The 285671-nt window shown below is 35.7% G+C and overlaps 25 protein-coding genes, 2 long non-coding RNA genes and 2 pseudogenes across 38 annotated transcripts; 14 read left to right on the forward strand and 15 right to left on the reverse strand.

Annotated features, from left to right (window-relative positions):
• Positions 1 to 563: 563 nt before the first annotated feature.
• On the reverse strand, positions 564 to 8684 carry LOC145561780 (kinesin-like protein KIN-7F). Its single transcript, XM_081621880.1, has 14 exons — positions 8420 to 8684; positions 7644 to 7863; positions 7351 to 7440; positions 7175 to 7275; positions 6985 to 7098; positions 6779 to 6860; positions 6629 to 6696; positions 6407 to 6472; positions 6175 to 6299; positions 5300 to 5633; positions 4107 to 4202; positions 2597 to 4012; positions 2105 to 2424; positions 564 to 1020 (listed from the first exon to the last, which is right to left on the reverse strand). Exons 2-14 carry the CDS (start codon positions 7852 to 7854, stop codon positions 678 to 680), a joined length of 3366 nt encoding a protein of 1121 aa, XP_081478006.1. The 5' UTR covers positions 7855 to 7863; positions 8420 to 8684; the 3' UTR covers positions 564 to 677.
• Positions 8685 to 10156: 1472 nt separating this feature from the next.
• On the forward strand, positions 10157 to 20067 carry LOC145561781 (putative serine protease EDA2). Its single transcript, XM_081621881.1, has 12 exons — positions 10157 to 10402; positions 10506 to 10631; positions 10724 to 10879; positions 11120 to 11302; positions 11432 to 11548; positions 11688 to 11741; positions 11818 to 11889; positions 17110 to 17297; positions 17734 to 17828; positions 18112 to 18186; positions 19310 to 19393; positions 19796 to 20067. Exons 1-12 carry the CDS (start codon positions 10238 to 10240, stop codon positions 19915 to 19917), a joined length of 1437 nt encoding a protein of 478 aa, XP_081478007.1. The 5' UTR covers positions 10157 to 10237; the 3' UTR covers positions 19918 to 20067.
• A 2375-nt stretch (positions 20068 to 22442) lies between these two features.
• Positions 22443 to 28048, reverse strand: LOC145561782 (protein CHAPERONE-LIKE PROTEIN OF POR1, chloroplastic-like). 2 transcript variants are annotated; one of them, XM_081621882.1, is made up of 5 exons: positions 27913 to 28048; positions 27586 to 27735; positions 27395 to 27498; positions 23624 to 24071; positions 22443 to 22779 (listed from the first exon to the last, which is right to left on the reverse strand). In XM_081621882.1, exons 2-5 carry the CDS (start codon positions 27711 to 27713, stop codon positions 22629 to 22631), a joined length of 831 nt encoding a protein of 276 aa, XP_081478008.1. In that variant the 5' UTR covers positions 27714 to 27735; positions 27913 to 28048; the 3' UTR covers positions 22443 to 22628. The 2 variants fall into 2 exon arrangements, with proteins under 2 accessions (XP_081478008.1, XP_081478010.1); XM_081621884.1 differs by having other exon boundaries at positions 27889 to 28022.
• Positions 28049 to 29222: 1174 nt separating this feature from the next.
• Positions 29223 to 31601, forward strand: LOC145561783 (putative pectinesterase 53). 2 transcript variants are annotated; one of them, XM_081621885.1, is made up of 4 exons: positions 29223 to 29731; positions 29897 to 30086; positions 30633 to 31075; positions 31339 to 31601. In XM_081621885.1, the coding sequence occupies exons 1-4, from the start codon at positions 29238 to 29240 to the stop codon at positions 31490 to 31492; spliced, it is 1281 nt and encodes a 426-aa protein (XP_081478011.1). In that variant the 5' UTR covers positions 29223 to 29237; the 3' UTR covers positions 31493 to 31601. The 2 variants fall into 2 exon arrangements, with proteins under 2 accessions (XP_081478011.1, XP_081478012.1); XM_081621886.1 differs by having other exon boundaries at positions 31344 to 31554.
• Positions 31602 to 31752: 151 nt separating this feature from the next.
• On the reverse strand, positions 31753 to 40596 carry LOC145561784 (PHAF1 protein At3g51130-like). Of its 6 annotated transcripts, none has more exons than XM_081621891.1 (16): positions 40314 to 40596; positions 40144 to 40226; positions 39796 to 39870; positions 36246 to 36313; positions 36059 to 36164; positions 35906 to 35966; positions 35656 to 35822; positions 35349 to 35411; positions 34904 to 34951; positions 33569 to 33682; positions 33383 to 33482; positions 33222 to 33295; positions 32805 to 32909; positions 32673 to 32725; positions 32521 to 32567; positions 31753 to 32101 (listed from the first exon to the last, which is right to left on the reverse strand). In XM_081621891.1, exons 1-14 carry the CDS (start codon positions 40450 to 40452, stop codon positions 32678 to 32680), a joined length of 1251 nt encoding a protein of 416 aa, XP_081478017.1. In that variant the 5' UTR covers positions 40453 to 40596; the 3' UTR covers positions 31753 to 32101; positions 32521 to 32567; positions 32673 to 32677. The 6 variants fall into 6 exon arrangements, with proteins under 6 accessions (XP_081478017.1, XP_081478014.1, XP_081478016.1 ...); XM_081621888.1 differs by having other exon boundaries at positions 31753 to 32105; XM_081621890.1 differs by having other exon boundaries at positions 31753 to 32105; positions 32517 to 32567.
• Positions 40597 to 44595: 3999 nt separating this feature from the next.
• Positions 44596 to 60090, forward strand: LOC145561786 (uncharacterized). Its single transcript, XM_081621894.1, has 10 exons — positions 44596 to 44918; positions 45005 to 45084; positions 52359 to 52546; positions 53165 to 54080; positions 54174 to 54301; positions 54702 to 54761; positions 54838 to 54888; positions 55651 to 55721; positions 56197 to 56351; positions 56450 to 60090. Exons 1-10 carry the CDS (start codon positions 44596 to 44598, stop codon positions 59947 to 59949), a joined length of 5472 nt encoding a protein of 1823 aa, XP_081478020.1. The 3' UTR covers positions 59950 to 60090.
• A 298-nt stretch (positions 60091 to 60388) lies between these two features.
• On the forward strand, positions 60389 to 66044 carry LOC145561787 (transmembrane and coiled-coil domain-containing protein STS1-like). 2 transcript variants are annotated; one of them, XM_081621895.1, is made up of 14 exons: positions 60389 to 60667; positions 60748 to 60829; positions 61348 to 62014; positions 62125 to 62277; positions 62418 to 62515; positions 62640 to 62731; positions 63404 to 63474; positions 63581 to 63716; positions 64379 to 64438; positions 64540 to 64622; positions 64800 to 64876; positions 65042 to 65112; positions 65556 to 65613; positions 65700 to 66044. In XM_081621895.1, exons 1-14 carry the CDS (start codon positions 60426 to 60428, stop codon positions 65820 to 65822), a joined length of 2013 nt encoding a protein of 670 aa, XP_081478021.1. In that variant the 5' UTR covers positions 60389 to 60425; the 3' UTR covers positions 65823 to 66044. The 2 variants fall into 2 exon arrangements, 1 of the variants encoding a protein (XP_081478021.1); XR_014094222.1 differs by lacking the exons at positions 65556 to 65613; positions 65700 to 66044 and having other exon boundaries at positions 64557 to 64622; positions 65042 to 65103.
• A 1929-nt stretch (positions 66045 to 67973) lies between these two features.
• On the forward strand, positions 67974 to 72842 carry LOC145561788 (uncharacterized). Its single transcript, XM_081621896.1, has 5 exons — positions 67974 to 68313; positions 69291 to 69469; positions 69740 to 69824; positions 72387 to 72456; positions 72531 to 72842. Exons 1-5 carry the CDS (start codon positions 68076 to 68078, stop codon positions 72640 to 72642), a joined length of 684 nt encoding a protein of 227 aa, XP_081478022.1. The 5' UTR covers positions 67974 to 68075; the 3' UTR covers positions 72643 to 72842.
• Positions 72843 to 74960: 2118 nt separating this feature from the next.
• LOC145562980 (uncharacterized) lies at positions 74961 to 82470 on the reverse strand. Its single transcript, XM_081623392.1, has 3 exons — positions 82370 to 82470; positions 80719 to 81777; positions 74961 to 75361 (listed from the first exon to the last, which is right to left on the reverse strand). The coding sequence occupies exon 2, from the start codon at positions 81739 to 81741 to the stop codon at positions 81184 to 81186; it is 558 nt and encodes a 185-aa protein (XP_081479518.1). The 5' UTR covers positions 81742 to 81777; positions 82370 to 82470; the 3' UTR covers positions 74961 to 75361; positions 80719 to 81183.
• LOC145562911 (uncharacterized) lies at positions 75658 to 77916 on the forward strand. The gene has a single exon (XM_081623332.1). The coding sequence runs from the start codon at positions 75658 to 75660 to the stop codon at positions 77914 to 77916; it is 2259 nt and encodes a 752-aa protein (XP_081479458.1).
• Positions 82471 to 85659: 3189 nt separating the features above from the next.
• Positions 85660 to 90071, forward strand: LOC145561789 (protein FMP32, mitochondrial-like). Of its 2 annotated transcripts, XM_081621897.1 has the most exons (7): positions 85661 to 86133; positions 86208 to 86339; positions 86447 to 86506; positions 88543 to 88619; positions 89418 to 89474; positions 89562 to 89628; positions 89722 to 90071. In XM_081621897.1, exons 1-7 carry the CDS (start codon positions 85915 to 85917, stop codon positions 89839 to 89841), a joined length of 732 nt encoding a protein of 243 aa, XP_081478023.1. In that variant the 5' UTR covers positions 85661 to 85914; the 3' UTR covers positions 89842 to 90071. The 2 variants fall into 2 exon arrangements, with proteins under 2 accessions (XP_081478024.1, XP_081478023.1); XM_081621898.1 differs by lacking the exon at positions 86208 to 86339 and having other exon boundaries at positions 85660 to 86133.
• An 8199-nt stretch (positions 90072 to 98270) lies between these two features.
• LOC145561790 (cytochrome P450 84A1-like) lies at positions 98271 to 100572 on the reverse strand. The gene is made up of 2 exons (XM_081621899.1): positions 99565 to 100572; positions 98271 to 99140 (listed from the first exon to the last, which is right to left on the reverse strand). Exons 1-2 carry the CDS (start codon positions 100507 to 100509, stop codon positions 98517 to 98519), a joined length of 1569 nt encoding a protein of 522 aa, XP_081478025.1. The 5' UTR covers positions 100510 to 100572; the 3' UTR covers positions 98271 to 98516.
• Positions 100573 to 110445: 9873 nt separating this feature from the next.
• LOC145562981 (uncharacterized) lies at positions 110446 to 112806 on the reverse strand. The gene is made up of 3 exons (XR_014094477.1): positions 112683 to 112806; positions 112497 to 112579; positions 110446 to 110943 (listed from the first exon to the last, which is right to left on the reverse strand). It is a non-coding gene; the product is annotated as an uncharacterized LOC145562981 (long non-coding RNA).
• Positions 112807 to 116529: 3723 nt separating this feature from the next.
• LOC145562982 (uncharacterized) lies at positions 116530 to 121803 on the forward strand. Of its 2 annotated transcripts, XR_014094479.1 has the most exons (4): positions 116530 to 116742; positions 116842 to 116905; positions 121028 to 121220; positions 121540 to 121803. It is a non-coding gene; the product is annotated as an uncharacterized LOC145562982 (long non-coding RNA). The 2 variants fall into 2 exon arrangements; XR_014094478.1 differs by lacking the exon at positions 121540 to 121803 and having other exon boundaries at positions 121028 to 121425.
• Positions 121804 to 122582: 779 nt separating this feature from the next.
• On the reverse strand, positions 122583 to 123868 carry LOC145562983 (Leucine-rich repeat (LRR) family protein). The gene has a single exon (XM_081623394.1). The coding sequence runs from the start codon at positions 123856 to 123858 to the stop codon at positions 122620 to 122622; it is 1239 nt and encodes a 412-aa protein (XP_081479520.1). The 5' UTR covers positions 123859 to 123868; the 3' UTR covers positions 122583 to 122619.
• Positions 123869 to 125471: 1603 nt separating this feature from the next.
• On the reverse strand, positions 125472 to 126762 carry LOC145562984 (MADS-box protein CMB2-like). Its single transcript, XM_081623395.1, has 4 exons — positions 126670 to 126762; positions 126053 to 126094; positions 125831 to 125875; positions 125472 to 125718 (listed from the first exon to the last, which is right to left on the reverse strand). Exons 1-4 carry the CDS (start codon positions 126760 to 126762, stop codon positions 125527 to 125529), a joined length of 372 nt encoding a protein of 123 aa, XP_081479521.1. The 3' UTR covers positions 125472 to 125526.
• Positions 126763 to 129656: 2894 nt separating this feature from the next.
• ALDH3F1 (aldehyde dehydrogenase 3F1) lies at positions 129657 to 133236 on the forward strand. The gene is made up of 10 exons (XM_081621900.1): positions 129657 to 129949; positions 131034 to 131102; positions 131197 to 131293; positions 131386 to 131592; positions 131709 to 131833; positions 131948 to 132052; positions 132137 to 132309; positions 132437 to 132527; positions 132638 to 132787; positions 132890 to 133236. The coding sequence occupies exons 1-10, from the start codon at positions 129758 to 129760 to the stop codon at positions 133139 to 133141; spliced, it is 1461 nt and encodes a 486-aa protein (XP_081478026.1). The 5' UTR covers positions 129657 to 129757; the 3' UTR covers positions 133142 to 133236.
• Positions 133237 to 133461: 225 nt separating this feature from the next.
• LOC145561792 (ABC transporter C family member 8-like) lies at positions 133462 to 139472 on the reverse strand (annotated as a pseudogene). The gene is made up of 12 exons (XR_014094223.1): positions 139337 to 139472; positions 136987 to 138947; positions 136585 to 136905; positions 136396 to 136482; positions 135687 to 136292; positions 135433 to 135597; positions 135052 to 135346; positions 134717 to 134931; positions 134292 to 134597; positions 134129 to 134192; positions 133779 to 134016; positions 133462 to 133605 (listed from the first exon to the last, which is right to left on the reverse strand). The product of XR_014094223.1 is annotated as an ABC transporter C family member 8-like (transcript).
• A 775-nt stretch (positions 139473 to 140247) lies between these two features.
• Positions 140248 to 204450, forward strand: TRX1 (thioredoxin H-type 1). The gene is made up of 4 exons (XM_081621906.1): positions 140248 to 140487; positions 201751 to 201859; positions 204012 to 204134; positions 204207 to 204450. Exons 2-4 carry the CDS (start codon positions 201773 to 201775, stop codon positions 204342 to 204344), a joined length of 348 nt encoding a protein of 115 aa, XP_081478032.1. The 5' UTR covers positions 140248 to 140487; positions 201751 to 201772; the 3' UTR covers positions 204345 to 204450.
• On the forward strand, positions 142397 to 143876 carry LOC145561796 (glutaredoxin-C3-like). The gene is made up of 4 exons (XM_081621905.1): positions 142397 to 142611; positions 143279 to 143352; positions 143451 to 143549; positions 143664 to 143876. The coding sequence occupies exons 1-4, from the start codon at positions 142442 to 142444 to the stop codon at positions 143717 to 143719; spliced, it is 399 nt and encodes a 132-aa protein (XP_081478031.1). The 5' UTR covers positions 142397 to 142441; the 3' UTR covers positions 143720 to 143876.
• Positions 144481 to 149126, reverse strand: LOC145561795 (putative methyltransferase PMT24). The gene is made up of 8 exons (XM_081621904.1): positions 147297 to 149126; positions 146903 to 147052; positions 146307 to 146577; positions 145958 to 146068; positions 145687 to 145861; positions 145337 to 145609; positions 145048 to 145242; positions 144481 to 144965 (listed from the first exon to the last, which is right to left on the reverse strand). The coding sequence occupies exons 1-8, from the start codon at positions 148710 to 148712 to the stop codon at positions 144767 to 144769; spliced, it is 2790 nt and encodes a 929-aa protein (XP_081478030.1). The 5' UTR covers positions 148713 to 149126; the 3' UTR covers positions 144481 to 144766.
• On the forward strand, positions 157999 to 159446 carry LOC145562985 (protein SHI RELATED SEQUENCE 1-like). The gene is made up of 2 exons (XM_081623396.1): positions 157999 to 158384; positions 158961 to 159446. Exons 1-2 carry the CDS (start codon positions 158045 to 158047, stop codon positions 159344 to 159346), a joined length of 726 nt encoding a protein of 241 aa, XP_081479522.1. The 5' UTR covers positions 157999 to 158044; the 3' UTR covers positions 159347 to 159446.
• LOC145561793 (uncharacterized) lies at positions 166740 to 175492 on the reverse strand. The gene is made up of 13 exons (XM_081621902.1): positions 175336 to 175492; positions 175091 to 175249; positions 174776 to 175018; positions 174586 to 174705; positions 173787 to 173867; positions 172992 to 173084; positions 172006 to 172101; positions 170845 to 170898; positions 170521 to 170724; positions 169771 to 169896; positions 169216 to 169281; positions 168115 to 168408; positions 166740 to 167859 (listed from the first exon to the last, which is right to left on the reverse strand). Exons 1-13 carry the CDS (start codon positions 175396 to 175398, stop codon positions 167392 to 167394), a joined length of 2067 nt encoding a protein of 688 aa, XP_081478028.1. The 5' UTR covers positions 175399 to 175492; the 3' UTR covers positions 166740 to 167391.
• LOC145561794 (protein MICRORCHIDIA 2-like) lies at positions 176336 to 188585 on the reverse strand. Its single transcript, XM_081621903.1, has 19 exons — positions 188145 to 188585; positions 187984 to 188058; positions 187257 to 187291; positions 186425 to 186503; positions 186206 to 186295; positions 185104 to 185179; positions 184238 to 184316; positions 183991 to 184119; positions 183713 to 183811; positions 182742 to 182849; positions 182481 to 182630; positions 181463 to 181555; positions 180583 to 180634; positions 180369 to 180480; positions 179914 to 180139; positions 178007 to 178083; positions 177089 to 177131; positions 176812 to 176995; positions 176336 to 176651 (listed from the first exon to the last, which is right to left on the reverse strand). The coding sequence occupies exons 1-18, from the start codon at positions 188383 to 188385 to the stop codon at positions 176879 to 176881; spliced, it is 1881 nt and encodes a 626-aa protein (XP_081478029.1). The 5' UTR covers positions 188386 to 188585; the 3' UTR covers positions 176336 to 176651; positions 176812 to 176878.
• Positions 191773 to 201080, forward strand: LOC145562986 (protein RTE1-HOMOLOG-like). The gene is made up of 3 exons (XM_081623397.1): positions 191773 to 191911; positions 199705 to 199981; positions 200554 to 201080. The coding sequence occupies exons 2-3, from the start codon at positions 199727 to 199729 to the stop codon at positions 200977 to 200979; spliced, it is 681 nt and encodes a 226-aa protein (XP_081479523.1). The 5' UTR covers positions 191773 to 191911; positions 199705 to 199726; the 3' UTR covers positions 200980 to 201080.
• A 1142-nt stretch (positions 204451 to 205592) lies between the features above and the next one.
• On the reverse strand, positions 205593 to 210949 carry LOC145561798 (beta-galactosidase 3-like). Its single transcript, XM_081621907.1, has 19 exons — positions 210649 to 210949; positions 210462 to 210557; positions 210217 to 210329; positions 209980 to 210046; positions 209752 to 209844; positions 209440 to 209583; positions 209179 to 209267; positions 208983 to 209088; positions 208806 to 208893; positions 208540 to 208658; positions 208263 to 208427; positions 207961 to 208145; positions 207725 to 207834; positions 207522 to 207631; positions 207300 to 207410; positions 207102 to 207215; positions 206811 to 207013; positions 206351 to 206687; positions 205593 to 206259 (listed from the first exon to the last, which is right to left on the reverse strand). Exons 1-19 carry the CDS (start codon positions 210802 to 210804, stop codon positions 206107 to 206109), a joined length of 2559 nt encoding a protein of 852 aa, XP_081478033.1. The 5' UTR covers positions 210805 to 210949; the 3' UTR covers positions 205593 to 206106.
• Positions 210950 to 230667: 19718 nt separating this feature from the next.
• On the forward strand, positions 230668 to 234333 carry LOC145562987 (ribosomal RNA small subunit methyltransferase, mitochondrial-like; annotated as a pseudogene).
• Positions 234334 to 243348: 9015 nt separating this feature from the next.
• On the reverse strand, positions 243349 to 252660 carry LOC145562989 (3-epi-6-deoxocathasterone 23-monooxygenase CYP90C1-like). Its single transcript, XM_081623398.1, has 9 exons — positions 252395 to 252660; positions 247320 to 247644; positions 247077 to 247226; positions 246004 to 246291; positions 244851 to 244940; positions 244681 to 244759; positions 244472 to 244578; positions 244090 to 244217; positions 243349 to 243798 (listed from the first exon to the last, which is right to left on the reverse strand). Exons 1-9 carry the CDS (start codon positions 252628 to 252630, stop codon positions 243705 to 243707), a joined length of 1497 nt encoding a protein of 498 aa, XP_081479524.1. The 5' UTR covers positions 252631 to 252660; the 3' UTR covers positions 243349 to 243704.
• Positions 252661 to 256239: 3579 nt separating this feature from the next.
• LOC145561800 (CDK5RAP1-like protein) lies at positions 256240 to 259809 on the reverse strand. Its single transcript, XM_081621908.1, has 3 exons — positions 259412 to 259809; positions 257613 to 258670; positions 256240 to 256846 (listed from the first exon to the last, which is right to left on the reverse strand). Exons 1-3 carry the CDS (start codon positions 259681 to 259683, stop codon positions 256335 to 256337), a joined length of 1842 nt encoding a protein of 613 aa, XP_081478034.1. The 5' UTR covers positions 259684 to 259809; the 3' UTR covers positions 256240 to 256334.
• Positions 259810 to 285671: the final 25862 nt, after the last annotated feature.

A 285671-nucleotide genomic window follows, 5' to 3' on the forward strand; every position in this document is an offset into this window, starting at 1 on the left:
TAGGGTGGTCCGATAGGAAGGATAAGGGGTTTTCTCTTTTTTTAAAAAAAAAAAGTTTTTCTTTTTTTTGGATCAATTACAGCTTGACACGAGGCATATAACTTGTTATAACAAATCATTGACTTTCGTTGACCGGTTTGAAATTGAAGAAAGTAAACAGCTCAAAGTTGGAATTATTCCAAAATAATCCAAATTTGAGATTATTAAAAAAAAAAATGAAGCAAAGTTGAGAATATTAATATCAGTTTTTCCAAAAAAAAAAAAAAAAAAAAAAAAAGGGGAAAATGCTATTTAGAAATTTAGAAATTGTTGTATTGACCTTTAGGGTAAAAAACTAAAAACATCTTATGATAGACTAGGGTCAACTTATAAAGAGTTTGGAAAATGTTAACGATTTCGTGAACAAAAAGACCGAAAAGTGTTCTTAAAATAAAATAAAATAAAATAAAAATAAAAATAAAAATAAAAATATAAATAATAATAATAATAATAATAATAATAATAATAATAATAATAAAATTAGGGTGAGCATTTCAAAAGATGCTCTGGCAGCAAATGGCAAATCGCAAATGCCTTGGGAATAATTTTACAAAAGCTTGTGATTACTCAACACCAAAATGTACATGTCTGCAATACAAAGTACATGTCTATATTTACAATTGGCTAGAGAAGTATTATCAATGATTGCCATCCATAAAAGTGTTCTTACAAGGGACGGCTAAGATTTTGCTACTAAATGATTTCCTCCGCACCTGGGTTGTCGACAAGTTAAGGCCAAAAACTTCCTTAGGCACCTGGGGTTCATTCAACTGAACCAGTTTAGCTACAATTTTGGCACTTTCCAAGATATGGTCCATATCTACGGTATTGGCCCAAAGGAGATGTGCAAGTTGTGAGCTCCGCCTTTTGCTATCCAAATTGATGCCCCATCTCACATACAGATCCATTCTCTCTTGGCTAGAGAACCTTCGCTTCATTAGCTTGGTCAACATTTTCCTCTCTTTGTGGAGAGACCGTCTACTGCTTCAAAACAACAGTGTTAACTTATCATTCCAAATTCTCCCTTTTAACCCCTTCCCCTAACACACACACAGAAAATGAGCCCACTTTTTCTACGGAAAGGCTAGCAGTGAGACTTCAAAGTGGTTTTAAGCTTTACAAGATCTCACAAATCATGTTTGGCCAAACACCATACATTATTAATCAACAATTTCCTAACATAAGCAGGCCACACAAATGGAAAGAAAATTTGCAATGAATCCTGCGCAAATTTGGTGGTGAAGGCGTCTACACAATGCTCACTGTGCATGCAATAAACTTATAAACATCAAACCTAAACCAAAGAGCATGAAGACTAACTCCAATAAACATAATAGTTATAACTAAGATGATGTTATGTTCATTGGAGTTCATGTTCTTTTATTTTAGTCTTCACGTGCTTTGGTTTTACCCTTGATGTTCATCGGATGTATAGTGTGTGCGTTTTGCATACGCCTTGACCATCCCTACTAATCCATATTGTTTTTAATTGATCACATCCATTGACATCAATCAATTAATCAATCAAAGTCTTAATCCCATAAATGGGGTCAGCACAGCCATTGACATAATTCACATAAATAAGGTAGAATGGCATCATATCCAAATTACCATTTAACGTCACCTACTTTCTCATCCTATAAGTAATGCTACTCTCACCGTTTTTAAATACTTACTCCACTTTTCATTTCCGGTCTTTTTAAAATACTTGCTCCATTTCCTTATTTGGAAAACTTTTACAATATTTAATCAATTTCTCTCAACTAGTGAACCCAACATAAATCATATTTTATTAATTTCATATTCTCTCTTCTCCCATTCTCTCAAATACTTTTGATTTTTACAATTATTCTTCCACCAACCCCACTACCTCCATATTTTATTACTTTTTTCAATTTCTCCTAAAACTCCGCGCATGGAGAAATGAAACAAGTATTTGAAAACGGAGGGAGTATAATAGTAAGTACTAGTTTTAATCCGGAGTATAGAGAGTAATGCAAGTTAAGAATTGGAACCTCAGACAAGGATTCCTGAGCTCAAAGCACCGAATTTTGGATTGTCATACCTTGAACCAGGCGTAAGTTGGCGACCATCTAAGACAATAGAATTGCCCCAAGAAAATGCATCGTTTATGCATGAGAGCCTTCGGCGTTCTACTTCCATGTAAATTGTGTCTGCCTGATCACCCTTGATAAAAAGAAGGAAAAAATATGTTCTGTGTACTAATAAAATGTTGCAGGAATCCCAGAGATCAATTATCTCCCTCTGTAGTCTCTTAACATCTGCAGACCAAGGAGGACTATCACACAAATCATCTTTAGGATTCAAGCCAGAATCTTTCATGTTTTTGATAGAGTTATTTTCCTTCTGAAAAGTATCCTCCACCTGAAACAGATATAATCGGTTCAGAGAAAAATTTTGAAAATAGAAGGTACAGCTAGAAAGTAAACTGCAGATCAATTTCCACGATAGACACCAGTACACCACCAAAATTCCAAACGATCACTAATGAAATACAGATTGAGCACAAGAGAGGAGGTAAAATCTGAAATATTACCTGCAATTTTCGAATTTGAATTTGATCCATAGACTTGGCCCTGGTAACTTCTTTTTTGATTGAAACAGATGTATGGTTCTCAGTTTTATCCATATGATTGGATACATTAACATCTGCAACTTGAGTTTCATCAAGACCCATATCTCCAATAGAAATCTGAGGTAATTTATAGTCATTATTATTATTCAGTGCAGAAAGCTTCCCGTTGCTATCCTCGAGTGTGAAAACCTCTCCATCTCCACTCTCATATTTTATCTTATACTTGACCTCGACTGGTGATGATGGAGATGAGATACTTACATCATTGGATTGAGAACTATTCTCTACACCATTCAAATTCTGAATTTTAGGCACACCATTCATTAGCTGTCTGCCAGGTTCTTCGTAATCCTGATGAGAAGACGAATTCATGTTATCCAATTCACTTTCTTTTGGCTCCTTGTCTGTGCAACAATCATTCACACAACCCAATAAAAATAATGATTTTCTTTCCTCTTCTGGAGCCCATAAATTACTAAGTACATTTTCAGATTCTATGCAATGAACTTCCTTGCAGTGTTTTTCCAAATTATTATCAATTTGTTCCCCAACTGCCTCCGAAGCTTGTTGTGGATTAATGTCATCATAGTAGGAGGTTGTCTCTGCAATTCCCTCAGAGACGTGGTACTGATAAATTTCATAGGAGTTGGGGGTTGTCTCTGCAGTTCCCTCAGAGAGGTGGTACTGATCAAATTCATAGGAGTTGAGGGTTTTCTCTGCAGACTCCACAGACCCGTGGTACTGCTCAAAGTCATAGGAGTTGGGGGTTTTCTCTGCAATTCCCTCAGCAACGTGGTACTGATCAAATTCATAGGAGTTGGGGGTTTTCTCTCCAATTTTTTCAGAAACTTGGTACGGATCAAATTCGACAAAGTTGGGGAATTGGGATTCATTTCCAACAGAAACATGCTGGAGACATAGTTCAAAAGTATTAGAGGTTTCCTCTCCAATTTCCTCAGCCATGTGGTGCAGATCAATTTCAAAGGAGTTTGGTGCTCGCCCCCCTGTTTCCTCAGATACTCTGTTTTGACCAGCTTCTGGAAAGTCATTTGTTTGTTCTTCAAATCCTTTGGGAACTCGAGGATGGTCATTTCCGCTGACAATAGTAGTCTGGATATGCATGGCCAGGGAGGCATCAATAGGTTTCTCAATAAAAACCCCTTCAAACGAGCTGCTTGGGGAGTTATTTTCATCAATATCAGAAACTGAATAGTTTTCATCATAACTAAGTCTACTCTGTCTATCTGGAGACTCAAGGGGGTCGAAAGTCAGAGAATGAGCACTTAAGGAGTTATGATCCACCATAGTAGTCGTAAAGGAAGAGGAATGTTCTGAAGCTTGTCGAACATGCAGCTTAGGGTAAGAAGAATCTTCCTCCTGCATGAAAATAAAAAGACTAAGCAAACAAAGAAAATAGTTTTTATCCTGTTTGATGATATCTTCGGAGTTTATAAACTGCAAATTCTCTTACAAATGGTCTTCGTTCTCTAACCCCCTGCTGCAAGTTTTGAATCTGTGATAGAGCGAGGTCCAGCTGCACAGTCAGCTCTTTTACTCTTCTCTCTAACTAAATTACAGAAAGAAAACAAAATCAGTTAATGAACATTGGACAATAGATCAGATGGGTTAATTCTAGGAGAATAATATACATCCCAAGTCACTGCTATGAGACACCAGAGGCTTGGATTTAGTGAGATACATCAATACATGTTGCACACATGGATGTAACTTAGCACAAGCACCATGTATAATTTGAAATGAAATTTACAGATACCTATGGCCAGTCCATTAAAAAGATTTCCCCTAGCAATGCAAGTAAGATGCTCAAATATTCACCATATATTAGGTTAAAATAAATAAGAAAGCCTAAAATTTACATCAGAGAGCTTAAAAGTTAAAACTAACTTGATCTAAACAGCAAACCATTATTCTGACTTGTGTGATACTGGGATAAAGACAGGCCTGTGGATTTGCATGGTGGGGCTCATGGAGACTGGATAGAGGCAGTGATTAGGGGGAGTGGAGAGATGGAAGCTCCAAATGTGGGTGGTTGTGAGAGGAATAAGTAGTCAATAGGGTGGTTGTAATATTTATAAATGTGCTCTTTTTTTTTTCTTTTTTAATCTCTTATAAACGGAATAATTTATCACAATTAATTGGCCATAAATGTCAGCAAGTCCTCGCCTAGGTGGTCAAAAAATTTAATGTCAGATGGGAGTTTTCATGTTCAAGACTCACAAACTCCAACTCCTATGAAGAGTTAGAAAAAAGAGTTATCAACCAATTGTTTTTGACACATAGAAAGCCACAGAGGGTAAATGACGTAGATGAGAATCTGAGATTTAATTCTCATGTCTTGCATACCACCCTCTAAGACTTTAACCAACTAAGCTAGCTGGCATATATAGATGATAGCAATTGTTGTGTCAGGATATATAATATGCAAAAATGTTGTGGTACTATGTCATAGTCAAGTGCATGGCACCACATGGTGAATAATTGTGGAAGGTAATACTGGTACTCAAACATGCTTATAACGTGAGTGCATTGTTGACAGATTTCTGTTTGGCTCCTACCGCTAACACAGTTCATATCCAATGTCTTAAAAACAGGACAAAACAATATTTTTGCTCTCTTGCGTGGCTGGATCCTTAAAAAAAATACCTCATCTATTTTATAGTCTTTTTCTCTCAACTGGTCAGTAGCATCAGATCTGGTAGAGGGGCTTGCATTCCTCAACTCACTCTCAAGTCTCGCCAATTCTCTTTGCAAGTGCTTCATCAAGGCTTTGTCAGACATGACAACATTGACACGTGCATCAGTAGTAACTTCTTTTGCACAACTTGCAAAAAGGAGTGTGTTTCTTGATTGTTCAACATAACTACGTGCAGGACTCATGGTACATATGAGGGCAGTTCTAGCATTGCCTCCCAGAGAGGATTGCAAAATGCGGGTGAGCTTAGAGTCTCGGTAAGGAATATGACCAGTTTGTCCCTTGCTGTACATGAAGTATACGATGTATATCAGTAACACACTTGTAATCATATATTGACTGACTCTCGCCTTGTTCAAGTAAAGAAAAAATCATAAAGGACACTATAGTGGAAGTATTATGAGACCTGCCATGCACCATAATAGCAACAAAGAGCAGACAAAAAAAAAACTAGGAAAAACAAAAGCGTAGTAGTTAAACTAGTAACAGAAGAAATGCAACAGGATAGAGACAGCAAAAAGTGGAAATGCTCTACACCTAGAACTATCTGCAATCCGATCTTTAACAGTTAAGGCAAAGTGGAAAACAATAGATTCTACTCTTTTAATGTTGTCTGAAGGGAATCATCAGTGAAAAAACTTGTAAAATTGGGGTTTTCAATTGCCACTTGACAGAAAAATATGAGATAGGAGGTTAAGAACTGTACACAAGAGAACAAGGTGAACATCACTAATAAATAAACAGAAGGGAAAAAAAAAACAATAAGAGCAGAAACAGTAATCAGCCAAGTAAACCAGAATAGCTCTAAGAAGTAGATAAAAACCACCTCAGTTTGCGAATAACTGTTCCCAATGTTAACAAACTACGATTTATGTGTGATCCTTCCTTCAACCTTGATCCAGCGGATAACGCTTGTGATGCACGTTCACTTCCCGCAAGATCAACAAAATTCTGCAGACAGGTAAAAGCGCATCAAAAGAGAGGCATTATCTATTATCACTGCATAGAAGCTACCGCCCCTACCATGTGTTTAATTGGTTCAACATATCAAATCTTACCAAAGTAGCTGCAAGGGTGCTACAATTGTTCTTGCCTAAAAACTCACGATTAGAGCTTTCAATTGTCTGCAAAAACAAAGAGTGATTGATCAAATGAGATTAGCTTGAAAATTTGTTCCTCTTTCATTCACCCTAATCCATTCTTTGAGTAAGTTTAGGAGCCAATAACATTTTGTCAGTCACTGAATCATTTTCTAGTCCTTATTTTGATGAGAAACATACCAATCTGAGAATTTGGTGAGATCGCGAGCTTACTTCATTCAGAAAAGTTTCTCCTATCTGTCTTTGTGCTGCAAATATAAAAGAAGGTGCTTATGTAGTCTCCAATATTCAATGAAAACACATGTCATTTTGGACATCAAATTTTTTTACCTTCACACATGGCAAGAAGTTCTTTGAAGTGGCTCCAGTCACGCAGAACCTCTTCCGTAAGTTTTTCAACCACCGTACCTCTCTGCAAGGGAAAATGCGACAAATTGCAAACCCGAATAATGAAGAGGGAGGTCTCATCCAGTCAATATACTATTTTATTTGAAGTAATAATATATATATTCTAGTCTGATAAAAAGAAATATCACCTCTGGGTCATCCAAAAGGCGAAGGGGACTGTTATCTGCTGTGAGGAGGTCCCTTACTGATTCATTGTAAATCTCCATAGCAGAGAACCTCAAGTGGAAGTCTCTTTCTTTGTGCTACAAGTATACAGGCATCTTTAAGTGGAGAGTTGAAATTGGGTAAAGGCAGCTTAAAAAGCAGTGGTGATTTCACCTTGTATATGTAGTTAAATATGTCCTCCATAGTATATTCTGTTATCCCAGACATGGTAAATGTTTTACCACTGCTTGTTTGACCATATGCAAAAACACTTGCTGCAAAAACAGGATTGGTAAACAACAAGCTTTACAAGAAGAGAAGCTGACAAATGTGTAAGATGATGTGCTCACAGTTGATGCCACTGAGAGCTGAAAGAACAACTGCTTTTGCTCCTTCCTCGTACACCTGCCTTGTGGAGGAATCAGACCTGAACACCCTGTCTAAATCAAAAGCAATAGCCAGTATAAGGATGATGAGCAGAGCATCTGTAGACCGTATATCCACATAAAACGATTGAAGAGCATAATGAAAACACTTATCAACTTCAATAGCCTAATATATGGAATTTCCCAACAAATTAATATACTACAGTAGTATAAAAACAGAAGGCTGGCAGAAAGCAGGATTGATGAAATATGAATACCAAATGTAAAGGAATTTGGATAGAGTGATCGCTCAGGAGATAAGTTGTTGTTGTTGTAAACAATAGTGGTATGATCGATGCATTCCCAATCCAGTGGCTCGTTCCTACAAGTTTCCTTGTGATTCAAAGGACGCAAACGAACGGACACCAAGATCCTCTCCTCGGCCGGGTCGGGGCAGCTGGAGGCTTGTTCAGCATCAGCACTAGCCATCCTATCAGTCTGTAAACATATAATCAACACTCTAAATTAACAATGTAGTACTAGTCCAAACTCAATTATCACCTCCCACAGTCCACAGATCGATCATAGTTGATTCCTTCCCCCTTTTTAGTTTGTAATTCCCAAAGCATAACCCTATATATATATATATATATATATATATATATATATATATATATATATAATACTTTTGTCTGTCTATAAACCATTAAAAAAATAAAAATGGCATATGGTCTGCTGTGTACTAGCGCAACACATGGGGCAGGGCCACGGCCACCCTTCTTTTTAAGCTTTTACACCTTCATCATCTTGTCGTTTCACAAAATTAACAAGATAATTAATCTATACATTTAACAAAGTCTGGGTTATAATATAACAATTGAAACAAGTAACGGCGCAACTTTGGAGTTTAGTTGATATCATATACTCTATAAAACAGTAATTATTGGGACTTGGGAGCATCAAGAATTGAAGACGATTAGGTACTGTAATTAGAAGACAAAAACAATACTACTAAGTAGAAAGTACTCCGTATTATTTAGAGCAGAATAAGTACCTAACTCCACAATATTCTCTCTCCTCCTTGTCGGCATTAATTCATCATCGACTTCAATTCTGGGATCCGAGATCCAATGCTTGCACCGACACTTTTCAAGATACCAAAACCAAATGTGAAGAATGCAGAGAAATCAGAGAAGGTTGTAGCAAAGTGAAAGAAGAGAGAGAGATTTGCCCTGTTGTTTGAGTTGGTTGGGCGGGTAGAGTGTCACTCCATTCTCTCTCTGTCTCATAATTGCTTCTTAGCTCCTGTGATTTTCGTTCATCTTCTCTGTCTCACTTAATATTCACTCATTATGCCGTAGTTTACCGCGCGCTTCTAAATTACAGTATTACCCTTGTTTTAAAATAAATAGAGAAAGTAATAATTTGTTACTCCGTACTCTACTTAAGTATCGGCTTTTGAGGTCTTTGGGTAATTTCCTTACATTCCAAGTCAAGGTTGCCAGTAATGCGGTGTTAGAATTTGAAATCCAAATTCTTTCCCATCCACAACCCACCCTTATAATTTTAGCATAAATGCCTTTAGGATTTGGGACCACATTAATTTATTTTTTCCCCTTTATTGTGTTTGTTTGACCAGCAAAAAATACTAATTCTGACACAAGCACCCCATGTGCTTGGTTACTATGCATGACTACGGACTATTGACTGGTGATGTCTATGTACCCTTCTTTTTTTTTTTTTGAAATTTTGCAAATTACCCTCATTTAAAAGTTAGTAATTTACAAATTGCAGTCATTTAAAAAATAACTAGTGAGTGGTTCGGGCGATGATCCGGGTTGCTAGTTTGTACTTATTTAGTTTGTTAATCTAATTTGATTGTTTAGATAGTAAGACTTGTTAGTTTCGAGTTTAAGTCTTGCAATAAACATTTTTTAGTTGTCAAACTCAATCATTACATAATGGAAACAAATAGTATAATAAGCCATAGATTAACTTATCTAAGTTAACTATAATTTTGTTGGATAAAAAACACAATTAATAAATGGCTAAGGTGGTAAGACTTGTAACTTAAGACTCGCTCGATTTAACTTTTTCATCGGTTTACGTGTCGAAAAATATTCGGTTAAGGTTTTAGCAGTCATTTTAATTCTTAAGGGTCTGAATTGAGCTCGAAATGAGAAAAAAAAATAATGTAAGTGTCACGTTTTTACAGCAAAAAAATAGTTGCCCACAAATCGATACATTTTTTGTGCAAAACGAGACACTTATATTATTTTTTTTTATTAATTCCGAGCTCAATTCGAATTGTTCAGGGCTAAAATAGCCTCTAAAACCTTAACCGAATATTTTTCGACACGCAAACCGATGAAAAAATTGAATCGAGTTGCAATTTACAATTTAATTATACCGATTCCAATTCCATTCCGATTCTTTCCCTTTGTTCATTCCATTCTGATTACCCCGCGCGAGGGACGGAGGAGGTGCGGCCAGGGGTGGGGGAGGTGCAGCGACGGGTGGGAGACGAGCGGCGATGCGGTGGCTAGGTTTTACGGTGGTTTAGGTGGGCAGTAGGATGGTGGTATGGTGTTGTTGGGGTGGCTGGGGAATTGGAATGGAAATACCTAGGGGGATGGGGAATCAACTTAGAAGAATTTGGGGGAATGAAAAGGGTAAAAAAAATGAGAAAAATAACCTAACAAACAACAACAAAGGGAATGATAATAGTTGATTCCCATTTTCTTTGATAAATGCCCCTACCAATGGCCCTTAGTTTCTTGAAAAAAAAAAAAAAAAAAAAAAAAAAAGCAAACTAGGACAATTAGAAAACCCTTAAGGAGGAAGATAGGACGACGAAATCGTGGGTTTGAAGATGGAATCGGGCGGTAGAAGATGGATGGCGGTGTTGTTGGTGGTGTTGGGTGAGTTATCTCTGTCATCATCTTACCTAAACCCCCGTTTGCTGCACGCCGGAAACAATTACTTGACCACACAAGAGCACTGGTTCAATCAGACCCTTGATCACTTCTCCCCTTATGTATGTATCACTTTAATTTTAATTTGATTGATTTAGACATGAATTATTGAATGTTCTAATTTAAACAAACATTGATCATCTAACTTACTAGAAGTAATTGCAGGACCATCGTGAATTCGAGCAGAGGTACTTTGAGTTTCTGGACTACTTCCGTGCCCCAGATGGACCCATTTTCTTGAAAATTTGTGGTGAATCTTCTTGTAACGGAATTTCCAATGACTATCTAAGCGTGAGTTACTTTACTTGTTTGTTTGGTATCATACGCCATTCCTAGTTTACTTGCTACACATTTTCATGGGATGTTCTTGCCAATGACTTCAGGTTCTTGCTAAGAAGTTCGGAGCTGCTATCGTTTCCCCTGAGCATCGCTACTATGGAAAAAGCTCTCCCTTTAAATTACATACTACTCAAAATCTTAAATTTCTTTCATCTAAGCAGGCACTTTTTGATTTGGCTGCTTTCCGCCAATTTTATCAGGTGAATTACTCTGTTCGGATTTAGATGATCCACTTTAATCTGTGCACTGTTTGTTCCTTGCTCTCATCATACTCCCTTGACAATATAAGATCTTCTTTTGTATGGTTACGACTTGGGTGCTTATGTCTGTATTTCTTTTTTAATATGTTTACCGACCTTAATCCCACAAGTGCGGTCGGCTACATGTTTTATTATATGAATGTATCTATATTCATTAAATTTTATTTTCTTTATCTCAAGGAATCCCTGAACCAAAAGTTTAATAGATCAAATGTTGAAAATCCCTGGTTTGTGTTCGGTATCTCCTACTCTGGAGCTCTTAGTGCTTGGTTCCGCCTAAAGTTTCCTCATTTGACTTGTGGAAGTCTTGCAAGTTCTGGTGTGGTTCTTGCTGTATACAACTTTACAGAGTTTGATCAGCAGGTGGGTGATCTTGGTTTGTGTTTCATCAATCTCTGTGGGTCCTTAGTTCACCACTCTCGTTTAGTGGTGCTTGTTTTTCGTGAGGCTGCATAAAGTTATAATCCACTCCCATGTGTGTCTCTACTGCAGATAGGTGCCTCAGCTGGCCCAGAATGTAAAGCTGCTTTGCAACAAGTTACACAGCTTGTTGAAGAAGGGTTGACCTCAAACCAGAAGGCACTAAAGTCAGCCTTTGGGGCTTCTGAGGTAAGATCTTATACTTTTCTTGACAATGGATTTAATAATGCATTTAGGAATTATGTTTGACTATGTCACATATTTATCACCTGTATTTGGGCTTGTTATTATTGGTTTTATTTAAAGCTTCTCCTTAATCTTCGTGTAGCTAACAATTGATGGGGACTTCCTGTATTTTCTGGCTGATGCTGCGGTTACTGCTGTAAGTTCACTCTAACCTATTGAATATATTTCCCGTCATTCCTTGTCAGTGGCTCACTACTTCTATAATCCCACAGTTTCAGTATGGAAATCCTGACAAGTTGTGCTCTCCTCTTGTTGAAGCAAAGAAAGCGGGTCAAGATTTAGTGGTATGCCCCCCTCATTTCTTTCATCGATGTATATCTGGTGCTCCATCCTTAATATCATCTAAGCTGCTATATTATGTATATCTTTCAGTATCAGGGATGGACTCTGTTCATTTTTAGATGCTTCTTTCTGTTGCATTTCAGTATGTGAAATCTTGAAGTTCTTCAAGATTTCCAGAAAATTCTGGAAGAATCTCTGAAGAACAGAGAGAATCAGAGAGAAGAAAATGAAAGAGGGAAAAGAATTTTATTTTTGATCTTATTTCTCCCCGATTACAATGCCCTCTGTATATATAAATAAGGAGGAGCAGGCTGAGCTGTACAAAAAATGTAATAAAACAAATATCTTCTACACCCCCCCTTCAAGATTGAACTGGTTGAGAAACCAAGCCAATCTTGAGAGAAAGAAACCTGTGCTGGTCTGCCCCAAGAGCTTTTGTCATAATGTCAGCTAACTGAAGAGATGACTTGACATGAACACACTTGATTAGACCAGCTTGAACACATTCCCTGATAAAATGAACATCTAACTTATGATGTTTGGACCGCAAGTGCTTGGTTCTTTCATGATAACATGGATTCTCAGCAATGTGACATGTTATCACAAAAGAGAGTGATAGGAGTAGGAACCTCTATATTAAGCTCAGCCAGGAGTCTTTCTACCCAAATAAGCTCATCAGCTGTTTGACTCATGGACCTATATTCTGCTTCAGTGGAACTCTTTGAGACAATTTTCTGCTTCTTGGTCTTCCATGAAATGAGAGAATCATCAAGAAACACAAAATACCCTGTCAAAGATCTGCCACTATCCAAACAGTTCCCCCAGTCTGCATCACTACAAGCCTTAAGCACTGAACGTGATGCAGCAGGATAGAATAAACCAATGTTCAAAGTACCCTTAAGGTATTTCAGAACATGCATAGCAGCAGAAAGATGAGTATCCTTTGGATCACCAAGGAACTGACTTAATTGCTGCACCACATAAGAGATATCAGGTCTAGTGAGATTTAAGTACAGAAGTTTGCCAACAATCTTTCTGTATACTTCAGGATCTTTCAAAGACTGCCCTTCAAACTTACTTAGCTTCAACCCCCTAGGAAAAGGAAAAGAAGTTTCTTTGCATTCAAGGAGTTGCATTTCAGCTAACAAATCAAGAATGTATTTCCTTTGATTAAGAGAAATACCAGAATCAGTCCTGGAAACCTCAATCCCAAGAAAGTACTTGAGAGAACCAAGATCTTTGGTAGTGAAAATATCATGTAGCCTGGTCTTTAAAGACCTTATCTCTGCTGAATCATTTCCGGTGATCAAAAGATCATCTACATAAGCCAAGACAACAGTGAAGGAACCCTCAATATTCCTATAGAACATAGAATAATCTTGCTTAGATTGCACATAACCTTGTTGAATCAGAAATTTGCTCAGCTCAATATTCCAGCATCTTGATGCTTGTCTCAAGCCATACAAGGATCTTTTCAGCTTACAAACTTTACCAGCACCCACTGAATATCCTTGTGGTGGCTTCATACATACTTCCTCATCGATATAGCCATGAAGAAAGGCATTATTGATATCTAATTGCTGAATATCCCATTGTCTTCCTGCAGCTAGAGCAATCAACAATCTGACAGTAGTAAACTTAGTTACAAGGCTGAAAGTATGCTTAAAAATCTTTGCCTTCTATTTGTTTGTCACCCCGAGCAACCAATCTAGCCTTACACTTCTCAATAGTGCCATCAGATCTATATTTGATTTTATAAACCCATTTTGATCCTATGGCCTGTTTCCCGATCAGTAACTTCCCATGTGTTGTTGTTTTCTAGAGCAGTTAACTCAAGTTGCATAGCATCTCTCCATTCTAGAAAATTTTTGGCTTGATTATAAGAAGTTGGTTCAGGAGAAGTATTAAGCATATTTACCAAACTGGTAAAATTAGCCATATTGTTAAAAGAAACAGATTGGCTAGATTGATTCTGGTGTAAAAATTTAGGAATGACATAATCCTTAAACTTTGTATGAAGGATATGAGGTCTGGAAGGCCTATGAGAGTGATCAGTCTCATTTAAGGGTACAGAATGATCAATCTCAGAATTTTCATGAACAGAATGCTCATAATCAGAATGTTCAATATTCTGATCAACAACATCATCAGAAAGATGTGTATGAGATAATGGAGAATGAGAAGTAGAAGTGTGAGAAGGAGAAGAAATTTGAGCACTTGAACCAGAATTAAAATCTGAACCAGTAATAGGAACAAGAACAAGGGAAAAAGTAGGAACAAGAGCAGGATTCATCAAAGAAGTTTGTGGAAACTGAGGAACAGGAACATTGTTCTCATTAGAAGAATTCCTAAAAGGAAATTGATCCTCAAAAAATGAACATCTCAGTATCACTTTCTTCTCAACCAAGTCAAACAACTTATACCCTTTTTGAGCATAAGGATAATCAATCAGAACACACCTCTTAGCCCTTGAAGCAAACTTATCAAAAAGCTTATGAGGTGGATAACATAAACATCCAATCACCTTCAAGTGTTCATAATCAGGTTGCTTCCCAAAGAGTAACTCATAAGGTGTCTTCCAACCAAGAACAGAACTAGGGAGAAGATTAATAAGATGAGTAGCAGCTAACAAACATTCACCCCAAAATCTAAAGGCAAATTAGCATGAAACCTCGAAGCCCTAGCTGTCTCAAACATATGCCTATGCTTCCTTTCTACCCTTCCATTTTGCTGAGGATTCCTGGAATAGTCTTTTGATGAACTATTCCTTTGTCAGCAAATAATACAGAACAAGATTCTTGTATTATTTCAGTACCATTGTCACTTTTAATATGCTTCACTTTAACACCAAATTGAGTCTCAACATAAGCAAGAAAAGAAGTGATAACAGGAAAAACTTGAGTCTTATTATGTAGCAAATAGGCCCAAGTTGTTCTGGTATTATCATCAAGAATAGTCAAAAAATATGTAGCTCCATTTAAAGAAGGTGTTCAGTATTTACCCCACAAGTCAATGTGCGACAAATCAAATGGATTTTCAGCATGTGAATTGGATAACTGGAATGGCAACTTATGATGCTTAGCAAAAATACATGCCTCACAATGAAATGAATTTGTATTATATCAGAAAACAGAAATTTCAAATGCTTCAATTTGCCTATAGAAGCATGACCTAGTCTAGCATGAACAAGCTCACAGCTAGATGTAGATACAACATTATTCACTTTTACAGAATTATTGACTACAAATTCAGAATTCACAAAAGTGTATAAACCAGACTGTCTTCTACCAGAAGCCATGACTTCTTTAGTTGTAAGGTCCTGAAAAACACAAGAGTCCTTCTCAAAATGAGCTACTAAAGGACTATGATGCAATAATTTGCTCACAAACAACAAATTATGCTTAAAAGAGGGAATATAAAGAACATCATGCAAAGTAATGTGAGAATTCAGAATCACATCACCAACATGATTGACAACAACAGAATTACCATTAGGTAAACCTACTTTGAGAGGAGTTTGAATAGGTTTCAGGCTAGAAAATAAAGCTAAGCAACATGCCATATGATCAGTGGCTCCAGTATCTATTATCCAATTCATGCTATTAAAAGAAAATCCATTAGAGAGATGTGTTGTACCTGCAAAATTGACTGTGCCATACAAAGGATTGTCTAGAACACTCGAATCTCCATTGTTCTGAGCCTTCATCATCTTCATCACTTCGTTGTACACATTGGAAACCATGACAGGATCTGCAGCAACAGCATTAGATCCAGCTTGCTCGGGAGAAGATTCAAGAATACCAGGAGATGAATCAACAGTAGCAGCCATTTCACCAGGCTTGCCTTTCAGAGCTAACCACCAATCTGGAAAGCCATAAATCTTGAAGCATTGGTCAATTGCATGACCTTTCTTCTTGCAATTGTCACAAAACAAGTCGTTCTTAGACTTCTTGAAGTCTCTCTTCTGAAGAGAAAGCTGATTCTGGACACCAAACCTCTGAGATGCTCTTGAAGCATTTAAGGCACTCATTTCTGGTGTGACAACAGAATTAAGTTTCTGCTGTTGTTCAATCTGCTGTAAAGTATGATAAACCTTGTTAATGGTAGGAATAGAATCTACACTCAACAGATTAGTTTTCACAGCATCATACTTCTTGTTCAAACCACCAAGCAATTGCATCAGTTTTTGCTTTGATCATTCTCAAAAATCTTCTTCATTATACCACATGAACAAGTCTTAATTGCTCCACATGAACAATTTGGAAAACCTTCAAGAATCTGCAACTGATTCCAAATCTTGTTCAAATTGCCAAAATATTCAGCAATTGAAGAATCATTCTGTTGAATATGAGTCAAGCTCCTATGCAACTCAAACAATTGAGGCAAATTTGTATGACCAAATCGTTCCTGCAACTCCTTCCATAACCGAGCTGAAGAATTCACAAATAGAAAACTCTCCGCCAACACCTTATCCATCGAATTCAGGATCCAGCTCATGATCATAAAATCATTCCTCAGCCACTTCTAATAATCATCAGAATCAATTGCAGGTGAAGAAATTGTTCCGTCAATGAAACCTAATTTGTTCCTCGCAATCAACGCCATTCTAACAGTTCTACTCCAATTGATGTAATTAGGTCCAATCAAGATATGCGTACCTAATTGCATGCCAGGATGATCGCCATTAGAGAGGTAGTAAGGATCATTGAAATTGATGCAGAATTCTGAGTAAAAGTTACAGATTGTTCAGAAGCCATTGAAGCTCAATTAATTAAGAAATTGAGATAAAAAAAAAAAAATCAAGAAAAAATCAATTAAAATCAATTATCAGAGAAAATCAAGAAAATATCGATCAATTTCTTCAAGAAATCGATTAAAAGAAGATGAAAATCACAAGAAATTAACTGCTAAAATCAAGAATCGAGCACTGTAGCTCTGATACCATGTGAAATCTTGACGTTCTTCAAGATTTCCAGAAAATTCTGGAAGAATCTCTGAATAACAGAGAAAATCAGAGAGAGAATCAGAGAAGAAAACGAAAGAGGGAAAAGAATTTTATTTTTGATCTTATTTCTCCCCGATTACAATGCCCTCTGTATATATAAATAAGGAGGAGCAGGCTGAGCTGTACAAAAAATGTAATAAAACAAATATCTACAAATATCTTCTACACAGTATTATTTCTGTGATTCTGCTATATTAAGCTGGAGTCCTTTATGCAGGGTGCTTATGCCTCATATGTGAAAGACAACTTTGGCTTTAGTGTTGAAACTTATAATCAAGAGCACCTGAAGAACGTTGCTTCTGGTAGTTCTGATAGATTGTGGTGGTTCCAAGTGTGCAGTGAAGTTGCATATTTCCAGGTAGCACCTGCAAACGATAGCATTCGATCATCTAAAGTCGACACAAGGTTTGCTTTCCTTTTTACCTCCCTCTCTTGCTCTTTCATGTAACTGCATGCTCCATTTTAAAACTCTTCTTATTCATCTGCTATGAAGCACCAAAATAGAGAAATTATGGACAAAAATGATGTATTAAGGGAACAAGAAGATGATTAGTGAAGAACAAGATGGATATGACTGAAATAATGCCAACTACAGCCTTGCCAATTTGCGAGAGAAATGGCACTTTCCCAAAGCTACAACTGATAACTTGTCTCAATATTTAACATAAATCCCCTCCTAATGACCTAATCTTCTATTTTATAGAAGTTCTTCCCTAACTACCTAGCTTATTTCCCAAGATACCCATAACTAAATAATAAAGATGCTGCCTAAAGTGCTCCTCTCCTTACATCAGTTCATTGTATCATCAAATTCATCATTTTTGAATGTTTGTATGTACAGATACCATTTGGACCTATGCAAGAATGTCTTTGGAGATGGAGTTTACCCTGAAGTTGATGAGACTAATTTGTACTATGGAGGCACAAAGATAGCTGGTTTGTACACTTTCCATTTCCTTTCTCAATGATATAGTTATTACAAAGGGCCTCCTCTCTGGATCTTACTTTTCACAGAAATGCTTGTCTGTTATGTAATTTGTAAAGGTTTGTGTTTTGTGCCTCTCATATGCAAAGAGTTGTGCCTCTCATGTTAGAAGCTTTGGCCTACTTGAAAGAACTCTGGCCTGGATATTGGGAATCTGATTCATAGTAATAGGATAATAGAGAAAGTTTTTGCGTAAATTATATTATTTAAACAGTCTTGCTCTTTCATTGACAGGTACCAAGATAGTATTTACAAATGGCTCACAAGACCCCTGGCGACATGCATCCAAACAGATTTCATCTCCTGACAGTGAGTAGCCTTCATAATACTGCCTTTTTAGATAACTGTATTTGTATAAAAAAAAAAAAAAAAAAAAAAGAGCCACAAATTATCCATTCTCTAGAGATACCTCTAGTACGAGACACTTCTAGCTCTGATATCCGAATTCTACGTTTCAATATTCTTTTATATATCGAGTAAGCGACTCGCAACACCCTTAAATCAAACACTAAGCTAGTAAAAAATCATGATAAGAAAGACAAAATTCAACATCTCTAGGGAACCAAAATATTCTAGAATCTTTTATTAAACAACATTCGTTAAACGAAAAGAGCTGGATGTTTTTTGTCAAAAACTACCTAATAAAGCCCAAATTTTGTGAGAAACTACAAATAAAAAAATGTTGTGAGAAACTACCTAATAAAAGGTAAATGTTGTAAAATACTACCTCTGCCGGAAATCCACCATTGACCCACCTCAAAACACCTCCAAAACTACCGCTTTCACCCTAAAACCAACACAACCTACTTGAAATTGCCTCCACCACGCTAAAACCACCCTCCAACCCCAAAACCACCACCTCTAAACCCAAAAACCAACATCCCGAATCACGAAACTACCGTTACCAACTCGGAATATCCTCTAACCACCCCGAAAATAGCCTTACCACCTTGAAAACCAACCCCCGTGGTGGTTTTTGGGGTGTTTTGAGATGGATCAACGCCATAAAATTAGATTAACGGTAAAAACTCTGCCAAAGGTAGTATCTTACAACATTTTATCATTTATTAGGTACTTTGTTACAACATTTTTATATTAGGTAGTTTCTTACAAAAGTTAGGTTTTATTAGGTGTTTCTGACAAAAAACCCTAAAAAAATAATAAAAAAAATCATTAAGTCATTTTTTGAGATGATGCACCAGACATAGAGTGTTGTAAAAGTTAGTATAACTTGTATTATAAGTTTTACTCTGTGATAAAACATCTGTAGTGAAATTTGTTTATTGAAAATTGGGCGGTTAACTGGAATATCCTGATATAGGGACCAGGGAATCACAATCAAAAGTGATGGATATTGGGATAGAGCTTGTTTGCCACCATATTTTTTTGTTTTTGTTTTCCCTACTGATGTATGTGTTGTCACATCTTCCAGTGCCTTCTTATGTTGTCACTTGTCACAATTGCGGCCATGGGACTGACTTGCGGGGCTGCCCTCAATCACCATTGAGTATTGAAGGTGTGTACATGTTGCACAAATATGCTATATTTTTCAAGTCTTTTTGGAGGCAAGGATTTCATTATCTAAGAATGATATTTCATATGTAGCTTCGTGTTTGAAGACCTAAAAAGTACGTTAGGGGCTATATGTATGAGTTGGGATTCATTCTAGTGTATATTCAAAAGCCTGTACAGAAAATAAGGCTGTGTTTAGAAAATTTTTCTCACCGAAGTACCTGTTTTTAAAGACCTACAGGAAAATTGAAAATTAGGTTTCAATCTTCCCTTTCTGAATTGAAAATCTAAACATCAGGAGGAATGATAAGATGTTTCTGTTGGATGTGTTGTACTTGAAGCTCTCGCTCTTAACTTTATTATTGGTAGTCTCTTACTCAACACACTCTCAACTGTTTTGACTCAGGTGATGACAAGAAATGTAGCTCTCCTGATGCTGTCAACAAAGTGAGACAACAGGTAACAGAGCACATAGATCTTTGGTTGTCTGAGTGCCAAAATACTGCTAGGGGTTGGAGTTCTGTGTAATGGGGATGCTTATACATCTGGAAACACTTGTATTTAACCTGTCGAATATGTGCTATATGCTATATAACCGTCCTAAGCTACTGTTGGGCATAATTATTGTTCTTATACATGACTACTTGTACAGCAGTGTGGGAGTAATTTTTTTTTTTTTATAAAAACTAAATGATGATGGCACACCATATAGGGGCCGGGGTTTGGTTGGGGTGTGGGTAGAGGAAATCCCCTCAAAGTGTGCTTAGTAGGAATTGACCCAGGTGGAATTGACCCGGGTCTCATTATGCTGGGAAGTGTAGAAGCCACTACTTTGTACAATGTACTCTTTGACGAGGTCACTGTTTATGTACTTTTATAACTCATGGATGTACTCTGTAAATTACTTCAGAATGTAATTTAATTTTAATTACTACGTATTTAAGGCCTTGTTTGTTTTAAATTGAAGTGAAACTTTAGTTTTAATCTCTTTCAGTTGTTGGATTATACGAATGAAGTTTTGTTCTCTTGTTTCTTAACTGATGATTGGGAGCTGATCTTTTATGAAGTATTTAAAGGGAAGCATCTAGGGGTATATAATATTGTTTGAAACCATATACGTTTGTTAGTCGATTACATAAAAGCCTCGTGGCAACTCGAGTCTCGAGTCAATGAAAGGAAATGTATACGTTAATGGTAATATTGATAGTTTAAAGGCGAACTGGCAGTTCCAACCACCCAAATTGCTTCTCTAGAAACCATGGAAGCACCCTAACTAGTTTATTTCCTCTTTGAATCCCAAAAAAAAAAAAAATCCTAAAATTGTGCAAAACTAAAATTTATAATTCACGCTTTTAAACTAATTTTTGAAGGTTCTAGGATCCGGTGTCGAAAACTCTTTGGATGGCAGGAAATGCACCCCGAGGTCATATAATGTTGTTCGGAATCATATATGATCATTACTCATACACTTAAAAGCATATGGTGGTCTTGAGATGATTAAGGGATGTGTGAACGTCAACAACTAAATTGACAATTTAAAGGCTAATCGGACACTCCAATCACCCAAATGCTCCCAAGGTATTTTGGCCTTTTGGGGTCAATGGGAAGAACCGAGACCTCTTTTCTTTTGGGTCCAAAAAGAGTATAATATGGTCCAAATTTAAAGGCTATAATACACAAAATCAGATCAATTTAGGATGCTTCGTGATCCAATGTCAAAATTCTCGAGATTGTAGGGGACGCTTCTTGGGGTCATATAATATTGCTTGAAACTGTATATGACCATTAGTCGATCATATAAAGTCTTACGGTTGAGTTGAATGATTATGAAGAGGTGTGTAAGTTATAAATGGCTAAATTGATAGGTTAATGGCAAAGCGGACGAATCCAACCACCCAAATGGACTCCCGGAGTGTTATGGGGTCCATGGGTCTATGAAAGCACCCCAACTTGTTACCTTTCCAAATCCAAAAAAGTGAAAAATTATCCAAAACTAAATGCTATTATCCACACTTTCAAGCCAATTTTGGAAGTGATAATAATTTGGTTGGAACTTTAACTAGTCTAACAATAGGTTTATAAATTTTGAAAATGAGTTTAACTAATCTAATATCCATACTGTTAAACCCATGAGAAAACCCACATGTGAGTGGTGTGTTATCCCACATTAATTGAGTGTATAAGTGAGAGTTTGTATTGGGATGTGTATCCCACATTAAAGAAAGAAGATAATTGTGTCCACTTTATAAAGCTAAGGGGCTACTCCATTTGGTTTTGAGGTGGAACCTTCTTGATCGTATAAAGTGGACAGTTGTGACGGGTGGACCCAGACCCGTTTATCACATACCCCTTAATTCACCAACCTTTTCCCATCTTTCCCTATATATATATATATATATATATATATATATATATATATATACCGTATTTAGAGTGCACATAAAACACTGGAGTGCTTGACGGGAAATATGATGACATCACTTTGGCCATTTGCTTGAAATATAATCTTCTTAGATCATACAATATGATATGATCATTATTACTAATTTCAGATTACTGGTACTATCTTATACAGCGGAAAACTTCCAACTCTGGTTCACCTCACATGACCGCAGATGATTAGGGAAAACAAAATGTAGAGCTCAAGATCTTCAAACTAATTCTGAATACAATTATTACAGAATCTTAGCAACTTGTAATGTTTTATTGCTGTTAAGAAAACAAAGAAATCTGCCACACAAATTAGAAAATGGAAAAACCACCATTTACATACAAGTTGTAGAGGCCAAAATTGACATCTATTAGAACGTTCTGTGAACAAGATTTGGTGTAGGGACCAAACATCCAAGTCTCAGGAGTTCTATGCATTCGCATAATACGAGTCACAGATAATAATATAGTTTCACATCAATCAGTTCATATGAACTATGAGGATGATGTGGGTTCCATGTAGATAATTCCAATGGAAAAGAACAGCACAAGCCACAAAAAATGGCCAATCACATCTTTGATAAACCTATAATAACATTTAAGCTTGGGGGAAAGGCTTGACCTAATTAACAGTATATCATTTTAATAGAAAAATAAACACTCTTCCATTAATAATCTCTCTAAATTCCTTACATCTGCTGAAATTTAGTGTTCCCGTATAACAAATCTAATGGAAAAATCAGGAGAATGAAATCACTAAAGGCAGACAAATAGTGTGCAGCTGGCAAAAACTCATAGAGCTGAGAATATTATTTCAGATACGTAGAAGCAACCCAGAGAAGCACAAAACTTAGCAAAGAAGTGGTCACTTCCAAACTCGTTGGTCCTTTTAGTATAGGCGGAACAACAGATACCATCAGAAAGGTACCCAAGAGCCATGAGAAAATAAATGCTCCCCCCCTGCACAAGGGAAAGCAATTGTCAGGACTCAATTTAGAGTAACAATTGACTGATCTTATAAAGAAAAGAGATTGCAATCTACTTAGGTTCCATAAACCTAAAGAGGCTATTGCTCAGGCTTGCTACATGGAGGTGATGGAGCTGGACTGAAGAAGTTGAGCACGAGAAATGGACTTCATATGAGTAGCATTTGGCTAGGTATATGTGGTGTGTAGATTAAATAATTATTAATGTATTATTGTGCTTAGAAGGCAAGTCATATATTGTTACTACTTACATTTTTTTTGGCAAAGTGGTGATTTATATTCAAACATCCTAAATTTATACAAGTGTATCAATTATGGACAGAGGAAGCATCAGAGCAACATTCTACAATGTTCAAATTAAAATAAGCCCACAACTCAATCAGCCATATGCTTTCTTGTGGAAGAATCAATCAATGAAAGGTTGATTCAGCTTACTATAATCTCCCAAAAATCTATGCAGTGTCATATTCCTGCTTATGGAGGTCAGATAAACAAAACAAGCGAAACATAGCTATTGAATGTGCCAATAGAAAACAATCAATTGATGTCCAGATTGAAACTTATATAAGCTTCTGCTAAAAAATCCTCTTCCTAGTGTATATTTAATTTCTTTGGTCAGCTAGATTTCAAGCCTAAGCAGTCAAAGTGGGAAGAAGCCAAGAAAAATATACTAAATCAAGCATTTTAACACGTCAAGCTAATCAAATTTATAATTATATCAAACAAAAGGACCAAGTTAACTTTAAGGTTAGCATGCATGGTGACACTAGAGAGTAGACACGTAAATGAGAGGTTAGAGCAAACTAAACAGCACTTACCCATAAAGTGCAGCTCGGATTTTGCTTTTCAGCCTGCTATATATGAAGTATATGGTTGCCACTAGAGAAAGGGCAACCTGAAGAGTAGGCCCTTCTTCAGTAGGAAAGAGGATGGTTAGAACTCCAAGCAACAAGAACGCAACAGACGTTATCACAATGAATTTGCTATCTGAAGGGGTGCGGAACCTGCTCATCACCGCCTGCACATAACGGGACTGAGTCACATCCCTTACCTTCTTTTTAATATTCAACTTTGGTTTCTTTCGGTCATAAAATTTCTGCATGATTATTTTATCATGAGCCGCTTCAATTGCATCTACACTTGGTTTGTGCCCAGCGTATCTTTGTATTAGAAAGTTCCTTGCTGCTTGAATTTCTTCTTCAGAGGCATCAACACTTATTCCAAGTCGTTTGTATGGGTCGTTAATGTTGATTCTTGGAAAGACATCTGCATGAAGTGATGACGTCAAAACAACATTTCTAAGCAGTTTAAAGTATAGTCTTAACACCACCTCAAACAATTTAATGCAATTAACTATACCTAGGGTCAGACAATCCCTAAAGATTGAATTAACATACCAAAATTACAATTAGAATTGGAATTGATACAGAGGAACTTCTGACACCATGGCATGAAATCATTCAGAGTTTCAGACCAGAGCTTAAGATCATTGCCATGCTCAAGCATCATCTTTGCTGAGACACTTAACGAATTTCAGCAGAGAAAAGGAACAGAAGAAGAAGAATGATGATTACAATATTATTATATTAGCATATCATTTGTTTTATCACTTTTATACTATTATAAGAATGAAAGGATGTAATCATTTTGTATCCCTCTGTAGGAAAGTCTCCATTGTCTCTCCCAAATCTACTTAGAAAATCATTCAAGGTATACACATAGTTGGCAAAATAGGCAACTAATTCCTTTGCAAGGTATGTTTCTAAAGTATCTAAGTGACGCTTTTATTTATTGAATGTCTAATCTGTAATCCGTATGATTAGTCAATACATGTAAATTGTAAATTATTTAATACGGAGTAATAAAGTTGTTAAATGTATTATTCAAAAAAAAAAAAAAGTTGTTAAATGTAAATCCCGATTGAAAGGACTTGCATCGCCCTCTTTTCTGATGAGGTATATTGTTTATTACTAAGAGTGTGTCAACTTTTATTGTACTAAACGGTATCTGATTTATATGATTATGTGTCATATTCTTCTATTGATTATAACTTAAAAAGCTAGCTTGGTTCTAAAAATGGTTGGAAAGGAAAGGCGGAGGAGTGAGAGTGAAGAGAGAAAAGGAAGAAACTAGCATTTCTTTTGTTTGGCTTAATTAGTGGGCACTAAAAAAAATACCTCAAACCGAAAAGTGGGTAGGACCATTAAAAAAAATATATATATATATATATAAAAAAAAAAAAAAAAAAAAAAAAAAAAAAAAAAGAAGAAAAACCCAAAGAGAACACAATTATTGAAGAATGTGAAAGACTGCCCAAGTCACCCTAAAATTTGTTCATGGCTGATTTTGAGAAGCACAAAATCTTTAAATTAATACCCTTTAGCATAAACCTATGATTGAGGAAGCAAGAAGCCCACAAAATGGCCTCCTTTGCAAGAAGTAGAGATAGACTGACAGTAGGCTTCCCCCTTATTTTTCTATACAATACATATGTGTTACTTGTTTCAATTGGTGCATATAAATTATAAGAGAACGAAGAGAAAGTTACTCATTTCTTTCCTTTTGTTTCTTTTTCATCAAGTTGCGATGGATCATGATAGTTATGGACCGAATCACTCGATAAAGGTTGGAGTTATAACTCAGCTGTTGCATAAAATAAAATAAAATGTACAGCTTTCAGGCAGATACTAAAGAGACACAATACTATCATTATAATCAACATGTGTTTAAAGCAATGAGCACAAGTTTGGAGTGAAACTCAAGTTTTCCTAAGGCCCATAGGAAATGCTGAATTTTGGGTGAAAGTCTGTGGTCAACATTCTTTTCAAGAACTCTCTCACACTTAAATCTAAAGTTTAAAAAAGAAAAAAAAAAATACAATTTTTTACATGATTTTTTTTTTTAAAATGAGTGTCAATTCTAAATATAGCTTTTGTACTACCTTTCCTTTGAGTTATTTACAGATTACAATAACTATTTGCACAAAGATTATGGAGGGAAAGAAAAAGTGTAGTGCCATCAGCCATGTGGCATGTGGAAGAAGTAGGAACAAAATGTCACATGTAGAGTAGGAAAGTGTAAAAACGTAATATATCATTACCAAATGGATGAGAGAGTAAGTGTAGCCAACTTACAACGAAGGTAGTATAGGTTATCTTTTCAAAGGAAGATATCATTCTAATAGACCTTAGCTCATTCTTTATCTTTCCCAAAAGATGACATAAAATAGCGGTCAAGGGGAGATATAGTATATCCTGCATATCAATACAAAACTTTTTCATAAACTTTAATTTATTGTTGTATTAAAATTAAGGATAGCTAAGGCTTATGAGGGACTGTATCATTACGAAAATGTGCATGTTAAGGTGATGTGCGGGAACACTCTAAGAGATAGAATCAGATATGAGGTTATTCGCAAGAAAGTAGGCGTGGCAGACATTACAGACAAACTAAGGGAATATCTTGGGCATGTAAGACGAAGATTTGAGGGTGCAACAGTACAAAGAATGGAAGAGTGGGACCATGGAGGATTAAACGAGGGAGAGGGAGACCGAAAATTACTTGGTTAGAAGGAGTTAGGAAGGATATGAAGTATATGGATTTGCATGAGGATGAGGCATTGGATCGTAAGGGATGAAGGAGGAAGATTTTGCTATGACTACGCGAAATAATCAAATTTGGTTCATGTAGCTGACCCTACTTATGGGATTAAGGCTTTGATCGATTGATTTATTTGATTATTATAGTTACTTTGTGTACATGAGCCTTAGGGTAAAAAATAAATCAGATAAAATAAAAACCTCTAGGACGGCCATAAGCCCTGGTTCTTTTTTCGTTTAACCTAGAGATCTCAGATAAGAAAAGGATATGAAATCATGTATATACAAGAATAGTCCAAATGAGTGTTGAGAATTACGACGATATATAATAAACTACCACCAATTATGAATTTTAATAACTAATTTACTGGTTGCTATACATGTATGAAGTGGTTTTGTGCTAGGGCACAGTAGTGCATCTACGTTGGCAAATTAAGTGCCCATGGTGCCAGCTGGAATAAGAGAATTCTACTTCAAACAACCATCTCCCTTGATACTTAGCCAAATCACGTAAAACTACTCCTTAGAAAGCTTTCAGCTAACTTTTCAACTCCAAGTGATGAGTAAGGAGTGGAATATAAGGATATATCCCTCAATACAATTGATTTCTCTGTTTGCATACTATGCTTCTAACATCCAAACAACAATGTCATGCAACCTAAGCCACCTTTTTATATCCTAAAAATCTCTAAAACATAAAGCTAGAACCTCCCTAAAGAAGTAACATAGCATAGGTTTATACAACTCCAAGTCTGTTTGATCCATGCAGGTTGTTTCTTACTCATGATGCGGAATTGACATTCCTAATTTGAATTTCCATCCAAAGACACTAGCATTGATTTTCCAAATACAAGAATGAATGTGAAATGCTAAAGCTCAGCTACTGCTGATAGACAACAAGCCGGAGAATGTCATGTTTCGAAGAAAAGGTGAGGATGATTGGGTTGAAGAAAAAGAATTAGCAAGCAAGCTTAAAAGTAGAAGAAATACCAGATTGGCTGTTAAAAGCATCACCAAAAGAAGCATCCATAGCACATTTGATCAACTGAGGCTGAGGTCGATGATATCTGCTCTTGAGTTGAGCAAACAGATTACTGCAAACTCAGGAGGGTGTATTTGTTAGAACAGTCCATGTTTTTTTTTTTTTTTTAAAAAAAAAAAAAAGTATTATCAGACAATACCCTTGAAACCGTAACAAAGTATTAGACATCCTAATCTGAGTAAAGGCAGAAAGTCGGCCATCCAAGGAGCGAGCAGGAAAGCGAATACAACAACCCGAAGGACTACCAGCTATACCCGAAACTGGCATCTCTACGAATCTGTATTAGAACCTGCAAATTCACTACTAATTTATAATTACCAACCCAATAAATGAATGAGGCATTTCGTCGAACAGCGTATATGCATTGTAATCAAACTTAGGTATATCTCTTTCCCAATTTCAGATTAATCAAATTGGGGCAAAATCATGAAATACTACTTACAGGAGAGAAGGAAAGAGAGGAAACCTGGAGTTTGCAGTTCTCCCTTGCTTCTTACTTGTTTCTGCCAAATTCCGAGCGCAATTGCACAACGGATACCAGACTCACAACCGCATTGCCAATACTACACACAAATAGAGAACAGACTACAGACCAAAGTGCTTTTCTCTTTATTTTACAATGATAAAACTATAAAACTGATACTTGAAGCAGATACATCGTTCCGTTGTAGTCTAGCTGGTCAGGATTCTCGGCTCTCACCCAAGAGACCCAGGTTCGAATACCGGTAACGGAATATATGTTTTTGCATTCTTTCTTTACCTTTTTAGGCAATAAATTCTTTTTTTTTTTTTTGAAAAAAAAAATAATATATTTTTAGGCAATAATGCTTATAAAAAGCTACAAGTCCATAAGGGTTGACGAGTGTAGCTTATGATACGTTGTCATAGTCCATAATTTTGAGGAAAAGAGGTTTGAGAATACTAGAAATAACCAAGCAAGTGATAAGAAACAAGACTTGACTCCATTACAAAGTAGTGAAAAATGATAATAGTACAGGTAAATTATTAGTGATTCCATCATTATTCATTTTGTATACGAACAAGCTAAAGAAATGGAGTAAATACATACGTACATACACGCATGCTCTCATCAATTTTCATGATTATAACCAACGCAATTGCGCATGCCAAATTGTGGAGTTACCAATTATATATAACCATTAATCTAGCTTCCTGCATGCCCTCTTTTTACCATTTAATGCAATTTCTATCTTCCACTGAAAATGCAAGTTCAAGAGGTGCCATACTTGATACTTGTTTGTTGCTTAGCTTTAGCTGTACGTAGTGTGAAGTGTGAAGGCAATTGGTATGATACAAATTCCAAATTAGTGGGCACAACAGTACCCACATAAATACCAAGTATATGATATTATTACCCAGAAATTATCAAAGGGTATCACATGCGTGGGTTTTCTATACTAGATGACATTTTTTGCATTGGGGACTCTGACCTTACCCTGTCCTACTTACTCTGCTATAATACAACCATTTTCATATACTTGTGTCTTATCTCTACCTCTGTTTTATGCTTCATTCAGCCCTTTAACCTGTCTTTACAACTTAATCTCAAGCTAAGGATACTTATTAACATTGAATCCTCAGTCTGTACGTTGATGCCTTCTATTACATATTCAGTTACTGAATCACTTTAGTGTTGCATCGAATCATTAAGCATTGCAAAAACAAAAAAAAAAAAACAAATTTCTGAAAGTCAATACTGCATGTAGCCCAAGTAGGGCCTGTCATATAGTTGTGATGGAAATTGATCTAAATTGGAGCTGACTGTTATATATGGCTACTTACACTTTCAATAACCAGTCATTCAGTCTCCCTTTTTCACAATATCCTATTTTCTTGTATCAACCACATTTTCTGAATACACAAACATCTCTCCCAAAGAAATTGTTAGACAACTCGATCAGTATGATAATACTCAAACTACTGCTGCTAGCTTCATTTCTCCAATGTGTTCGTACTGATTACTCCTTGGCTAATGCTAACCAAAATGTATCCACTGTCAAGTTGAGATCTGTTGAGAAAGACTTCTTTCAATGGGTCAACCACATTGCTTCCAAGACCAAATTCAAGTCTAACAAGCACAATACCAAATTCCAACAGCATAAACAAAAAACAAAGACTGAATCAAAGCCTTGCAAAACTATTAAAGTCAGAAAACACCCAAAACCATCATCAAAGCATTTTCCTAGTGTGCAGAAGGCTATCAAGTCACTCCCAATCCTTAACTCATGTCGAGTGGTCATATCTATTGGTCCAGGAACATACAGGTTAGTGCTTCATTACAAGCCTTATCTCTACCTCTATATTAAGATACTGTTATCCACTAAACCTTGATTTATATTTTGCTTCTGATGTCATTATTACTGAGTACATTACAATGCGATAAGATAATACTAATTGTAGGCCTTGTGATTCCTCATATCAACAAATAGGGAAAAGGTGGAGGTTCCTGTAACAATGGCTTATATAACAATTAAAGGAGCAGGTGCAGATAAGACCATAATTGAGTGGGATGACACAGCTGATAGGTTAGGCCAGAGTAGGCAGCCATTAGGAACTTATGGCTCTGCTACTTTTGCTGTCAATTCTCCCTACTTCATTGCCAATAATATCACTTTCAAGGTCAGTATTATGATGATACTACGCTACGATTTCAAACTACTAATAATTAAAGCTTAAATTACCAAATATATTTCGCTTGTATGCTACAATGTTTGATTTACTTGTCTCTAGAGAGCTGGAAATGAGATAATTTGATACAGAAATGATAGTTATAAGTTGTTTCAGGATAGAATCACTGAACTTTTAAAATTCATGATACTTTAACAATTTGATTGAATAATCATCCAATATTGAAATGCTCACAATCCATCATTTATGTGTTGAGTATTGTAACTCAAGTACCACAAGTGTATGAAGCGTATACATTAACTTGGAGTATGGTGACCTTTTATTTTTTTTAGTGTTTAGAGAGCCACAAGGGCGGGGGGTGAGAATCGATCCCAGGATCTCTTGGAAACGGGAGGGAAGTTCTAACCACTTAAACTATCCCTCACTCTCAGTATGGTGACCTTTTATGGATGATTGTTAAAAACAAATACGTGAATCCAAGTGAGATACTAGCTTTGTTTCAACATGTGGTGAATTTGTTTATTTATGTATAAACAGAACGTTGCACCATTGCCGCCAACAGGAGCACTAGGGAAACAAGCAGTGGCACTGAGGATTTCAGCAGACAAAGCAGCATTTATAGGGTGCAAATTTATAGGGACACAGGATACTCTGTATGATCACATCGGAAGGCATTACTTCAGGGAATGCTACATCCAAGGGTCTGTGGACTTTGTGTTTGGTAACGGACTCTCATTCTATGATGCCTGCCATTTGCATGCCGTGTCCAACAATTATGGAGCTCTTACTGCCCAAAAGAGAGAGAGCTTCTTGGAAGAAACAGGGTTTTCTTTTCTGAATTGCAAGGTCACCGGATCAGGTGCACTTTACCTTGGCAGGGCTTGGGGTACCTTCTCTAGGGTTGTCTTCGCGTACACTTACATGGACAAGATTATTGCCCCTGGGGGCTGGTATGATTGGGGTGACAAAAACAGGGATATGTATGCCTCTTCCTATATGCTCCATTGCTATTAATTATTATTATTATTATTATTATTATTATTATTATTTGACAAAGGCCATTAATTATATTAATAATACAAACTGGTAATCAAAACATTGTCATGCCTCATGACATTCACGACAGTCCTGAACCCATCATGACTGTGGTCTCTTAGGACCTTCCGAAATGTAATGCAGTATAACAAGTTAATGAGTAGCTCATGTATTCAGCTAACTAATTAATCGTTGATGGTGAGTGCAGGACAGTATTTTATGGGCAATACAAGTGCTCAGGACCAGGAGCTAACTACGGGGGAAGGGTAGCGTGGTCAAGGGAGCTGACTTCACAAGAAGCTCAACCATTTATTTCCTATGATTTCATTGATGGCTATGAATGGCTTAGGAACCTAATTTGATACGGATTTGAGGTCCATTGGTTATCCTCTTCTGCAGTCTGTTGGCTCCCGCTATATTGTAATTTGATGTTTATCCTTTCTCATTCATTATAAAGTTGCGCACACTTTATATCACAATTAGTCTCCTTATGGCCTTGTGGGCTTGTGGCTAATAACAGTAGAGATGTGGGCTACTGGGCTGAACAGTGAGCACAATACAGATTCCAGAGCAAAATGTCCAGGGGACCCAAAATTAACAATTAATTAGGTTAAAAAAAAAAAAAAAAAAGTAACGACGCATCAAATACAATTATCGGGATAGTTGTATGCAGATCACGATTTGGAATTCTGAAACAAAAACTAGGTATAGAACATGAACTATAAGCAGCCATGACATCGATTACAGAAGGAGCTGGGCAATATATGCCCCTCCGATAAGAATTAGGAATGTACACTGAGTTGATGAATTACATATTTGCTTCTAAGAAATTCCATTCACTGTGGGTAGAACTGTACATGATACAGTGTGGCTGTACATTTAACATTGTGTTCACTTGCTTCCTGACATTTCAACTAGGAAAAAGCGGGCAGGCATGAGCAAGTTTAGATATGGCTTTAAACTTCCACTCCCTTCCTGCAGACAATGCAAGTGCCCAAGAATAAATTAACTTGAAACAATTGGAAAACAATATTAACTAATAGTCTAATATTAATAGGTTGGTAATTAACAAGTCAAAAGCAACTGTAGCAATATGGGGTAAGTCCGTAAGATGAAGATTGAAAGGTTGAAGCATGAAAACTTTTATCTACATGCACTACCGTAGTTTCAACAACTTGGGCTTCACAAAAATAGTTAACCAAAAGTACCATTCCGATTATACAACAGTTGATCAATAATCAACGTTCTGAAGCTACAGGTAGACAGTACGAATGTGGTGACGTATGTGAATGTGATAAGGAAATGCACACAATCAAACTCCAATAAGTGGGGTCCAATATTGCAGTAGCAAAGATAATTAGATAATTTGAGATCAAAGAACCATACACACTTTAGCAACGGCTGTATCACACCATCAATATGACCGCTTTCCAAAGCCTGCACACAGTCATTATTACCGTTATGGCTTGAAGATTCAACAGATGATATTCTACGAAAACCAGAATTGAAGACAGTAAGCAGATAAGACACTGACTGATAATTATCTATCATGACTGAAACAGAGTCACCGTGGCAATATAACCATTCTTCATAACCTACACCACAAAGTCCAAACTCACATAAGAAGCTCTAGGATAAGCAGAAATCAGCGAAGTTACAAACCACGAAACTCACCTCAAATGCAACATTTTGATAACCATATACAAAGGTAGATCCAAACGGATTGTTTGTAGAACCTTGAGTTTGAATAGCAGCACGACCACAATCACCAAGAATTTCCTAGAGGCCAGAAGAAGCGACATACAGTTAAATAGTAACAATAGAAGCTCCAAGCAGTCCTAAGTAAACAAGTAGTGACGGAATAAAAAGAATCCACAGAAAAAGCAAAGCAACCATCGAGATAACACCCCCCCAGGTCACACTTTTTCACAATTTCACTTTCCAATTGGAGATTGTCTTCTCACTCTGATAATACATTCATCCATATATGTCAACAAGAAGACAAGCATTTGAATGCACACATCTACTTGAGATGGAATCAGAGGATCATTCACAGGCAACACACCATTTCCATTCAACTAAAAATATTACCTTCACTAGTTCCCACTTAGTGCTTGCAGTAATGCAGTGCTTTGAGCTACTTTCATCTGGAAAAGATCCCACAACTACACACAACATAAGATACACCGGATAAGAAGTAAGAACTATTGCATATGCATTAAAACAAATTCCCACAAAAAAGTAACACTTACAGTCGGATGAATGGATAACAAAATTGCACTTTATGTACGAGTTAAAATCGGGATGCCCAGGGTAATTTGTGTGAAGAACAAACTTTTTGATTTTATGAGTCTGAAATTTTGACAACCAATCAAAGAAGTGTCAATGTGAAATACGCGTTCACAATAGGCCAAACAGGAGGTTGACAAGAAGCACACCTGCCCATCAAATAATATGTCCAAGCCACGCGTGAAATAATTATAGAAGTAATCTCCACAAAGGGTTGTTCGTGGACGTGGATCTGAGGCCGAATGAATCACCATCTGATCAACCTGAGCAGGCACGCAACATGTGCAATCATTCAACAGTTGAAAAGAAAGTAAAATTTGTATGCTTTAAGGAGGGGAAAAATGACAAAAGTACAGAAACATTGCTAACTAATCATAACCCACTCAATACGAGATAAAAAATTAAATAAAAAACAGTTTAAGGAATCTAAAACCACTTTCCTATTCCACGGAACTCTGAGTCTTCAGTTCTTCATCTTACCTGTATCTTTTTTACATACATTTAGGGGTCGTTTGGTTGGGGGTATTCATCAAAGGGAAAGCGAGTCAACCACCCTGATTCCCTTTGTTGTTGTTTGTTAATCGTTTTTTCCCATTCCCTTTAGCCCCTCCATTCCCCCAAATCCTTCTAAGTTCATTCCCCACCCCTCCCTAGGTATTTCCATTCCCATTCCCTACTACCACCACATCACCACCTTCCTACCTACCCACACCACCGAAGACCCTCCCCCGACCCTCGCCGCCCCTCCCCTGACCCTCGCCGCCCCTTCCCAAACCCTCGCCGCACCTTCCACGACGATTCAGATCAAGCTTAGTAACATCAATGGTGGAAATCAATTTATCACTGCCATTATCGTCGTAAATAACAGGGAGGTTTGTCCGTTTAACAGAAGGAAGCCTCGTCAGAGGTTGTCGCACTTCCCCCATCCCTCGAAAACCTTCATCACCGCCCCTGTTTCGATTGAGCGATTAAGTTCAATTTCGATCTAGGGTTTTTTCAAGGGCTGAGGGAGGTTTTGCGAGGGGCGGGGATGGCCGGAGAAGGGAGGCGAAGGGTGAGGAAGGTGCAGCGAGTGGTTTGGCGGTGGTTTGGTGGTGGGAACGTTGGAGAGTGAATGTTTCATGTGGCTGTGTGGTGATGGTGTGGTGGTAGGACTGGTGGGTCTCATTCCCTTTGTTTTAAAAACAAACAGCACCCAAAATTTTAGGTATTTTCATTCCATTCTTTATCTTTTCCTTTGTTCATTCTATTCCGATTACCCCGTGCGAACCAAATGGCCCCTTATACACTTCCAATAAAAAATTAGATCTATCCCACTTATCACAATGATTTCATTTAGTTCATTCTTAAGACGTTTTCAGCTCATGTTTAATTTCCCAGTATAGCAACATTATATGTTTATCAACTTTGTAAACAATTCTACAAAAGTAACCATATGTGCTGGGAGTAATTTCCAAAAGAGATAAGCATAGAATAGTTGGTACCTGCTTCTGATGTATTCCACAAGGACGCCCTAATTCAGTCCAAACATCCTGCAAACTCGACAATTAATTACAGATCCTCAGTAGCAGCACCAGAGGGTTAAAAGCAATGCCATTTTTTCATATAAAAATAAAGACAAGCAGTACAAAGTTTCAAATAAGATTCCAAAAATGCCATTTTTAAGAAATGACTGAAATTAACCCTTCTTTACTTAGAATTGCAATAGCCATATCTTACATGCATTTATTTCTTATTATGCTTATTCACAATGTGATACGAATTTCTTTTATTATTACCAGTAAGTTGCCAGTATATCATGAGATCAGCCAGACTAAATAAATATAACAGTCTTGCTTATAGGCTCAATGAAAAGATAAACATAGTTGCTGAATGCACATTTAATTACTGTAATTATAAGAGGGAAGACCGGAAGAATAAAATAAATACCTGTGGGGATGCACCAAAAGGTACATGCTGACCACCAATAGAAAACCACAATTCCTCTCCTAACTGTAAATACATTCAAAACAAAATCAAAATTCTGTGACTGTACCTCTATTGCAAGAAATTATAAAATATTAAAGAAAAACTCAAATTGATTGCAGAAGGCTGCTTCTCTAATTGCCAATCAGACACCTTTGAGGGGAAGTGTGCAAACACCCATCAGAATAAAAAAAAATTTAAAAATATTCAAACAGCTTATAAGCTAGTAACAAGATGTACAATCACACACTTCATAAGTCAGAATCCAAACCTTCACATGCACTTCTTCCATGTAGAGGCTACCAACAGGCAGAGGAGGAACAGTAGCCTTGTCCATTAGTGATCCAACTCCAACCTTCTTGCCCAATGAACTATCATATATGCAGACACGGCAAGTGACTGGAGTAGTACCATCAGGAAATTCAAGTGGCAATTCCGCTGATGTATAACAATATGGGGATGAGAACAAACGATATGGTAAACTAAAAGATTCGTTTAAGGACACACATAGAATATGCTACCTTGCCCATCATTGCAACAATCTGTGTACTGTGCAGGAATAGGAAAAGCAAACGACAATCCCTGCAAAATTCCAAAGTGAACGACTAAGCAAACTAGCACAAGTAGCTCCATGTGGAGATCCAAGAACAATGATGTTTCTCCAGAAAACTTACTGGATATAAAAGATTATAAATGCCTCTTTCTTTATCATAAATCCCTGGATATGTAGGACCAAAAAGCTGATATACAGCTACAAAGGTGGCAAGACTGGTCTGTCCTCTGAAAGTAGATGATTTTGACAATAAGTATTTAACACAGTTACATGAAGGAAGGGGTAGCGACCGCATCACTGAGACTCACCCAATCAGAGAGGTGGCATACCGCATCTGAAGCCTTTTGACATCATAAATTTCAATAAGGCGCAACCTCTACAAAACAAAATTGAGGGTAATACAACAAAATTCATGTGGGATATTATGTTTAGCATTCAAAAGAAACACAGAACACGTCCAGCAGAACAAAGCAAGGGCATACTTAACTAAAAGACCGACCCCATGATTCCCAAAAAGTAACATCTGAGATTAAATCTTGTTAAAGGAAGCATGGTCATCTATGATAATAGGCAGCAAGTCCAAGCACAAAAGTCAGCATATACAAATTCATGCATTCAGCCAACCCAAAATTGCCTTGTGCAGTCTTCTTTCTTTTTGTTTGTATTCCTGGCAGCTGTTGGCAGTTCCTTAGCAAGATATTTATAGTTTGTTGTTTTGTATTGCTGACCTAGGTGATGTTCCAGAGAATGTCCGATAAAACAGTTGGTGAATGATTGTGATGATAGCCACACTATATAAGGTACTAGAGTATAGGTTGTAAATCAGATTGATGAAATGAATAAAACTGTAGCAAACTTTCTCTAATCTCTGAATTCTTGTATATCATACTTAAATTCTGCAAATAATATTTCATTTGTTTTCATGGTATCCAATATCCAAGCTGAGGTTCACAAAAAAAAAATATTAAAAAACAAAAAAAAAAAAAAAAAACACAGATATGATAAGGCTACTAGTCCCATAATACCAACCATAAACACATCACTTTCCCTTCTCATTTCTATTCTCTTTCAGAATCTATATTATCATTAAAATTTATTATCTAATGATATTAAATCTTTGTCATAAAATATGGCAAAACAAGATTAGGCATGCAGTAGACATCAATAGCACTCTATAAGTCTATTATCTTCATTTTTATAAGGAGCAAGCTCCGTCAATGTAAGGAAGCTCACGGGTGTATCCGATTACAAAACAAGGAAGAAATCCATGAAGATAACTCTTTCATCCAACAAAAAGCTAGGACTGCTGACAGGAACTGTAAGTAAGGATCATAAGGATGCTAAAAAACCAGATGTGGGACACTTATAATGATATGGTAATCTCTTGGAAATTTTTATCCAAATCTGAAATTATTAAGAAATCCATCAATTTAATTTTACTATGGCAAGAGTTATGTGGCTTAATCTTAAACAAAGAATTTCAGTGGTCAAAGGATCTAAGAAACATAAACCAGCGGAGACTAGAGACTTTGTATGAATGTTAGGAAAATGGAAGTCCTATAAATGAGTACCACATGAATAGGTTGCCTTTATTCACCACTTTTAAGAAAAACTTTTGAGTGTCGCAAGCGATTTACTGGGTTTTAATTACTACCTCCATTTCGTATAATCTGCAACATATTCCAAAAACGGATGCTACATTTTATGTGCAACAAACCAAAACTTTCCTCTTATAGTAAAATTTTTTGTATAATATTACTATATTACCCTTACTTAAAATTTCCAAATCAGAATTTAAAGACTAAATGAGACTTGATTAAATTACAAACACAAATTAATTATCCTCAAACTAAATCAACCTCCCCCACCATTCAATCACCAAATCAACTCATCATCTTCCAGACTTTCCCTTGTTCATCTTTCTCTCTCCTCCCTCAAACTTCACCAACAACCACCACTGCTGCTCCCTCCGGTCACCGCCACAAACTTCTCCGGCCACCACGAAACTCCTCTCTCTCTCTCTCTCTCTCTCTCTCTCTCTCTCTCTCTCTCTCACACACACACACACACACAATGGAGTGACAATATCACTACCCGCACACGTGACACGTCGACCCGAGTCGAAATCATCGACGATGTCTCTTAGCCGGTGGTGTATTTTCTTCACCACCACCACCAAACTTTTCTCTTTTCCTTTTTTTATCACCACCATTAAAACTTGAGAGGATATTATGGTCAAAACCACTAAAGCTTGAGAATTTTATGGTCAAATTTGACCAAAAAAAGCCCAAAATGATGATTAAACGGTAATAATTTACCATTTATCAGCTTTGTGTTCATAATTTTAGGGTTGGTGGGTGGTTTTCTCTCGAAAAGGGGTGGGTTTTACGGTAGTGGGTTTTTCTAGGTTGATGGGATATGGTTTCGAGATGGGTAAGTATAGTGGTTTTCGGGGTATGTGGTTTCATGGTGGTTTACAATGTTGATTTGGGGGTCGCCAAGGGTGAAGGGGTGTTGGGAATGAGGCATGTTAGGTTTAGGGGGTCACCGAGGATGGAGGTGGAGGTGGAGTCGGTGGCTCCGAGAGAGGGTAGAGGTGGAGTCGGTGGTGGTTTCATTGGGTGGATGTTGATGCTGTTAAGGTGGTGTCGGAGAGAGGGTGGGTGTTGGTGGAGATTACTTTCTCTCTCATCCAATTAATCACATGTCCCTTTCTTTACTAATCTTTACTTAAGAAATTTTGTCTCGAGAAATGTGCAACTCACTTTGTTGTACATAATACGAAACGGAGGTAGTATAAAAAATTTGTATAATAATGAAAAATAGACATAATAGAGTGATAAGTAATTGGTTGATATTTGAAGCAAAAAGACTATTAGAAGTTTTGGAATAAAAAATTTAATACAAAAGGCATTCTATATCACTAATAGACTACAATCATTGTGGTATAAAAGAATAGAACTAAGACTATACTCCCTCTGTCCCACAAAAAACTTCTCATTTCTCATAGGTGCATAGTTTTAAGAGAATATTGATGGTAGGGTTTTGTTGAGTATACGTGAGTTATAAATAAGGTAGCGTGTATTATTTATTGCTTTTCAATTGAGATAAGAGAAAGTGGAGATCATAATGCGTTAATGGAAGAGAGAGGAGATAAATAAAGAAGAAGAAAAAATTGTATAAAAGAAGGGAAGTGGACCCAATATAAGGGAAATACGGGAAGTTTTGTGAGACAAACATTTCAATAGAATGATAAGTTTATGTAGGATAGAAAGAATTATTTGTAGACAAGCTTGTTTATAAAATCATAAGAGCATTTGGATGTCATGCCTATAAGCAAGAGAATCACATTGATGAAGGGGAGTGCCATACATATTTTTGGACTATCCACTCATACACGCTGCTTCATCTCATGTTCATCACAAGGCATGTGAATTCTATGAGTAAGTGTAAGTGTACCCATATGCACTCAGCTCATGGGCCCTAAAACTGCTGAGTAGTGCACAATGCAATATAGAACAAAGGATGCACTTGGTGAATATCTTATTGCTTTTTGTCTGCATTCCTGCTAGTCTGCTGCTGAGCATATGCATTCTATTTTGTCATTCTGTGGCGTGACGTCTCCCAGGGAATGTACTAGGAATAAAGGTTGATGAATAATTGTGATGATAGTCATTAGTCACACAATACAAGTTGGTATAGTATAGGTTGTTAATCAGATTGATGGAAAAAAAAAAAGGACAATTCTACTTCCATAAGCAACGGATATACATACATATATAAATAGCATGATTGATGAAACAAAAGTTTGAATAAAATCCAATGAAAATTGGAGAATATCGAAAAATGAAGTGAAACCTGAGACCAAGGGTCAAAGCGGAGATGGAAGCCATGATCTGGAAAGCTAATGACCGTATCCAACTTTAAAGGTTCCTGCAGTCAGAGTTAGGCAAATGTAGAGAGTTGAAGAGTAGACAATTAAAAACAGGCATCCGTGTTAACAAGAAATATATGAGATTAAAAATTAGATACTAATACTAAAATCCAAAAAGATAATCCCCTCTTATTGAAAACAATAATCACATTCATATGATATAGAGATGTCGCATACTCATCAAATTTCAATTAAGTTCCAGATTTACATATTAAGTGATCAGTTCCGTCAATACATGGATGCGTTTATCGATTGAATGAAAATAAACAAACCTCGTCAAAATACTTGACGTGCACGACATCATAAATATTAGGCTGTTGTTCAATTTGCGCAAACGCTTCACAAATAGGCATTCCTGGGTATAAACAGATTGGAAAAACCTAAGGCGAAAATCCCTCAATTGATCGACAAATAAAGACAATTAAAGAGAGAAATATAGAACCTAAAGTAAAAGGGCCGATGCCGAGGCCGGGACGGAGATCGAGGGCGATGGCGCCCATGGCAGTGCCTTCACAGCGGCGTCGAGCTCTCTCCCTCTGCTGCGGGTGTGGATGCTGCTGTGCCGGTTGCTGTTGCAACATTTCTTCTTTCCTTTTCTATTTCTCTATTCTCTCTCCCCAGTTTTCCGAGTCGTCCGGTGATAGGGAGTTACTTGTGTATAAGGGAGATTCAACTTATTACTTATTGTGCAGGATATCTATACTTGAGACTTTTTAAGACTTTATTTTATTTTTTATTTCCTTGCCTCTATTAGTTTCACATTGTTTCACCGCATTTCCTACCAGCCACCGGAAGGTCAATTGACTCAATTCTGTAATTACTCCATCCCTTTTACGGAGTACTCCGTACAATAATTAGGTTATTCTCATCTGTAATACTCAGTACGATTTAAATTGTTTTATTATTTATTTAGGAAAAAATTGTCACCACATACGAAAAAATGTGTATCATAATCTCATTAATTGAAAACTATGTAGTTATGATCTTAATAATTTTTGTAAATCAATTTTGGAACTTGAAAGGTAAACAATTAGGGGAAAAATAATAATATCAATAATAATTTTGACATAATTTATTCATGAACAATTGGCATGTATCCTTCAATGATGTCCACCTGACTTGTTTTGATAGTAGTTAGTATATACTACGGAGTACTATGTACAAGTTTAAAGTTTGACTATAAATTTTTTACTACTCCCTCCGTCCCTAAAAGAACGACCCTTTTGGACATTTTTCACGGGTATTAAGAAACTTAAGTAGGAAATACAAAGTAATAATAAAAGTACATGGAAAAAACAAAATTTACATGAGAAAGCTAATTTTGCACAAATATTATTGCAAATTAGAGGGTATTTTAATGCAAATGGGATGAACATTTTGGGACAAAAATTTGGCTAAAAGGGTCGTTTTCCTAGGGACGGAGGGATTATGTAATAAATATAGATGTTATTAGGTTAAATGGTATTAATATGCATTAATATAGTTTTATACTCCCTCCATTTCCTTTTGTTTGTCACTTTTGAATGAAAAATTACGGGAATTAAGATGGAGAATGTAAGCTTTCAAAAAAAAAGGTGGATAATATGAAGTAATGAAAATATATGGGAAAGTGAAATTCCAATCAATAAAGTAATAAAATTTCATACAACGATCCCGAACCAAATTCCGCAAAATTATATTGATCATCCGAATCGTAATTCTCATCCCGATCATACGAGTTATAATTGAATAATCCAGGAATCAACAGTATAATAAATTAATACTATTTCGCTTCTAAATTGTTGGTAAAATACCTGTCGATTCCAATGACAAACAAAAAAGATGAAAGGGAAAAATACTTGATCTCAAACTCACAGTTGCGCCATGGAACATAATCCACTGCCTTAGAAGCGAAATACGCCACCACCGGTACAGGTTTCCTGATGACGCACGCCCCCCAAGTTTAACGCAACTCTCCTTCGTAATTCGTGTACCCGAACCCGAAGCGTGGAATTACTCAAGAAATGTTCAGATCTCAAAGGGTAGGTTTGTGTTTATGTGTTTTGGGTTCCAGAGATAACAAAACTGTGTATTTCTCAATTTGAGGGTTTAGGAGGGTATATATATATATGTACAAAAGAAAGGATATAAATGAAGCAAACAAGGCCTCCACGATAAGCCCACGAGCGGCAGAGCTCTTGCTCTCATATGAGCGAGCTATCGCTCGGCCCTGCCGCAAGCAATAAACGTAGTGAGCTAGCACGCGAGCTATAGCTCGCACCTACCGCAAGCAACAAGCGCAGCGAGCTAGCACGCGAGCTATAGCTCGCACCTGCCATAAGCAGAGCGACCATACGAGCTACCATCCGAGCTATAGCTCGGACTTGCAGTAGCTCATATGCCATGTGAGCTATAGCTCTAACGCTAGCTCGACCTTGCGTAGTCTACTTGCCATACCATCTGTAGCTCTCTCGCTAGCTCCATGCACACAACGTTGCTAACGGGTAACAACACTCACTTAGCAACACTCCGATTTGCATTACAAGTATTAAAACTCCAACAATCATGATCATAGTTGGCCTCCAATTGGACAATATGCTACGTCTACAATTACGACTTAGAATTTATGGGGCAAATTATCTTCTGCACTTAGCTTAGAATTAGATTTTCTACTCCCAGATTTTGCACTTTAAATTCTCTATGCGACTTCCCTTCTACCATTTGTTAATATTTTTGCTTCAACTACGGTTATTTTAGTCGTATCGATATGATAGACATAACTTTGTTGCTCATTATTTAGACTTTAAGATTATTTGAAAATGTGACACATCATACATAAACACAGCCTACCAGTTCTAACTATTAGGTCAAGAGCTCAATAATTATGGAGATAGGTAATTTATCTCTTAAATATCATCAATTGTTGCTGTCATCTTGTCACTTTATGACAATTCAATGATACTTTCATCATATATTGTACGTTATATGTCACACTAATTAACTTGTATAATACTACTTCATTAATTTTTCCCCTCATGATGTGAAGGTTTCTTTATGATTACTTTATATATATTTGGAAAAATTAACTCATATCGTATAATGAATAAAGGGTTAATAATTACTATGTATAATAACATATTATAATTTGAAAAGTAGAAATATCTTGGAATTCAAAAAATATATAAGTATTAAAAATGTTATTCTTATTTATTTTTGGATAATTTATGGAGGAAATATAGTGAGAAACTTGAATTGTATTGTTAATCTAATGATATATATATGTAAATAAATTGCTTAATTGTTTGCGCTTTAACGATATGTTTTTGTACTTTTTCAATAACTAACCATTAGTTCACCTAGTTTGGCATCGTGAATTCAAGAAGAGAAGTAGTTTCAATGGAGCCATTAAAAAGAGAGAAAGCTTAGAAGAAGCTTCAATATATGGAGTGTCACAATTAGAAGTTCACGAGCAGATTTAATGGAGAAAGTAATGGAGGAGGGAAAGCTCGCCTACCTTTTAGAATTAACCATGCTTTGAATTTTTTTTTTGGGTTTATCGATTTGTCGTCGAAAATGGTGAATGGTGAAGTCTCTATTGAAGTAACTTGAAGAAGGAGACGGAGGTGAGTGAGAATCAAAGTAAGGAGGAGGAGAAAATGACAGTGGACGAACAAGTTCACGATCATCTAATGAGAGTACATTACGAATTATTACGAATTACAAAATTAACCTCCACTATATATGAAAACTATAAATTTACCGTTTAATAAACACTAAATTTTTCTTCTTTTTTTTTAATTTTTTTTTAATTTTTTTTTTGTATTTTTTTTTTAAAAAAAACAACACTAAATTTATCTGGTGGTGAGCAAATAGGACACTATCGTTTGAGATGAAAAGGTTGGAAAAAGTAATATTTATTTCTTAAAAAAAGGGAAAAAAAGGGCAAAAAGGACATGATTTGGAAGACGGAAAGAAAAAGGAAAGGAAAGGGAGGTGCATAAGCAATTAAGCATAATACGGAATATTAGTACTCCCTCCCCTTTTAAAATACTTGCTTCACTTTTCTTTTTTCGGCTGTTTTTAAATACTTGCTCCATTTCCTTATTTGGAAATATTTTACAATATTTAATTCATTTATCTCACCTAGTGACCTACCATGAATCATATTTTATTAATTTCATATTCTCTCCTCTAATTCTCTCCACTACTTTTTCTTTTTACAATATTTTATTCTTTCACCTGTCCTAATACCTCCATATTTGATTACTTAGTTTAATTTCTCCTAAAATTCCGCGCATAGAGAAATTGAGCAATTATTTAAAAACGGAGGGAGTATATTACTGCTGAAGGAGTAATTCCACTAAAAAAGTCCACGTACGCCAATTTGCAAAAATGAAACAGTGATCACGTGGCTTTTATATCTCTCAAGCCTGAAAGAGAACCCCAAGCCAAAGCCCCAAACCATGGTCCATGCCTGCAGAGTTTGAATTTTGTTAGTTAAAAAATTGAAGATTAAATAAAAAAAGTAATTAAAGTTAAGTAATGCATCCTTTGGTCTGAAGTTCCTACCTTGAAAACGACCCAAAACAACGCGCACCATTGTGAATTGTGATTGTGTTTGTGTTTGTGTGTTTCTCTCTCCTACTGAGCCGTCCCATGTGCCGACCACCTCTTCTTCCTTCCCATGGCGCCTAATCTAGGGTTTTTCGTCTGAGTTCGATCTCACTTCCTTTCTGTTTATTTCTATGGCGGAGACTAGGATTACAGTCCAAGCTTTACCCAGCGTTGACAAAGTTGTTGATCGGAACAACCCAGATATCCTCCCACTTGCCGATTCTCAGCTCGCCCAAGCTCATCCTCATCCTCATCCTCAAGCTCATCCTCATCCTCATCCTCCTCCTCCACCAATGGCGGATGTCTCTGCTCGAAAGAAGCGCGGACGACCTCCCAAGAACATCGGAGTTGCTTCTCCACCGCCGATGCCGATTGCCAAAAAGACTAAGAAGGAGGATGAAGATGTTTGCTTCATCTGTTTTGATGGCGGCAACCTCGTGCTCTGTGACCACCGGTCAGCTTCACTCTTACTAACTTGCTTTCTCACTGTTTTAGGGTTTTTTTATTTTTTTATTTTTTTTAAATCTTATTCTTTGCCAGGGACTGCCCCAAGGCGTACCATCCTGCTTGTGTTAAACGAGACGAGTCCTTCTTTCGCCGGAGCATACGATGGAACTGTGGTATGTCTTTGCTTTTCGATCACTTAACAAACTTGTTATATTCATCACTTACCACAATTACTATTTATTTTTCTAAATTTGTACTTCAACATTTACTTGTCTTCTGTTCATCCAATTATATGCTGTTCCGGTACTTCAACATTTACTTGTCTTCTCTAAAAGGTCTTTTGCAACTGTCAGGCAACTCCACTATTTTTTCTACCTCTCAATCTTGACCACGGACAATTGGGGAATTTGTAAAATGTAGTCATATATTACTGGCTGTTACTAGGAAGTTTCTAGCTATCTTAAATTAAAATAATATGTAAATCCGACTTATTATTTCTGGATTTCTTTGTACTAGCCTCACTAGATTGGTTAAGATTTGAGCTTCCATTAAATGTGTACCTATGGATATAATTCCCTACCCCTTAAATACCCTGATTACATATTCAATTTGCTCGATTCTAAAACTGTATAGAGTGTGAAATTTGTTTATTCACAATGATTGTTTGAGTTGTTTCTGAATAATGCTTATAAATCTACCTCACTTAACCAAGTTTTTACTGGCTTGGATATAACTCAAGAAGACCTTCTCCCTTGTAATTTGCAGTGTCTTCTATGCTCATCCCTCAAGCTAATCCTTTTCAATATCTTTTGGGAAACTGATTTAATGCCTAGTCATAGGCTTATTTACTGTCTGTAGTTTATTTTACAGCGTGATTTCTGTAAAATCTTGTACATTTCGTAGATAATTTAAACTATCAGCTACTGCTGGGAAGATGATGGATGGAAAAATGCCTGCAAAAATTTTTGTGGAAGAGTTTGGCATGCAGAAGTAGAATTGCTGGTTAGATGCATAGAGTTTGAAGTACCAAGCAAGATTATTTATTTAGATTTTAGTTTCACTTATCAAAAATCCTTTCTCTTCTGATACAAGTATTATCAAAAGACTAAAGATTATGATCACAATCTGGAGTACACCCCCCCCCCCCCCCACACACACACACACAAACCTCCCTTCTTTTTTTTGGCTGACAAAAGAAAGCATACATCTTGCCGTTGGGAGGATACCAAACAGTGCTTCCATGTAGAGAATCAGTGGAATAACCAATGACATCTTTCCCTTGAACTAATGCATGTTTATGTATCTTCATTGTAACATTAGGAAAGTATAGATGTCGTTAAGAATGGAGGACTTAGTTCTGAAAACACTAGAGCCTTGTCTCATTTCACCTCACTGGTGAAGCTCTGCCTTCAGAAAAACTGTTAGTCTGTTTCCACAAGGCATGGGCACCACCAGATTGCAAAAAAATTGACCGCATTTGTTGAATCTGTCTTTTATCCATCCCATTCCTCCAGACCAGAATCTCAGTTATTATTATTTTTTAATCTTCTGGAAAGTACTCTTTAAACATCGAAACATGCTGTGTGAACAAGGATAATCCAAAATTTGTAAACTTGATACCAAAAGATGTAAACACATTATGATTGAGATTTGAGAGAGAGAATACTCGAGTACTAGGAACAAAGAGGTGATCAATTGATTTTTTATGATCTTGACCAAAACTGAACATTGTCTTATTTCGTAAAAAGACTTTTTAGGATCTTCCCCAAAGTTAAGATGTGCTTGGAAGGAGCTTTAATTCTTCAAGTAGTCTCATAAAGGAACAATGGCTTATCATTCACTTCTGCCAAATTAGAGACTTGGTCCTTGGGATGCAGAAGAGTGATTTGTAATCTGCACCAGCCTTTATAGGCCATGTATTCATCTCCTCTTCATCACCTTCAAATTTAGTCAATGATGTGTAGCAGGCCTGTCAGTCTACAAAAGGTTTTATCCTCTCTAGACCTAGAGAATCTAAGGTCCTAGTACTTACATTTTCCTCATCACAAGTCTCCTTAGAGCGTCATTACTTACGATGTTCTGGTTATGAGCCCTTTACTTTAATTAGCACATCCAGGGCTTTTTATACAGAAATCTCTCTAAATTTTTTTTGGCTATTTAGTAGGGTAAGGTCTATTACTTCTGATCCTTCTTAGACCCAATTTGAATGGGACTTGTATTGGGTTGTTGATGTCCTCATTAGCGTTCGGTCCAAAATAACCTAATATTTTGTCTCTGAAAGAAAATTTAAGAAGTGGAAGAAGCATTATATCTAGATAATTAGAGAATCTAATTGTATAAGGGGATATATTTTACAGGTTTGGAGTATGATTAGCTAGTTTCATAATTTACTCTTCAACTCTTCATCAATTTAGGTGCTAAAATTTGTCTGTCATTGTTTAAAAGCACATGAGAGATGGTTACTAGTACGATGTAAGTGATCAATCAATCCAGGTTCTTTATATTGCTTTAAAGGTAGGGGTTAAAAAGATGCCTCCTTGATGATTTTTTCTTGTTCGGTTTTTGCTCTGTTTACTGCAACTACTTTCTTGGCCCCTTTAATGAAACTCTGTTTGTGTTTTAAGATAATCCTGAACATTTCTGCATCTTCGAATTCTTTCTTGGTTGGCTTCATTAAATTTTTAGGCATATGTTCTGACACTTTATAAATTGTGATAATGTAATTTTTATTTATTTATTTATTTATTTTATTTTTTTAAAAAAAAACCTAGTAAGCAAGGATCGTATAACCTCAAACTTGTTAATTTTTGCAATTTACAGTTGATAAAACCTCTAGAATCCTAAATCTGGAATTATAAGTACAATTCTCAAGGACTGGCTTTCTTTAACCCTTCATATTGTTTTGCTTCTTAGTGAGCAGCAAGAGCAATATAACACTATTCACAGAATAGCAGAGATCATGTACAATCTGTGTTGGTTGAGGAAAGTCTAGTATTCTAGGCAATAGAGCAAACCACTTCTGCACTCAGTAATTTTAATTGGTACTTTGTAAGCAATAAATGGGCCACTAATTGTAAGTGAATGTCCAGGAAGCAGTCAGTGAGGGGTAACAATAGAATTAATTTTACATTGGTTTTTTATTTAATTTTTTTTTATTTTTAATGTTGTTTATTTTTATAATGTATGCTTTCCAACATTATTAGGTTTGGAAAGGTGGTGGATGTTGATATCCTCCTGACATTTCCATACTATGAAAATAACTATTGATCCTTGCAATGCTTTTTGAGACTGACTTAGCTTTTTGCATGAATTAATACCATAATCATGGAGATACTGTAACTGTACATCATATCTTGCCAAGTGAATATGCTTCCCATTTGGCTTGCTCAAATTGACTTGTGTAAAACTTTAATTAAATCTTGTGGCTTAAGTTAGTTGTCAATACTTGTATTAACTGTGAATTATAATTTAAAGCACCCATATTTTTCTGTAAAAGCTCAATGTGTCATCAGTGGAAGTGCTGGCCAGTGGCCAATTACCATATGTATGACACCTCCGGTTTGTCTGTATATGGATACAACACAAGACCGAGCAAAGATATATAGCGAGCATGCAATTATATAGGAGGATAATTAAGAGTTGTAAAAGTGTCATAATATTGGCGTAATGTGTTTTTAGCACATAGCAGATTTGTGATTCAAATCAAATCAATCAATAAATGTAGTAAAAGTGTCATAATATTGGCGTAAAGTGTCATTTTTTTGCCAAAGAATGAATATTCACTGGACCTAATAGAGTGGATGAAACATTGTAGTATATAAAATTATCTATGTGGATACTTAATGGATTTGGTGCATTAAGTTGTCATGTAGCCGACCCCACTTATGGGATTAAGGCTTTGATTGATTCATAACTGAGTTTCTCACTGTTTAGACTTTGGATGTGTGGCTTTGTAGGTGTTTAGGGTTGGATACGAGCATAGATCACGTATCAAAATTTAGGCAATTCAAAATTTATACTGGGCCTATTTTTTGTGAAATACTTTGTTGTGCGCTATTAAATAATTACATGCATTAAAAAAGTGATCTTTTTAGTTTTTAGTGTACTGCTACAAAAATTTTCTTCTCCTTATTGTTTGTAGCCTGCTTGAGCCGTAAAAGGGTAGAGGATGATTGCCTGATCAGTTTGAGGTGCAAGGGGTGTGCTCTTTGGTGTCTGCATCACTGGCTATACCTTTTGTTACTTCATTTGAAATGCCCTTATCTCTAATTCTTTAAAACATCAGTTAACATAATCAATTCTATAATCAGCAAGTGGGACCTTAATGCGTAAAGCACTGCCATGCTACGTACAAGAAAATAATGTTGCTAATTGAAACCTTTTAAAATAATATAGACTTAAGTTGCCACCTAAGCCTTTTTACTCTACTTAAACTTAGCAATTGCTCTAGTATTTGCTGAACATTCATATTACACTAATCTATGTTGCACGGGGACGCCTTATGGCTAGTGTCCCCTGTCCCCGGGACGTCACGGGTACCGATACGCCTCGGGAACGGCTTGGGGACGTCCTCGGGACACGTTGACTTTTTGGGGACGGGTTGACTTTTTGGGGACGTTTCTGGGGATGCGAGTGAGGCTGAACGCCTTCCTTAAGTGTAATTTTGGGCATTTTAAATACTTGTTTTGAGTTTGTCGACCCATCAATTCACAGTTTCACACTTCAAAACTCTCGGCGTGGAGTTTGGCAGTGGCGGCCTTCAAAAATTCCCCTCTCTTTTTCCCCAATTCTGAAACCCTAATTTCCCAATTCAATCACTACCTATGCTACACTCTTCATAATGCATAATTAGATTCTGTTATTTAAATCGTGGGATATAAATTGTAAAATTTGAGAGTAATAATGGCAGAATAAGGGCAACAATGGTGGAGCTTTCGACACTGGTGGGCAATGCAATGGAAGAAGTATTGGTGGACACTTTTATTTTGTTTTAATGCTTTTGATTTCGTTTTTTTTTATTTTTACTTTTACGTTTCTGATTTTATGATTTGTTTTTATTTTAAATGTTGTGTTAAATATTAAACTAAATTGTTTGTATTATCAATTTATTTTGTTGCATTAAAATTTTTACAATGCTCCATTTTTTTATATTCAAAATTTATATTTTAAAATATCGCCGTCCCCGTACCCTGGAATTTTTAGATTTGCCATTTTCTGTCCCTGTACCCGTACCCGTATTGGTGCAACATAGACACTAATCTGACTTACACTCTGCTGGAAATTGACTCATGGTGATCTTTAAAATTGCCTAATACTAGAGTTGTAAATGTCTGTGGCAATTTTTTTATTTATTTTTGTGGGGTGTGTGTGTGTGTGTGGGGGGGGGGGGGGGAAGTTGGTTGTTGAGTAGCCCATGGAGGAGATGATAGCGGGAAAATTCGAAGGTTGAGCTAGGTGATGCCAAGGAATGTGTGAGAGAGAGAGATAGAGAGAGAGAGAGAGAGAGAGAGAGATAGAGAGAGAGAGAGAGAGAGAGAGAGAGAGAGAGAGAGGACAAAGGCTATGGTACTGTGTTTACAAAGGTATATAGAAATTGGTTAATGAATAGTTGAAGACTACATTCATTTTGAAGCAAAAAACCATGGACAACTTATGGTCTCAAATAGGATGACTTGGGGTACTAAATTAAGAACATGACTATACTTTATATCATAATCTATGATACATTATTTAGAATATGTTTTCGAATTCCTGGAAATCAGGTTCGATGTTAAAAGAATTTTTCTTTAGCTCCTCAATATTACCCTATATAATCCAAAGATTCCTTTATCCATATTGTAAATTTGTAATCTCTATATTGATCACTTTTAGTGCATTAGGACCTAGTTTCTTTTATTGTACTTCCTCCGTTCTAGATATGTTGCAACCGGGGGTGGAGAAAATTAGGTGGGTAAATTAAAAAATCAAGTGAATTACCTTAGAAACTTAGAAAATGCCTATGATTGAGTTTCCTTAGAGTGAATGATGCAATATTTGCGAATCTTCTTATAAAGGTAATTGCTGCAATAGTGCAATATTTGAAGAAAGAAGTAAGTTTCAGTAAATATCATCTACATCTAGTAAAATAAAAAATTAATTTCTCTATTTAACCAGTTAATTGGTAATTTTGATCATTAAAACAAGCTATAACCAGTTAATTTTTGTAATCAGTGAAAATAATTCGAGTTTAACAAACTACAATTAAGAAGAAAATGACCTTATGGGGGATTTTACACCTATTCTCAATCACACTATTTGTCAAATTTACTATTTTTTATTTCGTTTATATATAAAAAAATTTAAATGTGGAAATCATATATTTTTCTCTTCTTAATGTCAATTTTAGTCATGTAATTTTTTACTAGGTTCTGTATCACCAAGCCCCCTTATTGGTTGTTCTCTGTGCTCCTCTATGCTTATAATTTCATCTTATTTATGATCAAACAATTGGATCCTCGCCCTCGTTGGAATCGTATCAATTAATAGTAGAAAAAGAGGAAAAATATCAGTAGAAAAAGAGAAAAATATACTCGTAATAAAGTAGAAAAAGAGGAAAAACATCAGTACTGATTGGGTAGAACTAATTTTTCTTTTTTTGAGAAGATATCATCCTAATTGATGTTAGTTTTTATTCCTTTCTTGACATATAACTGACATTACTGGACCAAGTGTTTTTGAGTCATGCTTTTGAGTGTTTTTTCTTGAGTATGAAGTAGTCATTATTCCTGATGCTTTGTTATAACTTTTATATGCATAAGTTATTAAAATTTTTTATCAAATTACTATATGTGATTCTCTTTAGAATTTGATCTCTCTAATAGGCTCTTAACCGTAGGGGAATAAGGTTGCGTACTTCTTCAGAGTCCAGACTTTTTTTTTTTTGGAGGAATAGACCTTGTTCTATTTAACACTAAGAGAGTGGGAGGTGTTGAAAAAATTCAAAAAAGAAAAAAGGGGGAGGTGTTAATATTTTCTTTTGTGCCTTTGTTTATATGTGTGTTTCCGTTAGGTAGTGTTACATATGATTGGCTATGCGTGCTATAAGAGGAATGTGCGACGTGCTTCCCCCATGCAAAATCCTTTCGGACTCTAGAACTCGTGTTGCCTGGGGGAAAAGCATGCCACTCAAAAATTGCAAATTGCATTGCATTATTAATGTGGTACAACTGTAAACCGATATTGATATTATGTGAATCTGGTGCATTATAGTTAACAATGATAAGGTTATCATTTTCCCAAATAAATTCCTGTCCTTGACGTGTGGACAGTAGTTGCCTCCATTGTGTCATAGAAGCCTCATCAACGCTTCCTTATGCTGGTTTATGATTGCATTTACTTGTTTTGTTATTGGGAGCTGACCAGTTTCCACATGCTAATGTCTGGCTATACTGTTCTCCATGCATTTCAGGTTGGCATTTATGTAACTTCTGTCAAAGAAATGCTCTCTTTATGTGCTACACGTGCCCTTATTCCTTATGCAAGGGATGCGTCAAGCAGGCAGATATTTTGTGTGTCAGAAGGAACAAAGGGTTCTGTAGAACATGCATGACAACTATTATGTTAATTGAAAAGGTTCCCCAAGAATCCAAGGAGCAGGTATGGCTGATATATCTCTGGTATTATGTTTAGTTTCACTGCTTTCTCAAATGCAAGCTGTTTAAGCATCTGTGATCATTTTTGTTAAACAATTCAGTTCAATGAGAAGCTCTTTTTATCCATTTTCTGTCTGTTTGGCACTCTAATATGTTCAATAGGTCTTATTATAGTCAGTAGAGGTCTTTAGTGCTAATTTTGAACTTAAAGATGGGAAATATTTGATGTTGATGAATTTGGAGGAAGCCATTAAAAAAAAAAGAAGTTTTTCTTTATTATTATTTTTTCAAAGGGCTGAATATATTCAAGTTGATATGCCTACATTGCACAACAGTATGGCACTTGAAATTATTAATTGAACTGCACAGTAGTGTACAGCAAACAGGCTGGGCCTATGCCTGGCTTTAAGGCCTTGTACTGAAAGATGGAAAGGGACTACTCTGAGCCTTGTGTAACTTAGAAGGTCTCTGCAGAAAATTTAGAGATTTTTTTGTGATTAATATATTGTGGGATGAGCTATTTTTCTTCTCCACTCTGTTATGTCCTATATAGGAGATTGCTCTGTATATTAGTTTCCTTGTTCTTTGCAACCTTGTAGTCATATGTGTGGTTGCCTTGCAGGTTCAGGTTCAAGTAGATTTTGATGACACTACTAGTTGGGAATACCTATTTAAGGTGTACTGGATATATTTGAAAGAAAAGGAAGCTCTTACCTTAGATGAGCTGACTCGGGCTATTAATCCCTGGAAAGTATCTGGACTTGAAAACAATAACTTTCAGCAGAAAAGAGTTGAGGCATGTCTCAATAATGTTTCTGAGCTAAGCAGCAGCAATGTACAACAGGAAACAAATGCTTTAAAAAGAAGAAAGACAAGAAAACAACCGCAGTTGTTGAATCTGAATTCACAGGGTATTGACAAACCAGATGGAAACAAGGTATCAGGTTTGCATGCAGTAGCTGATTGGGCATCAAAAGAACTTTTGGAATTTGTTGCGCATATGAAAAATGGTGAAACATCAGTTCTGTCTCAGTTTGATGTTCAGGCTCTTCTACTAGATTATATAAGAAAAAATAATCTCCGTGATCCTCGTCGAAAATGTCAAATTATTTGTGATAGAAGGTTAGAGAATTTGTTCGGTAAGGAGCGAGTTGGTCACTTTGAAATGCTCAAGTTGCTTGAATATCATTTCAAAGAAGAATCTCGTACCAATGGTGTGATTAGGGGTGCAGCTATTGACCCTCTTGCTTCGCAGCTGGAGAATGAGGGTATTAGTGGAGACATCCAGACTCCAAGTAGAGAAACTAGGCGGCAAAGCCGTAAAAAGGCTGAAGAAAAAGGCCGACAAATCAAACTTGATAGTTATGCAGCAATTGATGTTCACAACATCAATTTAATTTACCTGAAGCGGAGTTTGTTGGAAAACCTAATGGTAGATGCTGAAAATTTTCATGACAAGGTTGTTGGTTCAGTTGTTCGAATTAAAATATCCAGCAATGATCAAAAGCAAGATATGCATCGGTTGGTCAGAATCATAGGTATGCAGTTGTTGATACACTTTTCTTAGTTTGCAATATCCACTGTTTGTATTTTGCAAGTTCAACATGTTAAAACATAGTATTTTTGGACAGGTACAGACAAAGCAACTGAGCCCTATAAAACTGGTGATAAGACAGAGTGTTTCATGCTTAAGATATTAAATCTAAACAAGATAGAAGATGTAGCAATTAGTGCAATTTCAGACCAAGAGTTCTCTGAGGTATTTAAACTGGTCTTTTTACCATATGTATCTCGTTACGTTTCTTGGATTCAGCTTTTGAGTTTTGTTTTTGCTTCATATTTAACTTCTGTGTTTGTATATTACGTCAAAAGCTCTTATGTTTTCACTTTTTAAAAATCGATACCCATTCCTTAGTCACATTTAATATGCATCATACTAATACTTTATCCGTAGTGAGCGTAAATGTAGTTGTATTTGTCTGAACATTATTCCTGATTCAGTCTAACAGGATGTTCCGAAACTCTACCATGGTGCTTTTGTTCACTTGTGTTGGTTTAGGAACTTACAAGTTACAAGTCTGAAATCTTAAACTAAATGGTAATTACTGTTGGAAATTTGATTGTTTATTTACTGACTTGGTGTTCAATTGAAATCCTAGGATGAGTGCAGGCGTTTACGTCAAAGTATAAAGTTGGGACTCGTTGAGAGGATGACAGTGGTAAGTGTCAAAACGATGAATCTTCTTGTCTGATTTTGGTGGTGTTGAATTTTTGAGATGAATTTTCTGATTCCAGGGGGAAATCCAGGAAAAAGCGGTTTCATTACAACCAATGAGGGTTAATGATGTAAGTACTTTACGTTTCCCAATCAAGAAGGATGACTGATGAGATTCTACTTATTTATAAATTGTGTACTGTTATTTGCAAGGATGTGAAATAATGGTAAGGCTTTAAATGTTTTAGTTATGGGTGAATGTTATTTGGATTGAACCCAAAGTCTAATCCTATCCAAACCAAATTACTTATACAGATTGGATTGGAGTCATTTTTACTTATTTGAAAAAGGCAGATTTTTAGACTGGATCAGATCAAGGGTATTTGGATCCAAAAAAATGAACATACCAAAATTATAAGGATGTTTTTCCTCATTAAGAGGTTTATTTATATAGAATCCTAAGTTGATTATGTGGATTTTTCAGACTTATTAATGCATATAGTCTATATGGATTAAAACATATCTTAAATACTACTGTATTATCAGAAATTCAGAATAAGGTCCATTGACAATTAGAACAATTTAGTGATTTTACTAATTAGGATTACTGGATTGGATCCTAAGTTAGTAGTCTTAATCGGATTGGTTCGGATCAGACTTGGCTGGAATGCAATTAGATTGGACATGAATTACAAAAACTAAATTACTTTGGATTGGATCAGATTTGAGTCAATTCCAGACCAAAATCTTAATCTTTACCCGTAGTTTCAGTAGTTGTTTTAATTCACTTTGTTTAGGTTGTCTTTGCAATAGGCCAAAGTTTAGTGTTCATGTTCTATATATGGACATTAATTTTATATGCTGCTAAACATGGTGTTACTTGTTTGTTGTAGTGGCTTGAAACAGAGATAAGGAAGCTGAATCATCTTAGGGATCGAGCTAGTGAGATGGGGCATCGCAAGGAATATCCTTTTGTTTCTGTGTGATTTTATGTTGACATTTTTCTACTTTTCTGTGCGATTCGGTGCATAGGGTGGTGTTGTTTCTGTGGCTGTGATTTGCATTTGGAGAAAAGGATTTTTTTGGTGCAGATATTGTGTGCTTGTACTACCTATCACTCATCTCTGATTTCTTTGGTTGATTTTGTTGTCAGGCTTTACTTGTAGGTTGCTATGCAGTGACACTTCATTAATTACCTCCATTATTTCTAGCAAGAATTCATATTTAGTCGTTTTGATTTTTGCTTTTTTTATTTTTTATTTTTTAATTTTTTTTTTAATAATAATTTCTTTTTATTAATACATTGAGCTGGTCAATGATTATTTTCAGGGTACCATTATGCTTAAAATATCATCAGTGTATTACTGAGTTATCTGAATAATGCATGATGATTCTAGGCAGAACTTTCTTGAATTTGTATTTTTCTTGACCATATGAACGCTTAGGGAATGCGTGGAGAAAATAGAGCTGTTGAAGGCACCTGAAGAACGTCTACGTAGGATTCATGAAATTCCAGATGTGCATGCTGATCCTAAAATGGATCCTAGTTATGGTTCCGATGATGACTCTGGCGAGTCAGACGTTAAGAAGCAAGGTATGCTTCATATTTGTGCTGATGTATGTTAAATCAAATCTTTGGTAGTATGGTTTCATATCTGACAGTTCATTTTTGATGATGTTAAATGTGAATAGATGGGTCAGTGACACCAAAGTACTCCAATTCCAATGCAATAGGTGTGAAGTTGATTTCTCCTGTAAGAGCAGGGGATATGTTGAAAGATGACAGGACCAAGGCAATAAAAATCTCTGTTGCTAATGGAGAACGGAAGAGGAAGAATCCTGCTAAATTTCATGTTGGGAAAGCTGAAAGTGCCACAAAACCCCATGAGCCCTCCCACAGTTCTGAAAGAATTGATGCTGCATCAAGGGTCCTGGAAGAATTCAACCATCGAGCAGATTTGGGTGTTGTTTCTGGTGATCGTGGAGTATCTATTTCTCAAGTGGCTTCTGATTCAGCAATAACTGCTCTTTCCTCTCGGATGCTCCTTGTAGCAGATATGACTGAACTAGAGAAGATTTGGCATTATCGAGATCCTTCAGGCAAAGTTCAAGGACCGTTCTGCATGTTGCAGCTGCGAAAGTGGGATTCAAATGGTTTTTTCCCTACTGATCTAAGAGTTTGGAAGATTAATGAAACTCTAGATCAGTCCATACTTTTGACTGATGCGTTAAGAAAGCAGCAATCTAATGAGTCTGAGCCTCATGTCGAGCAGCTTTCATGCTCACAGTCATACTGTGGAGTTGAATCTGTTGACAGAAAAGTTAATCCTGCTGAGGAGTTTAGCAGTAATTCTGATATCCCTTTTGTGGGCCACAATCCAAATGAAGAAGTCAGCAATAAGAACTCAACTGATATAAATGCTACTTCAGAGGCTTATGATCTCCCAATGAGTGGTTCCTGTAGTTTATTAGTGTCTGAAAATCAAGGTGGCATAGATCAATCTTCTGGGCTTGATATGAAAGCACGACTAATAGAGAGTTTATTTGACACTGAAGAACCCAGTTCAATTGCTACGCCCACCGGGTCTTCTGAAACAATGCAAGTTACCCTTACCGTTGAATCCTCTCATCCATCCACTTCTACATCAAAGTCTGTTAATGTAGACTTGGAAAATCAGGCAATGAAAAGCCAACCTTCCAGCCCAAATGCTGGCCAACCAGATTCTGAAGTTGGCTGGGGCTTGACTTCTAATGGAGCTGAGACTTCAAAATTTCCAAATTCAACACCAAAACCCAATCCTGAGGACTTGAAAGGCCTTGATTTGGAGAATCATGTCACATCAAATGTGTCTAAAGACTTTGATGCTTGTAAAACAGGATCTAGTGCAACCAAGTTTTCTCATCTGCCAAATCTTTTGCCAAAGACAGAAAATAAGGATGTCAATGATCGTGATACAGAAAATAAAAAGTTGGCTGCTTCTGCTGGCTTTGAGAAAGACTCAGGTGTAGGCAGTACAGTTTCTGGTGGAATTGATATCTCTATGCTGCCAGGTGCTGCTCCAAAAGTGGAGAATGAGGGACTAAAGCTTCATACTGTAGAAGTTGGACAATCCATTTCTTCAAATGTCTCTGGACGAGATTGGAGTAACATTTCTGGTGAAACTGGCATCTCTATTCGGCCAAGCAATAATTTAAACACGGAGGGCACAAATACACATGTTCTTGTAAATAAACATGATGATTCTTCTAATGTTCCCAATCTAGATTCGAGGACCAGTTGGAATACAATTTCTGACGGAATTATATTTTCTGATCTACCTAGTGCTGCCCCAAAGCTTGAGAGCAACAGCTTGGAGACTCCTGCTGTAGAAAATAACGTTTGCGTTGGTCCAAATGTTCCTGCGCAAGATTCTGGGACTAGCTGGACTTCGATGTCTGTAGGAATTAGATTTCCTGATCTTCCTACTACCTCACAGCTGGACGAGGCTTCGAGAGGTCAAGCAGTGGGAAATAAAGATTCAGAAATTTCGAATGTCCCTGGACAAGATTCATGTATTAGTTGGAGCACTTCTAGCCTAGTAGGTGAGGAAGTACATCTCCCTGATGTTGCTAGTGAATGGGGTGCGTATTCCACAGTGCATGCCAAACCTGTTGAAGAATTCAACTGTAGCCTAGTTTCTGGCTTGTCAGCCAAGCTGGTTGAAGTTGGTGATGACCATGGCACCCCAACTTCTCATAGTTGCCAGCTGACTAATCCACATTGTGATACATCAAGCTGGCAGCCCATTGAGCTTAGCACTTTAGGTGATGAATCTGTTTCTGATTTGTTGTCAGAAGTTGAGGCAATGGAGTCTCTAAGAGGCATGTCATCCCCAACTTCTAGGATGAACTGTGGAGATGACTCAATTGACTCTCCGGGAGATGATTGTTTTAGTCCTCTTGGAGGGCTGAGCCCAAATCTTGATCCTGGAAAAAATGATGCTTTGAGTTCCACGGCTGATATGCAATTCCATCTCCAGCCTAATATCACTGATCATCCACATGGGCCTTTTTCTGTTATACGTAATCTTCCGAGAACCTCTTGTATTCTCTCTACCGGAAGCCTTCAAGTAGAAGACATCAAGCCAGCTACCGCTTTGATCCCTCACCAGGATTTCGTTTCTAAAACTTTAGTGTCTGCAGTGCTGCCACCACCACCAGCAGCATCCTTACCACCACTACTTCCACCACCGCCTCCACCATCAGTATCCTTGTCACTGCCACCACCGCCGCTACCATCCTTGCCACCAGCATCTATACCATCGCCACCAGCAGAATCCCTACCGACACCACCATCATCCCTACCGACACCACCATCATCCTTACCATTGCCACCAGCATCCTTATCATCGCCACCAGCATCCTTACCATTACCGCCAGCATCCTTACCATCGCCGCCAACCTTGCCACCAGCATCCTTACCATCACCGCCAAACTTGCCACCAGCATCCTTACCATCACCGCCAACCTTGCCACCAGCATCCTTACCATCACCACCACCTCCTCCTCCTCCTTCACCACCACCACCACCACCACCACCTGAAGAAAAACCACCTTCACCACCTTCCAACTTGAGCCTCAATCGCCCATCAAGCCCTCGTGAGGAGGGAGAGGTAGACCCTGCTTCTCTTTCACTAAACCATCCAGAAGTGCGTCTTCAACGTCAACCTTCTCCACAGACCCCGAGCATAAAAGTAGCAGCGGTAGACACTTGGAAACAGGGATCTGAACATAGTAGTACTGGTCGGGAACCACCTGGGCATCCAAGTGGTAAGCTTTCTGGTACAGGTTCCATTTTAGGAAATCCTAACATGCATTGGAATGCTTCTGGTCCTGGCTTGGCTGCTGTAAGTGTGAACAGTCATTGGAGTACTTCAGTGGTAAGCCAGGGAGCCAGAGGTTCTAGTCTTCAGACATCGCCAAGATATAATCATAGCATGGGGAGACATTCTGGTACCAAGGACAGGAGCCATCATCACCATGGCGTAGATTCAGGTTTTAGTAAGAATAGGCAAACTTCATGGAGCAGACAGTCTTCTTTTGGTGGAGGAGGCTCTTCAAGGCCACCTCCTCCTAGAGGGCAGCGTGTATGTAAATTTTATGAGAGTGGGTATTGCAAGAAGGGTGCATCCTGTAAGTATTTGCACCCTTAGTTTGATAATGCCCTCTTCGATTTGTATCAATTAAATCTCTGTAGATTGTAATTGTTGTATAACGATATTTGTTTCATAAATTAAAGATCTTTAGAGGCAGAGGAAATTAAAAAATTTAGTGTCCGAGGGCCATACCTTGAAAAATTCTCCCGATTGCCGTATATATGTAAACTTGTAAAGTAGCTTACTTGGTAGCTGCAGCAACTCAGGCTATGTTTCAAGTCTTTACTCTTTAGAACGGAATGGAGTGGTGTTATTACTTTGAACGACTAGGCTAGTTTATATATACATAGTATATAGTTTAATGAGGAAATCAACTAAGCTAGTTGACGTTGATAACCAATCAGATCCTATTTTAAAGAAGTCAAATATAAAAGTTTTTGAATAGAACTCAATATATAAAATTGGATTATTAAGTAGCAATAATAAGAGTAAGTATTTTAATTAAGAAAAAAAAAATAGTGGTGCGATCAAGAATGGCGTCTGCGCTTCTATCTCCGACGCAGAGGTATGCGGCAGGAACGTTATTCGGGTTAGCAATTCATGAGGCGCAGATTCATCAGTCTCGGCCTCTTGGTGTTGGGTTATCTCATCAGAATCACAAAGACGATGAGCGAATTAGCACCGGAAGTAGCACTAGCAGCAGTGCTGATTCTGTCTCCGAAGATCCTCATCTTTGGGTTCATCCCGATTCCGCTCTCCTTCGCCCAATTCTCCAGTTAATTTCTTATGCATTCTCTCTTTTTATTTATTTTTTTTATTTATTTATTTTTATTAAATTTGTTTTGCATCCCCAAGGTTTCTGGAGATTGATTCTGGAGCCTGGTCTGGGATTGAAGAGACTGCTGGCGCTTCACATTCTTCTCATCATGTTGGAGCGGTCATTCTCTTTCTCTTTTTCTTTTTCTTTTTGTACTCTATTATTCATATTCATATTCATACTATATGAAATTATGGATTACAAATTTCATATTCTGTTTTAATTCCTTTTTTTTTTTTTAAAAAAAAAAAAGAAAAGAAAAGAAAGAGCCTTCGACATTTGAATGCATGCTTATTACATTAATAACACATTACTCATTATTAGTGATTCTTTGTAAGGCTAATTTAATATTTAGGGTCTCTATAACATGTTACAAATTATGTTCATTCATTTTTCATAGCGTAGAAAGAATGCTTTCGACTCTAATTTTATAATTTAATCTTAACATCTGATACCAAATATTCAATTGACCTTAAAGTTTGAGTGATATGGATTCATTGATTAAGGTTTTCTTTTTTGAATTTAGTCATCTGTGTTTCTTAGCTTTGAATGAAAACTACAGCTTCATTAACCATTAATGCATGCCTTTTACTCTGTAATCTCGTATAATTGTTGTTACTACTTGTGACTCATGGCAGTATCTGAGACTGCTTTCAGAAGAAAGTGAGGAAAGTTCCTCCGAAAAAAAGGATCAAGAGCTTGCTTTGGCAAAAGGTGTTGATTGTATGAAGGCTAGCATGGAAGCTTCTACCGATTTTGAAAATAAGAGAGATAAACAACGTGAGTATGCACAGGAACGCCGAGAAAAGTGCTCTGTCCCTGAGGTGCCAGAGACACCATCAACCGCTGATGAGGTAGAGGTGATCCAGTCTATACAGGAAAGAACTATTGCAACTGTTCCTGAAGAAATTCCCACTCAAGGATCTGAATATAAATTCAAAGAGGACCCAGTGGAGGAGGAGAGAATACTTGGCTATGAGAGGAAAATAACACTTCTATATCAACTTCTTTCAGCAAGCCTTGCAACTATGTCAGAAGACAGCAAAAATTCTAAGCAAAGAAAGGGCTATGATGCTCGACATCGTGTTGCATTACGATTACTTGCAACTTGGCTTGATGTCAAATGGCCAAAAGTGGAGGCAATGGAGACTATGATTGCTTGCTCTGTTATGGCTTTAGTAAAGGAGGAAGAATTAAAAAGAGGAGAAACTGGTTCAGAAAAGAGTACATGGGCCAAATGGAAGCGTGGGGGAATCATTGGAGCTGCTGCTGTAACTGGGGGAGCCTTACTGGCCATCACAGGAGGTATGCATTGTTTTTGAATGAAATAAGCTTAATATTTCCCTCAATTTCATTTATATGTGGTAATGTTTTCTTTTAATAACAAGCGTGTTTGATTATACTGAATTCAACAGGGCTAGCTGCCCCTGCAATTGCTGCTGGGTTTAGTGCTCTGGCCCCTACTTTGGGGACCATTATTCCTGTGATTGGAGCTGGTGGTTTTGCAGCTGCAGCTAGTGTTGCCGGTTCTGTTGCTGGCTCTGTTGCCATTGCTGCCTCATTTGGAGGTAAGTTCTTTCAGCTTAACTTTGATTTCTGTTCTCTATAGTTTAACTACCATTTCTCTTTCTTTGAATTTGAGGAGATGATGTCAAACCCAGATAGTTGTTTTCTTTATATAACATGCTTCATGCTGAAATCTATGCAGCGGCTGGAGCTGGCCTCAGTGGTACCAAGATGGCTAGGAGGATTGGAGATATTGATGAGTTTGAGTTCAAAGCTGTAGGAGAAAACCACGGGCAAGGAGTGAGTATTTTCGATTTGATTTATTGATCCTGTTTTATCTTCTTGTAATTGTGTACCCACTTTCATTTCATATATTGATTTCTTTACACATGATTTTTAATTCTTGTATTAATCTTATTTTCAGCGACTAGCAGTCGGGATTTTGGTTTCAGGATTTGTCTTCGATGAGGAAGACTTTATAATGCCCTGGGAAGGACTAACTAATAACCTAGAAAGGTACTTTGCAGCCGGTGTTTATGGCATGACCAACTTTTGTCATTGGATGTATATTATGTTATGCTAAACAGAGAAAGCAATGAACTTGTTCATTAATGTAATGATTGTAATTGAACCAATAGTGTTGGCAACAGTTAATAGGTCAAACTACATAGCAGACTAGCAGTTTAGTGATTTAACCTCATTACCTTTACCACAAAGTTAAATAATTTTTTTGAAATCAAGATAATCATTTTCTTACCATTATCTTCTTTGAACAGTGCTGTTTTCTAGCTCTACAATTATCCGTTATTTGCTTCATCCATCTAACCTGAGCTCCAAAGTTATGTACTTCCCTCGTTCTAGAGCAAAGTTAACATTGCTTTAGGGCAAGACATTAAGGTGGGAAAGAAAATGAGAGCAAAGTGGTTGGATGGGTGTTGTTCTGATCTGTAGAGAAATTTTGACATAATGAAAACTTACCAAAAGTAAAGTGGTAACTTTGCTTTGAGAGCTGGGACATACCAAAAATGGTACAAAGTATATACTGCTTCTCATTTTCAGTGGCCGACAACAATTCGGATCCTACTTGACTTTCTGCGACTTTTTATTTTACATTTTCTTAATGTATATGTAAGAGTTCAAAATACTAGTTTTATTCTCTCACTATAATATGCCACTGAAAATGTCTAGGTATGTGCTGGTATGGGAGTCAAAGCATCTAATTGCTGTCAGTACTGCAATACAAGATTGGGTCACATCAAGTAATGTTTCTATTGAACTTCAAAGATCTTGCTTAGGAGTGCTTCACTGCTTCCAGTGTATCGACATTGGTTTGAATATATGACATGACTGTGTTAATTTTCATAGGTATTGCTTTGGGGTTGATGAAGCAAGGGGCCATGTTGACAGTACTAAGCACACTTCTTACTGCGTTAGCTTGGCCAGCCACCTTACTTGCACTTACCGATTTTATAGACAGCAAGTGGACAATTGCTGTGGACAGGTATTCTTTTGACTGCAAAATTTGAAGGTGTTGACTGCAAAATTTGAAGGTGTTGACTGTAAAATTTGAAGTGTTCTATGTAAGAAATAAGGATGGCCCGTTTCCATCTAGTGCCACTATGGCAAATATGTATACTGCATTCTCAATATCTTTTGGTTGGGCCTCTAATCCTATGACTGCAGCAACTGCCTAATATCTCTTGTTTATTAGTCCAAAAATCCAGTTTTATGGGGGATAAATCTTTTAAGTTCTCATGGTTTTTTGTTTTTTGATTGGGAATCTAACCGCTATTCTCCTGATTGGCCATTGCCACAGATTATGATATTTTTTTAAAAAATTCTCATCTTCTTTGTACCTGGCTCTTACGTCTCAAGTCTGACTTTATTACAACTTTACAATCAAACTGAATAATCAGGTCCAAGCTTTGACCCTTTTCTTGAGCACTATTACGCACCTATCTGGATTTAGTAATATTAATTGCTTTCTATCTAACAGTGCTACTGGTGGAGGAAAATCTGATCTCTCTTCTTATCTTTCTTTTTGAATGACTTAATCTTCTTATTTTTAAATTAAGGAATATGATCTATTTGCTCATCTCTTATAGCTTTTCAACCAGTAAAAGATTTTTTGCCATAGCCTCCTAAATTTTTATGACATTTTAGATCGGACAAAGCTGGAAAGCTACTTGCTGAAGTTCTATTGAAAGGATTGCAAGGGAACAGGTATTTCATATAACAAATCGATGGATAAGTATTCTTTAATGGTTATAGTTTTTGGGCAATTACTTTCTGCAGTACTTATTTGGTTGCTAAATCTTCTTCAGGCCTGTGACACTTGTAGGTTACTCATTAGGAGCTAGGGTAATTTTCAGGTGCCTCCAACATTTGTCTAAAACTGAACATCAAGGTATGTCCCCTGCTCCCTCAATCCGCCCCCTAATGACCAAAAAATAAATAAAAAAGAAGAGGTTTCCTAAGTGAAGAATGGTTTCGATTTTCCCAAAATGCAAATGCACTTTTCAATTGATGGATGCTTATACGATTATTCTGAGAATGCATTCTTATTTTTTTTTTTATTTGACAGCTAATCTTGTTGAAAGAGTTGTTCTTCTTGGGGCACCCATTCCAATCAAAGATGAAAATTGGGAAGCTGTTCGAAAGGTAATCCAAAAGTTATCAATCATTGTACTTTTGCATTGTTTATCTGAAATTTCTATGCAGTGGTAACAGTTGCAGAGTATTTCATTGACCTCTGACTACTGGCAATTCTCCTTTACTTTTTCTGTATGGTAATTCTTGGATTTTTTTAAAAAATTCATTATGCAGGTTGTTGCTGGAAGATTTATCAATGTTTATTCCCAGAATGACTGGATGCTGGGTGTTGCCTTCCGTGCTAGGTATGTAAATACTAAATATGTAATGGAATGGGATGCTTTAAGAGTTCTAGCATCAGATAATGACTGAATTCCTGATAACAAGAGCATTTTTCCTAAAGTAAATCGATATCTTAAAGTGGTTGCCACACCACATCAATCCTTCAATTTTGATTTTTTGCTTAGTGAATAATTTACTTGTGGACTTGTGGTTATCTGGTTTATTGGTATAATACATTTGTGAATACTGGTTAGAGCCTTAATAGTATCAGCATCATTTCCCTTTGCAACTATTGCTGGTGTACATTGCATTCATGACTTGACTTTTCTAGTCTTTTTGAATATCATTTAGCAAATCACATGAACATGTTGAGGTTGGAGTTGTGTGATTTACATCCAAACATGAATTTCATGAATGGACAATTTTGTTTATACTGATGTTGAAGCTGATAATTTTCATTGATCAGCCTTCTCTCAAAGGGTTTAGCTGGAATCCAAGCGGTTGATATTCCGGGTATTGAGAATGTATGTTCTCTGCTTTTTGTTTTGTTCCACTTGAAGGGAGTTGTTGTTGCCTAATAATTTTAACTTTAATATTCCTGTTCCTTTAGGTGGATGCAACTGATACCATTGAAGGTCATTCATCCTATTTGTGGGCAACACAAGAGATTTTGGACCAACTTGAGCTGGATACATATTTCCCAGTTTTCAGAAGCTCAGCTACTAAAAATTAGAGCATCATACTTCAAGCTAACTCTTAATACTCAACTTTCTTGCCCTTGGTTAATATTTTTTTATCAGCAACACCAGGCTGTTTACTTCTGAACACTGATGGTAAAGTTTGGCTTCTTCTGTTGTTGTATATAGTCTCATAGATGCAAGGAAGAATGCTGTTGTAACAAATGATCAATAAAAATAAAGGAAGACCATTGTTATATAAGGGATATCTTGGATCCTATTTGTTTCAATAATAGATTACTGATAATTGAATATTAACACAAATTTGCTATCCATACAATTATTTAGGATTCTACTCAGACACAGCTCTAAATTACTGTGAATAATGTTTAATGGCTTTGCATCTCTCTTCTATATGAAGACACCTCTTAACGATTGATGTTACTAGAGTCCATATAAAAATAAAAAATAAAAATGAAATGAAGTCGGAACTATTAACCTTACAATTTACCACGAAACTAAAATGTCATTTATAACACTTAATGTGTCACATAGATAAAACAAACACAGACAACCTGAATTGTGGAACATTTTAGCATGAATCTAAAATGTCCATTGTACACTTAATGCACCACATATAAATCAAACGCAGACAACCTGTATAATTTCATTCTTACCTCTTACACTAAATATACACTATTCTATTAACAACTTTGCTCCAATAGTTGCATCTATATGGATGTTACTCCTTTATGATAGTGGCTCTTCAGGGGCAAGATCGAATCCTATCTAGGGTGTCGATAGAATACATCACTAGTTATTATTCGTTGTGCATCTCAATATACACAAAAATTAAATACTAGTTGCTTTTAATACTTTGTCCCTACTATTCAGGCAATACAAAGAAAGTTGCTCTTTTGTGAGCCAGTTGTAAATTGAAATTAGAACACTTGATAACCCCTGTTGGATGTTGCTAAGATGGTTCATTCTACAAAATTTCATGAGATCATGTATTGCATGTTGTAGCTCTTTGAGACTCATGATAACTACACAAGACATCATTGGAGAATCAAGGTGAATAAGTAGATCTAGGAAGTAACCTAGATCGTCCATCGTGTTTCATCCAACGATGTGCACTTCACCCGCCTCATTAATGACATTTTTGTAATATAATTATGCAACTTTTTAATAAAAAAAATTTCCAATTTATTCACTTTTAAAGCAATTTCATTTACTCTTTGATTATTTTTATTCACTTTTGCTAACTTTTCATTTACTTTTAACAATAAATTAATGAAAGGAAAGCCAAATCATTATATCAACCCCTAAGGGGAGGCATATATTTCGCGGCAAAGAGTGTAAATCAGTGGTGGCAGCGTTAGTGTAGCTCATAGAGGAAGACAGTTGTTTCCATTTTCGTCGACTTAAGCCCTTTAACTTCATGCTGTTAATCTAGCAGTTTTACTTTACTACGAGTACTCCTATTTTACTCAGGTTCCTCCCATGATAATCATCACAGCTTATTAGACTAATGAACTTGTATTTTCTTTTTTAAAAAAAAACCAAGTATTTTTCATTATACTTCACAAGCTAATTAGAAAAAAAAAAAAAAAAAAAAAAAAAAAATTAACCATAAAAAAAAAAAAAACCAAGAGCAGTTTTTTTAATAGGGAATAAGAAAAGTTGAAGATATACCTTTTATGTGAAAGAAGTGGAGCAGTTATTATAGAGTAGTTATAATAGATAATTCTTTTTTTTTTTTTTTTTAAATAATGGTTTATGTTTATGGGTAGTTATGGTAGGATAGTTTTTTTCAAAAAAAAAAAATAATTATTAATTGTGGGTAAATAATGTTTTTAAAAAAGTAGAACGCTATTTTAGGAAAAATAAAATTTATCGATGAAGAAATCCTTTCTCTTTATATAGTACTATAAATATTTAGTTATTCTCTTAAAATACCAAACGTAACCATAGAAAATTGATGGAAAAATAATATGTAATTATTAGTTATTCTCTTAAAATACCAAACGTAACCGTAGAAAATTGACGGAAAAATAATATGTAATTATATTTATTATTCGTAATGATTAAAGTTGTGTGTTGAAACCATATCTTAATCAAATTGCTATGTTTATTATGATACGGAATACAAAAGGATTATAAGTAGGGGTACGGCATGTCAAATAAAATCAGAACGGAGAAGTATAAAAGTTGAGAGCGGCTGACGCAGTTGTATACTGTGTATATGTATACCATGAGCTGCTGATCGGAAATCTGGTTCTGTAAGAAATTAAAATCTGAGACGAGACATGTCCAGCGGAATTGGAGAAGATAAACAGAGAGAAGCATCAATGGAGGTGAAGAGAAAGAGGGAAGGACAAGATGATGATGAGGAAGAAAGGGTTAGGGAGATTCCTTCTAAAAACCCAGAAACTGATAAAGGTCGTCAGGGCAAATCTTGTAAAGGCACTCTCTATTTTTCTTCCCACCTCAAATCTAAAGGCCGTAACCCTCGTTGCGTCGGCTTCACTCGATCCCTTCAACAAGGTTGTATGTCCCTTTTTTTTTTTTTATTCATTTTGTTATTATTTAGGGTTGTATTTCACTAATTTTAGGGAATAAAGTCTTTCTCTTTATTATAATTAGGGTTTCTTTTGCCAATTTTGAGGCACTTTAATGGGGTATTAGCTTGACGTTTTTGTACATTTTGGTGGTTTTTTTTTTTAGATCTTGGGTAGGGTGTGGTTGAGGCTTTCTTGTTCAAGTGATTGTATTCAATTTTCTGGATTCTAATTGGGTTGTTTGGTGTCCTCGGATTAATTTGAAGTTTCTGACTTTATGCCTGAGAAATGTTTGATTTTAGAGGAAACTGGATAATCCCTTTATGTGTACTACAGTGTTTGATTTTTAAATTTATAGTTTTTGCTTTGAAATTTTGCTTCAAGCTCAAACATTCCATCGAAGAATTGATTCGAATAGGAGTTTCTTGATAGCCATTTGTTTGATTATAATAAGCGGGCTATGAGATTGAATCTTAATTACAAAATGTAAGAAAATAACTAAGCTAATGCCCATGTAATGCTAGCTCACCCCTTAGTATCTCTTTATCTTTATAGATCTTCATTGCCACCATTACAACTTGTGGGGTGTTTTACGTGGTATTGTAAATTTATGATGAAAATACGAGCTTGGAGATGGTATTGCATTACTCTGGACATTTGGATGATACGTGCAGAATTACACTTACATTCCATCCCAATATTACCAATGTCTACCACCTACCAAATGGGCCATTAGAGTTTTTGTTGTTATAAATTGTTTGCCTTGGACAGTATCCCTGGATCTTATAGTCAGTGCATGAGCTGAGTAATGGCAAATTTGTGTAAGTGGTATCATTGGTGTTTTGATTATTCAATAACATTGGAATTTGGCTGCTTAAGCACTCTTTTTTTTTTCCTTCAATCTGAAATGCTGTTTAAGAAAATTAATTTAATGTTTCTGTGATCATTGTTTGTGTTGATCAGTGCCTAGCTATATTGTAAGCGAATCTGAAGTTGAAGCCTCTAAAGAAGGACGCAGTCTAACAGAGTTCAAGTATGCTTGTGTTGGTTACTCCATTTATTTGAATAATAAAAATGAAGCAGCACCTCTGAATGGCGAACAAAAGCCTCGAGCTGAGCTTCCTGTTTGTGTTGGTGTTGAGGTCTGGTTCTTTCCTGTAATCTGTTTCTTGTGGATTGTCCATTTCTTATTAGTATATGAAAGATGGGAACTATCTGGGTTGTGTCCAATGACAATATTTTGTACAATATTGTATTGGCATCATCATGATTTATTGCATACAAGTATATGACAATTGTCATTGTCCTGGATAATTAAAACTGGAATCCCAAATAGGCTTTGTGGTTGTGCTTTAACTTAGGTTTTCTTTCTAGACATTTGTTTATATTTGTGATGTTTACTGTTTTGGCAGCTTTTGGTGGACAAAAGGCCCGTTGATCATAACGCCCCTGCTCCGATCCTGGCCTCTGCCCCCTCCCATTCTCAAAATAAGGAAGGTAAGATGATTACATAACACATTGCCACCACCTCACTTTGTTGTAATTGGAATATCCTACTAATCTGGCTGACAGGCTAGCATTTCAGCTTCTATGGTATGTTTATTTCCAGTTTTTCTTTGAGTGGAGATGTTGGCTTGAGATATATTCATATGATATGAGGAATGGTAAATGAAAGAAATGAGAGCTGTGTTGGATGTTCCCCTTCTGTTGCTTGGTATCAAACAGTTTTGTATATAGTATTGTATTATCCTAAAGACAAGTTAGACAGTTGTTAGGTAGTGGCTCTGTGTTGGATTAAAAATCATAGGGTGTTAGTTTGTACATCTGTTTACTGAGCCAAGCCTCATAACTAAAGAATGTGTGTGTGTGTTTTTTTTGGTGTTTGTATTGAATCACTGTAATTGATTGTCATTTTTTTTCCATCGTTCTTATGGGGTCTTATTAGATGTCTACTTGTGAATTTTTCAAATATCTAGTTTTCATAATATATACTTGTGTGCATTTAACGATATTTGCAGTAAATTAATACATCTAAATTGCTCTCTTAACCTTATATAATGTTCTTTTTTTATTGTGTGGTGTGAATTTTTCTGGCTTGGTCTGACTTGAGTGAATATTGACCATGTTTGTTAGATTCATTTCAATGTATAAAATACACTTTGGTCTTGTTAGATAGTAGGGTCTTGTTAGATTCAATTCAATGTGTAAACTTCATATATCTATTTTTTCAATAAGGTGAAGAGAGCATAGCTTTGGTCTGTGCACTTGATCCAATCATAATCTGCTTGTAGATTTATTTTTTTCCTTTTTTCTTTCTTTTTTATTTTTTTTCCCGTGGTTGTGCGCTACTGTGTTAAGACTGATTACCTGGAATAAGTATTTTCGTTTTTGAAATGCTATGTTCGCTTAGATGACCTTACATGTATACGGAGTAGTTTGATAGCATCGGATTATTGGAATACCCTGAAATTATGCGGCATAAGTGCAACGGGGTTTCAGCTCTCTGTTTACATTGTCTATTGTTCGAGTCTTGTCAAATAAATTAACTGAGGTTCTGTAGTGTTCATTCAAGCTTCTCCTATCAAACTTCCTTCATTTTTGTAACTTGCAACATTTCTGTTTGGGGAGATATCTTATTACTTGCAACATTACTATATACATGGTAATATTTTAGTGAAAAATAAAATTGTTATCCTTATGTTATATGTCAAATTAGTCGCAGAACCATGCAGTTCTGTTTTGGTGTTGGCATTTTCAATTTCCAAGGGTTGTTGATTGACGGATAGGATAATAAGCTTTTTTATACACACATTAGCTAAACACTCTTTTGATGGACATAGGCTTCTATTTTTTCTCTTTAAGAACTTTTAGGGAGGGAAGGAAAGAAGTTAAGAAATGTATGGATTATGGAAGCTGGACTGATGGAGAAGGGAGAGAGAACTTCTGCTGCCGCTTTGTAGAACTATTTGCCTTTGCCCTCAATTAATAAAACAGGTAGTCTGCTAGATATTTAGTTGAATCTCTGTCTTTCATCTTCCAGTTCAATTTTTTTTTATAGGTGTCTGTTTCATACAGTACTGACTACGAGGAACAACCTGAAACTTCTGAGTTTGATCTCAAGATTTGCATTTTGATCCCTGATTAGCCTTCCTTATGTAATTTGAGAAACTCGTCCATTGATGATGCTGTAGTGACAAATTCTAGAGTGTGCATTTTGGGATACTTATTTATGAGAATTATAACTTATGGAGATTGATAAGATTGTTGCATCTCACTTTCAGTGCTTCTGTCATTGGCTCTTCCTTGCTGCTCTTTAACGTTTCTTCATGCACCTCACTTGCTTAGTTGCTTCTTTATATCTTCCTTTATACTAAGGGTGTGGTCATGCTTGTTAAGCTAAGACACTTCTCCTTCCCACATCCCACACCGCATTTTTTTTCCAATCAAAACAATGGTGAGTTAGGGTTAGGGTTTCTGTTTTGGGTGGGAGAAGGGTTGAGAGGATCAAAAGGGCTGTCTGATCGAGAGAGAAAGCTGCTTTGCTGCATTGCCTGCATGTGCAGGTGAATTTCTCTTTTCAATGTGGAAATTTGTCTCATTGTCGTTTGACAGCCATTGGGTTCTGTTATATGATATTCAGATGATCAATTGTTTACTATCAAGATGATCAATTGTTTACTATCAAGTATCAACTATAGTCCAAAGATGATTGGTGAATTGGTGGTGTCTTGTTATGTGAACTGGTTTGTAGTTTATCACGCTTTTATTTTGTAGCCAATTATAGCATCAGCATCTTCTGTTGCAAATATATAAATCTACATAGATCTGATGAGATGAATATTGTATGAAAAATGACAAGAACACCTCTCTCATTAGAGCATTAGGGTAGTAAGACTTGAATGTTTGTGGAGTGCTGTCAGGTGAATAAAGATGAGGAATTTGCAGTCCTGCGTACATTTTGTCATATAGGGCTAAATTGGAATGCAAAATGATACACAATATTATATACAAATCATGCATGATCTTGGAATAACTTGTCTAGTGTTCCTTATCTCACAGATGATCGTGGCCTTCCTCAGCACCGGCCGTCTAAAACACCTCATCTTATGGGGGAGGAGTTCCTAGTGAGGCAAGTTGCAATTCTGTGGATATATAATTTGCCAACTTGATATTAGCTCTTAACACTATAACTGTTTGTGGCAGATTTTCAAGAAATGCAGGCCTTGTTGCATCTGGAGTAGCTAGAAACATGCGGAAAGTGGGGAACTATGTGAAAGAAAGTGTTGATGATATACTTTATAGACGTCCAAAGTGATATGGCGTCTATAATTTATAGGAATGCAAATACAAGTTGTATTAACAATTGTTATATGTTAGTTTTATGTCCTTTTTTCTAAATTTTATTTTCATGTTAGGAGAGTGTATATGGCTTTGTTCCTAGGCTCTTCTCACTGTATCATAATGATTTGATATTGTATTCTACTAAGTTATCCAATGTATAAATTTTGCAAACCAGACTCAAATTGTAATGCGCTCCCTAATAAGTTGAGCTAATGTTGCAAGTCTTGGTCTTCCAACTTTCAAATGCCACCATTACCCCCCTTTTTCTTTAGCTCCACTCAAGCTTTACAATACACACCTTCTTAGGGCTTATTTGTTTGACATAAAGGAAAATGAGACTTCCTAGATTGCAAGTTTTGTGAGTTGTTTGGTTGACAAATATTTGGTGAAATGGGGGAAGTGGAACTTCTTAGGAATTTTGAGCTTCTACAAAATGTAGGAATTTACTTATCTAACCCCCCTAGGTAAGTAGAAATTCCAATGGGAAGTTACTTCTCTCATTGTTAACCAAATAACTTTATGAAATTCCCATAAATTAAATTAAGGTAGTGTTTGGATACTATCATTTCATTTTAAATTTGGAATTTAAATCCAAATATTATGTTTGGGAAACTTAGAGTTTCAGTTTAATCATTTGACATTCACTGTATTTTTATTTAATTTGAGGCATGAATTCTTCTTCAACATTACTATCGAAAAACAAATCTTCTTCAACATATTTTCTCTCTCACGATCGATCCAATCGTGATTAGATCATCATCAACTATAGCTTCAACTCGCCGTCAATCGCTTCTCACCGGAACCTTAACTCCGTTGCATATTTCACGCAAGAAATCGTCTTCAAATGTCAGAGAAGTAGCTGGAGTAACGACGGAAAATCGTGTAGATGGTCTGCTGCTATTGTCCAAATCGTGCTCTAGATTCATAATCCCGACCGTCAATAAAGTTTCGATAAATATATGCCATCAATTTTACCGCGGTGGGGAAAGATAGTCATGAAAAGGATGAGGATGAAGAAAGGGCTTCAATGGAAGAAAAATCTCACACAAGAGTACACTTTAATGGATGAGAGAAAGCATGGAGGATACAACCTACTTCAATGGAGGGGAGAGAGAATAGGGAGCCAAGCCAGAAAATAGGAAATCGGGCAATAGAGTTGGGTCTTTTATTTTACTTAATGTTGGAATTTGAAATGATGGGCTTAGAGTTGGAATTTCAATTTTATCAAAATAAACTTATGCCTTCAAAACCTTGGAATTGGTCCAAATTCAATTTCCAAATTACAAGCACATCCAAACAAGGAAATTGGGCCAATTCCAGCATTTCAAATGAAATGCTCCATACCAAACGAGCCATATAGGAATTTAATTCCCATAAATTTGCAATTCATGGGAAATTCTAATTCCCAAGTGAATCAAACAATATCTTAGTCTGCTAACTTACAACAGCACACGAAAGTATATATGAGAATATTGTTAACTAACTTGGTTAAAGTCTCATAAAGTGGTACTCAAGACCTAACAAAAATTGACAATCAACAATTGTGACCAATGCAACTGCAAATCATACGAGAATATTGCTAACTAACTTGGTTAAAGTCTCAGAAAGTGATACTCAAGACCTAACAAAAATTGACAATCAACAATTGTGACCAATTCAACTGCAAATCATGTCAAGCACAATCTACCAATCATAATACCAAAATTATAAATTATAGATTAGGTATAAACATATTCTCCAATCTCTTCTAATATTAAGGCAATAAAATAGTTTAAATATTATGAAGGTTTGAACATTTATAACTTTTTGATAACAAATATGGTATCACAAATAAAACACACCCAACCCGGCCTGTAGAATTTAATTTTCTACACTAAGGGTCTGTTCTCTTACGTTGAAATTCAGTTCAGTTCAGTTCAGCTCAGTTCAGCTCCGCTCCTAATTTCCTTCTCTTATAAAATATTCATTTCAGTTCAGTTCAATTCAGTTCAGCTGAGTTCAGTTCAGTTCAGTTCAGTTCAGCTGAGTTCAGTTCAGTTCAGTTCAGCTGAGTTCAGTCAATGAGAACAGGCCCTAAATATACACCGCTCTATTAACAACTATGCTCCAGGCTCTTTAGGGGCAAGATTAAATCCCATCTACTGGTGTCTATAGAATACATCACTAGTCATTATTCGTGCATCTCTCTATATGCACAAAAATTAAATACTAGTGGCTTTTAATACTTTGTTCCTAGTATTTCAAGCAATAAAAAGAAAACTGCTCTTTTTGTAAGCCATTTGCAAATCGAAATTAGAAGGAACAATTGTTAACCCCTGTTAAAATTGAAATTAGAGGGAACAATTGATAACACGTCATTACTCGCTCATCTCTATTTACACTCTGTTGGATGTTGCTAAGCCTGTTCATTTCTCTGATGAGTTGGAACTCTTTTTTTTGTGTGTGTGAAAATAGTCATAACCTATAAACTATACATATGAGTGTCTTAAAATGTCTCATTCCATACTTTGCTAATTGCTAATGTTTACTAATTTCTCACAGCATGCATGCGCATGTATTAATAGTCAGCAAAATGATGCTGCTTCCGACAGTTGTTGCACCTTGCACCCAAGACAAAGCATTTTCCTCATAGGGCTTAGATCTCGGTACCTTGAATCCTTGAAGCAGAGCCATCACACCTACAAAGAATACCCCTGAAAAAACAAATTAAACTATGGAACAGTGGCAATACGCCAATACCTACGAACCTATTCAGGTGAAAAATTTATTACATTACTATCAAAATCCAACAAATATTGACAAGTAATCATCCCTGAATCACTACTGTAATTGTTGTGTACATGCCAAAACTCTTTCCATGTACACACTAGTAGAAAATCATTTATTTGCTGCAATTAAATTTGCATAATTTGTTGATCGTATTAATTGGGATTTTCTCGAACGTGTTCTTATCAAGTTCAATCTACCAGATATCATGATCAAGACGATTATGAATTGTGTCAGGACAGTCTCTTTTTCTGTACTCATCAATGGCTCTCCACATGAAAATTTCTATCCGAGGTGTGGACTTAGACAAGGGGATCCTCTCTCTCCGTACCTATTTATCTTGTGCATGGAGTGCTTATCAGGGATGATTAGAGAAGAAGAAGTGCGAGGCAACATCTCCGGGATACGAGTTGCTAGACAAGCCCCTCCTATTAGTCATCTTTTCTTTGCGGATGACTCGGCCTTTTTTCTCCAAGGTAAAGAAAGTAATGTTTTAACTCTCAAGAAAATCCTAGACAGCTACTGCAAGGCTTCTGGACAGATCATTAACAAGGATAAATCGGTTTTTTTAGCTAGTGCTAACTCAGTTGAGGAGGACATAGACAAGTTCAGTGAGATCCTTGGTATAACTAGAAGTAATAGTTTTGGGGTTTACTTAGGGATTCCTTCGGATTTTGGGTTCTCGAAGCAACAAATTTTCTGTAAAATAGTGGATAAGGTGAAGGAGAGACTTACAGCTTGGAACTCATTGTTCCTATCCCATGCCGGCAGATTAACCTTAATAAAATCTGTTCTCTCCAATTTAGGAACTTATATACTCTCAGTTTTTAAATGCCCTGTCAAAGTCTTGAAAAGAATTAATAGTATTGTTGCTAGATTCTGGTGGCTTGGCAACAGAAATGGGAAGGGTGTGTATTGGAAGAATTGGTCTCACCTCACTCAGATAAAAAGAAATGGTGGTTTAGGCATTCTTGATGCTCGTTTTTTCAACCAAGCACTGCTAGCCAAGCATGGCTGGCGCATTTTACAGGACACGGACTCCCTTTTTAGTAAAGTGTACAGTGCTAAATATGGCATCAACAAGCTTACCTTTTTCGAGGACTCATGGTGTAGGAGAAGTTTGGGTTCGTGGGGTTGGAATGGCATTAAATGGGGGCTGCAAATTCTAAAGACAGGATGTGCCTGGTCTATAGGTGATGGGTGCTGCGCTAAAATTCACCATCCCTGGGTCTATGGTGCTCCTCCAGCTTGGAGATCTCAAGGCTGCTCAAACAATGACTGTGTTGCTAACCTTAGGAAGTTGAATGGTGATTGGGATTTACAGGCCTGCAAAGCTTGGTTCAGTGATGACACAGTCAAGAAAATTTCCACCATCAGGCCAATGGTTTCAGGCTATGAGGACTTAATTATATGGAAGGAAGGAAGGGGTGGGGTGTATTCAGTTAGAAGTGGCTATGAGAGGCTACTTCTAGGCAATCTGAAGCAGCCTATCAAGAAAGTCTTTGATGTGCAACACAACATTGACTGGAAGAAGTTCTGGAAAAGGAAAGGCACCCCAAAACAAAAAATATTTCTATGGAAAATTCTGAAGGGAGCTCTCTCGGTTGGTAGTGAAAGGAAAAAAAGAGGTTTGGGTGTGCAACATCACTGTAATCTTTGCCACATAGATAATAATCCTAGTACTCTTCATCTTGAAACTTTAGAACACCTGTTCAGGGATTGTGTATTTGCTAGCCATATTTGGAAAGGTTGCAGGTTGGGAATTAATGTAAACACTCAGGCTCACATTCCAATTGCAGAATGGATCTGTAATTGGTTAAGAATTTTGGATGACAAGGGTAGGGACTTGGGTGAGAGTTACCAACTGTTTCTTGCAGGTTTGGATTGCATTTGGGAAGCAAGAAATAACAAGATTTTCAAAAATTCAAGTGCAAGCCCAGGTTATGTCATTACTAGCATGGAACGAAGGGTGAGCAGTATCCAGCATAGGCTGGAAGCTTCAGATAGGGCTGGGAAGCAGAGTTTAGTTGACAGTCAACTTCAACCACCAGGTTTTGAGAAAGCTCTAGGTAATGCTACTGAGTGTAAACATCATGAATTAAGGGTGTCTGAATTAGTTGCAGGACAAGGAAGCTGTGACAAGGCTATTTTGGTCATTCATTACAGCAAGAACAAGGACAAATCTTTCAATTGGTGTTGGCTTGTGAAGCATGCTGCCAATATTCTTGATACAGGGGTCCTGCTGCAGTCTACAGGGAACAGAGAAGCAGATTTCCTTCACACTGCTTGGGATGGGCTGCGAGGAGCTCTCAGACTGAAGTTATGGCACCTGCAAATCGAGTCTAAAGACAACAACAGCATAACTTGGATACAGGACGATCACTCTAGCCTTACAGGGGATAGAATGATAAGGATGAAAATTAACAAACTGCTACCTTATTTTCACTGTGTTACTGTAACTTGCAATTACTCTAGGGATTAATCTCCCTTTTCTGCAGCTGTCAAAAAAAAAAAAAAAAAAAAAAAAAAATTTGCATAATTTGCAGCGTTTTTAGGATAGTAAAAAACCCAGGGAAGCAAATCATCAATTGATTTGTTGGGTTAGATACATGGCCATGAGATCATGAAGCCAAACCTTTCTCACTACACCAAACATTGCTTGCAACGAGTAGCATCTTGTTAATTCTCTAACAAAAAAATAAAAATAAATAAAATAATTAACATTATGTTTAACCATAATTCAATAGTAGATTCAAGACTTTTTCTTCACCCAAAAATCTCCTTTATTTTTTTTCCAGGTTCATCCTCAATGACAAGCTACAAATATAATTAGACATCACATAACAAAACAAGAGTAACGTAATAATCAAATCCATAAGCACTCCCATACAAAGGTGGTCTATAAAGATTGATAAAGTTACACAAAAAATAAATAAATAAATAAATAAATAAAGATAGTCATTTAAAAAAAATGCTCTAAAAATTAAGAAAAGAAAAACTTGACCGGGTTAGACCACCTTAAGAAAAAAAAGAAAAGCAAACAAGAAAATCATGGTTGAACTAGCAATATTGAAATCTTGATTTTCTAGTCTCTAACACAATTCATGTTGGGAAAAGCAATCACAAAACACAGATTTATGAAAAAGAATGAGGTGGTAAAAGAGCACCAAACAATTTACCGTAAAAACTCCTTCACAACAAGGGGACTAACAATTTCAATATTCAGGCATAGTTCACTATTTAGAAATCTCAAAAAGCAACAATTTCAAAAAGTCTGACTTGCTACAGTTCACTCACTCACACACTGCAGCATGAACATCCATGCACCCACACAAAATATCTCTATTTAAGATGTGGCATCATGAAAATAATTGTTGAATACGAAATAGCTTCCTTGCATTAAGTCAGTCTAGAATTATCCAAAGAAAACCTAGTGTCAGAAACTATACGCTCAAACAACCTAATTTAATATTTCCTTGAATATATCACACAAGTACCACACATTATTCAAAAACGAAACAACAAAAGATCTAGCTTTTTTACATAAAAATGAATTCAGTAAATATTCTTCACTAGCAGACAACCAAATTCTACAGCCTTGTATTCCAGAAATGATTGCAGAGATCCCAACATTTTCCTTGAACCAATTTTATCAACATTTTCCTACCTTGAACCAATTTTACATAATATCACAACCACCTTAAAAAAAATGGCTATTTTCATAAATTTGCATGCTCTTACCAATGACCATAAATTATACCTCAACCATCTTTGAAAGAGACTCAATATACAATGCATGTTGTGCTCATTTCCATGGAGATCTCAATTTTACGATTGCTACCGAAACAGGAAAAAAAAAAAGAAAAAAAAAAGGACTGGGTTGGTAACTCAACAGCAAAGAGGCCAAGCAACTGCCAACACCAACATACCTGGGAATATACAGTGTTAACTCTTAGAGCATGTTTGGTTAGAGTGTTTTTTGGGGTGGAATGGATTCAATTAAACTATTACCATTACTAAGTGTTTGGTTAGAAGGTTTCAATAATAATTACCATTACCTATGGGAGATTTCCACTATTTGTTACCTCTCTAAAACATAAGGTAACAATTACCCTTACCTTCTTCAAACAAAAAGAAAAGAAGCTATGGTTAAGTGATTCCTTTCAATGGTTAAACCAAACAAATGAAAAGGTAAGTATTAGATAATTCCTTTCCTCCCTCTTATTTGTTTCCTTTCCACTCTATTTCCAATATTTGTACCAAACGCCCCTTAATGTTGATGCTCAGATAGGGCATATATTTAGCATTGTAATTTTTTTTAATATTATGTAAAATTGATTCAAAATAGGAAATTGTTAGGATCTCTAAAACATGTCTAACATTGACAAAACACCAAAGGTTTCTTCTAATTACACTTTTAATGATTTATCAGATACTCATTCGGTCAGCCACTTCTAAGTAAGCACAAATTGGACTTCACACAAGACTCCATATTATTTAACAGAAATACAAAAGGCTAATCTGATGATCAAATTTTCATCTATTTTATGACTTATATCTAATGTATATAATTCCTCCGTTTTTAAATACTTGCTCTACTTTTCATTTCCGGTTGTTTTAAAAACTTGCTCCATTTCCTTTTTTGGAAAGCTTTTACAATATTTAATTCATTTATCTCAACTAGTGGACACAGCATAAATCATACTTCATTCGTTCTTTTATTATCACACCATATAGGTTGGGCACAATTTTTTGATAGTGGAAAAAAGGAAGAGAGAGAGAGGTAGAAGTACAAAAGTAACCACGTGATGTAAGCATAAACTAAAGAATCAAGTGTTTAAAGTAAGGGTAGATTGAATATTTGCAGTGTGAATTGAGATATTTTGTTTCTTTAAATGGATATGGTGCAATATTTCTGAAACTTCCTTAAAAGGCAAGTGGTGCAATAATTAAAAAACGGAGGAAGTATTTCATTAATTTCATATTCTCTCAACTACTTTCGCTTTTTACAATTTTTTATTCTTCCACCTACCCCACTACCTTTATTACTTTCTCCAATTTCTCCTAAAACTCCGCACATGGAGAAATAGATCAAGTATTTAAAAACGAAGAGAGTAGTGGTCCTAGACTTCCTCTATACAAAAAATGACAATAGAAAATAGTAATATTTGAGGTAAGCAGTCTTTTAATCACCTTGTGGGCTATTGTAATAGGCAGCTAATAAAATCTAAACTTGAATACAATATACACATAATAGCAATAGGTGTTGTATAAGTAAAATTACCTAAAGAAGGAAGAATCTATTGGCTCTGAAATAGTAGTCAAACAGAAAGCACTTGACAGCAATGAGAGTGACCTGCACCTCTGCAGAAGAGGTGCGCTGGACTTTGAATTCAACAAACTGAACACTCGCCTGGACTGTAGAACTTTCCTCAATAACAGGACAATAGTTGGCCAAGCACAACACGTCATTGCCCAAGTGAAGCATGCCCTGGAATGGAGAACAACAAATTGCCACAGGAAATTTGGAGGAATACACAACCTTCAACCTATCTTTGCTTACGAGATCATAGGCGATAAGGAAATTGAATGCGTCCTGGGTATGGAAATAAAGAACATCATCCAGCAAAGCAGAGGTAGGAAACCAAGGCTCTGAGAAGCGTTGGGCAAGGCGATCCCATGTACCAGTAGCAGGATAATAAGCATACAAGGATTTAGCCGAATCAAAGTGCACAAGAAGACGATCATTCTATTCATCAGGAATAATAGGATGAGACACACATGAAGGGTCACTAGGAACATCAGATGGTGGTGGATGCAACGCTGTCCACTGTCCATGTTGGGGGTCAAACACCTCGCCAATACAAGAACTTGCACTTAATCCTCCCAAGATGTATATTTTACCCCTAAGAGAAACAGAAAACGGATCACAGCGGCGACATTTCATGAAAGGGGCAGCCTTCCACTTATTATACCCTAATTTTAAAAAATCATCAATTTCTCCTTTTTGCAGTGAATCTAATATATGTGGTATGCTCAGCTCTAAAGAGGATGCGCCTAAGTGAATGTGGTGGTCTCCATTTATTAGTTCAGGATCAAGATCCTCCGCTGATGATTCACCGCCAAAATTATAAATGACTGGTCCCAAAGCCACCATACCACCTAGTCCACCTTCATTCAACAATGAAGCAGCAGGAATTTGTATTACTTTCTCAGCTTCCAAATCCACTACATAAAAATCAGACCTTTGTCCAGCTACAATACCCTGCACCAATATTAATTGACTCAACGCCATTTTTTCTTCCATTCTTTCAATTTCCCCAACACTCTCGAATTTATTCACCTATCCAAAATATAATTTTTAACCAGAGGTCAGTATCATATCAAGTATTTGGGTAAAACAAACAATCAATCAATAACAGATAAAACCCAAGTTAATAACAAAGAAAGCAATTAGCTTCCACAAAACTTACAATTGGTTAATGGTAAATGAAGCCTAAAGTACAAAAATAACGAAGAAATAAATTAACTTTTGCAAAACAAACAATTAATCAATTATGAATCAAACCCTAATATTAAAAGTAACTGGAGAAGGGAATTAACTTTCACAAATTAAAGAAGTAAAAACTGATAAATCAGGCCCCTCCCTGAGGGAGGGCAGGAGGGGCAGCCGCAATGGGCCCAGGGAAAAGAGGTGTAATTTCATAGTTCAATCCTAACATTAAAGGGTTGTGCAATACATTAGCAACCAAATTTGATTCGAAAAATACACAATTTTAGGGATACTTGATTCAATAATCAAGTTAGGCTCATAATTTTCTTTTCCTTTGGTTATGATGTTTCATAATCTTAGAATTTAGAACCAATAATTCAGATTTTGACAATTAAATTAGATTGTGAAATTGATAAGATGATAACAAAAACAGACAACTTACCTCAAAAGCTGCTTCAATGGGGGATGCAAGTATTGGATTCAACGGAGAACGTAAATCGCGCTTCAATGGAGAACTGAGAGAGTGCGCTTCAATGGGTTGGAGGCCTTGGAGCCTTATTAAAAGCCATGATCCGCCACAGTTATAAATGGTTTAACTGTTTTAAAAAGTACTCCGTATTACAAGTAGTTTTTCTTTATCTTTTCGCTAGATTAAACTTGATTGTTAAATACAGATTAATAAGAATAACAATAAATTTTATGAAAAAAATTAAAATAAAATATCTGTAAAAGAAAATAATTAAACATATAGTAGTTATGATGGCTAATTTGATATTAAAGAACTAGATTAGGCCCCTGCATTGTTTTTGCAAAAATTCTGCTCATCTGTACTTGTAATATATTCAAGTCTGCACGATTTGAATAATTTTATTATTATGCATTAAAAAAATAATCATTTGTGTAAAAAAATAAAGGGGTAATTGTTTTTTGTTTGAAAAATGTATAGTGTAGATTCAAAAAAATATTAATAATTGATGACATCACACATAAAAATGGAGGAAAATTTTTTAATGTGAGAATGATATGTAGGATAGATTAGAGATTGATGATGTCAGCAATGTTTTTTTAGGAATAGTTAATAGATTAGTTATAGAAGTTTATTTTAGATGTTTTACAAAGTAAGGGTAAAAAAATAAAAATAAAAAACTTATTTTTATGTAATAATAAAAGAGTTTTTTAGTAAGTAATTTTGGAGCGAAAGCTTTAATATTATATTGTCAAGTGTCCCTCTATGTTTCGCCTTTAGTATAATGTAAGTGATTGATTTATCAATTACTATTTTCACACGCCAAAGCTTGTATCAATTGTTTGTAAGTTTTTTGGGATTTTTTTGGCTCTTTGAAAACGGCTGAAATTATATAATTAAATCGTGTGTTACAACAAATGATAAGAAAGTAAAGTAACATAAGTTACCATAGGCATAAGAAGCCCTTACACAACACCAATAAAGGTCATTAATGACATTTACTTTTAAGCTATTACAGCGAGTGCAAACAAACTCAAATAAGGCTTACAAACTTACATTTAAACATGGGATGTGACCATTGATAAAATATGGGAAGTTGGTAATCGATGAATTGATGATGCTTCATGTGGCGCTATGTCTTTTCGAACATACAATTAAAAGTTGATGAATGTTGCCGAGATGATGGAGATTGCCCAAAATCAGTATGTCTTACCCTAAGGGACAAAATCATTTCCCAAGGATTCAAATGAATAAAATCCTCTTGAGATCTTTACTTCATGTCAATCACATTTCCTTGTGATCTAATAAAAATATGGCATGTATTCTCTCATACAAGGTCATGATGTTAAATGTTAAACATATTCCTTTTATGAGAATGATTAACTAACGTCGAGTCTTTATAACCCAAACCAAGTTGAGGCATCTGCTTCAGATTGAAAATATTTGGTTGTAATGACTTTTACATTCATTACTATAAATGGGTTTGACGACACTTACTTTCATCCTTCTTCAACAAGGGTTTATGGGAACCTAAAATTGAAATTTTGCTCCATCTCCCAGCAAACACAAGTAACACCACTTCCATCAAAGGAACATATTTTTAATTAAAATCAAAAAGATTAAAAAGAACAATTTCAATAGTCAAACGACTCCATTTTCATCCTCTAATTAAACTTGAATTCGATTTGTATTCGCTTTAATTTCGATCTATTATATTGGGTGCTTCCAAAATATGAGGTTTATATAGAAAAGATCACTTTAATAAACCAAACTTTCAGTGAGTACAAGCTTTTGGGTTGATTTTCTTCCACTAGGTCGCAACATAAGTGATCCAAAATTTTTAAAAAATAAAAATAATTAAAAAAAAAACCTTTCAAGCCAGCCACCAGCCCTCCTATCCTTCCCCCACCGTTACACCTTAGCTCCAACCCCTAGCCCCATCGATATTATACAATATGAATTTTTCATACCTATTTAGAAGGAAAATTCCCAATCTACTACGTTATACAATACTACCTCCAATTCTTATTATGTGCAACAAAGGAATATTTTATGTCTTACAAATAATACCCCTTTGTTAACAAAATAGAATACGGAGGTAGTATGAATTATGAAATTTTGTATTGCAGGAAATGTAAAAATGCTACTCCCTCTGTTTTTTTTTTTAATTTGCATCAGTTTGGCCGACACATTTGCCGAGATGAAATTTTGACTATTAATATCTTTAATTGTTAATTAGTAAAAATTATAATAAAACTATATTATGAAACTAGACATTATGACGAATCTAATGATATATTATATAATAATATTTGTTTATTTTATAGAGGTGAAAAAATTAAGTCAACCATAGTATGTGAATGGTGCATAATCAAAGTAATGCATTTAAAAAAAAACGGAGGGAGTACTATATACAAGTATACGTAGGGTGAGCATAATAGAATACCTTGTTAAAATCCATGAAATCAGAACCTGTTGAACAAGAACCTGGAAACTGGGAACCACAACCAGAACTTACACAAGTTCAGGTTTCGATATACTAAAATTTGTTATATACACCCGAGTGTACCGTACACTCAACTAATTTAAGGTTAGTTTTTGCTTTTCATTTGATGATTAAATGAAAATCAATCATCAAAATGGAAACAAATGCTCATAGGTGTACGGTACACCCGAGTGTATATAACAACCTCTCCGATATACTGTACCCTGTATTTTAATATAGTTAATAACTTTCTGCAGATTTTTTTTATAAAAAAACTGGAAGGTCACTAATTTATACTCGATGTTTACAACTCGCAAATTAAATAAAGTACGGAGTAGTTGTTTAACAAATTTAATACATATATTTATAATAGTTATTTTGATAATTATTATTTAAAATATTGGTGATAAATGGTGTATAATTTAAACTTAAGTGATACTTTTATCAAGTTATAAGGGAACCTACAAGTTCTGATTCCAAAAAATTGAGAACCCGAACTTGTTGCGACAGGTTCCCCATTTTACTACCCGAAACCGAAATATCTTGTACAAGTTTCGGTTGTAGAACCTGCAGTTCCTAACAAGTTTCGATTTAAGGTATCTTGATTTTTTCTCACCCTTAAGGCCTTGTTCTTTTGAACTTTTGAGTAGAGCAGATTTCAAGAAAACAAGTATCAAAATAGAGCAAATCAGCTTATTTATACTCAACAGAACAGAGCATATTAGATTAGGCTCAAAAGACCATGGCCTAAGTTATAAGTTTATCACCCATCAAATAATTTCTTTAATAAAAAAAAAAAAAAAAAGCGTACACGTTGTAACTGCCATTGTTAGCTTTTAGTGTAAGAAAGGAAGAAAGAGTGAGAAATGAAATTAACGTTGTCAAGTCTCAAAATCCTGATAGCAATATTGTCCTCACAAATTCCAACACAATAATAATACTTTGAGATCTTATTTTCCCATCTTTTTCTTAGAGAGACAAATTAGGGTTTATTTTGATATTGGAATTCGAATTGATTGATTATATTTGTATTTGAATGGCGGCTGCTACAATTTGCAGGCGAGTTCATGAATTTGGTACAAATTCATTGATAAAATCTAGGAAATTTAGGGATTTGTATGGTCTGAACGCTAATCGATTATATTCATCGTCTCCGCATGATCGACATGGAAGTAGGTATATCGACGCTAAGTATATTTCTCAGCTAGTGACTTCTAATGGCAGACGCTTGTTTCTCGTGGATACTTTAGCACTTGTAAGTTCTCTCTCTACTTTGGGCTGTAGCATTATTGGTTGATCGAATTAATTTATTTGGAGGATTTTGATTAGGTTAGGAAATTAGAAGCTCAAGGTATACCATCCAAGCAGGCAGAGGTCATTACGGCTGCAATTACCGAGGTTTTGAATGATAGTCTGGAAAATGTGGCTCAATCTTTTATGTCTAAGCCTGAGATGCAAAGAGTATGTCTTTTCTTTCTTTCATTTTTAAGATTGCTATAATACTCGTATCAGAGAATAGATTATTAATGTGTGTTTTGATGCCTAACCTATTTTTGCGTTCTTTGTAGTTTGAGATGATGCAAGAGGCTAACTTGGCTAAGTTCAAATCTCAAGTACAGAGCTCGCAGGTATATGCTCTAATTTGTGTAACTGTGTCTTTACTATTATGGATGAGGCTGTTATTTAATTAGCCTGTGCCTTAAGCTGAATTATGCGCTGTAAGGTCTCCCTGATGTAGTTGATACTAAATTGCCCGTGGAAAGGAAATCATGCTTTCGCAATCAAGAAAGTGTTTGGTGACTGGTTGAGGTGACACATGACCCACCGAGGCACAAGGATTCAAGCAAGTGTTGATTTGAAAAATAAAGACACCAATCTTGTGAAATTATTCTAGTAAGAATTGCTGGAAGAATGCAACATAAGATTGGCTGTTATGGAATTCAATGCATTTTGAAATTTGAATGGATGATTATCATTTTTGCCTTTTTTCTTTTACTTTACCAGTCATTAGCCATTTCTGCATCTTGTCTTGGCTGTGGTGTTGGACTGTTGGTGGGGTATATGTGAAACTTTTTTCTATTCTACAAAATGTCTAGTTTATATAACTATCTGCCAGTCTGCTACTAGTTTGAGAAAACTTAGAACATTGGTAATTACTTAAAACTTCTCACCAACTCCATTGGACTTGTGGGAATCACACTAGCATGGACTCATGCCATCTTATTTTAACTATACTAGCCATACTTTGATGTTTGTCTGGCTTCCAGCTATCCTCTCTTCTCACGGCACAATAGCCATTAAATTAGCAGGGAAGTAATTAACACAAAAAGAACAGAAATACTTTCTAGGTAGTTAGGGCCAAGGATTGAATTAATATTGATAAGTCATAACAAATCTACCATATCTGATGTTTTATTTCTCTCCCATACTATCTATTAGTTTCCACAATTTTCTGAATGAATTTACCGGTGACTTATCTCCCCTTCTATTGCATTCTTCTCTTAATTTTTCTCTTGCTTAACTAAAAAACTCAACAAACTCTGTTGACAATTAGGTCAATTACCTGGGGTTCTGATTATTAGGTTTTTTGTAATGGTGATTCGTGAATAAGAGTTGCTTTTGTTAAGTACTAAGGTGTAGCATTGAAGAGAAATATGAGTTGGAGAATTGAAAATTTACTGTTTATTATTTTAAGAAGAATGCCATCTTCATGGTTATTGCAATGGAAATTATTTCAAGTTTGTGCTTGTTACCCTCCAGCTTTGCTGGCAGTACAGTGGATGGCTGTTGAGGACAGTGAATTCTTGGTGGATGGGTGATGTGATGCCGTGAGGGGGTGTAAGATTATTCTGGTTATTCTGGTTTTTTAATATTTTTTTGATTAAAAGGTGCGTTTTGGCTGCAGCAATTTATGAACAATAGAGAGATGGAGAATTGGAGTATATTTAGTGGAACAAGATCCTCTAAAGCTATTGTTTGTGAAACTCGAATTTAAGCTTTAAGCGTTCATTCCTAGATTTGGTGATCAGTATCCATTAGCTTCCTTGCTATTTTAGGGTATGTGTTTTTTGGTTAGTTTTTAGTGATGCCCTCTTGGAGGCTTGGGTGCTTGTTACTTGATTGTAGTCTTTGTGCTTCCAAGGGTGGTGATTGTTATCCCACGGAAGACATTGATATAGTGATATATTGTTACACTGTACTTAATAACATAAACCTAGGTTTTAACAGTCATACCATCCTTCTTGTTTTACGGTATGTGATTTGTGTTTAATATCATAGACCTTGTGGTTCTCATGCTCCTTGCCCTTGCTTCTATCTCTCTCCTATTCACATACATGATTCTGTTGGTCCAGTTCTGCTGTTCACTTTTAAGTTTTTGCATCTTGAGGTTCAGTTTTGGACAACTTTAGTAACTCCAGTCAAGATCACATGAATAAAATGTCTGTTTGTAGTAATGCTAGGAAGTCTTTGACAATTTGTGCCCTAACAAAAACCATATTGACTTTCCTATTGTCTAATAGAAAATAGAAAAACTCTATATGGGATATTGGTTTGTATATGACTGAAACAAGCAAATTTTGCATATATGTTTACTACTCTTTCTTTATGGTATTTATGTGAATGATCAACAATAGTAAAGCTTGCATGGATTTTTGAATTGCAGGAACATCATTTTTCCCTGTTGCAGAGGGAGGCTGAGAAACTCCAGAGTGACATAGAGAAGATGCGTAGTGAATTGAGGTCAGCTTAACATTACAAAAAATCTTGTGAATTGTGTTATCAAGGTTAATTTCTCTTTCATATCTGTGTTGTGCTGAAATGTAGTGATTTGTAGTGGACAAGGTTGTTTTTTGTTTACCTTCCCTCAAAACCTTGGAATTTTAGGGATTTAGTGATTTAGCTCCTAGCTTTTGTGGAGATTGGGATACTCCGACACTATCTTAGTAATCCTTATCTCTAGATTGGGATGGACTTGTTCAAGGAAATAATGTGGGGTTGATTGGCCAATTAGAATTTCTGAAAAACTTATCTTATACTTCTTCATATATGAAGTACATGTTGACAGTGATTTTATTTGTATTTATCTGCTAAAAAATAATTCCTACTTATATGTATGTATCTATTCAAGTTTAATGTTCCTTTTCAGTAGAAAATTACAGATCTGGTTTACGGGATATACCTGTTTTCCTTGTTTCTTTCTGGACCTAGTGAGTTGTGGATAATTCTGTTTTTGGTTCTAGATTTGCAGCAGGATTGGTCTATGGTTCCTTATCTGTGTTTTATTATTGATTTCTTTGACAGTCTATTATAAATGATGATCTGTTTTATGGTAAAGAAACTTTTGTAAAAGAAAACTTGTCCTGTTATTTCAGCAACCATCTAAACAAGAAATGGGATTTTTTGGGGCTGCTTCTTTGCATGTGTCTTGCTATCTGTACCGTGTTAGCAGTTAGTGATGCAATTCAATTTACTGTTTCTTATGACCAACCATTCTTTTCCATAGTCTCCATGATTTAGATCCTCTGAAATCTGATGCAGGTATGAGATTGACAAAGTTACTGCTGGGCAGCGATTGGATTTGAATCTTGAAAAAGGGTACATAATGTCAACCTTGCATCTATAAAATTGAAAGTATTTCTGTAGTTTATGCTCTTATTGCCTTTTTGGTGCCATAAACTGCAGGAGGATTCGGGATGAATTGGCAAATCAAACTGCAGAAACAAATAATCTTACCAATAAGCTTGATAGGGTGAGTATTACTGGATTACTTGGTTCATGACTCATTACAGATCAAGCTGGTGGTTCCACATTATTTTGCTCATGCTTTACTTGTCATTTTCAGGAAATTCATGCGTTAAGGGCACAAGTGGAGGCCGCTAAATATGATGTCATCAAATACTGCATAGGTACCCTTGTTTCAATCTCTGCTGTTGGCCTTGCTGTGGTGCGTATCTTGTTATGATCATGCTATTTGTTACCCTTCTCAACCGCATAGCCCTAATGTAAGTCTACAAAAGATTAGCATAACAGGTCGACTGCAACAGTTGTGGATGCTTTTTTTTCCACTCCTGTTGGGCTGAAGAAATGGAAGAAATAAAAGTGTAAAATTATTTTAGTGCAACCCAATTTTTAGTGTTGGATAATTTGTAATAGTGATATTCGTCAATGCACCACCTGTTGTTCTACCTTGTACTAGTTGTACCTGTTTACTTAAGTTAGTGTGGTGACTTAATACTTTGGCGACCACTGCATTTTATATGTAATTCAAAATTCCCTTGTGTAAAGTTGTAAACATGAGATTTTTGATGGTTAGTATTAAGAAAATGTACCAGCTTTTATTCAACCGATTCCTAGGAAAACACTTACATAGTACATACCATAAATCCCATTCCCGTTATTTTGATGTCCTGCATAAGCTTGTCTAAGCAACTAGAGCATTTGACCAACCTTGACCACCTTTCTGAACGCCAACCACTGCCCCAATCAATCCTCACAATCTGACCTTACCACCAGTCCACCACGGCACCACCCGACCCACCTGCCCCAATCAATCCTCTTAATCTGACCTTACCACCACCCGACCCACCTGCCCCAACTACTACAACTCCTGACAAGTCAAACACACACCACCACTCAATTTCACCAGCCCCAAAATTACCATAACACCACTCAAAATGAAAACCCTTAATTCCTGAAACCCACCAACCTTCACAGTGCACACCTTCAGCCACCAAGTCAACTTAAAAGAGTAGAGTAAAACTTTAGATATTTTAATCAAAAGTTTAGATTTTCACATGAATATGTTTTGTGTTAGATTTTCTCATGAATATGTTTTATTTTAGATTTTCACATAAATATGTTTTTTCTTGGGTGCAAATTATCAAAGATGGTCAAAGCAAAATTATATAAACAATGTAAAATTAAAAATGAAAACAAATACCTTAATAGAAATATAAGGAAAAATATTCCTTCGTCAATAGTTATTCCCATGTAAAATAATTTCAGTTAAGTAAAAATAATTTCAGTTCAACAAAAATAATTTCAGTTCAGCAAAAATAAGTTCAGTTCAGTAAAACTAATTTCATTTCAGTGAAAATAGGTTCAGGTTTAGTAAAAATCGGTAACTCTAAAGAAGAAATATAATAGAGAATCAGTAAAAATAACTTCAATTCAGCAAAATTAATTTCAATTTGAGTAAAAATAATTTCAATTCAGTAAAAATAATTTAAATTCAGCAAAAATAATTTAAGTTTAGTAAAATTAATTTCAATTTAGCAAAAATAAGGAAAAGGTAAACAAGATTACAAAAGTTAACATTCTTTTTGAAGACTTGAGAGCTGAAAAGCTCTTTTGAATTTTAAGTATGGCAACTCGTGGGATATATCTTCATTCATCTAAATTTGTACTCCATATTAAAACTTATTTTGTCCAAATCTACTTTTTATTATTAACATGAATATCTCAAATCTTATTTGCATTTATAAAATGTATTACAATTTTCAGTAAGGGTTTTAAACTTTTAATGTACTACTTAAAAATAAGGTGAAGTGAATGGTTAGAGGTATTGTATTTATATTTTATTTCTAATTTTCTTCCCTCTTTTGACGATGGGTCAAATTTCTAATGGTATTGTATGTAAGGACAACATACAATGGTTGTATGTGTATCAGCTCTTCCTTAGAGGTGTTAAAAAACGATCCGACTAAACTCGAAAAAAATCTAAATTCAAATTTCGATTTGCGTGGATTTAATAAATTAGTAAGACCTTTAAAATAAATTCAATTCAATCAGATTTTAGTAAACCCAATTAAAATACCCGAAATGCCACCTTTAGATTGTGGAGTTCGGTGAAAAGTGCAGATGATTCCATCTTATGCTGAATTTACAAATTGTTAACATCTTATGTTTGTAATTGCTCACATTTCCTTTAGCTATTTGCCTTTTACCTTTTCACTAACTTCCTGGAATGTTACAAGTTACAACTCCACAAAAATTGAAAAAGATGGGTATTACGGAACGAAATGCCAAATTATTTTGATTTTGTGATCAAAAAGGAAAAGGTAAACAAGATTCCAAAAGTTAACATTCTTTTTGAAGACTTGAGAGCTGATAAACTCTCTGTTTTCACATTACATTATAATCAAACCTGAAGGCAGCTTTGAATTTTAAGTATGTCAACTCGTGGGATATATATATACCACTTATTTTATCCTAATTCATCTAAATTTGTATTAGAACTTATTTTGTCCAAATTTACTTTTTATTATTAATTTGAATTTCTCAAATCTTATTTGAATTTATTTTAATGTGCTACAATTTTCTTTGAAGGGTTTTATTGTACGGAGTACTACTCAAAAATAAGTCGACTAGACGAATACAATACATTCTCCATTACTATGTATCAATTAAAAAATACAACTAAATTCGTAACTTCAAATATTATTATAAATAATAAATGTGGACATCTATTTTATAAATAACTAATTCCGTAACATGATTTTTTATTTAACATAAAATGAAATATAGTTTTTTCACCAAATGCTCTTGACCTTTCGAAAAATTTACCAGATACCCTCAAGTTTTTCAAAATTCACCAAATACCACTGATGTTTGTTATTATTCATACCGTGACCTCAAAATGCTCCTGACGTTAAAGGTCCGTTAGCAATAAAATTTAATTCACCAAATGCCCTAACTTTGTTAAATAAAATTTAATTCACCAAATAATGAATGACTGGTTTGAAATTTAGAAAACTAATCGTTAGTTTTGGTTTCACCCTTTTTTACATAAAGACTCAATACATAGCAACCCTCTTATTTGCTTAATTAACCACAAATTTTAACACCATGAGTTATATGTCTAAATCCTCTTCCTCGATGTATGAGTGCGACAGAGTTGCAAACAACCTCTATTCATAAATAGAAGTGTTGGAGACCAGGAAAACAGAGAAAAAGAGGGGTCAAATGAAGCAGAGATGATAATTTTGCAGACTTGGGCGGGAAACGGACTGGGCTTATTATGCCCTAGTAAACGGTCTGGGCTTGTCCGCGAGCTAACGGACTTAGAGCTTCCAAGAGTACTCATACATTGAGGAAGATGATTTGGACATATAACTCATGTTGTTAAAATTGTGGTTAAGCAAATAAAAGGATGCTATGTGTTGAGTATTTATGCAAAAAAGGGTGAGAATCAAAATTAACAGCTAATTTCCTAAATTTCAAACTAGTTGTTGTACCTCAAAAAATAGAGGGTATTTTGTGTAATTATTTAACAAATTTAGGGCTTTGGTGAATTAAATTTTACTGCTAACGGACCTTTAACGTCAGGAGTATTTTGAGGTCACAGTGTGAATAATAACAAACATCGGTGGTATTTGGTGAATTTTGAAAAACTTGAGGGTATTTGGTGAATTTTGCAAAAAGTAAAGATGAAAAAACCGAATGAAATATTATAAATGTGGACAACTATGTTATTTTAGGCTTTACTAAGTTAATAGTTACTACGGAGTACTATTATTTGTACTCCGTATGTTGTTATAAAAAATAAATAATATTATTGACTCACTCCTTCCTCTTTTCGCGCAACCTATAGTCCAGTGTTTTTACTCTTCTTCTCAATCTAATTGTCTTTCTCTTTCTTGTTGTCCCATATTTAGAAATAATCCATTAGGAGTTAGGGTCTGTTCTGATTTACTGAATTGAGTTGAGCTTAACTGAATTGAACTGATTGAAGCTGAATTGAAGTGAATTGTTAATGAGAGAAGGAAATTAGGAACTGAACTGAACTGAAATTAAGCTGAAGATAACAGGCCCTTAGATTGTATCAATAAGTGATTGCACAACGTTTATACTAAACCTTATAATCGTTTATATTCCAAGTGCACAACGGAACCAAATTAAAAATGTAGAGATTGATAAAATAAGAAAGTAACAAGGCAAGAATGCAAGATAAATAGTAGTAAGGGAAATGGACACACAATATTTAACGTGGGAAAAATTCACAAAAAATTCACGGACGATGAACGCCAAAAAATAATCCACTATATGATAAATAGGAAAGTACAAGAACCCTTGAAAGAGTGAGTATTACAAGAGAACTACTAATATTTGTAGGCAAATTTTCTCTAAGTATCAATAATGTGTGAAGGGACAATCATAGAGTGTATGAGAGGATCCGAGCATTGAAGGGTTTATTTATTTTGCTTAGTATTTTTTTTTCCGAAAAATGTTATACATAGCCCTTAGGGCTATATATAAGCATTAAAAACACACTCTAAAATCGTATGGAGTATAAAGTTAGGAAATCATAAAAACATAAACACTAATTATTTGTCATAAATTCCTAATTTTATACAATTTTTAAAAATATATTTAATGCTTATATTATATATAGCCCTTAGGACTACATACATCATTATTTATTTTTTTTCTAAGTTAAAATATTACTTACAAGTTTGTATCAAATCACTAAATAAAAACAATGATAAATTTTGTATCAAATCCGCACTCCATAATTTAAGGAGTGATTTTGTATTGTATTGGATGAAACACATAATAAAGTATTTGAGCAAAGTAAAATTATCAGGCCGCCATAGTTAATTAATTAATCATAATAATAGAAAAGCCATTAAAATAAAAAGAAAATGAATAAGGTTCAAAGTTAATGTTGTGGTAGTTGGGTGAAGTGATTGAGAGAAACAACCGTTGACGAGAGAAGCAAGAAGGAAGGAGATTACGATTACATCAAAAGTTGGCAAATTGTTTTTGATTTGGAATTGAAAGATCAAAAATGTTATTGTCATAAAGATGGAGCATCAAAGTCGTATTATCTACGCACATATTTCTCCATTGGTTTCCCGTTTCCCACACCCTACCTAACTTCGTCTGCTTCAATTTTGTTCAACCCCTTTTTTATTTTCGGTGACAACAACTAAAATACATTTTTCCGGCTTATGCAAGTCAATATCACTTTCACAACTTGCATTTTTCGCACTTCATTTATTCATTAAGCTTTTTTATTTAGAAAATTTCAATGTTGTACATGACTATCGACTATCGTTGTCTCCCCGTGTGTCTTTTAACGTTACACACAAACTCGAATATTTAACAGTTGTACCATTCATCTGCTTAATACATCCATGTTGAGGGAGGTTTTGAATGGGTGAGCTATTTACAATTTGGTGTACTATTATTCTATCTATTAAAAAAAAAAAAAAAAGGTGTGTATTCCATTATTGTTTTGAGAAGATAACTAGTACTATAAGAGAAAAAAAGATAAATTAAAGAAATTTTTGTCAACAACTACCAATTAAAGCACGTGTTTTGAAAACGACTACCTAATAATTTTTTTTTTTAAAAGAACTACCACAAAGTTGTAAAAGTTTAACTATCACTACCACTCTAACAATTTTGGCTAGAATCTTCGACATTAGAGTCTCACTTTTTACCACTTTTTACCTTTATAAAGGGTAATTTAGTCAATTTAGAAGGTGATTTTATAAAGTAAAGGTAAAACGTGGAACCTACATGCCGAATATTCTAGTCGGAAATGTTAGAGTGGTAGTGCTAGTTAAACTTGTTACAACTTTGTGGTAGTTCTTTTTTAAAAAAAAAATTAACAGGTAGTTGTTTCCAAAACACGTGTTTTAATTGGTAGTTCTCGACAAAATTTGTGTTTGTGTAACTTATACAGTGCACTGACATGAATTGGTGGGATGTCATCTAGAAAATGGAGGAATATTACGATCTTATTAGGTGAGTCTGTAGGAGACACAATATATTGTTAAGACTTTTATCCAACCTATCTATACTACTACGAAGTACTTCAATTCAAATTAATGTGCCAAATGAAGAAAATAAAAGAAAGAAATTAGCCAATAGAAACTGCAATACTAGTCCTTTATGTGTAAATTAGGTACATATGTTGTATATATGCGATCATAAACACTTATTGACAATACAGCAAATAACATCAACAACTATCACGACTTTTTTTTCATACTTGAACTCGTAAACTCTAATAATCATCGATTTGTCAACTTTTGAATAAATACTTGTTAGTACTAAAAAAGTAAATATGATAAGAAATTAACTCTATTAATTCAAGTCAAGCTTCTTAACAAAGTATGTTTAAAGTAGTACTATGTTGTCTATGTATCAAAATCAATATCAACATCCCACCTCGCAACAAGGTGAGATCAGATGATGAATGCCCCTCTCTTAAGGCTGAACATGCTGACAAATGCATCAAAGGGATCAAAATATTTTACATCCTAATTCACCCAGGCCATTTTCATCATAAACACAACAGAATTGAACGACACGTCCGTACCTCGACCTCTAGTATTGTAATTGTGCTGAAGAATAGTCGAACTCTTTAAATACTCCGTATTGTTTTATTTCCTTTGCCGTCTTTTGTTTTTCTCATTTCCTTAAGCTACTATTCCGTATTTATGTATTTTCTAACATATTATAAGCAATGTTGATTAATATAAACATGCAATTATATAGTTTTTTTTTCTTCTTTTGATCCAATGAAAAGAACAAAAGAGGAACCCAGAGAGTATATTTTTAAATTTCTCTATATTCATATACTCGTCAAATTGGATGGATTACCTACCTTATGGATGAAGTAATCTAGCAAGATTTTTTTTCCCCTTAGATATATTAATAATTGTGCTTAAAGAAAGACTATTGGTCACATATCTGGTCAAATTTGACGATTTCAAATTGGTTGCTGAAAAAGATGGTCCATTAAATTAATTAACACCAAATTTGGTTTGAAATTATGATGCCATATACTCCGTATCTCAAAGTTTACTTATTATGCTATGTATTATTTCGGATATCTATAAACAAGAATTAATGTAATAAAAATTTAAACTATTACATGCATGAAGAATAATGTTGATGGTGATTCGTTCCGACTCTGATCTTACACATATCCGCTTAAGTCTTTCATGGGACATCTACTTTGAAAATTGAATGTAAGGGTAATAAACTAATTAGAATCAAAGGTTTGTACCTTTTTCTTTTCTAAAATACTCCCTAGTTCCTAACAAACAAAAAGTATAATGTTATTGATGAACATATATAGGGCTTGTTTGGTAAATGGCTTTTCATTGGCTTTTTGATTGGCTTTTTGATTTGGTCAAACATCCAAAATTTGTGTTTGGTAATTGGCTTTTTCAGCTAGCTGAAAAGCTGGCTTTTAAGCCAAAATGGAAAAGCTACTTGGAGTACCTTTTGGCTTTTGGTTACCTAAGTTACTAATAACATCCAACAACCAATTTTACCAAACATGTTTTTATACTAATAAAAAGTCAAACAGCCAATAAAAAAGCCAATACAAACAGTCAGTCAAACCAACCAATCAAACCAGCCAACAACCAACAACCAATTGCCAAATAAGGCCATAATTAATTAAAGTACTCGTAATAAAATAGATGAAATAAAATAAAATAGCAAATGGATTCAATTTGGAGACACTGAAAAAGTCGAAAAATAATAAGGATTATAAAAACAATGCAAGTGGAGACAAAAGACAAGATATGTTTAGGCAAACTAAGTTGGACAATATCTCAAGTAATGACCTTCATTTCTTGATTTGTTGGCGGAAAGTCATTTTTTGATTAATGGTCCTTCTATCCCACTTAAGTCTTTTTTCCTTTATTTTCTCTACTGTAATTCACTTAATATGTGTGAGAGATCAATATTGTATGGTCGAAATTCATGTAATTGTCATCTTTAACATCAACTAGCAAACCTAATTATGATCACTTGTATTTATTAAAAATTGCACACTTTTTTTTTTTTTTTTTTTTTTTTTTTTGCACTTACAGATTTCCCTATTTATCTGTTGTATATGTAACTAATATGTACTCACTTCCTTTAGTTAGCTTTCTTGATTTATACTACAACGCATATATTTATTTCTATTTGCAAGGATAAAATTTGCCACTATTACAAGGTACGTATTTAGAAGCAAACATCAGTCCGTCTTGCATACAACGAGTTGGGCTTACATTAAATTAATGTAAAATAAGCTTTAATTTTCACATGTGCCAAACAAAAAGAATAGAATTTTATAATTTTTATTTGAGTTATATAGAGGTAACTAAAAGAAAAAATCAAACTTTTATAATACGTAGTAATTTTTTATAGTAACAAACTTTATCATTATTAAAATTTAAAAGGGAGTTTTAATTTTAATTTGTTGACTTTAAACTTAACAATAATAATTTGAGCAGAAATTAGCATGGTAGAATTATATATATATATATATATATATATATATATATATATATATATATATATATATATATATAAAAGCAATCTAGAATAAGAGAGTTGTTGACTCAAAATTAAATTAAATGAAATTAAAAGTTGATATGAAAATGAAGAGCGTGTTTTTATTAGTTGAATGAAATAAAATTTGAGGGGAACATATATACGGAGTATGCAATAATATATCCACAGATAAGAAATTAGAGAGCAGCCTTCGCCTTTGATAGTTGATACTCCCACGCACTCTGGCGGGCAAAAATAAAGTACTAGTAGTAAAAAAAGTGATTACAAATTGGCAACTACTACGTATAAAACATTGCCTTCCTTATTGCAATCCTTGGTATCATCAGATCAGTTGAGCGTGCACAACAGCCTCGGACTCGGCACCGCCACCAGTCGAGTCGCTCTTGGAGCTGTGAGTCCAAATATGTCATCCGTACTCAATTCACTTGCCTTCATCCCATCCGGCAACTCCCACCTAAAACAATGGAGCAAGTTTGCCACGCACATCTCTAGCGCGTATAGTCCAAGCACCATTCCCGGGCATGACCTTCTACCCGACCCGAATGGTATAAATTCAAAATTACTTCCCTTGAAATCGGGCACCCCTTCTTTAAGGAACCTTCCCGGTTTGAAAGTGTCAGCATCCGACCACCACTTGGGGTCTCGCCCAATAGCCCACGCATTGATCATCACTCGCGACTGCTTAGGAATAGAGTATCCTCCTATAACAGCATCTTCTGCAGTCTCGTGGAGTAGAAGGGGGATTGGAGGGTGCATACGTAGCGTTTCTTTGATGCAACACCTAAAGAATGGGAGTTTGTCAAGATCCGACTCTTCAACCCGTCTACTTAACCCGACTACATCAGCAAGTTCTTGTTGGACCCGTTTCATGTCTTCGGGGCTCCGCATTAATTCAGTCATTGCCCATTCTATTGCGGATGCAACTGTCTCGGTCCCACCAAACATCACATCCTGCACATTTTTATTTGATTACTTGCAGTGCTCCAACTCATCAATTAATTAAGTAAAATTTGTAATTTCTTACTCTAACATCAACACGAGTCAAAATCGTACAACCTCGCCATTTTATCTTTGATAAAGTTGGATTACTATATTTGTGGCAATAAATATAACACCGTTGCAAAAATATACTACTAGTACTACAACATAAACTTTGATATATTTTTTTTGTTTTTTTGCATGGTAAAGTTTTGACAATAACTTGAAAGCTGTTAGATGACCCACAAATCTCAACATTTCTGATAACCATCTCTGAAAATATTCGTTTAATTAAATTGCTATTAGTGTGAGATATTAGTTAAGTAATGGACATGTTAAATATTTGCATGCATGGGGGATGACTAAGCTATATAATAGGATAACAAAAGTATGTTACCATGATGATCGCTTTGATGTTATCCCTAGTTAGTCTGATAGCATTCTGTAAATCTTCGGACTCATTTACTTTGGTTTCGTCACTGTAGAAGTTCAACAAATCATCCACCATATCGTCTTCTGCTTGTTTATCAACATGTCCATTTATAGCCTTCTTCTTGGTAATATGATCGTCTATAATCCGATCAATGAACCTATCTAATGCGCCCCGTGCCTTAGCTAGCCTGTCGTTGAGGCCATTGGGATCCATCCAACTGAAGAAGGGGATAAAATCAGCAATATTAAACGCCCCAAAAAGCTTTGAGAACTCCTGGAGGATGGCTATGAACTCATCCTGCCCCTCTGAGGAGCTGGATCCGAAGGCCGCCCGGTATATTATATTCTTAGTAAGGTTGAAAACATGCTCCCCAACGTTAACAGGAGAGCCAGCATGCTGTTTAAGAGCATGGACAATGTAGTCCACCTCGTCCCGGACGGACTGCCACGACTCAGCCCGCTTGCGGCTAAAGAGGCGCATGACACAAAGCTTGCGCATCTGACGCCAGAAGGGGCCATAGTGAGCGAAGGCCATGTCAGCACGGTCGTAGGTGAGGTAGCTGATAGCGATGGTAGCAGGACGGTTTGAGAAGATGTTGTCTTGGACTTGGAGGACTTGGCGAGCCTCCTCGGGACTGGAGACAACCATCATATGGACGAAGCCCATCTTAAGATGGAAGAGACCACCGTAGCGTTGAGCCAGCTTGGCTAAGCCGCGGTGGGTTAGTTGGTCCATCATCATCATGTTACCTATGATAGGAAGGCCTTTTGGGCCTGGCGGGTACGGCTTTCGCCTTAGTCTAGAGATGATGCCTAGTAAAAACAAGGGCGCTATGAACAGCAAAGCTATCATAGCTATTGGATTATTAGTTTGAGACGACTTCAACACGGAAGCGAGCATATTATCCATGCTTTTATTATGGTGTTTATGTGTGTGTGTGTTTGTTTATAGTACAAGGTTAAGTGTGTTTGTTTGGCAACTTAAATTAAAATGGGTTGCTGAAGAGGAAGGGGGATAAGAAAGGGGTTTATATACAACTTAATTAGTGATGTGGGTTTGTAGTACAAACTAGTAATACTTCCATCTCTAGTTGGCGAGGTCGGTAAGGAATTAAACTAATACAACTATTATTTCATTTATTTCTTCCGGATACATACTCTCACGTTTGTCTTCTCAGTTGGTCAGTTTTTTTTTTTAATTTCTCTAGATATCTCTTTACTTAATCAAGGCCCACATTCAATTCTAAGATTTCATACTTAAAGACCGAGTTTTATGACTATATAGAGTATAGACTAATGCTTTCCGCTTTATTAACATTGTCAACATTCTCTCTCTCTCTCTCTCTCTTTCTTTTTTTTTTTTTTTTTTTTTTTTTAAATGATGTATCAAAAAAACTTTGTAATAATAATAATAAAAAATATGAGATGATTTATTTTTTTTTTAATTTTTTTATTGTTAGAAAAAATTTCAGTAATGAAAGCAACGTCATGTGCATTATTTGCATGCATGTACGGAGTACTAAATTCGTTTAGGAATAATTAATTTTATACTATGTATAAATGTCTTAATTTAGGGGTTGGATTTGAGAGACTTCCTATACATTATCAAGTATCAATATGATATAAACGGAAACACGACTCAACACTAAGCTACATGAGTGTTGATAAAAAAAAAGTCTTTAAATATCAATCAAAATCATCAATATAATTTTAGATACCTCTAAAGCTCTTGCAATACAAATGTTACTTAAACCTTTAACAATGACGGAATTACATATCTATATCATTTGCTTCTGTAGCAAATGATCTACATACAATACTACACACTATATACTCCGTATTAGAATTGGGATAGGAATCGAACTCCGGCCTAAAACCACCCAATTACGTCTAAAGTGGCAATCTCTCCATTTCCCGATTAGCGATTACTAACTAATGAATAACAGCCTCACATAAAGATATAGAAGAAGAATTCACTTAGCTAGATAACATATGGTTGGTCCCCCCCATAATACCGCCTAAGAAGCTAATTCGTTACACCTTACAAACACGATAATTCATAGCATTATTCCACGAGTTTTTTTCGAAAACAACATGGAAATGATAGGACGATGAATCGAAGTAAACATGCACATCTACAACTACCTTTCGCATTAACGTACTCCTAACTCATCATCCTTCACCTTTCTTTTGTACTACTCAAATTTATAGATTTATTACTAGTAGAATCATTTATTCAATTATTCATACATTATGTACTCTTAAATCCAAATTTGTGTTTTCATATAGGTATTGTTTATGCCTTAGTTTTCCCTGCTTTTGATGCCACTTGGCACACAGGGAGTCGACAACTAGACTATGTTTATAATTGAGGCTAAACAATAAAATGTAATGGAGTATATAAATTAACAAATTATGGGTTTCAATAATAAATTTAAATATTTGGTCCTTTATCAGGATATTAAATTCAGCGTAATAAAAAGTCACAAATTCAAAATATCATCCACCACTCTTTTTAAGGAGAATTTATTTCACGCTTCAACTTAATTAAGTTGATTGAGTTGATCCTTTTATAAAAAGCCATATAATTTTACACATTTTTGCTAAACCCAACAAGAGAAGCTAAGTACGTAGCACACTATTTTACCATATTTATCGATCAGCTTCATTTTACAATTCTACTTTATGTTCTCATTTCTTTCAATGTTAAGATTTATGCTTTAAAGTATAGTGGTGGTTCGATGGCTCCTAATATTTAGTACCCCATAGCTCGAACTAAGTTAGCGTGGCCTGTAGTATATTCATTCATTGGTTATATAATTAATATAACTAGCTAAGACCTTGTTCACTTCACCTAATTTTTGTTGAACTAAATTATTTTTGTTGATTTTCTATTATATATCTTCCTTAAATTTACTTATTTTTACTGAATAAAATTAATTTTACATATAAAAATGAACTTATTTTCCTAACCTTAAATTATTTTTACTGAACATTATTTTTTGTTAGGGCTTTTTGTGAGAAACTACCTAATAAAACCCATATTTTGCGAGAAACTACCTAAAAAAAAATTAATAAAGGTAAAATGTTGTAAAGAACTACCTAAGAAAAGGTAAAATGTTGTAAAATACTACCTACCCCGAAATTTCCACCGACGATCGACCTCAAAGCACTTTCAAAACCACCGCTTTCATTCTCAAAACTAACACAACTTGCTTGAAATCGTCTACACCACATCTAAACCACCTTTCAACCCCAAAACCACCACCTCTAACCCTAAAAACCACCATCTCAAAGCACTAATCTACCCTCACCAACTCGGAATATCCTCCAACCACCCCGAAAATAACCTTACCACCTTGAAAACCAATCCCCCACAATGGTTTCGGGGGTATTCTAAGGTGGATCAACATCCTAAAATTAAGTCAACGGTGGAATTTCGGTCAAAGATTGTATATTACAACATTTTATCTTTTATTAGGTAGTTTCTCACAAATTTTAGGCTTTATTAGGTAGTTTTCACAAAATATCGTTTTTGTTACGATGGAGTGAACAGCGCCCAAGTAGTGTAAGCAAGTTTTATATGTAATACTTTTACTAAACTACTAGTACTACCTATATGTTAATTAAGAAATGGAGTAGTGAGACATAATGTCCGCAATCTCTTCTTCTTGATCTTCACTAGCTTTCCCTATAGTTTTCTACCTATTACATTACTAGAGCTCGCTTTCATGAGTTTTGATTAAGTGACAATGAATTTCTTCCAATTTACCTACTTGTATTTTTATTTGTTCCATCCATTCCCCAACATGCGTCTTTAATTGTACTTAAGACATGTAGAAGTATGATGTAAATTTAAAATAGAGATTTAATTAAGGAGCAATTGACAGCATGCATGATTTAAAACAATGGTGTTGTCACTCTAATTAAGAGGTCAAACTCATAAGTTATTGATAAATTAAAGGAGGTGTGATTTCTGTTTCCATTAGAAGATGGACGGTCACGGATAGGATAGACAAATATAATCAGTCGGTAGTCATTCATATCAACTCCATCTGAGCTTTTAATTTTCAACTGGATTAATTTATAGATTACTGATGTCTAAGTAATTTAACAATGCTCAAAGTACCCATCACTTATTACCGCTATCAAATTAACCTTTCGTTCACTCTTCATGTAACTTCGTGTATTTTTGCATGTATTTTTCGCGAAAATTGAGTTTCGTGATTTTCGAGTTACATTATTTAATAACGGATAATGCTATATGTAGCCCTTAGAGTTATAAATACGCACTAAATAACTTTTCTTATTTGGTACAAAGTATTAATTTAGGAATGCGTGACAAAATCACAATCAAATCAGTGTAATTAATGTTATATTTTCATTTTTTTTATTTTTAACTCCTTATATGTAGCTTTTAGGGTTATGAATATCATTTTTCTTATTTAATAGTCACCCTATATTTTCCCTTTTTTGAAGGGAGTATGGGTCTGTTCATATTTACTGAACTGAACTGAATATTTTATGAGAGAAGGAAATTAGGAGCTGAACTGAACTGAACTGAAATTAAGCTGAAGTGAACAGGCCCTATGTCGTGTGAAGAGAGTTATAAAATTTTTAATCAAATGAGCTACTTCCTTTGTTTTTAAATGATCCTTTATTAGTAGCTTTAATGGTAATTATCTCCCAAATATAGTCAAAATATAAGAAGAACATTTAGAAATGAAGGGAGTTTTATATTGTTTTTATCTGATAATTGTTATGGATAATCATAGGTCCAATTCATTAATAATGGAATATTCCATAGCTCTATTATAATTTTGTGTAAAAACATACATCACTTGAAAATGCAATATCTAATACAACTATACAAGTTACTCCTTGCTTTGTTTCTTACTTAATTGATCATTTTTCTTTTAAATCTTGAGATCATATGGAGGCACAATGCTTTTATGCTAGCTTGCTAGAAATGTATATATTGTTAGATATATCTTGAATCAGTTTGTCTCATACAAATAGTTTGTCTCATACAAATTGATTGACTGTACTGAATATATTAACTAATGTATATATGTTACGGAGTATATTTTATTTATGGAGTATTAATTATGCTTTGTAAATACAATAGCATTCCTAATAAGAATGAACAATAGGAAAGAATTGAAGTTGCTTGTTAGCTTCTAGGGTTTAATTATATGAAAATAATGATTACTCTTGGTATCTACGGTAAGTTTATAGATGACAGCAGTAATATGCAAACTATCGATTGCGTACGTAGGAAAAAGATCAGAGCAACGTCATTAACAAGTCGATAAGCTTTAGATATATAGCATTATTAATTATTTATCTTTTATCTTAAACTTGCATTTTTATACTCGTGTATAATATAATCAATGGATGGACGCCAATACTGTGGAATTAGTATTTTTCATTTCTGTTTCAATCTATTTGATACTTTTGTAAGGAAATTAATCAATTGGTACCAAATATTCCGTCACCTTATCATTATTATTGTGCCACTTAAAACCCACTAATTAAGGAAGTAGCATGTGGCACATCACATAATATACTAGGAGCATATTTAAATTCCTGATTAAGCAAGTTAATCGCTATCAGTTGATCGATGGATTGAGCTTAAGCTAGAATATTACTGATAGTTACCGCTACTAAACTTTCCTACTCTTCGCACAAATAAATACTCACATCCATCCACTAACCTTGCAAATTTAATGCTATGACATATGAAACCCGGCCATAAGAGCTACATATAAGGAGACAAAGCATAATTAATACTCCGTAATTAAAATATAACATTAGTTGTATCAATTGAGTAATTTTGTCAATACTCTGTAATATTTATTTAACACCTTAACATCTAACCCAAAATTTACGTAAATCATTACTTTTTAATTAGTGAATCTAATAGTATAGTGTATTCTATCATTCAAAGTAAAACAATAATTAAAAAAGGAAATATCAAACACTCAATTGCTATTAAAAAGCTATGGCAAATTGGCAAAGGCGTCCTGCATTATAATTTCTTAGAATATTTATTTATTTATTTTTTATTTCAAAGTACCATTATTATTATTACTAACTGTATTTCATTATTTGGGGTGAAAAAAAGGGGTAATTTGTGAGGATCCAAAATAAACATATGTATCAATCAAAAATAAAATCTCCAACAACCACGGATTTTTGACAGGGTGTTGGTGGTTCATATAACATGTGCCTAGTACAGTAGTTGTACTGAAATATATGTTGATCTTAAATGTAATTACCAATCTTTTGGGTTTATTTTATTAGCAAAGGAGTAATATTTAGGTTTTTTGGCAAGATTTAACTTATTTTTAATTATTTTATACATTAATGCGTTGTAGTATGATCGAGTATTTTTACTAATACGACAAGGTAAGTTTTGATCATGTTCCAAAAAAAAAAAAGGTAAGTTTTGGTCAATTTAAGAAAAACTATATACCCTGTTAAAATGTATATGAAGTATAGTGTACACCTAACTTATTTAAGAGTTTGTGATGTTATTAAAATTTAAGTTGATTAAATTGGTGATGGATATTTGCTAAGATTCAAAAAAATATGTATACATCTTAGTTATTAATCACAAAACTAATTAAAGTAGTTGAACATTGTTTTTGGACTTAAGTTTAGAGGGTGAAATTGGCCAGATTGGTAGCTGCGCTCTCAATGAAGTAATCAAGTGGCAACTCTGTAATTAGCAATTCATTATTCCATCATACCAATAATTGATGCAAAAGTGGTAATAGCAAGGCAGGTTGGTTGTATAAGATAAGATTGATCGAAGCTGATAATTCTCATCATTGTGTAATCCATTCATATGATATTAAGTTATATGAGGTGCGTGGAGTCATAGTTTAACTGTCATACATTATATTAGGTGAGTCGTGATCTGATCTGAGTAGCCGAAAAGAATTAACAGATCGAGCAGCTTCACAGTTGACTTGACACACTAAATATACTTGTATGAATGTGTCCATTCCATTAATTAGTCGATGCATTCATACGGACAATTATTGGACTAACACTAAAATTGGTGCCAAATAACAACAAATTAAACCACCAACCACGCCCCCAAATCTCCACTACACTCTAAGGAGTACTCCTATTAAATAAATGTATCTTTATCAGCCTCTTTTTTTGACTTTTAATTAATTTTGTTCATCAATCTTGACTCTATTTCGATCATTTGCTAATATAACTCGTTTTTACTCCTTTTTATCAGAGATCCACTTCATCAAAAGTGTTACTTTATACGCGCTATATAATGCTCGTTTTAGATGAAAAGTAATTCATACATTTTTTATTTTTTTATTTATTTTTTTGACGAAGAAAAGTAATTCATACTTAATTAAAAACACTAAAATCTCATGCATGTTTTGCAATTCGACCTTCTACATTAATTAATTTGGCCTAATGTAGTCTAGTTTATTTTAAATTTGTATCTTTCCACTGTAATTTGGTTATGTTATAGTCTAGTCCGACATGTTCTAAATTTTTTTAACTTAATGAACATTTTTTTTAATTTTTTTTTTTCCAGTTTGATCTGGTTTAATTTTAACAAGAATTAATTTTACGAAACAAGTTTCTTCCACTTATTTTAAAAACTCATTAAATATTCCCAAAATGGAATATAGAAAGAAAGAAGATAAGAGATAGATAGCATTTGTAGTGAAATATTAGACAGACAAATGATAGTAGGGCATTAAATATAAAGTTAGTAAAATTAATAAGCATAAAACATGGATCATTTTACCGTAGTCGTTTGAAAAATGACTACTATATTATTTTAGTGATATATAATATGATTGGTTTATTTTTTCTCCTTATAAAATTGTCACAATTAGTCTTCTTATTATATCTACAATGCAAATATATTTTTTGAAATTTTCAATCTAATATAAAATAATTTTTTTTCGAGAAACTATAAAATAAGAGTAAAAATTACATAAATGAAACTAAAAAATTGATAAATCAAAAAAATGTTGACAATACTATTTTATACCTAAAGTAAAGTAATATAATTAATTATTTGGAAAAAATATATTAACTGTAAACTATGTAATCATGAAAACATTATGGTAGTCATATTTCAAATGACTAGTGTAAAACTTTCAATAAAACATAGGCGTGAATTGCTATAACTAGGCTTCAACAATGAAGAAATTAAATGGATCATCTAATGACATGGAAGATGGACCTGAAATGATGGAAGTTTATATGGGCAACCAACTTATTATTATACGTTCCTCCCTCTTTAAGTTATATGCCCAACTAACTACCACTACCTTACTCTAACCTTTTTCTTTGTGGGTTTGGATTGACATCATTTTATTATTAGGGCCGACCAGCCTTTGCACATAAACATAAACCCACATTTAGCAAGATATTAGCCCCATTAATTATTACAAAATGGACTTAATAGCACTTGTATAAGCCTCATATAGGACCATATATATTCCACAGTATACCAACATCAATCTTATGATTAGTGTTAATCCTATCTATAATAGCCTAGTGCTAGTGGAGAGGTGCTATTATGGAGTGCATAGTGAGTAAAGTGGGGACTAACTAATTTAGCTGAGACCCATACGCATCTCATTTCTTTGCCTCTCAGCTTGCAGCCTTTTAGAATACCTAAGGATTGGATTTGTTAGTAGTGTTCGTTGGATTTTGGCATCAATTGCAACCAACTGTTTGGTTACAAAGGTATATAAATATATTTCTGACCCTTGACATTCTAAGTTATGTAAACAAAATCAATTATAATGTATCCAATTCCAATCAATTTCAAGCTCATATTCATTTTGGTTTGTGTTTTTTGCCCATGTCTGGTTTTTGGGTTTCATTATTCAACAAACGAAACCAAAGTTGAACTTAATGTCGCCAAAAATCATGAGCGCACAAGAAACGTAACTTCATCTAAAGATAATATGTCAACTAGTTATAACAATGAAATGATCAAAAGAAATATCACAGGGAGTTATGGAGGTGATGGTGGAGGTAATAACAACAGCGTGTTAGGAGATATAAAACATGGAGGTGGTGGCGGCGGTGGCGGAGGAGGTGGCGGCGGTGGCGGAGGAGGAGGAGGAGGAGGAGGAGGTGGTGGTGGCGGTGGCGAAAGTTATGGACCAGGAGGCCACGGTAGCAATAGAGAGCATGGAGGAGGTGGAGGATTTGGAAGGGGTCAAGGAAGAGGAAGTGGGTCAGGACGAGGTCAAGGAAGATGCAAATGCACATGCAAAGGTGGAGGAGGAGGGGGAGGTGGAGGTGGAGGTGGAGGGGGAGGGGGAGGTGGGGGTGGTGGGAGTGGTGGTAGGGAAGGCCATGAGCCACGAGACCATAGTGGTGGTAAAGGGCAAGGAGGATCAGGGCGAGGTCAAGGAGGTGGTGGTGGATCAGGACGAGGTCAAGGAGGATGCAAAGGTAAAGGTAGAGGTGGAGGAGGAGGTGGTGGAGGAGGAGGCGGGGGTGGTGATGAAAACTATGGACAAATAGGTCATAGTGGTGGAGGAGGAGGAGGAGGAGGTGGTGGTGGCGGTGGCGAAAGTTATGGACCAGGAGGCCACGGTGGCAATAGAGAGCATGGAGGAGGCGGAGGATCTGGAAGGGGTCAAGGAAGAGGAAGTGGGTTAGGACGAGGTCAAGGAAGATGCAAATGCACATGCAAAGGTGGAGGAGGAGGGGGAGGTGGAGGTGGAGGGGGAGGGGGAGGTGGGGGTGGAGGTGGTGGGAGTGGTGGTAAGGAAGGCCATGAGCCACGAGACCATAGTGGTGGTAAAGGGCAAGGAGGATCAGGGCGAGGTCAAGGAGGTGGTGGTGGATCAGGACGAGGTCAAGGAGGATGCAAAGGTAAAGGTAGAGGTGGAGGAGGAGGAGGAGGCGGGGGTGGTGATGAAAACTATGGACAAATAGGTCATGGTGGTGGTAGAGGAGGAGGTGGAGGTGGTGGATCAGGACAAGGTCAGGGAGGAGGAAGTGGATCAGGAGGAGGTCAGGGAAGATGCATATGTAGAAGTGGAGGTGGTGGCGGCGGCGGCAGTGGTGGTGGTGGTGGTGGGGGAGGAGGTGGAGGTGGTGGTGGTGGTGGGAGTGGGAGTGGTAGTAAGGAAAGCTACGGACCAGGAGGCCACAGTAGTGGTAAAGGGCAAGGGGGAGGAGGTGGATCAAAACAGGGCCATGGAGGATGCAAAGGCATAGGTAGAGGGGGAAGAGGTGGTGACGGCGGTGGTAGTGGGGGAAGAGGTGGTCGTGGTGGTGGATCGGGATGGGATTGGGGAGGAAGTAGAGTTGGTAGAGGTGGCAATGGGCATGGATGAGGGTAAGGTAGTAGTGGTAAAACGGTGGATTTGGGAAGGGTGGGAGATGGGGAGGTGGTGGAACTTGTTTTGTGGCTTTCATGGTCAAATCTGATCAAAGGATTCAAGTCATTCAACAATAAAACATCCATAATGATTAATATTGCAAGCATCGTTTCACCCTTATAATTCCGAGTATTGTATAATATAGGAGCTAGGAGCTTATTAGCTCCCCTTTTGTGGCTTACTAGTTACTAGAATAGCATTTTTTCTGTTATGATTTGAAGCACAATATTATTCTAGAAGAATTGAGCCCCTTTTCAAATTATAAAAAATTGCATTAGTTACAATGCCTATCCATTTTATTTGTAACTTGTTTCAAAATAGAGGATTAAGAGTCCATATCATCAAATTCCTATTTTTATCTCTTCTTTAATTGAAAATATACTCGTTTCAATAATCCCATATAGGCAACTTTTAGAGATTTTTTTTTTTGATGCGTACGAGGGGTAGTCCCCGGAAATAAAAACAAAAAACTAAACAAAAATTAAACGTGGCAAAGCCACCCCTGCGATATCCTCGTGCAAGATTCGTTCTAACTCAATAGAAGGGAATTGAATCAACTCAATATTGTTATTCTGGGACGACAACTTTATTTGCTAGTCAGTCTGCTGCCCTATTTGCTTCCCGATACACATGTTGAATTTGCACTTGCCATGTCCCTTCTTCAAGTAGCTGCTTGCACTTCTGAATAATGTGATATCCTTGGCCTCGATTTCTTACTTGGTTATTCAGCGCTGCTATTACACTTTGGCTATCAATTGGTATTTTTAATTTGGCAGCCCTCATTCTCTTGGCCAATTCCAGGCCATACTCTACTGCTTTCAACTCGGCCAAAAATGCAGAGCACACTCCAATTTTTAGAGAGTAGGCGTGTAACATTCTCCCTGTATAGTCTCTTATTAGTCCTCCACCACCTGCTGGTCCTGGTGAACCTCTAGCCGCCCCATCTGTGTTTAATGCAACTTTTAGAGATTGTCGAAGGTGTTACCAAATTGTTATTGAGTTATTATCCACATCACTCTCCCCACCCCCCGCCCCCTTCTTTTCCCAAAATTAAAAAATTGATAACATTAGAACTTCAATTTGCCACATCATATGTAAAGTAATTAAGTTATAACCATATATAGAGAAATTAAATTTGGTAGCACTGTTTAATTAAAAAGGTTGAAAGTCTAATCTCACAAATACCATGTTTCTTAATGTTTACGGAGCATAAAATAGAATGTATTTGGGGCTTGGCCGTCTTATCAAAAGATATACAAAGTACTCCGTTAAAAATAGAAATTATCTATCTATTAACCTATACTAAAAGCAAATCCTTAATAACACTTGTCATTACCTTGTAAAAAAATTTCCCGCTTTTTTTACCTTTTTTTTTTTTTTTTTGTGCAAAATCTTTAAGTGACTATTTATATCTTATGATATTTTCTTTTCATATTGACAATCATATTTCATATATATTCAAATGAATTATTCTAAATATATTTTATATACTTTATGTAGTATTTTGTAATATTTAACAACCGTGCATTGCACAGGATTTTGACCTAGTTATGTATATATAATCCTATCTTTGTTTTTTTTCCGTATAACATTGTGTAACTCATGTCTCCAACATACTGTTAATAAATATGTTGTCTGGTTCATTAGAGAAGTGCAAATTCATATGAAATTTCTATTTGTGGGAAATAAATTCCATCATCAAAATCACGGCAATTCAACAAATTTGTTTGGTTAAAAATGGAGGAACTAAATTCTCGTGGGATTTTGGCTTATCAAGGGAGGGTAAGGTAAGTAAATTCCCATGAATATACGTTATCCTCATTTCTAATTTATTGTGTGAAACAAACAAAAAGTTGAAAATGAAATTCATGGAAAGTATGAATGGCCACAAAATATTTAGCCAACCAAACAACACCTTAGATTTAACTAGTGTGGCCTGGGTCGACACTGAGCAATAAACAGTATGGTTGTACGAGAGTATGTGAGTAATATGAGTGTATGACGGCATTGGTTTGAACATTGAAGCACGCCACAGCACACAGGGTAGTACTCGAAGCCCAATTGATTGTGAGTTGTGACGATAAGAGAACCTTATCTCCCACATCGACAAGCAACACTAGTCTCGTGTTATCAGTTTCCAAGTTGAAGCTCCTCTCAATTTGAATATCAGTATTTGATAGTGGTTGTTGCTTTTTAACAAACACTCTTCCGTACAATTTAAAAAGGAAAAAGCAGTGTTGATAAAGTGAGGTAGTATCTGCATGAGTGCATAGCCATTAATATGTTGTTGGAGCAGTAGCTAGTTAGCTACTCTAATTAAGTTGAAATTGAAAATTGAAACTGCTACCAAATTTACACTCCTAGACTCCTAGGCTGTATTGTGATTAATTAATTAATTAATCCCATTATGTCTAATCCTACCTATTACATAAGGCTAAGGCTAAGGCTGACACTAATTAACCCAAGTAGTTAATAATAAATTAAGAAAGCGGGTGACCTGAATCGGGTAGACGTATGTGGTTGTTGTTCTTCCTCATCTCCAACACTTTGCGGTGGAGAAAGTTAGGGCTACAGGCGGGCCTATACTCAGGGAGCCATTCAAGGTCAGCTTGTTAAATGAGATAAATTATAATTAATTAGAAAGAAACAATCAAAGAAAGAGAGAGAAATTGAAGAAAATTACCGGGACAGAGAGAAGGGAGTCATCCGAAATTGTGTGATAGTGTCTTAGTTTAGCAGGCTCAAAATCATCTTCACAGTCTTGTAAAATTTCACTTTAAGGACTCCCTCTTCTCTTCTCTTCTCTTCTCTTCAAATATAATTACTCACACACTCTACTCTACTTTTTTTTATCTTCTCCTACAGCAATAGGCTAGTACTGTTGGAGTTTTTGTTTACCATTTTACCCTCCTTGCGGACTACTTTGTATTTATCTATTCCACTTATTTCTTGCTTTACCATACTCAATTCATTCACTACTTCTTGTACCTGTAATTCATTTTACTTCTTGTACCAGTAAATCATTACAGTAGTTTCCAAACAATAGGAAGCAAAGACAAAATGACTGACAATTTTGGTCAGCTTCTTTTGCAGTCAAATTCTACTGAATAAGGTTTTTGTTTTTAAATCCGTACATGCTACTCCCTTCGTAATTGGTATTGGATGTTTAACCCATTTTTCAATCTTCTTTTTATTGAGCCCAACCCGCCACCCTATAGCCTCTAACACGATCCATAATATTCCCATGGGCTACTAGCCCAGACAACAAAGGTGGATTTTGCACCTTATGTGCTTTAGAGTTTTGTCTTACTCAAATTATACACTATGTTTCATCCCCCTTTTTTATAATCTTTTATTTACTTGCATTACTACGTATGTATTTATGAACCGCGTAATTGGAAGGGGAGTGAAACCAAATCACCCAAAACTGATCCCCAAATCCGGATTAGCCCAAAAGGTGCGCCTAGTGAAACACCAAAAAAAAAAAAGTCAAATTTACAAAGCTTAAGCCTTGTAGTTTTATATAACCTTGTACCACGTATTTGAACAATACATCAACCTAAATTTGGTCAGTGATAAGGATTATACCTTCCAATCTTAAAATTAAGGATTCAATTTCCACTAGAGACACTTTGATAATGGAGATATCTTACCCTTCCCTGCACTTTCAAAATTGTGAGGGTTGAGATACAATTAAAATCCTTCTCCTTAATTACCTAAGGGAAAAAAATTATGTAATATATTCATATAACAGAAGCTTAAATGGTAAATTATTTACTTCCTCCGTTCTTTTTTTATTGCATCATGAGGGATTTCATGCTTGCCAATGCATTACACTAGCTATTAATATCTTTAATTATACTTTTGTAAAGATTATAAAAATTTTGAGACGAATCTAACTAGATCTCACATGACTATGTTTTTTCTAATGGATAAATCACAAATGATGGTCAAAGAAGAATAAGTGAATAATGTTAAAGTCCTAATGGTGCAATAAAATAAAAACGGAGGAAATATTTTTTATATGAAATAGGTTTATGATAAAAAAAAAATTTGAACAATATTCATGCCATGTCATTACTCATGTGATGCCACCTCATATTAAGGAAGGGGTGACACATGTCAATCACATGTTATCACTTTGAGTTTTAATAATACTATTTATAGATAGTTTAATTAAGAGTGTTAAAAAATTGAATTGGACGGAAGAGATTCAGGTTGGTATTCATCCTATATTGTCAATAACCTGTAAATTCTGACTTTAGATTGAACCATTATATTGCTTCAAATTATGTTTAAAACCTAGAGCTAATCAAAGGACGGGTTGGACCAAGTTCAGGATGGACCAAGGCAAGGAAGATCAGCTCACTTGGTCATGACAAGTCAAGGTTCCCTCCGAAAAATGCGTGCCAAAACTCATAAAATAAGATTGGGCCTAGCAGGTTGATCCAAAAAAATAATTAAAAAATTTAAAAATGCATACCCAAAGCTTCTAACCAAAAAAAAAAAAAATTGCCCAAAGCCCGTAGGTCAGGCTGAATTTTATCATCTCTAATAAAACCTCTGAAATTATTACTCCATTCTTTCCTATAAAGCTCTTTTCTTTCACTGTACATGTTTGTTTATGTATTATTTTGACTGTAAATAACTTTAGTTGCATATGTTATTCTCCGTTTCTTTTCTATGACCATGTTTATATATTTGGTGTTCCCTTTCTTTGGTTACGTAACTATTTCAAATAATATTCTTACACTTACTCTCATATTTAACTACTTTCAATGCAATTATTTCCATTTACCAACATATTTACATAATCCCAAAGCAACCATCATTCTCATTTAGGAAAATGTTTACCTACTTCCAAAACAAATATTCCCATTTAATGATATTTTTACCTACTCTCAAAATAAATATATTCATTTCACCACTTATAAAAGCATTTTTCTTAATACCCATGGAAAAACATTGACGTAACCTTAGAAAAGGAACGGAAGGAGTAGTAACAAATATAACAGTTAAATATTAATAATTTACCCATTGAAATGAATCAAATATGGTCCAATATGACTATATTATGTTTTATGAATTATTTCAAAGATTATCTCATTTATATTTTTAAGATTCCAGATAGGAAGAACATTTAGGACACAAAAAGAGTAATCATTATGTCCAATTATGAGTTATTTTACACGGTGTATAAGTTTTATCAAAAAGACACTAAACCAAATTTTAATTATTTTATTTTAGTATATTAATTTTTTTAAAAAGAAAAAAAATAGAGAAAAATTCATGAACCGATCCAAAGTAGTCCGGTCCGGGTTTTGGACGATTTAGTATGATCTTGGCGCAACCAATTGTCGTGGTACAATTAATCCACAATAATTTAAAATTTTTTTGGTGTTTGAACCGCTTGAGTCTGGTATTGGACCATTGCTCTGCTATTTTGCTACAGACTTGTTACATTACTAGTTTTAATTGCACTACCACCTACAGCTAAACCTGTCAATCAGGTCGGTCGGTCACCAGTCGTTTCGGGTTGGATACTTCTGATTTTTTAACCTTACTTTGCTATTTTATTTTTCCCATTTTTTTTAATCAAACATTTTCACCATATTATTTTTAGTCATTACATACTACATAATTTAAAGAATCATCGTTTCACCAAAGCACATCAATTCCTAACTAATAAAAAAATGATAATAAAATTTAATTTTTTTTAAAGGTCCCAAAATTTAAGAAAGAGGCTAATATTATTATATATGTGGAGTATAATATCAATTGACATAATATCAATAGACATATCAATCGGTGGCATGACGATGATGTGGGTTATGCGGATGTAATTAGTGTGGTCAATAGTTGGAGTAGGAGGTGATTGATATAGATTTGAGCAAGAGTTATATGAGATAGATAAATGAAAAAGAGATTAAATGAATGTCTGATGTTAGACAAATGATCAATAAACTAATATTAATTTTCAAAAAAATTTATTTATTTTTTTTTAAAAAAAACCATAAAATCGGGTTAACATGTTGGAGTTGAATCGTGTTTGACCCGCAAATTTACGGGTGAAATGGGTTTGAATTAAATCGGGTTACGGGTCAAAAACAAGTTGTTCAAGAGTCAAGACTCACAAAAATAGGTCATGTTCGGATCGGGTACACAACATTTCAAAATGAGTGTACTAAATACTCCCTCCGTTTTTAAATACTTGCTCCATTTCTCCATGCGCGGAGTTTTAGGAGAAATTGGAGAAAGTAATAAACATGGAGGTAGTGGGGTGGGTGGAAGAATAAAAATTGTATAAAGCTAAAGTAGTGGAAAGAATTGAAAGAGTGAAAATATGAAATTAATAAAATATGATTTATGTTGGATCCACTAAGTGAGATAAATTAATTAATTATTGTAAAAACTTTCCAACTAAGAAAATGGAGAAAGTATTTAAAAACGGCCGAAAAACAAAAGTGGAATAAGTATTACGTATTTAAAAACGGAGGGAGTACCAATTAATCAACTACTCCGTACAGTACTCCCCTTATCTCCTGTCAAGCTTTAAAGAGTGTTAAGTCTCAAGTGTAGTTAGGTTTGGTTCAATAAGATTTCATCTAACCATCTAAAAAATCATAGAGGTTCTGTCACTTGTCTGAGTTTTGAAGGTCTTTGCTTCTCCGTTTTATTTCTTGGTCTCGTGGATGGCAAAATTTTCCGGAAAAGAAAGAATTGGAAACTTCCAACAAATTTAGGTATTGGATGAAATTTAAATTTAATTCGATTGCATTCTTAATTTCATTTAAGTTACACTCTTTGGGTGGTGTCTTGAGAATTTTATTTTCCATTTTCAGAGATAAATTGATTCAACATTTAAGATAGATGCGATGGCGCGATGCATTTCTTCTTTTTCAGTATGTATGTGCATCCCTAATTTTATTTTTAATGTTCGTTTTCCCTTTGCTGTAAAATCTAAATGTAGTACTCCGTAATTTGTATGATGGTTATTTGTTATTTGCAAAATTTGAATTATAAGGATTTAGAACCCTAGCTAAGTCAAGTGAACTGGTATGATGATTATTACAATAGAATTAGGATTAAAGATATCAAATTATAATATTGTACATTTTGGTATCTTAGTAGTTGGTGACCCAGATTAAATATGTCAAGTGGACTTTGCTAAAACTCCTAATATCATTCATGGATACATCCATGAATGTGTGATTTTTTAGCTTTATCATACCGATTGCAAAATTATCTGAGGAGCTTGGTAAGTTCAATCGAACACACAATTGACGTTGGAATTGGTCCGAACATTTGATTATAGAATATACCCAATTCTGATAGAGGTGTTATTGATAAAAACAAGAGCTGGGTATGGTGTCGAAGAGAGGCATTGTCACTAAGGTATAACCTTTTAAGCTCATGGAGCTGAGCAGCTGACTTAGAGTTGTGGGTACCGAACCATTTAGCTGATTTATTTCGAGGAAAAGATGGAATTAAAATTGATAATTTGCCTAATTCAGGCAGAAGAAGACCACTTAGCTTCTTGTTTTTGCTAAGATCGAGGGAGTTGAAGATAGGTAAGGTTGATAAGGAAAGGAATGAATCTACTCCCCTTCCAGTAATAAATAAATAGGATCTGGAGTTGTCCTAAATGAAGCCAATCCTAAGTGTAGGACAAGCTGAGAGAATACAGTAATCACTAAAACAATAGTCAATTGCAATTCAGTCGTGCGGATTAAGTCAATTTGGATTGAATATATGGTAAGGTTAATTATTAGAGTTGAATAATGGTCTATAACATGTGAGATCAAGACAGTCCTATCATCGAATCTGATAGGACATAAGGTTAACATTTGGATATAAGGTATTCAAGTATGAGCCATGGATTTATATAATCTGTATTATTAACAGTTTTTTTGTGGACAGATTATGAATTCATATATGGGTTAGTGCACACATGATGAATTTTTGGCATTTAGCAACCAGAAAGACGTTTTGACCTGCAAATAAACATTACTAATAGCTCCTATGTCCTAATTTCATTAGCCCTACAGTTCATTGCTCTTACATGGATAATCACCATGTATTGTGGTAGGAAAATTTGAAAAATAAAAAGATACATTTGAAAATTACATCTACATAAACTTGATTATAACAAAAAAAAAAAAAAAAAAAAAAAAAAAAAAAAAAATCCTAAATGAAATGTAAATACTTGATTGACAAAAGGACCACAATCAAGTATCAGTGCTTACAAGACTGAAGCGGAGCTCCACAAAGCCCTGCATTATCTGAAAATGCAGAGGCAGGAATGTTAGTCTTGTGCGGAGGAATCGCCCCACTTAGTTTATTTTTCGACACATCAAATACTTGCAGGCTCCCCAGATTCAACAAATTGCTTGGAATACTTCCACTTAAGCTATTCCTTGACAACATAATCGTTGTCAATTCCTTGGCATTCTCAAGTTCTTCGGGTATTCTTCCTGATAGATGGTTATCCACCATTTTTAGAACTTGGAGTCGAGTTAATTTCCCTATCGACTTTGGTATGGATCCTCCTAATGGATTTTTCGATAAGATTAAGGAAGTGATAGTGTTCATGGTGGGCTTATTACCTATGTTTATATCGAGTGGGCCTGTGAACATGTTGCCAGACACATCGATATTGGTGTAAGACCCTTGTGTGAAAATTATTTGTAATGGCCCAGAGAACTTGTTTGAGTGAAGATCAAGGTTCTGGAGGCTCGAGAGCTTCTTAAATTCTACTGGAATGGCAGAGTAGAATCCATTGTTGGATATATTAAAGAACCATAAACCACTCATATTCCCTATCCATGAAGGCAACTTCCCTGTGAGCTCGTTACTAGATAAATCTAGATAAGTAATCTGTGTGGAGGATAGCCACTGGGGAAGCTGCCCTTTGAGCCCTGTACCGGCTAAATTTAGCTGAAAGAGGTTTAACTTGGAGATCCAACTGGGTATTGTCACCAGCCTTAGTGGATTGAAGGACAAGGTGAGTGTCTGTAACAGCTGTAGTTGAGCAAGTTGTGGTGGCAGGGGGCCAACAAGCTGATTTCCAGACAAATCCAGTAATGTGAGGTTCTTGAGATTGCCAAAAGTAGATGGGATTTGGCCTACAAAGTGATTGTTTGCGAAGGACATGTCGGTTAGCATACTAAGATGTCCTAAACTTGATGGCAATTTTCCTGTGATCATATTGTTATCTAAGTACATCCTCCGGATTTGGGGAAGATTCCCGATGGAATTTGGTAAAACACCACTCAACTTATTATTCCAAAGCCTGAGAAATTGCAAAGAAGTAACTCGGCCTATGGATGAAGGAATGGGTCCTGTAAGTTTGTTATCATTTAGATATAAAAGGTTTAGCCGAGAAAGTTCACCAATAGAATCTGGTATACTCCCTCTGATATCATTCGAGGACATATCTATGTATGCAAGGGTTTTTAGCTTGCCAATTCCCATTGGAATCTTACCAGAGATATTGTTGGTATTAAGGTCAAGCTTAGTAAGTTTAAGCAAATTCTCAATCGATGCTGGCATTGGTCCGGATAACTGATTTCCGGATAAGCCCAATTCCAATAAGGATGGCATTGATTGAAACATAGAGTTGGGTATGGAGCCAAAGAGTTTATTGTCACTCAGGTATAGCTTTTGTAGGCTATGAAGGTTTGCAAGTGAAATGGGTATGGAACCATTTAGTTTATTTGTGTCTAGAAAAAGAAGGGTCAGATGTGACAACTTGCCTAGTTCAGGTGGGATGGGACCAATTAGCTCCTTATTGTTGCTAAGATCAAGGAGTTGGAGCAAGGTAAGGTTGCCAAGAAATGGAGAGAGCGTACCTGTCATAGAGGTATCCAAGATGAAGTCGTCCCCAGATTGGAGACCAGACATTGAGATGTTAACTACCCTTCCCGTGGCATGATCACAGTCCACACCTGCCCAAGAAGTGCAGCAGTCTGTTTTGGAGACCCAAGTTTTGAGTAGCCCTGATGGGTCATTGGTGATGTGATGCTTGAAATCGAGCAATGCTTCTTTGTCTATGTTATTGCAGGATTCTACAAATGTTGAGTAGAATGTACTAGTGAAGATAAGAATGGAAATGAGGGGGAAAGAAATTGTAAATATTTGCATGATTGCTAAAAATGTGGTTGATTTTGGCAAAGAGCAATGAATGGATAATGGTGAAAGAAGACCATGCATGGGTTCCTTTTTATAATGCAAACTGGGGTTGAAAAGTACGACTTTGTTTGCATACAAGGTGTTGTAATCAATGATGGTGGTGATTTCCGTTGAAATAGCTGGTCAATAAAAGATATAAAATTAAGTTTTAAACTATGATTTTTATTTTACTCGTATTAGCAGTGTAGAACTCCGCCAGTGGGTTTCCCGCTGCCAGTCCCAAGCCTGGATAAAGGAGGAGGGTTACGGTAGGCCAGTGACAGCCAGTATAAAACTTCGTCACATCCCATGACATGAGCCAAACAATCAAATTTGGTTCATGTTAGCCGACCCCACTTTTGGGATTAAGGCTTTGATTGATTGATTGATTGATTGATCGTATTAGCAGTGTAGGATTCTAGTAGTAACTGGTAGTACTATACTGAAGTATCCTTATTTTAATTTTCTGCAGACAGTGGTAGTATATTATACAAGTATATGGGTTTTAAGGGATTAACTTATAGAGTAGCTAGTTGAGTAATTGTACTTGTATTTAGTTTGATGGACAAGCTAATAAATGGAGTAACGGCTAATGTCCTTGCTTTCTGTGTAAAACTTGAGCTTGAATATAGGGATTGATGAATCTTGTAGTAATACTGTAATTACTTGTACACGCAATCTAAACATAATGCTACCTAGTTGTTTAATTGTTGGTATTTTGTTGTATAGATAGGCATGAAAGTATTTGGTGTAGAGAGATACAATTTAAGTCATATGTGGCGTCGTATTACCTCAAAAGTCTCAACTTAAATAAGGTAGTTGACATCTAATTTTAGTGATGTATGTTTTACAAAACAGGTAGTAATGTGATATGGGTCAAAGAAAGAAGGCTCCTTAGACCTCCATTGGCACATCAGCATGTCATTATATAAGAGTAGGTTGGGGCATGACGCATGACGCATGAGCACGTTAAATATGAATGAATCAGCCGGGCCATATTGCTTGGAAGTTGAGATAGGAGCAAGTTTCAATCATGGCAATGAAGCAAGTGGTAATTTTGTTGTTCCATGTAATTGACTTTGACTTACAGTTACAGCTCATTCTTTTGACATATGCTCCATTATTAAGCTATTATCCATATACCTTGTTACGTTGTAGTATTTTTATGTCTATGTTATGACATCATTATCTGCGTAGTTATATCCTTTAAACTAACGGCCTGATTGATTAGATTTATATTGAGGTTGGGTTTGGGCTGTAGTTTCTTAGCATGACTGACCGACTAAGGGCCGTTTTATTCAGCTTAATTTTAGTTCAGTTCAGTTTCTAATTTATTTCTCTCATAAATAATTCATTTCACCTTTATTCAGTTCAACCCCAATCAGTTCAGCTCTGAGTATGCTAATGTTGAGCTACCGGTTTCTCACACCGCAACGGGTATTCATATCACGTGCCCAACTCTAACTAACACGTGGGATGAGTTACCACTATTATTGGGATTTGGGAAAAGTTGCCCACCTTTTTTTTTGGGTTGTCAGAATCTTAAAAGACCTGCACCCCCTACCCTGCATCACTGAAGCAGAAGCCAGAAGGTATGATATTATGATAAGATTAATCAACTTAACTCTTTTCTTCACTTCATTTATACACTACTATGTCTATGTAATCGTATGGGAATTTTAATTTCCATTCCATAAACTTATTAACATAACTTGGTTGATCATCAAAAGCTGTAATCATCTACTCGTAAGTTATTTGATTTCCATATCACGTGCCCTTGTGATTTGATGTCAATTAAATAAATGATCACTTAGTTAGTTGGGGAAGAATAATGAATGCTCCGTACTATATTACCATGATAATATGGGTTTCTTTTTGTAAATTGGGCATGGATTAAGCTAACATGACTCAAATTGGGCCTGACTAGATTCTAGAAATGAGCCCATATGCCATTATATGTGTTCATTTTTAATTTTAATTGAAGCCTAACAATTTGTTCACTCTCCATTTTTCAATATACAGTACTCACAAAATTATTCATTACCAGTATTTTCTCAAGGGGGATGTTGACAGAATGTGGGCTGCGCCGTGCGTGCATGTACCATTGGCCATCCTGTACGGCATTGCCTAACTTAACCAACTACTCTTTCTTTTGTTTTTAAACAATTGCAACCGTTATAATCATAATCTTCCGCAAGAATGAAGTGAGTGTTGTTTTGAAGTTTGAGGGGAAAAAAAAAAATTCAAAAAATCCAAAAACATTTTTTTTAGTACTAACACTACGCTCTTATCTTTTTTTCTAAAAAATGTGTCGAATTAAACTACAGTTGTCTATTTTGACCTTAATTTATTACCGATTAATTGAAAAGAAAAAGACATCAGAAAAGAAAAGAGTCTACACTAGAACAAATATTGCAAAATAATCCTAGAATAATTAATTTAGATGATTTTCAAGGAATAACAGGGCCAATGTTGTTTCTACAGTCCACCAAAGACTTTTGATTGGCACCTTGACAAAAGAAAAGGGTGTTCGGACACACCAACAAACAATTATTGACCAAACTAATAAGGCTGGAACCTGGCTCCAGCTTCATGAGCGGGTCGGGTATCGGGCCAAATATGAAATTCCCACCCAATAATAGCCTCTGAAATGGGGCGATTCCAGGCTGTGGGCAAACCGCTTTGAATGCATATTGGGTCGGTATCATTCCCATGAACGTGTTGTTCTCCAGCGATAAAGCTGAGAGCTTTGGCATGAGGCCCATGAAACCCGGCAATAGCCCACTCAAGTGGTTGTTACTGAGGTCAATCGCTATGAGTCCTGACTGAGTTCCGAGTGAAGTGGGCACCTCAACTGATGTGAGGTTGTTGTAGGAGAGAGACAGCTGCTGGAGACTCGGGTGAGTGAAGAAACTCGGTGGGACTGAGCCACTGAGTTGATTGTAACTAAGGTCTAGAACTTGTAAAAATGGCAGCTTTCCTAGTTGTAAAGGTCCTCCTAGGTTGTTGTTCCTCATTGATATCTCCAGCAGAGAAGGCGGGAGATTGGTTGGAAGTTGACCTGAGATTGAATTATGGCTGCAATCAAGGGAGTTGAGGGAAGTGAGGCGACTCAGGTCAGGGAGCTCGCCAGTGAGTTGATTGCCCTGAATCTCCAACCTCTTCAAATTGAGCAACTCGGAAAAGCTGGGTGGGATGGGACCCGTGAGAGCATTGCCGTCGAGAAGGAGGTCTTGGAGGTGGGTGAGTTGGGCCAGGGAGTCGGGAATAGGACCGGAGAGTGAGTTGGTAGAGAGGATGAGTCGGGTGAGGCGAGTGAGGTTAGAGAGAGAAGCAGGGATAGGGCCAGAGAAGTTGTTGGCTGAGAGGTCAAGGGATCGCAAAAGCGGGAGGTTCCAAGAAATGGAGGAGAGGGTGCCGGAGTAAGTGGCTTGGTCAAGACCGATTTCAGTGACCCGACTGACTTGTGAAGGGAAGGTGTCGCAGGTGAAGCCGCAGGTGAACTTATCGGAGAAGAGGGTGTCGCAGGGGTCATGGGAGAAGTCCCAGGAGCTGATGCACGAACCAGGACTCAGTGAGTCAGGGTCGATTCCGAGTTTGAGTTGCTTCAAAACAAGAATGTCTCTCCAGTATGTTGTGGAAGCTGCATTGTAGAACAAGCTTGAAAGGGCCAACAAACCTAATAACATACTACTAGTACTGCTGCTTAATTCAACTGGATTCCCCATTCCTCTCTTTTATTTTATTCTCTAATTATACCCAACATCCAACAGATTATGAATTTGGAACAAGAACAAGTTGAGAAATCAGTTCAAAGAAAATGGTTGATAATACTATAACCAAACAGAAAAGTCACGAGTGCTGTCAGAGATAAATAAATACTCCCTAGATAAAGACTAAAGAGGGAGCGTATGTATTATGTATTATGTATTATGTATTATGTAAGAGAGAGAAACCATTTTTGAATGAATGCCAATGCCTGCTCTAGACTCTAGTGCTCATGGATTCATAATTCATTTGCGTGTCTATGCAAACGCACTTCCACGACTCACTTCTCTTAACTTTTACTCACTTCATTTCTCCCTTTTTTTTTTTTTTTTTTTTGAATATTTTACTAGTCTTACTATGGTATTTCCAAGTATTTTACTGGTACCATTTTTGGGTCTTGTTTAAGTTACCACCTTTATAATTTTGTTATGTACTTGTGTTTGATATACTGAAATTAAAAATGAGTAAATGTATCATCCAGCGGTATCATATTTCAGATCTGTAACAAATTAACAACAATATTAAGCGGGCATAATGACTCCAGACTGGTGATTGGTGGTTATCTTCTGTTATAGTATACTCAACGTGTAATGTATACAGTACTGGACTACCTCCTGCCTACAAATGTTATTACAAAAATAATTAATGAAAACCTACCAATAAGAAGCAAATTGCTTGGAATAATTTGAAGACAATCATTTAATGCATACGAGTATTTTTGACTAGCATACATTCAAGTCCCTGAAATTTGGTGCCCCTAACACTAATACTCAGGGCCTGTTCTGATTGACTGAACTGAGTATTTCATGTGAGAAGGAAATTAAGAACTGAATTGAACTGAAAATAATCTGAAGAGAACAGACCCTCAGTACCTCTCATGTACTCGCTTGTTTTATAGGATTTTTGGATTTATAATTAAATTCATTTGCAGGGCATTTGGAACTATATGGAGGATTCTCATCTCCAATTACCATCACTTGGCAGGTTTCAAACCCAACACATTTGGATCTCAAGGTAAGAACTCTAGACTTACTTTCGTATATTTGCTTTTTATATATATATATATATATATATATATATATATATATATATATATATATATATATATATATATATATATATACACACACACACATAGTACTATAGTTTGAATATCAAGAAAACAGACATACCTTCAACTTGAAATTTGTAATCGTAGTTGTTACCAAGGTATGTACCTGCTGCAAACTCTTAAGCAATGCTTTGAGCTTTCTCGGGGCAACCACTAAACTCTTGTTTGAAATATAATTAGTGCCTCCTAATTTAACCTATTACCTTGTCTTGTCAGTAGCCGATGACTAAATGCGGCTATTTGACCCAGACTTTTGTCTTATTAACACTGCCTTTGGAATCATCTCATATCAAATTCTTAATTGAATATTAACTTAATTAGAAGGACTATTATGCCATAATCCAAAATATCTCAAACTACTACTTCGTACAATATTACAGTTACATACATAATTGAGCTTGTTATCATTGAAAAATTAACATTGATCGACTACAATATGAAATTGTTGAACCATGCATGCACATTGAGGATCTTGATCCTAAGCAAGACGCAAGTCATGGACATTGCTATAGCCTAACCTTCCTCCCTGCTGAAGATTATGATGTCGAGGATGGCGACTCATAGCAAATAAGTTGGCTGCTGCTCCATTGTATGAATACACAGCAGCAGCTTCATAGTTACCCTGATCATCATCTGCTATACCAAATCCCGGGGCCCTAAATCTCGTTTCCTTTCATTTCAATCATCAAACCCAAATAGAACCATTAGTTATAATTGATATTACTCATCATGCATTATAATTCTTTTTTTTTTTAAAAAAAAAAAATCGAAGATATGCTTACAAGATCCATGACAAGGTTTCCATGAATTTCCTCAAGGCTCTTAACCTGAATAAAATAATGTAAGGATGTAAATGAGTATTAGATAATTTAGATTACTACTGTAGGTACTATATAATGAACTAAATAGCAAATAATGAACTAAATGGAAAATATTTAGCTAATATTATTCCACAGCTAAAGCAGTAGATAATGCAGGGGTACATAAATAAATATATAGCTAACCTTCTTCTTGCTAGTCCCAGTTTGATTTTTGATGACATGATACTGCATTATTTGTAAATTTAATTAGTATACATAAAATTATGAAGCAAGCAACAAATTCACTTTTATTAAAGTTTTGTATCAAAGTTGGAGACCTGAATTTATTTATGACACAGATCACAAGTGACTATAAAGTGTCAAATAATTGTTGTATAATTAAGATAAGAGATCACAATCAGGCAGGTTAAAGCAGATCAACTATATGTCGATTTCAAATTAATTAAGTGTAATAAATAATTGAGATGTAAACATAATACTCCGTATCGATCTTTGGAAATTCCACTAGATATCTACTTAATCAAAGGTCTCTTATGTATGTACTCCATCTTCCAAAGAACACGCCCCAAGTTACATCTTTTGCTCCAGAAAAGTCATCTTCACCCCATAATTATTTAATTTCATATAGCATTTAGCCTAGGTTTTTAAAAAGGTTTTGGTTCACTTTTTGTTAACTTATATGGGACGATGTGTATTTAGTGTATCACTAGGTGTCTAAGACTACTCTCCTAAGCTAACTTATATAATAAATAAAAGTTTGATATTTGATTAACTGAAATGGCTTAAGAGAAGAAAATTACCTTTCGATTACGAATAAGATCCAAAGCTTGATCCATCTGTTGATGAAGACTGCGCAAGTCTCCTATAGTGAGGTCCTCTAGATCTCCTCCCATCCTCAATTAGTGGTTCATGGAGGCGGATGTACCATGCGCATGGTACATCCGTTCCCAAAAAAAAGCGGAAAGAACATTGTATAGAGATGTAAAGAACATTTAGCTAAAATGAAAAGAACATTTAGTTAAAGTGAAAAGAACATGTTATAGAATTGTAAAGATTAAAGAAATGAACATAACACTATCTTATAAAGAACATTAGAACATCTTCAACCTTTGTCACATTATTCTCAAATTCAACATTTATCCAGATTCATCAAATTTAAAAAAGAAAAATAAACAATGAATTTTATGATCACAAAATATTCTAATATAAATCTAAAGTAACACAATTAAAGAAAAATAAATTCAAGACTTCATTCAAAATTACCTTCAATCTTTGATTAACAAATCCACATATTCACCTTCATGAAAAATCACTCCATTAACAAACATTGATCAAAGCACCACGAAACTCGATCTAAATGCACATCCATTGTCTTCTATTAGAAGAATTTCTTTTTCTCTATAAATTTTCTAATTCTCTCTCTAAGATTTTTATTCCTCTCTCTAAAATATTCAAACAAGTGAAATTAAACATGAAGAAATATATAAATTTCTATTGAGATTGGGAAATAATTACTAAAACTTTTCAATTATGGAACAAATAATTCATTTAAAGATTGAAAAGGTAGATGTTCTTTAAAAAATACTACTCTGTATTATGTTTTTTTTTGAATACAAATAATATTCATTACATTATATATCATGTTCTTTATTAATATTACGGATGTTCTTTAAATATATACAAAGAACATAAAAGTACAATTTTTTTATAAAATAGTTATATGTTCTTTACAAAACAAATACATGTTCATTACAAAACAACCATATGTGATGTTCTTTATTAAATAATGATATGTTCTTTACAAAACAGCTATATGTTCTTTACTGAACAACTATATGTTCATTCCGCCTTTTTTTTAAGGAAATCCGGATGCACCAAGCATGGTGCATCCGCCTCCATGATAAAAATTTCATCCCATCCTTCGGCTATTAATTAAATATGTATTAGGAAATTTTTGAATTGAATGATATATATCAATATCATGAAATAGAACCAGCTAGTTAGGGTGAATGATATTGCATACGATTGCATGTGATAAGCGCTATACCATACCTAATCTCTGTTCGCAGCGTATTATTGACCTCAGCTAGCTTTCTCTCTCGCTCTTTCATTTGCTGCATCGATCATATTTAGACCCCATTAACTACTGTGGCTCTAGCTATATATACAGTGATGAATGCATTACAGTAATTAATAAAGTGTAATTTGGTCGAAAAATAGAAAAATAAAGAACCTCATAGTGTTTACGCCAGAGATAAACACCTTCAACCTTCTGATACTCGTCATACATCTTCTTAAGAATTAATTAATCAATCGGAAAAAGCATAAAAGAGGTAGCTTAATTAGTAAATACGTGCAAATTAAATAATTGACAAAATAAAAAAGAAAGTACGTAGAGGAATACTCGATGCCGGGGGTGATGTAATGGTAAAGTCTGTTGGTGGAGGAGGAGGAGATGATGATTAAGGAAACTTTGGCATCGCATAAAACACTAAGTTCTTGAGCTTTCTTGATTATACCATTCCTTCACTTTGAAAATGTTACCTGTCTGTTGGCTGTGTTTTCTATCCTTTTTATTTCTAGTTTTCCTCTTCCCATTTTCTTTAATTTTGTTATTTTATCGATGAATTGAACAAATCTCTTATGTTATGCTCTTTATGTTTCACCTCCTGCCTTATACTCGGAGTAATAAAAGAAAGAAATAAAGAAGAGATGAATAAAGGTGGAATTGTACTAGTGTAGTAAAATAATGTGGCGTTTGCATTAATAATTAAAGCATCGTCCTGTTAAAATAAAGTATAGATAGGAGTAGTTGATGGAACATGCCTGTAAACAAAAGGAGGTACTCATTTTGCCAAAAATAAAACAACAACAAAAAAGTAGTCATCTATATATGTGTAATTGGAACTATGGGAAAATTAAACAACAAGGAAAAAGTAATAAATGGGTTATTTTTTTTATTAAATGTACGTGGTACGTGATTGGAATTATACATGGGAAATAAACGTAACCCTCTCATGCTTAAGCTTAATTATGCTCGTGCTTTTAAGTTAAATTATAATCCTCATGATTTTGATTTTACATTCATCCACACCACCTTTATTTCTTTTTGGCTGCTTGCTTTTCAGATCCAACATCCAACCATATTGATTTGCTCTTTTTTTTTTTTTTTTTTTTTAAATTTTTCTAAAAACACTATAACAAGTTACTTACAACTTCACTCTCAATCAATTTGGCTACAATAAATCAAAATTTAAAATACTCGAATTACAATATGGACCAGCAATCTAAAATGAGCATAAATATATCACTACAATGCAAGAAAAGAGCCTATTAACAACGGGAATTCTCGTCATAAACCCGTGATAAAAGATCATTTATGATAGAATTTTTCTTCATGAGCCCATCCTAGAAAGGGGTTGTCGTAGATTACTTTACAAGAGAAAACTAGAGTAATCCATTCTACAAAACCTTAATCCATATAATGTAAGATTATGATGAGGAAATATAAAGATTACAAAAAATCATTTAATAATAAAAATCTATGGTAGGGTAGTCAAGGGTGCATGCCAAACAGTAAATATGAACCTACTGGCTACATACTGCTACTCGGTACTGGTAGTAATGTAGTGTAGTTTATACAGCTTAAAATATCAAGGATAATTTAATTGACGTTAAGTTTAGCCCCCACTTATTAAATGTGCTCATTTATTTGGTTAGTTGGAAATTCACGGTGTTTCAGCGGCAACTCTCGTACGTTTATCTTTGCAAGTAAAGCAACCTTTCTTTCTTTCTTTCTTTCACATAAGAATAAGTTAGTGTGTGTACTATATAATATGATATCATCGTAAGATCGAGGCTATAAGCACTAACCAACAATTAAAGAAAATGGATCAAAGATCTACTAAGAGCTTAGATGAGCTAAGGGAGACCTTCAAAAGTGGAAAAACAAAGACTTTTGAATGGAGGAAAGCACAGCTTCAATCTCTCTTAAAAATGGTTACAGACCAAGAAAACAAGTGTTTTCAAGCACTTTATGATGATGTTGGCAAGAGCAAAATTGAAGCTTTCAAGGATGAGGTATTCTTATCCTTAAATCTTTCATGCTTTTTAAAAATTATTTTTCAATCATATTTTAAAATCTTATGTCTCTTTTATATACGTATTACTTAATTAATATATATAATTAAGTTTTGCTAAAGTTAAGATATCTAGTAAAAATCTAATTTTAGCATGTTATTGTAAAGTTTTGGTAAAATTTTGTTTTAACCAATAATTGACCTAGCTCATATTAATCTATATTTGTCTTTTTTGTTGAAGGGAGGGGAAAGGTAAAGGGAATTTGCTATGATAGATTACTAAATTACATAGATGATAGATCAGTAGATTTCCACAAATTGTCGTTGCTAAATTGGAGATGTATTTAATGCAACCCTGTGTATGGACAAAGTGGTACGGAGTATCTTTATATATGGGGTGTTTTGGCAATATTTTGCATAATCAGAGCTTTTTATTATCATTTTTTAACCAAAATTGTGCATAAATATATTGGTAATATATTAATATAACACATTTTAGGGACAAAGAAGGCGGTATGAGGTATGTTACAACTCGATCCATATAGTCCTCCAAATGAATTCATTTGATTTAGCTTAGTTTAATTATCTGTCTTATATTATGTCATGACTTGTATCGTGTAAAGCAGCACTAATGCTATGAAGAAAACTTAGTTCCTTTGTGTTTGTTTGCAATCGTTGTAGTGTAATGTGTTGTAAAAAAAGGCCTTGTTGCATGTGAGGTGATGTAGTACACGCATGATGCATGTGCCTTTGACGCACCCATAACACAGCAACACGTGAAACACACATACTACTATACTAGCTATCCAACACATATGCCCAACTACTATACCATTCATGAGGCATACACATTGATATCATATTACAGACGTCTACATGCATAATTTCATCAGTAACCCCTGTATATGTATATTTTCTATAAAATTTAAAATTCTAATAGAGTTTATTAGTACAATTGACAAATTATGACAATGTCACACACTGTCATTAAATGTTACTCCGTACTTTATAAGAATAATCATAACTCATTACTCTTGATCTGTTTGACAAACAGTTGATATTCTAATTCTAATTTACATTGATAGGTTGGACCTTCAAAGAAAGCTATCGTCCATGCTTTGAGTTGCCTGAAGAACTGGATGGCACCCAAAAAGGTGGATTCTTTTCTTAATTTGTTATACGACATGTACGAAAGTACGAAGTATATGATACAGTACGTAAAATTGTTAAATGCAATTTATTGTGCAGGCTGGGATTAGATTGCTATTTTTCCCTGCCAAGGGAGAAGTAGTACCAGAACCATATGGCCTTGTTCTCATTATGACATCTTGGAACTACCCTTTAGGTTTGGCATTACATTTTGGTTTTTTAATACTAGTACTAGTATAACAATTAACTGACTAGATTCTATAATGACATTTCAATTTTGATGATTAGACTTGGCATTGGAACCATTGATTGGAGCTATAGCTGCAGGAAATGCGGTTGTCATAAAGCCCTCAGAGATGGCACCGGCGACCTCTTCGTTTCTTGCTAACACCATTCCTCAGTACTTGGATAACACCGCAATTAAGGTCATTGAAGGAGGACCTGATGTTAGCCAGCAGCTCTTGCAACAGAAATGGGACAAGGTTTTCTACACTGGTGTGTTCCCAATAATTAGCTACCTACCATTATTATTTGTCTAACTAATTTTAATGAAGAAATAACTCTAGCTACTGTAATTCTGTTAAACAAAGTATGTCACTTAATCTGATCAGGAAGTCCAAGGGTTGGTCGAATAGTGATGACTGAAGCTGCTAAGCATTTAACGCCTGTCACTTTAGAGCTTGGGGGTAAATGCCCCATCATCTTTGATTACTCTTCAATCTCCTCTAATCTCAAGGTATGTCACGACTTCAACTATAATAGCAGTCATAAAAGAATATGAATTCGTGTTAAGCTTTATCCTCTTGTGATGTCTAATTTAATCTTGTTGAACTCAACATATTTGTGTAAGGTGGCTATTCGGAGGCTTACATCTGCTAAGTGGGGCGCTTGCTGTGGACAAGCTTGCATTGCTATAGATTATGTGCTTGTGGAGGAGAAGTTTGCATCCTCATTGGTATTACATACATTCCATCCATGTACTTTGTACAGACAAATCTTCACCACGTTCCTTGTCATTTAATCAGTATAATTGTTTTAGGTTGACTTGCTCAAAACGTTGGTGAGAAGACTTTATGGGGAGAACATAGAGACCTTGGGAAATATCAGTAGGATTGTGAATAAGCATCATTTTGACAGAGTGTGTAATTATCTTAAGGATCCAGCAGTGGCAGCTTCAATTGTGCATGGAGGCTCATATGACGAAAAAAATTTGTAAATTTCTTCTCTTACCAAAATCCATCAATAGAAAAGCTCCCCAAAGTAAAATCCCATCTGATTTTATTATAAAAATGGGAGATTCTTAATTCTTTTGATGAGATGAGGAGTTCTTCACTTGCAGGCTTATTGAGCCAACTATCTTACTAAATCCTCCACTTGATTCTGTGGTCATGAATGAGGAGATATTCGGCCCAATTTTGCCAATTATAACTGTAAGAACATATATATACTCCTTTTGTTCCCTCTCAGTATGAAGTTAGTGTTTTGTTTCTCTACTTTGGTATCCTGTACAAAGTTTTCTGATAAAAGATTTTGTGAGCAGTTGAAGAACATTCAAGAAAGTATTGAATTCATCAATATGAGACCAAAGCCACTTGCTCTTTATGCATTTACACACAACAATAAGTTCAAAAAGCGGATAGTCTCAGAAACTTCCTCTGGAAGTTTGCTTTTTAATGATGTTTTAATTCAGGTAATGCTCATGATCTTAAGTCCATGTTAAAATAATGATCCATTTTTTATTGTTGCTTATTTCTAAGTACATACGGTGGTTGTTTGATTGATGTTCTTGTAGTATATTTGTGATGAGCTGCCATTTGGAGGAGTAGGACAGAGCGGGATGGGAAAATATCATGGAAAGTACTCTTTTGATGCGTTTAGCCATGAGAAATCCGTGCTGTACCGAGGCTACTTTCCTGATTTGTCTGCAAGGTATCCTCCATGGAATGCGTTTAAGTTGGAGTTTTGTAGGGTGGGTTACAAAGTCGACTACTTTAATCTTTTGCTTCTCTTGCTTGGCTTCAGAGGATATCCCAAAGAAGACTAATACAAGTTGAAATGATCCCACAATTAAAACATTGAATTGATGAAAGATTAAATTAGTTCATTGCTTATAAAGATGAATTTGTTTTGTTTGTTGTATGTCCTTTGCGTTTGTTAACTTAGTTGGTAACTTGGTATGTTCGTGCTCTGGAATAAATATCTCTGGAAATAAGTTTACATTTGCTTAAATAAGAAGTACTCTGTAGGTGTTTATTGGAACCACTAGCTCTAGTTCATGATTTCTTAAAAAATATTTTAAGCTTGAAGAGCCTTGAAATACAACATTCTATTACCTGTCTATGAACATAAAAGATGATTTAACATCTTAAAAGGTATGTTGTTGCGAGGCATTCTCGATTTTCTGGAAGGAGCTGCCCCTGCAGCTGGACCAATATTCAGCTACAAGGTTGGCAAACGATGAGCTGCTTTGCATGAGTTTAGAGGGTTCATCATACTCCACCATCTCACCTGCACAAATTAGATCAGCCATATTTCTTCACATCAGCCTATATCAGTAATTAGAACTCTGAAGTTCAAAATATTCTGAAAGCACTAAAGAGGCTAAATATCAATGGTTGGTGTCCAGTATTCAGGTATAATGCTATTCGTGATAAACAAAGAATGAGGATCATGAAGCATACCATTAGAAAGAACCATAACCATGTCACTGTCTATTACAGTTGGAACCCTGTGAGCTACTGTTATTACTGTGCATTCAGAAAATTCTTCTCTAATAATTTTCTGAAGGATAGCATCAGTTGCAGTCTATGGAAGCTGTGGCTTCATCTAACACAAGAATTTTGTTTCTCCTCAAGAGGACTCTTCCAAGACAAAATAATTGGCGCTGCCCCATGCTCCAATTTTCACCTTCATCACCGACTATGAAGATATATGGTTTTATCAAACACCCAATACTCAATCTGATTTAGAAGGAAAGGAGGGGGAAAAAGAAATAACAATTCTTAGACTGAGGATACTTGATTGAACTAACCTGATGAGTCCAGCTGATTCAGAAGGTTAGTAACTGTAATCTTAAGCTGACACTTCTCTAGTGCCTGCCAAAATGATGAATAGGTTGACAAGAGTCCTAAATTTATCTATTCAATAGGATTATATCAAAAATGTTGAAGTATGTCTTAAGATATAAAAATTACCTCCCATATTTCAGCATCAGAGTATAAACCAAGAGGGTCCATGTTAGATCGAATGCTACCTCGAAAGAGAGTTGGTTCTTGGGGAATGACACTAAGTTTAGTCCGTAAATTCTTGAGTCCAATAGCGCAAATGTTTATGTCATCAATACAAATTCTTCCGCTATGAGGCTCTACTAATCGGAACAATGCACTTATCAGTGTTGTTTTCCCACTTCCAGTTCTCCCCACAATCCCTACTCGTGTACCCTCTTTAAAAATACACGTGATTCCCTTGAGAACTAGTGGAGCACTTTGCTGGTATTTTATCTGAGATCGTGCAACAGAAGAAGTTAATAAGAACTTTGGCATCTCTAAAAAGGTTAGAGTTGCATAAGCTAAGACTTGAGGATTCTAAGAATTTCCATTGTTTACATTTTTTTTCATACCTTGAGATCTTGTAACTCGATCCTACCCTTTGAGGGCCAAGATAATGGAGCTCTATTATCTTCAATGTTAGTTTGAGGTTCAGGTTCTATGTGCATAAACTGTTTAATTCTTTCAACTGAAATGATGTAGTTAGACGTGTTACAGTACCATTGCGTCATGAAGACGTAGGTGGCCTTCAATGTTAGAGCATAGGAAAGAGAAAGCCCTACAAGTCCTGCAGAACAAGAAGAAAAACAGGAAACACAAAAGATTAAGCTCTGCTGCAGTTATTGTAGGTATGAATTGGTGAAATGCAATCTTAATGAGATGATTAGGTGAATAAACATTATACTACCTGGCGGTATAGAACCCTTAGGAAGTATAACAAAGAGAAAAGCAGCAGTAAAGAGTGTCATATTCTGAAGAGCCTCAATTCTTATAATCAACCACTCCATGGCCGTGTTTGAGTAGAAAAATAGCTTAGCATCAGTATCGACAAGCTTCAGGTACTTGTTGATAAACTGATCTACCTCTTTAAATGCCCTGATGGTTATCATCCCTTGAGATGCCTCAGCTGCATAATTCATGATTGGTGCCTTTGTGGTTCCATTTATACGTATTATCTCCCTTGCAGAAGCTAGATACTTATTCTGAAGTATTTGAAGGAAAGGTCAATCAGAAATGATGTAAGTTAAGGAAGATAATAATTAGGCACAGATGGTTCGGGAAAAAGTACCTGAAATAATTTTGATGCTACCAAGGTAAGAATTCCCACAATGAGTACCTGCCAAGTCACCATGGCCATGACCAAAATAATTCCTGCTACCTCAATTGCAACAGACAACACGTAGGAAATTCCGAAAGGTATTTCGAAATCCAAAATGCTAAAATCTGATGATGCCTGCAGATCGAGGTAGAGGAAAGATCATTCACACTAGAAAGATAACATTAAGCTTAATCAGAAGATCAATAGATTAGATATCATCTTACTCTAGTCAAAATTCGTCCAACTGGAGTTGAATCAAAGAAAAGCATTGGAGCTCTGAATATTGAATTCATGAAACTCTCGAAAAAAGCTCTGGAAGCTTTAAGGCCTAACTGAACTGTGAACAAAGACCTGAGGTGTACAAATATTATACTAAGGAAGGAAAGTCCTGCATAAACCCCTATTAAAGTGCTCATGCTTAGTTCAGGAATCTGAATCGCAAAAGCTAACCAATATCTTGAAGCAGCTTGGAAAGCTACAAAACCAATCTGTGAGATTACACTTAAAAACAGGACAGTTAGACCCTTTGAGGCCGATATGTAATCCAAGTATGGCTTGTATCCTACATCTCCGGCTCCTTTTTCCTCCTCTTCTGTTAGTTGCAGTGGTGAAATTTTCTCAGGAATGTCACTATTGTCATCACAAGTGTCAGAAAACACTACTGGTCTGTCAAATGTAGCCTGGTGAAGTTCTCTTTCTGGTGCAATACTTGAATGACCTAACTGTGTAACTGCGTTCTTATGTGCATTGACAAGCTGCTCAAATGTTGTTCCAATCATCAAAAGATCCTCATAGCTTCCATGTTGTGTAATTTGACCGCTTTTCATAACCTGCACAGGCCCCCACAAACAAGCTAAGTTGTCTTTCTTTGCTTTTGAAGGAAGAACTACCAATTTTTATTGTAATACAGAGGTATCTCTATTTATTTTATACCAAAACTTTATCAACTTGTGACAGAAACTCCACTTGATGGGTGACTAGAATTACGGTCTTGTTCCTTAAAGCACCCATGACACAGTTCTGTAAAACCATCAGCAGTTAGTCTTTGCAATAACCACATCAAAATATCAATTTTTACTTTTTATTTTTCTGATGTAGTAGAACTTGAGTCAGTTTGCTCACGTTAAACAGGGCAGCTGCAGTATGTGCGTCAACTGCACTGAAAGGGTCATCAAGGAGGTAAATATCAGCATCGCTATAAACAGCTCGAGCCAACTGAAGCCGCTGCTTCTGACCTCCGCTCAAATTTATACCTCTTTGACCAATTTCTGTCAGATCACCGTGGCTAAAGTTCATGATGTCTTTAACAAGAGCACAAGCATTGATGGCCTTCTCATATATTCTGCTGTCCATTGGCTTACCGTAGCATATATTATCGCGAACTGTCCCACTTTGTATCCAAGCACTTTGAGAAACATATGCTATGGATCCAAACACATCGACCTAAATACAGGAAGTGTCAGACGAAAAGCATTTTTTTGAGGATAAATTATACTTACAAACAAGAACAAAAGAATGCTTTACCCTGCCTGATATTTTGGGCATTTCACCAAGTAAAGCATAAAGAAGTGAAGATTTCCCAGCTCCAACAGGCCCACAAATTGCAACTTTCTCTCCTGGCCTCACCTCTAAAGATAAATCTCTCAAGGTTAATGTTGGAGATTCTGGATCCCAGCTAAAATTTCCATCTTGTAATTCTACATTGTTCTCTGGATTTACCGTTGTACCACTTCCAATAGCATCAGTAATATATACTTCATCATCTAGCAGAAATGTATTGATCCTGTGAAATGACACCATTGCTTGGATTATTGAAGAGAAAACTGCAGGCAGCTGTACAACTGGCTCCCCCATAACTCCTAAAGCTGCAATGATGGTGAACATAGTGACAGCATCTAAAGGAGCACTCCTGAAAATAGAGCAACCCCAAAAGGCCATTGAAGATATTATTGTGGGAGATAGCCAAAATAAGGCAGTGCCGTTGGCAACATTATGTTGTGCGTCTCTCAGCCATTTAAACTCGTTATCTCGGAGTGAATAGATCAGCTTCAGGAAATGTTCTTCCCATGATTGCAACTTAATGATCTTCATGCTAGAGAGGATCTCTGAAGTGGCTCTCAACCTCTTGTCCTGAGCTGCCATGGACTCAGCCTTGCACTCTTGGAGTCGTTTGGCAAACGGAATATTGAAGATCCCACAGATAACAAGAGGAAGCAAGGCTGGTAGAGCTCCAAGGCCCACGATTCCAATAAGGATTCCTAGTGATAGAAGGAGCTGAAGTAGACAACTCCAGGCTGAATGGAAATACCAGGAGATTTCACCCATACGATAAGCATCCACCATTATGTAGTTAACAATCTCACCAGTTGAGTGAATCTTTCTTGCCACGGCAGAAAGTTTTAGCTGCTTGTGGAAAATAGCCACCATCAAAGCAGACCTTATTTTCATTCCTGACCTTTTTGCATAAAAATTCCATTGCCTTTGGGACAAAGATTCAACCACCTTAACAACTACCAGACAAACTAACCATAAAAGACCTTGATATAGATTCTGTTCCGTACTGTCATTTGAATATCTAATGAAGGCATACAGTAGCAAGGGAGAGAGTACTACAGTTATTGTTCTAGCTAAAGCGAATGTCCCTTCAAACAACATGTCTTTCAAGTAAACTCTGGCCAAGGTTCTAATAATCAGGTTTTGCTTGCTCTCTGAGCTTTTGTCCTTGGTCAAGTTGTCCCATACATCACTAAATTTCTTGTAAGCTAAACTGGCTTCATCTTCAGAACATAGACAGGGGATGTCCTCAAGAATTAAGGGTTTTGAATAGCCCAAATCAAGTAATGGATTTAGCCAACTGAAGGTTAAACTACTCAAGAAACTGAGCTTAACTCGGTGAGCTTGAGATTTCAGAGTTTCTTCGGATAAAAAAGATTCGGATAAAGAATCAGTAGTTACAGTCAACTCAACAGAATCATGGCTTAGCATCATCACTTTGACAGCACAAACAAACAGCAAAGCAGTTATTGGCCATTGCACAACATCTATGATTTGAATTTCTTTTCTTATGAGTAACTCTACATTTAATACTGAGGCTAGTACAAAGTAAGATGTCCACCATGTACATAAAAAAATCTTGACCCATCCTGAGCTTTGAACATTTAAAGACACAGCTAAGGAGAACCAAACTACTCCCCTAAGAAGATAAATTTGCCAAATTAGTTTCTCTAGTTGCTCATAACACGATAAAAGGTCCCATGATCCTATACTGAGATATGCAATGCTTACAAGAGTGCTGCATAGTGAAACGGCTAGAAAGAACCAGTTCCTATTGAAGCTCCTTTGCTTGCGCTCTCTGCTAAAAATTGCGAGCCCAACAACCAAATAAAAGAAGACCAGGAAAATAAGGTTCATGGCATCTATTACAGTTCTGTGAAATGAGGAAGAACTCAAATCAAAAAATGTTCCTCTGACCTCATGGAAAAGCCCTGCATATGGTTTAAAGGTGGAGTAATTAGAATATTTAATTTGGCTCCTCAAATAGATAGAAGTAGTTGTTATGAGAATGGAAACTTTGCAGACATTAAAATTAGTACTGTACTGTACTGTACTGTACTGTAATTATACATGAAAAGTGACACTTGATACATCTAAGCAAAAAAAGTAAAGCGAGTATGAAACATTGGTTCTGTGGAACGGAGGAAGTGTGATCAGTACAACAAATTATTGATGGTAAATGATTACTTAATTCAAACATCAAGCCAAATACATTATTGCTATTTGCTAGTCACATAATATGAAGAAGCAGAATACAGTATGAAAATGTAAGCTGATCACACGTACAAGCAATTAAAGTTGGTAGCAGGAAATGAAGTACCTATTTGTAGTAAGGAAGACATGGTTTTGAATGATGAGCACGGAGAACGAAATAAGATACCTACTGCAATTGTATTAATGCTTCAAAACTTATGGCAATGATGACCTACTTTAATGTAAGAGCTATAATCAGACAAATGGGATGTTCATATACTGAAACCATAACTTTTCATCAGCTTTTTAAATTAAATATTCTATCACACTCCCACAGATCGCATACCAATTGTCTACCTTTTTTTTTTTTAGTGATAAGTCTACTTAATTAAAGCCACTTGCATGCATGGTTGCATTCTTGTCTTTATAAAACTTATTCTTTCAATATTTCCCATATATCCAGTCTTTTAGACTAATGTGAGATGGAGAAGCATCTTATACTAAAAGACAATTATTATTTTTTTTTAAACGAATAGATTTTTTTTTTTTTTTAAATGATTAGAATTGAGTGATAACAATCATTTTAAAAAAAGTGAAAATAATATTTGTGAAAAAAAAAGCACTTATAAACTCTTATAGGCATGAGAAGGTGTTTCTGTTTTTATGGAACATCAATTTCATTCATTTTGTGAGTTCTTTAGAAGTGAAGATTCTCTTATTTTTATCAACCAAACAACTTCATTTTGATGTAATTATTAACATATTTTGATGTCAACCAAACAAATACCAAGTATGTACTATGTAGTTGATATAATATGTTACAGTGATGTATATAGAGGACATTATTAAATTTCAAATCTGTAAAAAATGGGTATTATGATTCCATATTTATCAGGGCTGGCTCTTATGAGCCCAAGAGGATAGAGGGCCCAGAGTGTTTTTGACAAACAAATAAAGCACCGCCAAGTGTCCAGAGAATAACAAGTGGGTCAAAATATAAATATAAATATAAATAAATAATAAAGCATAGAAAAATATGCAGACAATATTGAAATTCAATCTCCCCTCCTTTGAAATTCAACGGTGGCGGATCGGTGTTGCAATTGCGCATGTTGAGGCTGAGAGGATTCAATCTAGTTCAGTATCATCAACATCGAGGTCAAACCCAACTCAATCCAGGCACAATTAATTTACAAATCAGAATCTTTGCACGAACAACAACTCTGATGGCCGAGAACAAGCCGACGACGCCGGAGGAAGAAAAAGAGAAAGAGAAAGAGAAACTGCCTACGCCGGTGAAGAAGAAGGAACAGCCAACGCCGCCGGAGAAGCCGGAAGCAGGGGATTGCTGTGGAAGTGGGTGCGTTCGATGTGTGTGGGATGTTTATTACGAGGAGCTCGAAGCTTATGATCAGCTTTTCAAGGACTCTCCCAATTAGCTCATTCTTTTCCCTTGTCATCTTCATTGTGTTCTGTTCTGTTCTGTTCTGTTCAATACTTAGATCAATAACATCTAATCAATTATTCGTACGTATTATCATAATTCATTATTGTTGTATTACCAATTCATAATTGTTCTATTTTATTGATTTGCATATTGGTAATTGCCAAATACATAGCTTTGGCCTTTGGGTTTCATCATACTCAATGTTTTTTTTAGGAAGGATATGGTTTTACTAGGCATATCATAAGTGATAAGTCTATTCATTTCTTTCACAATTTTTACGCACAAATTCCAGTATACTTATTTGGTATTTAATTTTAAATTAATGAGAGATATTGATAGTTTGGTAAGAGTTGATCTAAATATTGTTTATATGTAATTTTGTTTGGTGTAGAAATATTCAACCTAGGGATAACACAAGTGCTCAGAGCTTCTCTCGGTTTCAACATATCATGGGATTGATTTTCACTCTGTCTTTATGGCCTCTTTGAGGTTAGTTGACGTACAATTTTAGGCAATTGATAACTTTAGAAACATTGTGTAATACCCTAACACTATTTCCGTGAATCATTACAAGCATATGATTTTATCCCAAATTTTCTTATTTTCCATGTAAATTGAAAATATTACCCTATTCAAGTAATATTATCTTATATGCTCAAGTAACAATACAAACATAATTTATCAATTAATTTAACTAAATCTTTTACTAAAAACAACTAATAACTTTTTTTTTTTATTTTTTTTATTGAGGGAAAACATGGAAGCAATACTATTAAACCAACTAGAGTCCAATTCCACGATAAAAATGCCTTGGGGGAAACCGAGAAAGAGTTTACAAGGGTTTTGTTCTAACACCATTAGCAGGAATTAATCTAGGGCCTGTATTAATTAACTGAGCTGAACTAAACTAAACTGAACTTATTGGATCTGAAGTGAAGTGAACTGAACTGAATATTTTATGAGAGAGGAAATTAAGAACTACTCCCTCCGTCCCTAAATTACATTCCTCTTTGGTAATTTACACGGGAATTAAGAAGGAAGGAGTAAGACAAATAACAATGATTACATAATGCTATGGGAAGTACAAAGATAGAATAATTATTACTCATGACATGTCATCAATCCTTTGCAAAAAAAAAGGACCAATCACATGCTCCTAATTGAAAATTTTTAACCAATCATATTCATTATAATTTGGCACAAGGATTATGAGTGAGATTAGGTAAGGATGAGTGAGAAAGCATTAAATATAAAACAGAAAAAGAGAGTTGATTTATTAAAATAAACTTACCAAAGATAGAAAGGAGGAATGTAATTTTGGAATACCAAAAATAGAAAGGAGGAATGTAATTTAGGGACGGAGGGAGTAGAGAACAGGCCCCTAGTAGACAAATGGGCAATCACATTGCCATTTCGTCTAACATGATTAATTGAAATAACAACTAATAACTTGTATGATTAAAACATCTATTGCAATCAAGACTTATTAACCAAATATCCATTAATTACCAAATAAGACGTAAAAGTAAAGTTATAAACGCTGAATAGGGAAAATTGAAGAGAACAATCTAGAAAATTGGAAAGATTTGAGCTCGGGAGTAATTGAGATTTTGGGCATACTAGAAGGGGTGAATTTGAGATTGGGCCTAAGTGAATGGGTTGTACATTTGCAGTATTTGGTATACATGACAAAATAAATACTCGAGTACATGAATTAATAATCCAAAGTTATTACCAGAATCAGGCGTTGACATACTCCGTAGTGAAGAAGAAAGAGAGAGAAAGATGAAGCGGTGTGATCGAATTGGGCTGATTTTAAGCCTTTTTGTCGTGATGCTCTTTTTGGGTGACAATGGCGGATTCAAAGCAGCCATGGCCAGCAATTCAGCTTCTGCCTTCGTCAACAATGTCATTTACTCCAATCGAATCGCCGTTTTCTCCAAATCATACTGCCCGTAATTCTCTAATCTGATTTCTTTGTTTCAAATCCTAACGCACATAATTCTATGTTGCTCTGCTTCAAACAAGTTTTTTTGCGCTTTTGATTGTAATTACTAATTAGGGTTTTGCTTCACATATCGTACTGACATCACACTTTGATTTTGGGATTAACAATTCCTGAGGCTTGATTTCTTTTTTTTCCTTTTTTTTTTTTTTGGGTGTTATTCACTGTTATTAATACTCCATTCCATGCTAATTGACAAATCTGGAACACGGAAATCAGTACAGTACTACTATAATTATTATTGGGAAGTTTCATGTTTATTGATTATGTGAGTATTGTTTTAGATCATAATCATACTCTGTAGTATAAAACAAGTATGATTTCCCCTAATTCTTGAGCTAGTGGTTCAACTCTGCTGTTTCATATGACCTTTTTGCTTGGGCTACTCAAGTGGTCAATGTTCTTAACTTGATCAACTTTGTAAAAAATTACTCATGGTTTAAAGGTTTTGCATAAATCTTAGGTTAAATCGGAGATTATGGACATTTGTGCTTTCATGGTCTTTGTTCTTAGTTATTGTTTTGTGTTACATCTATGGTCTTTGTGCTTTCAAAGTGGAAGTTTCGACTTTGCATCATACACTAGCCTCTTCATTATGATTATCGACATTGATGCAGATACTCTTTACGTGCCAAGCGTATATTTAATGAACTGCAGGAAAAGCCATTTGTTGTGGAGCTTGACCTCCGAGGTATTCTTTGAGTCTATTGTTTGTCCAGGCCATAATATCGTTTGTTACTCCTAATGAATCTGGTTCAACATGTTTCTACTGTTGATTGCCATTTTCAGATGATGGTTCTCATATTCAGGATATCCTGCTTGAACTGGTTGGTCAACGTACAGTTCCACAAGTTTTTGTGAATGGCAAGCATATTGGAGGATCAGATGGTATGCTATCTCAGATTCAGATTCCTAAGTTTACAGTGGCATGAATTTGTTTGTCTTGTCTCTTCTCAACTGTCATCTTGCATTTTTCTTTTTCTTTTTTTTTTTAAAATTCAGATCTTCAGAGTGCTGTCTTGAGCGGGCAGTTGCAGAAGTATCTCTCAAGTAGTTGATCATGATCACTCTACAATGATGTTTTTGAAGAAAAACATCCCCAATTGGTTGTCAAAACTATAATGTTCTAGATATGAGGACAGTTCATGGGTTTTTTTTTTTCCTGATGTACTCATGAAGTCATGAGGATTATGATAGATTTGTAATCAGTCATGGGTTTGTAATCAGTTTCACACCATATCTTGTTAAAGTACTTTTTGTTCTATTTTATCCTTAAATCAGAATAGGAAAAGGAAAAGAAAAAGAAAAAGAAAATTTTGTATGCTTTTTCTAGTTGTAATTTGTATTTAAGGCTCTATTTGTTTTGGTGGATTGAAAATAATTTTTCTGCATTTCTCCGTTTTCCTTTGTTGTTTTGTTAGAGGGTAGAAAACAATTTTCCCTTAGGTGAAAAGTTACTTTTTAGATGAGGTAAACATTTTCCTTTTGTAAATGCCACATTTTTCTCTTTATTTTACTTCTATTTTTCATTTCCCTTATAAGTTTTCCTAGAATCAAACAAAGAAAGGAAAACCCTTTTCACTATCATGTTTTCCATTAAAAAATGTTTTCTTTTAAAAATGATTTTCCATGAAATATGTTTCCATCAAAACAAACGCCCCTTCCCATCTGTCATTTTTCTGCCTTAGAAATGAAATTTTAATGCAATTCTCAATTTATTGTTTTGCGAAATGATTCTGAACTTGTGTAAACTTACTGACTAATCCGTATAATATCTGTCATTGAAGGTGCTTATTGGCATTGTAGCTGCTAAGCCAACTATCAATCAAACGCACAGAACTTTAATGTTACCAACCTTGTACTGTCAGTACTCCTTAACTTCACATTACAATATCATTGAATCACACCTTTGCATTTCATCCCTGGAGTTTTCCTTCTCATGGTCTATGTTTGAGACTGGCAAAACAGCAACAGAGCTGCTTTTTGAAATGCAATTGCTTCTACAAAATCTCTTGGGATGCAAATCCAGGGTATTGCTATGTGCCAAATCTTGAACTACATGGAGCTGTTTACCACCTGCAAGCTACAAGGTAAGATATCACGGATCATGTGGGTCGCCAATCAGATTTTGTAGCACTGAGTATTCCTTCTTCATCCTTGGAGAAAGCCAAATGAACCTCCCAGTGTAGTGATTTTAACAAGTTTTCAACTTCTCCAATTGCACTGGACTCATCACGAACAATCAACTTGCCTCCAGGTCTAACTATTCTATCTATTTCTGCCATCACTGGCATAAGTTTGCACCTACAAAGAAAACAATACATAAATTATGATCTGCTAGAATTTTAATGTCATGAACTTTTCTTTATAGGAAATAGACTCTCACCTTTCTTTCAGCTTTGAGAAAAGATGATCAGCATGCAGAAGATCATATGTTCGAGGATATGTGCTGAAAGATTCACACCAGTCATGATATATTCCGAAGAGCCCTCTTTCGAAGATTATGGGAAGTGTGTCCGGAGAATTTACATTGACAACATTCAGGACCCAGATCTTAAGGTCTTTTAATGCTGCTGCAAATCTAGAAACGTGAAGTTTAGCATGTAATTAGTTCAAGTCCTTTGCTCCAAATACAAATATTATATAGCATGAGCAGAGAAGAAGGGATTTTTTACCCTCCATAAACTGCTCTCATGTCCATTACATTCCTCACATTTGACCAACTGATGCCAAGTCCATTCAGATATGACTTGTTCATCACATCTTGCCAGTGCTCGTAATCTTTTTCAAAATCATCAGGAGCTGGTTTTCCATAGATGCCCATCTGAGTTCTGTTCAACCAATATGGAGGAGATTGCAACCTTTTAGCCCACCTAATTGGCCATTTGCTTCCCCTTGCAGACTCATCAGTTGGCACCCGATGCATGCATGCTTGCAATGGCACATACCTTTCCAAAAAAAAAATCAACAATTATTAGATGTCATATATTCCCTGTATGGGGCTGAGGGTGATTGAGATAATTACCATGCAGCATCCGGATCATCATCAGTCTTACACATTGGAGGTTTATTTTCCTTTCTCTTGTCATAACATTCATTGTTTGTTGGTTTGCGGAATATTGCAGCTCCAATTTTATTTATAGGATCTTTCTCTTTCTTCTCAAGCTTCCAGCACATTGATGCAGTTAGTGCAGACATGGCTGATAACATAAAGCTACATTAATCAGTTTCTTCGAATAAGCATGTGTTAGTTGTTAAATTTTAGTTTCCTAGTTCATATATAGACCCGTAAATACCTTCCCATATATCCATGTCTTCTTTAAGCTTTTGGTACACAGGTGTAGCTGACCAAATAAAATGCCCTCCAGGTCGTAGTACTCGGTTCAGCTCAAGTAGAAGTCTACCACCTTCATAGAAATTCCAAGTACATTAAACCTAGACTTTTCATTTAATAACAGAAGATTCATAATAAAAATCAGTCAACCCTCTTGTTCGAGTAAAAGTCTACCACAAATACGTACTTCAGATAATTATTCTTTGGGATATAGCCTTATGTTCTCCTTCTATTTTTTATGTTGAATGGTAAAGTAACAAAATAACAATGTAAATGAACCATTTTAATGAACTGAAGTTTAGACTATTAACCTTCTGCATGCCATGGAACCCTACAACGAGCACAATGCACTGCATCAAACACTCTGCTAGGGAATGGGAGCCTCTGAGAACCCATAACAGCAGATATTGCAGGTATGCCTCTCTCAAGGGCAAACTGGACCTGAGCCTCGTGTTCATCTTTGGGCGCAAATGACATTGTAAGAACATCCCTATCAAAAAGAAAACCTCCAAAGCTTGCAACACCACATCCAACATCCAATACTACTCTTGTGTGCTTGCCCCATTTTATTCCTGGGACAGTCTGTAGACAAATAACAGTCAGCATCAGTCATTCTGCCTTTGTCTGCAGCATTAATGTTTGTTGTGTGTTCACTGTGCGATGTGTGTGCGTATGTAATCCTAATTTTATAGTTTCTTATAGACAAAGATGAGCGTGTAAGTTATTTTGTTTTATATGTTTTGGCAGCTCAAATATAATAATTTTGTGATTCAGAAATGGTAGGATAAGACCACTTCTCGCAGGTTGAAAATTGTTGTAAATGAAACTTTGCTGATGTTTTCTCTTCTCACCTAGTGCACTCCTCAGTTGACTTTGTGAACATGGCAGTGATGCAAAAATAACTCACCTTTTCAATGAAATCAATGTAATGAAGAGCACCATGTATAAATTGTGTTCCACCACCTGGAAAAGTCAAGAACTCCCCTGAAACTTTAACCCAGTTTTGATGGCCTTTAACCTTTGCTAATTCTGTGTGGGGTACATTATGAAACCAAATCTGCCAAATTCCACACAGGTAAATCTTAATTACTCTCAAACTAGTATAAAGCTGATTTACAATCTGACAAAACAAGCATAACATTGTTAAGTACTTTTTTCTTTTTTACGGCGCATAACTGCATAAATAATAAATAGGCATATATCTCATGTTAAATTTTGGTACTTTAATCAAAACAAACATTGAAACATGTATATCTTGCTGACTCTAGGGAATAGGTGAAATTAGTTGTACATAATCTCACCTTATCTCTGCTTTGTGGCCACTGGACAGGCTTTTTGTAGCCTTGAGGAATGGGCAATAGGCAAGTTGGGGGATCCTCCGGGCAATGCCTCTCACGATGCTCAAAATGTTTTGTACTGCGCAATCTTTTTAAAGCTTTCACATTGTCCAAACAAGGTATATAGTCATAGCTTGCTGTCACATTACAGAGTTTCCATGTGTACCCATATAGACTCTCCTCAACTTGTCCTTTAACATTCTCCTTCTGCCTTTGTTTCTCATCATTGGAATGAGCTGCCTGAGTCGACCAAGACCTTTTGGATTCATTGGATTCCTTTGGAATTCCCGAGTTTGGGAGTGAGTTTGACTCCTTAAATTCATCATCAGTTGATCCTGTTGAGTCCTTTGTCTGAGTATTTCCCTCAGTCTCCTGCTCAGGATCTCCCTGTTTGGCAGCTTCGTTTTCTTGCTGTTGGTCCTTCGGTTTGTCTTGCTTGCTTGTGTCTTCTTTTTCCTGTTTAGCATCTGAATCTTCACTGCTATCCTGTTTAGACGGATCGCTCTTTGTCTCATCGCTAAATGTGATTGGTTTCTCATCCTGCTGTTTCTGTTGCTGTTCCTCTACAGTCTGTTGTTGGTTAATAGACTTTTGTTGTTCCTGATCCTGTTGGTTGTCAGCTTTCTGTTGTTCTCTGTCCTGTTGTTGATCATCTTCCAAAGCCTGTTGATTGTCATATTTCTGTGTTGCCTCTTCATTACTTTGATCACTTGCATTTTGCTGATCACCATCTTTGCTCTCTACAACTTGTTCTTGCTGTTTAGGCTTGTTGCTGTCCTGATCAAGTACAACACTTTGTTGAATGTTCTGCTTCTCAGTGAGCGTGCTTTCTTCTGAAACTTGTTCCTGGCGTTCTTTTTGCTTTTCACGTTCTGAATCTTTGCCACCCAGACTCTGAGCATTTTCATCATCAGGTTCTTTCTCTTTCGCCTTGCTACCAGTGCCATCATATTTTGGTTCATTTTCCTGTGTTGAATCCTTTCTTTCTGCAATATGTTGGTAGGAAACTCCGACATTAGACTCTTTAGAGTAGTCCTTTGTACTTGATTGGTCTGAAATCTTCTGCTCTTCCTGAGATTTCTGAGACTCGCCTGTTTTTAAGGCATCTTCAGGGAGATCTCCGGGGTTATCTTCAAATGTCCCTGAATTAATCTTCTCATTAGATTTGTTGTGGGTGGTAAGATCATTGGATTCATCTTGTGTAACAGTGGTAGAAGCATGAGTAGTGGCTTTAGGAGCAACGACTAAATTATTATCAGAGGTGAGCATCCATACACCCAAAACACAGAGGCCTATGAAGACTATAGTAGTGATGGTTGAGAGGTATGAATTTGAGGAAGATGAGGGTCTTTTGTTATTTCGAATCCTTCCAAAAGCCATTTGTGAAAATGATTTAGGAAGGATTTGATTAGTTTTGGGATCTAGAATTACTCAGGTGCAAAACCCAAAAATGAATGCTAAGTGGGAGAGGTGGAAAGGAAAAATGAGATGTGTTTAGTTTGTGGAGCTTCCTAGGTTGATGCATGCACAATTGAAGGAAGGGGAGCAAAATGTTTCAAAGATCCAAGAGAGTAGGAAGAGGGAATTAGTTACAGCATTTCCTTACATCAAGCTAGCTATAAATAGAATGCATATTTTTCGATTAGTTCTTCTTAATTTAGCCTAGACACAAGAAAAATTTGGTGTCTTAAAAAGCCATGCTCACAATTTAAGGAACTGAGAATGAGAATCACAATGGTCTCACAATAGAAAAATGAAAAGGAACAAAAAGGGGACAAAATTTACATCCCAACATTGAACTAATTAGATTAAGTTGAAAATATCATCCGAAAAGAGATCCAACCAAATATACCTGAAATTCAAGCACAAAATATTGGAGTAGAAGGCAAGACTGTTCACCTCCTTGACATGGATTTCTGATATTCCTACAATGCTCTGATAATATTATATATTAACAACATACAGAAACAGTCATTGGTATGTGATTGCAAACAAAAGTGGGAAATTGAAGCCCAATGTAACATTAAAGAAATTCAATTCATTAGCTACAAGATCTTAATGTGTTGCTAACAGTTAATAAACATTGCTATCCAAAATTCTAGCCTTGATCAAAGACATTGTATGGAAAATAATGTATTTAGTGATTTGGTATAGTAGTGATTGTGATATCAAGCACCAGATGGAGAAAAGCAGTGCCCACCTATTCCTGAAATCAATAGGCAACAATAGGAATCCATAATGAAGCAGAAATTAAGTTCACAAATTAGAGTAAGTAAATATTAAAAACCTATGTAGGTTTCTACATCCTTGTGCAGCAATAATGGCAAGTCATAAACAGCACAATGCTCTGCCAAATTTGAGCTAATAGGTTTGTATTACAGTTGACTGATTCTGGCTGCTAAGCTATGAACTCAAGACCTCAGGCTTTTGCTTCACTGTAACATCAAAGGAGCAGCCATCCCATGGTTAGGTAAAGGCTAAGGAAAACACACCAATCACCAGAATCAACATTCAATCCACAATCACATAATCCACTTCTAAAGACCTCTACTCCTACCTTTCCAATTCAATAAAAACACGCGGTGCATGCTTGTAATTGATAAAGGTACATTTTTTGTGTAGAAAAATAAAATTAAAATCGAAAATCAAAAATGAAAAGCCCTTTGTTCCGGAAAAATGTTGAACAAAACAAAAACTCAAAAAAAAAAACATGAACTAAGTTAAAGAGAAGAAGAAAGAAGGAAAAAAAAAAAAAGGAACCTTCAGAGAGAATCATCATAAGGTTCGGGAGGGGGAAGCGACGAGAGGTGGGTGTTGTCTTAAAAGGAGGAGAGAGAGAAAGAAAGAAAGAAAGAAAGAAAGAAAGAAAGCGTATTATATTTGATTATGTAATTGTATGTATGTATGATTGTTTGTTTTTCGGATGAAGAGGAGACGAGCAGCGAAGATTTAGAGAGAGAAACAGAGAGTTATTACTCAGATTGAAAACTAACATTTTCCCATCATCGGATTATCAATAAATCCTCACAAACAAATCATTTCTACATATTATGATTCTCTCTCCCTCTCTTCATCGCCGCTTCGAGCCTCAACCCTGTTCATCCCAAACCCTGTAACACCCGCCTCTGCGCTTCCAGAACCCTCCATTTCTGCAGCTGCTGCCCACACTCCTGGTTTTATACTGCTACTAACCTACGCCTTCTTTTTATTTTAATCCACCAGCCCAGCCCAGCCCAGCCCAGCCCATACTTATTACTGGATTGCATCATCCGCCCTGCCTTATTGGGCTGTTTTATAACAGTAACACTAGTCTGCCCATACAAATACAAATTATGTGTGTCTGGACAACTAAGGAGGACCCAAATGGGGAATTGGACAAGTATACTCTTTGGTGTATTAGACTACTGCAACAAGATTTATTGGTTTCTAAATCAGGCTAAATGAATAATGATATCTTTGGTGTATAAGAGTGATCTCTGATCGATCATAGACAATAGACAATAGACAATAGACAAAATGGATGGTTGATTGGTGACTATATCTTGGACTCGTTTTGTTTCTACTTGGTAGTGGGTGGGTGGACAATAATTATATTACTCGTATGTTACAAATATAAAATGGGGAAATCACAAATTGAATGGGATTCATAGTGATGATCTAATTATGCTGTACTTGTACTAGTGGAGAGCATTTCCCTTTCAAGTTAATGTTAATATCATTGATCATAGGATATAGGCATATAGCCCATATAGGAGGAGTACAACTAGTCTACACTCTACTCATATAGATCCTCCAGTGTTGAGACTTTAAGACTTAGAGAGAGATAGAGACATTCTGTTTCACTTCGGATCAGTGACTTGACAATCCTTATTTGTAACCTGGACCATGTTCAATACATCCCATTCTTGTTTAAAACATCCCATTCTTTCCTCTCAATCCCCCATACTCTATATTAACCTTTGCCTTTTCTTTTCTTCCAATCCCACTCAATTATTAGTTTTCTTTTTTTATTTCATTGTAGCCCCTACAAATTTTGATTAATTTTTTTTAAAACAAATTTAGATAATACTATAAATAAGTGATAGAGTATAAAGCATATACATGGATCTTAACCATCAGCTTAAATTTTTTATTAAGGCCCAAGAATATGTTTTAAGTTGATGGTTAAGGTCTAAAAATATGTTTTTGTCAAATTTCGAAAACAATGTGAAATGGACCTGGGCAACCCGAACAAAGAGGAGGAGAGTTTGGTCCACAAACAAGGTTTTGGAGCTTTCATACTAAAACCAATTGGCAATAGTAGGAGTTACTCCTCTACCTTATAAAGTGGAACCACCTCTCCTCTTTCTCCAATGTGGGACACTCACAAGTGATACACATTGGGTTCTTAACACTCCCTCTCACTTGTGAGTGTCCTTAGAATTAGAGCACACCAGAAGGTACAATATAAATCCTCTTTGGGAATGAACATCCAATAGAGGCCCCTTAACCAGTGGCTTGACAAATACCCAGTTATAAACGGCCCAACAAACCTGGCTCTGATACCATGTCAAATTTCGAAAATAATGTGAAATGGGCCTGGGCAACCCGAACAAAGAGGAGGAGAGTTTGGTCCACAAACAAGGTTTTGGAGCTTCCATACTAAAACCAATTGACAATAGTAGGAGTTACTCCTCTACCTTATAAAGTGGAACCACCACACATATATTTTCCGATATTATCTCTAACAGTTTTATATTCTATCAATAAGCATTTAATATTTTTTCTTTTTTTGTACAGGTTTCAGAACGCATGATAAATTACGCACAGATTAGTGTAATTAATTAATTAGTACTTGTATTTGTCATTAATACATAGGGAGAAACATTTTTCTATTAGGAAATTTCAGAACATGAGTTCCTACAATATTAAATTAATTAATTAGGTCGGTACATTTGATGAAATAGGGGGTGGAGATCGAGGGGGGGGGGGGGGGGGAGACAAGGAGGTAGCTGGAGAGAGTCAACCCCGGGAACAAACGGTGGGCTCGAGAATATAATGACAGCAGACACTAATGTTAATGTAAAACTGTACTCGTAAATGTAAGAGCCACTAAATTACTCCTTTTACATCTTGTTGGTTTTGGAACTTGGATCCTATTTTTCCTCATTCCTACTCCTATTTCATGACAACAATCCGATATGTAATACCATTTGCATGTAATATAAGCAGAAAGAAAAGAATAACCATGGTCCAACGGTAGATAACGGAGTACTCCGTACTAGTGTATGAGTATACTGTATGCGTACAAGTTGTAAGGTCAGAATAACAAATATGTATGAGTGTACCTTAGTTGTCTAAGAAATAAAGAATAAATCACTATCGCATTGTATCGTATTGTCTGGTCTCTCAAATCTGTTTATGTATCAATCGCAATAAGTTTGAATTGAAAGTGGGGGATCACACCCATTACACTCAGCTTAGATTCCAGCAGAAACAAACAAACAACAATGTGGACTGTATTAATACGTACCCGTACGGACTGTAATCTCTATGTTTCGTTTAAGCCCATATGCGCCGTGATCGGGGGCCAACCTTGTCATTTTCTTCTCTCTTTTCATTTCTTTATCACACCCTTTTCTTCTTTACAATCACATTTTATCTTGATTTTTATTTACCATATTTATGTTATGATTTTTATTTTTATTTACACGGAAATCACCATAATTTTTGTTGAGTATAAAAGTTATGATGATATGATATTACTTGTAAGATATAATGCAATTATTTGGAATGTATGGGTACATTCTAGGAAATTATTATTAAAGATACAGACTATCATGTACTCCACATCTGATAAGCTTTAATTTTAACTACAAATAGATACTCTTCCTAGTACTAAGGGCCTGTTCACATTTACTTAATTTCAGTTCAGTTCAGTTCCAATCAGTTCAGTTCAGTTCAGTTCCAATCAGTTCAGTTCAGTTCAGTTCAGCTCTTAATTTCCCTCTCACATAAAATATTCATTTCAGCTCAATTCAGTTCAGTTCAGTTCAGTTCAGTTCAGTTCCAATCAGTTCAGTTCAGTTCAGTTCAGCTCCAATCAATTCAGTTCAGTTCAATTCAGCTCAATTCAGTAAATATGAACAGGCCCTAACTCTTAATTGAAATTGTTGGAGTTCATATTTTTAAGACAAGGCCTTAATTTTGAACAATAGACTTATTAATTACATCTACTGTTCACGTACTACCTACCTCTTCCTCCAACAACTTAGCATTTGGCAATATACATTGGTTTCAAACTAACTAGTCTGGTACGAGTTTGGTTTTTTTTTGACATATAATAAATAAATTGATTAATACAAGTTAGGCAAAATTAGGAAATTTTGAAGAATGCGTTACTTCTTAATTTTGTTGACTTGGAAAATTAATAATTTAATATGGAAGTATTATATTACAATCACAAGTCACATGTGATCGATGGACTTAATTAATATATATAAGAGGTGGACCAATTTGATCCTCTTAGATTATTACTCGTATCATATAACTTGTGAGCAAGTACGTTGTGAGCATTCGAGTTCTAATTTTGGCATTCCCACTCACTCATGATTTTTCTTAAAATAAGTTATAGAAGGTAAAGTGTTAATTTAAAGGGTATAATCCCACCAAAATATTGTGAATTTTACAAAATATAATTAATACCGAAATATGTATAAGTTATACAGCATGGTATGCAATTAGATGATACCGATATATAGTTTCAATGATAGGCTTAAGTGCAAGTGTCTCATGCACCACCAAACACAAGTTGTAAGCACGCCATTGAATCATTAATGCAATAAGAGTGAACTAATGGTTCATGTTTTGTTACCTTGCCTTATTTTGAGAAACATAAAATAATCTTGTCAAAAAAAAAAAAAATTATTCTAAAATAAAATATAATTCAATATACTTCTATAAAAACTAGAATAGGGGTCATTATATAACTAGATTAGGTTTTGGGTACGAGCTATGGGGTTGGAATGAGTAAAACTTATACATTTGTTTCGGAAAAATCCAATTTTTAAATCCAATCCTCTAGAAAATTAAAAAAAAAAAAAACCGAACATCAAACAAACACAAAATATAAAATAATCAGACCACCCTAGTTTCATTTATAATTCCAAACTCATACTACTTTATGAACTAAACACTCCTAAACCTCGTATCATGCACAATACTTTCACTATTTATTATTAATTTAACACTTTCCTCTCAATTCTAAGAGATCATGGGATTAATTCTCGCCCCGTCCTTGTGACTATCTAATCACCAAAAAAAAATAGTGAAAATGTAGAGAATCAATCAAATACTCCATCTGTCCTTTTATTAGAGTCTCATTTAGATGGATAATTCCTTTTCATTAAAAAAAATAAGGTTAAGATCAAATTTGGGAGATGCTACCGGGTAGCTTACGTCCTACTTAAGTATTATAATAGCGCTTTAATATACATTAACGTCCCCCCAACAAATAATAAAGTAGCAGAGCATAATGTTGAGACCTGAATAAGAGCTAAGCCTACGACCACTCCTCCATGATTGTGTCGCTATTAACCTATTATCATGTGTTCTTATCACTACTTATATTACTAATTACGCTATTAATCACTCTATTATCACGCTGAATTGTATCTATGTAGGTATATATTGTACTCCGTATTGATTTTCAAAAATTATTACAACTCAAATTTGATAATTTATTTGTCTATAAACTTGACGTGCGTTGCGGCCATAAGACTACAAGACTCATAACTCATAAAGAGTTAGAGAACTTTTCTACAAAATACATTTCAAATATAAGTGGAAAAAAAAAAAAGAGTGTACATAAAAATATATACGTTACTAATCGAATGACGTTGAGGTAAATTAAGAAACATTACGTCTACTCCGTGTATAGTTGATACTTGATAGGATCATAGGAGTTATTAGTATACGTGTTAATGAGAAACGCTAAGAGAAAGCTGCCATTTTACAGTGTTCAGTAGCTTTTAACTATTAATATAACCATTTTAAGTAAGTCAATACATTTTTGTAAGTTCTATGTGATGAATATATTCAGTTAGTTTTAAAGTAAGATCAGATTTTCTATCAGCTTAAATGATGAAGCTAATTAATTACCGTCTCGTAAAAAAAAAAGCTAATTACTGGACCGATTTTTCACGTTGATAATTTGCCAAAAGTGGTCCATTTTGGACATGGAACATAAAGTTGCTACTTGTATGTCTGATTTGTAAATAGTATATTATGCTTTGCTATTCAAGAATTTATAACAAGTTTAAAGAACCAACAAGTAAATATTTCATTTAGATTATCGAGATGAATTATATAAGATTCCACTTAATAGCTTAATGTGATGATAACGAACCCATAATATTTCAATGTTTGTATAAGTGATAATATTTCGCTACTATGTTAAACTTATTGTAACAATCTGTCACGATATCATAAAAGATATGAGTAAATTAGTGCAAAGTATTTCACAGCTTCTAATAATTGACTTTGAATTTCAATGGTGAACATAGTTATAAAGAAATTACTGGTATCTTTAATTCTTCTGGAGGGCGGGTAACAGCAAGCAAGACATAAGGTAAGTAACACTAATTAATAAGAAGATTAGTATTATTACTGTGGCGTAAATGGTCCCGACGAAACAAAAAAAAAAAAAAAAAAAAAAGGTTTAGCAGAAGCACGCACTAATAATGGAAGATTGAAGCAGTATGTATGTAGTAAATGGAATTGATGGATTATTCTTTTCCATGGATCGGATCGTCTACTCTCTCATAATCATCTATATTATTGTAGGTGTACTGTTAAGTTGGCCAGCCTTAGTGCTGGACGGTGAGTGAATTCCAGAATAAAGTGTTTATCAAGCTAAGGTAGTTATCACTTGCTCATGGTCAAGGACGTGATGTAAAGCCTTGATCCAAGGAGATACCAACATTTGATTGATTAGATTATTACACTAATTACCATTATGTTTTCAATAATTACTTATCTGGATTTATTCAAACTAATCTCAATAAAACTTGTCTAAAATAACTATTGTAACATACACCTGTTGTGCAAGACACATTATCCTAGTTTCATTTACTTCAAGAAAACTAAGTTCAAATAATTACAGATAATTTAGATTCAAAAATAAGTTTAAGGCTAATATGTTTAGCTATATTAAGTTCAAGGTTTAAGAGTTAACCATACAAGTTCAATTCATGGCTAAAAAGTAAAGTTCAAGTTAGTTGAGTTAAGTCCCTAAACTTAGCTAGATAAAATCTAGTGTGTTTATATATTGTACTTCTCTTTATAACACAGCTTAATTTACATTTTGATGCTTTTATATAAGCATGTACAACTATTGAATTAGCTTGGTCATATAATTTACAAGTTTATAATAAATGTCATTCTGAAATCAATTTGTTGTACGAGTAGTTAGTTAGTTAGTTACATTTATACAAGTTCTTATTTCAATGCGTGACAAAAAATAATCCTAATTTACATATATGTGGATAATTATCATAATGCCCCCTCGCATGAGCCCATCTAGAAAGGCTTAAAAAATCTTTGATGGCTCTCTTTGGATTTCCAACATGAGAGCACCCTTACTGGAATACAAATAAATCTCCAAATTAAAGGTAAGGTTGGCGGTTAATTGGAGAAAGAGGTAAGGAAAGAAAAAGCAGGTTGTCAAGACACGTGGAAGAAGGAAGAAGGAAGACCGTTAGATGAAAGCATGCAAATAGTAGCCGGATATTGAGATGAGGGCAATAACAGTACTCCGTAAGAAAGAAAGAGGGAATTTGCTTGGAATTGGAAACACCAAACAGCATGACCATCCATATTTGTTTTTAAAATTAGTCAACAAACAAACAAATAAAATCCAAATTAAAGAATTGTACTGTACTATTTGTTGATTATAATAAAAGGGTAATTATAAATGATATGATCAGCTTTAAGAAGAGAGAGAGAAATAAAGAGAGTAGCAGAGTACTATAGTGCAGCAGTAGTAGTAATACTCCAAAGAAAGAAAGAGAGAGAGAAAGAGAATTAAAAGAGGAGAGATACTCTAGAGAAGGAAAGAAAGAAAAGAGTAAAAATTGTTGTTGGGAAGGGAAGGTGTCTAATTCTATGGCGGCGTAGCAGAGCTGTCTCAATAAAAATGTCTCATCTTTCTTCTTAATGTTTCCTGATTAGCGCTGCTTCTCTTCTGACTTTCTTTCTCCTTCCATTTACTAAACCTATTCTATTCCTTCTTACTTCCTTTTTTTTTTTTCTTTTCTTTTACACCCTCATAAACAAACAAACACCCACTGTTAAGTGTTAACCTAACAAACATCCAAATCCACCTCTATTTTTAGGGTAGACATAATTTCACTAAACAGTGATCTGCCCTTAATAATTTTTTTATTTATAAAAATAAGAAGAAAAAAAAAACCCTTGTATTGATATTGGAAAGAGGTTATGGAGTGTTTGCTTGAGAAATTGAGGGTAGGGGAGATCAAATTATGGCTGAATATTTCTCACTAGGGACTGGAGGCAACAACAACAATAACAGGAATGAGCAAATCCCTAATAATAATTACCAGCAGCATGAAAATAAATTATCAACAGAAGAGCTGTGGCAACACCTTCCTTACTCGGAATTAAGGATCGCACCGACGGAAGAGGGTGGAGATGAGACAACGAGATCTGGTTTAATGATGATGAGAATGAGTAGTGGTGCCGGTAATATTAGCTGCCAAGACTGCGGCAACCAAGCTAAGAAAGATTGTGTTTATATGAGATGTAGGACCTGTTGCAAAAGCCGTGGATTTGATTGTGCTACTCATGTCAAGAGTACCTGGGTCCCCGCTACCGTTCGCCGGGAACGCCACCAGAAACTTCTCCGACAACACCCTCAACATCAAGACCAACAACAACACTTGAGAGGTGCGAATAACCCAAAGAGGAGAAGAGAGAATTCTTCTACCTCTCTGGTTTGCACTCAAACCCAATTGCCCATCACTACTACTAATACTAACACTGCCTCTTTTTCAGGTATAGTAGTATGACCTAGGGGAAGGAATCTTTCTTTTTTTTTTTTTTTGGGTTCATGTAATTTATGCGTGTGAATATTAACATATGATCTTGATATTTTGCGTGTAAATGGGGAAAATGAATTTATTAAAAATTATGGTTGGTTAGTGGTGGTGTCTTTTGGTGATACTGTTGTTTAGTATTCCTGACGAATAGATTGACAAGAAAGGAGAGGTGCTGAGCTTTTGCCCCTTTCTTTCTTTCTTTCTCCTCCTCTTTGTCCGTGTTTTTCCTCTATGTTTTTCTAAGTTATTATTTGACTATCCGTATTTTGAATCATTGTCATTCTGATGTGCACATACATTTACCCTTTTCCCAATTCTTTCATATATATTTTTATTTTACAATCCTGACTTTTGAGAAAACAAATTATTACTACTTAATGTTAATTTACTTGTAAAAAGTTTTGTTTGTATAACAGTAAGACATGATATCATGAAAAATCTAATTAAAAACTAACCTGGATGAAGGATAGTAGTGGTGTTTAATTTAGTATATATTTTAATATTTGTGTGTTTACTAATAATAATACAGCAGGTATGGAAGTTGGAAATTTCCCGGCAGAAGTGAGCTCGTCGGCGGTGTTCCGGTGCGTAAGGGTGAGCTCAGTGGACGAAACGGATGATGAGTATGCATATCAAACGGCAGTAAACATAGGAGGACATGTATTCAAAGGGATTCTGTATGATCACGGAGTTGATCATTCTCACCAAGTTAATACTCCAAGCCCCAACTATGGTGCTGGAGAAACCTCTTCCGGAGCTAACCTTGCTGCTTCCATGGGTGTTCCCGCTTCTATCTCGGCTATGCCTACTTCATCTTCTTCGCCGCCAGTCGGGTATTTAGACCCGTCTTACTACCCGCTTCCTCTCAACACTTACTTGGGTCCGGGTACGCCATTCTTCCCCAACCCAAGACCTTAGAATATTAATCTAAGCTGCCCAAATAAACATACCAAGTATATGCAATATTATATGGAGTTTTCTTATGTTTCTTGTTATTAAATCATTAGCTTCCTTTCTTTCCGCTCTCAGTCTCACTCATACATTGTGAAAGCTGCTGAATTGAGAATTGTTTTTGGTAAAGATAATTTGAATAGGTAAAGCCTAGAGCAAGGGAAGAAGAATACATGATATGATATGGGTTGTTATTATATTGTTCAAGGTTTATTTTGTTTTTGTATGTCATCCATTTAGAATATGATCTATTTTCAATTCGTTGTTGTTATAAATAAAAGTATGTAAGATTGTATCATTCTTGCTCTGTAACAACTTTCTATTGAATACATATATAGTTAGGCAAGTAGCTAGGATGGTTGATAAGTCTTACTAGCTTGATTGGTACCAATTCATTGTTCAGAGTTTCAAAGTTGACTTCAACTTGAAAACGTTATTGAATTGCCTACACACATAGTTTTCCAATATTTACTCTATACATGATAGTTACATAATCCCATGTCAACTCCCTTTAGTATCATCACTTTTGGCTTAATTCAGTGCTCTAGAATACTTTGCACCTCTGTTTACTGAAATTACTGATCATACAGCATTGTAAAGCCCTTTCTTAGCTCAGCTCTCATATGAAGCATTTTATAGCACATGCATTTTTCTTTTTCTTGGGGGTGGTAGAAAAAGAATTTGAAGCCTTTAAATTAATTTATGGGTAATCCAAATAGAAAGAACGAAAAATGGGATGATGTTTAGTGGTTTATAATGTTTGGAATATCAAAGTTCCTTTTCCCAGTTTACCCGTAAGAGTGCCGGAGGGTTTTCTTGTTGAGTTGGAGAAAATATACTCCACTTTGGGCGCTAACAGCTAGCTTTCTTTTTTACTGTGAATGCACTGCCCTCTATGCCACCCATATACGTTATACAGTAGAGTTGTTTTATATACTGTAATGCTTTTACAATGTGCATGTCAAATTTTATCATATATATGTACACACCAAGAAAGAATATACTGTAAGTATATATAAGTCTAAACTGTGTAAATGATTGTACTAACTGCATACTTGTAGCATATTAACAAGTGACATAACATTAATACTAAACCATGGAATATAATGGAAATAAACTGTATATTATTTGCTTCTCCAAGTATAATAGCAGTACTAAAATATGTTTTATATGAAGAGGACAATATTATAAACTAGTTGAGACAAGAGGACAATATTATAAACTAGTTGAGACTTTCAACTCCATGTTCATAATCCCCCAAGCCAGGCCAGCTGTTAGTTGTTTCTCAATTATCATTACCCTTTCTTGATTCTTTTCTCATAAGGATATGGAATTTCAAATCAACTTTCTTTTTGGCTCATATTACCATGTACCTTTGTATTAATTAAGCTTAGTTAAGCTTTCCTATGCTTAATTAAAGTCGTAACTTGAACACTTTTGGCATCTGAGAAAACTTAGTTATCCAGTAATCTTGAATTGTTTACTTAAGCTCTATGCTAATCAAAGAGCTTTGAGTTTGCAATGATAAGAAAGTCGTCGTATACTCTTAATTTATTGATTGCCTTCAACCCTCTTTTCAGCAGCTCATGTGTTAGTGTTCTAATTAATCTTTTAGGTTTTGTGATTTGTGCACCTTTTACATTTATCTGTTGGTAATTATCATTTTCAACCTTTTTATCTATCAATTGTTTTGGATTCCGTTGGAAGAGAATCATGAATTGTCAGCTTTAATAAATAACATATTCATTGTTTGCTTGCTTGCTGTTATTTCTTCATTCCTTCAAGGCAACTTCAACTTTAACACCCTCCCTCTCCCTTTAATGTATGCTGTGAGTTGCTACAAAAGTACTCTGTATATACTAAGTACGGAGTATTGCATTTATTCAATTAAGTCACTTTAAAGTGTGATTTAAATTAGCACTCCTACTAGCTACAAATTGTGTTTAGGGCTTATTGTCAAAGCATCTGTATACTCACGTATATGCACCTCTAGGTGCACCCCTCCACATCAACTACTCACATGCGCTGCATATGAGCTAAGTGCACCTAGCTCATGCTGTGACAAAAAGGGTGCACATAAATAATTGACGATTTAAGATGAAATCCTATTGAAGTTGTATGTGGTTAAATACCAGTGGGGTAATCCTCTTATTATCAATCGACGATTTTTAGTGATAAAATCTTATTGAACTTGTATGTGGTTAAATTACTATAAGCTAGCTAGAACGTACAACCACTAGTCTACTACTAAGTATGATAAAGCAATTGTCTGGTAGTAGGATCAGAGGCAAAAGCTTTCCATGTATGTATTTAGTATTTACTCCGTAATATTTACAGCCATATATCCTCGCTCTATTGGAATTAGCAAGCTAAACATATTGTTGACTAAGGCAATGATGAGTAATGGTACACCAATCTAAAGTCAATCAACATGATTTTTTTTTTTAAAAAAATATTTTATAATGATTACGAGGCAGATTGTGTAAAATCTACTCCCTAATAATCACATCAACTTCAAAGTCTCTGCACCATGGTAGGATAATTTTCTGGCACTTATAGATCCATGTAAATACGTAATGCCAATTTTGGTTGGATATGAACATATGATGAAATTCTGTTTGATTTTACAGGTTGATTTCTATATCATTGTTCATCGTACACTTCTTGCTCGCATACATACATTGATACATATCTCTACGCTCATCGTACCCATCTACATACTTGTACATGCATATCTATACAACGAAACATCTATCTATGGTCTATATCTGAGTCTTAATTGGTAACTATCTTAATACAGTAATAATTACTCCGTAATAAATACCTATCTTTACTACGAAACATCCAAAAGCATGCAATGAATTCTTTTAAGACAACTACAAGACTAAGTAAACCTAATTACCTAATCATTATTTGGAGTTTATCGACAAATAACCTTTCTGGTCTTTTAGTGATTTGCTTTTTTTTTTTTTTTTTTTTCTTTCATTTAAATTCCTCTCGATTTTTCAAGTAGTTTCAAGATGTGTATGGTACAACTAATAATAAACCAAATAAAAGGAACATATATATAAGCCAAAAAATAGCCTTCCTGTTGTACAATAATAATTGACGAGTACTATGATGTAGAGTTTGGGAAGTGGAAGCTGAAATTGGAGGAGGTCAGTCATAGGATGGGAAAAAATAGTAACTAAAATCAGCCCATTTCTATTTTTGTACAACCTATAAAAGGTGGTGCGTGCTTATGTTTATTTAATTTGTTCTAATAAGTGCATGATAATTACACAATTTTAATGAAATTTCAAGGTTAATAATTTTTGTGGTGACACATTTACATCATTAGTTAGCAAGTGTTCCGTTTGAATTTACAAATTTTCGTCATCATGGCCGCTTCTATAAAAAGCAATTAATAATTAAATAGTACTGGAAATGAATATTGATGAAGAAAACATGTCCATATGAACTTAATACATTACTATAAAATTTCGTACAAGACGTTATAATAGGGATTAAATACAATCTTAAATAGATACAACCTTGTATCAGTTGAAGTGAATGTGTATTAATCATTATTCACTGTTATATAAGCATTTACTAATATAAGCGTTTCCTTCATAAATTGATGGTTCATAGTCCTTTTTTTGGGGTCATTCAGAGTAGGATGATTTGCTACAATTGTAAACAACCATATGTCCCACTTGTTATTTTTGAACTTTGATTAATACATACCACCTCTTTTTGTATGCTTGCATTTTTATACGGAATTGAAGGTTGAGATTAGAAAAGATAAATAAACTAATAAATTAATAGTTAAAATAAATTCACCACCAGTGAATAGAATGAATTAGATTCTTATGGTTTGCATTATTTATGTCAATTTTGTCTATTAGCCATTTTTACTCACTCCCGACCCTCAAGTATTGTGCCATCCCGACCCTCAAATATTATGCCAAAAAGGTTTATTAAGTATTATGAAACAGATAAAGTAGCTAATATGCAAAACTTAATTTATATTATTGCATGAGTTTAGTCTTGAGGGAACAAATTTGGTTAATATAGTTGTGTGTATGATACTATACTTTTAAAAATTTTGCTTAGTTGTATAGTATATTTATTTTCAATAATTTTTCATACATATAAGAGTATAGTACTTGTACAAAACTCTCTATGTTAGCTTTTTCCTCAAAAAAAATAAAAATAAAGAGAACTCTCTATGTTAGCTTACACAAGTGGTATATGTATGTGCGACTTCTTGATGGCCGACTATGCGAGCTATATAAGGCAATCTTATTATTGACGTTTAAGAGATAATTAATAAAGAATTAAAAAGATCATACTTTATTTATAAACCCAAAAGTATATGCATATAATAATAATAATAATAATAAGCAAAGGGTACTAATTAGGGTGAGAAATGAAAGGATTAATGATGAATTGAAAGAAGCATACCTTATAAAAACTTATGTGCTTGCTTGAAATGGTACAACAATCTTATGTTCACGTACGATAGAAATTGTAACTAGTTAGCCACTTAAATTTCTTCAATTCATTGTTGATGATCACTAGATATTGATGAAACAGACAATAGAACAGAAGTTGTAAGTAGAAGAATTAAAGGAAAAAGAAAAGAAAAGAAGAAAATGTAAGTGTAAATGAAAAGAACGTAAAGAAAAAGAAGGAAAGTGTCTTGTAATTTAAGGCACAACCTAGTCATTTATGGGTAGGCTTTGTCAGTCAATTATTATAGGACACTATTCTTTACAAATCTACGGTAAGATAGAATGAAGCTAGAATTCTATAAAGGCATATCTACACTCAAAGTCTACAAAGTAGAGGAGAGGAAGCAACAATGCAAGCTAAAGCTAAAGCTAAGCTAATAAGGCACCCAATAATCACGGGAACTGAGAAAGTAACCAATTTGAGGGCATAGCTTAGGGTTTCTTTTCGTGTCATTAGCCCATGCATTTTTATGCTTATTTTATTTCTGACGTCCTCTTTTTTTTTTATTTTTATATTTGGCATGCATTACATTTTTCATTTTTCAGGTCCCTTAATGAATGATACATACTAACCAACAATAATGCAACTTGTTTATATTTCTTAATCTAGCTAGGGTAATTAATAAACCCCCCCTTTAATTTATCACATAAAATTCTTTAGGTTCTATTTGATTTGGACTATTTGTCTTGTGAACTTATTGATTTGGTTCATAATTAAGAATCATTATTTAAATACGTAGTAGTACTATTGGCTATTGAATTGGATACCCAATAATCAGATATAACGATATTAGTTCGGATACATGACTCATGCTCATCACAGTACTTAAGATCGTTGTGACGATGGGATCAATTCATCAATGAGCACAAAAGAAAAGTAGTGTAGGATATACTGTTCAAACAATTCTACAACGAATGTAATTTGCAGAACGACAATACTCAGTATATGATAAACTAATCAAGTATTTGGAATGAAGGAGACGACAGTAAGATTTAAGAGGAAATAATAATAGAGGGGAGTAGGGGACCTTAGAATTGAATATTTGAATGGGCCACGTCACATAACAAATACAAGTAAATAAATGCAACGCAATAACTAGACAGTGGCACTAGATGCTTAAATTAGTTACATTATGGTTGGGGCTCATTCGATTCTAATCTACTTCGTATAAGCCTATATGTAATATCCTTCAATTCCGTTAGGGTGGAGACTTGAGAGTGCGTAGCGGAATTAATCTAATTAAAAATATAGACAATTAGAAGAAGCCATTCATGGCATACAGATACACTTCATTCCCTCTTATTTAAATTTCTTTAATCTTTACCTTTTTAATTTGCTTCCGCTATACACTCACAACTAAGCCTAACACCTTTGTCTAAAATTCTTTCATTTAATCTTCTCAGCTCAATGTTGATTGTGTCTAGAATCCACAAGCTCTACCAAATTTTGTTTTCATTACAATTTGACATATTAAAACTTGCACTGCCACCCTGCAGCTCCATGAAGCATTTAAGAATTTGGATATTTAAATTATTCTACGGAGTAATATTTAAAGATATGTCATTGTCTTCCTCAGATCGATCGTAGTCATCATGGTCCCAATCTGATTATCATATACTTAAAACTAAAAGTAATCATATTCCATGATATGGTTTAGGTTTGAATCATTGGATGTATCATACCAATTATCTATCATCATCATGTACTCTTTATAGAACTACAGACGAGTACTTGCTTAGCTTCACTCTACTCTTTGCAAAAATTCTCCAACTTATTAACTATTCCCAAATTCCAAATAATGTACCATAACGTTTTTTGTTCATGGTTCTTCCATTCCATTTTTTCTGTTTATAACTTACACTTTCATTTATGCGTGATTTTTAGAATAAAATCTAATATTCAATACTGCATATATTCACTATAGTTTCAAAAATATCTCTATTTTTCTCTTGATTTATACTAAAATACTCCGTAATTGTATAAATTATGTTTTGATAATTGTGACTAGTTTAATTGAAATGAAAATTTTACTACAATACTTACTATTTAGGAGTAAAAGATATTTTCTATTTAATTAATTGTTTTTACCGCACTCAAATTTTGTAAAAGGAATTGGTGATCAATTAGATTGACCTTAAAGACCCCTTAATTTCCTAAAGTATCGCTTGACCATTATTCAATTGGAGAACACACGAAAAGTAACACTTGATTAGGACATAAATTGATGGATTTGTTAATAGGATCAGGATAACCTTAACCGCATTACTAAAGAAGCATTTCAAGTTTACATTTTTTTAATATTGGCTTAATAAGCATTAAGGATTATAAAAAAAATAATTAAAAAAAAAATAACTAAACAGGTATATTGATTTGCAAAAGTAAATAACTAAACAGGTATATTTGCATAGAGTTGTTTGTTCAATTTTGTATTTCCGAAAAAGTAATGCAAAACAGGTATATTGATTTGCAAAAGTAAATAATTAAACATGATGGATCGATAGCCATAATAGGCCATAGTCGCATGGGCAAATCCATACTTTAGGTTAAGAATAAACAACGGAGTACGTAGTAATTCCTTTTAAGAAAAATCTGCAAACTTTTTGTAAAGTAAAAGTGATTTGTTTGTTACCAAGTATATAGGCACTTAAATATTGTTTTATGTTACTAGCCTCCAAAACAATTCAATTTATATATCTCCACCAGTTTCAATGTGCCAATAATTGACACTCAAAGGTAAACGTGCCAACTATTAGTCGTTGGGAGCTGAGGAAAAAGAATAATCAATGACTTGTAAGATTAACAAGGATTAATGCAAATACAAGAGGAATTTACGAAAATGTAAGATGATACAGAGTACATCGTATGTAAAATCTCATAATCTTAGCTTTCAAAAAGAAAAGAAATACCAAGTATGTGTTGGTTGAGTCCTTCCAACATAAAGAATCTCAGAATAGATGCCTCAAGAACATTAAGAGCAGGGTCATCAGGATGGTTTAGATTGGAAACGTTAAATCAATCACTCAACACAGACTAGGCCGACAGCTCACCTCTTTCAAATATAGAGGCTCAACCCACAACATCCCTGAAGAGCAGATTATTGTGAAAACAATTTTGCTAAATTCACGATAATCAAAATTCCATAAACTCTGCTGCAAAACTTCTAGCAACTAAAGATGTAATTTATCTTGTCAAAAAAAAAAAAAAAAAAAAGTTCCCTGATAATAAGAAACTACAGCAAAAGAAAAAAGTTCCACCTTAACTAATCAAAACCTAATTTAAATACAAGCCCCTCCAAAAAAAAAGGGTAAAAAAGAACAAGAGCTGCAAATTTACAAGCAAGTATAACCAACAGGATCCCAAAGCTCGAGTTAAAGTGAGATGGAAATACCTCCATCGTAGCGATCTGCAAGCCTTCTCACCTTTCTTTTTAAAGTATATGCTCCCATTGTTCTTGGGCATGATACATTTAGTGTATAATTGCAGTTGTTTCCAATTTCAAGAATCACTTTCAACAATCATCTGGGAGCACGAGGCTTCCCATTCATAGAGTTCAAATGCTGGGTAACAAATATGACTCCCATCACAACAATGAGACAACCGACCAACGTGCTAAAGAAGAGGGCACCCGGCTGCCTGGATTGAACAAAGCCATACACCCCATTTGCAGTAACTAGGATGATGTCATTCAGCCCGTCATTTGAGAAATCTGCAGAAACCAGAGCATGTGTTGGTGGTGCAGGAAGTTCAAGTGTTGTCAAGATGCTTCCATCAACAGATATAACTATAGCCTCTTGATCTCCAGCTACAAGAATCAATTGCCGATTATCATGGACTCGCAGTGAAAACGGTTTTAGTGTAGGAACCACATTGCCAGATTCCATCATTCCAGAGGGGGATGGTAGATTAGACCAAGTTGCCCCTGTCATGATCTGCCACTGCCAGACTGCCTCGTGCCCATGTTCACCAGGAGAGTATGAAGTCACCTGAAACAAATTCACATTTAAAGTATCAACAAAGCAGATGATGCGCATAGATTTCAAGTCAAGGGAACGAGTAAGAGATAATTGTGTTCTTGTTACAATTCCAGCCATACCAATGTGGTTACGCCAGTATGACAGATATGAATAATGCATAGAGATGCCTAAACTATCATACTTTCAAGTATAATACAAAGCTCGTATAATTTATGCTAGCGAGCACACACACAAAAACACAAAATAAAGGTTACAAAATCATACCTCCCCTCTACTTGTTAAAAAGATGACATCCTCATGGCTTCCCTTCCGACCATCATCTCTAGGAATAAGAATTGGCGTGGCAACCTCCAGGGAACTAACATCTTGAGCTCTGCTAAAACCTCGGGAGAATTCACCGTGTTGAAATAAGTTAAAAGGAGAATAATGATGACAAATAGAAGCATTGAAGAGCTGTTCTCGCACTGGCACTCCAGAGGTAGCTACTGCCCAGCAAGGTCGGAGTACTTCCATAGATCCACTCACAACTGTTTGTTCAGCACCATTTCCACCCACCACCTGCAGAAAGAAATATAATATTTTACCTATAATTTCAGTTTCAAACACTCAACAGAAGACAATAACAATTTGCAATGTAAATTAGAATAAGTAAAAACTTAGGTCAGCTGACACCATCATGCCCTGCTGATCCTATGCTCAGGCTCTAGAAAAAATAATCTCTGAACTCATAGTATTCAGCAGGTCAAGGAATAATTAAACATAAGGAAAAACATGCTTTTGTTTGAAGTCTTCCATTTTGATTATATAAACAGTAAATAAGGCATCAAGACAAACATGCTTTTTGTTTGAGATCTTCTACTGAGATATTCCTTGTTCACATTTCTCATTGTTTAAGTTTCATTGCAGACGAAACCCGATGAAGTGGCTGAGTCACAATGCTTCGGTGCAATTTCATAAAGCATTGACCCTACACTGTTATACAAAATGGAATGGTTGTTCACAGTAGAATATTCCATCTTTACTACAGTCATCTTATCATCAAATAGTGTGAGGGTACATGAGAACATGGAATTATTTTAATACTGTGATAGACAAGTCTGGCACAATCTTAGCACTCCCTTCAACATGCAATTTAAATGAGACAGAATATGATGATGGAACAAAATTAGAGGGGTGATTGGCCTTGTTTAGATAGGAGAAACTTTTCATTCTCGAAGTAATGATACTCCCAAACTTACGAAAATCCAACTACAGCGCCAACTTGGTCATTATAGCTTAAATCTATTACACACCAATCTTCCAACAAAACATAATTGTACCAAACAGGCAAACATGCGAACAAATACCAGTTGAAGAGCCACTTGCCTGCACATGATCTAACACCCCATCTCCATTGATATCAGCATGAAGTCCACCTTCTTGAAGTTGAAGCTGTTTGAATCAGTTAGTTTCATGCAGAAAATGATCAGATAATGCCAAAAAAAAAATTATGCGTTGAAAGAAACAAATCGCATATGTATCAACAAGTTAATATATACCACCCCGCCCTAAGTATCCCCATCACCAACCTCTTATCTACAACACAACCCCCACACAACCCCAGCAAAAAAGAAACAAAAGAGGGAAAAAAAAAAAAAAAAAGAGAGAATATATTATTAGAAGAAAGGCAGGTAAATAAAGATCCCCGTAACTTAAATAGAGCACTATTGCTTGAACTTGTGGACCAATCTATTTTTTTGACAGCATAGGAGCAAAATTACATGAAAGGAACCTAACAGAGTATGCTTCGTGTTTCTAGAGGAGGGACAGCTTTCAGTTTGGAAGCTTTAAAAGGAGAACCACGATGAATTTGTAGTTTCAAACTTTTTAAAACATCAACACGTAACAAAGAAAGGCTAACCTTTAAAAGTAATGGCTCACCTTGCAAAGTGTACGACCAGATGCCAAATGCAGAGCTTCAATGCCCTCTTTTTCATGGGCCACAACAACATTAGGCACCCACCAAAGTTGTGTGAGGTTTGTTATTGTGGGTACGTATGGCATTGCCTGTAACAGAAAACTAAGTTATGTACATCATATAGTGCACACAGAAGATATACTCATCATGCAGAGAAACAGAAAAGGACCAACAGCCACCCATAACTGCACAATCAACTATCACTCAAAAGGTCCAATCAGAGGATGTCCAAATCACATGCACAAAAGGTAACTTTATGAACAATATCCCCCCCCCCCCCCAGAATTCTTTCTATAATACAGTTATGATCCTGGACACATCTTGACCTTTTCTAGATGAATTATGATTTCAAATGTCAAAAATTTTGGTTCTGTCAAAGTCATAATATGATCTGTCATAATTAATTGACACTGGAGCAGTATTGACATATACTTTCTCCGTTTCTCAATACATGCAACAAGTTGACTTTAAAAGAGTGTACAATGAAGTCAACTTGTTGCATGTATCAAAAAACGTAGCAAAATACAAGTTATAAAATGCACAGAAAAATGGATTGATTTTCATGGATTTAAATTATTTTTCTCAGACAGTTTCGCACTGAGATAATAACCTCACTTCACAGCATATCCTATTTTAGTCATGTTCAAAAAGACAGCAAAAGTAAGATCACCATATCAAAATATTCTCAATTAACAATTTAGTACATGAAGCACCTTATTTTTTTTAGATGAGCCAGCATAGTTTGCAGCTTTCCCAATCATGTTTGAAATCTTTTTAGTTGAATCTTTTCCTGGAGGATGATGCTCTTCAGGCTTGTGGAAAGGATAGTTAGTTTTTTTCCCAGACAGCTTCTTTAGTGTCTTCCTCTTGTGACGTCTGAAATGGGCCAACTGAAAACTAGTGTCTTCCCGCCTATCCTGTTATTAAACTCGAAATAGTATACACCTTAATCAATAAAAAATAAAAATCAAGATACATACTCGTGTTTGTGTGTGTTTGAAGAGGGAGGGAGGGGGTGGGGGCGTAATACAGCTTACCCAATGATGTGGCATTACTCCCAGGATAGATTCTCTAAATTCTCTGCACTCAAACTGCAGGTTAGGAAATTTAAGTGAGCTACACTGTTTGGCAAAAACATCTATACAGCATAAATTACAAGCAAAAAGTAGCACATTATAGAAGAATCTCATTAATAATAAAATACAGCATCTTGGTGCCTTATTTTTAACAAACAAAGGCTCGATAATTAACAATTCACGCCGTATCTAGCTTGAGAGATAACAGGAAAAAAATATTTTCCCAAAACTGTGTTCGAACTTGGAAGTGAACAAATTTCAAAATTGGTCAGTTTTTTCCAAGAATAACGTCCGTGGAGTATTAGGAAACCCAAATCATTTTTCCCGTGTTGGAACAAAGTTGCTAAATTACGTAGCAGCTATTTTAAAGTCACTAAGGTACTTGGCAAACTTTATAAAGCACTAGTTCTAGCCTCGTGATGATCAAGACTATCAGTCTACTTAAATACTAGTGGGGATTTAGGCCCTAATCACTTCACCTTACAAAAATAATATTAAGTAAAAACAATTTCAGTTCAGTAAAAATAAGTTCACTTCAGTAAAATTAATTTCAGTTCATTAAAAATAAGTTCAGTTGAGTAAAATTCAGTTTTTTTAAAGAAGAATCATAATACAAAATCAGTAAAAATAATTTCAATTCAACAAAAATAATTTCAGTTCAGTAAAATTAATTTAACTTTAGTAAAAATAATTTAAATTCGGCAAATATAATTTTATTTCAATAAAAATAATTTCATTTCAGCAAAAATAAGGTGAAGTGAACGGGTCTTACTTGAATACTAGTGTGGAGTCTGAAAAGTTTGAAGTGGTTTTTTAAACCATTTTTTCTACCTTTTTGCTTCAAATACCATTTTGGAAAATTGTTCAAAAAAAATAATTAAAAGCCCAATATGATATCAGCTACCAACATCGAAGTAGACAATATCAGCCAATCTTATTCTACAGCAACTCATCCAGGGTGCTTTATAAATTTCGGGGGTAATAAATGAGAGGCAGATAATCTTGACATAGAGCTCCACAAAAGTAACCATAATATTACAGAGTTACAATCTCAAGAAAATAGAAAAAGATTGTGACACTAGGACAGTTCAACAAAACACTGGTCATGTCTCATGAGCTAACCTCTCCAGGATGACGACTGTGTAAAGAATGAGCATCAAGCTTGTAATTATGTTGTGGAATCAACATGGATGCATCTGAGGAATGCGCTTCAATTTTCTTCAAACACAACAAGGGTTGTTAAGTCAATATATAGGTAAAGCTACAGTCTATATCCATACAATAGAAGTAACATACGTGGTGAGTAATTTTACAAGAATTATACACATCCTAAATTTGAAGTTAATGAAATAGCATAGAGTACAATGGAGAAAACACCAGGAAATGGGTAATATTTTAAACTTTCCAATATATGCATTATGAAATACCCAACAGCAAAGACTTAAAAACCGACAATGTACTATTATTTCCTAATGTTCATATGAATAATATATTAATAATAACAATGGGGTCAGTTCTTTCCTCTCAAATTCCTGACAGGAGCACAGGACACAAAGAGACCCTGAATAAAGGAAGATGTGATTATCTAGAAATATTATAATCTGTCAAAAGTTATTAGCATTTGGCAACCACTAGCTTGCCAAGTGTCCAAATCTTTTTTAAAAGAACAAGAACAAAACCAAATTATAGAAACATGGAAACAATAAAATACATGATCTATATATACAGGTAATTATGATAAAACATTGAAACTTTAAAATTAAAAAAAGATATGTAAGCTAAAAATAAAAGTAACTGACATTAGTAGGCACATACAATCTCACCATAACAAGTATATTTCGATTGAAATCCGCATACGTACTATATGAACAAAATATTTTAATCCATGGCAAGAACACAAACCAAGCAGGTTAATGATGTGCAGGCAGTAAATCACTGTGGATCACTGTAACATGTAAAAGCAAGATTTTTTTACTAAGGTAAATTACAGTATATGGATTCTCCACATTGATGCAGTGAATAAGTAATTATATACAGTGAAGAGATTGCAGGATGGACGGGGTATAACCATCACCCACAAATGCATTATACACAGAGAAAGAACAAACCTCATTCTTTCTACTCCATCGGAGCTGGCCACTTTTACCCGCAAATGCATAAAATGCAAAGTGCCGCAAATCCACAACTTCGTTCTCAACAGACTGTGAGAGCATAAACAACAATTTATAAACATTGAATTTGAATCAACATTACATAAAAGGTAGACAAATTCACTTCATGGGTTTGATGATCAGATTAAAATAATTTTAGTTCAAATACTTGATTCAAGAAACGGTTAACTAGAGGATATAAAGCAGATCATTATAGCATAGCAGCCAAAACCAGCACTCTTTGTATCACTGTCTTAGAAGATAATTCATGTTTTTTAGGAAGCCTTGAGCCATAAATTAAACATGAGCAGCCAGAAGAAAAAATGCAATATCATGAGTAAAATTTAGAAAGACCAATAATTGAAAATGTGTGATTCTACTAAGCATTGGGTGTGACTTATGACAAACAGAAAACTGACACAAGCCATATGAAGTTTTGGTCATTTAGATGATTTTGTGTTAAAGAGTATGAGTATGGGTACACACGCATGCAGTGTTTAGGAGTAGGGCAGACAGCACCCATGTCAAAAGGTTTTTAGAAAAACATTGTAAAAGAAAAGGATCACACGACAGGAAGAACACAACTGTTGAAAAAATAATATAGTTTCATACCTAATACATCATGTTGTATTTAAACCCACCTTAGTCCAACTGTTGATGAGGTATATATTCTTAAAAAGGGGTATTATATTGGACCAGGATCAAAAAAGACAAATTACAAATTGCAATAAATCATGCTTACAGTATTTATACCTCGGTTTCACCTGCACTTCTCCTGTGCTGTTCTGCATTCTTCTCAGCCATACCCATCTCCTCAAAAGGATCTAAAAATATCTGCAGCCAATAGTACAGCACACAACTTAATATTCTGTGACATCAAACACAATAAGGTGGCAAAGGATGAAATGTTGACTTGATTAAAAAAAAAAAACATAAGAGCAGCTTTTGTGGAGTATGCCAAGAAATATTGTTTGTGGAGAGTTGAGCAGTAAGCAAAAAGTACCATTTAACTAAGTTTGGAGATGAGATTTTGGTTGGCTGCTGATCTAAATTGTTATGAATGCACTGTATATAGGATCTGTGCAACCAGCACGAGAAATGCGCAACATGCACTGGGGGGTACGCCGGAGGGGTACAGCCAGCATCAAATGCTGATTTAAGGAACTGATATGCTGCACCAGTGTGCAGCAGTAGGCATGTATGGACCACTGCCATGTGAACACTATGCGCACAGTTGAACACCAACAATCTCTTGGTTTTAAAGCTAAAAACTAAAATCATAGGTTGGTTATTATAAGAAGCTGGTTTTTGACATGATTTACCAATATATTAGCTTAATGGTGGCTCATTTACTTGTGTGATGATAAAAACGACTCTTGGGAGTGTATTAAGGATTGAGGAAAAGCTTCATTAGTGATTGCTCAAGCTAATCTTTTGCGATTGCTTGATGAAATGACATATGACTCTCTCTCTCTCTATATTCTGAATATTACACAAGCAAAAATGGAAAACGTCTTAGTTATGCAACAGTTGATGATAAAGTTAGACATACATGAGGTTGCACTTCCATCCTTCCACCAACAATAATGAGTCCCGTATCTCCATGCTTGATAGTATAATTGGTTATTGAAATTGCAACCTCTCTGTGGTGAGCATTATGAGGAAAATCCTCCTGCAAGTAATGAATAAGAATCGATAACAAGCCTTGGATTAATACCAGTTGCCATAGCAACAGCGCATACCTGCAAATTAGCTTCCCATAACTTTTTAAGATTATGGTCAAAACACATGACGGACCATCCTGATGTGACTACCACTAAAACCTGCTTACGATTGCGGTAGTTTCGATCGATAACACCAGTTGCCATAGCAACAGCGCGTCTCCCAGAGGCAACACGGACTTTGTCAGGCAACAATGTAACCTCAGCAAGAACACGCGCTTCACTAAATCCCTCATCAACACGTCTAGCATGCGACTCCAGCACCTATAGAAATATCAACAGACTAAGCTAATTGACATCTTAACAAATATATAAGAAATCATCAGAATAGAAAACCTGAATTTTAGCATCATGAGTGGCAACGAGGACTTCAATCTTGCCATCACCGTTGAGATCGGCGACGATGGGCGGAGGAAGGCGATCGGCTTCGTATTTGATGGGGTAATCATCCAACAGATGAAACCATGCCTCCCTAAACGACAAGTCTCCCTCGTGCTATTCCAGAGAGAACAAAAATTAGGTCAATTCAAATTCAAATTCAAATTCAAAAAAGTAATTAGGGTTTTCAAGGTTTAAGAAACCTGGAGAGAGAGAAAAATGGCGAAAGCAGCGAGCATGAGAATGGCTAAATCGCGCTTCCTCATCTCTGTATCCTCCTTGAGTGATCACTGATCACCGCCTCCTTTGCCTTGTCGATTATTTTTCGCACTTTTATCACTTACACAATGGAAGAAATCCAAAATTAACTTCCTCCCTCGTTTAATAACGAACTTTTTTTTTTTTTTTTTTTTCTGTACTAAGGTAGAAAATCACTTTAATAGTTAATACAATTACTTGACCACCTTGCCCGTTTAATTCCTTTGTTTGGTCTCATGTAAAACGCGAGGGTAATTTTGTTGTTCACCACCTTCCTCGTTTAATTCCTTTTGGCAATGAGCAAGTGTGGTTCAACCATTGGCCTACAGAAATATTCCCTTATGTATTCTCGGACGCTATTGCGAGTGTTTAATAAAATGTTCCGGTGCTTTCTTCAAAAAAATTACTTGACACATTACGTATTTACTTTAAGCACGTTTGTGAATAGGTTAGTAAAATACTGTCAAACTCAAAATATGTTGACTAATAAAAACAAAGAAAATAGGTTCTATAAATCATATCATCAACAAAGTTGAAAGTTGAATCAGTTTCAACCAACAATCCACCATAAAAATACGAGTACTATACTTGCATAGAAAATAATATGTTACAAACTCAACGCCCATTCAATTCGTCAACAATTTGCAATTTTGTATAGTTTATTATTAATCCCGAAAAATCATTTGAGTGAAAGAGATAAGATTTCTCTTTTAAGTGAGGATCAAGGAGTACACAGACCGTTTGTCCCTCCATCTCCCCAGGAGTGACGTGATAGGAGGCCAAGAGGAGCATCCCCCTATATAAGCCGTTTAAAAAAAAAAAAATCTCTTTTGAGTAAGAGAAATTATGTCATAAAAAACTAATATTATTAGCGCTTCCTAAGACGTAAAATTCAAACGAAACAAGATAACAGTACTAAGTAATACTCCGTATTAGATCTCAAACTTTGCTGAAGTATAAATACTGAAGCTTAACTGCTTTATTGCTTCATTAGACCTTTGATATCAATTAATGCCCTTTTCTACAACTACATTAAATGAACTGAACACTTACAAAGGCATATACAATAGTTCAGAACTCATATTTCCCACATCCCACAGTAGTCATATTTACAAGAGATGGCGCTTGACATTTTTCCACAATACCCACTACCTTCCACAGAAATCTTGGATGCCACAATGCAAAGTGAGATTCACATTAGGGTTGTTCTGAAGGAATAACTTCAATTTCCAGGTACAGCTTGCTTAGATTACATCCATGCCTGCACGGATTGAATTAAGCTTAATACATATAATAAGATACCAGTTTGATTTACAAAATAACCCCTAATGTTGCAATGCTACCACTAGATCATAACAATGGAAACACGCAGTGCATCCCATAGATTTCAAGGTCATGAACAGATATCATGTAGTGCTTACAGAGTCTTGCTTCAGTTCACCCTCTCCGGCTACCACCATATCAGCTAGACGACTCTGAATTTCCCAATCAAACATGCCCTGCCTGCTGCATCAGACTATGCTGTTTCTTCCGACTTTCCAGGTAAGCTGCAAGCTGTGCACATTTTTTCCTTGTTTCTTCCAACTCCTTCTCTAGTTTGTTGACCTATATAACCAGTGATACAAAATGCATGTTACAATATCCGAAATTAACAACACAGTGGACGGGGTAACATAACAGGTTGTTATGTTAACATACCGTCTGTTTTAGCTCATGCTCTTTCTGCCCATGTTCTTCACACCTGCACAGAATATCAAATTTTTTTATTTCCTATAACTGTGCCTTTCCTATTCATACCATCCATAGAACATTCTACATCATCAAAGATAGGATTATGCAGTTGGAGAAGAGTAATTTAAATTAAGTGGAGGGCTTATCTGTAACCAAAGTCCCACTTTGGAAAGGTCTGGAAGGCTAATGGACTTATAATTAGACAACATGTTATGAATGACATCAAACTTTTCCTCCTATTCTCTTTCAGATACAGTACTATAGATTCATTAAACAATAATCTGGCATCACAACGGTCAGCCGGTCACACTGAATCAAAACCAAAGTCACTTTAGTCCAGTTCTACCCACAAGTAAGCTGCAAGTAAACAAAGTACCTGTACGCCTATTTGGCTTAATATTAAAATTAGCAAGTCCATATTTGAATTTTTAATTTTAAATAAAAATAAATAACAAACTCTTTTTTGTCTTTATAACTTTTTAGTTTTTTAATACAATATATTCTACACCACTTTTCCTTTTTGCTAGACCATGGCTTAATTAATCAAAACAATCAAACAATTGATAGTAAAGAGAAAAGACAAAATATGACTTCAACCATAACAGCTAATTTTACAACTGACAATTGAGTTAGTATTTATAACTGAAAAAATTACACGATTTCTATTATCACATAAACATTATACTTCGTATTTATTTCATATCAAACAATTAAGTTTATGCACACGAAAACACACAATTAAGATTAGATTGCCTATTTCTATTCTGGGCAGAAACGGTGATAAATGATTGAGTTATGCAGCAGATTATCATAATGAAACTCTTCATGATGTCTGAAAAAGGTAGGTATAAACAAACAATAGAGAGGCCAAATGAAGCAACCTACCTTGCAAATAATTGAATATTCTCTTCACAAATTTGTTCAATAGATAAAGAGGCTATAGAATCATCCACTGCTTCATCCTACAAATATCATAACCTCTTTAGATGACAGAAAGAAACAATTACGATTTAATAGCAAAAATCTAGATTAGACAAACACAAGTACATCCATATACACCATCTGCTTACTATTCAAAAAAAAATATAAACCATCTGCTCAGAAAATTTAGTGTGTAATCAGCAATAATTAGGTTCTGAGCAGTCAATCAGACATGATTTGATTCCTCTAACAAGAAGTTTTGACTTCAAAATTCAAATAGTTTTAGAGAATGAATTGATCAAAATGCAAACCCGTTTACCAGGTGCACTTAAATGAATCAGATATGGGCAATAGTTATCAAAAACAGCAGCTGAGCTTACCTCTTATATACCTTGCGAAGAAAAACTATGCAAAGGGAACTCTGACATAAATGCTTATTTCCGCACATAAAGGATGTAATGCAACAATAGGAATTAAGCAGATATAACCAATATATATACTTGGAGAGCAGAGAAAATTATATCCAGCCCAAGCAGTTTCTAAGAATCAAACCTAACAGCAAAATCACGGTAGGTACTATCCTTCCAGTATTAAATCCAATCCCTTCTAAATTTTGTTTACAATTTCTTAACATCGTCAATTTATCATTTGTCGTGAAGAGATCAAGCATCCAGGTACATTTAAGGCTTCCCAGTGCATGTCTGCAATCAGATATGTCTATTCATACAATCCAAGCATAGCTAACTATTACAATTCAAAATAACAAATTAATACTATCTCCGTCACTGAAAGTTCTTTACACTATTCTTTTTAGTTCGTTACAGAAAACACTTTACACTTTTGCTTTATTCTATATATGGCAAACCTCATTTACTACCTTATCTTCTTATCCTCACAATATTTACACATTATGACTCTATCCTCTCCCTGATCTTTCAGCAATAAAAGCCCTTCATGCAAACTACCACCTCACTTGACAAGTTTTGCTTTATTACATATCTCTCCCAACGATCATACTGACATCCAGCCTCACCCAACTTGGACAAATTCACCACAAAGTCAAAAACATCTCTGAGGTTCACGCAATATTGCTAATTGCGACATGGAAAAGGTTAAATTACAGCATCTTAGAGATGCCACTCACTCCCACCAGCAAAATCTAAAACTGAGAAATCTTCTCTAGCTAATAAGCAACAACAATTAGATGGCCCTTGGATGATGATTCTGCCCTAAGCTAACAACCACACTCATGCCGTATCTAGATTAGACCTCAAAAACTCCCAACACCCATCAACAAAAAACTTGATCACATGAGGACATCATCATAGAGGTAATATATCTAATTTTTATCTTTTGCTGACAACACAGACATTAAAGAATCCTTAGACTAAAGTCTGTACTTTGTACCGATTCCAGAAAATGGGGAAAATGGGAATAGATCATTAGGGGTCTCTAGGAGGCAGCATTTGAACTATACACATTGCATACTTGTTGCATATGATTAAGTGTCGACTCTTGCTGTTTGAAGGTGTAAGAAGGATATGGTTGAAACCGCTACTATTGTAATTTTAAATTAATGAAATATTTGGTCCATTCACACATACATATACAACACAAGGGTTTGAAAGAAAGCCAAATTGGGAAAGAACAAGAAAGAGGCACAAACTGAACCAAGCCTAAGCTCAACATTCTCAAGCTCACTGACACCAAGACCCCTGAAATAATGAAATCACACATATATAGAAATTGAAAATATTAAGGCCAAGCTTTTATATTCCAAGGTGCATTTCAGATCTATCAAGATCAACCTTCAGTTTGCTCATCCACACCCAAAGACGGGAACAAATATAAGTAAAGTCAAGAGTACTTACAGCAGAGAGCTCAACAACAGACTGCTCAGTAGATGAATTTTCTTGGTAACTTCTTCTAGATCCAGGGGAAGGACCAACAAAGGGTCGATTTGAAGTGAATCCTTCTTGAAATCCAGTTCCAGTTGTTGGAAGTTTATTTGCTTGGTCATCAGAATGAGATAATTTTTTTATCTTAGCAGGAGGCTGATCACGCCGCTGAAATCCAACAAAATGACAATGGCTTTTCCTGTGCCGTGCATGAGATTAAAGTAAGTGTCATCCTAATCACTACTGCATTAGAAACTATAGAATTGAACGAAAACTTATAACCCTCTTTTATCTGCAAGAATTTAAATCCACACTAATGATAAGCAAATTAATGAATATTCAGGCACAGGTAGCCAATATACATAGTGTATATGACCAATATATACAGATATCTAAATAAGCAGACAAATTGTCAGAGTGGAACAAACCAGTAATCAAAAACCATTTGCTTCATCCTTGTTTCCAGGCGAATAAACAACGATGATCTCTCGAAATCCTGCTTGTCATGTGCTGGTTCTATAAAATTTGCTTCAAGAACACCTAAATAAAAGCACTGAATTAAGAAATTTGTACCTAAACAAAGAGAGGAATCATAGGCAAATAACATTCCAAAATAAAACAAAAAAACATAATTCAACATACCAACAACACCATTCCCTACAGAACTTCCATCACGAGAGACCTTCCAGAAAGGCTGCAACCAAAAGTAATTCAAGTAAGCAAGTCGCAATGAATTTGTATGCATATATGTACATGGTAGATACACGGATAAAATTGCAGAACTAGCAGTAAAAGAAGTAAAAAAAAGGCAACCAACTGAAATTTGAATTTAAAAAGGATTTTTTATTTTTTTGGAAAGAAAAGAAAAAAGAAAAAAGAAAGCATATTTGTGAATCATAAATACATCTACAAGTAATTACATAAGAAGAGTTCAATGACCTAATATAATAGCAGCTCCAATACTTTAATGTCAGAAAGTGAATTAAGGTGAACAAACGCATGGAAATCATATGTAAATGTCAAAAAAAAAATGGATGGAATTTACTGAGGTCTTCAAAAGGATTACATAGCTTGCTTAAATATAATTACAGAGGTAGTAAAAAATAAATACAGCAGGAAAGAATGAATACCAAGAACGTACAGAGATAAGAGCTTTATGTGAAACCAATTATTATGAGCTACTTCAGTAATTCCACCATTCCCAAATATTCAAATAAGCTCCATTTAAGGTTATACAGAGTATACACAAATACTAAGGAATCCTTAGTTATTGCATTGATACCCTAAATCCTTGATACGATGTGTTTTTGTAAGGTTACTAAGTGAACAAATAACTTTAGATAAAAAAAGCATATTCTACTGAATGACAAAACAACGTACTAAAGCAAGCAAATCAACAATTCAGCAGACAGAATTAAGTCACTATAAGCTGAAACCACCATGTGCAACAAGGACTGTAAAAAAAGCATACATCATAACTTCATAAGCATCCAAGAGACGAAGTAAGAACAATCCGGCATACCCTTATGAGGCGATTTTTATGGTACACATTGAACCCAGAGACATTAAGATCTGGAGCTTCTTTTATAAATCCAATGGTGGTTTTAACTAAAACCTAGTAGACAGGAAAATAGCACAATAGTTAGTGCAGGAAAATATATAGTATAAAATTAGAATGTAGAAGAAAACACACTCATCAATCCTCATTCAAGCAAGAATCTCTTGATTAACAGCACCATTCAGTTCAATTTTTATGAACAGTGTTAATATATGCTGGCAAATAAAATGCAGAATAATTGAAGTGGTACAGCCAAAATGCTACTACACAGAGATTGGCCTTTTAATGTGATCGATAATACAATAATGTAATTAAATAAAAAGAGGGAGGCAGTTGAAGGAGCATAAGTCATTTACTAGGCCAACAAACAAAAAAATTCTCTGTATTAGGTAATTGTTCTTAAAATAATAAAAAATGACTTTCCATTAAAGATATTTTTTTATTCTGCCAAAATAATTTAAACACCTTCTACCATCTTACCTCCCCCTCCCCTCCCACCCCACCCGCACCCACAAAAAAAAAAAAAAAAAAAAAAAAAATCTAATACCTTTTCACTCACTCTTTGTCACCACCTTTTTCTTACACCTACCAACCTTATAACTCCATTTCTCTTATCTACCTTTTTTCTTACACCCAACCACCTTATTTAAGTTTTCTTTGATTTACGAATCTAAGTGAGTAGAGCAGAAAATTAGAGGTGGTAATTTTTCTCGAAAGCTTACATACAATGGGTCTACCCACAAATATTTCTTAAATTACGAGTATTATTATCATTATTGTTATTATTAATGGCCATTGGCCTACTAGTACTAAACACATTAGCAAAAACACATTTATATATCAATTGTAAGTAAATGGACATATCAATGCACATTTCCACCATGTCTCCCTTCCTACAATAGATTACCTCGACTATATTGAGCATGCGTAAGAAGATGAAATTTCTGCATTTTAGAATATAAGATAATTTTTTTTTTTTTACCTCATTAGACGTTGCAGCAAGTTGTGGCTTATAGGTCACCACTTGTTTATATTGGAGCTCATCTGCAATATTGAATTGCTCTACAGGTTTACCCCTCAGCACAATCTTGAAGTTCTTGAACTTCCTTAGGTACAAAACGGAAGAATAGGCCTGCAAGAAATTTTCATATTTGAGTTACATTAGACCAGCATGCACTTGGTAGCAAATAGTAAACAAAAATGAATTAGAGCAAACAGCGAGTGTAAGTGAAAAGAGAGGCACCCGCAACGAATAGCGGAGGCGATATGAGATGTGTGATTGCAATTCAAGTGTTCTCTTGTTTACTTTCAGCCCACTCACTCGACTAGCTTCATCCCTTAGCTTTATGTCCTGTACGATACTGAATAGGTTTAAGCCGCATATAAATAAAAAATAAATCAAAAGATTCATTAGATCCATAAAAAAACAGACAAATTGTTACTCTAAATCTTAATTAAAATAAATCTGATTAAACATTTATGAAATGGTGACTGACAATCAGTAAAACCAAATATAAAAGACAAAGAAATTTAAAAAAAATGGTTGCAAGTGAAGCAGAATTAAAACAACAAAATAGCGCTATATTAACTATTAAGAGCAAATAAGCCCGGAACCTAGCTTCATACAAACTGACACGCTCACACAAAAGCAAATTTCTCATAATGAGAAACTGGCCGGCACATCAGGTGCCTTTTTTAAGTTTGGTTGCTTCCATACCAAGCATTTTAAGAGGCTAAAATACCTGTGCTCAACAAAATTTCAGATAGTTGCACTTTTTTACATTTACAGATAATATAGAGAGGGTTATGACCTTATGTGGTTTGTTTAATCTTTTTAAAACCAAACAGTAACAAAGAAAAATATAAGACAGTAGAATGATGAAATTTCATTAAACTGACTGCCTTGCAAGAATAATCTATTCAATTAATATTGCACGAAAAAAATCACAAAAGACTCCTCTCTACCAAGCTCTCCTTTCATAACAAAGAACACAACATCACACTACTTATATCAATTCTCATTAATAAGTAATCTCTTCCTTGTAATATGACCGTCAACAGTACCCCGAGGCCTCCTGAAGAATCTTCAACAGGACATCTTCATTCAGTCATTTATCTTCTTTTTTTTTTATAAAAAAAAATAAAAAATAAAAATAAAAAAAAAATAAAAAAAAAAAGAAGGGGGGGGGGGGGGTGTAACTCCCTGAAACGTACCTCATTATCATCGTCAAAACTCAATTCATAAATGCCTTCATCATTCAGCCAAAGATTGTATACTATAACTTTTGTTCCATGAGGTCCAATATCCTCAAACTGCAAAGCACAAAATGAGTTGGAAATTTTAAGCTAATAATATCCAGCAACAAAGAGTATATCTCTGACACTCAGAACATTTCAGTTTTCAGTTCAGTAAAAGGAGAAAAAAAAAAAAAAAAAAAAAAGATTATTAAGCAAGAAATACGATACATCAGCATTCAATAGTCAAAACTAACCTGCATCATAAGTTCCTCCTTTGTAGCAAAGGGAGACCACTCAAGGATAGTTTTCAAGTTTGTTGTCCAATCATTATGTGAGCTGTAGATTATCGGCTCTGCCCAATGGTTAGAAATGTCAAAATCGACCTGCAGATTATAGTCATGATACAAGGTAAATTACAAAATTCCAGGATAAGAAAACCAGAAGAGAAAATCATAATGCCCAATGGAATATATTTAATTGTTTTAGAAAATAAAGAAGTACCATTGGGACAATGACATCATCTTGTCCAGTCAACCGTAAGAAAGTGTAAGACAGTAGACCAACACTTTGTGTAGCACGCCTGAAAGTATTACACGCCAAGAAAAGGAAAATAAATAATCTTCTGTAAACAAGCTAAAGAATATGCTACAGGTAAGTATTCAACATAAACTTATCATCACTACAAAAATGCACAAACGGCTAGCAGGACATGTTTTTAATTCATCAACAATCCTTTAAAATATATATTTGAAGTCTTGAGTAACAAGAAATAGACATTTTTGGTCTGCATTTACAATTGAAGGGAGAAATGAAGAGAATGATATGCAGAGCAACTAGGCGTTTAAGGGTTTGAAGAGCTTGGGAATTAGAGGGAATGATGGCCTTGCTAAGCCTAAATTTATGCAACCATTTCTAGATAAGTTGAGTGAAGCTTTCAAGTTGAAAATCAGATGTATATACAATTTCATCCCTGTTTTCTCTAGGCTAGCGTACATGATGAGAAAAACACTACTTTGAATTTTTAAAAGCTCGGTTAAATCTATAAAAGCATTATTGTTGTGTTTTATGAACTATTGAAGTCTAATTATCCTTGATTAGATATCCATATATTATTATTTAGGCTTGAAAGGTCATTTTCCTCTCCCCTCTTTGTTCACCCAATTTCTTGAAACCTAGTGTCCCATAAATTCAACCTCTCTATGTGCAATATCTTCCTTCATTTATACGGAGCAAGAGGAGAAGTAAGGATATAAAAAAAAAGAGGAGGCAATACATAGAAATGAGTAGAAAACAAGAAAATTAGGGAGCAAAAGCAGGACATAAATTTATTACACCAAAAACTACAAATGAACAAAAGGGAAAATTACCCTGAACGTGTTGAACGACTTAAGACAATTACATCAGCACCCAGACGCATCGTACTTGTCTTAAATCCATTTCCATCTGAAAGCAACCCATGGATCATTTAACAACAGGAAGAAGTACAAGACATTGGAAAAATAAGGAAGTGCAATCAGTGCATAGGGGACAAAATCAAGGGTGTGGACTGTGTGGAGTTGTAATTATAGTAACTTGCAGACATTGCTGCAAGCACATTATTAATAAAGTTTTTCACAACATATTGTACATCAAAACTAGAAACAAATTCCATGAAATTTTGTATAGGTATTGGCTAACTAAGTGCGGGGAATGGAAAATATACCACTGCGTAAAAGGAAAACTGCCAATCAAAAAAAGATACAAATTATAAAAAAGAAAAGGTGCATGAAGCTTCATATGTTTAGCGCAAGTGCCTGGAAGTAGGATAAACGCAGCCAACAACCTTAACCCAAAGGGGGAAATTATAAACGGGCCAAGGTATACCATCACACCCCACCCCCAAAGCCCTAAGTAAGTTAACCATTGGAATAATCAATCTTATTCTTCTGGCTATCTGGCTCATTGGTTGAGCTTGAACAACTAGATTAGGTGCGGAGTGCCCAATGAGGTATGTTGGTTCAGCAATTTAAGTTGCTGTTCACTTTCTATACTCTTCCCCCCCCCCCCCCAACACACACACGCAGGGAGGAGGGGGTAAAGGGATTACTCCCTCTTGCTGTCAAACCACATTAGAAACCCCTTTAAAGAGAACACCTGATCACCAATAAAGACAGCTATTTTTATAAACAAAGGCGAGAATTATTACACACTAGGAATTCTTCGAGTTCAAGAGTTATAAAAGTTAACTTTCAAGACTTTCAAGCTCTAACCAAATAACATGATTGGATAATCATTCTATGTTCTACATGTAGATAATAGAAATGGAAACTCTATCTTGTAAAAGGAAAAAACTATGCCGACTTTAGAGCAAATGTTCATGAACTTAAAACCTGAAAAAAATTACAGATACATATATATATATATATATATATATATATATATATATATATATATATATATATATATATATATATATATATAAGAACTTACATTGCCCGATTGTAGTATTTGATTTCTTTGACGAGTAACCCAAGCTCATACATTTTCTTATTCCATCTGGATCCATTCCACCACCATCATCTGTACACAACTTAGCCATCTTAGCATATACAATGGAATTTATGATAATATCTTGTATTAGTCTGAACAGTGAACATGTGAAGTTCACATATTCCAATAGTATAAGACAGTTTGATAACAATGTAGTACCTTGGAAAAGTAACGCAGGAGAATTGTCCTTCACATTTAGAACTTTATCAACTTTCACATATGTAGCACCATTTTGTATCTACAACCATAGGCAAGAAAATAAAACAAATAAGCAAATAAGCTGAAGCCATTGAACTAGAAAAAACAAAAAAAAAAAAACAAACCTCACAACTTATCGAGAAATGCATTAAAGATTTTTGAATATATATATCACAGTCAAGACTTACCAAACTATGGACTAGAAAATGACATTAAGTTACTAAATACGTGTAGGCAAGTCCTTTACCTTTTCAACAAGGGTCTAGTGACTCTAGTCAAATTACAAATAGTCAAATTACAAATAGTCAAATAGTATAAGAGTACCGGGGTCTGAGCTACAAAGACAGTGACATGCCTAGGTGACGGTTCCTGCTACCATACTGGCACCAACAAACACAAATGAGACGTGTATACTATCTATATACTTCATTGTTTTTGATTAATTAACTCAATTAATTAAACCAATGTAATAGTGACATGCCTAGGTGACAGCTTTCAATACCCTCTTACTTAACATTTAAGTACTTCGTATATCTATATTTGTAGCTACATTGTAAAATTTGGGTGCAGACACCACCATGCTATCCAAATCATAACTCTTAGTTCAGGGACCAAATCAATTTGTTCTATCAGATGTCACAGAAGCATACTTGCATAGACAATTAGACCATGGAGTATCACACATCCAAAAGCAAACCATGACAACAAACCAATAAAAATCTATAATTCTCCAAAATCAGACCCGTTGCTTTATAAACCAAAAGGAACAACACAGAAAGATGTGAATATTCACCTCGTCAACAGCATTGTCCAGGAGCTCAGCAATAGCTGTAACACACGTACAAAATGATGTGAGTCAAAGTAAAACAACTATCTATAAAATTGGAAGTCGAATGTAAAGATAAGTCATAAGGAGCTACACAAAATTACAAACTACAGAGTACAAAGGAAGAGTTGCACCAAAAAAACATATTTAAAAAAAAATAATACATATAGAAGTTTCAACCCAGCCTAGCACCACTCAGAAGTATTAGTTAGCTATCCATGGTATAAATACTTCAGACTTTTGGTAAATTGAGTTTTTCCAAATATTGACTTTTCAAAGTTAAATATTGATTTATCAGTGGCTAGACTAGAGCAAGAAGAATAAGCCTTCCGCCTTCTGATCCTCCTTCGTCCTTCCATGTGTTAAAGGGCTAGAAAAGTTTCCCGCTCTTAGCCAAATACATGATGATATGAAGTGCCCTATAGCTTCTATTAAATGCCGCTAAAAACTTGCCAGACAAATGAATAACCATCTAACACATCTTACACCAAAATGCCCTGAATGATCCATTTCCCATTTCCCATATCCCAAGTCTTGGGAATGCTAATATAACATCATTAATAACACTAAATCGAGTATTATCGGAATCATGGCAGTTACAAACACTCAGCAACCAAGTAATATGTTACTCTGCCAACAAGAGTATTATGAAAATAAATAAGTAAATCAATAGATAACAAAAAATAAACCCTACCGCCAAAAGCCCATTTATGAGAAGTAGCATTGGAGTGAAGAAACTTTGGATGAACACGTGCATGCTCCAATTCACCTGCAAAACCAAATAAAGCAAAAAAATTAACAATTTAAAAAAAGAAAAAAAGAAAAAAGAAAAAAAATTGAAAAAAGGTTGGTTACCCTGAGCAGGAACAAATGAAGAGGGGCCGATTTCGTAGGCACCGGCTTTCCAGAAACTTCGACAATCAAGTTTCTGCCTGGTGAAGTCGGGATCTGCTGAGTTAAGTTTCGTAGAAGCTTCCAAAACCTTGGAATTTGGTTGCTTGCCATTACTACTTGGTGGTTGAGGTGGGACGCTTTCTTCGTCGTCGCTAGGAATTTCAACGACAATGAGCTCATCGTTTGCAGGTAAAGGTGGCATTGCTATGCAATTTTGACAATTAGGGTTTTTGTTTCAGATTTCTAGGGCTTCAATTTCTTCCTCAATTCAAGCGGGAATATAGAAGCGCGAGAGCTTTGTTTGATCAATTGATTAGCGCTCTGTGCCAAGTTGCCAACTGCTTTTACGACTAATTACATCAATTCCCGTCTTTACTCTTTAGGCTTTTGCTCACATTTACCGGCCTAATACAAACTTCTTTTTTTTTCTCTTTGGAAATTCCCATTCATACCACTTTATTATTTTATAATTTGAACGGAGTATTTATTTATAATTAAAGATATCATTGGACAAATTTTTGCATTGGCAAATTTGTCAGTCAAATGGGGGCATTTATTTTGAAATGGATGAATTATTTACGCAGCTATTTTAATCGACTGTATAATTTTACATTCTCCATACATGTGTTGGTCAAAACAATTGAGATATTGGCGTGGAAAACATGTCATTGTATTATTTGTTTGCTTTTGGCTTTTAAATTTTAAAAGATGTAAAATGCAAAAGGTTTATGTGTACAACAACAATGTTTTTTTTTATAATGATTATCTTTACATGTGTTTTCGGATATCAACATATATACAATGATACCATACAATGATGATTAGAAAATTGTTATTTGCACGAAATAATTTTGTGGAATGTTAAATAGGAGACTTGTCCGGTTTCTCACCTTTTTTTTTTACGGACGGTTTCTCACCTTGATAACACATGAGTAGTTTATCAATTGAATGATAAATTTGTAATTAAATGAAAAAAAAATATATTAAAAGAAAACCGCTAATGTAGAACAGTGATAATAAATATGAGTTGTTTATTAAAGAGATCAAAAAAAAATTGTATTTTCTCGTTGAATAACATGTAGAACAAACAAAAACACACAAACTTGTTGCTATATTGTGTTCTTGTTTCTCATGGTGTAACTTACTAATAACCTAAGGTGGGTTGATGTGTGTCGTATTTTGGTGTAGGTTAACACCTTCCCCTTCTCCAAAGAAATACAAATTTATCTTTCTTATCAACCAATTTTGTTGATCTTTCATTGACATGTCATAAAATTGTTGACTCGTCATATGACCCAGTTCTTCATCTTTCTTCCCAAAACAAGCTTCCCCGTCCTCTAATGAAACCTACCACCGACACCTTTTCTCCATCTTCCTATTTGCTCACCGAAATCCATCGTTGACATTGTCGATATTCCTGTTTTCTTGCCAAAACTCATCAATGTCACCTCCTATCTTCCTGTTCACTAGCTGAAACCATCACCGCCACCATAGATTCTCGCGTTTGCTCATCGATACCCAAAATCACCACCACAGATCTTCGCAACATGGAGGACATTGAGATCCATATCCTTTAAGGATAACCGTGCCTTGAACTTCACTTTTTCATAGGATTGTCATTTAAGGGAGATGGTGGGGTTGTCAATGGAAAGGGTAATTGATGGAATCCTTGATGGAAGGTGGGTAGAGATTGTAGAGAGAAGGAGGAAGCTTTAGTGGTGAGAAACCTTCAATGTTGAGAAAGCTTCAATGGTGAAACTCAATCCCAACATACTAGTCCAACAAAGCATTACAAACAACACAAATTTTAGTTGAAAGGATTTGGATGGAAAAGAAAAGAAAGCAAAGGGTTTTAGTCATATTCCCATGTTTGGTTGAATTAATAATATAAGAGTTCAAAGGAAAGGAAGGAAAGTGGGAGGAAAGTTCCTTTACAAATTATTAGCTTTTCTTTCCTTCCAAAATTAGAAGAATTCGACTAGAAAGAAAAAAAATAAAAGTTATCCTTTATAAGAAGGGATTTATTTCTCTTCCATTCATTTCCTTTCATTAACCAAACTTCGAAAAATAAAAATACCTTCATTTCCAGTGGCAGATCCAGGGGTACATAGGGGTACAGTTGTACCTCCATTCCCAAAAAAAATAAAAAATAAAAAAACTATTAATCAAAGAGACCTGTTTTTTGTAACAGGCGGTCTCTTAAGTCTTCTCATATAAACTGCTGACAACTGGTCTGACACTCTGACGCGTAGTTATGCAGAGTTCTAGAGTACACGTAAAGAGATCGCTTATTAAACAACTGTTCTCTTTTGTTATTTCACTTTACCAAACACATTCATACGAAGTATTTGCTTTGTGATACTTTTTTTTTTTAAATTTCTTTTTCCTTTCCTTTTTATTATTTTTTTAATCCAAAACACTTAAATTAATTTTTTTTTATGAAATAACTTTTGTACTCACTATATATCATACCTAGCACGGAGTAGTAATTTTTTTCATGCCTTCTTTACTTATATACTCCGTAATATACTTTTATACTACTATAACACTATTATCACATATCAATTATTTTCCCTCAAAAAAAAAAAATCACATATCAATTATTTTAAATATTATCTTATTTAAGATATATTGTACTGTTAATATTCTATGAATGTCTAATGATTTCTCATTGATAAAATCAGAGTTTGCGCATTAGAAGTTCTAAACGTAGTATATTCATCGACATATACATGCTTTTTAATTTTTTTTCTTCGAATAAAACTTACATATATATTCTAATTGCTATTGATGATTAATAAATAGTATGCCTCAATTCCAATACTCGTATACGTAGTATTAGATTGTGACAAGGAATTAAAGTAAGTGTAATTAGTTACACTTTAATTTAAATTACTAGAAGTGTTTTTTAGTTTACTTATACAATTGTTGACTTCATTATTATACGAGTAATAAAAATTCGCGCGTCTAAGAGTTTTATTAAAGTGTAATTGTATGGCCTTTAATTATATTACTTTGTATTAGTTTTATTTGTTTAGTCTAATTATTGACAATATGTACTTAAGGTGTAAGGGATATATTCAATGTAATAAGATGGCGGAAATAAACAATAAATAATTAAAATTTCATTTTGTCAAGTTTCATATTTTTTTATTAATGAGCTGAATTTCGTACCCATTTCCACATTTCCGGATCCGCCACTGTTCCTTTCCCTTCTTTTCCTTTTTTTTCCCCTTCCATTCCTTTATCTTTTTTTTTTCCTTACTAAGGGTCTATTGCTGACCTTATTTTCACTTATTTCAAATGTAATAAGTTCATTTAACTTCAGATAAGTTCAATTTAGGTTTAATAAGTTATGATAAGGGTTATTCAAATACAAATTACAACTAAAATAAGTTTTAATAAGGTCTAATAAATTCTGATAAGTTCAGATAAATTCAGATCTGTGAAAATCAGGTGAATAGAACACGATCGAATATTAAACCAAACAAACCGTTAATGTGTACATTCCACACCCGTCCAAAATTACAAATTTACCATTAGATAAACAAAAATCACAAGAAGATCAACGAGGTCCTCCCTCAACCACCACAAACAAACAAACAAAAAAGGAAAATATAAAAGGAGGGCAGTATCAGCAACCTTGTTTATTTCCCTCCGATTGAAGTCTGGGTGTCTCCGCCACGCCAATCATCGGCGTCAAAGGCAATACTATCAGCTTCGTCAAGGTAACTTATTCTTTGTTGTCTTCTTTGACCTTCTTTCTTAGTTAACTCATGGTATTAGATTTGAAATTTAGGTTTTTCTTCTGTTCAATTAAATCACCTTCACTTCGATTCATCTCCTTTGTATCACATATTTTATCATCATTATCGCACAAAATGCAGTTATCCATCAATTATTTTGACAATGAAGTAATTTGGGGGAATACAACACTGAAATTGCTGAAAAGGAAAATTTAATTTCAATGTTATAACCCAGAATAGACTCGAATGACTTTGAAGTCTGAAATTTTGGATAGTCCTCGATGGTCGTTACTCTGTCTTTGCAAGGTATCAACTGATATAGATTGAGCCAGACTTTGATGCTTTGTTTGACGTTTGATTTCCTCTTTAGCTCAATTTCTTAATTACTGAAATTTGATCGACCTTAACTGAGGATTACGTAGTTTGCGGCCTGTGAAATTAGATATATGCTTCTCATAACAGGACCTACATTATGCTTGCGAGGGGAGGGGAGGGGAGGAGGTTGAAGGAGTGTGCTTCGTTTTTCATTCCAAATACTTATGGTAGTGGAAGAATTTGATTTTTTTAAGGGAAGGAAAATGGATCTTTCAATTCTTTCCCGTCCCTTTTTCCATTAAAGAAAATTTAAACACCTCATTCTTGCTCAAATTCTATCATCTAAACACACTATTGCTCTGTATATGTATATGTATGGTAGCTGCACCTTTTCTCCCATTTCTAATGCTTCCCAAGTTGATCTTAAGGACCAATTAGGAGTTGTATATCTTTTGAGCAATTGAGCATGATAGGGGAAGCTGTCCTAGTGTACAAAAGACACAACAGGAGTCGAAACGTATGAGTGTCAAGTTCTTGTACCTTGCATTTTCTGTGAGGTAACTTCTTCGGTTATACTCATGCTAATGCAATGATTGGGTATACAATTGAGGGTATATGATCCTTCGGGCAATATTGCCATATGAATAGATTAGATGTATTCTCAAATCTCAATGTAACAATATTGGTTCTTACATGATAAATTACACCACTAACTCACTAAGATTATCTTTAAGCAGGGTTAGTTTACAGACATGTATGGGAAAATAACTCAAATATATATTTTAACAAAAATCAACTCTACTGAAAGTCAACTGATATAATCGTTGATTTTCTCGGGGAATGGAGTAAAGGACCTGCCTTTTTTCTGAACAAAGCTTAGTGTCACGACTTATGTCCCACACCCACCAAGGCAGCAGCAACGTCAATTGAGCACTAGGTAACCATTCGGGCCAAGGGAGATGCCCATGGGTGCTAGGAAGCACCTTCCCCCTAAATAGCTTTATTTTGATTTGGTGTAGTTTTCCTAGTGCATACCCAATTGACAGTAACACAATAACGGGTCATTTTGGAGACCAAATGAAACCCAAATGAGCCCAAACTTTGGGATCCACCGTTTTTGGGCCCAATGAACACAATGGTGCAGCCGGATTTTCGAGGAGAAGTCCGGAACCTTCCAGAACGTGCTAAGAGACTCGGGATACGTCCGGAAGCTTCTAGAACTTTCTAGGAAGCTCTTGTACATTCTTGTAGGCCTAGAGTATTATAGAATACTCCGGAATGATGTACATAAGAGGTGTAACTCAGAATTGTATAGAAGTCTCTAGAATAACCTTGTTCTAGGACCCTCCATTTGAGGAGGTTAGAATGTTCTAAAGTGGAAGTCTCTAGGAACTTGGGAGGCCTATAAATAGAGACCTTCCCCTCATTTTGTAGATCATCCAAGTATTTTGTAAACACTCACTCTCAAGCAATACAAGTTCTTTAACTTACTCTCTTGTGTTCTTACTTGCTTTCTCACTTACTTAGCTTTCGTTACCATACTTGCTAGGAGCAATACTTGGGGATTAGCCTTGACTAGCGACCTTTGGGAAGGAAGTTAGTGGGCGCACGTGTATAAGACTGGGGGAGTTAGTCCGCACGTGACAACGTGGTATCAGAGGAGTAACGATCGATTGGGTATTTTGGCTTTTTCATTTTGGTTGTTTGACCACATAAAAAAGCCAAAAGCTAAAAGTTAACCAAAAAGCAATTTACCAAACTCGGCGAGAATCTTGATTTCTTAGTCACTGCAGTGTGTTTTAACTTGGCACTGGAGTTTATATATTGAGTGATGGATTTTGGTGTTTAGTTGTCAACCCTTAACTACCTTGTCATTTAGTATCCCGGGAAGCTTGCTTAATAACTGTTGTATATGACTCCTCCTTTGGTATCTTACTAAAAATATGCAACGAACCCACTCCCACCACCCGTGACTCTCACCTACAGCAGGCGCCAGAGAGGGCAGGAGGAGCAGACCATCAACAACAACAACCTATGGCAGCAGCAAGGGAAAGCAGGGGACCGTTGAGCAACAGAGCAAACCGGCTACTTTAGGCTATTTGTTTGTAGTGTGCTAAAGTAGAAAGTAGACAAGAAGAGTACTTGTAGTAATTAAGGCTTTATTGCCAATTCTAGCTTAGTAGTAGTAGTATAAATAGTTGTGATCTAGGAAGAAAGAGGGCATCCAGAAAATATTGTATTGACATTGGAGAGTCATGGCCTAAAGCCATGTTCGTTTTACGCAAGCTTTGAGATAATACAATTACAATCCGTCCTTCTATTTCGATCTCTATCTTGATTGGACACGCTAGTCTGTTGCAGTTGGTATCAGAGCAGCCATGCTGCCGACGCCGTTGACAGTGACGCCGGAGCGAGTGGCGGCGCTTGAGGAAAGAGTGGAAGAAATTTTCGAGAAGCTAGGTGACGGGGAGAACTCACTTCAGCAGTCCTTGTTGAAGAGCCAAGAAGAAGCCATTGACAAGGTCAGACAAGTGTTAGAGGTCGAATGGATCGATTTCGTAACGACCAAACCCAGCAGAACGCCCTAACGACGAGCAAATAGGACAAGTTTATGGAAGAAATTTGAGGCGCCATCAAAGCCCTGGGGAAACAGCCAACGCAACCCAATCTGGTGAACGAAGAGGTGGAGCAGCCACACCCACTGGGTGGCTTCAACGGCTCACCGCACATGAATAGTGGGTTTAATGAACCACCAACGGGAATAGGGGGCTTCAACGGGCTCCGGTTTGGCAACTGGGAACCAGGTGTTGGAGGAGATTACCGTAACCACGGCGACCCACCGGAAAATCGAGGGAGTTGGAAGTATCGGAAGTTAGATATGCCGGTATTTGACGGATCCGACCCGGGTGGGTGGATACTCAGGGGAGACCAATATTTTCAGTTCTATCGCTTGACTGAAGTGGAGAAAATTCAAGCAGCCGTCGTCGCCATGGACGGCAATGCGTTGCGGTGGTATCAGTGGGAGCACCGCCGCCGGCCGGTCATTAACTGGGAGGACTTGAAGTTGCGCGTCCTCACGCAATTCCGGCCAGTTAACCCAGGCACCTTGCACGAGCAGTGGTTAGCCGTGACTCAGGTTACCTCGGTGGTGGAGTATCGGAAAGCCTTCATCGAAAAGGCTGCCCCGTTGACCGACATTCTAGAAAGTATAATGAAAGCTCAATTCGTCAATGGCCTCAGGGAGGATGTAAAAGCAGAGATCCGTATGCTCAACCCGTTAACCCTTGAAGACGCGATGGATCTCGCAATACGGGTCGAGGAACGAAATCGGATTAATGGATTAAGAAAGACGGGCGGGCGTACTCCAAACCCGGTCCATATTCTTATTTCAATAGAAGCCCTGCTGCTACACTTGGCGTTGGGTAACCCAGACTTCAGCCCAAAACTACCAATCCAACTCATACCCTTCCACAAATTTAACACCCATCAACCCACAGCCCACAACCTCTCACCGATCTAACCTACCCAACAATTCAACTCCCCAAAGCTTCTACAGCTTCAGTTTCATACCCACCCCCCACTTACTCGAATCGAAGTAACACCACCACTTACCCGAACCACAACAACTCCGGTTCCACCCAGTTTAATGGCCAAGTGAGGCGGCTGACAGAGAGAAAAATTCAGGACAAGAGAGCCAAGGGCCTCTGTTTCAGATGTGACGGAAGGTGGACAGGCCCCACCCATGTGTGCACGACGAAGGGACTTAGCGTCCTCTTGGTGGAGGAGGAGGAGGACAGTGAGAACGGAGAGTTGGCGGTGTTAGAGAACTCGGGCGAGGAGGAAGAAGAGACGCCGGCTGCAATTTCTATGAACTCGATCGTAGGATTAACCAATCCCTAGACAATGAGACTCGAGGGAGAGATAAATGGACAAGGTGTAGTAGTCATGATCGATCCCGGGCAACACACAATTTTATATCGATACAAGCGGTGCAAAAATTGGGATTGGAAGTGACTGGGAATGCAGCGTTTGGAGTATCCTTGGGGGACGGCCAGAATATAAAGGGAAGAGGGCAATGCTTAGGTGTGAAATTAAAGCTCAGTGACGAGGTGGAGATAGAGGAAGAGTTCTTGCCACTTCAATTGGGAAATTCCGATGTCATACTCGGAATACAATGGTTGGAAAAATTAGGGTCGGTCTTGACAAATTGGAAGTTGCAAGAGATGAGTTTTTCAATGGAAGGCAAGATGGTGACAGTGAAGGGGGACCCGAGTTTGGCAAAGACGGGTATTACCCTCAAGGCCATGTTCAAAACGATCAGGAAGCAAAAAGGGGAATGTTAGTTGAATTAAATAGGGTGGAGGGAGAGCAGGACATGAAGGCAGGATGTGTTCCAGATTTTTTACAAGAGGCGGTAGCCAAGTTTTGAGGGGGGTTTTTGTGAGCCCAAGGGATTACCGCCGAGTAGAGGGCATGAACACTCCATCGTTCTTAAGGAGGGAAGCAATCCCGTGAGTGTACGGTCTTATCGCTATCCTCAATTTCAAAAGGATGAAATTGAGAAGTTGATCCGAGAGATGTTAATGGCCGAGATCATTAAACCGTCCACGAGCCCTTTCTCGAGCCAGGTGTTATTAGTGAAGAAGAAGGATGGGTCGTGGCAATTTTGTGTGGATTATCGGGCACTCAACAAGGAGACCGTCCCCGATAAATACCCAATTCCGGTGATCGAAGAGCTACTAAATGAGTTGTATGGGGCGCAAGTGTTCACCAAACTTGACCTTAAGGCGGGTTACCATCTAATCCTCGTGAGGCCGGAGGACACTCACAAAACGGCATTTCGAACACACGAGGGCCATTACGAGTTATTAGTAATGCCATTCGGGTTAACGAATGCTCTGGCTACATTCCAATCGTTTATGAACGTGGTATTTCGTCCGTATTTACGCAAGTTTGTACTCGTATTTTTCGACGATATACTTGTATATAGCCCAAGTAAGAGTGCGCATGTAGGCCATGTCAAATTGGTGCTGGAAGTTTTAAAATCCCACTCACTGTTTGCCAATATCAACAAATGCGAGTTTGGTAAAAGTGTAGTGGCCTACTTGGGCCACATCATCTCAAGTGAGGGTGTTGCAGTGGACCAAGATAAAGTCCAAGCTATGTTGAAGTGGCCCACTCCCAAATCATTAAGAGATTTGAGAGGATTTCTTGGGCTTACCGGGTATTATCGGAAATTTATTTTCCATTATGCTCAAATCGCACAGCCTCTAACCAACCAGCTGAAAAAGGATTGTTTTGGGTGTTGCGACGCAGCGGAGCAAGCTTTCATGAAGCTGAAGTTAGCCATGACCACCGCTCTTGTGTTAATTATGCCGGATTTCGCCAAGGCTTTTGTGGTGGAGTTGGATGCCTCGGGTTTCGGGTTAGGCGCGGTACTTATGCAAGAAGGGAGGCCCGTGGCCTATTATAGCAAGATGCTAGGGCCGAGTGGCCGAAGTAAATCCATCTACGAGAAGGAGCTTATGGCCGTTTGTTTGGCCGTTCAAAAATGGAAGCACTATCTTTTGGGACGAAGATTTATAATCCGAATTGACCAACAAAGTCTGAAATTCATCACACAACAAAGAGAAGTTGGCATGGAGTATCAACGATGGATTCGAAAACTGATTGGGTTCGATTTCGAGATTCAATATAAACCCAGGGTGGCAGATGCATTATCAAGGAAGGGCAGTGACGAAGAAGGGTGGAGTTTGGGGCTTTAATTGCAGGGGGTTGATTGGAGCACATTAGATCAGGAAATTGCTGCAGATGAGTGGGTACAGAAGATGAAAGGCGAAATTGAGAAGGGAGAAGGAAGTCCGGGATTCACCGTGGAAGGCAGCCACCTGCTGTACAAAGGCAGGATAGTCATACCTTAGAATTCAGCCATGAAAAGTGCCCTGTTCCGAGCATGCCACGACTCCCCGGAGGGCGGTCATGAAGGTGAAACTAAGACATACTTGAGGCTAGCGCGAGAGTGGTATTGGGTGGGAATGAGACGCGAAATTGCAGCTTTGGTTCGAGAATGTATGGTCTGCCAGCGCAATAAACACTCACAAAAGTCGCCGGCGGGTCTCTTACAACCTCTACCTATACCGGAAAGGGTGTGGGAAGATATTACAATGGACTTCATCGAAGGATTGCCGAAGTCAAAGGGGATTGATACTATCTTGGTTGTGGTGGATCGCTTATCCAAGTATGCTCACTTTTTGGGTCTCAAGCACCCTTTCACGGCTTTGAGTGTGGCGGAGTTATTTGTGAGGGAGGTAGTGCGGTTGCACGGGGTGCTGAATAGCATTCTTTCTGATCGTGATCGCGTGTTTGTGAGCTCTTTCTGGAAAGAGTTGTTCCGTTTGCAAGGTACGGACCTTAAACGAAGCACCTCCTACCACCCCCAAACGGACGGACATTCGGAGGTGGTGAGCAAGAGGCTGGAAACCTATTTAAGGTGCTTTGCGGGTGACCAACCCAAGTCGTGGGCTAAGTGGCTTCATTGGGCGGAGTACTCCTACAACACCGCAACACACTCGTCCACTCAGATTTCCCCTTTCAAGGTGCTCTACGGTCATGATCCCCCACGACTCATAAGAATGGGCCTAGGCCAAACTGTGGTGGGTACCGTGGAGGAGTTCTTACAAGAGAGAGATGCGATGTTGGATGAGCTCAAAATTAATTTGATAAGGGCCCAACAAGTGATGAAAGCTAATGCTGATAAGAAAAGAAGGGAGGTAGAATTTCAGATTGGGGATCGAGTACTCCTCAAGCTCCAGCCACACCGACCGAGGGTTGCCTGCATTCGAAGCACTTGCATTCGAAGCAACTTGGGAGGATGCGGAGTCCATCAAGGCAAGGTTTCCGGATTTCCACCTTGAGGACAAGGTGGCTGTTTTGGGGGGGAGTATTGCAACGAACCCACTCCCACCACCCGTGACTCTCACCTACAGCAGGTGCCAGAGAGGGCAGTAGGAGCAGACCATCAACAACAACAACCCATGGTAGCAGCAAGGGAAAGCAAGGGACCGTTGAGCAACAGAGCAGACCAGCTACTTTAGGCTATTTGTTTGTAGTGTGCTAAAGTAGAAAGTAGACAAGAAGAGTACTTGTAGTAATTAAGGCTTTATTGCCAATTCTAGCTTAGTAGTTGTAGTATAAATAGTTGTGGTCTAGGAAGAGAGAGGGCATCCAGAAAATATTGTATTGACATTGGAGAGTCATGGCCTAAAGCCATGTTCGTTTTACGCAAGCTTTGAGCTAATACAATTACAATATGTCCTTCTATTTCGATCTCTATCTTGATTGGACACGCTAGTCCGCTGCAAAATATTACCTTGGGCTTGTTTGACCTGTTTGATTTTTTTACAATGAAGAATGTAGTCATTATATGCTGAAAAGTTTTTTTTTTTTTTTTTTTCATACAGCTTTTTTTCACTGGCCAAAGACATGGACACGGAAGGACAACAAATGATTTGTGAAAGTTCTCCACAGGCCATACAAATTGACCCTAAAAGAGCTCGATTTCCTTTATGTATCGTATGGACATCTCTTCCTGTTATTTCATGGTTGATTCCTTTTATGGGTCATATTGGCATTTGCAGAGAGGATGGCGTAATTTTGGACTTTGCAGGCCCCAACTATGTATGTGTCGACAACTTTTCCTTTGGCTCAGTGACTCGATACGTACAGATAGATGCAAAGGTATACTCCTAGTCTTTTACAAACAAAATCTCGCCTTTTTTTTAATTTAAAATTAATTTAATACAGTTTGGATGCCTCCAAAAAATTAACTTATTCTCATTTACTAGTGAAGCAGAAACTAGTAGCAAACTACATTTAGGCTACATTCACGAGTCAAAAATACTACAGTAATATTAAAATTTATGCCTATATTGATAATTTAGAAGAGGATGGGGACAAACCTAAGTCTCCCTCTCTTTGTAATTGCTAGCTTGCTGCATCACTTATCAAGCTGTGGAGTTAATTGTTGTGCCATACAGGGTATATGCCTCAAATATGAGGCTATGAGCATTGTTTGCAGAATTGCAGCACATGACAGTTTAAAGAAACCTAGAATTAATGTATCTAATATACATTTATTTGGGGACTTACTTAGCCTGCCAATGGGAGGCCATCCTTATACACATTATGTTATACTTAATTATTAGTGCTAGCTTGGTGGGTGAATTTGGATGGACCATCTGCATTATTTTCTGAACTTGGAATCTTATGTAGTAGTGTAGTACTCAAAAGTTTTCTTACATTGTATTCAGCTGTGCTGTGCAATTTCCGTCTTGGCTTCCTGTAGAAATGGAGACCAACAGAATCCAAGTGAATCTGATGGAGATATTTTTACTTGGGATGATGCACTTCGAAAAAGCACACTAGAATTCCAACACCATTCGTACAATATCTTGACTTGCAACTGTCACTCCTTTGTGGCAAACAGTCTAAACCGCCTGGGTTTCAATGGTGGCAGGTGGAATGTGGTTAGTCTTGCAGTACTGATACTCTTGAAGGGTAGGTGGGTGGACAGAGGTTCCATCATAAAATCTTACTTGCCCTTTCTTGTTGTATTTCCTTTGGGTCTTGTTCTTGGAGGCTGGACCTTTCTGAAATTTTGGGCTATGTTTATGATTATCCTTGTTGGTTGGTTTTTTATTGGATCATATTTTTTTAAGGCTTTAATCCAGTTGTGAAACTTTATACTTGTATTTTTGTACCTGAAAATTCTGTCAAGTTCTTGTTTATCTTGTTAAATGTACAGAAACGACCATGTAATCGAGTAAAAAGTTTCACCGGTTAATGCTACTGTTTTTTTTTTTCCAATGGCAATGTACATACTCCTAATATGAAGTATCTTCGTACTACTATTCTACTAATGTTGAAACATTCAAAAGAGAGCTCGACTTCCACATAGTTGTGCAATTATGTGCATATACCCCATATGGTCATACGGGGCACAGCTATCACCTATTGAATTGTATATTAATTTGTACGAGAAATTATTGTTCATTGACTTCATTCCCGATTCCCATGGGTATCGAGTATGAGCACCTTCTAATTGCGAGGTTGAATATTTACAAAGAAAAACAAGATTTGGATCGGATGAAGTTGCATAATAAAGACATACGGAGTTTTCTCAAAAAAAAAAAAGATTAACGGGGTAAGGTTTATTACACTTCATAAATTATGGAGTACAATTAATTGCCTAAGAGAGTAAATTTTTCCTAAGGAATTTACCAAACTGGGGATGAGAGTTACTAGAATTATGGCAAAAATCAAAAGTTGAAGCATTGACGAGAATATTATTTTTAGGAAAAAAACACCTGTTTACCGCAAGGCCGCTCGATCCAACGAATATTTTGTTTGGATAATCCGAAAAGAAAAAGAAAGTGCATAAATGATACGAGCAGTAATAATATATATATATTGTTGGAAAGAGAGAAAGAGAAAGAGTTGGAAGAAGAAGAAGAAGAAGAAGAGAGAGAGATGGGCGACGAAGGACAAGTATTGAGCTGTCACAGCACGGAGGCTTGGGAAGATCAGCTCGCCATGGCCAATGATTCCAAAAAACTCGTACGGATCATCTTTCTTCTTATTTCTTTTGCTGTTTTACTTATTTTAATCTCTGTCTTTATTAATCATTTTCTTTTTCCCCATAAATAATTCTTTTCCATTTGTAATTCAATTGTACATACCAACTATTAATATCATTATATTTCTTCTTGGATCTTGTTTTTTGTAATCTGGATTCATTTTTTTTTTTTTTTTTTGTCATTAGGGTTTTCTTTTTAAATAGTATAAGAAAATTACAGAGGATTTTAATATTTCATAATTGTTTTGTCTTTACTCGGATAATCCATTCATTTTCATTAAGTTATTATCATTCGCTGATTAATTGGTCTAAAGCGACAACCCCACTAACAAAATGCGCGCGGTGTGCACCAAAAACAACATGCGTACGAATACTTCAAATCTGAATACAACATTTCTAGCTACAAAAACAACTCAACATAAAACACATAACAAAATATATATTCAAATTCATTGCCAGGAATTCATTTTTCAAACTTCAGGATTGCTTTTGATTTATTTGTTGATCAACACAAATTTATTTTGCTCTTGGATTGAACAAAACCAATTTTTCGGGAAAAAAAGGATAATTACTACTCATATTAGATAGCAGCAACTGATTTTTATGCTACAAATGATTATTTTTGATGTTCTAATTCATAAAATTAGATTGATGGGCTTTCAGTTTTCAGAACAACTTATAGACTTAGAACCGATATGTTCCTATAGTATATTCTTGAAATTTAAATTATATGTTCAATAAATTAAAACATTCTTATAATACAATAAACTTTGTATTCTTGTATGAATGGAGATTATACTTGTTCTTTGGATTTGAACTCATCTCAAAGGTATATTCTTTTACTTTGAAGTGTAAGTTAATATATACTCACGATTATTTTCCTGTTTATTCTTGCATTTGATTTTCGAGTTATTTATCTTTTTCCATTGCTTCTCAAGTTCCCCAATTTCTTTTGTTTTAGCCCTATAAGCGCGCATTATGCTTTGGGGTTGTCGTTTTAGTTCACGTTCACAATAATGATATTTGATATTTTCTTTTAACTTCGTGTTTATTGGAGCATAGGTATTGTGTCAATATTGGGTTGTGCACTTGTGTGCTTATAGGTTTTTTTTTTTTATTTTTTTTTTTTTATTGAACATGGTAGATAATGTGCCCTTATGCATTGCTATGTTTCATTCAACTTTCGGGCATGCTCTTATTAAAGGTAATAAGGAGCCAAACAAAGAAGATGAAAAGGGTAAAGTGTTGGTAGATGGATTTAAAAGTGTTTTGCAAAGAAGTGATAGTAGATTAGTAGGAGGGACATAGGATAATTAGTATCCCCAAAAGGAGAGTATTTCGCCCTTCACGATTTTAACACAATATCTAACTCATGCCTTCTGCCACCATCTCAGTCTGTAATTTATCTCCAATTATCCCTTTCATGTGCTACTCCTCCAAGGGTTCTCTTAGGCCCTTAGGGTTGGTAATGGTCTCTCTTACCTTGTATTGTGATAATGTAATTTAGGTGATGAGACAAGGTGCATGTGTCTTTAGTCGATCAAATTGGTGAGAGTTGCGAGTAATATAATCAATATCCCCCATTTAGAAGGATATATGAGTATATCTTCCCTGCTCTTTCTTAATGCTTTCTAGTAAAATGACTCGGACCAATCAAGAGCATTTTTTACTTTGTTTTCATGCTCTGTTGGTGTATTTGGATAGGATATCAATTTGAGGTCATCCGCTTTCTATATTAGTTGATCAAATGAAGCAAAAATCATTAGGCAAAATAATTTCCATTACTCTTGGAAATCTAGACTCTAATTGGTACTTCCTAATTGTTCAAAATTTGAGGGAGTGAATACTATTTAACCCAAAGATGAAGATAGGAGCTATAAATATTCTTTCACGTGTGGCTCAAAAACGTGCACCTGAATGAATTGCTTTCTTTTTCTCCAGAAAGGAATAACCAATGCTGGTGGAAGTTCAAATGATGGGGGCTCTTGTGAGCTCTCCTACTCTAGTTGGGCAGGATTTATCTCTCTTTGATTTTTGTTTGTTTCCTCTCTGCTTGTCTTTTTTTTCTGGCTTTTGAAAGAGTTTGGATGTTAATGACACGTGCTTATCATATATGAGTTTTTAAATGCGCAGATGGTTGTTGATTTCACTGCTTCATGGTGTCCACCTTGCCGTTTGATTGCACCTTTCCTGGCTGAGCTTGCTAAAAAGCTTCCCCAAGTCATATTTGTTAAGGTGGATGTGGATGAGTTAAAGGTTTGAATGAAACTCCTTTTTTCTTCGAAGTTGCATTTTTATGTATCTTCCATTAAGTTGTGTATTCAACAGCAAGTTGCAAGTGATTGGGCTATTGAGGCAATGCCAACTTTCAAGTTCCTGCGAGAAGGCAAGATTATTGATACGGTCGTGGGTGCAAAGAAGGAAGAGCTGGAGGCGACTATAGCAAAGCATGTTTCTACTGCTTAATTGGTTGAAATGTTGTATGTTGGGGTTTCTATCTTTTACTACGTATTTGCCTATTTGGTATGAAGCAACAGATCTTATCATAAAGTAGTTATGCTGGTTTCAGGAACTGCTGGTTTTTTCTGTTTGTCGTACAATATACAATTTATACATATTACGTCTTAATAATGTGTTGCTGCTCTTTAGCTTTGGATCTTGCTCTCAAATTTCAGATATTAATGATTGTAAATTTTAATGAGCGTATTTGATGACAAAAATTGTATATTTATATGGAGTACTATTTAACAGTGTGAAGACAAAAGTCGTTCTCATAATCTTACACTTTGTTTGGATCGAAGGAAATGGAGGGAAAAGAAAGGAAGGGAATTGGAGGGGTAGATAATCTTTCATTTGGATAACAAATGAGGGAGGGAGAGAATTGGAGGGGAGAGAAATGGAGGGATTAAATTGTAAGAAATCGATCTCTCCAACAATGGAGAGATTTGGAAGGAAAACTCATCCTTCTTCCTTCCCCTCCCCTTCTCTTCCTACCCCTTCCCCTCCCTCCCCTTCTTTTCCTTCTCAATCATCTATCCAAACGCATTTTTAGTATCAAAGGGCCTATTTATATAGTACGAGTAAGAGTTTTCCAAAGACTTGGTCATTACTTAGTTTTATTCAACTCCAACCTTACGTAATTTGCCGGTCTAAGGATCCATTTTACAGGAGTAAGGGAGTAACATAACTTGATCTGAAGATTAATTCTTATTATAAGCAGTGATTTTTTTTTTATATATATATATATATATATATATATATATATATATATTTTAACAATGTAATATTCTTTCAAAATATATATATATATATATATATATATATATATATATATATATATATATATTTTAACAATGTAATATTCTTTCAAAATATATATATATATATATATATATATATATATATATATATATATATATATATATATATATATATATATATATATATATATATATATATATATATATTAATAATTAAATCAACTTTTTTTTTGTTTTGAAAAAGAAGCATTTATCCATTTAAAAATGTTTCTCTACTATTTCCTTTTGAATTTTGTGTTCATCTATTCACAGAAAATTGTTGTTGATTCGTAGCCAGCCCTGCTCTGCTTATATCACCTTGTATAAATCTCCATTAGTGGTAGAATTAAGGAGTGCAAGATATTTGCAGTTTTACCTCTAAGGCTCTAATAAATTTGTGTAGCTAGAGACAGTGTTCAATAGAATGTGCAGTTCATTGGCAAAGCAAAAATGGAAAGCCAAAGCTTTTATTGTTTCGACAACAATTGTGTCAAACAATTTTTTTTACAGAACTTCTGAAGACATGAATGTGAATTGAAGAGGGGGTGATTACCTGACCTCCCAAAAGACTAAAATAATCACACAAAAATCCTTTACTTCTATAGTCATTCTCAAAAGAAAACAAAAGAAAAAAAAATAAAATTCACACCATATTCTCTCCCAGCCTCTGTTTAATGGCCAGGGGCTAGCAGACTAAAACCACATAATTATCGAACTTGCTAAACCTACACAAAACTAAATTTACAATTACGGAATGGATACCAAACAAACTATAAAACTAAACTTAACCGCCCAAATGCCCTTTGATTAGCACGGTCTAAAATCTAACTCTAAACAGTTACACTTTGAGCCTATCTAATAAACTTACATTCCGAGACTAATGTTCATTCCTCACTGGTATGTTCTGTCGAAACTATCATGCATGGTGATCAATAGTGTATACTTCTTTGGTTAGATGTTGTAAAATCCGTGGAAGCGCAGATTGCTTGAACTGATAATCGCTTCAACACATTTGGACAAGGATCGTTTCCAAAATTGCTGTTTGTTACTGTTACTGCACAACTTTGCTTCCCTTTGCATTTCTGTGAGAAAATGAAAAGCAAATATCTTAACACATGAATAGAGTAATATGGTGACATCAAACCCTAAGAAATAAAATTCTTTTCTCAGTACCTTTTCTAAGACTGCGTATGAGGTGGAAGCATGGCAAGAACCTTTCATAAATCTCCCACAAGTTCCAAGAGGAGTTCCGAAGCTTGCAAATGTGATAGATGAAATGTACTGGCTGGGAGCACAATGCAAATGGATTTTGGGTATGTAGAATTCTTGTGTTCTATCATAGCTTTCAATCTGAAAGCTTTTAACAGTTCGATGAGTCTCAGAGACTTGTGCGCAAATTGTGTTCATTGATCTCTTCATAAGGGTAATTTTGCTTGGATCTCCACCTGTTTCCTCAAAGAGAACGATCAAATTTCTTGTTGGTTTTAACCAGGATCGAGGCACGTGATACCTGCAAAATCATATTTTTATAGATAGGATTGTTAATCTCGTATTAGATTATGTTCTTAAGATCCTGTCTCCAAAATAATTAAGAAGAAAAGGGGGAGCTTGCTTTGTTGGTTTGGGTCGTTACCATCTTTGGGAAGGCTTGCCACATCCAACTTGACACTTGGGAGGATCAAATCTTCCAGTATAGCTGCACCCCTTACATTCACCACTAGCATAAGTTGTCCAATATCTTCCAATGCTTTCCCCGTTGATCCACACTTGACCCTTCCCCATGCTTTCCATGTCCAAAGCCAATGGCTCATTTCCTTCAGGTGCATCAAAGTAAGCCTACAATTTCCCAGTTGTGAAAAAATAGAGTTTAAGTCACCAATGTCAATGAGAACTGGAATGAACAGAAAAGGGAAAATCCCTGTACCTTGTGCCACATCAATGGCTGCTGGTCTTGGACAGCTATTTTACTGTCCATCCATTCTACCGTGGATATACCATTTGGAGAGGCTAGATTCATGGACTCCCCCTTTAGGCCAACCTGAAAGAAGATGGTTAGCATTACTAAAAAAACTAAAAAAGTTCAATGGAACATAATGGTAAGTATCGTAATACAACTAATCACCTGATAGGTCCATTTTTCCCATGATAGGTCTAGTTTTCCCTGACCAAGGCCTTGTAATACAACGGGGCCTAGGATTCCTGTTTCCCAAGACTCAAAATGTCCTCCCACATTCTTCAGCAATAAAACACAATTATTTTTTAGTATGTGAATAATAAATGATCCTTTAGCAGGTACAAATTTTTCTTTACAGTATGAGAAGCAGAACGCTAGAAAAATGCATACTGGTAAACCAACGGCTATGCTCAGGAGTGCAATTTTGTTTGTTCCTGGCTGTAGATTCACTTTTTTGCTGAAGATGAATCTTCTATTCTTCCTTTCCCCAAAGGCAGATCCTGCAAGTGATTGTCAATGATTGTATCAGGATAAAAGAAGTTGAAACTATTACTGAAGAGCTGTTTCCACAAACATATTGCAGTATGCAGTACCTATAAGCTGTCCGTTTACAAAAACATGAACAGCATGCCCTGTAGATCGTACTATGAGTGTTGGGAGTTCCCCGCCACGAAAAAAGGATTCTGATGGATTAATTTCAACACTGCAAGAGCACCAATTAAAGCAAAAGACACATTAAAACTTGAAGTTTGAATACTTGATGAATGATTATGGTTGGAGAAAATTTAAAGCCCATAAAAATAGGCCAAGTAATACGTATCATGTATACCTAGTTTTGTACCAAAGATAGTCGGTACTATCCCTGGTCATGTTTATCTGTTCTAAGAGACCAACAGCCGTTACTGTTGAGCTTGACCCGTCATCTAGAGCTGATGCATCTTCGTTATAGCTTTCCCATGGGAATATTTTTGTGTTGCTCGGAAGCATTTCCATATGCGATGTTTGTTCTCCTACCTGTTAGTTATGAGCAACAAGACAGTTACCTCCTCACTCTAAATCATCACCTCAGAGGAAGTTGACTAATGAATGAAAGCATTTTGTCAGGATCTTATGAGCCTCCAGTGGACTTACCTTTGCAGTGTTGAAAACTACATTTTTGCAATCTGGAAGAATGCTAATGGACCAGGGAGGCAAGGTGTAGTGTTTATTATTGAACAGAACTCTCACACCAGATTCTGTATCATAGTTTGAAAGAAAAGCTGCACAGCCTCCTTTTTCCGGGAAAAATACATGAGCCTGAAAATATATAGAGAGGTTTATACGTTATTACTTTAAATCAGTATAAGGTATAAGCAGTATATAAAACCAAAAAAATAAGTTTTCTAGTTGCTGTAGGTGGAGGTGAAACCTGTTGATGATCTCCCAACTGAGTAACTACAGCATCAGACGAAACCAGAGCTGACTCACATAGCTTAATTGCCTTATGAAGTTCCTTTAGGTGACCATATTTTGGCTGCCTGATCAAACCTATATGCAGAAAAAGAGTTGCATTTATATTCGCCTGTCCCCTTCTTAGTAGTTTGTACATATACTGATATTAACAATCAAAACAATGTAGGATATCCGAAGGTCTTTTACAAACTACTCTATATAGCAAAGTTCTTCAACTCTTACCATATTCATCAAGAGGAGCATCATAGTCGTAAGAAGTAGTGATAAATGGACCTCCAGCTGTTCGCCCGAAGTTTGTCCCACCATGGTACTGTTTGACATGATATTTGTTAGCAAAGTTTAATCGAGGATAGGTAAAACATTGGACCATCAGAAATTCACTCTGTAAAAGAAGTGTACCATGTAGTAGTTGACAAAGGATCCCCCTGTCTGTATGAACCTAGCAACAGAAAAGGCCAAATCTTCTACCGGTCTTTGGTGTTTGGGTCCTCCAAACTCGGTAAACCTGCTCAAGATGGTATAAACAGAGAATAACCGCGTCAAATTCTCAACATACGGTAAATGTTCAAATTCGAAGAATTAGAGAGAACCATACCAGCCAGTCCAAGCCTCAGTCCAGAGCTTGGGCTTAAATGGTCTGTTAGGTGTAAAATTATCGCAGTAGAACCCATTGCAAGTGTTTATCTGCCTCAGCAAGCAACACACAAAAGCCCACTATGAGAACGTATAGCTAGTAACTTAATTGTTTTACAAATAATAATGCTTGTACATAATTTGGCATGCATTAAACAACATAAAATACAATGCGGTAAGTTAGACCAACAGTCGATGATTCTGATTGCAAGAAAGCCCTTACCAGAGGATCTGGAGTAGCGTCGTCCTTGCACATGGTCCAGGGAACCCCTGTATCCATACTCTGAACCATGTTTGCAGCCCAGTTCATGTAGTTATTCCCTTCTTGCCCAAGTCTCATTCTTAGTCTCCCATATTCATTCTCAACCTAGAGACATGGTGTTATTTTAGTGAATAATAATTTAGAGCATTCAAGCCATCTTACAGGACAAACACATCTCAAATATGAGTCGAAAATTTTGTCAAAACTTGATGCATCCATTGACATCTACATCATATAGTAGTGATTTCAAGAGTTTAATTCACTAATCGTTACCTGTGCAAGAATAATTGGCCCACCCTGAGACTCGAACAGATTATGACTCTTCAGCAAGGTTACAATTTTCTCAGTGAATCCTTGCATTGCTCTCTGCATAATCCCAATCCATATTTCCCATCAGCAATTCTAATTTTTTTTTTTTTTTTCTTTATACACTACTTAGATTGGCAACAATTTCATTAGCTTCACAAATGACAGGAAATAGTGTAAATTCAGATTTCCAACCTTGAAAGGTTCATTATCAGTTCTGAAGCTGATTCCTGGTACATACTTCAACCATACAGGAAACCCACTACAAAACCCACAAAATTTAATCCATTAGTATATTCCAAATTTACACCCTTTTCCTTTCTTTCATCCAATTCATATTCACTCCATTAAAAAATAATTAAATTTATATTTAATTTTATACACTATACACATAATGACATTCGGTTAATTAATAAAAGTAATAACAGTTACCCGAAATTCCACTCAGCACAGACATAAGGTCCGAGTCTGAGATGAGCATAGAGTCCAGCTTTCTGAACAATCTTTAAGAATCTAACCAAATCATATCTTCCTTCAAAATTGTACTGAAAATTGTCCAACCAAAAAATTAAAAAAGAAAAAATTAAATCAAAATAAGAGCAACAATAATAAACAAGTGATAAATTAATTACATAAAAAAAGTAATTAAAAAAAAAGTGAGGTCAGAAGTGGAGTACATTGGCAGGAGAAGGCTCATGACCATTCCAAAAGACATAGGTATCAATCACATCCAACCCTCCATTTTTGGCCTTCTCTATCAGATCTTCCCACATCTATATCATATTTAAAGTATAATTCAGGATAAACCCAGATACTAAAATCACATAAATATAATTTTTTTTTTTTTAGAGAGTAAATACATACATCAGGAGTGCTTCTGGGATAATGTATAGAACCAGACATCAAAATTCTTCTTTGGCCATTAATTAAAAGAGCTTTCCTGTCATAACCAACACTGCATTGCATACATTCAGCATTCATAAACACAATTAACACCCACAAAAACACCAAAGTTTTCATCTTTTCGATTTTAGAGAGAGAAAGTAGTAGAGGGAAATCAAATGGGAATGTATTTTGCGGTTTGGTTTGGCTGAGACTGTTAACAACACTACTAACACCCCATTTTTGTTCTCACTTTCTCTCTCCTAAAAATGGGTATTGGGAGTAGCAAAATGAGTTTGGTATATATAAACACACTCTCACGTTTCATACAGCTTTGCATTTTTTCACTTATGTCAATGCGTTCCATCACTATGCTCTGTATTAATTTTTAATAAAAATTTAAAAAATAAAAAAGGAAGAAAATTAGAAGCAAGAAAATACTGACATAAAAGTTTAAAAGTGCATTAAATCCGGTCCACTTTGCTATCAAAATTTGCGGAGTATAAAGATTTAAAATAACATTAGCTTAAGTACGCTTTATAATTTGTTTAGTCAAACCAAGATTTAGACCTGAGTCCTTGACCCCACCTTTTTTTTTCTTGTGACAGGGATCTCACTTTTCATGTATCACTCCCAAAATCACTCATATACGGAGTACTTTTTTACAGTACTTTTTTAAAAATACTTATACATGTACTTTGTATTTGTAATTTTTTTTTAAATACTCGAGATATGTATTACGAGCAATTATTATTTGTCAATATAATTTCTACAAAATAAAGCTTGTTTATGAGTTCGACGCCTTCGACCTACGAATTTTAAGTGTTACTGTAATATAGTACAAGATTAGTATTGTAATACACAAAACTTGTTCTATAAAGTCATTTCGAGTAAAGACCAAATATGGTCCCTAAAGTTTGGTATAAGTTTGATTTAGGTTCCTTAACTTTCAAAAGTCTGATTTAGGTCTCTCCACCACCACTAAACACTTATTCCGGCGAAAAAATTGAAGATTAGGCAAAGTTTAGGGACTAAAATGCTGAGTTATCAAATGAAGGGGAAAGTTTAGGGATTTTGCCCATATAACATGTCATTTTATATTAAGAATGGTGAAAGTTTAGGGACCTTGGCATTAAATATTTTTTAAGGGGAAAGTTTAGAGACTCGGCAAGATATATGGCATAATGAAACACCAAAAAAATAAAACGACGCGCTTTGGTCTTCGCTTTGCCCCAAAAATAAAACTACAATTGTAACTTCCACCACCACATCCACCGCCACTACATAATTCACCATCATTACACCACAACTGTATTAAACTAATAAAAAAAACCAAAATTCCAACAAATCTAGAAAAGCCAGCCAAATTGAAAAAAAAAATCAAATCGAAAACAAAAATAAAGGATTAACCCATATCAAGTTCACAAGATGACAACCACCTTGAAGTTTGGATAATATAATATATACTTATAATTTTATAGGTTATAGATCTAGATGCATTGGTAAGTTGGAGGCTTGAAGATATAGAGGTGGTGCGTGGTTTTCGGTGAGAGTGATGGCGGTGTAGGTGGTTTTCACTGAGAGTGATGGGGTATTGGTCAATCTCAATGCGAGTGATGATGGTTTTGGTGAGAGTGATAGAGGTTTTGGTGGTTTTCGGTTGGGGTGTTGATGGTTTTGGTGTTTCGTTTTTGATGGCAGCAATGTTGGTCGTTCGTTGATGGTGTTGGTGGGGGTTTTGGTGGTTTTCATAGGGAGTAACTGAGTTTTTGGTGTAGGAGTAGTACAGTGGGGAATTTGGTGCTTTTGGTGGGGGTTTAGGTTCTTTTCGGTGGCAGAGGGTGGTGCTGGTGAAAGTAGATTGGATATGTAGGGTGGTGGAGCTTTAAAAATGGGGAAGGTAAGAAGTTGAGGGGAGAGAAACATAAAGTTATTAAAATTAATGTAGGAAATTAAATAAATTCAATATTAGATAGAGAAATAAAATAATAGTATTAGATTTTTTTTTTTTTGAAGGGAAATAATAGTATTAGATTAATTAAGGGTATATATGGTTAATTAACATATTTAGTAGAAATTGAAAAAAGAAAAAAAAAAAAAAAAAAAAAGCAAAGTCCCAAAACTTTGGTCCAATTAGTATTAGAAGTCCCTAAACTATGCTCCAGTCAACAATAAAATAAGGCAAAGTTCCTAAACTTTGTTGACTCAATGTAGTAGTCACCACAATTGATGAGTCATTGGTGATTGAGGGACCAAAATCAGACTTCTGAAAGTATAGGAACTAAAATCAAACTTTTGGCAAAATTTAAGGACCGTATTTTATATTTACTCAAGTGATTTCTTCAGTGAGTCAATTTAAGGGTGGGGAATACCTGAGATTTAATTAGATCAAGAATATTATTTTTCTATTGAGGTTGCTGACTATATAGATCATCCAAAGATTATTCGCTGTTAATATTATAAAATGTGCACGTAATATTGTATTAATTGTTGATTGCTGCTAATAAATGGTGAGGTTACCTTGTAGTTTCCTTAGATAAGTAAGGGATGCTATTACAGCTTACAAGTTCACAACTTACAACAAGGTTGCTTCACTAATTATCTGCATAATTTTTGTTGCCCAGTTGCTTTAATTAAATAAGGATTAGGCTGTCGATACAGCCGTAATCATGTTAATCAACAGTTTAGCCATTAATTGATCAGTACAATTGAATTGCATTGCCAACAAATCTCTCAATTTAAGGGGTTCCCCCCCCCCCCCCCCCCCCCCCGAAATATCGGCTAAATGAGTTTTGCTTTTACGCTTGTATACGTTTAGGTCTAAGGATTGTAATGTTACCTCATATTCTAGTGATTTGGGGTTTGAATACTACCAAGTAGGGGTAGAGAATTTCTTACCTTTCCCTCTACTGCCAAATACCTGACCCGTAAATATTAAAAATTAAAAAAAAAAAAAACGTAAAGGTTAAAGTCTGGTCAAGATCCTCCTTAGCATTATTGAAAAAATAAAATAAAAACTCCATGTTATAACGTCTACGAGTGTTGTTAAAATGTTACTTTTTCATTAATCTTGTTGAAACTAAGCCAATGAAAAAGCGCACTTCAAATGATCAATTGATATTGACCTTAAGTGTAAGTTGATTGATTATTAGTAATCTCATTTATGTAGAATCATCACTAGTATTTTTAGTTGTACATAATTGGTACCCAGTACCCATTAGTAACTCCATATATTCATTGTTAGTAATTCGATCAAACCTTATTTGTTTTCATCACACTACACAACACTACGTACTAAAAATTGTGAACAAAATGAAAAGCAATACAGAGTATTTTAGTCTAGAATCTGGATACAATAATAATAAGACTACATACAATAATAAGACTACGTAAAGATTATCCAGATTAAGTTATACTTTCTCCGTCCCCAAAACTTCGACCTTTTTGGCCTAATTTTAGTCTCAAAATGATCGATTCATTTGCATTAAAATACCCACCAATTTACAACAATATTTGTGCAAAATTAGCTTTCCTATATAAAATTTTGTTTTTTCATATATTTTAATATTTTATCTCTCTATTTTTTTACAAAGCCCATGTAAATTTATCTTTCCAATATGTTTTTATTTATTTTTATTTGTGTTTCTTAATAACCGTGAAATTAATCTATAAGGGTCGATATTTTGAGGACGGAGGGAGTACTTAATTACTCATCACAAATGCTCCCAAGTCCCAATGAGTAATTCTTGGAAATTAAAATAGTCAGAATAAATTACACTCGTATATGGATTTCAATTCTCAAATTTTGATATAGAGCAAGCAGAGTTAAATAGTTAATACTGTAGTTAGCAATCTAGTGTCCGAATCTTATGAAAATGTAAAATGAATGCAGCTTTTAAAGGAATAAACGTGAGAGGCGTTACAGCTTTTGATTAGTCAACTAACGAGCAAATTGATTAAAAGATACGGAGTAAACAGTTGCTCGTTCAAAGAGGAAAAGCAGATTATTCTACTTGTATTAAAAAGATAAAAAGAAGAGCGAAAGCAGAGAAGATTAACTAGAAAGAGGAAATTGTTTTATTTGCTAATTGCCATGTTTGCCTTGGGATGCCGCCAAATGTATAAACTCTGCTTGCCACGAAAGCCAGGATCTTTCAGAAAATGGATTCCTATTCGAAGAGTGCACAACCGCATGGATAAGCTCACACTAACCCGTCAATTTGGGATGATACAATTCGGGATTTTCCTTGGGAGGTATCGGAAAGGAATTGGAATGTAATAATATCGATTCATGCAGAAGAAAAGGTTCTCTATCCTCAAGCTATCCACGCTGCTTCTATCTCAATTCTCGGTACCTGTTTGATTTTCTGTGCCGGGCCGGGTATAATATACTCGTATTTTGTTGATCGGGTGATTGGTGTGTTATACCAAGTACTTGGTAGTATTTTTTTTAATGTATCAAGCTTTTATATAAAGTGACAGAAAATTGATCAATAAGGTTGCGTAATGTCCTTTATAAAATCACATCATATCATTTAGAACAAGGGATTTATACAATATATTACAAGTGTGATACGTCATTTTCTAATGTCAAACTAATTTGCTGCTTAAAAGGTTAGGTAGTTAAGGTAATGCATGATAATCATAGATTTTAATAGTGATACCAAACAATCAAACATACACTAATGGAGTATGAGGTATTAAAAAATTTATTAAGCAACCCTAATTAAATACTAGTACATAGTACAAGCAACAATGAAAAAGCTAGCTAACATAAAGATAAAAAGTGGAAAAAAATACTACGGAGTAGCAAGAAAAAAGAAGTATTGATTTTTAATGTACGGAAATGTGAAGAAGAAGCCCCGCAATATAAAGAGGCCTCCACATGCAATTGTGGCCCTTGGGCAATGCTTAATGTTGATATATAGTGGTCAATCTAGGTGGTGTTTACAGATATAGTGTATGTTTACTATTCAATCTTTTATTTATTGTTGGTCCTATTTTTTTCCCCTTAAAAATTACTTTGATAACGGCGGAATGAACGGGGATAATTGGGAAGGCATCAATTAAGAAATAGTTGTTAGTAAGTTCGTTGATTTTAAGACCCTACGAAAGAATATGGCCTGCTTAATTATACTATATGAATTAAATTAGCCGTTGAGGGGCACCCACTTCACCAAGAAAGCGGTAATTAAGGATTTGTTTTCTGGGAGTCAGCTCACCTCTCTTCTTAAATCATCGCTACATCTACAAGTGTTTCACTTGTACACTCAACACTTAGCTTCTACAGTACCATTCTAGTACTAACCAACTATTTCTACATGTGTTGTACCATTCGATTATACAAGCCTTCTCATGCCCACCGACGCAAGTTTACTCAATTCTATCACGTAACCGAGCTTATAAATTACAATATGTACAATTATTAAATAACTTTATATAAATTTACCTTTTTAATTTACTTTTACTACTTATTAATGTTATTAATTTTTATGAAAATTGTCCATTAAGGACTATCATTAAGGGGCAGAGGGAGTATGATCTAATTAATATAACTATTTATTGTCCTTAATTATGAGAGGTCGAGACAATTAGAAAGTGTGAATCTACATTTAAGGAACTAATTTCTTTATATACTCCCTCCGTCCCTAAATTACATTCCTACTTCTAGCATTTATTCCTCGCGTAATATAGAGAAGTAGGAATGTAATTAAGGGACGGAAGGAGTATTACGGAGTATTAATTTATTTTTGAGGGGGACATAATATATGTCTGAAAAACTACTCCCTTCCTTTTTTTTTTTAAATGCATTACTTTGATTTTTGCACTATTCATATACCATGGTTGACTTGATTTTTTCATCTCTATAAAATAAGTAAATGTTATTGTATAATATATCATTAGATTTGTCATAATGTCTAGTTTCATAATATAATTTTGTTATAATTTTTACTAATTAATAATTAAAAATATTAATGATCAAGGTTGCGTTTCGCCAAATATACCGGTCAAAATGATGTAAATAAAAGAAAATAAAGGGAGTATATCAGATCAAGTACATGCAGTAGTAATAATGATGTAAACATTATTATTTTAGGTCTCAAATATTACTCATATGTATACACAAATGCTACGTAATACTCACGACTTACGATTGAATACCGTTTCCAATATTGTCCATTTGTCCATACTACTCTTTCATTTAAATCATTACAAAAAAAATGATCTCGATGCTATACTAGATAATTATCAACCCAAGTTTCAAAACTAATGGATAATTAATTAGTTCATGAATAATACTCGAGTACTTGACGTAATGACGCAGTTGAAACTGTCTTAATCTATACCTAACATTTGTTTCTAGAACCAGATCCAAGGTGATGTGATGCGTGTACTAGACTAACTACTTAGAGCAAGTTTAGGCTCAATTTTTAAAACTTGGAGTGACATCATCATCTTAAGTATTAAGACTTATGTTTAAGACTTTTTCATTTTTCTTCTTAAATCTCAAGCAAGTCTCAAGTTGAGTCTTGAAATTCCAAGAAACTTAAGATTTGAGATTGAGACCTACCTCACTTTTATTTTTATTATCTTTTTTTTTTATTTTTTTTTTTACACTTTTCTACATATAATATGTCATATATTTGAGTCTTAGGGCTAAAATGATAAATTTGTGCAAGTTTTAGTGAGTCTTAACCAGAATTTGATGACATCATTTTTAATGGCAATCGCAAAAAATGATGTCACATCCAAATTTTAAGACTTGAGGCTAAACTTGTTCTTAAACATCATCTTAAACTATCTAACAAAATTGAAGCTAAGCAGAGGCACATATATTTTCCCCTCGTTTAAATATATCCTATATATTTTTCATTATAAGTCATTTCAAAACTCTTATTTTTATTTAATTCATAGCACAGTATGCACATTTATTTAATGGTCAAATAAGTAGGGAGATAGAAAGCAATGGAATTCAACTTTTATTTAGTCCCATTTTTCCCAACTTATATTACTACTCTGCAATATGTATTGTTAAAGTAGTAAATAAACTTATAAAAGCATTAAACTCCATTTCAGAATTTGTATAAGTTTAACAATAGAGGTAAGCATTTAGTGATATGGATGCATGCAAACAACTACACAAGCATAACTAATCCGAGGACTGGGGATATACATGTACTGCTCAATCCCAAAATCTCGTGCAGTTGATAATTAGATTTATTTCAGCAATGCTTTAATATCGTTTGTGCAATCAATTTTATTATATTTTGCCAAGCTTTCATTACAAAATTAAAGTCCTAATTTCATACGGAGTATAATAATAGATACCAACTTTCAGCAGCAAATTAATTTGTTTGCCATTAATTAGTGCACTTGCAAACAAGCCACAATTATGGTTTTCATCACTCTGGCCTTATTGTCATGAATCATGATATAGACGAAAACATAAAGTGTGTATATATATATATATTTTGCTGCATGAAAACATATATGACGTATTTTTGTATGTATCTCTTAGTACATAACTATTTTCATTAAAATAAGATTATTTAATTTGTGTTGTTACATGTCCATAATATATACTTGTATCATTGTATGTATATCCGGCCGGTCAGACAAAATGCCTTGAATCCGCGCCCATAATGATCCACGTATGTAGGAAAATTCCATAAAATTCAGTAAATGCACAACAACAACAACCATGCATAATACTCCCATTATATAATTATGGCGGGGTGGTCCATATATATATATATATATACTTTCATACAAGTATCTTGCAATTCCCATTATTTATGGCTGTCCTTTTCCTTGCTTTCGTCTTTTATTCCCTTCCATACTTTCATCTTTTCATGGACTACTACTCCGTACCATTCAAATAAACTTTTACCCTACCTCATAACCAAATACTTCCTCCGTTTTCTTTTACTTGCAACACACCTTTTAGGCACGTAATTTTAGGAGATGATTAGTGAGGGTAAACGAGCGATTTTATCAATATAATTTTTACACGAAGATTAGAATAGGGTTAAGTATCATTTGTAAAAATTATAATGAATAATTTATCCGTTTACATTACATAAACCTTACCTCAAAACACGTGCCATGAGGCTGTGTTGCAAGTAAAAAGAATCGAAGGAAGTATAAATTATACCCTAATAAACTTGTTACTTATCATCCTATGAGTTAACTAATTAGCAATCAAACTAGCATGTCATAATTTCATGTTTAATTTGTTCCTCTATGCCAGGTAAAAAAATCAATGCAAGCAACATTGCAATTTTTATAACAATTATATTAATTATTACTCCTTATTACATTATTTCTTCGCATATTTAAACTCACATATACGTGTAATAACAGTATGATATTATAATATGTAATACTTGTTCCATTTCATCATATAGTTATTTCTAATTTGACTAATATGTCCCACAAAAAGATTTTAAATAACAAGGCAAGTAAATTTTATTCAAAACATTTAAGTAGTACAAAGTAGTATATACATCAATACATGTGACTTCTTTGTAAGTTGTAAGTTACATTGTATGTACATGTATGTAGGGGTGTACATAAACAGGATCGGACCTGAAAATCGACCTGACCCGGACCTGTTGGGACTGGACCTGACCCGGACCTGTAGATTCAGGTCCGGTCCCGGTCCTTGAAAATCAAGGTTTCCGATCCCGGTCCGGATCAGGTCCAAACCGGGGTTTTCAGGTCCGGACCTGAAACCCGGTAAAATTGTGTTTTTAAAAATATATAAAAAAAAAGTTTTTTTTTTCTCAAAAATCAAAACAAATCAGTTCATTTCTAAACCTAGGTCCCTAACTCTCTGACTCTCATAGCTGTCTCTGCCTCTCAAGCTCTCAGCCAACATCACTCCCCTCACTCCCCTCAGGCGACAACCAGATCGACACCAGGCAGGCCACCGCCCACCAGGAACAAGTGCGAAAACCGCCCCTACACGCTGCATAAGCCACCGCACGCGAACTCTACGGCCACCAGATCGCACGATTGTAAAGACCACGGCCAACAGATTGCGCGGCTCCAAGGTCCGTGACCACCAGAACGCGCGGCTCCAGCAGTCCGGCAATCGCTACCACGAGATAGCGTGGTTCCGGCGACCTGGATCTGGGCTAAGTTTCTGCACTTCTGCTGCTTGCTAACTGTTTCGGTGCTTCCTGATAATTTTTATTTTTTTTATTTTATTTTTTTATTTTTTTTTAAAGTTGAATCTGAAATTATTTGTTTTTGAAGAAGAACAATCTCAAATTAATATTAAACATCAATATTAACCAGTTGAAATTGGTTAACATGTATTATTTTTTTTTTCAAATTGATTTTGTTTAAGTAAAAAAAAAGAAGCAGGTCCAATCAGGTCCAAAACCGGATCGGACCTGTTTTTTCAGGTCTGGTCCGGAACCGGACCTGTTGATTCAGGTCTGGTCCCCGGTCCTCGAAAAATAGAGATTCAGGTCCCGGTCCTAACAGGTCCGGTCCAGGTCCGGTCCGGTTTTGGACCGGTGTACAGCCCTACATGTATGTATTAGGAATTAGTGTAAGTCTATATTATTTGCCGCAATGATCTTGTAAATCTTGAGTGATTTGTTGATAATACAGTGGAAATAATTATATACGAGTATTTATATTCAATGTATGGTATGCTTATTATTGTTGTAATGAGCATAGAGGAAGTGGAGGACATAGGACATTACATGGAGCCATACATGGAGGGCACAAGGAAGGGAGGAGGAAGAGAAGTGTACGGATTCTAACAACTCACATAAGGATGGGGATAGATTCATACAAATACACCCCAGACACACATGTCAAGATATCACGTGATTGTCAAACCATCTTGTGACACGTGACACATCTTGTGACACGTGACACCCAGCTAGATCATCATGGATCGTAGGAATTTTAATCGTCGGTGCACGTGTTTCGCTTAATTGGCGGGAACTGTAAATTGGCCGTTACTCACTCTCACCTTTTTCGTTTTTTTACAGTTAGGTCGTTAACCCTTTCATGGGAATCTCTCTTTCATCTTTACCCCCTTTCATTCCCTCCAATTTTTTAGCCTTTTCCGTCTAGCTTAGATTTTGCAATTTTGATTTTCTTCTCGTTTCATCATACCCTTAATATTGTAAATTAAAATGGAATAATAGTATTCCGTATGGACTAAATTTGAATTATCTGATTAGAAAAGTTGGTTGCATATGTACATTGTCCTTTTTTTATGAATTCACATATGTATGATAAAAATGATTGTTAGTTAAGTTCGAGTTATTTTTAATACACTTGGTAATATACACATTTATAGAATTAATGGTTTATTATATATGTAAGCAAATTCACTAAACTAGCCATGCATACATCCAATCAGGGCCGGGGCTATAATTGGATAATATTTTTGGTCACTGTTCAACTTATCAAATTGGGGCCCTAGATTCAATATATATAATAACCAATTATTTATTTCATAAAATAAATTCATTCATTATGATTATTAAGAATTAAATATATATAATAACCAACTATTCAATATATATAATAACCAATTATTCAATATATATAATAACCAACTAGAGGATGTAATGAATTTGTATCTCTTGGGTCTTTTCCCCAAAGCTTGATCACTTTGGCGGAAATTGATCTACTTTAATGAAATTCGCAGCTTAGTTTCAAAATTATTAAGAATTATGATCACCTTGAAGATTTATTTTTTATTTGTAAAATTGAAAGAGCTAGTAAAATACATATATAAAGAATTTGTGGAGAAAATCAAAGGTATTTTTATTAATTTCATCTTAAAATTGGAGAAAAAAGGGGAAGATTAGAAGATTTTGGGTTGGGATTGTAAGTTTAAAATTGGAAATTATAATGTTTAAAAATTAAGGGTAATGCTATACATAGCCCTTAGGGCTATATGTAAGCATTGAATTTACTCTTGAAAAATGTATAAAGTTGGGAATTCATGACAAAAACACGCGCAAATCGGTGTAATTAGTGTGTTTTTGTCATGATTTTTTAAATTTGAACAATTTTCAAGAGTAAATTAAATGCTTATATGTAGCCCTTAGGGCTATGTATAGCATTTTCCAAAAATTAATAAGGGGTGAATTAATTTTAGGTAATTGTTAATTTTGAAGAAGAAATAAATGTAGATTGAAATATTTTGGGAGAAAGAAGGGATAGATTAAAAGATTTTGGTTAGGATTGAAAAATTTGAGGAGTGAATAAGGAAATGGTAGAGAGAAGATGAAAATTTTTAGGAGAGAATAAAGGGAAATAAGGAAGGGAAGATTTTTACGAGGTTATTCAATGAACATGGACATTCTCTAGTATTGCTTCCCAAAAAAAAGAGTAAAATTTGTTAGTTTAAGGAATTGAACCTTAAACCTTTGTTTTAAAAAGTAACACTCAAACCATCACTCCAATGTTATTTTTCTGTTTAAACATGAAACTAATATACAAATATCCAAAATTTGGGGCCCCTAAAAATTGGGAGCCCTGTTCGGTCGATCACCCCGCACACCCTTAGAACCGCCCCTGCATCCAATAAATGGTAGAATGTTTATTTATAATTGGATAATGCTATATACTTCCTCTGTTATTTTTTTATTGCATCATAAGGGGTTTTACGCTTGCCAATGCATTATTTTGGCTATTAATATCTTTAATTATACTTTTGTAAAAATTATAAAAAATTGATATCTGAAAAGTAGATTTCAAGACGAATTTAACTAGATCTCACATGATTATGTTTATCCTAATAGATAAATCACAAAAGATGGTCAAAGAAGATTAAATGAATAGTGTAAAAGTCCTTATGGTGCAATAAAAGAAAAACGGAGAAAGTATATCCCTTAGGGTTATGTATAAGCATTAAAAAACACTCTTGAAAATTGTATAAAATTAGGAATTTAGGATAAAAACATGCGTAGATCAGTGTAATTAATATATCTTTGTCATATTTTTTAAATTTAAACAATTTTCAAGAGTGTTTTAATGCTTATATGTAGCCCTAAGGGCTATGTATAGCATTTTCCTATATAATAATACTTATTGTATAGAAAAATAATCAATATTCAATAAATCATTCATCACAACTATCACATAACCCAATTACTTTTTACAACTTTTATATTAAATTAATACCCATATCTAGTTAAGTATAGAGGAATTGTTTTTTCGATTACATAAGATCAAGAGTGTGAACCGTGAAATATCTATACATGATGTATATCATTTATGTAAGGGTTAATAGGTGGGGTGTTTCCGTATATCATGATTAACCTCATTGTCAATTGCGGAGTAGTAGTGAATTTATGCCGTTACTAATCCACCTTTTCAATTGAGTTTCATAAAATCTTGATTTTCATAAGTAGAAGCTAGAAAGTGGTTATTGAGGCCTACTCTAGGCTCCTGATCAGGGATTAATTTTAACTGTAGTAATTTGTATCATGATTACTTCCAAAAATTAGCCGTTTATTTTGCAATTACAAATAAAAAAACAAGAATTTCACTTTTAGTAATCATTTGGGAACGGACTACGGGTATAAACCACCATCATCATCAACATCCAATAGGTGGTTCAGTTTAAGGGACAAGATAAGCCTAATTTATCAAATTAATTCCGTTAATTTAAGGGACAAGAGATGGCTAATTAATCGAATTAATTCCATTATTAAAACTTTAATAAAATTAAGATTCACGCCCTTGGCACTATCATTGCTTTGTCCACAAGCTTGTCTTACTTGCTTCGCATGCTTTTTAGGCTGCATCTCTTTGCATTCATCATACGAGTTACGTTCTTGGACATTCATGTCCCACGCAACACTATCTATGTACTCCTTCCTCTTTCAAACCGTAATCACACTATTATTCCCATTCTTCATAATTAAGGATTAGACGTATATAAAATATATATTGATGTGCGTAGTATTAAGAAACTATTCTGATCTACTACCTCCGTTAACTTTTAGTTGCAACTTTGGAATATTTTATATCTCACAAATAATTTCCCAAAGTTGCAACTAAAAGTTAACAGAGGTAGTATTATAATTTTAATATTATTTAGGACTATATAATAGGCATATATGAGAAATCATGCAATAGGTTTTTACCAATAGATTCAACGACAAATCCCCAAGATGACCTTTTATTTTACTCATTTTTGACAGTTTTGTTGCCAACAAAAAGAAAAAAGAAAAATCTATCATAATATATCATATGTTGCTATACATACTTAATTTAAATGATATAACAAGGCAACTTCTCAACACTAATCTAATTAGAGTAATTACAATATAAGAATCACTCGAACAAGAAAGAGGTTTTAGAAAGGATGAACGATTTCCCGTCAAAATTAAATGAAGGATGAACTAATTAACATCATGTTGTTATGTTGGTGCTATTGAAAAGCTCAACATGCATGCTAAATTATACATGTTCCAAATCTATTTTTATATATTTTAAGGTTATATAACAAAATCATTAATATACTACACATACTAAGGATAATATATCCCTACTTCCCTACTTTTTAAGTAGAAAATAATTCTTATGAACAGTGCACGGACTATAATGTCCTTCAAAATATTTATTTACCTTTTTACCCTTAATTATAATTTTTAATACTATCTCTGTTAATTTTTATGTGCAAATACCTTTTTACCCTTAATTATAATTTTTAATACTATCTCTGTTAATTTTTACGTGCAAATTTGAAATATTTTATATCTCACAAATAATAAAAATTAACGGAAATAGTATTATTATTCTTGTACTCTTTTCTGGTAAAAAATGTCTTCACACATGTACTTTTCCCTGGTAAAATGTTTGGGCTTTCTCTCTCTTCACCATCTCTGTTCATCATCTCCATCAGTGGCGTATCCAGGAATTCCGAACTGTGGGTTCGAAATCTTAAAAAAAAAAAACGATGATCATATTTTGATTAAAAATTCAATACATAAATCAAATTTTTATCACAAATGGATGGATTACACAATAAAAAAAAATAATAAAAAAAAAAACCCTACAAAAGCATTCTACGAGTTTTCCTACTTTGAAAGCGTGCTAATACATCATCATCACTAACTCTTGCAAATAAATCTCTCTCAAGATAAGTAACTAAACTATCATTCAATAGTTGATCACCTGTACTATTCCGCAACTTATTTTTTACATAATACACAATTAATTATCAATTAAAATCACAAGTCCCCAATAAACACAAATTTGACAATATAAACTTCTTCTAATTATCAAATTTCAATTAACAGAACAAGTAAAAAATTTATTTCAAAAAAAAAAAAAAAAAACAAGTAAAAATTTATAATTCTAATTTCTAAGTTTCTACAATTCAATTTCTCAACAATTCAACAATATATCAAAACCATAAACCAATTTAAAAAATAAAACAAGCAAACCAAGATTAAGAATTAATAGGAGTAGAGGAATAAGAGATTAAGAGGACTCACAATTGTAGAAGAACTTTGAACTCTGAATTCAGAACAGTCGCCCCTCGTCCGACGAGTTGACCGAAACCCAATTGCTGGATTACAACATGAAATTCATAAGCCTTGGTTTCCTCATATAATTGGAAACTTCATAATTATACTTTCAAAGGATAAATTAGACCCAGCACAATTGATTCAATCCATCTAAAACCCAATACATCAAACACTCAATTATATAGCATATACTGAGATTACCTAGAAATGATCTTACCCAATCATATCAAACTCATTGTGCAACTATGCCTGGTAATAAAGCTGACTTATTTTCGGATACTCAACATGAGTTCACCCGAAACCCAATTACTCGAAAACAACAAGAAATTTATAGTTAAATAACCCCAAATTAGAGGATAATCATTAATCTTAATCACTAATAAATTTACATTACAATTTACAATTGGGTATCGCAAAGCTATGTTATAATCAAGCCAAATAGATAATGCAGTATACTGTATACACTTAAACCCTAAGATCATTCACCACAACTTTAAATAACTCAAAATTCCCCAAATAAACTGAATTAATAACTCAAAATTCCCAAAATAAACTGAATTAAATCACTCAGAATTAATCATAAAATCATCAAAATTAAAAATTTCGAAAAGGGTTGTTCTAAATTCTTAAGCCAATGCAAGAAATAACAACCAGAATAGTCAAGAAAAGAGGAGAAGAGTTGGTGGTACCTAGTCGGCAATTGGTGATGGAAGGTGAGGCGAGGTGTGCGACGGTGCGACGGTGGAGAATTGAGTGTGCCAAAGAGAGAGCGAAGAAGAAGAATTGCGACGCTTTTGGGTATTTTTAATTGTCAGTATAAAAAAAATAAAAAATTAAAAAAAAAAATAAGTAAAAATTTATAATTCTAATTTCTAAGTTAGGGCAGTAGGTGTCGAACCTAAGACCTTAAAAAAGTGCGCTGCTCTATTTCACAAAGCCTTACCAATGCACCAAACTTACCCACATGATTATTATTCTCACAGAAATTTATTTTAACCCTTTTTCTTTTCTTTTTTTTTTAAAAAAAAAATAAAAATTAAAAATTATAATTTTTTTCCAAAAAATCTGTGGGTTCAATGAACCCCCTTGAACCCCCCTAGATCCGCCCCTGATCTCCATTGTTGTTGAGCATATTTTAGCTTTCTCTCTCTTCTCCATCTCAATTCACCGTCTCAATTGAAGTAGAAATTCGCTCACAAAATGAAGTTAGCGCTCTGGAGATGTCGGTCAATATTAATATTATTAGTATTGGCTGAATTATTCGGTTATGTCGTACCTCACTCCCGTATGATACGGAGGCCGGCATCAGACTGCCAATGGTGGGTTTCGCCACCGTCCCGTTTCCATCCATGTCAATTACTCCAAGCTTACCAGTTCCGCAAAGTGCTCAGGTTCTAAATGATTCCAATTTCCAATTACTTCAATTACTAACAATCTATCAATCCTAGAATGACAGGTTCAACTCCTAATATTTTCATATGTTATTGCTCAGCTCATTTGTTTATTTGATTATTAATTAAAATAAGTTCCCAAATAGTCATATCTTTATAAAATTATTATGCTTCTTTAAGTTTTACTACTGCTACTCCGTGTTTGAAAGTAAAATGACCCAAAATTAAAGGCATCATATTCATATACTTCGTATGTATCAAGGATTGAGGTAGTATTAATAGAGATATGTTGCTTGATTTTCTGCAATTGGTATTGCATAATGATTTTGATTTGTTATTCTAGAATCTTGATTTTTGTTTAAAATGTTTAACTAGGGACTGTGAGTGTTATTGGCTTTGTCCTAATTGTCATATTTTTACCGGATTCCGTTTTCATTATGCAATTGCTCTGTGTTTATGGGTTAATTTACTCCGTGATATTTCAGAAGTAGTTTTATTTAATTATTACTGTATCTTATTTGCTATGGATTGCATTTGACATGGCTGCATTTCGCTTATTTCATCTGCTAAAGTACTTGGCTTATGTCCTTGTATTAGATTCAATCTTTGGACTCTTTCATAAAAAAAAAAAAAAAAAATCAATCTTTGGACGTATTTTTACTGTTCCTGGGTTTATTGTTTGCAGATTCCCCACCACAGGCCTATCGACTTACCAGTAAAAGAGAAGCCGAGTGACCTATCAATTAATTAGAAATTAAATGGAGAATGGAATAATTTTGATATTTAATGAGGGTTATGGTATAATTACGTGACAACATTAGTCACTAGACAATGAAAAGATTATTTCTTTATGTGGGCATTTTTTTCCCTATATTTTGTGAAGGACAAAATTCACGACTTACACATAATTGTGATTAAATAACATTGACACTAATGAAATTAATCTGATGATTGTGTCGGAGTAGATGTACTACAAAGAAAGGAAACCAAACTGACTACGGTGAAAAGAGGAAGGAAGTAAGAAGGGATTTAAGGGAATTATCAAGGCTGGATAAAGGGATTATTCTATACCGTGCATAGTGACTAGATTTCTAGAAAGGGGAGTTTTTGATAATTAATGATCTCATTCACACTTTTCATTGTATCGATTTATTAGAGATAACACCTATCTATAACCGTGCCACTGGAGGTTAGTAGTCATGGAATGATATACGTATGTGTGTTCCAAACTTAAGAAGGAATAACAGCTTTGATTTTTTAAATAATGGGTGAGTTATAATAAATCGTTTTAAAAAAATCATTATTACACAAAACATGTTTCTATAATAACATACGAAGTATATGATAATATAATATGTGTTTATTGATCAACTTAATATAAGTGTAATTCAACATCAACTAAAAGTTCGTAAACTTTGAGGTTCGAATATACAACATCCTCGCAATGACTAGTCATGTCGCGCGCATACATCCTCGCAATGACTAGTCATGTCGTGCGCATCGCGGCCGTGAACTCTCCTATTATACCTAAAAGGTACAATAGATCCTTTTATATATTGATAATAATTAAGCTAACTACCAATAACAACTTTAAGAAATTATTGGCAACTATTGACTTTTTTGAGCATGCTTTGATTTGCTATTGGTTGCTGTATTTTTAAGGTTTAGATGTATATTAACGGTCCATCCAATCATTTCCAACGAAGAGTACGTTATTTGATCTAGTAGGAATGATTCCGATATTTAGGGCATGTTGGAATCATAATTATAATTGTTATAAAAAGCTAATATTTGCTTAAATTAGCTTGTTTAACAACTTATTTTATTCTTTCAATTGTGTTATGTCTGTCCCAATCTTGGTAGAGTTGTTTTAGGATATCCTCACATGATGTAACAATAGAGTCTTTATTTACTCATTGAGGAAATGAGCTGAGAGTAGTCATATCAAGTATCATCGATACTTAATTATTCGACTTAAATTCGACTGACACTTAACGTACACATTTGAATCAAAATTAGCCAATTGTCAAATTGAATCATTTTTTGTACCGAGTAAAAATGGTATTAGTTCGATTATTTTTATTTATTATTATTGATGCTAATGAGGGCCAAGCCTTAAAACAAAAACAAAACACACTACTACCTTACAAACCGAGGTTCAGCTACCCCAATGATGTCCTCCCAAAAACGGTTTTTTATTTCGATTGGAGGAGTATCGAAATAAACGATCCTATCTTTGAGAAGAACCCCACGTTAGCTAGAGAATCCGCTACCTTATTACCCTTCCTATAATAGTAAACAAATTTAAAATTACAACCAAAAGACTTAATTAAACTAGGACAAGACTTAAGAATATGCATGCATAAGTACTGAAGAAGCAATATGAAATTTTTTTCCAAGTTGATTCAATTTCGAAAGAAACCTGTAATAAGGTGATGAGACAATGAGATAGACTCAAAAAAATTACACAAAGACAAGACACCCTCCAAATATAGAGAGTAGTAGATTATTAAGTCATTGACATTTTGAAAGCTGATTCATCACAAAACACTTCCAAGCCCAGAAGTCCAAGAAACTTAGACAGCTAGTGTGAGCGAGTTAAGTACATTTCTATTCCCTCTATTTATTGCTACTTAATATTGCTTGTTGCTTACCCGTAATACATACCCTTTTTTAATCGTCAATTACAATGCAACAACACAATTATACATTAACCTAAGATTCATGATGTTAAAGGAGTGCAAGTTACTTTGTCAATCTATATCGTTTTTGCACACAACGTGTTCGACGAATTGTTTAGCTCAGAGAACTACGCTTCAAAATAGCAGCCATTATGATGAGTACTCTATCTAGTGATTCTTTTATTTATGCACACAACCTGTTTGATGAAATGTTTAGCTGAGTTTATCATCTTCTTGTTTCATTACCCTTATTTGAGTATATTCCCATATGTTGGTAACTGTGTTGCAACCACCAACTTTCCCGAATTCATTATATTCTTATAGCAACATTCACATCTTACCATTCCAATAATTACACGACACTACTTTTGTAACTAATATTTAAGATTCTTCACTATCAATGTTAGTTGAAGAAAGCATTATTTACATTTTTCTGGGTATGAATACTTAAATGGGTCTGATTTTGGTAATTTATTTTGGCTATGACTTAAATGGAATGTTCTTGTATTTCACGTTTGCGCAAAAGGTGTTAGATATACAGTCTAAATCCTACAAGTTTTATACTATTTGATAATGCAGTAGTATGTATGTTTGAAACATCACTATTTAATTATTTAATACTGCATTCATTTCTGTTAGGAATCATGGTTCATTTGTACTATTTGATAATTATTGTGAATCTGAAACCTGGTCAAATTGCACAATGGTTTTATGTTTATGACTACTGGATGTGCTGCTTTGAAAGCAAATTTATGAGAAATATGTTTTTACATGACATTAGTTTTAGGATATTTTGACTTTTACCACAAAAAAAAAAATCCAAAAATTGTTTTTTACCACCAAAACTTTTATTTTACCACCAACAAAAAATTAAAAATTGTTTTTTACCACCCGCTGTCAAAAACCTAATGGAATTTTCTAAATTCTTCGATTTTCATGCGCAACATAGGTTCTTTAGGTTTAGGGGGGCATTTTGATTCCAAGGATCCAATTTGAGGTCAGAATTGACAAAAAATGATCAAAAATGCCTCATTTTGCGTGTTTAAAAATACCTCGATTTGCGTGAACACTTAAAATGAGGCATTTTCGGTCATTTTTTGTCAATTCTGACCTCAAATTGGTCCGTTTGCACCAAAATACCCCCCTAAACCTTGGAAGAACATGTTTTGTGCACAAAAATCGATGATTTTTTTTAAACAGTTAGATTTAACGGTTTTCTTAATGGTAGGTGGTAAAAAACAATTTTTAGAAATTTTTTTGGTGGTAAAATAAAACTTTTAAAAGTTTTGGTGGTAAAAAACAATTTGCTGATTTTTTTTGGTGGTAAAAGTCAAAAGATCCTTAGTTTTATATGATGCATAAGTGGAGTTTGTATGTTTGGGTTATCTGACATTATAGAAGGCTTTCCTACTCGTGCAGTTTGCTATAGCCTGATAATAAAATCAGTTGCAGAAGTAATTAGGTAAAGACATAATGCTTCAGCAACCGAAGTTCCCCTGGTTTTCGCGCAATATCTTTGTTCTGCACTGCCAGCTGTTGCTTCGTACACTTGACTGCAAGCTTTATCATGATCATATCTCAAAACGTGGCAGTATTGATGATACTGTTGATAAGTTTCAAACTACTAAAGAAAATGCTGAATGCCATTTCCAACTATATAAAAGCAAGGGTCAACATCTTCTGACTAGTGGACGGGTTCTTGACTCCATTGTGAAAAGCTCTAACATCAAGGCCACTGACACAGTTTTAGAAATTGGTCCTGGTACTGGAAATCTGACCCTGAGACTTCTACAAGCTGCCAGTAAGGTTGTGGCTATTGAGATTGACAAAAGGATGGCTGAAGCACTTCAAAAGTGAGTAGCTGAATGTGGGCTTGAAGATCGTTTAACTGTAAGACAGAAAAATGTCAAATTATTTATGATTTTTGTGGAGTATTCTAAAGTCCTTATCAAACTAGCAATTTTTTTTACGCATTAGCTCACATAGATCAGTTTTGCATCTAATACGTGAAGATGCAATGAAGACAGAGTTTCCTCATTTTGATCTGGTAGTGGCAAATATTCCTTACGGAATTTCTTCACCTCTGATTGCTAAATTGCTGTATGGAACTCGCCCCTTTAGGAGTGCCACACTTCTGCTTCAGAAAGAGTTTGCATGTCGCTTATTAGCTAATCCAGGGGATTCAGAGTTCAATCGTTTAGCAGTAAACGTGAAACTGGTCGCAGCAGTGGAACATGTTATGAATGTAAGCAAAAGGGACTTTTTTCCTGTTCCTAAAGTTGACTCGTCCGTTGTTGTAATCAGACCAAAGGTGGACGTCCCTCAAGTTGATTTAAACGAATGGTGTGCATTTACGAGGACTTGCTTCCCTACCTTATAAAAAGTGGGAAAATACTCTTATGAATAGTGTTAGGACATTTTTAACCCTGAAAATGTTTAATTACCTTTATACCCCCATTAATGTTGTATGAGTAGTTTATGAATAATCAATGTATTTATTTTATTGCTAATTTGTTATTATTGATCAATTTCACAACATGGGTTTTATCGTTAATGTAATTGCTCACTTGTCAATATAATCAATTTAGGATTGCTTTAATTATTCTAACCTTCATAAGTATTTTTTTTTTTTTTTAAAAAAAAACCTAACTTTCATAAGTATGATTATGAGAGGTTTTGATTTTACATTCTTTCCTATATGAAGCACAAGGAACTATGGAAGCAAGCATTTGTCCAATATAGTGCAAAAGCAACTATATTGAAACTGAAATTGATATATGAGAAATCAGGCTCAAGTGTGGGTTGATGAATCGATTATATTTTGGACAGTAAGAGAAAACCGATGTCCATGATTTTGATATAAGTTTACAAGGGTATTGGTTCATTTAAAAAAGTTCATGAAAGTGAAATCCAAAAGATCATATGAGTAGTTATAAAAAAAAAAAAAAAAAAAAAAAAAAAAAAAAAAAAAAAAAGCTAAGACAAAGGTTGGTCAAATACATTAACCAGAAAGTTATTCAAGAGATTGCGGTATTAATGCTATTGAGATAGTTTAGTTAGTTTAGTGACTCTTAAGGTGCAGCAATAATTGCCCAAGTTTTTACTCATTTGAACTGAAGACTAGCTTGGTAGAAATTTGAATTGGGAATGAACTTGATTGACAATTTCACACAGTCAATCACTCAACATCTACTGTTATTAATCCTTGGACCTTATTTCTCCACTTAACTTAGGGTCTATTCTCATTGACTGAACTGAGCTGAACTGAATTGAACGAGAGTTTTGATTAGTTCAAGATTTCAATCTTTATCCAGAGTTCTTAGAGCCTTTTGATCTTGCTACCGACTTAGGACACACTATGTTCGTTGATTCCGAAAGCATTAAGATATGTGAACTGAACTTATTAGAGCTGAACTAAACTGAACTGAAATGAATATTTTATGAGAGAAGGAAATTAGGAGCAGAACTGAATTGAACTTATTAGAGCTGAACTGTACTGAACTGAAAATAATCGTATGTGAACAAACCCTTAGTTTTTGAGGTTACTTGGTCCATTTTGTCCACTGTATTTTTTACCGATTCAAGAAAATAACTTCATTATTTTTGTAACTTTAACAAAATAAATAATGACTTATAATATTAATTTACTTTGTAATTACTGTAATTATTACGATCATAACTTTAACCGATTATAACTTAAATTGAGGTGTATTGGTATCTTATATGAATACAAGAAAAATATAGACATGTGATGTCCTGCTAATTGAACCATTTCAATCTGTACTTTAAATATAGCAAACATTTCCATGTCTAGAACTCAATACTTTATACAACTCCTTCACTAATTCTAGAGTAATTTGCTAAAGTTTTGAGCATTGCTAAGATACATGACATTCAACATATTAATCGCATTTGTACAAATAGTTATAATAAAATATATGCAAACATGCATAAGGTATTAAGACTAACTACAATAACTCAACTTGAAACACTACCTATACCGCGCGCATCGCGCGCGTAGGATCCCCTAGTTAGTAAGAAAAATAAGACATTAGGTGCTACATTCAAGCAAAAGAAGAAGCTAAACGAGCTGATGAGAATATCTTGCTTTATGGGCGTGAGCAAAGAAACTCCAATGCTTCACCCTTCTTCTGAAAGCAGTGATAAATACGAAGATGCAGAAAGTGTTGAAGTGCTAAATGATTCTATGGGTAATTCTACTCCATCTTTAGAAACGGCAGTCTCATTATTCAAAGAAAAGGTAATCAAAATTCTCAGAACTAGTGGGTTTGAAGACAAGAGACCTTTAAAGATATCTATTGAGGAACTATTGCATTTGCTGTCATCGTTTAATGAAAACAAGATCTACTTTCATGGCAATGAAGAAGATGTAAGCAATACAGCTCTGGATACTTTCTTTGAATCATAGACTCAGTTTTCCAAGGCAAAATATTGTGTAATTTTTATATGTCCAATTTTTGTCCACTGCTGGCCTTAAGTTGTATGCTAGTAGACTCCGGGACAACATTGTATGCATTCGTGGGATATACCGTGTCTGAAGGCTTTGTATAAGGATAGCTCATGGAAATATGAGAAATATCTTCCAAAAATTTCTCGCAACACTCACTCCAGTATATGGTTTTACAAGCGAAAGATGAGAATATGGTGTTGGCTCTAATCATGATTCATGAGATCATTCAATTCCCTCAACATGAGGAAATGGTGCTGGCTGCCTGGGTCTAATGGAGACCGTGGTGCGACTTTGAAAGACTATGCAGCTGCATTAACCCAATGGCCGGGTGCCAAATGATGCAGCTTTTGTGCATGTATCTGGGACTCAATTCATCGCTCTTCATCTATATTTGTTCATGGGTAGGTTTACAAAAGCTGAAGGCTCATGCAAGTTTTGTAAGATGAGCAAGTGTAAGTGTTTTAGATATGTAAGGTGAACCGTATTGTTACCACTTCATGGCATAACAGTACGTGTTCATTATCATTAACTAAAGCTACAGTTTGTTAATTAAAAGTATTAACAGTCCACAGATCATCGAATTGTAATTGCTTCATCATAACAAAACACAAAGGACAATTTGTAAATGAATTTTAAATGGATACTAGAATGTAATCATATCATCCTAATATCCATGGTAATGCAATTGTATCCCCCAAACAAACTATATAATATAAGCGCACTTCTATTACTGGGTTTTACTTTTGCTGCTGTTGGGCGGGCCTTTTCAGATGTTAGGCATTGTGGAATTTTTTTTGGGCCTCTACAGCGTGGCATTGTGGATCCTTTTTTTTTTTTAACGGGGGGAGGGTAGAATTCCTATGTTCAATTTCATCTATTCTAATTTGTCTATGACTATTATTTTTAAAGTGAAATTAAACTCCTTTTTATTTTTTATTTTTTTTTTGAAACCCGACCGTGAAGAGCTTATATTATATCATCAGATAAATTGTCCATAAGTACATAAGGGGAAATATCACTCGGATAATGATTTTCCCAAACTTGCTCAACACCAAACGGAATTTACTTAGCCAAATGGTGAGTGACAAAATTGCCTTCACGTCTAACATGAGACCAACCAACAAATTCAAAACTAGAACTAAGAAAGAAGATGTCATCCAAAATGTTGTCTAAATCTGTGAAAAAAATCGAAGCATTGCTAAGCTTAGTAATCAGGCCTTGGCAATCCGATTCAAAGATAATCTTCTTGCATCCATACCTCTTTCCCAACCGAGCCGCAAATCGCATAGCCATACCTTCTGCTATATCAGGAGGCCAATGTCCACGCTGCCTTCGAACCCCAGCAAAGATCACCTCCCCTGTCGAGTTGCGGGCTACATCACCTAGCCCAACCCAACCTTCAACACATAAACTAGCATCACAATTTATCTAAATAGACTCACCAGTTAGGGGGAAGCCATTTCTTTGGGCTGCGTTTGGTGGCAGGGGCCTTAGGGGAGCCGTAAATCTTGACAGAATACACATTATGGTCAGTCACAAGGCGGTTTGTACGTGCTAGAGTAAGAGCATGGGGAACCTCATTCGAGTTGAAAACTTTCTCATTTCTTCTGTTCCATATTTGCCACATTAGAGCCACACACTTTTGGCGCTTGAGAGCATCCATCTTCCTCCAAGAGTCTAGCAAGTCAAGAAAGCTCAGGGAATTAGCATGAGATACCATGTCTGTGCACTCAATCTTTGACCATAAATTAGAAACAGTAGCGCAATCAAATAGCGCGTGTTGCTGTGTTTCACAAGCAGAGCACCAGGGACAACCCTCGTCATCAATGATATGTCTTCTCTTCAGAAGGGCACGAACCGGGAGAGAATTCGTGCATACCCTCCAAAGGAAATGGCGAACCTTAGGAGTGGTATCTAGCTTCCAAAGATCAACCCAAGCTTGATGGAAATCGTCAAGATTGCATGACTTTCCCAATAAATAAGCAGACTTCACAGAATAAATTCCATCATAGGAGAAAGCCCAAGTAATACAATCACCAGGATCATGCATGCTCAATGGGATAGACAAGATGCATTTTTTGTCACGATCATTAAAAATCTCCTCAATGAGCCCAATATTCCATTGCTTCGTGGACGAGTCCACGAGATCATGAACTAAAGACACCTCATCAGTTCGTGCACTAGTCAGAAAACGACCCTTATCGTCAGCCACCCAAGGGTCCTCCCACACTCTTATATTAGTCCCGGTTCCCACTCTCCATAACAGTCCTTCATTAAGCAAGCTCTTCGAACTCCAAATGCTACTCCACGAGTAGCTCCCAGCAGTGCCAAGATATGAATTAAGGAAGTCCGAGTTGGGATAGTTTTTGCTTTTAAAAACACGAGCAAACAAGGAGTTAGGGACATGGAGAAGCCTCCAAGCTTGATTTCCCAAAAGAGCTAAATTAAAGACTACCAAGTCTTTAAAACCGAGCCCACCGAGACATTTCGGAGCGCACATCGATTCCCAACTCTTCCAATGCATGCGACCTCCATTTCTTGAGTCCCCCACCAAAAACGAGCAGTCATAGACCTTATCTCATCCAAGATCCCAATAGGAATTCTGTAAACCCCCATAAGATAGATCAGTATAGCCTGGATAACCGCCTTGATAAGGACTTCCTTCCCAGCCTGAGAAAGCGGTTTCTCCTTCCAACGTTGCACTTTTTCTAGATACGGTCTTTAAAAGCAGCAAACACAGATTTCTTTGATCTCCCTAAAATTGTAAGGATACCCAAATATTTCTCATGAACATCAACCTTCTTCATATTTAGCAGATTTACTAACTCCAGTTGCTTTGACTCACTGACACCTTTGCTAAAGGACACCTCTGATTTATCATAATTGATATTCTGACCGGAAGCTGCTTCGTACAAGTTGAGTATATCATCATTCTTTGAGCATTCCACTCGGTTAGCCCTAGCAAAGAGAAGGCTATCGTCAGCGAAAAATAAATGAGAAATAATTGGGCCATTTCTGCTTGCCCGGACCCTATGGAGTTGTTTATCTTCCACCGCCTTCCTCAAAAGACCCGAAAAAGCATCAGCAATTAGGATGAAGAGATACGGGGAGAGAGGGTCCCCTTGCCTCAGTCCCCGAGTCGGAGATACTTCCCCACAAACAACACCATTAATAATGACGGAGTAAGAGACCGTATTCACACAACTCATAATCAGACTAACCCAAGTGGCAGAGAAACCCATCTTCAACAGGAGATTTTCCAGAAAGGACCATTCCACCCTATCATATGCTTTGCTCATGTCCAGTTTTAAGCCAATCGAGCCTTTTTTACATTTACTCCATTTCTTCATAGTGTGAAAAATTTCAAGAGAAATTAAGGCATTGTCTGTGATCAATATACCCGGAACGAAGGCACTTTGATTTTCAGAAATCACATCAGGGAGGATAGATTTGAGTCTCAAAATAATCACCTTCGACACAATCTTGTATACAACATTACACCAAGCAATAGGACGGAACTCTGCTAAAGAAGTGGGAGCCTTGACTTTCGGAATGAGCGTCACATTGGTTGAATTCACAGCCTTTGGAGAGTGATAACTTGTTATTTGGTACGATTTTAGGGTACTTTTGAACCTTGTTTTCGTGATTAGTCGACATCAAAGTTCATTATTTATCCTATTTTTATACAAATTTTGTACCATCCATGCTTCACGGGTTGTTTGTGTTTTTGATGTAATGTAGCTATTTTTAGCACCATATATGGATGTGATCAATCATGAGTAAACAAGGAGAAGGGCAAGCTTGGTTGATAGAGCAATGGAGGAAGAAGGATGAGTGCCTTAAAGAGAAATGGAAAGCTTTGAAGGATTGTTTGCACAAGGGTCAACTTCAACTGACTCTAAATTTTGTTCTACTCAACATTTTGAAGTGATTCAAATTGGAGAATAAAGTTCATCTTGATAGCTTTCCAACGACTGGTCACATGCCTTATTCCGATGAGTAACGAAGAAGTTATGACCTTCCGAAAATAAGTTGTTTCGCTAGAAAAGGGCTGCACGTCCGTGCCAATAAGTGGCACGTCCGTGCAGGTCCCTGCACGTCCGTGCCAAATGAAGCACGTCCGTGCAAGGTCAGGCAGTAGCTACTGCTCGTATTTTAACAGGTCTGCACGTCCGTGCAACCTTTGGCACGTCCGTGCCGACCTGTAGACGGGTCGTTTTTCTCGTTTTCTCCGTCCTTTCTATTTGGGGTAATATAAATACCTTCTTAGCTCCGATTGTAAAAGGGAGAGCTTCTTAGTGTAATTCTAGCTTAGGTTAGGGTTTTTAGAGAGAGAAACTCTCATTTTCTAGAGAGAGAAAGTAGGAAAAACTTGTCGAAAGCTTGGAATATGAAGAATTGAAGGAAGGAGACTTGAAGATTTGATTATTTCTTGCAATATCAATGAGAAATTCTTACTCTCTCTCTTATTTTATTGCTTTAATTACTTATTTTTGCATCTTTTCTAGTTTAATTACTTGTTTATGTTAATTTAGTGTTTGAATTCATGCTCTTAGTTGTTAATTCCTTAGCTTTGCAATTTATAATGTTTTGTGAGTAGTTTATTTACGTGGGATGGTTGAAACCATTGATGAATTCACAAATACTTGTTTGCATGTGTTGATTTAGCTAATGTGGGATGTTAATTAGTTGAGCTTAAGTGGTTTCATTGTTAGTTCTTGTAAGTGGCCATTGCTAGAACTATTTATCTAAGCTTTCTCAACGAAGGATCGAGAGATGAACTTGAGTTAGCTCCATTATGCTTAATTGACTTGAAATGCCATGAGAATAGGAATTTCTAGTCAAGGGAATGTTTATGTCATTGTGATTATGTTTTAACACTTGCTTTATGCTTTGTAACCACGAGAGTAGGTTGTATTCATGATTCAAGTAATCCCTCTAGCTTGAGAGAGTAGTTGGGTGCCTTAGATGACTTCCCCTAATTTATTCCCAAATGCTATGTTTTGTATGTTAAATTGTAGTTTGTGAATGACTTAATTGGTGGATACCTTCCCAAGATCCTTTTTATATTATTGTTTGTAGTTTTTTCTTTATAACTCAAAACCCAAAAAGACTTGTCTTAGCTTATCACAAATCAATATTTGTTAGTGCTCCCCTTAGTCCTTGTGGGATCGACCCTTACTTGCCCTTTCTACCCATTAGAGAGACCAAGTTAGGTTTTTATCTTTGGTAGGCTCGACGACGGCCTATCAGAGAGCAATTACCATGAATAATATTACAAACATGATTTGTAACGTCATCACCAACAATGTGCCAAAATTTTTGGTAGAAAATGGCATGAATACCGTCTGGTCCAGGGGCTTTACATGGATGCATTGAAGAAACGACCTCATAAACTTCCTGCTTTGTACAAGGACGAAGAAGAAAAGTGTTATCTTCCTGCGAAGTTACCTTTTTAACCGAGTTCAGTATCGTGTCAACAGCCTCCATAGTCGGCTCTGAACTAGAAAAAAGGTTCTGATAAAAATCTTGGACAATCCCTTCAAAATCATCCTCATCGTCACACCATTTGCCCACCTTGTTCATTAAACCAATAATCTCATTTTTCTTCTTTCTCTGCGATGCTTTATGATGGAAATATTTGGTATTTCGATCACCATCCTTGATCTCCGAGACCCGGGATCTCAAGTACCAATATACTTCTTGTTTGTCCAACAACTCATCCATTTTCTTCTCAAGAGAAGAACACAACGCCAGATTGGATTTGGTGACGGGAAGTCATTGCGCTTCTTTGAGGAGCTTTTCCGTGTCGTCAATTTGATTGCCCAAATTTTCGAATTTTTTCTCACTCCATCTTCTCAGCGAGCCAATAATGGTATCGAGCCGATTTTGCATTGGCAGACCAGCAGAGTCCTCCCAGGAGTTGCGGACTGCAGCTTTACAAGTAGCATCGAGCAGCCACCCTGTTTCAAATTTAAAGGATTTTTTACCCCTCTTCCTCTTGCGTTTAGGACGCCTTAAACGGATGAAAATCGGGGCATGATCAGATTTTACACGTACCAAATTCTCCACTCGAGCTTCAGGGAACATGTTGCACCAAGACTCATTACCACAGAATCTGTCAAGTCTCTCTCGAACCACTGTATTCTCTTCATTGCCCCTCTCCCAAGTGAACCAATGGCCATCATAACCAAGGTCTTGTAAATTATAATCATCTAGAGCTCTCTGAAAGTCCGGAATAGTCATATGATCAGAATTTGCATATGATCAGAATTTGCACCCCCCTCCTTCTCATTATTGCATAAATCTTATTAAAATCGCCTCCAACAAGAATAGGGCCACTAGTAGAACTACATAAAGAGCGAAGCAAATCCCATGTTTTGTGTTTATTGGCGGATTCCGGCAACCCATAAACACCAATAAAATGCCATTTAAATCCCTCAACAGTGGTAGCATCTCCACAAATATGATTATTCGAGTAAGAAACAAGAGAAAAATTAACATTACTACTATTCCAAAAAATACATAAACCACCAGAAAGTCCTTTACTACTAACACCAAAAGAACAGTCATAGCCAAGTCTAGACTTTTTATTTTCAGCAGAAATACTATCTATTTTAGTTTCAGAAAGGAAAACAATATCAGGAGCAAGAGATGAGCACCACTTACATAGTACTCGAACTGCCTTAGGGTTGCCAAACCCCCGGCAGTTCCAACATAAGGTATTCATGACCCTTTGCGGGGATGGATTTGCCCATCACCCGCTACTGAGAGATCCTTCACGTTCTTTGAACTCAAAGCTTCAAACTTCAATCTTTTCTCACACTGTAGTGAGTGATATTCCTTCCCTTCCATGATGTCAAAATGTCTCTTTGATGGGGTATTAGCAGCATTCATAACCACATCATCAGAGGTCCTAGAAACTTGTAAAGGCCGGGGAATTTTCTTCCAAGTTTTGGGAGGCTTGTGGTGCACCTGCTTAGATTGAGAGCCAAAGGTGAAGCCTGGATCATCTACTTTCAAGCCTAATTGATCAACCAGGCTGTCAACAATAGACCGTTCCACTTGAGAGTGTGGGGAGCTTGTCTCAACGTTTGCAGGCTGAGGCAGAGATTGAACATCTTGTGCACCATGGAGCAACAGATCGGGGGAATCATGAAGCATGTCCTGGTGCTCCAAATTCTGACTGTCCACTTCGAAAATTTCAAGACCATTCGCACCGACTCTCATCTTTTTAACAGTAGTTTTTGGAGTACCAAAAAGCAAGTTCCGAGCAGCTGCAGGGGGCCCCAATTTCACTGCACCAGGCTCATAATAGCTCGGTCTAGAAATTGTATTTTCTCTCATCTTCCTTAAAATACTAGCTTCTTTAAGTCGATCCGTCTTAGTCATCTTCACACGCTTCTTTGGAGATCCCCTTAGGTACGAACCATATTGATAGACAACCTCAGCTTTGTCTACACTCCCTTCATGTAAAAATTTACAATCTCTCTCCACATGGCTGAGGCGACCACAGTAGAAGCAATAATCTACAAGTCTTTCATACTTCAATCCGAACCACTTATTAGAGTTCGACCCAATAGAAAGCTTTATTCCACGCCTTAGGGGTTTATCAACATCAAGGAGAACCTTAATGCGCATAACATCACTCCAACCAAGCGGGTATTCGTCATCATACTCCAGAAAACCTCCTAGGCACTCACCAATGTCAAAAGCCACCGATGCAGTGCGTCTATTGAAAGGAACATCCTCCAATTGAACCCAGAAAGGGGATTCATCAAAACTAACCTCCGAAGGTTGTTCTTCCCCTTTAATTTCTTTCGGAACCACAAGCTTATCATCAAAAAACCACGGGCTACTATCAATAACACGGTTTTTAGTTTCCTCACAAGCAAATTGGAAAACAAATAAATTCGAGTCGACCATCTTAACAGCAACATCGTCTTTCGCCCTCCAAACTGATGTTAGGGTTCGTTTGAATGCCTCTACATTGAAAGGTTTATTCGTCAATAACCTCCCAACCAGCGTTAAGGAAATTTTCTTATTCGTATCATCATCAATGTTCTCTTCAAAATCTCCACCAATGATAATGTCCTCCTCTGTTAATTTCAGTTTTTCCCATTGGTCAATTAAATCTGAAGCCATGAGATTGTAATGCAAGAAAAGAGGATCGCAACAGATGAGACGACGGGAAAAACCGCACCTACCACCCTAGATTAGGGACAAAGCTTCAAGTTGACGAGGAACCCTAGCAAGGGACACGATCCTTCTGCGTCTTCTCTTCGCTCTTTGGTATTATTCTTATATATTTCGTCCTCCTTTTTCTTTTAATGAAAAGATGTATGGCATTTTTTTTTATTACTACCGAGTATAAATTTTACAGAGTATCATGAGTTAATTAAAGATATTCATAATTGTTAATAAGTCACCCTATTCAAAATACTACTATAACAACATTCTAGAATTTATTTCAAATTTATTAACAAACAATACATTATTTGAGTATCAATTGATTGAGAGTCTTGAGACCACATAAAATGTAGTGATCCTGAAATTTTAAACCATGTTAATAGGGAGGAGTATGTTATATTTTTGGTTGCATATGATGAATATAGCGATCCTAAAATCCTAGACTATGTTAATATACTCCGTATATATTCATTGACACCAAGATAAAAAGGATCTTTAAGTTTTTACTAAACCAATAAAACTGACCATTTTTCCCCGATACAAACTCAAAATCTATAAACAAACCGACCCGAACAATTGAATAACCACCTCTATATTTCACTAATAAGCCTACATATAGGTGTCAACATCCAGGCTATAGCTATAGCCCATATCTAACTTTTTCATAGGTGAGGGCGAATACTTTTATCGTGGATTTGACAATTATGGTATAAATATGCCTATATGGTGCCAAGACTGCCCAACCATTAAAGTTTTGACAATGACAAATCAAATAACTCCATATTTTTTTGAACCTTCCATTTTACGGAGTATTTCGTTTTCGTTATCAGCTTCTATTTTCAATCGTTGGATCATATGATCCATAATAGTACGATCAAATGTACTGTGATTCCAAGCCCTTTTCAGTGGGCCCTGAAAATCCACTAATTAAGAACACGTGTGGAAGCTTTTAACAAATTATTGTCTTTCTTTTGGCAATCTGACGTTCAATATTTTCTTCCTTAGGCTGAGAGTAACTTTGCTAGTGCGCTAGGAAGAAATTTCTGTCCTTGAGTACGTTTAAGGAGAATTGCCCAACACCAAAAATGCACTAACCTAACAAACTCATATACATCCCTTGAGAGTTGAGACCACACTCCACTTCGACCATACATAGCTAATCAAATTATTTTATGCAATGTATAGGAAGTACCAAAGATTTTGCTCTTTGTACTCATTGTAAACATTTTGAATCCATAACTGACAGATGTACTACATGTAAAATTTTTCACAACGTTTTTTTTTTAAGAATGCATCTATGACATTTAATCATTGTTTTTTGTATTCATTAAATGTTACCAAGTCGTAAATAATCCAAGTGCTTAAATCTCCAAAGTCGATCATAGCATGCAATACTTCAATTGAAGATGCATATTCACACGCTCGTGTAAAGATCTATCAAAGGATCATTCTCAAATACATTATACAAAAAACCTTGGAATGATATGAACTAATTTACAAGCATAGAAAGGTTTGATGTGTTGAATTTTGATAATGGATGTTAATTCGAGAGAGTTCACACTTTACACTTCATAGAGTTTACAACATCCCCACATGAAGTAAAAAAAAAAAACACATTGTGGTTTGTAAAAGGGCCCAACTCAAAATCAGGATATCTATGACTCTATATATAATCTCGCTGACTTCCTTTTGGCTAGCTAGCTTTGGTGGGCTCATGCATCTACTTGTAATCATTTACTCCAAAGATAAATTAAATCATCAAAGGGGATTCTAACTTTCATCATCAAATCCATGCATGATTTGTAACTGAGATGGGAAGTTTTTGCTTCATCTTCACTGTTGGAAAGTATACTATTTCGTCTTTCTCTGCTACCCATCTGTCAGGTTTCGATTAAAAAAAAGAACGGAGAAAGTATGAACGTTACTATAGGAGTTAATAATATGTTACATGTTTTCATGCGCATTGTTATCATGTACTTTAATCCGTTTCAAAATACAAGTAATATTTTCATCTGACTGTCTTAGTTTGGATATTAAGTGGTTGATTATATGCAAAAAAAAAAAAAAAAAAAAAAGAAAAAAAAAAACACAAATTGAAAATCGATCGATATAGTGAAGAAGTATCAAACAAAATGTCTCAAGTTGTTGTCTGAAAGAAGAAGAATTACCTATAAGTAGTAACAAGATGATGAAGAAATATTGAGATTTCTAGCCTTGAAAATTCAAGACCTGGGCATAGTCTCTGACCACCACCAAAGGGAGAGAACGTATTGCTACTTGCAACAATTCCTTTCTTCTGTAAATAAAAATTAAAAAGAGGCCGCCCAAAAAGTTAGAAAGTTAAGTCCAAATTATTAATTAAGATTGCAATATAATTAATGATGATGAATTGATGGTGATAATGATAGTAATGGGTTGGTAAGTAACACTGTAATCATTATTAGTGGGAAGCAATGATTGATGATAATGACCATGCATGTTTGTGCTATGCTATATATAATTATGGAGTATGATGGTTTCGGTCAAAAATTATGACATGCACTTTCTAACCTCCCATCTCCACGGATCAAAATCATATGGATTTTCATAATTTTGTTCATCCATATGAATTGATGTTAGGGATGCTAGTACACACCATCCTTTTGGTATCAAATAACCTGCAAATTAGTATATCATACTCGTTACTTATTTTTCTACTATCAATAGATCGAAATAAGGTGCCACTTTAACTGTAGTTTTCTACACGCTTTAAAACTAACCTTTAATTTCTACATCTTCAGTGGCTTGTCTCCAAATTGCATTTATGATATTCGCCATTCTTAGTGTTTCACTAATTACCTATTAGGAGCATAAACATAGTTAGAATTATCAAGTACAAAAGCAAATTTGTTGCGTGAAAATTAACGTACACAATCAAAAATCAACTCACATTTTGGGTGAACATCAAAGACATGTAGTCAGTCCATGCATAGGAGTTCCCTGAATTAGCCTTCTGCCTCATCAATTCCATGTTCTCATCCTACTTCCCCACAAAAAACAATAAAATTATAATTACAGGCAATGCCTCATGTATAATATATGTTGGATTGTGTTGTTTTCCTGAGACTATTTCATTGGCAACGCTAACCACATGTTAAATAAAAAATGAAAAAACTTACTTGTACATTACATAGTATTCTAAAGCTATGTGGAGGATAATCAGGATAATTAAAACCGATATTGTTTATCATCTACAATGTTATCTCAACTTGATTACTTGAATATTACTCCTATCACTTATTACTAGCTTAATAAATAAATAGCTTATACTTATCCAATTTGTTTGGCCCTAAGCTGATCACAATTCCACGTTTAGGAGGATCCACAAAAGGGAAAGCAATTTTTTTTTAAGGTAAGATATAAGGAAGAAATTAAAAACGCCTTCTCACAAAACCATGCCTTAATCTATCTTGTAGTAAAAATTAAGTAAATGGCATTAATTTGTTATCATAGGAAAGGAAGAATAAAGGGGTAGTCCATGTATAAAGATATCCCCGTGTCTTGAGCAAAAAGGCCAAATGAAATTAAGTAATGAGAAGTCAAAGTTTGGTATATAGCTTAGCTTAGCTTAGCTTCTTTGTGGCTTTATATTAGACGTGGACGGTAGGAGTTCACTGCCCATGCAATATGAATATGCCCCCAAAATTTAAAACGTGATCACGACAGCTCATTGCATACCCATTTTATTTAATGCTTACCTCCACCAACTTGTGACCGACAATATGCACTAAGTCTACCATCTTGTATATATAAATAATATATAACGGATGTATTGTATACAACAATTTATCAAATTTCGAGATTACTGCAGATAATGTGAGGAAAATAATTCCAATAATGATAAGGTTATAGAATTAAGTAATTAAGAATTAAGCTAGAAATTAAGTAGAAGTTAGTTGGCAAAAACTTATACTCCACACCACATGTTAAGTCACCGAAATTAGGGTTGTCCAATATGCATGCAAAAGTACAAGATAAGCATAATACGAAATATGAATAAACCTACAAGTAACTGCATAATAATGATTTCATGACACACTTACCACAAGCTGTTTCAAAGCAACGGGGTTGTCACTGAGGTATTTGACGGCTAGGGTCATCACCATTGGCACCGAGTCCTCTCCCGGAACCATCATCTCGATTATATTTCCGGCGATAAAGTCCAATGGTTGACATTGATCGGCTTCACTTCGGTCATTGATGTCACGTAACAATACGTCAATAGCGTCACTCCCATAGATGGTTGCACTTAAGTTGTTGGTGTCATGAATTTTATTGCTTAACCTCTCTATAATTATCTTTCTTATCATCTTTTGCAACCTCTCTTTGGCCTGCATGCATCAACATCAAATCTTTCAGCAAAAATAATTACAAAGGTATAATGACTATAATCATATCCATCGCAAAGTTGACACCTTAACTTGTAGTTGCTCATGATCGAAAGTGAAATTTATGGGTGGGTCACACATGTGTGAGGACATCAGCATAATTACAAAGTTATTGAGGGGGGAGGGGGGGTGGGGGCTAATTAAATTTAAAAAATAATTTAAGTAGTCACATATAAAAATAAAAATAATATGAAGTATAAAAGATAGTAACTTCTTTTTACTTTGTGAGGGACAAAGAGGATAGTTGCTTGAGAATTGAGAGAATGAAGACAATACTATTCTTGTTTTTGCGTGAATCCTTTATCTTTTTCTGCCTTCATTACACACAATTCGTACCAAATATGTCTCAGAATAATGTTGTACTCGATCAGCAGAGGATATGCCTAAAATTTAATGGCTAAGACCACATTGGTAATTATAAGAACTAGTAGATAGATGCCAACCAACCCTAGATGAGATGGTCCAAAACCTATTATTGTAATTAAATGATACTCTTGATATGATGTAATTAACTAACAGCATATTGGTTGATGGAATCTTATTAATTAAGCAAGATCACATCTATTTTCAGGCTACCTAAGTTAGTGTGGAGCTGACAATGTATTAATTGTATAACCCATAGTTTGTGAATCATTAATAATAATATTGGGATGATACCAACTTTATATTAACTTTATATGCACTATTAATTAGTTATTTGGTGAGTACAAAAAATAAAAAAAGTCTACCTTTAAAGATTTGTAAAGTTGTGTGCCAGGGAGCTTGATTGGCAAACAAATCAAGCCTTTGATGAATTCTTTATACTCTTTCTTGAACAATTCCATTTCTTCACCAGGACCCAGGCTCATTAGTACTTTCACCAATATCTCAAATGTAAGCTGAAATATATTCAAATTATGAGTTTTGCTCAATGAATTACTTGCAAAATATAATAAATTTCATTTTTTTTTTTTTTTTTTTTATAAATGCACCTGATTAGTTTGATCTTGGATGTAAACAAGGTTACTATCCTTCCATTTCTCCAAGGACATCTTAACAGAATTCTCAATGTCTCTTGTAATTTGGGCTTTCAGTTCCGGGGACTTCAAAAATCTTCCGATTGACGCGTGTACTCTCTTATGGAGAGCTCCATTCATTCTCAATATAGAGGATTCACCAAATAGCTCAGTTATGGATTTTGGATAAGATGGAATGAATATGTTCCCATGGTTTTGTAACACCACCTTGTTTATTTCTGGATCAGTCGACACTATTACCGGTTTCCCTAATAGATGTGTTCTAAAAACCTTTCCGTACCTATATAATAAGAACGAAAAAGGAGAAAATATAAGTTTATACTATATTGATATAGAGAACACAAAAGTAATCAAAATTGTATGGAAAAATATTAAGTCTACGTACTCGGTACTATACATTGGAGTTTAATTTTCATTCTTTTGTGATCATGATCGGTATGACAAGATCATCTAAACAAGAATGTCTCTCCCTAGCTAGATTGCTATCATTGCATTAGAGTGAGAGCACATATTTTCAAGTGATCAATGTGCATGAAAATTATCATACATGATCCAATATACTACGAGTATTACAAAAATGCAAGGTAGATTACATGCATGAATTACAAGTACGAGCAAAACAAAGAAAGTGTAATGATGTAAGTGTGAAACATGCAATGGCCCTATTATGACACAGAGGATGGGAGTCATTATTTTATACATTGGGAAACTCAAGTCAAGTCTATTAATAATGTACTGTAGCAAGGATATACGAGTATAGATTTGTGTGTTTTTGTTTACAGCCTGCGGAACCAATTTTGTTCACTTTCACATAGGAGGCTCCAGTTTTTTGAGTCAATTTACTGTAGTTAACATTCTTTTCCATTCTAAATAGTAAATACTTGGCTTTATTTATTAATCTCCTTTTCCTTCCTTTTGAAAGGTACTATACCTGGTAAAACTGTTATGCACTATTGATTCTTTAAACTCCAACTGTACCCAAGACTCATAATTTATTTTTCAGTCACTAGATTGATCCAACCCAACCCAACCCAGCCAATTATTGACATGTAATATAATACTCCGTAAGTTTTTTAATATACTCGAACATGGCCTAATTACACCAAATTGAATAACTCATCACATGAAATGAATATTTTGTGATTAAACATCCATTCTCACAAAAAAATTATAATTCTCATATTGTAACTAGTGTGCTATACGTATATCTTTATCTTCCTGCATTAGTTTTGTTATGTAGTGTTTTGTTTTATTATGTGGTTTGCCTGAAATTATTCAAACTACTGACTAGTCAATCAACTACCATATGCTGATATACTATCCAAGTAATATTCCCACTAAATATATACTCGTATACGAGTAGTAATGTTATGAATAAAAATAAAACTGCTACATTGATTAAAGAAAAGAGACAAAAAGGTTTCTTCCAGATTGACTACTGTTGCCCAGGGGGAAACTACTGCAAAACAGACCCTTATGTCTCTCTTTTTCAACCTCCATACATAAATATTAGATATAATTCATTTCATAAACAGGAAAAATAATGTTATCTTTATACACTTGTTCATTACTGTAACTTTCCACTGCTTCCTAGCTGTGTTCTCAGTTGTTTATTAACCCAAACGTTATGAATTTCTGTACAGGTAGACCAACATTATAAAATTCTTTAGAGATAAACCGGAAAATTCCAAATTTATGCATATAATTAGAGGCCCAACACGTCACGAGGTTTCCTAATGAGCACGAGGACAACACCGGCCGGTGGACCGGCATCAACTTGGAATAAATATAACGTATGGACCGTGTTAATTAACTAACAGATTCATTAAGAGATAGCACTTGACCGTCAAACACATTAACTAACAAACCCATTAAGAGAGATAGCACTTGACCGTCAAACACAATCCATTGTCATCTTTAATCTTTATAAAACCAAGTTATATTATAAATTATATGCAAATTGCAATAATCTTATACAGAGTCTAACAGTGTATTGACAATGGTACACTGTTGATGCATTGATTGTATGGTACAGCCAAGTTACACACTAATTAGCTTCATTGATTAATTTACTGTAAAATCACTAACTTCTTGTTGATTGCTAGTGTGCTCTTATTGCATGCTACCTTGTAGACAACTTGAAATATTGAGTCATTCCAATTTCCTAAGTGATGAAAAAGGAAGGGCAAAATTAGTATAAATCACCTTTTTTGTCCAACTTTTTTGAAAAAACCACCTTTTATGGTTTTTTTTTTTTTTTTTACTAAACCACCTTTTAAGTACCTAAGATTTTGATTGCACCACCCCTTTTTAAATTATGACGAAAAATATAACTGAGACGTCAAAGGGGCCCACGACTTGTGCTTTTCCCTCCTAAATCATTTATTTTTTTCCCTCCCAAAAACATTCGACCCTTCTCTCTATATAAATACATGACTAAATTGAGTAAAGCTCTAAAAAATCAAACCTAATTTTGTTGCACAAATTAAATTATAGTCTTTGTTCATTCTTAAACCCTAAACCGAGGTAATTGAAGTGGATGGTTGAGATGGAAGGGAAGGTTTTGCTGTGGTTGTTAATTTGGAAGTGGATGGTTTAGATGCAATCCGTTAGATTTGAAAATAGGGGTGGTGCAATCAAAATCTTAGGTACTTAAAAGGTGGTTTAGTAAAAAAAAAAAAAAACCATAAAAGGTGGTTTTTTCAAAAAAGTTGGACAAAAAAGATGGTTTATACCAATTTTGCCAAAAGGAAGAGATAAATTCTTATACTTAATCCATATGAGGTTATCTCGCAATAGCTTATTAAAGGGTATATATATTGCTATATAACAGTGACTCTTGTCAGATTTTAGGGTGATTCAATTCATTATTTTTTGAGATGAGTAAATTCCTCCGTTGGACTTACTTTATATGAATAGATTTTTAGTACAGTTCTATTAAGTTTAATTATAATTCAGCTTCATAATTAAGTTGAAAAGAACAGGACTTAACTACTTCTCTATGTAACAATAAATTTATTAATGCAACAAAGTATCCACTTAAAGTTTTCTCTTGACGTAATGTACCAACATTAGGGTCTGCTACCCAACTAATCTACTAAGTCTAGATTAATAGAGTTAGTTTTAGGAGGATGCTAAAGAATTTTAATAAATTCAGTAAAATAATAAATAATAAAGATATAAATATTGTCACCTAAATTTAATTAGTTATAATATTGATTGATTCAAAAAATAGAGATTAGAAAAAAATGAAAAAGGATTGACCGAGTTGTGTATATGATGAGCAAGCTAAAAAGGGGAATTACCTATTGTAGTGATACAGGGCACTAATGATGATAGATGACAACACTATTGGAAAAAGATGCATGAATATGATGATGATGATCTTCACGGCTCTTATGGAGCAAGAAAATATAATGTATGCCTTTCATTTTCATAAATAGGTCATCGATCACACCACTTTTTATCGGTAGATTTTTCATAAGCAAGTAGGTGCGTTAGTTGATGTTGGTATTAAAGAATCAAGATTATTAAAGGTGTTGTTTGTGGTTCTTAAAGTGTTGCTACAACTCTTGATCTCTTCTTCATCTGTGCGTTTAACATGTGTACCTACTCTTAATCATAAGCCGTTGTTGTTGTTATTATTATTAATCAATTAATCAATCTCTCTAGGATCTTTATTATTATCCTAACTGGCAAAAAGCAACAAACCCACAAGCCAAAGAGTAACCTAAATAGCAAGCTTTTATCTACTATGAGTAATATACACCGATAAATTTCATTATTTTAATTGTTATTGGGTTTATTTCAATGTATATTATTAAGTTTTTATTATTTTTACTAATATATAATCAAATATATATGTGAACAAAGTAAGTTTATAAACGAATGCATCTATTAAAATTTGGAGTATAAATGAATGCGTGTATTGATAATGAGGAAATATTAATTACGAAGTATAAATTTGTATAAATAATAAGATGATACCTTTAGCATGGATGGGGAGAGACTATAGACCAAAAAAAAATTGGTGGAATATGTTTAAAACCCCAACTAGGATATACAAGTACTTCGTATATAGAAATTGGGATATGATGTACCCTGAGTCCCCCATATGGCCATCTCAATCTCAATCTCAAAAAACGCGAATTTCCAAAACATAAAAAAAAATATGAAATCTACTACTATTTTTTTTATGAAAAGTTGAGAACCTCATTTTTGTACGTAAAATTTTTAATAAACAATTTATAAAAATAAAATAAAATAATTGAAACACTAAAAATCCATAGGTATTTAACGGGAAAATTTGACTTTTAACCTCAAATAAAACACATGAAATAAAAACGTTTTTTAATTCTTCAATACACTTGGAGGTTGGAATATCGATCAATTTTTTTATTTTCTTTTTAAAAAAAAAACATATGTAAATATTTTATTCGTACGGAGTAATTGTTTAATTGTAATTTAATGAATTAATTTATGGTCTCCCGACTCCCGTTGAATTAAGTGTTTGATCGTTAATTAATAATGATCTGATCTGAGTCTTTCTCTGGTAATTATTGGTAGATTAGTAGTGAGAAATTGACGGGTAGAGCGTGTCGACAAGACCTTGATAATATGTTTGTGTTGGATGTAAGATCCACTATTATTCCACTCGGTATTTGTTGGGCATGTCAAAAACTACACCACCCCATTTTCTAACTTTAAAAGCTTACAAGTGATGATACAAAAATTAACAAACTTTGGATCAAACAAAGGCCTTTTCTTTTCCTAAGCTAAAACGTCGTACAATACTAATTAATTCGGAATGGATGAAGTACTAATTAAGTCTTAATGTATTTATTTTTATTTAGTCGGGATGGATAAATTTGCTTTCAAATCTCGAACTGTTATAAATATAACAGAGATTAATATTGGATATTTGTTGTTTTTGTTGTCCGAGTTTTAAAGACGATGTTGTATACATATATACATGTATAAGCAATGAAAGCGAAAATGAAAGAATTAAGGGGAGAGAGAGATAAACTTACAAGGATTTGCGTTTGAGCATGAAAGAAACAGGCTTGGAGGTGTAAGAAGAAGCGATGAATTCAAGAGTTTCGCCGATGAAAGGCCAACCTGAACATCCATCAGGAACCCTACTCTTGATATCTTCCATGTTTTTGTATTTCGTCTTCTTTTCGTTTAATTTGGACCGTCGTCGCAGCAGCAGCAGCAGCGGTGCGATGATGATCAGCCCCATAGCCGCCCACCATCCCCCCATCATATCTCTCTCAATCCTCTTCCGGGTCACAAGTTTAATGAGTCAGTTTGTGCTATCATAACTTCCACTTGAGACTAGTCTTTATATTCTCTTGATTGTTCCCTTTCTTACCTTTTTAGTACTACCTTTTTTTTCTATTTTTTTTTTAAAAAAAAAATGAGGAATAGTTTATTTTTAGGTAATAAAGTGAATCCTTCACAGATTAATCCAAATCGTTAGGATCCCTAGAATCGGAGGTGATGTCTACTTCACTAATCTATCATTTCTTGCTTTTTAAACAAATCTGCAAATAGTACCAGTAGTATTCCACTATGGACTATGCGCTACTATAATGTACTCCGCAAATTATGAAGATTATACATAATACTTCATTTGTTCTTTATACATTTCTGTTTTTCTAAGGGTCTGTTCTATTCAGCTTAATTTCAGTTTAGTTTAGTTTTTAATTTCCTTTTTTCATAAATAATTTATTTAAGCTCTATTCAGTTTAATTCCTAATTTTCTTCTCTCATAAACCATTCATTTCAGTTCAGCCCCGATCAGTTCAATTGTTTTCAGTAAATCGAAACAGGCCCTAAGTTGCTTTCATTTAAAATTTTTATGCATTTTATGCAAGTTAAATCTAATATTCATTGTTTGATTTGGTTCAACTTGTAGCTTTAAAATATAACATTTTAAATATATATATTGTATGAAAAAATGTTACTCGTAATAAAAATAGTGCAATTTAAAATAACTTACGGAAACAAAAGGAGTATATTTTTTTCATCAAAAATTAATAATTCTTGTACTTTGTATTTATTTAGAGATTTCATAAATTATACTCATAGTAGCGAGGTAAAGATATACCACCTCCTTCCTGAATTAATCACGTACACCAGTGTAAGTTGCGTATGATCTTATGCAATATAATAGGGGAGGGTCGGAGGGGGATCGCGGGGATGGGCCAGTTTGTTGGTGCAGTGAATGACCAAGAACTATAAATATATTTGTCTGGAAACTCCATGACCTTATCTATACAGAATTATTAAATTAAATAATTTATACAAGATCAAATCAGCTTATACAAAAGCTAGGTTCCAATTCCAAAGATATTTTCTTATTCTAACATAATTCTGCCTGTGCCTACCCAAATATTATTCTTAGACATAAACGGAGTACATTGTACTATGTGATCGAGGACTGAATAGACAGGGTCGGCAGGATTCGAAGATGGGTGGATTGGATATACCATTACCAACCCATGCTGGCTCGAATTGACCAATACAGAATTACTTATGGCCCCTCTGGGACACCAAATTGCATCCATATGGGTCTGGTGGTCTAGTGTAGATAAGTATTTTTAAGGGAATGATAATGTGTACATACTACGTCCCAAACAAAATAAATGTTACATGCTGAGTATCTTTTTATTATGGAGTAATAAAGTTACGACATGTCTTCAAAATAATACGTACCATTTTTTATCATTAGATTGTTACCACTAATTTAAAACTGTCATCGAGATGTAGAGACATGAGAGATTAACAAGGACAGCTATTGCATAGGTGTTTTTAGTAAAATCTCGAGCTTAAAAGGTTAGACTAATGTGACAAATTCTATTAGTTGTACATTTATTAGCCTCTCTAAAATGCACAGCACACCTAAACAAAAATTGATTTTTTGACTACAATACTGTAGTTAATAACTTAGGCTGTTAGGCACCTAAAGGAATTCAGATAACCTAGCAAAGTAGCTAAGAAAATGCAAAAAGAAGAAAACATAAACATGCAAATTGAAATACCAAATGTCTGACAATGCAGACAGTAGCTGTAATAAAGTTGAAAATCAGCATTCATTCATTCCTACAAAGGAGAAGGAATACTGAAATCAGATAAAATAAATGGTATGAAAATTTGGTAGTAAAAGGATGAATGTTACAAAGATTGATAAAAGAAAAAAACAAAAGGCAGCCATATCAACATCTGCTGAGAGCATTAAGTGACTGGAGCAATACTATTCTGCTAGTAAGCCCATAAACCCCTGCAAACTATAGGCTACTATTACACTTTTTTAATTTACATTTAGTAATTTTGCTTTTAATTGCACATCTTATTCTTATTTACCAAGTAGGAGTGCTACAAATACAATGTACAGGGCTAGTGCTTCCACTCATTTGGCCAAACATTCTTAATTGTGCGTGGTTATTCATGCATTCTTCCTTTTAACTTCTAGCCTATTGCCTACATCCTACAAGTCAACTCCTTTTTTTTTTTTTTTTTTTTTTTTTTTTTTTTTTTTTTTTGGTAGATAAGGATGTAAGCTGAAGGACCTTACCAAAATGAAACATCTCACCAGTAGTTTGATTCGGATAAGGAAGTTCGACACTTTAGAAATAAGAAATATTCTCATATAGCAACAATCAAATAGAACTCCAAGGTAGGCTTATGGTTAGACGGTGAAAACAAGCTACTCCGTATGTATCAGTACTGATTCGAATCGTGTCTATTTAGGTATAGTATGACTAACTTCCAACAAGGCAACAAGGAGACTAGTTTTTGGTTTGGATCAGCTCTAAATTAGTTTTAAGTCTAGTTATTGCGTACGAGTCTGATCTGGTTTACTTTTTAAGTTATTTTTCCGGAATGTAGCCCACTATCTTCTGCTATAATGGATGATGGTGTAAATAGATGCGTGTAGTACTGTACTAGCAGCTACCAATAGAATTGTCTTTGATAATACCAGAAAAAGACTGGTTTGTGAGGAGAAGACTGTTCCTACATAGGATGGAAATTGCAAATTGTCCACTTCTACTGGTTCAACTTCAACAAAGACATTACCTTCTAACCTTGTATCTTCTGGAATTGCCTTTAACGAGGAATATAGAGATAACCAAATCAAGAATACACCAAATTGATATTCAAATCCTTTACAAAACAAAAGTAACATTAAGCACCAAAGCAACATTGTGTTTTTTCCGTGGAAGTGTTGGAATATAATTTTACTACTATTTTTTTTTTTTTTTGCTGTCGTCAATGTACTTTAAAATTAAGGATTCTAATTCTATAGAAGAACGGAGTACAATAAGTTTATAAATATCATAGGACTATCAATCAAGGCTTGCATAAGTATAAAGAATTAAAAAAACGACCATGCACCTAATAGAACATCAACAATTTTATATGATGATTAAGGGTGAATTTGAGTCACCTGAAATCTTCTGAACTTTATACAGCTTGATCGAACCTGATTGAAACTTATTTGAAGATATAGTGTCTATCAACCAACATAATAGGAGCAACTGAGCAAGGGAGTTTGTGTCATTCATCATTCACTTGATACAAAGGAGGCTTCACCGTTCATGTTTCTTCCAATTTCCAACTTCTGACTTCTGAGTTCTGAGTTTCAACTTTGTCTCAAGAAATAATAGTCAAAGCTCAAGGGTACACCAATAATTCTGTACAAAATACAAGCAGCAGATCATTCTCATCCACCATTAAGGGAGAGCCGTCCTGCTTATCCTACATGTTTCCGTCACAGGACAAGCGTCGGTTTACATATTCTTCCTTAATGAAGACAGTGTTCATGGCAGATTGATTGGCAGAACAAGTGAAGCAGTGGGGAGACAAAAAAAAAAATGGTTTAAGTTTCACTATATTTAACCAAAATTCCCTAGTACAAAAGGGCAATTTATGAGTATAAATTACATATTGTAAGCATAAACCTTATCATGATCTACCAGCACAAACCATGGCTTCTTCCTCCGCAACCTTGTAGAAAGAGCTCAGTTTGGTTATTGCAAGAGCTTCCCCAAAAAGGGTTGCTCTCGTGGATCTCGATATTTTGACTTCTACAAAGTCACCAACTCTAGGATTTCGCTTATTCTCATCTTGGCTATCTCTATTACACAATGGCGTAATTGGAAGTATAACTCTATGGCCCTTGTCACTCTTACCAAACAGCTCTGTTTCAGGAGCTCTTCGATTGGGGCCTTCAACCAACACGAGCTGAATTGTACCAACCTGAGAATCATACCTCTTACCGGTACTCTCACGAAAGGTCTCTATCATTTCTGTCAGCCTCCTTTGCTTGACATCTTCAGGGACATCATCAGTATAATTCCTATGGGCATGAGTTTTCTCCCTCATGCTGTAGGCAAACATGTATGCCATATCGTAGCCAACAGCCTTGATGAGGCTAACTGTATCTCTAAATGCCTCCTCTGTTTCCCCACAAAAGCCTGCAAAAATTGGCAGATATAAATTAATAAATACACATGGTTTACAAAACATTAAACAAAAGTATGATGATTGAATGTGTAAAACTCCATTTTGTCTAATCATTTCTATAGGAAAATCACAAGATAGAGACTCCCTCTGCTAGTAATTAATAGTCAGTCGCATATACTATGTTAGGATTCCAAAAAAAGAGGGTCTTCCCTAGTATAGTAATGATTTGATGATTAAGTAATGGGGAGAAGATGGAAATAACATGACTACTATGTGGGGTATATTTATAAAACATATCCATAATTATCAGAGGTTGAGAAAAATGCGACTATTCTGGATAGAAAGAGTAGTTAACACTATCTAAATTTCGAGATAAGCGCTTGCGGGAAAGACAATTGACAGCATGAGACTTCTGAATTGGGAATCAACACGTCAACAATTACATTGACACAGTTGCTTATTAAACAAGATCAAGCACCAAAAAATATATATTTGAATATCAGAGGAAACTGAGCTGGCTTAATACCAGAGAGTCAGATAAGCTTTCCAAGATAGATCTGCAAAGAAAGGAATCCACAAGGCACATGCATGAATTGTATTTAGGAACACAAATAATATAGGGGAAAAGTAATTCCTGTAAAATTATACACAATTATAGGTACCAAAGTTGAAAAGAGGTCATCAAAAAAAATAATAGATATCCATTTCTCGTCTATGTGGTTATACTACTGTAATGTAACCTAAAAATTGGATATATTAGCAGCACAGTATCCTTACCACATATAAAATCACTTGTCAGTGCAACATCTGGAATTATCCTGCGAATTTTCTGTACAAGTTCCAAGTAAGCCTCTCGAGTATAGCCCCGTCGCATTCTTTGAAGTACTTCACTATTTCCAGATTGAGCAGGTAAATGTATGCTTTTGCAGATATTATATCTATCCCGCATAAGATACAGCAGATCATCAGGAAAATCTTTGGGGTGTGGAGATGTGTATCTGAACCGCATATCAGGGAACTCAGTGGAAAGCCTATCCAATAAGTCAGCAAAGCGCAGGCCCGTTGTTTTCACCTTGCACATACTCGAAAAGCCTTCACTGAGTTCCCAATTGTTTCCAGGTTCAACATCCTTTTCAACTCCAGATGCGTCATTATAGCTATTCACATTTTGCCCAAGGAGTGTTACTTCTTTAACCCCTTCCTTCCAAAGCTCTTCCACCTCTCTAACAATTGAATCTACAGGACGTGAGCGCTCCCTACCTCTTGTGAATGGAACAATGCAAAATGAGCACATATTGTTGCAACCTCTCATAACAGAGACAAATGCACTTATGGAATTCTTTGAAACTCGGACTGGACTTATGTCAGCGTAAGTTTCTTCAAGAGATAGAAGAGTGTTTATCCCTTTTTGACCATAATCTACCTCCTCAAGTAACCGTGGAAGGTCTCTATAAGCATCAGGTCCACATACGACGTCCACCATCTTATCTGCATCTAGTATCTTATCCTTTAATCTCTCAGCCATGCATCCCAAAACCACAACTTTAGGAGGGCGGACAGACTTTGACCTCCCTTGGGCAACATTGGTTTTCCAATTCCTCTTCAGAAACCAAAAGTAGTTGAGACGTTGCCATACTTTCTGTTCTGCATTGTCCCTAATTGCACAAGTATTGATAAAGATGACCTCTGCACTCTCAGGAGCCTCAACCATTTCATTATACCCAGCATTCTTCATAATAGCCAATACAATTTCCATGTCATTGACATTCATCTGACAGCCATATGTCTCATGATAAACACGACCTTTTTGAGGAGCCTCAGAAACTTCCAAAGTGCTACACAAAAATCAACGAAAGCAAGAAGGAAAGGCTATCTTAGAAACCATGCGATAATAAAAGACATACAATTCCCCACAAAATGTAGACCCAAAGAAAGTGTGTAGTTTGCAATGGACTATTGGAGTTCAAATGAAGTATAGAAGTGATTCGTCGAGGTTCAAATGATAATAAATAGTATCCCCGCCATCCAAAAACGATTGTCCACATTTAAAGCTTGCGGCGATATGTGAATTGCAAAGTTGAAGGTGGGAAATTTTTTTCTTGGTATAGGAAGTTAAATGTGATTAGAATGCATTGCACTATAAGATGTTGCAGTATATCATTGATCCATAAATGAGACTCTGCAGCTTAAGCGCAAGCTTCTACAAGACCACAAGCATTTATCCATTTTCTTATAATTAACAAAAACATACAACAAACAACTAAAAAAATCTTCTGCTTCTCTCAGGGTCGTATATCAAAAAATTTCTGATTAAACAGAAAAAGGTTTCCCCTTTTTAAAATAATTCAAGTAGTTAGCAAAATCGAAATTTAGGGTTTAGCATGGACTTACAAAACAGTCTACTAAACTTCAATTGAACTAAACTATCATAAATTATATTGTAATTAAGGCCAGAAAACAATAGATGAGGAGATCAACCTAATCCCCAAATCATCAATTACAGGCAAAATTCATACAATTAAGCAAATCATAACAATAACGACAAAGAAGAAGTGAGATAAATAAAAAACACTTACTCAGGAAGAATCTCAGTAGGAGAGAGAGAAGCACGAGGCATGAAATGTCGGAGATTTAGGGCATCAGGAAGATTGGAGAAGTTTCTAGAAAGAGAAAGGTTGAAGGCAGGGATGGTGGTGGCCCACTTAGTAGTGGGAGAGTGACGGAAGTGGGAGGGGAGACGGGAGAGAGAAAAGGAGGCGCATCGTCGGTGGAGATGAATACAGAGGGAGTAAGGAGGGCGGTTAACAATGGATGACAACGATGTTGTCAACGAACAAGACGACGCCATTGATGGGTGTCTGCAAAGAGCTTCTCAGACTGTGAGTGCGCCTGCCGCCCTTGTTTTTGTGATGCGCAGGTTTTGCATTTCTCTCCCGTCCTCAAATTGGATGGACTTGCTGCGGCCCAGAAAATACAAGTTAATCTTTTTGACCTGCGTAACAACCATATTATGTAGGGCTGGCAAAAGCTGACCCGACCCGAAAACACGACCCGAACCTGACCTGAAAATAGCGGGTTTGGGTTGAGGTTTTCGACCCGAAAACTTAAATGGGTCGATACGAACCCGACCTGAAATTTAAATGGGTTAGGTTAAGGTTGGAAATCCTAACCCGAAATTGACCCATATAACCCGAAAACAGATCATTATAAAAAAAAATAACCAAAAAAAAAAAAACCCCAAATCAAAATGAGCCATCCTAATAAAACCAAAAACCCTAAACTCCTCCTTTCTTTTTTCCTTCACTCAGTCGCTTCTCACCATTTCTCTCTTTTAAAATTTCCCCCCTCTTAAAATTTCTCTCTCTTTAATCCCTAAACTCCTCTCTAATCTTTTTCAACCCCTAAATTCCTCTCTAATCCTTGGATTTTCATCAATCTATGTTTCCTGCTAAACACTTCACCTTCTTCTCAACATCTACTTCATCATTCCAAGGTATTTTTTGTTTTATATGTATTTGTTTTATGAGAAATACGGTTTGGTCATGCTAAAGTATAGTTTTATATGCTAATAATAGTTGTTATTTTCTGTTAAATTGTTGTTGATTTGTTATGATTTCTGTTGTTAATTGTTGTTTTGCATGTTTTTATACGAATTTATCATGCTAATTAATATTAATAGTTGTTGTGTTTATACGGTTTTACAAACTGAAATTTTGTTCTTAATTATTGTTTGTGTTATTTTTAATGGCAGCGAGTTGCGGCCACTCAAATCCATCTTTCTTTCAGAGAGGAGAAGATTCATTCCACTATGGAGGGTGGGCATAATCAAGAGAATTGAAGATTTTATTTAAATCGCTATAGCTTTTGAAATTCAATTTGTAATTTGTTAAGTAGACTACTTGGTTTGTAATCTATTAAGTAGTTTTGTTAGACAATTTTGTTTGGGTTTGAATCGTTGTTTTGCCTGAGAATTTAAAATGCAATTGAATGAACTGCAAAAAAAAAAAAAAAAAAAAAAAAAAAAAAAAAAAAAAAAAACCTTTTGAATGAATAAAAATCAGATTGGCTGGGTGACCCAACCCAAATAAAATCAATCTTTTTTAAGTTCTTAAAAAAGTTTTTGGGTCAAATCAGGTCATTTTCGGGTTGACCCGAACCCGAAAAAATCAGGTTCAGGTTGAGGTTTTCAACCCGAAATGTTAAATGGATCAGGTTCAGGTCAGGGGGAAATCAACTGACCCGAACACGAACCCGACCCGACCTGATCCGATTGCCAGCCCTAATATTATGGGATGTTTGGTTCGCATAATATAGGTACGAATTTAGAATGACTAAAACTCATACTACCAATATATATTTGGTTGTTAAAAATATGAATTTTAAACTCATACTTCAAACTCATGAAGTATGGGGTTTAGAATCCTTGGAAGACGGTGGGTTTGACCAATATTATTCCCTTAGGTATCAAATCAAAAGAAAAAATAATAAGAGATTCCATTTCAGAATTGAACCAAACACATAGTATTAAGTGTCAAGTTCCAAGCTTCCAACCTGATACCACCTTAACCTCATTCTTGATTTCAAGCCCATACCACTTTGCGAACCAAACACCCACTTAAAAGATATATCAAAAAATATTTTCAGTTTAAAAGGGGGTAACGTTGTAATTTAATTTTGACTAACTTGGATATACCGCCACATAAACGAAGCTTATAGATTGAAACATAATAAACGTCATTGGCTTCATGCAGAAACTATTAAATTATTAATGGAGAAGGAAATTCGACAAAACTTCAATAAACGGTGAAATTGAAGCTCAAGGGTAAGGGAAATGCATGATAACACTCATCCCCTTTGATTTGACCGTGCCCTCAATTTTTCCCTTTTCATAGGTTTTCTCGTTCAATTTGGCAATGTGTGTAAACTTGAATTGATAAAATTGCATTGAATAATTGAAACATCTTGTTGTTCTCCACTCTCAAACATTTAAGAAAAGTAGGTTGAAGGAAATTAAAGCTTGAATCATTGAAACCAAATAATTACTTAAAACTATCAAATTTACTTACCTATATAATCTATACTAATATATTGAAAGGTGTTCTTAAGAAAGTATATGTGTCACGTAGACCCCTTCAATACGCCACATCATACATTCAACTTCTTATTACACCACGTCATCCATTCAACGCCATGTGACTCTTCCTTCATGTCATGCACTTATATTTATAAAAAAATGTTCTCCACAACCAAACTATATGGTATTTTATGTTATCTTTTGATACAAAATATTAATATGTATAACACATTTATTAACAAGAAGAAATGTAATGACCTAGGATATCGCCCAGGCCCAAATACTAGTTTGCATTTGATAATAAATAAAATATTGCAGAAAATGTTATTGATGGGCATAATTTCCTCATCGATCTTAGATTAATTCGCACAATACAATTATACTATGTACTTTAAACACATTATTTCAAACAATTTTTCAATTGTTGTATCAAAACAGCGTTAATAGTGAATCATACGTTTATTTCATTAGACTTGTCAATACTTGCATAATTGCATGTATTGCCGAATACAAAATATACTTAAAATTGAAAATTACCCACCCCGATCATGCACCTAGTTAAACGGAAAATCTACGACTACAATCATGCACCCAATTCCGCCGGAAAAGGAGGGGTCTCAACATCAGAAAATAGAGACTTTGCAGAGAGAGAAACAATGTCATATTCATCGTCGGAGGTTGGAGAAGAGAGAAGGTTGAGGTTGGGGTCAAAATGGAGGACAGATTTTCCGGCGGATGCGGCGGTAGATTTCTGTTCTCCATTTTCTGGAAAAGCGAGGCAAACTAAGCTACCAGGGAAAAATGATGCAACAACAACTTTTTGTGTTTAGTTTTCTCTAATCTCTCTCCTCTTTCACCTTTGCTTGGCATACGAATGTGGGTGGGAATGTGGGATATGAGGCGGAAAATATGATTATTAATTATTAAATTGGTTAATATATGATAATAACTAATAATAATATATCAGAATATTATTGTTAGATATTAGAATATTATTGTCATATATTAGAATATTAGATTATGGGTGTTGTTAAACGTCGCTTGCAAATTACATACTAATACTCCCATTTTTATAAGGAATTTCCTTTTATACCCCTAGTGTTTAGGGTAAAAATACCCTAGACACATGGACCAATGAGAGAGCTCCACGTGTCAAGGGCTGGCAGGTCATCAAAGACCACTCATCAGCTGACACGTGGAAATCTTAAGTCTTCATCAGAATTGCGGCTTTCAAGGGCCCAATTCCCAAGAATCTGCACTTTGCAGCGCAGCCCACTAGTCCTAGGTCAGAGTGACCTAGGGAGGGGCACTTTCCCAACGACCCTATAAATAGGGAGATATTCCCCCATTTTGGGGATATCTACAATCATTTATTAGACACACATTCTCTCTCATCAGAGAACACCTGAGCTTGGAATCCAAGCAGATACCCACCTAAATTTCCGCACTCTTTATTCCTTTTTAAGTTACCAACTTGACCGTCAGAGGCGGAGCTCCAACAACTGGAGTCTCCGTGTTTTTGCAGGTGCAGCTCGAGCCGGACCAGACTTTGTGATGTAACTCTCCCAAGGGACAAAAAACACCCAAAATATTTGGCGTCGTCTGTGGGGAGAGTACCTCAAAGATGGTTCAAGAGTCTGTACCACTTCCTGATCCCAACAATCTACAACTGGTTATTCAGCTAGAAAACACTAGTATTCCTCAACCGGTGGTCTATACAGACCAGGAGGATGAGGATGATGATGATGATGATGAAGTGGAGACGCATATGGCCTAGGATGGGTCATTCATCTCCAAGTATGTCCGTTCCAGAGATCGACTGGAACGACACACTAACCGGGTGGGTACAAGCAGGCCCTCTGCGAGGCCGGAAGGGGAAACCTAGACGGCTAGAGGATCAGCCCCAGTCACCCGGGACGAGCTCATGAAATTCATGAACTCCTTCAAGGGTGAAATCAAAGATATGATCAACAAAAACAAGGCGGGCTCTAGCAAGGGTCAACCAGCTAAAAAGACTCCTCCAGCTGAGAGGAAGAAGCCGGTAAAGGACAAGCGGCCAACTCCTCATCCCAAAGAGAAGGAGAGGGCAGCCGCAAGACTTGACTGGTCTAAGATCCTTTTATCAAAGGGTCCTCTACGGCACACCCGGCATAATCAGCCAGAAGCCAGCAAGAAATTTGTCTCCGACGCTCGGCACATCATTAAGCGGAGGAGACACCAGCAGCTGTCTGAGTCAGCCTCGACCTCGAGCTTTCCAAACAGTTTCAAAGGAACTTTTGTAAGGAACTCACAGTCCTTACATGAGAGTCGGACAGGCGGCAAGTCCGTCTACACCGACCCTCAGATGATGATTGGGTCTGCCCCGTGTGCACCCCAGGCGCAATACAGGTTGTATGGCCTTCAATTTATGTAGCCGCATCCCTTCGGAGGTCAGGCGGCATATAACAGCGTCCAGCCATTGGACTGGCAGCTCCGTCTGCTTAAACTTGGTGAACAACCTTCTGCGTTCACCAAGAATATAACCGAGGCGGCCCAACCAGCCAATGTTAAGAATGTGTTGGTGGGTACCTATGATGGTACCTCCAACCCAGAAGACCACCTAATGGCATACACCAACCTCATGTGTTTACAGGGTTGGGACGATGCCACTTGGTGTCGATGTTTCCCGGCTACATTGAAGGGCATTGCCCAACAGTGGTTTGGCAACTTGCCAGTCAGCTCTATTGATTGCTTCAAGAAGCTAGCCTTCTTGTTTGCCACCAACTTCTCAATGAACATCCCTGCTAAGAAAACAAGTCTTGACTTGAGCACCATTAAGCAGGGTGAGAGAGAAGGGCTACGCTCTTATGTCAGGCGGTTCAACCTGGTCAGAATCCAGATCCAGGGATTGTCTGACGAGGTAGCATTCACAAACTTCTTTAAGGGTCTGAGAGACGGGTCGAACTTTAATTTTGATATCGTCAGAAAAGGGGCATTTACACTGCAGGCGGCCTTGAGGGAGGCGGAAAGCTATATTCTAGCAACCGACCTATGTACGCCTGGTAGCCAGTCGGACTCCAAGAAGTCTGACAAACAAAAAGAAAGCCGGTCTGCTCAGCCGGCGAAAAAGAAAGAAGAGAGCAAGAAGAGAAAAGAAGTCTGGGCGGTTAGTGATTCTAACCAGCCGTCCCAGAAGAAAAAGAAAGAATTTAAACCATACGTCCCCAAGTACGAGTTTAACAAGGACTGCAACTCCATCCTCATAGAGATAAAGGACCGGTTGTCTCTTGAGAAGCCGAACCCAATGAAGAGTTCCGTCCAGTCACGGAACAAGAACAAATTCTGCCAATACCATGAGGAAGTTGGCCACGACACCAACGACTGCTTCAGCCTTCAACAAGCGTTGGACCGTCTGGTTGACAAAGGGATGTTAAATTCATACATTTCTAAGTTCCCAGGAGGGACTAAAAAGAAGAACAAAGGGCACTCGTCCAAGACTCCCCAACCTACTAGTAGTTCGGACACCGATAAGGAGCCGGTCTACACTATAGCAGGCGGGTTCTCATGTGGTGGCCCTACCATCCAGTGCACCAAAAGCAATCTTTGAAAGATGGACAAGGATGATGATGAGTAGGCGTCTGCTAGTTCCACCTTCCCAGACGTCCTGATCACTGAGAAGGACAGGGGAAGCGTCCGCCGTCCGCATGACGACCCGGTCGTCATTGAATGTAAGGTCGCCAATCAGCTAGTTGAGCGGATCCTTATAGACATCGGCAGCTCGTCGGACATCATTAGCCTCTGGTGCTTACAAAAGCTGAAATACAAGCCCAGCAGCATGCATCCGGTAACCCACTCCTTAGTAGGTTTTGGGGGTGGGATGGTTTACCCAGTCGGTAAGATTGACTTACTCATCCGGCTGGGAGAGAAAGGAGAAGGACGACATCTGGTCGTCAAATTCTTGGTCGTTGAGGAACTGACCGCCTATAACATCATCTTAGGTTGTCCCACCCTCAACGAAGCCTAGGCTGTAATCATCCCTTCCCTCATGCTCATCAAGTATGAGAGGGATGATGGCTATGTTGGTTCCTTCAACGGGGATCAGAAGACGGCCTGGGAGTGTTACCTCTCAGCCGTCAAAGATACTGTGGCCCCAAACGGCCAAGGGCAGGAACCAATAGACCTTGACAATGTCAAGGATGCCAACCCAGCCCCACCAGCAGCCGAAAAGAAAAGAAAAGCTGCTCAGCTGGTGGAGGTGAAGAAAGAGAAAAAATAGCAATCACTGACCGGAGAGCGGTCAGATGAGCTCCGCCCCCAACCGGCTGGTGAAAACATTGACCTCGCTTTGGATGACAGCTGTCCAGAGCGTACTGTAAAGGTTGGGACGGTTGCTTATGCTAACTTAGGTGCAGATTTGCACCTTCTGTTGAAGGAATTCAAAGACATTTTTTCCTTTGAAGTGGAAGAGATGCCAAGCGTCAGCCCGGATCTCGCTGTCCACAAACCCGCCGTGGATCCAAAAAATAAGCCCATCCAGAAAAAGAAGAGAAATCAAGGCGAGGAAAGAAGTCAGGCGGCAGCTGCCGAAGTCAAAAAGCTGTTGGATGCTGGGTTCATTCGGCCATGTAATTTCCCCGACTTGGTGGCGAATGTTGTGCTTGTAAAGAAGTCGAATGGTACCTGGCGTATGTGTGTTGATTACACAGACCTCAACTAGGCATGTCCGAAGGACAGTTATCCGCTTCCAAAGATTGACAACTTAGTCGATTCTACGGCTGGTCATGCCCTGATGAGTTTCATGGATGCCTATTCCGGCTTCCATCAGATACCCCTGTGGAAAAAAGATCAAGAGAAGACGGCCTTCGTCACTGATGATTAATACAGTCTTCATTAATTAAATTGGGAGGAACGTAGAGGTGTACATTGATGACATAATAATCAAATCCAAGCAGCAGGCGGATCACCTTGCTGACCTCCGAGAAACTTTCACCACACTCAGGCGGCATAAGGTTATGTTAAATCCCAAGAAATGCGTCTTTGGTGTTGAGTTTGGGAAGTTTCTCGGATTTCTGATTGAGCAAAGGGGGATAGAGGCTAACCCTGAGAAGATACAGGTGGTGATTGACATGAAGTCACCCCGCACTGTCAAGGAAGTACAAAGACTAACTGGTTGCCTGGCAGCATTGGGGAGGTTCCTCAGCCGATCAGGTGATAAATGCCTTTACTTCTTCCAAGCAATCAGGAAGAAGACTACATTTGAATGGGGGGATGATGCTGAGACGACCTTTCAGAAACTGAAAGAACATCTGCACTCTTTGCCAAGGCTTGTTAGCCCCTTGCCCAAGGAGATGTTATACATGTACCTAGCCGTCTCAGACCATGCCCTCAGTTCTATTCTCCTTGCTGAGAGAGACGGCATCCAACTCTCGGTCTATTTCATTAGCCATGTGCTAAAAAATGCTGAACTCTGGTACCCCATGGTTGAAAATTTTGGCCTTGCTCTGTATATGGCATTCAAGAAGCTGAAGCCTTATTTTCTGGCACATCCGGTTGTAATCTACACCGATCATCCCCTCAAGCGGCCAATGTCTACATTGGAGTCATCCGGCAGAACGTTGAAATGGGCTATTGAAATGCAAAGTCTTGAAATCTCCTATGAACCAAGAAAGGCAGTGAAAGGTCAGGCGTTTGCCGACTTCATTGTTGAGATGACTCGTCCGGTTTCTCCGGATAATCTTGATCAGGTTTGGAAGGTGTATGTAGACGGGAGCTCTACGAAGAACGACTGTGGTGCAGGCATTATCTATGAGTCCCCTGAAGGAGACAAATTTGAATATGCACTACGGTTCAAGTTTCAGGCCTCAAACAAGGAGGCAGAGTATGAAGCCCTGCTAGCCGGAATCCGCATGTGTAAGGTAGCAGGGGCAACAAAGATTGACGCCTTTTCTAATTCACAGTTGGTCGTTAGTCAGTATGAGGGTAGATATGAAGCAACTCATCCGGCTATGATCAAATATCTTCAGGCAGTCAAAGAAGAGGCTGGGGCACTTGAAGAATTCCGTCTGAGTCAGGTGCCCAGGTCAGACAACAACCATGCGGATGCATTGTCCAAATTGGCATCTTTTGCCTGTTGTGATACGCCTCGGTCAATCTTTTGGGAAGTTCTGGAAAAAACAAGTATATATGAAGAACCCATTGGAATTTTAGACCGAAGCTCTACCTGGATGGATGGCATCCGGGCATATTTAATAGACGGCACGCTCCCTGATTCACCACAGGAAGCAGCCGTCATGAAGAAACGAGCAGCAAATTTCGAGATGAGAAACGGGGAGCTCTTCAAGGCTGGTTTCCTTAAACCTTTATTGAAGTGTGTTACCCAGAAAAGGGGAAGGAAGTTCTCGAAGAGTTGCATGCGGATACTGCGCCTCCCATATAGGCGGCAGGTCCCTAGCCGTCAGAGCCAAACGACATTATTTTTGGCCTACTCTTGAGGCAGATGCCAAAGAGCTGGTGAAGAAACGTGACAAATGTTAGAAGTTTGGCAAGCTTATTCACCACTCGGCTACTGATCTGACGACAATCCACACCCCAGTCCCATTTGCTAAGTAGGGCATGGACATTCTAGGTCCTTATACGCCTGCATCAGGCGAAAAGTGTTATATTCTGGTGGTTGTGGATTATTTCACCAAGTGGGTGGAGGCGGTCAAGAACATCAAGACAAAGGATGTCATCTCTTTCATTTGGAAGAACATCATCACCCGGTTTGGGGTACCTATGTCTATGGTGTTTGATAATGGCCCTCAATTTGAAACGCCTCAGCTCAAGACTTGGTTGGGAGATCAAGGGATCTCAAACTGTTTTGCATCAGTCGTCCGACCCCAAACAAACGGCCAAGTTGAAGCCTTCAACAAACTCATCTCAGACGGCATCAAAAAGAAAAGTGAAAGAGCCGGTCGATTATGGGCAGAAGAATTAATTCATGTCCTATGGGCCATCCGGATAACTGCCAAAAGGGCAACCGGTGAAACCCCATTACTCATGGTATACGGTGCTGAAGTCGTCTTGCCCATTGAACATTACGAGCCAACTCTCAGAGTCATGCTTTATGATGAAGAGGCAAATTGGGAGGCCATGCGGCTGACACTGGACTCCCTCCCGGAACGCAGGGGAAATACTGCCCTGCGTCATGAGATATACCGTCTGAGAATGGCGAGAGCCTATAACAAGAAAGTACACAAGCGCCCTTTGAAAGTTGGCGACTTCGTGTTACGAAAAATGGAGACAACCGGTAGAGCCAATGAGCTTGGAAAGCTAACTCCCAATTGGGAAGGCCCTTGCCGAATCTATGAAAAAGTAAGGGATGGCACCTACCGCTTAGAAACCCCAGACGGCAGACGCTTGCCTAGAACTTGGAATGTAGACAACTTAAAAAAGTACTACTTCTTTTCCATATGTAGAACACATATGGGTTCAGAAAAGTGAGAAAATGACTCAATCAATAAGCAAAATAGAGCCAACAACACTAGAAATGGTCAAAGCAAGAAGACAGACCCCTGGCTCGGTATTGGAAGAACTTGGCGCCAGACTACAGGGACTGTCGCCGCAAAAAAGCTTTTGTCGCCAAGCGACAGAACTGTCGCCAGGCGACGGAAACTTTTTACGGGCGACAAGCCCTGTTTTCTAGACGCTAGTTCCTACATGCCTTGGCAAGTTTCTGTGTTCTTCGAATTTTCCAGATTTCGCACCATCTTTTCGATTCTAGTCATGAAAGATATTTCTCAAGTTTCCTACGTGTAAAATTCCTATGGATTGACTCATGGGGTGCTCCCATGAGGACCTTTTAATGCATATGACAATAATGTTAATCAAATCACGCACATGAAATACTTAGAATTTTTCGAGTCTCATCCGCTCATTCTAAATAATTGCCAAAATTAATAATAAATTTCAGGAATATAAATAGAAATCCTCCCCAGTGGAGTCGCCAAAAACTGTAGGGAATATTTCAAGCATTACGATAACCCCAAACTTGAACCCCACTGTGATCATACACTAAAATACCCCACTGCTATTTTCTGATAAAGCCTTAACGTTTGAACACGTGGCGGTAGCACGCCAGTAATTCTCTTGAATATTGTTCAGGGTCCTCAGAGGTTTAAAGAGAGAATTATTGGGGTGTTACATACTAGGAATTAACAATAATAAGCATGCAATCTACATTGTGAAAGAAATAGAGAGTAAGCTAATCTACTTACTTTGAAGCCTCGCACCTCTTTCTAATAACAAAATACACAAGTTAGTAAACTTCAATGAAAATAATAAAGAACAATTAAAGAATTAAATTGAAATCAAATTAAATAAAGTTTAGACTAGTTTTGGACCAAACCCTCAGAAAATATCAACCTTTCACGTCTAGGGCGAAGGCAACTTCGAACTTGGCTAGGTGTCTCAAGATCTTGTGAATGCGGAATATTGTATGTAAAAAGGTAGTTTAGAAATAGAGAGAAAGAAATAAGAATTAATTAATTCTTGATGAGAGTTGATAGAGAGAATTGATGATGAGAGTTGATGGAGAGAATTGATTGTCGATGAATAAAAACAGAGGTTTGAGACCCTATTTATAAGGAAAAAGTCCGGAAAATCATAGAATTTGATAAGGAATAAAACTCCACTCTGTCGCTAATCAAACCGACCTTGTCGCCAGATTTTTATCTTGTCGCCAGGCGACAGAGTCTGTCGCGAGGCGACAAGCCTGTCGTTTCGCGACAAGACAGTTTTTTGTGGATTTTGTTTTAATCATATCTTTTGATCTAGAAGCCCAAATAAGTCATATAATATGTCGTTGGAAAGCTCTTGAATTCTACTTTCTAATGCAATTGGAATCAGATTAAAATATTTTGTAGATAAAAAGATATGGACGAAATAGTAAAAGGGTGTCAGTTTTGGATAGAGTTTCGTATATCTTTAATATCTTTTTTGTTATAGCTCGGATTTAATATTATAATATATCATTGGAAAGATAATTTCAAGATCTACCCAACCATATAAAATTTGGATAAAATATATGAGGCACGAAAATAATATCTGACTATCTTGAACATCTTTAAATCCGAATAGAATTAGGAAAGTTTTAAAAAAGGAAAGTTTTATTCAAATCAAATTCCATGATCTTATCTTTTCAAAAAAGGATAATTAAGATATTTTAGAAACTTATAGAAGATTCTAATCAATCCTAATTAGTTTAGGAATAGGATTAAACCTTTGGACCCTCCTCATGATCATTGGGTCGTAGGTAAAATCCGGTTTGGGCCCAGTTTAGTATTTTGGCCATAACTTCCTCATTATTCATCGGAATTGGGCTTATAATATATCGTTGGAAAGGTCTTTTCGAGCCCCATCCAACTACACCATTATTGGACCCTTATCATGGACCAAAATAAACTGAATTGGACGTTTTCATAAAATAGAGTGGGTTTTCGAAAACAGAAAAAGAGATTTTAATAAAAACTAGCCGCAACACGACTTTTCACACTTTCACCTCATTCGATTATGGTTCGATGCAAAAGGTATTCATCACTGGGTTTGGTTTTGGGGAGACACAATTTGGTGTCTACAGAAGCCCCCACTTTGACTGAGTTTGGAGAAACTTAAGTTTCGAAAACGAAAGTCAAAGTATCGATAGGGACGGAGAATGATTCAAAATGTTCTGCAATTCCAAATCATTCTTATAACGCCGATACCTGCAAAACTAATCATTAGTTAAAACAGATAAAAGAGTTAAGAAACGCGTATCTTGCACCGTCGAGCACACGTCTCTGAAAGTAACCATTTTGCTGTTGCTTCTTTTGTTGTTTGTGACAACCTCCACAGTGCCTCGTGAACGCCATCGTTGAAGATAACCATATGTCGTCGTCTTCAATTTTCTTGGTGACAATCCTCCATAGTATTTCGGGAACATCGTCGAAAATAACTGTATGTCGTCATCTTCTAGGTGTGGCCGTATGTCGCCACGGCAGTGCATCGCCGCTATAGACAATCTCTTCTTTACCTTGAGGGACCGTCGAAGGTGACCTTACTTCGCCATCTCCAAGATTTTTGACAACTCTCCACATCCTAGGGAACACTGTCTATCATTGCTGCTACATCTCGAGCTTTTCCTTGAATCATGGTGACAACTTTCCCAATCATAGCGAATGTCGTCGAAGACCGCCTCATCACGAACCGCTCTTCTCAAATATAGGTGACAACTTCCACAATCTTAGCGGGCATTGTCGAAGACCGCCTCATCACGAACTGCTCTTCTCAAATATAGGTGACAACTTCCACAATCTTAGTGAATGTCGTCGAAGATCGCCCATCTCGTGCTATCTTCTCAAATCTTGATGACAACTTCCACAATCTTAGCGAAGGTCGTCGAAGATCGCCCATCTCGTGCTATCTTCTCAAATCTTGATGACAACTTCCACAATCTTAGTGAAGGTCGTCGAAGATTGCCCATCTCGTGCTATCTTCTCAAATCTTGATGACAACTTCCACAATCTTAGCGAAGGTCGTCGAAGATCGCTCATGTCGTGCTATCTTCTCAAATCAAGTGATAACCTTCACAATCTTAGCGAAAGCTATCAAAGACCGCTTCATCTTGAACCGTTCTTCTCAAATAATAACCTCCCTAATCATAGTGAAAGCTATTGAAGGTCGCTTCATCTCAAACCGTCCTTCTTAAATCCAAGTAATAGACTCTTTTCAATCTTAAAGCCCCCTGTTGAAGGCTCCGTCATCTCGAATCTTCAAATCTTCTTCTATCCTAGGAATTCGTTGTGAACCGTTATTTTGGTGCTTGCGATGAGCCAATACTTAGGCGCTTTAAGCTAAGTGAGACGATCTTTTGTCAGGTCGATCACTCATTGTGATTGTAATCGAGCCGATTACTAAATCATGTCAAATTGCTTAGAGGGGCTAACTGGCGTACCAAGGAACCCGAAATTTCTGTAAAAGGTCCGCATAATCCAATATGGGGCCACACATTCTGTCGCTGCACTGGCGCATGCCAGAACCTTCTGTCGCTGCAATATCGTTCTGTCGCCAGGCGACAGATTTCTTTTCCATTTCTACTGTTGCTGCTGCTGTTCATTGCCTTGGAAAAGTTTCATACATCTATATTCGCGGTTTTTCGAAAAAATCCGGAAATATTCTTGCTCGCTGGAATGTACCTGCATCTATATTTCAGACTATAGGACTTTGCTCATCTTTTATTATCTTAGGGTTGACCTAAGGCTTAGTGCTGCTTGACTCATTGATTTGACATGACTCGACTCAAAGCGTTTGACACATGTGTTAGACTCCACTCGATCTGAACTTTGACTTAATGATGACTCACTATGTGTGACTCGTGTGTGCACTGGACTTGAAAATGCAAAAAAGCAAAAAATTTCCGTCATTTTTGTGGAGGGTACCGACTTTCTCCCGAAAAAGAAAGACGTGAAAAAGCATCGAAGTGTTTAATGGTGCATGTTGAATGAGCTTAATCAAGTATATGCATTCAATATTGTCCCTCAAGTTGCAAGGATTAATTCCTCCTAAACTATCTTAGTTGACTCGATTATGAAAGTATTTAGGTAACTTAGGCACGGAGGCTAAGCACTTCATACTTTGATACAATGATGATTATAAGTGATGTGTGATGTGTGATTTTGATAAAGCATGCTTCAACGTTATGTTAAGATTTCATTACAAAGGGTTCCTAATTGGAAGTCTATTTGGTCATGTATCTGTGCAGTGTGTGAAAGTGACACTAAAGTTAAGCTGCAAAGGCTAAGTGTATGGAAAAGTATTATTTGATAAGATTCAAATAATGATGACTCTTAGGCTAGGTAGGCTAATGATGTAAGGATCAAGCCCCCAAGTCTAGCTCTAAGTAAATAGGGATGAGCATTGGAGATCCCTTGACATGATCATGGTGTAAGTGTGTGAATATGAAAATGAATGCATTTTTATTATGGCCGCACCTCAATATGAGGTTGCCTACGTATCCGTTAGGAATCAGGCCAAACGTAGCTCTAGCCGAACCTCGCACAAGTGTGTGTATACCTCAAAAAGGTCTTTTAAGGGTTGTAACGTGGTTAGGCTAAAGGTTAGAGAAGAAGGGGATAAAGGCTCAAGACCCTAGATAAGCCCCCGAGGTGTGCAACCTTGCTTTTGAATCTTTTTTATTTTTTTATGCTTGAGTTTTCTCATTTTGAGCTCTATTTTTTTTTTTTTTGTTTGCTCTTCTTTTTTTGCTTTTGCATTTTTTCATATTCTCATTTTTTTTATAAGTGTGGGCAATCTCGATCATGCGGTCTATCACTCACTTGGCATTCATGTTTCTCAGGCACGGTACCGAGCACTCGATAAGAAACGCAATCTGAGACATGTTCTTATCACAAACATTTTTATATCCAAGACATTGGAACACTTGCCCTTTTGTACACTTTTATTCATTTTTGCTTATTTTTATTTTATTTTTTTGAGATCACTCAAGCTTTCATATTTGGAACTTGCATAAGTTACACACCATCCCATCCCAAGGTTAGTAGATGTGGGTTGAAAAAAGAAAGGTCTATCGTTAGACGAGGCTCAAAGTGGTTTATCAAAAAAAGGATTATATATTTAAAGGGTAAGAGATATGATATGGCTACAAGAGGTGCCTCTAATCATGGGTATACCTTGTGCTTAACTCGGCGTTTTTTTTTTTTTTTTTTTTTTTTTTTTTTTTTTTTTGAATAATGTAATGCAATGATCATATGCAAGAAATTAAAATGCTCATTTTATTAAAAGGGAAACAAAATAAAAAAAAACCTATGTAATAAATCTAAGGAAGACAAAAGGTGCCTATGCTAGACTTATGGGGGAAAGGTCTAAAAAAAAAGAAGAAGAAAACATGAAATCTTGGTGAGAAGCTTGCCTTGTATTTTGTCTCATCATTACTCTTTTTTTTATTGTTATTATTGTCAATCACATAACTCGAACTCGATTCAACATGCATAGATGGGAAGAGATCATGAAAGAATGAAGGGAGTGATATATGTGGAGAAAGTATGTGGAGAGTGGGAAGATGATGTAGATGAAGAAATATGGAAGAAAGTATGTGGAGAATAGGAAGAAGATGTAAATGAAGAAATATTGAAGAAATAGGAATAGAATGGACCCCCACTCAAATGACGGAAAAACGACTCATGCATGAACCTAAGACATGGTCATAGTGTGACAAACATGTTATGTGTGTGCTAAGACTAATGAGTGTAGGTGACATGTTAAGACTTGTGTCATGACCATGTGGCTAGACTATGTGACTAGACTTAAGCAAAGACTAAATTAAGACTTCACGTATGTGCATTAAACCGGACAGGCTGTGGTATTTTAGTCATAACTTTTAATCTGTGACTCTGATTGGGATGAAACCAACTCCAAATTAAAGATAAAACTCGGGGCTACAGATCCATAGGTTATACGACTCGTGGTTCTTCCTATAACTCTGGCTATGACCAAAACAAGTTGACGCATGTGCAGTATACGGGAATAAAAATCCGGGTTGACTAAAAGGAACTATGACTCGACTTTAGGCCCTTTTTTTAGTTCAAATTAATTAATTAATTAATTAAACAAAGTCTTTGACTCTTAGTGTATGACCATTGGACTTTAAGTGCCTAAACTCAATTAAAGACTTAAACATGGTTTGAACCATTAATGAACTGATAAACTGATTAGTAGACTGTGAATTAGACTTGTCGTGATGACTCGAGCAAGAGAACTGGACTGTCGCTAAAACAACAGAACTGTCGCCACTGTTTAAAGCCTGTCGCTAGACGACAACATTGTCGCCAAGCGACAGACACTAAACTGCAGCGCCACAGTCCAAATTTCTGTGCCATTGCTGGAACATTAATCTGGACTATTTCCAGTAATTTTACTCTAAATGGACATGCCTAAAGTCATGCTAAGTCGAATTGATTAATTTATTAACCTTTAATTAATTCAAAATTAATTAATTAATTAGACAAAGTCCTTTTAGTCACTAGTCAATTTATTTAGTCTTTAACACAAGTCAAACAAACGGTTAACACATATATAATATATACAAGCAAGGGTGCACAAGTAGTTCACATAGTCACAAGATGAGTTTGCAACCTAACCATGGCTCTAGTTCTCTAAAGTTCGAGGATATGGGTTAAGTCAAAAAGGTCCATGGTTAAGAATCCATATGCATTGCACACAAGCCTACCGGGAGGGTTGGAGCGAATGGACAGGATTCCGCGAGTGCGAGATGAAATCGGACTCGACTCCATGGTTTGGTGGATTCACAAACATTACACGTACCCAAATCTGAACTTTGCACATGATAGTGGGATATTCCATTGGGTAGGTGAAGCAGGAACCCCCAGAGGGTTATTTCCATATGTAGAACACATATGGGTTCAGAAAAGTGAGAAAATGACTCAATCAATAAGCAAAATCGAGCCAACAACACTAGAAATGGTCAAAGCAAGAAGACAGACCCCTGGCTCGGTATTGGAAGAACTTGGCGCCAGACTACAGGGACTGTCGCCGCAAAAAAGCTTCTGTCGCCAGGCGACGGAAACTTTTTACGGGCGACAAGCCCTGTTTTCTAGACGCTAGTTCCCACATGCCTTGGCAAGTTTCTGTGTTCTTCGAATTTTCTAGATTTCGCATCATCTTTTCGATTCTAGTCATGAAAGATATTTCTCAAGTTTCCTACGTGTAAAATTCCTATGGATTGACTCATGGGGTGCTCCCATGAGGACCTTTTAATGCATATGACAATAATGTTAATCAAATCACGCACATGAAATACTTAGAATTTTTCGAGTCTCATCCGCTCATTCTAAATAATTGCCAAAATTAATAATAAATTTCAGGAATATAAATAGAAATCCTCCCCAGTGGAGTCGCCAAAAACTGTAGGGAATATTTCAAGCATTACGATAACCCCAAACTTGAACCCCACTGTGATCATACACTAAAGTACGGTGGCGTTCCAAAGGGAAAGACAAAGAGCAAAAAGAGTCGCCAACAAGTTTTAGGAACTTGTAAACCCAAAAGACAATCCAAAATGACCATCAACTACTCCATAAGGTCTTGAACCAAACAGGGTCCGGGGATGAGGGTACGAATCCAATCTACAAAAGAAAGGACCCGCCCTATAAAATAGGCCTCTACTTTGTTCTGCTCGTATTCATGCGCGCTTTTCGAATAACATACAAACATTATATTAAACCTACCCTGTTTAATCTATGTTGGTTGAAATTAATGCACAAATAATACTATTATTGGCGATCACTTGAATTAAAATCACATTAGCCTAAACAAAATTAATAATTATCTTATTAAGCGTGATTTCAAGTACAAATTCCCTTTAACAATCATAAAAGGTGTGATCAAGCAATAACAATAAAGAAATATCAAGCAACATAATAATAAACAATAATTATGATAGCATGATAAGGCATAATAAAGCTTAAATATAATAGCAAGATCCTAGGCATGATACTAACAAGATTAATAACAAATCCTAGCATGTCACTAAACAATAAAGATCAAAGCTTTAAACCTAACATGGTACTAACATGATATTAGAAAGAATAAAGACACTCTAAACATGATTCTAGAAAGCATAAATAACATCCTAACATGATACTAGAAAGCATTAAAAGCATCCTAACATGATACTATGTAATCCCCCGTATTTTTAAATATTTTATAAATGAAAATTTATTTTATTTATAATATTTATTTGTTATTTTTCATAATTTAATTTCAAAAGTTTCAAATTATTAATCCGGGTCGAAAATTATTTGAACAAATTATTTTATGCACCTTTATTCTACAATTTATGTCCAATCATACAAGCCTAACCCATTTGTCTACTTAATCGACCCATTATTTTTATGAGGCCCAATCTTTCTTTTTACCCTATAATAATTCTCTCCTATAAATATCCCATGAATCTTCAAAAATTTCCCACACAAAAAGGTTAGTCTTATTTTCATCCTCCTTTGTTTCTTTATTTTGCTTAATGTTAATTTAATTGTTTTGGGTTTTGATTTTAGTATAAAGATTATATTTTTAGTATCAAATTATATTTTAATGGTATAAAGATTATAAATTTCAGATTATATTTATGTTATAAATTTCATATTTTATGAATTATAAACCTAGGGTTTCAATTTATTGAAAATCATGATTTTAGGGTTTTTATGAACAATTGATTTAGGGCTTTTATAGTAATGATGTTTTGAAATTTTGGTGATTATAACTACTGATTAGTTTAACTTAATTCCAGATTATTTTGAACACATAGATTCGTGTTTTAATTTTTAGATTTCCGTTCGTTAATATTAATCCCGTTTTAATCCCGACCAGGTTCTAAACTCATCCGATTTTGACAAAAAAGTAGTGTTTTCCATGTGGAAACCACATTTTAAAAAAGACTCACTACCTTTGGTAGTGAGCACCACTCTCTCGAGGCCAAATTCAGCCTCTAAATATGATTTTCGGGCAATTTTTGATTTTAACGAAGTTTTTACATACTTAAAATATTATCCTTGAGTTTGATTAATAAAATTAATTATGTTTAAAGTTAATTAAGCATAAATATATGTTTTTATTGAAGTTTCAAGTGTTGGAAATAGTTTCTAAGTACTACTTTTGATGTTTTATAAAGAGGGTTTAATCACCCATTAAAAAGAGAGATTTTAGGGGTTTTTATATAATTTTCAGATTTTTATTAGACTTTGAACTTGCTGTAATTTCATGTATAAGAGTGTATTTTAAGGTTTTTATGAAGAAAAATTTAAAGAACTATATATAAGCCTTTAATTTTAACAAAAGGGAAGGTTTTAAAGTGTTGTTTGATTTGGATTTTGAAGGTTTTAAAGTAAGTTAGTATTGCTGTAAATTTGATTGATTGGGTATTGATTGAGATGTTATTATTTGGCTTAGGAGAGGAGTTTATTGAAGGTGATTTCTAGTTAGTAAAGTGGAATACTAATTCGTTTGCTCAAGGTACGTACAAGTTACAAAACCTTGCTTTTAGGTGCATGTTTAAGGACGGATCGAGAACTTAGTATCATGTCTAGGGATGACTGGGTTAAATTGTTTGGTTATACATTGTGAATTTTCTTTGACGTGCACTATTCCTTATTGTAATTATTGGTTATGTCCTAATTATGCAAGGTGCGGTTAGAGGCAAAGGTATGTGATTGGTGAAATGACTTAAGTATTACTCATTCATGATTTAATGAAATAGGATGAGTAAAGGAATGGTTCATGTCTTATAAGACAAGGTTAAGAGTTTGGGGTGCCTTATGCACTCAAGGTGTTTATACACCGAGGTAGTAAAGGAATAAATAATAAATGTTGCTTGCCACTAATAAATCAAGAATTGAAATTGAAAAGTTGCTTTACTTGATTGAATTGATATTGGATTGATTGTATTGTTATCCATATGAGTCATCACCAAGTCTAAACCTGTAAATCACGTAAAGTGCAAGATGGATGAGCAATAAAACTCTGGATTGGTGCACTTCTGGAGTAATGACAATCAGGGGTTGGGGTACATGGGGTATTAGCCGTGTACTTTTCTCGAGGCCGTCTGATCTACGAGTCTCTTATTTCAAATATTTTTCAAAACTAGGAGTTAGGTGAGATCTCATACTAACTACAGTCACGGAGTCGCGCCCGTGGTCGTTGGATGTTTATTGATGTTTTCGAAAGGAGGCATGGGGTTTTTCTTTTATTGATGTTCCAAATGGAGCATGGGTTGGACAACCTTGTCTATTGCGTAATCCAATGAATTAAAATAATGATTTACCTATTATTAATTAATGGAGTCTTAGTAATATAAATAGTTGAGTCGTGTGTTGAGTCTATAATTTAATGATTGATTATTAGTAGCATGTTATGGAATTTTTAATTTATTTTGCAGCTTGTATGTACTCAGCTTTGCTGATTGCGTGCTTTGTGTGTCTTTCTTTGGTCATGGCCTTCGCCTTTCAATGACCCTGTGACGATCCAATTTTTACACTTGTAATATTGGGGAGCATAATTACCACAGGTTCTTACACATGCAGCATTCATCAGGGTTGTGGGATCTTGAGTAGAGAGTTGGTTGTTTCATTTTATTTCTTTTGCAAGTTTGAATTTATTTTAATTCGATTTTATTCGACACTATTTCTTTTGGGTTTGAATTTATTTGAACACTGAATTTAATCACTTACTACTTTTATTGGGTTTTGAATAAGGGCCTTAATGGTTCCAAGTTGTATGACTTAATTTGGTTTCATTCGTTGGTTTTGAAACTTATTTATAACTGATTTAGTTTTTCCGCCGCTATTTTCTGATAAAGCCTTAACGTTTGAACACGTGGCGGTAGCACGCCAGTAATTCTCTTGAATATTGTTCAGGGTCCTCAGAGGTTTAAAGAGAGAATTATTGGGGTGTTACATACTAGGAATTAACAATAATAAGCATGCAATCTACATTGTGAAAGAAATAGAGAGTAAGCTAATCTACTTACTTTGAAGCCTCGCACCTCTTTCTAATAACAAAATACACAAGTTAGTAAACTTCAATGAAAATAATAAAGAACAATTAAAGAATTAAATTGAAATCAAATTAAATAAAGTTTAGACTAGTTTTGGACCAAACCCTCAGAAAATATCAACCTTTCACGTCTAGGGCGAAGGCAACTTCGAACTTGGCTAGGTGTCTCAAGATCTTGTGAATGCGGAATATTGTATGTAAAAAGGTAGTTTAGAAATAGAGAGAAAGAAATAAGAATTAAGTAATTCTTGATGAGAGTTGATAGAGAGAATTGATGATGAGAGTTGATAGAGAGAATTGATTGTCGATGAATAAAAACAGAGGTTTGAGACCCTATTTATAAGGAAAAAGTCCGGAAAATCATAGAATTTGATAAGGAATAAAACTCCACTCTGTCGCTAATCAAACCGACCTTGTCGCCAGATTTTTATCTTGTCGCCAGGCGACAGAGTCTGTCGCGAGGCGACAAGCCTGTCGTTTCGCGACAAGACAGTTTTTTGCGGATTTTGTTTTAATCATATCTTTTGATCTAGAAGCCCAAATAAGTCATATAATATGTCATTGGAAAGCTCTTGAAGTCTACTTTCTAATGCAATTGGAATCAGATTAAAATCTTTTGTTAGCCGGAATCACATCCGGTGCAGAAACAAAAACTAATGTTACCCGACTCCATAGTCGGTAAAGGTACAACAATACTCGGCCTACAAGCCGAAAAGGAAAATAAATGGCCTACTGCGGCAATCTTGAAAAACCGACGCAGACGGAATCAGAGTATCTCTCTCTAAAAATCTCTCTTTCTCTCTCTAGAAAGTCAATGAAATGGAAATAGTGAAGGGAGGAGGGGGGTAAAATCCTATTTATAGAGGGATGAAACGGGGGCATCCCCGTCACACCCCGAATTTATTACTAGCCGTTTTTTCTGTTCACCTCTCATGGGGGAACACGTGTCACAGGCGCCACGTGGCCTGCCACATCACCCCTGTGAGGGGCAAATGTTTAGGGTAAAAATACCCTAGACACATGGACCAATGAGAGAGCTCCACGTGTCAAGGGCTGGCAAGTCATCAAAGACCACTCACCAGCTGACACGTGGAAATCTCAGGTCTTCATCAGAATTGCGGCTTTCAAGGGCCCAATTCCCAAGAATCCGCACTTTGCGGCGCAGCCCACCAGTCCTAGGTCAGAGTGACCTAGGGAAGGGCACATTTCCCAACGACCCTATAATAGGGAGATATTCCCCCATTTTGGGGACATATACAATCATTTATTACACACACATTCTCTCTCATCAGAGAACACTTGAGCTTGGAATCCAAGAAGATACCCACCTAAATTTCCGCACTCTTTATTCCTTTTCAAGTTACTAACTTGACCGTCGGAGGCGGAGCTCCAACAACCGGAGTCTCCGTGTTTTTGCAGGTGTAGCTTGAGCCGGACCAGACTTTGTGACGTAACTCTCCCAAGGGACAAAAAACACCCAAAACACCTAGCATATAATTACGGAGTTTCTACTCAACGAGTCACATATTTCACTCTCTAACCTCATTCACTCTCATTTTATCTCTCTAAAAATTTAAATCTGAATTTTTTTTTAAAAATCTGAAATTTAAATCTGAAAAAAACAAAAAAAAAAAAAAACACAAAAAACAACCATCACCAACAACCACCTTACAACCACCACTTGAAGAACAAGGCAAAGGGATGGCTAATGCGAGGCGAATTAAGGTGACTTACGGTGGTCGTGGGTTAGGCGGCGCGGTGTAGGCGGCGGCGACGAACAGGTAAAAGCTTTAAAAAAAATGGAAGTCTTGACTTCCGCCCAGAAATTCCGGAACTCCCTTGGAGGATCCGCCTGAAATTTCCGGATCCTCCAAGGATTTTCCGAAATTTCTGGGCGGAAGTCAAGATCCGCTTGAAATTTCCGGAAAAACCTTGGAGGATCCGGAAATTTCAGGCGGATCCTCCAAGGGAGTTCTGGAAATTCTGGGCGGAAGCCCTAATTTTCGATTTTTTTTTCTTTCGTGAATAAATATTATTATTATTATTATGATTATTGTTATTTTTTATGATTTTTATTATGATTATTGTTATTATTATTATTATTATTATTATTATTATTATTATTATTAATAGTAGTAGTAGTAGTAGTATGTTATTGTTAGCATGATTTTTGTGATTATGATTATTGTTGTTGTTGTCATTATGATTGTTGTTGTTGTTATTGTGATTATTATGTTATTAGTACATTATTTGTAATGTTATTGTTATATTTAGTAATAATATTATTATTATTGTTATTATTATTATGATTGTTGTTATTTTTATGATTTTTATCATGATTATTTATATTATTATTCTTTTTTTTTTGTTGAAACCTTATTATTATTATTCTTATTATTATTAGTAGTAGTATGTTGTTGTTAGTTTATATTTGTGATTATGATTATTGATTTTGCTATTGTGATTATTATGATTATGATTATATTTTAAAATTTGTGGTTGGTATGATTATTTTTGTGAGTATGATTTTTCTTATTATCATTATTGTTGTTGTTGTTGTTGTTGTTGTTGTTGTTGTTGTTGTTGTTGTTAATGGTGTGTTGGTATGAAATTAATTAATTTGAATAGTATTTTTTGTAGTCCAATTTTAAACAAGTAGTATTTTTTGTAACTATTATTGAAATTGGATTTTGTACTTATTGTATGTAGATCGAGGGTTCTGGTGCTCGACATGCTATATCACGACGTTTGAATGCGTCTGTTAGGAGATAATCATCTCGTTCAACACCGTTTCAGCCCGAGCAGCAATACGGGTCTACTAGTGGTTGGTCGGGAGACCAACAGTCAGGAAGTAGTCGGCCCATGTATTCGCCAGGTGGAGTACCTACATCTGATGAGGAAGAAGTCTCGGCTAGTCATGCTGGTGACCGAGATGAAGAATCGAGCCCCCCCAGGATTATCATATGGTATATAGGGGTCAGTATGGGAGATTTGTTGGTAGTGGATCGAGTCAGCCTACTACCAGCTCTGCAGAGGCATGGTTAGTGCAGGATCCAATGCCGAGTGGTCCTGAGGATGGGACTATTATCCCTAGTTTTGGTGGTCACGTGGTACGATATATATGGATCGACCAGGAGCGAGGTGTTTTGTGGTGTTTGAGTAGGTCAAAGCTGTGTTCTGACTTGGTTACGTGGCGAGGTCGTCAATTAGTGGAGAACCTCTAGTTGATTGATGGTAGTTGGTTGTCTCACTTGCTCGGGCTGATGTTTAAAAAACTTGATTGGCCTTTGATTTCTGCTTTTGTTGAGAGATGACAACCAGATACAAACACTTTTCATATGCCATTTGGGGAGATCACGATCATGTTGCACGATGTGTACAACATTCTTGGGCTACGTGTACATGGCAAGATGGTCACCACTACACCTAGCACGGACTACTTACGGGACGCGTGCTCGATTACCATGGATATAACTCTGGATGATTTGTCTGAGATTTTCGACACAAAGACAATTTGGCAGGGTAGTGGGATGTTGACTGATAAGATTTTTGAGTCGACATTGGAGGTTGAGAGGCAGTTTAGTGCTCAGTATACTGCATACTTGTGGTTAGTGCTTGGAGGTTCACTGTTTATAGACAAGAGTGGTAACCGTATGCATCCTTCCTTCCTCCACGAGCTATGTTATATGGATGTCCCTATTAACGAGTACGCTTGGGGCACAGCTGCACTGGCTTACTTGTTTAGGCAATTGGGCACGGCATCACGGAAAGTTGCTGATTTGATCGCGGGTTGCCTCACACTTCTGCAAGCGTGGATTTACGAGTACTTTCCGTGCTTTCGGCCTCAGCAGGGTACCTTGACGAGGGACCTTAATATCCCTCGTGCGTCTGCTTGGGATGTTGGAGCAGGATGTCCTAGCAAGAACTTGGAGCGTTTGATATCTTTTCGTACTAGAATTGATGCGTTGACTGACCGTGAGGTGAACTGGCTACCGTACGGAGTTGATCCTGGACTTGGAGTGCCCCTCACTTTATTCATTGGATGCATCCAGTACCATAACATCATAGAGCCGTACATGCCTGATAGAGTGGTTCCACAACTTGGTTTCGTGCAAGGCATTCCACGTGATATTATCAGGCCAGAGAAAGCCAAGAGGCCGACTAACTTGAAGATGTATCGGGTAGACTTCCCGACCGAGATGGCAGATGTGATGTGGAGGAGGATTGTCCCTGGGGTATCTCAGAGTTTAGTTTTAGGTGCCCTCACCAGACTTAGTGCTGGAGCTCCTTCTATTACGCCTGGTTACATGCAGTGGCTGTACAGGTTTTCTCACCCTCGGGTATCTCCAGGTCCAGCAGTTACAAGCAATCTACCAAAGTGGATTAACACTGATTATGTAAGTTTTTGTGTTTATTTTACTATTTAGAATGACTTATAATAATTGTTGTTTATATAATATGTTATTGTGTGATTTGTAGTGGATGAGTCGATCTATGGAGATTCACCAAATAGCACTGGCTGAGTATCCTCACATGTCTAGTGAGATTAGGACAATGACGGAGCAGCTTGTATTTGATTGGAAGTCAAAAATGGGACTCTAGATTGCTTTGTTGGTCGTGTTAGTGGTTTTTATGCGAACTTGTTTGAATTTCTTTATATTTCTTTTTTATTAGTTATGTACTATAAGAACTGGACAGTGTATATTTCTTAGTTTTTGTTGCACATACTATCTAACTAATGCATCCCACATGTTCCTTCTAGCTTCATATTGTTGATCCCATCCATTAACACTAGCCTCGTGGTGCTCAGTCCACCAACCGGCGATCGGCGGGAGAGGTGAATCAGGTGCAAGGTCAAGACGGATGAAATGTGATCCACCAACTGTAGCAATCACGAACTCCCGACTCGGTGACAGGACCCCGTTTCGTGCCCTCAGCGGTAACACTATGATGCATGGGTAGTATCAAGTTGGTACTAGGCCTACCCCGAGACAAATCACCCTTTCGTTGAACCACGTAGCAATAGGAAATAAATCTTGAACAGTTACCATCCAATGCCGCTCCCCAACAGCCCCACCATCTCATCGAATACGCTCTATGTTCATCCATAGTCGTCCAAGCCCGTAAATCCGTTCATACAAATCAGGATGACCGGCGATCTCGTTCGCTATTGTTTCCCGAGC

This window comes from Chenopodium album, chromosome 10 (assembly GCF_948465745.1).
Source record: "Chenopodium album chromosome 10, dcCheAlbu1.1, whole genome shotgun sequence".
Taxonomy (NCBI): Eukaryota; Viridiplantae; Streptophyta; class Magnoliopsida; order Caryophyllales; family Amaranthaceae; genus Chenopodium; species Chenopodium album.

Bases quoted from the DNA above. Each gene is read 5' to 3' on its own strand.
- LOC145561780 (XM_081621880.1), bottom strand. From the start codon at position 7,854: ATGGCTAGTGCTGATGCTGAACAAGCCTCCAGCTGCCCCGACCCGGCC. The intron at 7,099-7,174 runs GTGAAATCACCA...GTATACTTGTAG, and splicing joins TATTTAACTACATATACAAG to CACAAAGAAAGAGACTTCCA. The intron at 2,425-2,596 runs GTAATATTTCAG...TATCTGTTTCAG, and splicing joins TTCAAATTCGAAAATTGCAG to GTGGAGGATACTTTTCAGAA.
- LOC145561781 (XM_081621881.1), top strand. From the start codon at position 10,238: ATGGAATCGGGCGGTAGAAGATGGATGGCGGTGTTGTTGGTGGTGTTG. The intron at 10,632-10,723 runs GTGAGTTACTTT...CAATGACTTCAG, and splicing joins TTTCCAATGACTATCTAAGC to GTTCTTGCTAAGAAGTTCGG. The intron at 10,880-11,119 runs GTGAATTACTCT...CTTTATCTCAAG, and splicing joins CTTTCCGCCAATTTTATCAG to GAATCCCTGAACCAAAAGTT.
- LOC145561782 (XM_081621882.1), bottom strand. From the start codon at position 27,713: ATGCCAGTTTCGGGTATAGCTGGTAGTCCTTCGGGTTGTTGTATTCGC. The intron at 24,072-27,394 runs GTATTTCTTCTA...CACTTCATGCAG, and splicing joins TGCTTTTAACAGCCAATCTG to ATGTCTTTCCAAGAATCAAC. The intron at 22,780-23,623 runs GTAAGTGCTGTT...TCCCTTGTGCAG, and splicing joins ATCCGAGCTGCACTTTATGG to GGGGGGAGCATTTATTTTCT.
- LOC145561783 (XM_081621885.1), top strand. From the start codon at position 29,238: ATGGCTACTTACACTTTCAATAACCAGTCATTCAGTCTCCCTTTTTCA. The intron at 29,732-29,896 runs GTTAGTGCTTCA...ATCAACAAATAG, and splicing joins ATTGGTCCAGGAACATACAG to GGAAAAGGTGGAGGTTCCTG. The intron at 31,076-31,338 runs GTATGCCTCTTC...TGGTGAGTGCAG, and splicing joins GGTGACAAAAACAGGGATAT to GACAGTATTTTATGGGCAAT.
- LOC145561784 (XM_081621891.1), bottom strand. From the start codon at position 40,452: ATGTTGCAACAGCAACCGGCACAGCAGCATCCACACCCGCAGCAGAGG. The intron at 36,314-39,795 runs GTTTCACTTCAT...TTTGTTTTGTAG, and splicing joins GCTTTGACCCTTGGTCTCAG to AGGTTGCGCCTTATTGAAAT. The intron at 34,952-35,348 runs GTATTTATTTTA...TCGAGTTTGCAG, and splicing joins CTTTTGGTGCATCCCCACAG to GATGTTTGGACTGAATTAGG.
- LOC145561786 (XM_081621894.1), top strand. From the start codon at position 44,596: ATGGCGGAGACTAGGATTACAGTCCAAGCTTTACCCAGCGTTGACAAA. The intron at 52,547-53,164 runs GTATGGCTGATA...GTTGCCTTGCAG, and splicing joins CCCAAGAATCCAAGGAGCAG to GTTCAGGTTCAAGTAGATTT. The intron at 54,889-55,650 runs GTAAGTACTTTA...TGTTTGTTGTAG, and splicing joins AACCAATGAGGGTTAATGAT to TGGCTTGAAACAGAGATAAG.
- LOC145561787 (XM_081621895.1), top strand. From the start codon at position 60,426: ATGGCGTCTGCGCTTCTATCTCCGACGCAGAGGTATGCGGCAGGAACG. The intron at 63,475-63,580 runs GTAATGTTTCTA...TAATTTTCATAG, and splicing joins ACAAGATTGGGTCACATCAA to GTATTGCTTTGGGGTTGATG. The intron at 64,877-65,041 runs GTAATCCAAAAG...TTCATTATGCAG, and splicing joins ATTGGGAAGCTGTTCGAAAG to GTTGTTGCTGGAAGATTTAT.
- LOC145561788 (XM_081621896.1), top strand. From the start codon at position 68,076: ATGTCCAGCGGAATTGGAGAAGATAAACAGAGAGAAGCATCAATGGAG. The intron at 69,470-69,739 runs GTCTGGTTCTTT...CTGTTTTGGCAG, and splicing joins CTGTTTGTGTTGGTGTTGAG to CTTTTGGTGGACAAAAGGCC. The intron at 69,825-72,386 runs GTAAGATGATTA...CTTATCTCACAG, and splicing joins CCATTCTCAAAATAAGGAAG to ATGATCGTGGCCTTCCTCAG.
- LOC145562911 (XM_081623332.1), top strand. From the start codon at position 75,658: ATGAATTGTGTCAGGACAGTCTCTTTTTCTGTACTCATCAATGGCTCT.
- LOC145562980 (XM_081623392.1), bottom strand. From the start codon at position 81,741: ATGGAAGAAAAAATGGCGTTGAGTCAATTAATATTGGTGCAGGGTATT.
- LOC145561789 (XM_081621897.1), top strand. From the start codon at position 85,915: ATGGCGGCTGCTACAATTTGCAGGCGAGTTCATGAATTTGGTACAAAT. The intron at 88,620-89,417 runs GTCAGCTTAACA...AATCTGATGCAG, and splicing joins AAGATGCGTAGTGAATTGAG to GTATGAGATTGACAAAGTTA. The intron at 89,475-89,561 runs GTACATAATGTC...CATAAACTGCAG, and splicing joins GATTTGAATCTTGAAAAAGG to GAGGATTCGGGATGAATTGG.
- LOC145561790 (XM_081621899.1), bottom strand. From the start codon at position 100,509: ATGGATAATATGCTCGCTTCCGTGTTGAAGTCGTCTCAAACTAATAAT. The intron at 99,141-99,564 runs GTAACATACTTT...AAAAATGTGCAG, and splicing joins ACATCAAAGCGATCATCATG to GATGTGATGTTTGGTGGGAC.
- LOC145562983 (XM_081623394.1), bottom strand. From the start codon at position 123,858: ATGTTATTAGGTTTGTTGGCCCTTTCAAGCTTGTTCTACAATGCAGCT.
- LOC145562984 (XM_081623395.1), bottom strand. From the start codon at position 126,762: ATGGGAGGAGATCTAGAGGACCTCACTATAGGAGACTTGCGCAGTCTT. The intron at 126,095-126,669 runs GTAATTTTCTTC...CAAATAATGCAG, and splicing joins ATCTTATTCGTAATCGAAAG to TATCATGTCATCAAAAATCA. The intron at 125,719-125,830 runs GTAAGCATATCT...TTGAAATGAAAG, and splicing joins GAAACCTTGTCATGGATCTT to GAAACGAGATTTAGGGCCCC.
- ALDH3F1 (XM_081621900.1), top strand. From the start codon at position 129,758: ATGGATCAAAGATCTACTAAGAGCTTAGATGAGCTAAGGGAGACCTTC. The intron at 129,950-131,033 runs GTATTCTTATCC...TTACATTGATAG, and splicing joins TTGAAGCTTTCAAGGATGAG to GTTGGACCTTCAAAGAAAGC. The intron at 132,053-132,136 runs GTATTACATACA...TAATTGTTTTAG, and splicing joins AGAAGTTTGCATCCTCATTG to GTTGACTTGCTCAAAACGTT.
- LOC145561796 (XM_081621905.1), top strand. From the start codon at position 142,442: ATGAAGCGGTGTGATCGAATTGGGCTGATTTTAAGCCTTTTTGTCGTG. The intron at 142,612-143,278 runs GTAATTCTCTAA...ACATTGATGCAG, and splicing joins TTCTCCAAATCATACTGCCC to ATACTCTTTACGTGCCAAGC. The intron at 143,550-143,663 runs GTATGCTATCTC...TTTAAAATTCAG, and splicing joins GCATATTGGAGGATCAGATG to ATCTTCAGAGTGCTGTCTTG.
- LOC145561795 (XM_081621904.1), bottom strand. From the start codon at position 148,712: ATGGCTTTTGGAAGGATTCGAAATAACAAAAGACCCTCATCTTCCTCA. The intron at 146,069-146,306 runs GTTAATAGTCTA...ATTTCTATGAAG, and splicing joins GGTTCCATGGCATGCAGAAG to GTGGTAGACTTCTACTTGAG. The intron at 145,610-145,686 runs GTAATTATCTCA...TTTTTTGGAAAG, and splicing joins GATGATCCGGATGCTGCATG to GTATGTGCCATTGCAAGCAT.
- LOC145562985 (XM_081623396.1), top strand. From the start codon at position 158,045: ATGATGATGAGAATGAGTAGTGGTGCCGGTAATATTAGCTGCCAAGAC. The intron at 158,385-158,960 runs GTATAGTAGTAT...ATAATACAGCAG, and splicing joins TAACACTGCCTCTTTTTCAG to GTATGGAAGTTGGAAATTTC.
- LOC145561793 (XM_081621902.1), bottom strand. From the start codon at position 175,398: ATGAGGAAGCGCGATTTAGCCATTCTCATGCTCGCTGCTTTCGCCATT. The intron at 174,706-174,775 runs GTATGCGCTGTT...CATTACTTGCAG, and splicing joins TATGGGAAGCTAATTTGCAG to GAGGATTTTCCTCATAATGC. The intron at 167,860-168,114 runs GTATGATTTTGT...AATTTGTTTCAG, and splicing joins TTTTAACAAGTAGAGGGGAG to GTGACTTCATACTCTCCTGG.
- LOC145561794 (XM_081621903.1), bottom strand. From the start codon at position 188,385: ATGCCACCTTTACCTGCAAACGATGAGCTCATTGTCGTTGAAATTCCT. The intron at 186,504-187,256 runs GTGAATATTCAC...CTATGGTTGTAG, and splicing joins TGGACAATGCTGTTGACGAG to ATACAAAATGGTGCTACATA. The intron at 182,631-182,741 runs GTGCCTCTCTTT...AATTTCTTGCAG, and splicing joins GCCTCCGCTATTCGTTGCGG to GCCTATTCTTCCGTTTTGTA.
- LOC145562986 (XM_081623397.1), top strand. From the start codon at position 199,727: ATGGACACGGAAGGACAACAAATGATTTGTGAAAGTTCTCCACAGGCC. The intron at 199,982-200,553 runs GTATACTCCTAG...CATTGTATTCAG, and splicing joins ACGTACAGATAGATGCAAAG to CTGTGCTGTGCAATTTCCGT.
- TRX1 (XM_081621906.1), top strand. From the start codon at position 201,773: ATGGGCGACGAAGGACAAGTATTGAGCTGTCACAGCACGGAGGCTTGG. The intron at 201,860-204,011 runs GTACGGATCATC...TTAAATGCGCAG, and splicing joins CCAATGATTCCAAAAAACTC to ATGGTTGTTGATTTCACTGC. The intron at 204,135-204,206 runs GTTTGAATGAAA...TGTATTCAACAG, and splicing joins TGGATGTGGATGAGTTAAAG to CAAGTTGCAAGTGATTGGGC.
- LOC145561798 (XM_081621907.1), bottom strand. From the start codon at position 210,804: ATGAAAACTTTGGTGTTTTTGTGGGTGTTAATTGTGTTTATGAATGCT. The intron at 209,845-209,979 runs GTTGGAAATCTG...GGGATTATGCAG, and splicing joins CTGATAATGAACCTTTCAAG to AGAGCAATGCAAGGATTCAC. The intron at 209,089-209,178 runs GTATGGTTCTCT...CATCTTGAGCAG, and splicing joins ACTGAGGCTTGGACTGGCTG to GTTTACCGAGTTTGGAGGAC.
- LOC145562989 (XM_081623398.1), bottom strand. From the start codon at position 252,630: ATGATGGGGGGATGGTGGGCGGCTATGGGGCTGATCATCATCGCACCG. The intron at 247,645-252,394 runs GTAAGTTTATCT...CTTATTATATAG, and splicing joins ATGCTCAAACGCAAATCCTT to GTACGGAAAGGTTTTTAGAA. The intron at 244,218-244,471 runs GTTAGAAAGTGC...TTTTATTTACAG, and splicing joins TTGATCCGTGGAGATGGGAG to AAGAAAGGAATTGTTGCAAG.
- LOC145561800 (XM_081621908.1), bottom strand. From the start codon at position 259,683: ATGGCGTCGTCTTGTTCGTTGACAACATCGTTGTCATCCATTGTTAAC. The intron at 258,671-259,411 runs GTAAGTGTTTTT...ATTTTTGTGTAG, and splicing joins CCTACTGAGATTCTTCCTGA to CACTTTGGAAGTTTCTGAGG. The intron at 256,847-257,612 runs GTAAGGATACTG...CAATTTTTGCAG, and splicing joins GACAAGTGATTTTATATGTG to GCTTTTGTGGGGAAACAGAG.